Source organism: Ricinus communis, chromosome 6, assembly GCF_019578655.1.
Source record: "Ricinus communis isolate WT05 ecotype wild-type chromosome 6, ASM1957865v1, whole genome shotgun sequence".
NCBI classification, from domain to species: Eukaryota; Viridiplantae; Streptophyta; class Magnoliopsida; order Malpighiales; family Euphorbiaceae; genus Ricinus; species Ricinus communis.
The window spans coordinates 21,939,858-22,220,179 of record NC_063261.1 but is presented as its reverse complement, the minus strand read 5'-3'; the positions used below and the strand labels follow the sequence as shown (position 1 = coordinate 22,220,179).

Below are 280,322 nucleotides of genomic sequence, written 5' to 3'. Positions count from 1 at the left end.
TTGCTTTTTATTTTTTGTTTGGCCCTTGTACTATATTAAATTACAATAGCAAAAGGCAAGTAAACATTGAATTAAAAAGTTTTTGAAGATATTACCTTGTTTAGCATTTCTTTTGTTAACTTGGTGCGTTTAAGGATTTTAGATTTCCTCCTGTGAAATTATTTGCACTAAGCCTGATTGCTACAAGCTTATTTAAAGAACCTAACTCAGCAGGAATCTTCTCCTCCAAGTTGTTCATTTGCAAAATTCAAAACCCTGAACTTTGAGTTGCAACTGATGTTGACAGGTATTTCTACTCTTTAGTATGTTTTTCGATCGGTTGAGATTTCTCAATCTAAATAGGCGGTCGATTTTCACCTTAGAACTTGTCGACAAGGTTGAGTGGCCTTAAGACAATCTCGTTCCCTGCATATTTAATGACACTACTCTTTGATGTTTGAGGCTGCCCCGTGACATGGGCAGAAGTTGAAAATATCGTTCGATTAGCTAAAAATGCCGTGTGGATCATTTCCAATCCTGTCTTTGAATTTCAGAAGTTCAAGCTTGTCAGTAGTAGGAAGTTGCATTTCTATTGGATTAATTGTGTGCAGGTGAAATGCCATTTGTAATGATAAACAGTTAGTTAGTGACCTGATCTGAATACGAGTTCAAATGCAGTTAGCACTGGCTCTAATGATTTTGGCACATATACACGTTTACAACTGAGGTAGTTCCTATAATTAAGGACCCAATATATCAAATTTACTTGATTTGTGGATCTGTAGGTGGAATACGGCTGTAGAGTAGATCTGTCACTTCTTTCCATCCTATAGGATAGGTCTATCAGTCTTCATAATAGCAAGATTAATTAGTGCTTGACAGATGAACTATTACTATAACTGGTATACTTAAAAATTGATGATTTATTAAGACATACTTAAAAGCAAAAGGAAGATTAACATAAAATAAGAGTGTGGAAACATTATAAATATTCAATACCATCATAAAGTATGTGGATGAGCAGAATATGCAAGTAATTGCAGTTTGACCATAATGTTCTTTCTGCTACACAAACTATAATTGGTGCAATAACGAGGGGATTGAGGTATTGTAGTATTTACGTAATAGAGCTCTAGTTTAGTTATTAGTTTATTACTTATAACAAAGAGCATGCTTTAAGGAAATATACATGAACTTGTGTTTTCAGGTGACTATCTCAATTGCCTGTTACTTGGTGCTTCTTTAAAGGGCCTAGTTAAGTGGTAATTTTCCTAAGCTGTTTTTCCATGGTCCTGACCTTTGAACAATGGCTGATGTTGACTGGAATTCTCCTCCGAATCTGTTGTTTTGTCAGGTTCAGATGCCTGAGTGGGAACAGATGACCAACTACTTTGGGGAATTTCTTCAATGAATCTGTTGTTAGCAAGAAGGTGGGAATCCATACTCGGAGTGATATGCGGAAGCTGGAGGTTTAGGGATGTAACTCTCTGATATTTCCAACCACAAGTGACCCCTTGTCATTTGCAGAAGTTGACAGAGTGGTTTCATGAGGTGAAAAGACAATTCACCATGAATATAAAAAAGAACCATGGATTCAATACCAAAACGAGGTAAATATCTCTCTGTAAATCCCATTTCTTTATGAATTTCATTTCGTGCAGATAAATTTGTTCTGTGACAAGATAAGCAAATATGATACCTGTTGAAGTGATGGCAATAAACTAATAATTTATACTCATAAAGGCCAACAAGCCTATGATGGCTTTGACTCTTTTCTGGCTATAATGATTTTCACTTCTGGCTACGGACTATGGAGGCAGCAGTGCTTTCTAGATAATGCTGTACTCCCTCATTAATACCATCGAATCTCTCTATTCAGTATATTGGTGATGCCTTTTATTAGACCACTATCATTACGAGACTAAGGCTCTGACTTTGGTGCCGGATCCATGGAGTCATCATCATTTATAAAAGGACAAATCATCTAAGAAACACCATAATTATTGGATTTGTGTCATCTTTTCTCTATAAATTAACCGGTTGATATTTGTTAAATCTGTGTGCTTGTGTGCAAAAATTTTATATTCAGTAAGTTAAGTTTTTGAATATCATAAAAACGAAAATTGGCAGTATGTGATTTAATTTTTTTTAAAAGAAAATGTAAACAAATGATCTATATATGAATTTGAGGGATAATTTCTTTATATGTGTTACTATTTGGATCTATAGGACTCTTTTATATAGGCATAATGATTTTTGACACATAAACACGTGAATATGTAATTTTATGAATTATATTCTGTTAATTTATTAATTAATTAAATAATAATTTTAAACTAAAAAAAGGTATTTTAATTATATTTTAAATACATTATATATCGATTAATAAATTAATTTTTTAATTATATTATAGTTTCTGATGTTAAAAATAATATATTAATAATATTTAAATATTAGATTTATGTATAACTAATAAATTATTTGATAAATATCTTAAGATAATTTTTATTTTTATTACATTAATAAAATATTAAAATATCAAAAATTTATTGATAAAAGACTTTTAACAATATTATAATTTATTATTATTATTATTATTAATGTAATAAATAATTATAAAATATTAAAAATAATTAATTTATAAATTATTTTATGTTATTATTTATAATCAAAATAGTAATAATAATAGTATAATATGTGAATAAAATATGAACGCAATATAATTAAAAAAAATATTTTTTTCTATATATATATCTAGAATTGTCAAAATATGACCTTTACAGCCAAAATCAGTTTACTCTTTCAAGGAATAACTAATATTTATGGAGTCTAGCCTATTCGAACTCAAATTAAAAATGTAGGACTAGATTTAAACAATCCAAACGCGGTTAACAAGTACTTGTCCCCATTTCTCCGAATGGGACAGGAAATATAATTTCCCTGTGTTTTCCATCACAAACCACATAGAAAGTTTTCTCTTCTAAAGACAGGAAATTATTTTAGCGTCAGGATCCTTTTTATTTTTCTTTCTGGATAGCTTCTTAGGAGCTATTGTCTCCCATAAGAACCAGTTGGCGAAATCTGCCATAGACCATGCAGTCAATTTCCGACCCACCTCCAATGCAGGATTACCACAAACCAATTCTTTTCCTTTCTAGTTCAGACATAAACGTCATTCCATAAACCATGTAATTTGGCAGCTTAATTAACATTTGTATGTATTAAATAAGCTTGACGAGGGAAGTCTCGTGGGCATCCCAACTGGGTTAACGACAAGCTAAACATTGTGTTTATTTGTGCACATTCTGATTATTGTTCTGGACAGAAACAAAATGCAAGAAATTAGTTGTACAAAAGCTAATTCACTCAGCTTATACATGCACCTGACTATCCGAATCTCATTGATGGTGATTGTCAACTTGAGGAGTCTTGAATCTAAGAGAAGTATCCATGATATCACTTAAATTTCTTGTAACATCTTTCATACTCATTCTATCTGTTGGCACTGCTGCTGAGCATGCAAGTCCGATTTCAAGAACTGATTCAATACAATTTTGCACATTGCCTTCCTCCTGTGTCATATTTTCCCTTTTGACAATATCTTCTTCGATCCCTGTTTGACCACCTCCATCGTCATCATCAATGTTTTCCCCTGCCTCCGCATCTTCTCTTGTGATAAGCTTTGGATCTACAGCTTCCATCACTCGTCCTGGAAACTTAGCTTTTACAAATTCATGCAGATTCAAACCATCTGTAAACTCCTCATCAGTCGGCCTCTTCCCTGTGAACATCTCTAACAAAATGATGCCAAAGCTGTACACATCTCCTTGAGCTGTTGCTTCACTTCCCATTCCGTATTCTGCAATACAGAGGTGATTGACAAGCAAAGAATTTTTTGTTTCGTCTATGAAAGAATTTGGTATAGAGATATATGAGTGAATCTGTGTGTATAATTTTGTATGATGATCTGACAAAGAAGGAGGAAGTTTTACCTGGAGCCATGTACCCGATTGTTCCTTTAATCCCGAATGAGCTAGTCTGGCCTTGAGAAGAATCATTGGTGCTTTGGGAAAGCAGTCTTGCTAATCCAAAATCACCAATCCGAGCAGTCATATCATCGTCAAGTAAAATATTGCTCGGTTTTAAATCGCAATGAATGACTGGTGTTTCACAATGTTCATGAAGATAATATAATGCGGATGACACATCAGTCGCAATATGAAGTCTCTGAAGAAAGTTCAAATATTTTAGCCGACTAGTACCGCTTTCTTCTTGATGCAGCCATATGTCTAAACTACCATTTGCCATGAAATCAAAGACTAATGCCTTGAAGTCATTGCCTTTGAAATCAATGCTGGAGCAGTATGTTAAGATCTTAACCAGATTGCGATGCCGGATGCTTCTTAATGCTTTGCACTCAGCAATGAAGCTCTTGGAAGCTCCATATTGTTGAAGATTGAGTACCTTTACAGCAACCAACCTTTCCCCTCTCTCATGAAGAATTCCTTTATACACCGAGCCAAAACTCCCTTGTCCAATTAAGTTGTCTGAAGAGAACCCTCCAGTTGCTTGCAGGAGTTCTTTATAAGATACCTTAGGAAGCTTATTCATAGTCAAAGAAGAGGAAGGTTGATTCATTCTTATGATTCTTCGACGGAAAACATAGAATGATGTTATTGTCAAGAAAAACAAAAATGAACTTATGGTTGTCGCAAGTATTATGACAGTGGAAGAACTTCTGTTTCTCTTTTTGTTTTGCTCAGGACATGCTGGCAGCTGCAATTCTGGACTACCTCCACAGAGATTACCATTTCTGACAAATGAAAATGCATTTACATTGCTAAAGACTCCCCCCTTTGGTACTTCACCATCAAAATTATTGAAAGAGATATTTAGATATTGCAAAAAGGGAAGCTGTTCTAGATCTTTTGGAATTTTTCCTGATAAATTGTTTCTTGACAGATCTAAGTGTTGGAGACCTCTTAATGAAACAAAGGATGAGGGAATAGGTCCTTCAAAGAAGTTACCTTGCACGTTAAGGATTTCAAGGCTCAAACAATCTCCAATTGTTTCAGGAATTTTTCCCGACAATTTATTCTCTGAGACATCCAACGCATTGATGTTTTTCAATTTGCCAATTTCTAGAGGTACAGGGCCTGTCAATGAGTTTTGTGATAAGTTAAGTATTGACAGAGAAAAAAGGCCACTGAACTGTTGTGGTATGATTCCAATCAAGTCATTACTCGAAAGATCCAAAAATCCCAGATGTTGACAGTTCCCTAAACTTGCAGTTATGTTTCCTTCTAATTTGTTTACTGATAAATCAAACTCATACAACTGGGAGATGTTACCTAAGGAAGGCGGAATTTGGCCAGATAGAATGTTTGCATCTAGATACAGAAGTTGCAATTGGTAAAGCTTCCCTAAAGAAACTGGAATGGTACTAGAAAACAAGTTTTTCTCCAAGCCTAATATATATAAATTAATAAGATTTCCAATCTCTTCAGGTATTTCACCTGATATATGATTGCTTCCTATACCAAGTTCTTGAAGGTTAGACAAATTGCCTATGAAGCTAGGTAATTGACCACCAAAGTTGTTTGCATCAAAATAGAGTACTACTAGATTACTGCAATTTGATAAAGATTTTATAAAACTCAAATCTTTACTAGTATTTCTGCCTAGTAAATTGAATTCCAAATTAAGCCATTGAAGTGCCTGTAGATTACCCAGATTTATTGGAACCCCTCCTGTGAAAATGTTGCCTGAGATGTCAAGTCTTTTAAGCTGAGAAGCATTAGTGAATGAAATTGGAATACTTCCGTGGAATTGGTTTGCACCGATTCCAAATCTCTGCAAGTTAGGTAAAGTGTTGCCTATATTTGCTGGAAGACTCCCATTCAGTTGATTTGCTGGAGCAGAGAATGCAATGATGGATGAAATATTGTAAAGGGTTGCAGGAATTGTACCAGTAAGATAATTAGCTCCAATACCGAAGAACCTCAAGCTTTTTAATAGTCCCAATTCATTTGGAACATCTCCCTCCAATTTGTTAAATGGAGCAGAAAATTTTTTGAGAGAGGAAAGGTTTCCAATTGATAGTGGGATCCTTCCTGTGAGATTATTTACACCAAGAAAAAGTGTGACAAGCTTCTTTAAAGAGCCTAGCTGATCAGGAATTTCCCCCACCAAGCTGTTGGCTTCAAAATTTATGATCCTGAGCTTTGAGCAATAGCTGATGTTGCCTGGAATTTCTCCTCCAAATGAGTTGTTCCTGAGGTTGAGATGTCTTAGTCGAAACAGATGACCGATTTCTTGTGGAATTTCTCCATGGAATCTGTTATTAGCAAAATTGAGGAATCTTAAGAAAGTGAGATTCCTTATGTAAGGTGATATGCTACCCAACAAGCTCAGGCCCCGCAAGTTTAGAGACGAAACTCTACGGTGTTTGTGGCCGCAGGTAACGCCTCGCCATTCACAGAAATTGACAGAATCATTCCATGAGTCGAAGATGCCGTGTGGATCATGGACTATCTTGGCTTTGAATTCCAGAAGTGCAAGTCGATCAGTATCATTCTCCGTCAGGCTAAGACAATTAGCAGCTTGTTGGAAGTACAACATACTTGCAAAGACGACAAAAATTACATGAACATGAACATGAACATGAAAACGAAGATGGATTTCAAGTTCCATTTAAACTGGGTTTTGATATTATGCTGTAATAGATGATACTAAGGCATTACTAGTTGGCTACAATGACTTGCTACAGGTTAATTATATGAACTAACTGTTATTGCTATGCTACCTTCAATTATTAATTTCACTACTACCACCTATAGTTTGCATTATAGGCTTTTGGTTTGTTTGTTTTAGCTGCTAGTGCTAAGAATTGACATAAAACAAAGCACATTTGTCAACTTTTCTTCTCCATTACAACGAGAAATAAATCTGGAAGGTTCATTAGTGTTTTAAGATGCACGTAGGGAAGATGTGAAAACGACCATGCAGTGAAATATACAGGCCAGCGAGTTGGAGTAGGACCACCCGCCCGCAAGGAATAACTTGGTGAAGTTAATGCATAGTGGGTATTACTCTATAAGCACCACAAGTCAGTGGGCTAATGTAGTTCAGTCAAATTAGTAGTGCAAGCTATATAATGACATCTTTGTTATGTACTAAGTTAGTTCAACTAATATAGAGCTTGTTGAGCAGAGTTTTAATATTAATCTATATTTAATATTTAAATTTGATATTTTAATTAATTTAGGAGAGACTCGTACTATTTCATTTTCATGTTTTTAGATATTTTTATTCATTTTAAAAATCTCTTCAATATAATTTAAGACAAAAAAATTATATAATAACATTTTCATTCATTTTAAAAATCATTTTAGTATGAATTAAGACAAAACTAAAAGGTATTCTCATTCTATTATTATATGGTGATGTGGAATGAGTGAACCCAAATTGACAAGTTTCTTTATTTTGACCAAACATCATTTATATTGACCCTTTCGGCTGAATTAGATCACAAACTCGAAACCACTAAAGAGATGATATTTCAAGTAAAAACCATAAGCATATCCAAATTTTAAATTTTAAAAGAGCTTTTAAAGATATTTTTGCTTTAAAAAAGTTAAATTAATTTTGTTGTTTAACTTAGGATTATCATTTAATTTTTTTCTTTTCTTTTAATAAAAATACTAATACCATTACCAAGAAACGAAAGACAAAGTAATTGTCTCATTAAGAAATTTTAATAAAAAAAGTATTCAATAAGAAAAAAATTATCAAAGAAAAAAGAAAATTACAAAATTTGATTCTATAATTTAATTCTTTAACACAAAGAATTTTGTGGTTTTTCTATTACACTTTAGTAGTTTGAATGTTAACCGCTAGCAATTTGCATCCAAATTCACTAACATCATTTATAGTTTTAATCATTTGATTTCAAATAAAGTTTGTTCACCGGAACACCAATCTTGTCTGATAGATGATGAAGTGTAGAGCTCTTTAGTCTTATCATATCATCTAAAATTTTTTAAAGTTGACTAAAATTAAAGAAAAATCAAATTGTAAGAATATAATTTGCAAAGGAAGAAAATAAACAAAATTGGTACAAATAAACGAAAACTTTATAAAATATATAGTTAGAATTAAATTGATTTTATTACTACTAGGAAGTTAGTATTTAATATAGGTATATGAGTATAAAAAATCTTATTTCAACTTAAATGTTTACTCCGGTGAAAAACTTAAATTTTTATGATAAAAGTAGTATAAAAATAAAGTACGGACTATTTATTGTAATTAATTAATAAAGCATATCAAAATGAAGTATATGCGTTGAGAAAAAGATAGATATAATTTTTAAAGAAATTATTATATTGATATTAAAAAAAAGAGACATATAATATCAAAAATAGTTTAGCCTCGACAAAATTAGTAAATTTTAAAATAGGTGTATGTTTAAAAATGGGGCAATAATTCTAAATACTAAAGCATTTTACATGAATAATTTATTTTATCTTAAATTTTCAATATAACTTAACGCATTCGTCTGTATTCTTAAAACAAATATATAAATATTATGATTGGATTTAAAAAAATTATAATTTATTATATAATATAGATTTTATTTTTATTCTTAACCGAGTCAAATTAGATGCTAACTGTAAAGTGGTTAAATTATATATGAACAAGAAAAAAGCTGCAACTACAAAGATTGTTATTTTTTGATAATCTTTTTACTGTATATAGTGTAATTTCCTACAAGAGATTCCACATATGCGAATCTATTACCCAAGCCGATTGCCATAGCCTTTCTATCGGATGACAATGTGAGCCCGTTTCTAGGCCCAGGCTCAATTCAGCCACCAAACTCAAACCGAAACAGCAAATCGAATAACTACCAACAGCTTATTTCCACCGGAGGCCGCCATTTGCAACGTCTTATCTGATGGCCTCCACGACCACATACAGAGATCGGACGGCGGAGTTCCGATCAATTACCCAGACACTCAAAAAGATTGGAGGAGTCACTTCCTCTAATCAAGAAAATGGTTCTTTATCTCCTCCTAAACCATACTCTTCACCACGATCGATATCTTCAAGATCCGAGTTCAACAAAAAAGCTTCTTTGATTGGATTGGGAATCCAAGAAACTTGTCAGAAGATCGCTAGACTTGCAAAACGTAAGCTGTCCTTTAGTCTATATTTGCATTGCTTTATTAACCATAAGCTTTTTTCTCTTTCTCATTTTCAAGAAATGAATCAAGAAGAGTTTGGAGCTGCTTTTGTATAGCAAGATTTTAAGATGTTAATCAAGAATGACCTTGATTTTTTGAATTCAAGATTTAGAATTACTGGTTAGTAATTATGAGGTTATTGGGATGTTGATGGTGTTAGTTTTGATAAGCTATTAAGCACTAGAAATTTTTTAAGTACTTTGATGCATCAGTGAAGCAAATTTGAGCTCCATATATTTCGCGAAAATGACTGTTTGCAGAAAGTCTGTAAAGCCCAGAAAATGACATCCCTCGGCTTAGTTTTCTCATTGATCAGGAAAATATTTTCTGTACGGTAGTCTTGTCGCAAGCACTGAAGACAGGAAAATGTTTCCTGATAAGTGTTTTCCACTAAACAAATGGAGACTTAATTATCATTGTTTAAATGCCTGTTGCTTCTTTATTTAGCATTAAGGCCATTTAAATGCCCATTTTGCTTTTGATTATTCTGTTGAATGACAAAAAAAACTGAGTTCAAGTATGTTATTATCATTTTTGAAATTGGGATTAAGATCATCTTAGAATGTAGTGGCTAGATGATGTTATGCTGACTCTGGCTTTTGGTTTGACGTTATGTGAATGTGCAGTTGCAAAAAGGTCATCGATGTTTGATGATCCAACTGTAGAAATACAGGAGCTCACGGTCCTGATAAAGAATGATATTACAATGCTGAATACAGCTCTTATAGATCTTCAAACCCTTCAAAACATGGAAATAGCTGATGGGAATTACTCTCAGGATAGAGTTGTTCATTCAACAGCTGTCACTGATGACTTGAAGAGCAAACTTATGGGAGCCACTAAAGAGCTTCAAGATGTTTTAACAACTAGAACAGAGGTTCGTGCCAATAATACTAGCTCTCGGTATGCTCGCTTAGCACCTGCTAACAGATCTGACCTTTTGCTCTATATGTGTTTTTCTTCTTTGTCTGTCCATAGAATATGAAGGCTCATGAGAACAGAAAACAGATATTTTCCTCAAATGCTTCACGAGAGAATCCTTTTGCTCGTCAAGAAAAACCCATGACTGAGCCACCACCTTGGTCAAGTTCAGCACATGCATTTGGCAATTCACAGCTCCCTGCGTAAACGTTTGAAAACTTTATGCTAAATCTTTTGTTCATTACTGTTAATGAGATGCTCACGTTGTCATTAGAATAACCAGCTACTATGAGGCAACCTATCTGGTTTTATGCACTGTAAAACCGGAACTAGGTGTCATTCATGTATTTACATGTTTTGCAATGTAGAATCAACTAAATATTTTTGCCCGACTCCTTAAAATTTTTCCCTGTCCAGAGATTTTGCATAGTTACCAAGCAACAAAATAGAATAATTGAATGGACAAAGCTTTCCCTTCAGCAGTTATGTCGGCCGAATGATTTCTTTGTTCGTTACATTTTAAAAGTTGTTGCTTGGTTAAAGTTAGAAATTAAAACTTATAAAGAACTCATGTCAGAAGCAACAGCATAGTAATTGCCCATGTTTTAAACCACAAAGGGAAAAATTAAACAATGTACTTTCTCTTGTTGGAGTTTTCACTTGCTGATACAAGAATTTTGATTGACAGCTATCTCTGTAATGGTAAAATTTTTAATGACTTTCTGCTTCTTTGTTTTTGATTTTCCTTAACATTTCAGATGTGCTCCTTGTTGATGCTGGTTCTATACGTGTTGTAATCTTACTGTTTCTAGAATGATGAGCATCTCTCAAGCATCTAATATGCAACTCATTTTGTCTTTCCTCTCTAACCAGATTGCCACCAAATGGTGTTCAAGTTAGCAACCAGTTGAGGTGCGTTTCTTAAAATTCTGCTTGCTATCATTAATGTTTTTCCAAGTGATGTCTTCTGGCATTTAACTACATTGTTTAATGTGATGGCTGAGAACTTGCAATCTTTAGAATCTTTGCATGTACGTAAATATCCATGTACTGACTAACTTTTTGCATTCTGTTAGCAACTATAAGGCCCTTCATACTCTCCCTAGAATACATGCAACACGCAATCTATGCCAATGTCTTGACTAACTTGACTACACTGCATAATCTTTTTAACTAAAATAAGTTTTTTTCTATTTTGTAAGGAGTAATGCTTAAAATTTGACTCAGTTCATTATGTTCTCTCTGCACTTCTCTAAGAGGTATTAAGGCTCTTATCAACCATTTCTAAGGCTTTGTATGACCTTCCTGAGTTTGGATGTCATCCTCAGCATTTAAATTAGCTGTGGAGTGATTAACTTCCAATATTAGTATTCAACTTCAGAACTCCAAATGTTTGTCCTTGATTTATTGTTGCATAAAAGTCCCTTTCTTTTGATTTAAAAGCATATCCCTACAGGAATCCTGCCCTTCAATTGTTCAACTTTATAGAAACCAGGAGAGGTACCACATAGTTACATTTGTCTGTCGATGCATACTCATGTATTTTGGTAGTATCAAGGCTGAAACAAAATGGATTTGCTCCCCCAACTATCATGCTATTATAATCCATTTGATTTCCAGATATCTGCTTTGCAATTGAACTTTAGAGTCCCTCATTAAATTTCTCGGTGAACCTTATCAGACCTTCTGCAAGAGGATTTGGTTTCTGGAAAATGGTCTAGTGTTCAAAGTGTCAATAGAGAAATGTTTTTACCTTGGTAGCTAACAGTTTGCTTTGGACCTTATCAATACAGACGAAGGGCAGCTGTGGACAACACTCCTTCCCAGCATATGGAATTATCCATGTTGCAGCAGGTTGTTCCGAGACAGGAAAATTATACTCAAAGTCGGGCAGCAGCTCTTCACAATGTGGAATCTACAATTTCAGAACTTAGTGGAATCTTTACACATTTAGCTACTATGGTTGCTCAGCAAGGAGAGCTTGCAATCAGGTCTGCTTGTTTTGGTTGTCTTTATATGGTAAAAGTTATCAATTCACCTAGCTTTTTGTAATCTGTTTTAAATTCTTAAATTTTACTCTAGTGCTTAAAAAGAAAAATCTTACCTTCAGCTTTTGTTCCACTTTTGGCCTGTCCAGAATTGCTAGGCCTGGGGTGTGCCTTTGCCATTAGCCAGGCACTGGCACGCATCAAACTGTAAACCTCCCAGGGACCAATGCTAACAAAAATGAATCACGGTTGATAGAATTTACAAAAGAACAACAATAGAAGAGGTAGCCACAATTTAAAATCTGACCCAAGTCATGGACTTTTTTTATCATTAACCTGATTAACTTATGAGCTCAACATACTTCTCATTGCATTGATCATATTCATCTACCAATCTGAACTTTCATGTCTAACATTTAATCCACCTGGTTGATGCAAGCAGGATTGATGATAACATGGACGAGTCATTGACTAATGTTGAAAATGCTCGAAGTTCTCTATTGAGGCATCTTAACCAAATATCATCAAATAGGTGGCTTCTAATCAAGATATTTGCAGTTATAATAATTTTCCTTATGGTGTTCATCATCTTTGTGGCTTGAACATGTTCATCATCTTTGTGGCTTGAACATGATTGCTGAGACCATCAGACTGATAATACGTTACAGCAAAGCCATAGAGTATTCTTCTAATGTCCATCGTACTCAGTAAGCATATGTAGGGGAGAAAGGTCTTTATTTTTGTAGAAAAATGAATTGGCATTTCTATTCATATTTTGGCTTTAGCTTGTAAAAGGGCACAGCCTGTGTATTTACTGTTTACCAAAGCATAGATATAGATATAGTAGATAGATATTGCAAATTCTGCGTGTAACAGGTTCTTGATTCTGATTGTAATTGGGGCTGCCCAACAAAACAAGAATGGAGTTTAGTGTTCTTTTGTCATAAATCGAAAATATTCTTTTCCTGAGATGGCAACAACATTGATTTTATACTATATTACCAGGACTCTGAAAACTTGAATGGATAATCTCTGGAGGTGCAAGGACTTGATTTATTGCTTAAACCCTGCAGGCAATCAGCAAAATGAGGCCTCCCTTGGAAATAAGTAGTGGGTTTGTTAGCCACTGAAAAAACTTTCCAAGTAAATGTTCGGTTGCACTTGAAAACTACTTGTGAAGTTAATGCACAAAGAGAGTGAAAGGTACTAACAAGGAGAGAATACACAGAAACTTGAGTTTTAACTCAGCATTTCACATAAAAATGAATAATATTGTCTGAAAATGGTCTTACGGAAACAGACAAACAATGTTCATTTCAAGAATCTAGTTATATAACAGGAATTTACATTAATCATTTAACCCTATTTTTTGCAATTGAAGAAAAAAATAAACAAAGATATTATATTATAGGTAGCAAATTATCTCTGACTACAATGCAAGAACAGTCTTTTAGGTAGCAAATTGCTTTCAGGATCGGTAAGGGGCTCATTTCATCTTTTTTTTTACTTCTCATATTTAATTCTGCCAGAGGGTTACTTGACAAATTATTCAGAAGGAGCTCTGTTTCTTCTTTGAAAAAAAGAGCACTAGCTACATTCTGCAGAAACATATATAATGCTGGATATTCTTAACTTATTGGGTTTATGCTTTTACAAAATTTCATTCCTTTTAAAGCCCTATACGACTGTGGAACACAGTAATGTGAAGTTACTATATATAGCTTTAAATTGATGAAGAAGCAACTAAATCTGAAATCCACACTTGTGAACATATATTTGTATATATTTGATTGATGAGTTGAGCATATAATGTCTAAGAGATGGTGGGAGAATCCACTAAGTTATTTGCTGCAGAATCTCTCTTCCTTTTTCTCCCACCAGAAATTCTCTATGATGACTCAATATCTGCTGTTTGCCACAACCTTAAGTCCTGAATGTACTAGTAAAGAATACATTAACTAGTGGAAAACAGTAAATCAACTTGACATGCCAATATAGAGACCTTGACTACTACCTTTCTTTGTGTGTAGAAGTAGAAGAGACCTCTTCACATAATTGCAAATATTTTGTCTCCCTCCACTTCCAACTTATTTTCCTATTCAGCTTTTACTTTTCTATTTTCTAATTTATTTTTATTTAGTCTATTGTGAATTAAAAGCTTTTTTTTTTTTTTTTTTTTAGAAGAAAGACGAGGAGAATTCCTCGCCGTCTCCATAAAGCAGATACACGGCTAACGGACTATAGAATATAGCCCAAGTGACATTTACTGTTTCTTTTCTCAAGAATCTGCATATTTGGATTTGTAGGGAATTCCTTTTATTTTGTGTATGAGAGGAAAGATAACTATTGATGTGGCTACAAAGATAGAAAACAATTATAGGTTGATATAAAAGGTTATGGTTGATCTTCACATGGAAAGAAAGGAAAGAAGAAAAGGGTCATCCTCTTTTCCTTTTAGCAATCTCAAGTTCCATTATTACACTAGCAAGATAAGCCTCCTCCCCACCCCATGTTGCTAAGAATCTTAATTACGTAATTTCTGAATTGGTTAAAAGTGGTCTTTAGGCTCTTTTGTCCCAAAAAGCATTTCCCTTTGCCTAACCCAAAAGTCACTATTGGCTTCTTTAAGGTTATCTATTCTAGTGCATGCACTAGCAATTCAAGACTGAGCAAGCCTAGCTACAAAGTCTTAATTCTTGAATTTATTATTAGAAAGCATTTAATAAAAGTGGGAAACAGCCTAATTTTTAAGGTATTTCAAGCAATTTCTTTTTTTTTTTTTTTGCCCTACAGCATAAAAGAATGTGTCCTCTGCTACTTAATGGTGAGGTTGATGTGCGAGTCAAAAAATTGTCCATAACCATCTGGTGCTTGGTATATAAAAAATGCTTTGCCTAAAACAAGGAAGAAGAAGTTGATTTTTGTATGTATATATATAATTGTGTGCTATGTATTCTTTTTTTTTTGGCCAAAAATAAACAAGTTGAAAGCAATGAAAGCTAGTAATGGCAGACATACCAGTGTAATAATATATTTAAAAGTCTTCATTTTGCATGATAGAATTGGTAGATGAATGTGCATGAAAAGACCAAGGGGGTACTACTGATATTATATGCTCTAGAAATTGGTAATTGGGGATTTTCCCACTAGGCCTAAAAGGATCATATATTTAGTCTCTTATCATGCAATTGTTAATTATGATGCATATGATCCCTTTCCTCCTACAGGTAAACATATAGTGGACTCATTCAAAATAGTATCATGAAAAGGGTACCCAGTTTTTGAAACATTACTTGATGTGTATATATATATATATATATATATCATTCAATTTTAGAGAAATTAATTCATTTGAAAGCATGAATTTTGTGGTACACATATGAACATGTTGAGATTGAAGAAGATGTGAGATAGTGGATTTCTCAATATATTTCTGTCATTTGGTGGCCTTTGCCTGCTTTGTTTGTTCAAGCAAATAAAATCTGATGTAACCTTTCCTCTGATAACAATAAGGCCATATTTGACTTCCTTGAATGGTGAACGTCTTGAATGGTGAACGTGCACACAATGGCCTCCTCTCTTCTTCGTCAAAATCACAATATATTTCACTTCTTTTTCTATAAGATATGTAGGTACTCCAATGAATGAGAATCACCAAATTCATTTTTATTTAACAAATAAAACTATATACTAAAACATTAAGAAATATTAAAACATCTAATTCCAATCAATATTAATCGTGTTCATAGAATAATAAATTATAATTTTACAGAAAACATGTTCTATTTAGTGATACTAAACTATATATTATCTTTTAACGAGTCTAATTTTTTAAATATTATATTTATTCTTTTTATTATTTGCATAGAAGCAATTTAACACATTTATCACCACTCTCATATTAAAAAGAACCTATTATCTATATAAAGAAGAAACTTATTAATATAAATAAATAAATAAAACTATCGATCTAAAAATAATCAAAAATGATTTAAAATATGAAACATTAATAAACAATAAGAAAATGAGAGAGAAAAGAGATGGGTAAAGAATGATAAGTACTACTCAGGGGCTCACGACAATATTCCATTTCAATACATCAAGAAATGACTGAAATTTCCAACCAGTTGTGCTAATGAAGTTTCCTTGGACATTATATCAAAACTCAAAGGTTTATTTCCATTAATGGTCCGAGTAGTATCTTCACACATGAACATTCTAAATGTAAATCTTTTTATCATTATTTCCTAATATTAATACAAATCTTATCACCTAATAATATAAGAAAATTTATTTTTTTTACCGTATAATCTGCGGTCCATTAAAATCTTAATGAATCTATAGAAAAATAATCGATATTACTAAACATCATAAGAGCTTATATTATTTTTTATGTCTTTCTATTTCTTATTTTTATTTTTTAAGATTTAAAATTTGTGTTTTAAAAAAAATAAAAAAAATTATAAAAATTATATTTTATAATTTTTCTAAATTACGAAAATCTATTTCTCTTGTTAAGAATAAAAGAATATAAATATTTTTACTAATATATTCTAATTTTTAAAAAATAATCAATAAAAATTTGATACCAAACATATCTTTTGTCATTCTGCGTCATTTTGAAAGATTTTACAATTAAAAATATCCAGTAAAGCGGAACAAAAATATTACATAATTAATTATTATTTATGCTATATGGCATTATTATATAGTCAATTTATTGTTGATGTTGTGGGTTTTATTATCCCTGTTTTTTTCTTTAATAATAGAACATGATTTTGTAGCTTAATGGGCTATTATGACATTAAAAAAAATATTTGTTTCTTGAGAATCACCCCAAAGTACATAATCATTTTCTTTAGACATAGAATTATGCAAGAGTTCATTAACTATCAATTGCATAAAAGAATTACTAATCAAGTAATCAAAAGTATATACAACGTATAGAAAGTTTACGTTTAATAAAACCTGCAAAATGAAATGTAATAACCATATAATAAATCACTGTATTGTACCTAATTTTAGATTAGGTTTTAATTTAAATTATTGAGCTGAAAGAAAATCAAGGGTATAACAGTAGAGATTGGAGCATAATTATAAGAATGCATAATTTTCTAGATGACGATTTTTCTTTTTTAAATTTGGGTCGCTTATGATTTTTTCGGTGTTATTATTAAATAGTTATATAATTTTATTTTGTATATTAACTTTCAAGATGATTAATATATATTTATTAATTTTAAATCATTAAAATATTTTAATTTTATTATTATTACAGCATATATATATATATATAATTAAGAAAATTATTTTTTTAATTTTTTTTATCTGAAATTTCTTGTAGCACTGAGTTATAGCTTCATGCTTATTATTTACTGAAACAGATTGCAATTTGTCCTTTATGGGGGCAAACCCAGTACAGACACATCCCAAACTCTTTGACATTGGGACCCATTAACTACTAATTACAAATATAATTTATGGAATTTGGCTCCACTAATTAAACCTTCAATAATGAAGAAAGAGTAGGATATCCCCAAATAGTTTCGTTGCCTTTATCACTAGTATTTTCATTCTGATGTTTTATCTAATGAATGATCTTGTACAATATAAACCAATTTTATAGTTGGGTGCAAGACCTAAAGTTTTAGTAATATAACTCAAATCCTAGGACCCATACAAATCATGTATTTTGTAGGGCTGTGATTACTAGATAGTCATGCTACTAGGAATTAATGATGGTCTTATTCCACATGAAGAAAAACAAACATTCTCACCACAACTAATTAATGAAAATCAATGTGCTTTTCATTTCTAATTTTCTTAATTATTAAATTTAAATTAGTCTACTCTTGATGTATATATTTATTTTGTTTAATAAGTAAAGTAGTCAAATTTTGTCTCCCCAATACATTACATGATTTATTCTGATATTAATTGATTTTAACAAATAAAAGTGACATATACCAAGATTAAATAAGTATTCCTCCTAATCATAAATAAAAGAAAATGAAATGTAATTTCAAATTTAATACTCATCCATCAAATGCAAAAAGAAATGACTAAACAAGTACTTCTCCTAATAATAAATAAGAGCAAATAAGTTCATCTATATACAATGAGAAATATATAAGAGTAAAGGTTACTTCCATTGTTTAACCTTTAGTTTCATGGCTCATGTGGCCCTCAATGATTACTAGAGATTTTGGATTATTTGGGAGGGACATGCATATAATTAGCCAAAGGTTCCAAGTCCTATCTCTCAAAGCAAAATTTGGTCAGAATAAAGTTGTTATGGAAGTTCTAATGGTATAATTTAGGGAATTTGTAATGGTATGAATGAATGCCATTGATATGTCAAATAATGATTTCTACCCCACTAAATATTGAGAGAAGAAAGAAAATAACCAAAGCAAGTTGTGGAGTCTTAATCGGATGCCCGAAAAGCATCTCCTAGGATGCTTGTTTCAAACCCTAAATAATACAGATGCTGAGAGGAGTAGAGATAGTGACATAAAATACCAAGGATAAGCTATGTAAAAGAAAAGATTTTAGCTCATAATTAATACTTATTCTGATATATCCAAAGGAAAGCTTTTCAAGATTAGCAAAAGCCCATTAATAATATCTCTTATTTCTTTGTCATAACCTATTGAATATTCTTCAACTTGTGTTTCCTGTGGGTTCTCAAGTTCCTTCTAATCATCATACTTGGTAGAGACCTTTTAGTTAGTTCATTACATTATGGAATACCCAACAAATTAAAATAACAAAAGTATAAAAGGAAATTTCTTTCTTTTTTTTTTTTTAAAGAAAAAAACACCCACTATATGATCAGTATTGTCATGCTGATGTAATTAGGGTCACAAGGGCACAATTTAAGGACAAATTAGGGTTTCTTTATCCAATTTCGATCTGTATGGGATCAATGTAGGGTTTATTTACTTTTGATCAATATTAGATTCGGTGCAATTGATTTGTATTCCAAAAACTTCATCTTCTTTAAGTTCAAAGTTTTTTAATTAGATATGGTCAAGAATTTGAAAACACTAGATTCAAACTGCACATAAATTATGGTTTTACATTTTTAATTGATAGTCTATTGATAAACAAACCTTGTTAGCATTTGGGTTCAATTTGTGATGAAATCAATGGTGTCAAGATTTAGATCTAAATTTAATGCAAAGTATGAATTATTGCATCCATCACCAAATTAAAAAATTTATATTTCTGCAACTTTTTTTTGGTGTACAGTTTGGTCTAAGTATCTAAAACTAAAACGAATCCTCAAGCTAGCTATGGTGGATCTCAATCTTGATGATAGTTGTAGCCTAATATGAATTTAAAATCATAATGATAGGTTCAGCCTAGTATGCAGTGAGCCTAAAAACCATATATTTTAAATAAATATTTATGTTCTAAAATCTAATAATTGTGGATACATATTAAAGATAAATTTTTATAAATAGTGTTTAAAAAAAAATCAAATTTAGGACATTTTAAAATTTTTACTAATAAAAATACTCATTAAGCCACTTTCTGATTAGCTACAAATTAATGCATTACACAATTTATACTAAGTGACACAAAGTGATTAATGCATTAATAAGGTTTAAAATCAGAAGCCTTCAAACTTAAATTCCCAATTCAAATTACAATTGAATTCTTCAACAGTAATTAATAAATTACATGGATGAGATGGTAAAAGTCTATTCTAGTTTAATTAAGATTTCAAGTTTGAATCTTGAGTATGCAGTTGCGTTAAAACTCTTAAGAATATGTTTCGCTACCTGTCTATATATATATATATATATATATATATATATATATATAATAATTAAAAAAAAAAAGAGGCTTAGGTAGGGATTATCATAATTACAAAATGCTGGCAGCTATAACAAAACCATAATTATAATTACCAGAAAATAATTCTATATGCCGCAGGCCATATATTAAACTCACATTTAGTTACAAGCTTTTCTAATGGTGATGTAGGGTCCTATAAACTCAGTGACTAATCTCTTTAATCATTAGTTCTCCCACCATTTCAAAGTTAATTAAGAAAACTTGTACATTAATATTATATGGGAAAACTATGCATCTTTAAGTAAAGGGAGATTTAATTAACAACACATGCATCATAAAAAGTAACTATAGATTTGTCCACATATGTGTATCTTCATATTATGACAATATTAAATTATAAAGTACTCCATTTTTATATTTTTTTTTCTATTTTATTATTGATGAAAGTTCAAATTCTAAAGGCAAATTATAAAGATGATATACTATATAGATACATTTTATTCATTTCACTATTTCATAGAAAATGATTTGTCTTAATCAAAAGTAGGATAAGTTTGATATGTGATTTTTGAGTTTAAACGTGTTTCTCATTCTTATTTCTAAAAACTATTATTTTTTTATTTCGTGTTTTCTTACATTTTTATTTTGATAATACTGTTTAATTTTGAAAAAAGACTATATAAAATATGATATAATATTTTATAAGACGAGATTTTAAACTCAAACATATATGTCAAATTATAATATTACATAATATTTACAATGAATTTTATAAATCGGGTTAAATTAATTTTATTATTATTAATATAAAGTAACAAATTAAAATATAGAAACTATTGGAAAATACAGTTAAAGTTAGGGATGCGAGTGAAACTTATCCTTACAAACTGCTCCATATTTTAATGTTCTTTAATGATTTCAATAAATGTCATTTCTGCATAATTCGGTCCATTGTGCATTTATAGGATTAAACCGTAAACATATACATCCCTTCATTTTGTAAGAGATTAGATTTGGATCCCTTTCCTTTATTGTACGTAACAAATAAACTATTTTGGTCAATCAACCAAAAGTTGAAATGGATTCGTGTAGTTGAAACATTAATTCTTCTCTCTTTTCCTTTTTCTTGAGAAAAGGTTACTATCTATTTTTGTTTCGAAAAGAATTATTTTCATGAATATTTTCTTTTCTCAAAAAATATATCAATAATAAAAAATCAAATTCGTTCTGCATAAAAGACATTCCACGGTTTGTCAAAGTGACAAAAAATAATTACATGATTTTTTAATAATATTAATGTCAAGTAAAATCATAAATTAATATATTAAGCGCTGATATTTTTCCCACAATAATTGTGATAATATAAAAAGCAAGCATTTTAGGCACACTCAAATCACTGAAAATCTTTTACACGTCTCCTCAATCTTGTTTTTTCTTTTTTAAATTCTTTTTAAAAAATGAGACATAGAAAGCCTATAAGCAAAAACGAAGAAGAGAAAAAGGTTAGCACAGGAAGTATTGGTAAAGGGTGAGAGATAAAGTGAGACAGAGAGCATATTTGTTCATAGAAAAAAGTGAAATTAAAATGTTATTTTCTTAAGCAAGAGAAAAGGAAGAAGAAGAAGAAGCAGTAAACCAGTAACCAGAAGATAAAAATGGAGAAAAGAAAAAGAGAAAGGAGGGGCCCTTCAATCCACTAAAGATGATAAGCAAATAGGCGGTAATGACGCTATCAATCAATTTTAGAGATTAATATGCAAGAAGAAGAAAAAGATTGGATGCTCTCTCAAACTTTTGACTCAACAAAAAGCAGAGTAGTTCACCAAATTCTTGGCAATTTTTAAATCAGAAGTCCTTTTCACACAAACTGTGTTATCAACACCTCTCTTTTTAATCATAATTTTATATCTTTTTTTTAATTAAAAAATAAATAAAAATGAAACCATTATTTTACCCTCCTTCCAACATTCAAAATTTTTCATCAAACATTTTGACTTTCTTTTAATAAGTCAAGAGAATTGTTTCATCATTCAATATATGTACTTCTCATAATTGATTATTTGTCATTTCTATTTCTTCTTTTCTAATTTATTGTTTTTAAATGATTTTAACTATGTAGTTTTAAGAAATAATATGAGAGAATATTTATAAAGAAAACACTTTTTATGATTTGTTCAATAGTGAAATTGAACCCTTTTTTTTTTTAGAAATTATATTATAAGGATTAAATATTTTATTGTTTATATAATAAAAAAGAAAGAAAGAACCAAATATAATTTGATACTAAACAGGCCTAAATATATATATAATACAAACAATATCAGAAAAGTTGAAAATCTCAATATCAACTGGACATATGTAATGTTACGTTATTAAATATAATTTTAAAATAATAAATAAATCATAAAAATATTAATTAGTCATAATACAAAGATAGTATTTCTAATAAATATTTTTTAAAAAAGTATTATTAAATTTCAAATAAGTACTATAAAAAATAATAAAGTAATCTTTTATTTATATAAGAGAATTTGAATTCGTTAATTTTAACTTGAATGATTTATTACTACAAATTTAATAATATTAAAGTTTTAATTATAAATTTAAAAGTTCAAGCAATAGTCGGTGGTTATAAAATTTTAAAAATTTAGAATTTTTAACTTGTCATTATAAAATTAAAAAATATATTAAAAATTTTAAGAATCATTTTAGCAATTCTTTGTTTAAGAAACCTAATATCGAAAATATTAAGTAGAAATTTTAACTTAATAATTTTACTTATCATTTTAAGTGATTTTTGACTTAATTGAAACTATTAAATAAAATATATAATATATTATTAAACTAACTTTAAATGTTAAAATTTTTAATTTTAAAGAATAGATTATGTCATCAAAACCAACTTAAAACTAATAAGTACTAACAATTTTAATTTTAATAAGTTTCTTTTATTCAATGTCTGCATTATAAGATTATTAAATATAATTATCTCTAATTTTACTTAATTGAATTTAAATTATTTTGAATAACCTGGATTTGCTTACTCATTATGAATGAATCCAAATCCAAAATTCAATATCTAATGCTATTCTTTGTATCATCGCACACTATAACTAATATAACTTTTTTCTGAAAAACAAAATTCAATCAAGAATCAGAATTTCTAAGATATTATTAAAAAAACCCTAAATATTTTCATAAAGTTTTCATAAATTTTGACTCTAAGTTGCATTTTATTATAATTATATCTTTAATTATTTTTAATTTTAATATTTTTAAAAAATATATATATAATTTTTAGAAAATACTAACTCTGTTAACTTTAACAATTTTTATTATTGATTGTCCGTTAACATTTTCTGACGCCATCTGATGAGTTAGTAGTGGAAAGCTTATATGTGATTAAAAAGGACAAATCACGCGTGATTCACAAACATATTGAAATCTCCTAATAAAACAATTTTAACAAATCAAATCTAAATTACATTAAATATTTAATTATTCTCAAAGCCAATTAAATTGTTGGATACCATACTACGGTGTTTGACTACTTTGTTCATCTTCTTCTTCTTTATACGTTATTTTTAATTTTATTTTCTCGTTAATCAGTCACATCATTGTCATGCAAGTTCTTTTCTTAATTAAATTTGAATACATAATCAGCACTAATAGATACTTTTATTTAATTTTACTTTATTTTTGTTGCCTTTTCTAGAGTTGATCCATGGATGGTAAGACTCGTACTAACTTGTAAGTTGGCATCATCGATTAATCTGGACCTACCCTTCTGCAAAGTGGTCTACCCAACAAAAATGGTAGTAAATAGGTAAAAATTAATTACCAAATCACCCACTTTTTATTATTATTATTATTATTATTATTATTATTGTGAACTTTTACAAATAAAAATATAAATCGGGATTATTTATTAACGGGTACGGCTGTTCTATTTTAATTTTGTAGATAATCGACAAATTAATATCACACAATGTATATGCTGTCTCTTTGTTTTTGCCTTGTTGGTTCAACAAATGAATGGTGGCAAGATGGAGATTGTAACCAATTCTTTAACTAACTATATAATACATATATATTTCATACTTTTCGTGTAAGTAATTACCTATAGACAACTCCTTAGAGAGTATAATGTTTTGGTTTCAAAGATATCATATATTATAAAGTTGATTTAAAACCTTATCTATCCTATGTGTGGTGGTAGGCAGACAATATATACCACTATCATTACAAGTATGAATGGGAAACTAACTACATAAAGTAATTTATACATAATAGGTTTACTATGCTATTTGCGGTTGATACTTGATAATCCCACTAAATCTAACTCTACCTATTTATGTTTTGCTTACTCATCTAATTAATGGGTTAAATATTTTAGATTAAGTGTACATGCATTCGTTCCTCAATAGCACCAATTATTGTTAATCTAACTCTAATTCCATACATATACGTGTATATGATAAGCATTTTCTAATATGTATTACTAGTTTTGGCATGTAGATATGATAAAGATGTGTGTTAATTAACTTTAGTAATTTCCCTAATTAAGTAATACCTTTATCTTAGAAAATGATATTTAAATTATATAAACTATTAAGTTAATTTTTATAATAATTCTTAATATGTTTGCGTTACTCAAACTAACATTCTCGTTTTCTCTTCGTCCACTTCTGATCGCGCAGGTGTTTTTCTTTAAGATGGAACACTCCCCTACCTGGGGTTAAAAAATCTCGTCGATTCAAATGAATAATTCTTCTAGTTTTTCTTTGCTCCGTCCCGAGACTAACGCACGGGGCCTATTCGCTTCGTGCGTAGAAATACAAAAAAAATTCAGTTCAAAAGACCGCAAGTATATTAAATATATTTTTAGTTTTAATTTGACACATATAGCCATTTAGATAATTAGTTTTTTTAACATAATTTTTACATTTATTGTATTAACAAAATTTTAAAATATTAAAATTTTATTAAAAGGAAATTTAAAAATATTTTAAACTGTTATTTTTTATAAGATGTCATAATTTTTATTTTTATTTTAAATTACATTAAGTTAAATGACAAGGCTAATTTAAGAAAAATAAAAAGTAGATTGTGAAATCGTCCGATCAACCCTACCCATCCCTCTTTTGAGCAAGCCTACTAAATGACAGCGACAGGTAAAAATATATTAGAAAAATATATTTACTAATTCAGAATATTTATTTCGCTCAATGTATAAAGCCAATAACGAGTAATACATTTATTAATATTAAATAATTAATAATGTCATATACATTTAATATTTAAACATAAAATATTAACTATTGCTGTCCGCATATTAAATATATTATGCAAAAATGTCATTAGTTTTAGTTTTTCCGGCTGAAAACGACACCGTTCGTGAGACAAATTTCTTTCGGTGCTGACTGTCGCAGAGACATTGCGAAGACTGGAAATGGAACTTATTATGAGTGAAAATAAAAAATTAAAATCTAATTCCTTGTTTTTTGGTTAAAAAGATTATATTAATTTTTTTTGTTTTTCCTTAGATTTGGATCTGTACCAAACTTATTTAAAAAGGGTATCATAGTAAGCTAAAACGAAAACCACCAAAACCCAAATAAACAAAAGTACAGAGCTTAGACACTAGAAGCTAAAGCCCCTCTCTGCTCTTACCTCTGCAGTGCTGCATGCAATATCTGCTACTGCTAAACATACAATTTTGTTTTTCTTCTCAAGAACACTGTAACTCAAAGCTATTATTTCTTTTTTCTCTTCTTCTTTTGCCTTCTTTTCAGGTGTTTCTTTTCTTTTTTTGACAGATATCTTTCTTTGTTGTTGCTTGCCCAAAGTTTCCTTTTCTTTCCTTTCCTTTCTTTTCCCCTTTAATTATAATTACACTTTCTGTTTGTTTTGTATCTAAACAAGTTATTATATATATACCCATCGGATTTTGACAGTGGCAGAGCTTCTTTTAGGTGAAAAGCAGCATTTAAGAGAAAAGGGTATTTGGGTGAGTTTGTATAATAACACTAAAACAATTTAATGCACTGACAATCTTGGAATTGTGAGGATTTTCTTTGTTTCTTGACAGAGAGTGTTTAAATACTCTCCGACTCTCTCTGTCTGTCACCACTCTACTCTACACTGCAGCTTACATACAATATTAAAGAAAAGCTGTAACAGCCGTTTTGGTGTAGACTCAATTCACTGACTTCTTCTTCTTAAAAAGGTATAAACTTCATAATAGAAAGTTACAAGAAACAGCAGATTTGCAGGACTGTCATACATTTGTCAATATAAAAGGTATAGTGGAATATTTTCCTGTCTAGCTTTCCCATTATAAAAACCAAGGGGAAAGATTTTCTAAATTCAAGAACAATTCTTCTTTTTTTTCCTTACTCTTGCAGGTTCTTGATTCTGTGTTTTCTTTTTGGTTTTGGTTTCTGGGTTTAGTTCAAAATCTTGATTCTTGATATTGTTTCATTTCTTGTTTTAGATCTGTAGTGAAGGAAAAGAGAAATCAAAATGTTATCTCAAAAGCAAGCAGAGGAAGAAATGGTATCTAGGTTTAATGAGACTGATGAGCATGGAACAGAGAAAGAAGAAGAGGGGGAAGATCACTCTATTTTTAGTGTCAAAAGTCTTCTTTGGCATGGTGGCTCTGTGTATGATGCCTGGTTTAGTTGTGCTTCAAATCAGGTAAACGCAGTTCATAATTTGACTACAAGTTTTACTGTTTCAGTTCTTTGTACATTTTTTTAACTAAGAGAATTTTATGTTCTTCTTCTTCTTCTTTTTTCCCGTCTGTTTCTTAACAGGTGGCTCAGGTGCTGTTAACACTGCCCTACTCTTTCTCACAAATGGGGATGCTTTCAGGGATAATTTTACAGGTGTTTTATGGTATTCTTGGGAGCTGGACTGCTTATCTCATCAGTGTTCTCTATATAGAGTACCGTAGCAGAAAGGAGAAAGAGAATGTCAACTTCAAGAACCATGTCATACAGGTTAACTCTCCAAGAACAATCCCAGAATACGTGTTTTTCTTTTTAATCTTTTTTGTAATAAAAAAAATTGAAATAAGAGTTTTGTTTTTATGTATTATTTTTCCAATGTCATTCTAGCATTAAAAAAGAAAAAGAATGGTCCTGAGGACAATCATTTTTGCTTTTCTCAACTTTCAATCTGCAGTGGTTTGAAGTGCTTGATGGTTTACTTGGTCCAACCTGGAAAGCTGTTGGCTTGGCCTTTAACTGCACTTTTCTCCTCTTTGGTTCTGTTATACAACTTATAGCCTGTGCAAGGTCAGTTTATTTTTTCTAGTTAATTTTTTCTGAATTTCTAGAGCCTATTAACAAATGAGCTTGGATTGTTTTTTCTGATTAGAATTGTTTGTTGTGACGATTACAGCAATATCTACTATATAAATGACAAATTGGACAAGAGGACATGGACATATATCTTTGGAGCTTGCTGTGCCACTACTGTATTCATACCCTCATTTCATAATTACAGAATTTGGTCTTTTCTTGGACTTGGAATGACCACTTATACTGCTTGGTACTTGACAATCGCAGCCATTGTTCACGGCCAGGTTAGTGTATAATGTTTAATGTTAAGAATATATCTACATCAATGGCCCTGATCTTTCCTCATATGCCTCTTCTTTATTCACCATCCATTGGATTTGATTTTTTTTTTTTTATTTGGGTCTTTTATATTTGTTCTAAATTTTCAATCTTATTTTACAGGTTGAAGGTGTAACCCACTCAGGCCCAAAAAAATTGGTTCTTTATTTCACAGGCGCCACCAATATTCTCTATACTTTTGGAGGTCATGCTGTCACTGTGTAAGTCTTTCTTTCTTTAATATTTTTTTTCCCTAAATGCTATATTACTATGTTCTACAAAGTAAAAATAGGTTTTTCAAAAAGAAAAAGAAGGAACATCTAGGCTATTTGCAAGCTTTTAATGCCATTTGTAGGTCTATGAGTGAAGACAAGTATGTGAAACCAATCCATTAATGCTTTGAAGGTACTAAGGAAATTTTTTGAGCCGACCAGTATTTGGGTTCCCATCCATAACTATAATGCCAAAAAGAAATAAATATTTTCTGATCTGGTCTGGTCTTCCATGCCTCTACCATATATTGTAGTCAAAAAATTATTGTACAATTTGCTGGCAATCAAGATTTGGTAGTTAGCCATAAGTTGCACCTAAATAAGGTATTTTGACTGGAAAATTAAATGTGTTTTACCATTTTTTCTTTTATTTTCCTCATGGGTCTTCCACATATCTTATTTCCACCAAATTGCCAAATCAAACCCCTTATGTTGTTAATTTCTACCATATGTAATTGCCATGCCATCTAAGTAATTAAATATTTCATGGGACCATGTTTATATGTTAATTCATAGTATACATCACTCATGTTACCAAAATCTTGTCACATGGAAATTGCATCACAAAGTTTTCTTACTTATCCAACTGTTTAGCATAGAATTGTGATCTTAATTGCTGTACTTAAGAATAATCCGAGGCGACCATCATATGTTTAGAACACAGATAAAAAATGTGTTTATATGAATAATTTAATACAAATATACGTATAATTCTATAATTGTCTGATTTGAAAATATTCGCTCTGATCATATGGTCATAAGTCCATTTCAATCATGCTTAAGATCTTATTGAATCATAGTCTTGAAACCCAAAGCTATAATATTGAAATTAGATAGTAGTCGCTTTCAAAACGGATTTTTTCTTCCTTTCGTGTTGACATTATTTTCTTTTTGTGGTGACAATTTAATTGATTCGCCTCTATGGAGTTGGGTTGTCACTTTCAAAAATGGGGTCATATTTTTTATGTCATACAGTAAAATTTTCAGTCTGTTTAATATTGGTTCTGATTTATGATTGAAGGGAATTATAATTTCTTTTTTGAAAAACAAATAAAGGAAAGAAACTTCAAAAGATTGTTACTTTGTAATGAATTAATTATCACTGATTTTGGCATCATTGACTATAGGGAAATTATGCATGCAATGTGGAAACCTCAGAAATTCAAGTACATATATCTCCTTGCCACCCTGTACGTTTTCACCTTAACAATCCCATCGGCTACTGCTGTCTACTGGGCATTCGGTGATCAACTGCTCACTCACTCGAATGCCTTTTCGCTACTTCCTCATTCCGGCTGGCGTGATGCCGCAGTTATCCTCATGCTCATCCATCAGGTTCTAGCACATCTCTCTCATTACACAGTTTTATGGATTAGCATGTTTTACGACTTAACTTAAGTGTACTAAGATCATCAGAATTGATATGATTAATTAATACTGATATTGCATTCTTGCTATGTGAATTGCAGTTTATAACATTTGGATTTGCTTGTACACCATTGTATTTTGTATGGGAGAAGGTAGTTGGAATGCACGATACAAAGAGCATATTTTTGAGGGCATTAACCCGGTTACCTGTAGTAATACCAATATGGTTCTTTGCAATTATATTTCCTTTCTTTGGACCCATTAATTCAGCAGTGGGGGCTCTTTTGGTCAGCTTCACCGTCTACATCATCCCTTCTTTAGCTCATATGCTCACTTACCGCTCTGCCTCTGCTCGACAGGTAAATGGTCCATTCTTCTCTCCACCTTTTATCTTCATCATCTCTACCTAATACACGTACTATATACATATGGCTGGCATTGTCTAATACTACCACCAAGTTGCCAATCTATTACTATATGTCTCCCTTTATTATAGTAGCCTTGGTGACCAAAATAATGTGATAGATACAGATTCTGATAGGTGTATCTTCTTTAGTGGAAATACTCTACTCGAGTTAGTGATCACCACAACAAGTCTGATTCTCATCCTAATCAGTAATTTCAGCCTAATTTTAGCGCATAGAGAAGCCATTACCATGTTTCTTTAGGGGTTGCCAAGATTTGAAACCGACCTCTTGTATTACGAGGCAGGCATGCACTCGATAAAGGTATTAGTTTATTGCTGGCCAATTAGTACATCAATTAATTTGGGTTGAATTAAGTATTTAATAGGTATTTTAATTCCTAACCATAAGCATAAAAGTTTCATGAATGTTTCCAACTAAGATTAGATACCTTAGCTTGGCCTTTGGAAGTGACTTACAATTTCTAGCCCCACAAGTGTGATTTAATGGCTGGAATTTGGAAACTTATGTGACAAGATGAGGTTGGTGGCACCTCATTTTCATTCAGTTATGTGGTACACTCATACTTATACTCTTTGTACTAGCCATATCTTGGCAATAGCTGGCATGCCAACTCTATGTACTATTGACCCCTGCTTAGGTAGTCTATCTTATTCCTACTAACATACACTAGCAAGTTGAAAATGGACTGTGTCTTCATACTCTATCTTAGTAAGCTGAAAATGGATTCTGTATTCAAAAACTCTTATCTTAGTAAAAGGACTTTGAAACTGTAACATTCCAAAATTGATTCAAGTAATTTTTGCAAATTGCAGAATGCAGCAGAGAAGCCACCATTCTTCCTCCCAAGTTGGACAGCCATGTATCTAGTCAATGCATTTATAGCGATATGGGTACTTGTAGTTGGTTTTGGATTAGGAGGGTGGGCTAGCATGACCAATTTTATAAGGCAGGTTGACACATTTGGTCTCTTTGCCAAGTGCTACCAGTGCCCCGGTGCGAAGCACCACTGATCAGAGTTATGGACTCATCATTGAAACCCTTCTCCAAGCATTTACATTCTCTTTTTTTATGTATTATACAGAAGGGAGACACCACCACCGCCATCTTCTCCTCTCTCTCTCTCTCTCTCTCTCTATATATATATATATATATATATATTGGGTTTTGTTTCAACATTTTTATAAGAGTAGGTGATTTGTGAATGTTCATGTTTGGTTAAATTAGTATCATAGCAATGTTTCAAATTTCTCTATGCTGTGAAATGAATACAATTCAGAATTAGCAAATGTAATTATCCAGAGTATTGAAAGTTCGAACTACTTTTCATGAAAATCTTAGACTTTTATTATTGAAGTGCCCCGTTTGTTACTTGTTTAAAATCTTTGAGAATCTGTAGCAGAGGCAAGTGTAGTGGATTGTGTCTCCCATTTTATATATCAGAATCATCTTTGCTTATGAGAAAACTTGTGAGGGCAATAGATAGTATTCTTCACATGCTCTGCACATTGCCTACCGCATCTCTAAGTACTCGTTGCATGTGAATCCAAAACATATAATTTTAACTAATAATGCCTATATCCACTTTGACTGGCTCTTCTGGATTCCTTTATTATTCTATCCACTCCATCAATTGCCTGTTTTGGATGTGTCCTTTTGCTGCTCTATTGAAAATAAGATTGGAATTCTTTATTCCCAGTGATAATATCAAATGGCTAATTATTAGTTACACCAAATGTATATACGGCAATAACTGGACTAAGTGTATATATATATATGGTAACGAATGCATGAAGTATATATTGCACGAGCATTTCATACATGATATTGGATAATTGACATAATTAATTATTTAAAATTAATAAATATATATTAAGAATTTATTTATTTTGATAGATAAATCATATTATAAAAAAAAATATTTTACCAGAAAAGTTTTGATTCGTAAGGATTTAGATATTTTCATTTCGATTAGCTATTATTGTTATGTTGTCTATATCTGCCATTAGGAATATAGAATTTAACAACTTTTAACTTAATTATTTAACTGTCAAATTGCAGTTCAAAAAGTCATTAATTTGATAAGATCAATTTAACTATTAAATAATGATATTATGAGTTGTTAAGCTCTACACGTAAATATCAGACATAAATAACATGATAATAATGGTTGATCTTTTTGAATCATTGCGAATCCAAATTCTTTTAACGAAGATTTTTTTATTATAATTTATAACTGTATATTTCTTTTTTAAAAAATTAAAAATCATTAGAAAACATTTCTGAAAAATTAAAACTTGTTGAAAAACAAAAGCACATGCACTTTTTTTTTTTTTAATGATTATCCCTATTTAGAATATACATCTCAGGTGCAACAAGAAAATAGCCAACTTTCCATAAAATTGACCTGTCAAAGCATATATTATTGGCAAAGGGCCTTGGATGCGGATGGTTTATAACAAAGCAAGAAAATATTCAAGTGCATTTTGTTGGTTCACAAATATGTGAATGTATTTGGTATTCTTAGATTTGTGTTCACTGAATCTTAACTACATTTTAAAGTTCAGCACTGATATTTTAATGGACTAAACTAATCAATTGTCGTGGAATCTTTTAGCTAAATAAAACAAAAAAGGAAAAGAACAATTTCCAAAATTAGCAATTACCAAGAAATTTTACAAAAATGGTTTATTGTAAATAAACATCTATTCTGTTTTATAAATTAAGTTATCAATCATCGAAATGACATTGGGAGACCAGCCTTAACAATGGTTTTAATGGCATATTTGATGTTAATTCAAATGGTACAGACGTTTGCTTTTAGGAGTGAGAAGTCTCATATTCGGATCATCTTTTATGCATTAGATGAGCTTTTGTCTTTATAACAAATGTAAACAGATGACTATTCATATTATGTAGTCGAGTCCGGTCCTCCCATAAATTTTAAGAAAAAGGTCTTAAAGGCATGAATATTAACATGTACAAAAATACTTGTTCTTTTGACAAGAAAGGGAACTAACTCTTTCAAATACACATAGAAAAAGTGGATAATTTTTCTTTGTTCTTTTCATGTCATACCAATAGTTTTGTTTCTAAAGACAAACACGCATATATATGCCTCCTTTCACTTTCCATTCCATTTGCAAGATTAAAGTTGATGGAAAATCAGCTACTTTATAAAAAGTGTTTTAAGGAAACACGCTTTAAGGGAAAGATAGAGGGCCAAGGCAATGCAGGTCTCAGAAAAATTTTTCCAATCTTTTTGTATTCGTTTTTGCTTTTAATCCTTAGCTTGCCCTGTTCCACATGTTCAAAAGTATTAACAAAAGTGAACTCAATTACACACTGTGCTAAATAGACAAAGTTCTATCTCATGATAGTGCTATTATCATGTTCACTTTTATTCATAATGCTCATTGAACAAACCAGTTGAATTTTGACTTGAGAATTTGAAATTGAGACCTTCACTTTACATGGTCTGGTAGTAGTAGTATACACAGAAGGCTTCTTGGGCTTTTGATTCTCTGTAGCTGTAGCCTGTGGTTTCTGTTGCTATGCCAATCTGGTTTCAGATGTGGGCTTCCAAGAAAAATGTTTGAAGAAGCTAAAGATTTGTTAATAATGGCCCTTTGGGTCATGGGGAGTGACTAGGTATTGGGTTCAGAAGAATGTCCTTTTGGGCTCACGGACCCACACCAATATTATGTTGAATAGATGGTCTACTTGATGGTTTTCAAGAGAAGCAAAGCAAATTTCTAACTTGAGGAGCATTTCTCACTAGGTATTTGGTCTCTTAACCTATTGGTAAGGTGGGGTATTTGGTCTATTAACCTGTTGGTAAGTTGAAACCAGATTTAAGAGTAGGTGGCAAAATTTCTGATCTCACCAAGCTAAAAAGAATGTCACTAGGGAATAAGGGAAATGCTATGTTTTTTCTAATGCTCAAATAAATGGAGTAATCTCTGCTTAGAATACCACATTGATTTGAATTGAATAATGAACATTACCAACAAAAATAAATGTTAGATAGTAATATTCTGAAAGCACATTCTCACAACCATATTGTTGAAAACATTTTCTAATTTAACACATCACATTTCGGTCAAAGTATTGTAAGCTTCATAATATTAAAGCTTGAAATCAATACTAACCTAGCATTCTTAGCATGTTAGTGTATTAGGTTAGAGGGAAGAAGGAAATTCTTTTATAAAGTGAGAAATGAACTACTATATTTTGGAAAAAAAAGATGTCAAACTTGAGATCTCAGCCTGGAGGCGCTAAGTGCCTATAGTGGTTCCCGGCATTCCTTCGCTGGATAACAAATAATTACATGCAATGCATAGACCACAGCAAATATCAAATTAGAGTGTCTCCATTGCTAATTTGGCAAATGCTCCTTTAAAATTTGGAAACTCTTTTTCCATGTGTGCAACTTGAGCTACTGCATGTCCTCTTGTTCTTTCCTTATCATTTTCTTACGAGTTCAAAATCAGTGTTAATATGTGTCACATTTTCATTTATTCTTTAATTCCTCTACTGTTATTTTTTTGTAATTATAGTTGTATTGTGTTGTCATTCCTGTAGAATAGGTTTGTTACTCAGTTATTCATTTTGTTTCTTTTGTGAGGTGTCCAATGTACTGGCTCCTTTTATTCTTATCCTGTACAACTAATAGGTTTTGTCATTTTCTATATTTGCTCCTATATTTAAGGAGTCATGTACAGCAGCCAGAAATGAGAGAATTTTTACCTTCTCCAAATACCCTTTTCTACTACTTTTCTATTTGCTCAATCAGAAAATCAAGCCTACTCTTCTCAGCTCTGTGATTCTCTGCCTTGATCTTTAACCTCCTCCTCCATGGTTTTCCACAGCTCTTTGGCTCTCACCCAGAAATCATTTCCTTGTAAAGATTGGATTTGATCTACAGTTTCTCTGAAAATCGAATCCCATGAAGCTATCACACTCTTTCTTACAAGGTCAGAATAATTTCTAAGCTGATAAAAGTGAGGGTTTTGAGGTATACCCTTCAAAATGCTACTTCTTGGTTTGCTTCTCTTGCTTCCTTATTTTTCTCCATTTCACTACTATTCTTGCACTCTTTTCCTGCAGATTATGAATCAATCCTAAAATATTAATTGCAGTTATAGTGTCTATTATACAAAACAATAAAAAAAAAAAAAATCATTTGATTAATGAGCTTATGGTTTCCAGAGAGTTTCAGAGTTTGCACTCCAGTCTGAGCCCAACTGAACAAAAAGATTCATACAACCATAGAAGGAAAAGGAAAAAAAAAAGGCTCACCATTGCTTGTTTTTGCAGTAATCTCCCAAGCATTGACAGTAGGTAGAATGGTGGTGCTCCAAAATGGGCCAAAAATCCAAAGAAACTTTGAGAAATGCCGCTAGAAGGAATAAATCACACCATTGAATTTGAAGAAGAGGATGGTAGAAATTTCCTTGCAATGCACAATCGCCGCCTTTGACGATTGTTGACACTAGTGCTGCCATATTCAGCTGTTAATGAACCTGAACTAAACTGGACTTTTCCTGTTAAATTCATTCATAAATAACTTCATAAGTCAAGTCAGACCCTTAAATTTAAATGAATATCTATCAAAGGAAGCACACTATGGAAGAGGATAGTTTATCTGAACCAAAGAGAGAGAATCCTGAATTAGTCATAGCTAGAATCAACTAGTGAATCATAAGGATTCTACGATGACTTCAGAATCAGAAGTCTTAAGATTATTTAAATTAATTCATAATAAGTAACAATCTAATTTTTCTTTTATTTTTAATTCTTTTCAACATAATCGAGTCATATATCAGACAAAAATAATGGAGGTTAAGGTTAACTATTTAATTGTTAATTTTTTCTTATCCCAAATCAAACATATATTTAACTTATGAGAAATAATTATATTTCTTAATTTGCTCAAAATCAATGGGATCATTTAGATAGGAGCACGAATGGGGGCTGAAACCTTGAGGCACAAAATGTTATTTGAGTGCAGCCATGCAAGGGCCTCTTGGTTTCACTCTCTTTTTGGCATTAGAATTGATTTTGACTCTTCTTTTAATTTCAGATATTGGTGGGTTGCTGCTTTGCGATCGTGCAAGATCAAGCTCCCAGATTAGCCCATATATGCTGAGCCATATGGAAAAGCCATAATGATTTCATCCTTCGAAGGTCCCGTATCGACCCTTTCACAACTGTGGACAAAGCTCTGAAATTCCAGGAGCTGTTTGTGGAAGCTGAGGAAAGGGTCCTGTCCAGTATGAACTCGCCCAACGTACAAAGAAGGAGTGCTGCTAACACTAGGAGAACCTGGCAGCCTCCCTCGCAAGCTGTTTTCAAGCTTAACTCAGATGCCTCTTTCACCATGCATTAAATAAAGCAAGGTTGGATTCTGTGTGCAGAACTTTAGTGGTAAACCTTTTGGTGGCCGTCTTCGTCAGAGATTTTGTTCTTCTGTTCTTGTCTCGGAGGCTTTGCTCTCAAGGACGCAGTCAGATTTGCAAGCTCCCTTAACATGGATAAAGTTACTTGTGAATTTGACTCCTTAGTGGTTATTCAGCGTCTTACAATCCACACCAAGGAGATTCCTTGGGAAATTAAAGCAGTTATTGAGGAGATAAAGCTCCTATCCAGACGTTTCTCTCTGTGCTCGTTTAGTTACATTAGTCGTGCTTGTAATGCTGCAGCTCATTGGGTTGCTAATTCTGATTTGGCTTTATTTCATAGTTCTTGGATGTCTATAATCCCAGCAGAACTTGAGAGAATACTCTTTGCATGATGTATCTTCTCATTCTTTTCAATCAATATCCTTCGTTGTTGACTGAAAAAGAAGAACAAATTTAGGAATAAATATTTAGCCCCAGCATTTGCTTAATTATATAAATTGTAGCAAAATTATAATAACTTTTAAATATTATTACAAGAGTGACTCACTCTTTTATATTTTTTCTTTCTAAAACAAGATTAATTTTGAATTAAATATGCAAAAATTTTGACTAAAGAATCCATAATTCTGAAAATAAAAAACACTAAATTGAACCAAGTTGCCAAATTGAACTTTATTCCAGCAAATCTATATACTCTTCTCCTAAAATAAAACAATAAAAAGAAAAGAAAATATATTATAAGTAACTTGTAACTTGACCCACTAGCCATACAGGATCCTAGCTCCCTTGAGTACATAAGCCCAAAATTCACGAACACATACTCAGTACGTGAAAATTTTTGTTTGGTCACAGAGAAATTTGAAACGGCAAATAAAATGCCTCCAAGAAGAGCTCCGAAGGTATAAAGTTGCAATTTTTTTCCTTTCATTCTCCTTCTCTTTCTCACTACTATTTCTCTCCCTTGAGGTTTTTTGTTAATATCTATTACAGGTGGGTCTTAAACGTATTGATGCTGCACTAGATGCTCTTCGTCCAATGGGCTTTTCTCCAGATTTGATTCGAAAAACTGTTCAAAGTCTTCTCAAGGTTATCACTTTCAATATCAAAATCAAATTGGGTTTTGAAAATGTTGGTTTGAATGCCGAGAAAATGTCCACAAATGAAAAAGAAGAAAGCCGCTTTCCGAGAAAAAAAAAAAAAAGAAGCTTTGTTTGTCTGAGTGTGTATTAGCCTCTTGTTTGGTCATTAAGGAAAGAATAAAATTTTTGAACATTTTGTCATCTGGGCATTGTGGAAAGAAGTTTGATATGATTGTGCAAGTCTTGTTTTGCTTTATATGTTTGCAGAGAAAATCTCAGAAAGGGAAACTTGGAATTCTTTTGATTTTTTTCAAAAGTTCCAAACTTTGAAATTTTGGCATTATTTTTAATGTATTGTTATTGATGTTTTGACAGGCTTATGGTGGAGATGAAGGCTGGCCTTTTCTTGAAGAGAACTCTTACAGACTTGTTATTGAGTCCATTCTTGAGGAATTAGAGAAACCTGAGAGGGAAGATGATGGACCAAAGATGCTGGAGAACGGAAGTTCAAAGGTAAAAACTAATTTAGCCTTTTAGTATAGTTGTTCTGTTTTATTGCAGAGAACATTAAGGCAAATGAGAAAAGAAAAATAGAAAGAAAAACTGAAGCTTTTAAACAGAATGAATTTAGTGTTTCTATGCAATCATGTCTTCGACATGGTGCAAGTGAATATGTAACTAGAAATTACTCGGCCAGTTTGTCTTATAGATGATTCAAACTGTTGGAAGCATTTCAGTATGTCCCATTTTTTTGCTTTTTGAACAATGTATGCCTAAAATTGACTGTCCTTTCCATATCCTCCAGGCTCACTTGTAGATGTCGTACAAGTTTTATAAATGATCACTTTTGCCTATTCAAATCTATGTTTGTAATATACAGTAGATGATTTATTGAATTGAAAATAGAGGGAGATTTGGATAGTTGTTTGCCAGTTGTGCACACAACTTGTCGAGGATACTAAGAAATGAAGCCCTTGCCAATATTTGAGGTTTGGCAATTTGGGTCTTGTGCGCAGCTGTGCCAAACTTAACCCTAGTACTATTGGTTCAACAATTATTCTAATGCTGCAAATTGGATTCCGTTCCATTTTTTTTGAAGGATGAAATAATCGAAGAGAAAGCTAAAGCACAAGTTCACTACCCTTCTGATCATTACAAGCGAGTTCAATCACCAAGCATTGAATCCCCACCGCAAAAGAAGCATGCCATGGTAGTCCACACTCCAAGCATCAACACCACACCAGGAGCAAATGCTGTTCCATGCTCTTTGAAAGGTGAAACATCTCAAGTCAAGCTTGAAAGAAAGCTTCCCTCCTCTGAGATTTCAGCAGGAGTCAGCTCTCCGCAGCTATTTTCTCCGCCACCTGTGGAGTCTCGTCCAGCTCAAAGGCGTAAACCTTGTTATGGGTGGCTTAGCAGTGATGATGAGGAAGAGCCTGACCTAGTAAATCTAGTCTCAGCAACTTCACGTCCGCCTTGATTTATGTTCAACATCTCAAGCTGTTCACATATTGTAATTATTAATGCAATGCTACTCTTACCACAAACATCCGTAAAGATCAAAAGGGTTTAACTTGGTATAGTTCTTGACCAATATTTTGTGTTTGTAAAGGAGGAATTGTTAGAGATCCAGGCATCTGTGCAGGTCTACTCTGAAAGGGCTTAAAAATAGGGATATGAGGCTATGAGCTTTGATAATGTTAGCTAGCCTTTGAAGTTCTTCAATTTTTTTTTTTAAATATTCGGCTTGGCTTAATTAGGATTGTTTCATTGACTTAATTCTTATAGGAATTTCATTCTTAAAAAGGACAGAAAACGGATGATTCCCTTTTCTACTCCTAAATAGAGAAGGTTTAATTAGTAGGAAATTCCAAGTCACTTCTAATTAGGATTAGTAATCCTCTTCTTATTTGGTTTGTTTATTGACAGGCTACAATGTGTATATAAGTTACAAGCATAAAGGGATGTATTTATGTTCAAGTTTATTCTAGCAAGACCACATTAAGCTATTAATTATGGCAGAAAGCAGCAAGACCACCATCAAAGACAACGCCAAAGGTCCAGACTTTAAGAAGGTTGTTACTTCCGCTTCGGGAAACTTTTCTGATTTGTCCTGGACGCCCATGGATGACAAGATTGAAGTTCGCTTGCCAGGTAATAAACACCCTGCGACTAGTAAAGAAGTTGACGCCTACATTGACAAAGTTCTTTATATTAAATCTTCAAAGAAAAGGTTGTCTGTCTTCACTGAGATTTGCCCAAAGAAGGAATAAACAACATTCAATTTAGGCCTTAGTTAGATTTTAGATATAGTGCTTATGTTTTTCTTTTTTTTATTTTTCTTTCTGAATCTTAGTTTCTGAGTTTGATGAATTATGGATTGACAGAACTTTTATAATTACTTTTATCCCCTAATTATGCGTGATATGTGATGTATGCTATGGAAGTATGCCATAGCACAATATATGGTTATAATTAATTATGTAATTTGGCCATAATGATGGATTGTTGATGTCTTAGTGCTTTTTGCTGGAACTTTTTTTATAAACACTAGATTTCTATCTATTAAATGCCTAAACATATAAATTAATTGTAAAATATATGAGTATTTATTATTAATTTATTAATTATACGAATCTATCTAAAAATTTCTTATATATCAATTAAAATTTATGTGCATATAGGTATCCGATTATATAACATAATCGAACACTAAAAAGTTAATTAATTGAGTTCCATCCCCAATGGGTGTTTATTAATTAGGAAAAAACACTAAAAGTTAACTAGTCCCTCACTAGAACATAAGAAAAAGAACAGTAAGGTTATATCTCCAAGAAATTGCCAGAATAGCATACATGTAATGGCCAGTGCGTTTTAAATCATCCCTAATCTGTAAATTCTGTAAATAGATATCATCATTAAGTATCAACAAAAGCTAATTAAATAATTAGGTCCATGACACTCGAACATATTTGTCCAGTCAAAACCATTAAGAGTAGCAGTAGGACAAGCGGTTCTGAGCGCCATCAGATAATCGGTCCACATGCAAGTGCCTGAATGCGAGCTATCAGAATTAGAAGTAATAGCAGTACTGCTGTTAGAGCAACAAAGTTCAGGCCTGTCACGTAGCAGACAGTCATCGCTTCTACATGCTACGACATGATAATTTGATTTCATTTGCAACACTCCTGGGCAAATCCTGTTCACGTCTGTAGGGCAACTTGCAGCCTTACATTCTGCAGAACCTTTGCCATATGGCGATACTGAAATCGGTATGTTGAAGCCACCAGAAACGTCAACTCCGTAAACATCTCGTTGACTATCCAAGTAAAGTACAACTAATGTGACTGGTGATGAGGGGATGCGTTCTCCGGTGCATCTTTGCCTGTCACAGCCACCGGTGACACATGTTCCATAACCAACGCTATTATATGAGCACCCATTACCTCCCCATACAGATATCGTCCAATGTTGTGGTACTGTGACATTGAATGCCTGTCCCGGTCTTAATACGAGATCACCCTCCAGTTCTTGAGGGTAAGTTGATCCTTCTTCTATTAAAATTCCAGGCCATATAGTGTCCTTGCATTTGTTTTCCAGGGTGATAACCCTACCTTCAACACCTGATAGGATAATACAAATCAGAGTAAAAAAACTCCATAACGCCATTTGAGAAATAATTAAAACTACCCTGCTAAAAGACCGTAATGGAAGGTAGAATTACTAGCTAGAGCCTTTGAATTTATTAACAAGCCAGCTGAACTTCTTTTTCTTTTTTATATAATATATAATGAAAAAAATATTTCATTCCAAGAGGGTGTTTCAGAGTTGCAAGATTTATGGCGAATCAGTTTATTAGTTGCTAACCTGTAACATAAGAACATATAGTAGTTGGTACAAATTGGTTAGGATAAATCCAGCCAGTAGTACTTTTAAGAAGATTTTATAGCTGTTGGATTTTCCTGAGAAAAAAACTGCTCGGGAAATATAAAAAAAGAAATCAGCACAAGCTTGTGCTGAGCTAGCAGTTAATACGCTAGATTGGTACGCAATTATGTTGCAAGGGAAAGAAAGACTTGAATCTGAACTTACTCATTGTAAAATTTATATTGCAAGCAATTAATAATTCCATAATAGATCTAAAATTTAACATATGTGTGAAAAGAACAATAAAGAAAATTGAAATGAAAATAAGGATTCTAAGTTCTTTTACAATGAGATGAATGATATATATACATGATTTGCTTATTTATGTTCTATCCTAACGGTTGCCTGACGACTCTTTCTGAATAGGGTATGGGTTGAAGTGACCTTTCCTATTTTGCAGGAAATGATGCTCCTTTTTACCCTGAGGTCTGTGATGATAGGTCTGCACAAGCAACCCAGCTTGTGCAGCCTCTGAGACCTCAGTTTTTTTTCTTCTTTCTTCAACACTCCCCCTCAAGGTGGTTTCGAGTAAGTTTATGGAACCCATCTTGCTGAGGATCGAATGATAATTCTGCCTGTCAAGAGCCTTTGTGAATATGCCTGCCAATTGGTCTTAACTTCTGATGTAGGGGGTCTCAATCTCTCTCTTTTGAACCTTTTCTCTGATGAAGTGGTAATCAACTTCAATGTATTTTGTTCATTCGTGAAACACCGGATTTGATGCGATGTGTCGAGTAGCTTGATTATCGCAATGCATTTGCATTGGTTCTTTACTTTCAACTTTCATATCTTTGAGGACTTGTTTGATCCAAATGAGTTCGCTTGTAGTGAAAGCCATTGCACGATATTCAGCTTTGGCGCTTGATCTGGCCACTACACTTTGTTTTTTACTTTTCCAAGTCATCAAGTTTTCTCCTACAAAGATACAGTAACCGGTGGTTGACTTCCTGTCACAACTTCTAGCCCAATCTGCATCAGAAAAACTAACTATGTTAGTAGTATTGTTCTTCTTCATCCAGATTCCTTGTCCGGGATTTCTTTTGAGATATCTAAGGATTCGATCTATAGCTTCTAGGTGACTGGTGCGAGGAGCATGTATAAATTGGCTCACTACACTAACTGTAAATGAAATGTTAGGTCTAGTGACAGTAAGATAAATCAATTTCCCTACCAAGCGCTGATAGTGCCCTATGTTGGTTAAGGGTTCTAAATCTTCTAAGTTAAGTTTAATTTTGGTTTCCATAGGAGTGATGGCAGGTTTGGCGCCTATTTTTCCAGTTTCTTTCAAGAGGTCGAGGGTATATTTCCTTTGAGATAGAAATAAGCCCTTGTTGGATTTTGCCATTTCTATGCCTAGGAAATATGACAATTGACCAAGATCTTTGATGTCGAACTCTCATTTTAGACTTTGTTTGACACTCTATTCCTTGATCATCATTCCCTGTTATTATAATATCATCAACATACACTAAGATAACAAAGGTGTGATTAAAAGTGTTTTTAACGAACATAAATGAGTCAGATTCACATTCATTGAAATTAATACTTAATAAAAAACGGCTGAATTTGGCATACCATGCTCTCGGGGACTGTCTTAGGCCATAGATAGCCTTCTTTAGTTTACATACCATGGAAGTGTCTGAGGTTGACTTATGACCAAGAGGTAGTCTCATGTAAACTTCCTCTTCTAAATTACCTTGTAGGAAGGCATTCTTGACATCTATTTGAAATAGATTCCAGCCCTGATTGATGGCTGTTGAGAGAAGAATTCTGACCGTATTCATTTTGGCCACTGGAGCAAATGTCTCTTGATAGTCAACTCCATAAGTTTGAGTAAAGCCTCATGCTACGAGTCTGGCCTTGTATCTCTCAATAGTTCCATTACTATTGTACTTGATCTTGTATATCTATTTGCATCCCACAGGTTTTTTATTTTATGGAAGAGGAACAATACTCCATGTATCATTTTTCTTTAAGGCACGAAGTTCTTCTTCCATAGCCTTACACCATTTAGGGTCGGTGTTGGCTTCATATAAATTTGTAGGTTCAGTGTGGTTTGAGATCTGACAAAGGTAGTTGCGATATTGGTTAGATAAGACATTATAAGAAATGAACTTCTGAATTGGATATATTACCGTATGAGACACATAGGCTCTAAACTTTACAGGAGGTCTGGATTGACGAGTGGATCTTCTCAAGGCAATTTCTTTTTCTTCGTGAGGCTGAGTTTCTCCCCTTGAAGGAAGTGGCCTTGAGACAGAAGGGGACTCCCCCTGAGGCTGATAATCCTGTTCAGGGCTGCTAAGAGAAGAATCGGAGTTAAGCAGAAATAAAGACTAACAAGGTTCAGGAGGGAAGGCAACACTGGTGGAGGGTGTATAGTAGGGTTCAATTTCCACAAAGGTGACATCACGAGAAACATAAGCTTTGTGGTTTAAAGGATCATAACATTTGTACCCTTTTTGGGTGGAGGAATAGCCTAGAAAGAGGGTCTTGACCGAGCTTTTTTCTAGTTTGTGTGAGCGCTTGATATGAACATAGCAAACACATCCAAAAACCTGGAGGTGGCCTATTTCTATTTTTCAGCTTTTGAGAACTTCTAGAGGACTGAGATTTTTTAAGGTGATAGTAGGCAGCCGATTTATGAGATAGGCTGCGGTTAATAGGGCATTTGACCAAAACATAGAGGGCACATGATTTTGAAAAAGAAGAGTACGAGCGACATTGAGAAGATGTCGATTTTTGCATTCAGACACTCCATTTTACTCAGGGGTATTAACACAGGTGGTTTGATGTATAATGCCATGATGTTTAAGAAAAGTGAAAAAATGTTGATTTACGTACTCCGTACCATTATCGGAGCAGAAAATTTTTAATTTTGCATTATACTGATTTTTTATGAAATTGAAAAAATCTTGAAAGTGGGAAAAAACTTCATTTTTTCCTTTTAATAAATAAATCCAGGTGGTGTGAGAGTAATCATCAATAAAGGTAACAAAATATCGGAAATGATTATAGGCAGTAACGGGGGCAGGTCCCCAAACATCAGAATGTATTAACTCAAATGTGTTTTGAGACACACTAGATGACAAGGAAAAAGGTAATCGCGCATGTTTCAAAAATTTACACACATCATAATTACTAGAATTTAAATTTGAACAAAGTAATTTATTTAAAACAATGTCAGAAGGATGCCCAAATCTTCGGTGCATTAGCATGTCTTGGGGGGAATTAGTGGATACAAAATATGTCTTTGGAGGGTTATGCAGATAATAAAGACCATTTTCTAGTTGACCTTCACCAATCGTCTTCCTGGAAATTCGATCTTGAAAAATGACTGAAGATGGTGAAAAAATAACATTGCAATTTAAGTCACGAGTAATTTTGCCAATAGATAAGAGGTTAGATTTAAAGTCAGGCAGAAATAAAATATCTTGAATATTGGATTGAAATAAATTTGTGGTGCTATATCCTTGAATTTTGACTTTGTTGCCGTTGGCAACTGTCACATGATGAGAATCTCTGATAGAATGAATTTTTTGTAATTGAGTGGGATCCCAAGACATGTGATCAGTGGCTCCAGAGTTAATAATCCAAGCATTATGGCAGTAATTTAATGAATTTAATAGTGGTTGAACCGAACCTGACCCATCAGATGGGTTTGAACTGAACCGGTTGGGCTGCTGGACCAGGGCCCGGAGTTGGGCCAAGATGTCAGCCATTTGGGCCTGAGATGGCTGGTGAGCTGGATCGTGGTGGGTCAACTGGGCCTGATGGGCGGGCTGATTTTGGTGGACTTGAGGAGCCCATAAAGACTGTTGGGCTGGAGGACTTACTGGGCCGAAGCCTGGATGGGCCGAGTCCAAATGAGGACGGGTTGTCGGGTCGGGTCGGGTCGGTAGGCCGAGTTCAGGTCGGGTTTGATTAAAGACACCCGCCTCGGCATACACACCCATTCCTAACCCTACTTCTCCTCTTTCTCCCACATTTCCCCTTGTCCCGTAAAAGTCTTCTCTCCTGCTACCGCCCCCTTTCCTTTTTCCTCTTCCCCCTCTCCGCACTGTTCCAGCTCCGTCCCACCCCCGCGATGGCCTCAAATGTAGGTGTAGGTACCAGCAGAGCTCGCATGAGTGACCCTGCCTTTGGCAGTGGTCACAGCATGCGATGCTTGGCCCTCCTCGCTGTCGAGCGCCATTGCATCGAGTATTGTAGGCGTAATTTTCTATGAGTTGCGGGGGAGAGGAGGCGCTCATGGTGTTCCTCCATGTTTCTTCATGCTGAACGCTTGCTATTTCTTCGTCTATTCGAGGAAGCTTGGGCGTGAGGAGGATCTATGATCTTAGGCTTTCATAGCTTGAGTCCAGTCCTCCAAGGTAAGTGTACACAAGATCTTGTTCGTTTCTTTTTTGAATTTCTAGTGGGTCGATTGGAGGCGGAATATAGTTCTGCAACTCTTCCCACCGAGTGAGTATTTCTGTTGCATATTGCGAGGAACTTTTTATTCCCTGAGTGGTTTGAGCTAACTCTTGTTTGAGTCTAAATATATGTGCAAAATTATGTTAGTGGCCGTAAAGACTTTGCATTTTTTTCCAAATTGATTTTGATGATTCCATCAGGATGCAGAAACGTGAAATTTAGGGCTCCATAGTATTTGTGAGCCAAGACATAACCAAATAGTCAGATGTCTGCCATTCCTCTATTTTGTCAATTTTTTCTTCAGTTGGGGCTTCCGGCCTCTCTGGTTTTGGCCGTTGTTTTGTCCTAGTGATAAATCCCAACCTTTTTCTGCCACTGAGGGCAATATACACAGTTTTGGACCATTCAAAATAGTTGGAGTTGCCTTTAAGAATGATATTGGTCAATTTTTCATTTTGAGACATGGCCGAGATTTAAAAAAAAAGGGTAGATGATGATTACTGGTGGAAACCAGGCTCTGATACCATATGAGAAGAACAATGAAGAAGATTGAATTGAAAATAAAGATTCTGAGTTCTTTTACAATGAGATGAATGATATATATACATGATTTGCTTATTTGTGTTCTATCCTAACGGTTGCCTAACGACTCTTTCTAAATAAGGTATAGGTTGAAGTGACCTTTCCTGCTTTGTAGGAAAGGATGCTCCTTTTTACTCTGAGGTCTGTGATGATAGGTCTGCACAAGCAACCTAGCTTGTGCAGCCTCTAAGACCTCAGTTTATTTTTTTCTTTCTTCAACAAGATGTAATTATCCTACAATATTTTCTTTTCCCATTCAATCTTTAGGTAGTTTCCATGGAAAATGAAGCTCCTATTTCTGAGCACAGAAGCCAAGAAATCCTGCACCCTGTTTGTTGTATTCTTTTCCTGGAAGCAGCAAGGGATCACGTTATTCATGACCTGGTCAGGCAAAGCCATGTTACAACAGTTGCGGAGGTACAGATCCCCCTGAAGCATGTCATCAGTTAACCTCTTTGCTGTAAATATTTCCAACAGAATCATCCCAAAGCTGTATACATCTCCCTGAAATAGGTGCTTCTCCACCATCCCATATTCTATATCAATATTCAAAAAAGAAATCATATCATATCATTTAGAAAACATGTAAATAATAGCCTGACAAATTAAAGAAGGAATTCTGAGATACATTAGTAGCGACAACAGATGGAAGGCCAAATATTGATGCAGGGTATAAATCCTTGGAGGTTACTATGGGCAAGATTTAAATTCGCTAATTTTCTATAATATCCCTGTAACACCCGGAATTTTTATATATTTAATAATGAGTTTTTATTTAAGTTAATTTTAGCTTCATTATTATTGGGTTTAATTTGAAATGATTATATTTTGGCTATTCAAAATTTTTCCAAATGCATATTTATATAAGTAAAATTATATATTGAAAAATTTTGGAAGAAATTATAAAGGATGTTTTTATAAAAGAATTTTGGGAAAATTGGTATTATAATTGATTAGTAGTATTAAATTTTGATATGGAAATTGATTATTTCATTTAATTGTGTGTTAGGACTAAATTGGAAATTTATTTTGGAATAAGGATTGAAAGTATAATTTTATTTTTATGGGGTTTTAATGGAAATTTGTGAGCTTGGTATTTTAGTAAATAAATATGTCGGCCAGGGGTATTTTTGTAATTGTATATTTTCAATAATTCGGATTTGGCCCAAATTAAATAGTTAGGGGCTTAATTGAAAGGCTAAAAAGAAGTTTGGGGGTTAAATTGGAGTTCTGCAGGATGAAATTGTAAGTAATTAAGAAAGTTGAGGGACCAAATTGCAATAAGGAAAAGTTTAGGGGTCAAATGTCGATATTGAAGGGAAAGAAATCGGGGAAGAAGAAGGGAGGAAGAGAGATGTCGGGGGAGAGAGAGAAGGAGGCTAGCGTCGGGCCGTCTGTCCGGGCGGTGGCCGGGTCGGCCAGCGTGGCAGGCACCAGTGACGGCAGCTCGCGAGGAGAAAGATGGCCGAAGCTTCCTTGCCACCGTCGGGCGTTTGGCGTCGGTGGTCGGCCGATCTTGGTGCCAATCGACTCCTCTCGGCCCTCGGCTTTGTTTTGGCGGCCGGTATCGGCCAGTGGTGGCCGGGAAGCGGAAGATCCGGTGGAGAGAAAATGGTGGCAGGCGTTTTGGGTTTTTTTTCGGCGAGATCCGGCCGGAGGATGGACGATCGAGGGCGTATCCCGACTCTCCTCAAAGCTTCGCGATGGCACCGGTTTCGTGGCGATCGGGCTTCGTTCGCGAATCGACGGTCGAGATCGTCCGCAAATCTCTTCGGATGATCGGGTGTCGGATCGAAAAATCGGGCGGGAATCGTCATCGTAGCGTCGTTGTGAGTCCGATGGTGTGTTCGGATCGTCGATCGGACTCCCGTGGTAGGCGTGTCGACCGAGCGACCGAGCGTCTCGGTAATTATCTTTGGCCCGTTAATTTTAGAAATTCTTGGTTTAATTGGGTCTATTTGATTATATTGAGTATTTGATGATATTTGTGAGTCATAAATATTTGTCTGTCAGTTTGACTGCCATAGTCGTATTTTGTCTTTGTGTGAGGTCGGAAATAGTGAAGTTTGGGGACCCGACTCCTATTGTTTGAATCGTTAAGTATTTGAAGTGTTCTTCTGGCAGGTCCTGGACCCGTTTTTACGGGGGGTAATGTTCGTGTTGTAGGGGGTTCTCACGGATTTTGGTAGAATTCTCCGAGTCGAGATTCTTAGGCAGTCGGTCTAGGAGTCTAGACCTAGGATTAATGATGGATTGTCTCGGTATTGATAAATTGTTTTCCGTGATTAGATGATCATGCATTCGGCTCGCTCCTACCGAGGCACCGGAGCAGAGCTAGGAGGTCGCCCAATCCTGTGAGTTAAAGTCATTTAATCTTTGCGCTATTGCTAGTCTGATTTTAATATGCTATTTAGAATTTGTGCTTAATATGATTATTAGTATCGCAAAATAAATGATTTCACTTGATTATTAATATTTGAAATAATATAAATATTATTATTAGTATGTTATAATAAGACAAACGTTATTATTTTTCCTCTCACAAATTGCACGTTGTTTTATCTTAAATATTTAATCTTTATTTCGATATGTGTTGGATGAGTTCATCAGATAATGATATTTATTATATGTGATGATTGCGAATTGGGAAATGTGGCTTGTAGAACATGCCGTCTGATGGGTTACATCAGGACCGTGTGCACACCGGTAATGATCATAGACATGTAATAAGATTTTCATGGGTTTGCCCTGATCGAGCATGGCTCTCTGGGCTGATTTGTGTAAATTGCCGGAGGTAAGGTCCCTGGTCGAGCATTGCTCTCGGTGGCTTATTTGGATACTTAAGTGACGGTGGAGGTAAGGTCCACGGTCGAGCATTGCTCTCGAGCGATCTTATTGGATTAAGAGAGCCGAATGGCTACTAGATTTCTTATTTGGATACTTAAGTGACCGGTGGAGGTAAGGTCCCCGGTCGAGCATTGCTCTCGGGGGCGCCGATCTTATTGGATTAAGAGAGCCGAATGGCTACTAGATTTTGGGGTTTAGGGTTCTCTAGAGCCACTCGTCCCGTAAAAGTAAATATATATTTTTATTTATTTATTTATTATGGTATTTGATTATAATGTGATTTGTATTTACATGCATGGTTGATATTTTGATTCGAATGATTAATATTTTATGTGAAGGAAATAGTAAGGTATGATTATAGTATGATTTGAATAATCTATGTTTTCTGAGAAGAAGCAATAGTCCCTAGATTATTTGATTTTAACTCACTCTCGAGGCCGAGTCTCCATTTATATTTTTTCAGGATTCGTGATCGTTAGTTCTCCTGCGACTCTTATTGATGCTTGACTCCTTCATCATCGGGTGATGTATTTGATTTGGTATGTAAATTGGTAAATCTTAGATTCTCCGCAGTAGTAATAGTAGATGTACCAGTTGTAAATTTTCTGAGCTTCGGGTCTCGCCTAGTTTTTCTGGTAGACCGAAGTAATTTATGTAGAATGCAGCTATTAAGATAATTTGTGGTTTTAATAATATTAATGTGAGTTGAGATTTGTTTAAATCAGTGAGTGTCAGGCTTACTACGGGTTTCGGTGGCCTTAAGCCTACCCATTCCCTAGTGCCGGTCACGGGCCCACTTGTGGGGTCGTGACAATCCCAGTGTGGCAGGTATCTTTCCTAAAAGAATATTTTTCCAAATGAAGGTTAAATAAAGCAGTGAGGTTTCCAAGTGTGGATAGAATTTTTCCTGTCAACTCATTTCCAAGGAGATTGTCAATTTTTTTTTTTTAATTTTACAAATCCCTCAAATTCATTAATTTAGTGTGTTTGTTACATTTAAAATTAAAAATTTATAAGAACTAAATTTATATAATCCATTAATCTCAATAAAATTCATAAATTCTAAAAACTTCTTAAATGGGTGTTGTTGCAATGCAATTAGAAAATAATAATAGTATTATTTTAATTAATAATTTCGAACCTAAAAGTCCACATTCAAAAGGCCCAGTTCTATTCAAAATTTGACCTCAAGGCTGGATTTTGGCAATTGGGTATCCATCCCTCAGAAAGATACTCGTTGAGACAATCTTCTGAACAATTCTTGCTGGTCACATAATCTCTTGATAGAGGAGAGAGTGAACTGCCAGGTCCATACCACGCAATCAGGAAAAAACGGTATCCCGATTTTTTGCTTTGTGATCAAAGTAGTCTTGAAAGTTTGGCCATTGTCTTGCAAAAAATGATTCAGAGGCTTGTAATCAATAACAAGTCTCTTTTTTCCCCTTAACTTTTCAGATCTTTTTTCCACATAAAAGGCTTGACAAGCCCATTGTGAGGTTGTGGGCTCAATGAGGCCCTATTGTAGCAGAGTCAAGCATTCCGATCTGGCAAGGGCTAGATCTGTAGGAGACATTCCTAGATGGGTGGCCTTTGTTGGGTTGATATTTCCTTCTTTTGCAAGAAGTTCTAAGGCTTCCTTATACATAGGAAGAAGGGCTTTACTCTGATTTTTCTTTTGTTTCTTGTGGATGCCAATCCAAGGACCGTTTGGATCTCGGTCATCTAGCCTTAGTTCCATGACTGAACATGGAGTTTCTGGAGCCATGACTCTTGGAGTTTTCTTAGAGTGTTGAAAACATGGTTCAGCAAAATCGAGATCATCTTTGCAGGAGCATCCTGATTTATACATTCCTGGGTCAACATCCCAGATAAAGTGTCTCTTAATCCTAACAGTATACATATGATGTCTAGAGGACTGAAAAGAATGAATTTAAATCTTTTCTCTAGGTCCGGACATAGGCTGTATCATCGATGCCTGGAAGTTAGAAGGAGCAGAAGAAGATTCTTCCATTTTTGTGAAAATCATTTTCACAGTTCCATCCTTTTGATTAACAAAAAGAGGGTCAGTAGCCTAAATAGGCTTGGCCTGAGATGCCTGGAGTTTTTCACAATTGGTCACCCATTTAGTTGGGATTAACTTCTGCAGATCTTCTCTTTCCAGCTGCCTTGGAGCCTGGACTATTGTAGGGATTTGACCAGAGTCCGCCATAATAAACAAAGCATCAGAAGAGGCTTGGAAGCCTGAGATTTGTAGATTAAAGGCATGGTCCTGTAATCTGTAGACAATCTGGTGGTGCAGGGTCGCAGAAAGAGCATCGGTCACTTGATTTGCTCTAGTGATCTGGACTTGGACCTTGAGTGCAGTTGACAAATAGGGATCATTAAGGGATAAATTAAAATTTGGGAAGAAAGTCAGAACAACACTTCCAGTGTTAAGTGTTGTAACTATAGTCCCGATTACTGCATGCTCGTATCTGAGATACCTGGTATCCAAAAGCGACATACGGGCCGTAACTGGTAAACCCATCCTGCCATGATATGAGAGGACTAGCCTGACAGCTCTAAGATGGAGATGTGTGTATCCCTGTTTCTTCCATTGTTCTATAAAGGAAATGAGAATCTTAAGAGTAACATACTACTCCTGAGTGGTAGAAGTAAGAGAACATTGTGAAAGAGAGGAAGATTGAACATACTCCTTAACCGACAAGGGTTGTTTGTGGATGATTTGGTTGAAGGTTTTTCTGACAAAATTCTGTTTCTTAAAAATGTTATATGGGTTGATAATGGGTACAAGAGTATTTTCTATTTGGACATTTTCAGGAATATGAGAAATTTCCACAATATGGTCGATCTTATTGGATATAGTTTTTCAACAAGAAGGAGAGAGTTGTAGAGTGGAGGTATGAGTAGTGATTTCTGAAGTCATGATAGCTTGGTTTCTCTTCTCTGTCACCGTGGCTCTGATACCAAAGGTAGCCGAGAGCTGCTCAATCTAATGATTCTCATACTGTAAACTCAAGGTAAGATAAATCCTCAAGCTAAGACCGTATAGAGGCACCTTTGCCATGAGAGGTCTTTGTGCTCTTTTGGATTCTTATAGCCGAGTTAGTCCTTTTGAATCATAGAAGAACAGATCGTGCAAACAAGTAGCTCATGCTAATGGATCGAGAAGAAGAGATGAAGAATTTAGAAAGCTATGAGAAGAAAGAATATTTTCTTGAAAGATGAAAGGAAAACTTACTTGCTTCATTACTCTCGACTTCTCTTTATATAGAGGAGCCTAAAAACAACAAGACAGAAAAGATAAGGTGGGAATCTTATCTTTTACACATGTCTTCCTATGAAGAAAAGATGAGATTTTCCACTTACAAAAGGATAAGACCTATCTTCTAATAATACACTTACATATCACATGCAGAAAAGCAGAAAAATAATATACCTGATAAGACGAAAAATATGAGATTGGAATCTCATCTTTTTATATCATTACATTTTGAATTATTGAGGAGAAAGATAGTCTTTATCAGCGTCTTTATTGCTAGCTTACGAACCACTATCATCATCCATGGGTTGAGAATCTTGCATAATGGCATTTTTCTGTTCAGTGGTCAGACTTGGATCATCTAGTGGGGTCGGTAGTATAGGTAAAGTGGATTGTTCAATAATGGAGTGCTCAGTCCATAGATGTCCATTGTAAGTGCAGACAAGTGGTGTAGAAACATTGGTCCTTCCTAAATCATTTCTTAGTTGTAGAGCGGGCTTCAAATCCCTTGTTATTAGTGGAGGAGCAAGATGTAAGGGCATTTCAATTGTTCTCCAATAATGGCAGATGTTTTGGGTGGCATAAGTGTATTCTGAGAGCTTAAAGTAAGGCCTGTGAAGAATATAGATGGCATGATATCCCGAAGCCTTGAAGTCATTATCTGTGAACAATTTATTTTCATGAATGATTTTGAAGAGATCCTTTTTCCATTGATATGGGGTTTTGAACCAAGTGAGGTATTTCCATGGATATGTTCCTGCATTTGTTTCAATATTGAAGAAGTATAGGAGGTCCATGACTGGTATTTCTATAGCATGATAACAAACTGTGGAAAGGCACCATAGAAACCATAATTCACTTTCAATTTGTGGATGGGTAGGAGAAAGGTGATAGATTAAGCACCAAGGGTAATCTGGATAAAAGAAATTGGGTTGGATGGGTAATGAGAAAGTCTGTTGGATGGTTGCCAAATAATGAAATATCATATTTTTGGCAAAATTGTTGACCTGTTTGGTTGTGAGATTTGTGGGAAGGTCTGGTGGTGAGGGAGGTTGCAGAGGGTTTTTTGAGGACGAAGAGGCCATGAAGATTATAGGAAGATTAACTGTTGAGGTGAGGAGGACAATAAGTTGGTGTTTTGGTTGTGGCTTTAACAGTCTTGATAAGAAATATGGGATGAGATTTCTCGTTCCTTTTATATGCTGAACTTCAAAATCATATCTGCTGAACCATGATTTTAACCTCAATAATTGAGGTTCTGGTAAGGTCTTTTGGTTGGACTCAAGGTTTTTTGGAAATGAAGAATTATCCATCCGAACCAAGAAGTGTTGACCAATCAGAAAAAACTCAAACTTTTTTATCCCGTATTTGATTGCCAGAATCTCTTTATATGTTGAATGGTAATGCTTTTCTGATGGAGAAAATTGTCCTGATGCATAACCACACAGTTGTTCCTTGTTATTGAGATTTTCAAGAAGAATGGCCCCCCACGCATGATCGGATGCGTCAGCTTGTAGGATAAGATTTCCTGTAGACGGAATGGTGAGGGGTGGAGGATTGTGAGCCAATTCTTTTAGTCTCTGGACAGCTGTAGTCTGTTCTGTTCCCCAAGGGGGAGGGTCCTTTTTGAGCATTTCGGAAAGATGACATGTGTAACTGGATAGGTGTGGTATGGCTTCCCTGACATAGTTGAGTATCCCAAGAAATTGTTGTATTTACTTTACAGAGAGATTCTCATCTGGAAAGTAATCAAGCTCTTTTGTCAAGTGTGGACCATACTTGTATTGGCCGTCTTTGAAATGCATGCCAAGGAACTCTATCTCTTGCTGGCCAATAATACTCTTTTTCTCTAACAGCATGATTTCATACTTTTGGATGATAGCAAGGAATTGTTTCAGGAGTTGATGATGTTCTTCAACTGTCTCTTAGAATAAGAGAATGTCATCAATGTAGATAAGGGAGGAGTGAAGGATAGGCCCAAAGATTTCCAACATTGTTTTTTGGAACTGAGAAGGAGCTGTTTTGAGCCCAAAAGGCATGACTGTCCATTGATATTGGGCGTTTGAGATACAAAAAGCAGTTTTGTATCTTTCTGAAGGATGGATACCCAATTGGCAAAATCCAGCCTTGAGGTCAAATTTTGAATAGAACTGGGCTTTTTGAATGTGGACTTTTAGGTTCGAAATGCGAGGAAGAGGAAATTTGTTGTCTTGCAAAAAATGATTTAAAGGCTTGTAATTAATAACAAGTTTCTTTTTCCCCCTTAACTTTTCAGATCTTTTTTCCACATAAAAGGCTTGACAGACCCATTGTGAGGTTGTGGGCTCAATGAGGCCCTATTGTAGCAGAGTCAAGCATTTCGATCTGGCAAGGGCTAGATCTGTAGGAGACATTCCTAGATGGGTGGCCTCTGTTGGGCTGATATCTTCATTGAGCTTGAAAGGGAGGCTGATATAGAACTGGGGATTTTTCCACAAGGGTAGAGGGTGTTGGAAATGTGAATGGGATTCTGGACAAAAAGGAAGGAATTTTTCTTTACATTGCAGGAATGATGGTTCTGTGTCTGCTATAGTGAACATATTAGAGGTATCTGTGTATGGACAAAATTGCCTCTTGAACTTTATTCCATTGGAAAGAATTTGAAGCCTTTGAGCTTGATGATAAACATCAAAACCTATTAAGAGGTCTTTGTTTGGGAGATCTGAGCCAATGATGTGCATCCATACCACGCAATCAGAAAAAAACTGTATCCCGATTTTTTGCTTTGTGATCAAAGTAGTCTTGAAAGTTTGGCTATTTGCTGCTCTAAAAAATTGAATATGAGATTTCCAGTATTCAAATGGGAGGACTTCGGTATTCATCATGCTTCTTTGAGCTCCAGTGTCAAAGAAAGCTATAACTAGAACAGGTTTTGCATACTTTGAAGGCAAGACTTGTATAGGAACATAAGGAACTGGAGGAATCTTAGTAGCAAGCTGAGATAACTCAGGAACTAGAGATGGAGAAAAAGGGTATTGTATCACATTTGTCAGAATGTCCTTTTCTTCTTTTGAGGAGAGACTGATCATCAGAATTGGAATTTCATTATCATCAGAATCTGAGGACTCTTCTTAAGACTCAGTAGAGTCTGAATATTCTGCTTCTATTCCAAAGAGACTTTCTGGAGTCAGATCGTCTTGTTCTGATAAGAGGGACTCTATATCTTCTTCAAATGAATCTGGTAGAGGCATAAACATGTTGACTTGCTGTATCATCCTTGCTGACTTTTTCGGATTTTGAGGGCAATCCTCAGCATAATGCCCTTTCTTCTGACAGATGTAACATCTGTCTGATTTGTGGCCTTGATTCCTCTTTTTCTGGAAGTATCTGAATCTTTTTGTGTGTGGCCTTTTTCCTCTGAATTCTATGCTTCTGCTGCGAGGGTATTTTTAGAAATGGTGTCTGATTTTATTCTTGTGACTGGAGCAGACACAATTAGAGGCCTTGCATTTAATCTTGAGGTGGCTTTTGTTGCAGGCCTTTTGAACAATCAAATCTCGTTGAGACAATCTTCTGAATAATTCTTGCTGGTCACATAATCTCTTGATAGAGGAGAGAGTGAACTGCCAGATCTCTCCAAGAGTAATGGAGGTGACTGGCTTCTTTGTTGCGGCGATCATGTTGTTGACTTCTAGTTGTATCTCATATGGTAATGAGGTGATGAAAGTATATTTCAATGTATCATCGCCGTCGTGCCCTCCAATGACATAATATAATTTGGACATGGCAAAATAATGTCTTTCCAGATCCTTGATCTTCAACGAACAACATTTTCGATCAAAGTATTCCTGTTTTTATTGTCGTATAATGAGATCATAACTTCCAAGAAACTGATTATGGAGGACTGTGACCGCAGCTGATGGAGTTGGTAGAGTCACAAATTGGAGTTTGGTATACTCAGGCTGTGACTGGAACCAATCCCTTAAACTGCCTGTGAATCTCATAACAAATTCAGCAAGAACCTTTTTAAGTGTGGCACCATCAAAAGTCATTTGAAAATCAATCCATGCCAGAAATTCAGAAAGCTTATCTCTCCATTTTGATGGAGGCAAGTCATCAAAGGTGAACCAAGGTCCCGTGCCAGTTATCGGTTTTGACCTCGGGTATGAAGCTCCAGTAGGAACAAAATATGACTGTGCATCCTCTGTGCCATCTTCAGGCTCCACTACTTCTGGACTGGGTTCAGTAGTAGTGGTATTCATGAGAATTTATGTGATATCAGCCATCTCAGAGGTATTTGAGGAAGAATCAAAATCATAAGGGCTGATGAGTGATTGGTCTGGCAATTTATTTTCTTTAGAAACTAGAGGAGGAGATATTTTCTTTTGTTGGGTTATGGAGCCTTTTGAGTATAGATGTGAGAAAGTACCAAAGGGTTGGTAAAGAGTTCCTTCTTGTTCTGGCTGTGGGAGGAAAGGAAATGAAGAATAGTATGAGAGGGCAATGGCAGAAGATGTAGAGGCTGCTGATGTAAAGGAAGGGATTGTAGAAGACTGATCTTTTCTAAGGTCATGTTCAATTTGATCAATTTGTCTTTTGAGCCTTGTAATTTCTTTTCCTTCTGGATGAAAGCTGGTGTAATCGGTTGAGGAACTCGAAGCTCTCTATCCAAGGCTTGATATTTGGCGGTTAGAGAAGAATATAGTTGGAGTACTTCTTGAGAGAAAATGTCCAACTTCTAGTCCAACTTGTGAGCCAAATTGAGAGCCTGATCTAATTTTTCATCTATCTTCTTTAGATAAGAATTCTGAACTATGGAATTAGAGGTCTGCCAATTTAGGACTTCTTCTGATGGAGTGAGAGATTCTATGGATCCTGATAGAGTAATCCTTGAGGGGAGGATCTCCGATCTTTTATTTTCGGACTTCTCTAGGGGAGGGAAATCTTCAGGCTGGAACATGAAACAGCTTTGGATTGCCTGGAGTGGTTGAACTTCTGGTAAATCAGAATGAATCTCCTGTCTGCAAGTAGTAGAAGACTTTTGCCCAAAAATAATTCCCTTTTGGACCAAAAGTACCTTCATCTCGTCAAAGGTGATGTCAAGGACAGTCTTTCCTTCTTTTGCAAGAAGTTCTAAGGCTTCCTTACACATAGGAAGAGGGGCTTTACTCTGATTTTTCTTTTGTTTCTTGTGGATGCCAATCCAAAGAGGCACCTTTGCCATGAGAGGTCTTTGTGCTCTTTTGGATTCTTATAGCCGAGTTAGTCCTTTTGAATCATAGAAGAACAGATCGTGCAAACAAATAGCTTATAGCCAATGGATCTCGAAGAAGAAATTATTACAAGCCTCTGAATCATTTTTTACAAGACAACAAATTTCCTCTTTCTCGCATTTCGAACCTAAATCTGCTATAGTGAACAGATTAGAAGTATATGTGTATGGATGAAATTACCTCTTGAACTGCATGTGATATGTAAATGTATTATTAGAAGATATGTCTTATCTTTTTGTAAGTGAGAAATCTTATCTTTTCTTCGTAGAAAGACATGTGTTCTATAGCTGTCCAAAGACTAAAAAAATTGGCTCACAGTCCTTCGAGCCTCACCATTCCGTCTATTGTTATTTCTAATTAATTAATTAATCAAGTTCTCTTCACACGATCTGGGAAGAGAAACTATATATGTGATGTGTCTGGTAAGGCATTGGCAGTGCGTTTCCCTTTTTCATGGGATGATCAATCACTGATAGTGAACTGACATAAATGTCCAACAAGAAAATATATAAAGTAGAAATTTGGAACACAATAAATTCTTCCCATATCATGAATTAAGGAAAGAGAGAGATAAAGTATTAGCTCCCAGAAATCCTCATTTGCACTGTAAACCCTGCCCTTTTTTTAGCACTGTAATGGCTCCTCGACGACGATCCAGAAAGGTATAACCTTTCTTCATGTGGTTTATGGTTTTTATTTATAAAGTGGCTATCATTGTAAAATATAGTCCATTTTCAATATTCTTTTTCTCATAATTAACTATATCGGTCTTTTTTTTTCTTTCGGGTTTACTCTTATTAGTCACTCAAGGGTCAGATGCGTATGGATGCAGCTCTTGATGCAATGAGGAGCTATGGATTTCATGAGCAATTGGTTTCCGCTTCAATCAAAGAGCTTTTGGATGTGCGTTTATTTTGTTCTTGGATGTGTTCATCGATTTTGGAAGAAAATGCATTTGTGGGTCTTGATATTTTGTTGTTTTCTTTTTTCAAAAAGCAATTTTTGGGTTTCCTCTGTTTCAGGTTTATGGTGGAGATGGATGGGTATTTATTGAAGAGGCTTGTTATAAAGTTCTTCTTGAAAATATTCTTGAAAAAGTGGAGAATGAAGCTAAGGAAAAGGTAGAATTTTTAATCTGATACGCTTTTAACTTATTTTGCCGTCCTGTTTATTCTGCACTTTTATCTCTATATTTTAATTGAATTATGTGCTTGTTTTCTTTCTTTCATTTTTGGACAACTTTGTGATGTAATGAATTTAATCTATCAAGATTGAAAAGGAATATGATATATATACATGATGATTCGTAAACATAAACAAGCAACTTCATTCACTTTTTAGATGGAGGATTCAGTAGTAATGGTACATGCTACGAAGACTACTTTGATTTACAATTTAATGGAAAATATAGATCTTAAGTTATTATCCTGAGCAGACATAGTCCAACTGAAACATCTCTAAGGAAATCCTCCTTGGAATTTAAGGCCATCATTTTTAATCAAATATTTACTGAAACATAATATCAGTATAGAATTCAATAAAATGTACAATCAATTCTTTCATTTTGGAGAAAAAGAAAGAGCTGCTAAATCTGTTATCTACAAACCGTAGTTAATGTAGGAGCAGTAGTTGTGCCTTGTGCCTTTCCCTGACAAACTCTCCTACTATTTAATGGGTTGAGTTGGGGAGAGAATGGTCTTTTAAATTCAATTTAAAACAGCTGTGGAATGTTGATGCAGGAATACATAAACATTAGGCACTTGCAGGCATAGAAATTGTTTAGTGCATAATTTTACTTTGCCCTGCTTTGACTAGCTCTTGGGCAATTTCTCATCCCTTAAGGGTAGAGGTTGAGTTCCCATCTCATGTTCAGATACCAAGACTGTCTACTTTTTCTTTTCCTCTTAAATAACATTCAAAATGTATTGAAATTAGTATTGTTGGGTGATTTATGTTAAAAGACTTCTAATGCTGTTAAATTGATTTTCTGATGATGTTATACTAATATCAAGTTGTATATTTTATTGCTACAGAAATGTTAGATATTGTCAAGCTTTTTTAAAACCTTTTTGGCATGATGATGCGTGCAGCCATGATATTAAATTTTAATCATGGATCCTAAAAACATTTGTTGTGGTATTGACCGTCCTTTTTTTTTTCCCTTCTCTTTCTTTCTTTGAACCTTTTCTCCCCTCATTCTGTGCAGGGCGGTGACAGTGGTGGAGATAATATCAAAGCATCAGCTTCTGGGCCTTCAAGCATGTCCCTTGCACTTACAAGCTCTAACGAGGAGGCTAAGGCCCTTGAATTACAGTCTAGTGTAACTCTTGATGGTGCATCGCAGAATATGAAGGCTCTAGTCAATGCAGAACCAACTGATGGATCAGGTAATGAGCTTCACATACTTTACTTCAGGCATAGTATATGTCATATGTAAGAGTTGCCTACTAATTCAACCATATGGTGGTTCTAATATATGAATATGTTTTATGTAATGGGGATAATTGACAACTTGTATTCTAACTAGTCCTTAGATTTCTTGAACCCGAGGCAGCAACATTCAAGAATTTAGTGCCTTTAAATTGACAGCTGACGAGGATAAAGCAAACCTGAATCAAGATATGGATTTCACACTCATTACTTACTACTGCTCCTCTTATACAGAAAATAATGCTCCAGCCATTCTACCACTCCCTGGAGGAGAAGAAAGCAGCTGGAAGGACATCAACTTGGACCAAGACTCCAGGAAGAAGGAAATAAGCAATGCTGAAGGAAAAGATGGTGGAGATTCTCATGTAGTTGAGAAACTTAAGGTCAGCAGCCCCTCTCTTCGACCCCAAGAACCAGTCAATGCACTTACTGTTCGAAGGCGTAAACCTTGCTATGGATGGATCAGTGATAGTGATAATGAGTTGGATCTTGTGGAACTAACACCAGCGCCATTACCGTATAAGTTAGCAAAGTTACTCTCTGTGACAACTGTTCCTAGGAGGCGCAAGAGGAGGTGGGATGTAAGGCCTGAAGATATGTAGACTTTAATAGCACTAGCTACTAACTTCTGATTCTTGCAAGAGCAGGTGATGTTAGCTAGTCTGCTCTTTCATGTTTTCTACATCTTAGGCTAACTTACTTTGTATGCAAAAAGCATGTGGGGGTTGAAATAGAATTGCTATTGAGTGTTAAAAGAAATAGATTTATAATTATTTTTTGGATTTAGTAGACTGAATATTTTAGTTTTTATAAACTATTTTTATTAACCTGTTTGCAAAAAAAAATATAAATTTGCATAGTTCTGTTGAAAAATAATTTTTAAAACACAACAAGAAAAAGAAAAATCTTTTTTAAAATGCAGGTCAATTCACTTGTGCCTCCTAAAGACTTTATGATGTAAATAAATATTGCTGTTTGTTTTCACGGTCTGTGATAACAAACATTATAAAAATGTAAATGCTAAATGTATAGGCTCAGAGTTCTTTTCAAGTAGATAATTACTTATACATATATAATGAAAAATTAATGGCCCCCATTGTGGGATCCTGGGAGCCTTTTTCCAAAAATTAATTGGTAAATAACTTGATCTTACTCATTGTGAAAGTTTTGCTATTGAACTTTTTATTTTTACAATTTTGTCCTTACCAACTGCACGAGCAGAATCTTTCAATTTCACTACTTTTAGCCCTAAATTTTCCCAAAACCCAAAAGTGACCCCTCGAAAGAAGACAATATTCTCAGAAAAGCCCAAGGAAGAGACCTCATTAATCCACAAACTTTTCCACATGTCAAGCCGTGATTCGCTACCCAGATGCTCAAAAACCAGAAATATCATTAAGGCGGGTGTAGTCATAGACCAAAACAACACTTTGAAACAAAAGCAAGAATTATCCATCCTTTGTCACTCCCAAGAAAGAAAATATCTCACATAAAACCTCAAAAATCTTGAATCTTCCAAATTTCACACTTAAAAAAATCTAGTTTCTTCAGAAATTCAATGTAGTTAGCATTCAAGTTGAAGTAAAAAACATCATTTCTTTGCCCTTTCATTCTTTAAGAAGAAAAAAAACATGAGTCTTATAGCTGCTTTTCGCGGGAATTTCACTCCTTTGCTGTTGCCATTATCTTCACATTGTAGTTCTTGCACTAGTTCTGTTAGTGTTACTTCTCAGAGGAAGTTACGTTGCCGTTTAAGGGATTTCAAGTTGTACCATGTTTCAAGGTAAAGTTTGAATCTTTTTTTCTTAATTATTTGTTTTATTAAGTTATGTCATGTTTCAAGCAAGTTCTTAATGTTTTTTTTTTTAAGTCAGGTTTGTTGAAAAGAGAGTGATTGTTTGTAGAGTTACAGAGACTGAGACTGAACCTGATGGTAATAATGATAAGGTAAAGTGAATGTTTTGGCTTATTACTTTGGTTGTAGTTATCTTTAAGGATGTGATTGATTAGAAGGCTGAGTTTGATGATTTGGATTTGATTTTTGAAACCCAATTCTTGAAATTTGGTATCTTGGTTTTTCTGTATAGTTTGGGGTTGATGGGAATTGAACTGAAAATCATGTGTAATTGGGGGCTTAATTTGAAGGCACTTGCTTATTTGCAAATATGCCTTAGCATTGTTTTGTTAATGGTTTTCTAGTAAGTGGATGAAAATACAACCTAGTGTCTTTAACAAAGCTACTCAATGTGATTCATTGATTTGACATATCTATCAGTGTATAAAAGGCTTTAGAATCTAGATCAATTTTAAAATCTGATGAATTGTGCCTTTGTGTTTTTATTTATTTACTGACGGGGAAGATGATGGGATGGTGGGGAAGAGGGGCAGGATTTGAGTCTTTAGAGGGCCATTGGTTAATGTTGAATTAATCCAAATCTTCCTAGGAAAAAGAAGTCCATGAAGGAGGAGAGACACCACCTACCACCGGTTCGGCAGGGCAGGTCAGTTCCGAATCTGATTCTCAGCCTAGAGTAGTAAATCAAATAAGCAACAATGACGAGCAGACTAATTCCGAAAGTAGCACTCAGGTACTTGCTTTATGGCCATAAATTTTTTGTATTAAATAAGCACATGGCTGAACATCACTTGCATTTCCTTTCCCTTGTAACTAGTATGTTAGTGTGTTATTTTGTTTTTTAATTGGGAAATTGTGCTCCTTCAAAATGATTTTTCACAACAACAATCAAACCCAAACGATAGATAATCGCCACCATGTTGGCTTCTGATTATCACATTATATTTTATAATGCCATTGACCCATATAGCTACTTTAAATTCCTTAATGGCTTGTATCAATACCTTTGATTTGGGGAGCAAGAAATATTATTGATTCCTCTGGCCCATACTGAGTAAAGTTTTCAATTTGAAACAGGATGCTGATGCTGAAAATGTTGCTAGTGGGTCTCCTCTTCCAGGTGTGAAGGTGATTGTGATAGATGTTATAGTCCTACCTACAGTAAGAACATTCTCTCTCAATGCCTGTTCTGCTTACATCTTTTTATAATTTCCTGAACAGACACAGCAACTGGATGAATCATTCAGGATTCCTAAGGGAACAATTGATATTCTTAAGGACCAAGTATTTGGATTTGATACCTTTTTTGTGACAAGCCAGGAGCCATATGAGGTGAGCTAATGACATGCATATCATTCGTTTCTGCATTTAGATCCATTCTCTAAAAGGGGATAAAACAAATCAAGTTGCTATTGAGATTTGAATTATGGTTGATGATTAAGATTTTTATGATATCTGTGTTTCTTTATAAACAAGTGGAAACTGAATCTTTTCAAAAGGTGCTCGAGGAATAGTATAAAATATAAAACACATGCAATTGTTTTATGGATTTTTTTGTTAGTTGTTGGTCTTGTTAATATACCTTTGATAGGGAGGAGTATTGTTTAAAGGAAACCTGAGAGGAAAGGCTGCTAAAAGCTATGAGAAATTAACAAACAGGATGCAGGTGTGTTTTTGCTTCTTCTATCACTTTCTTCAAAAAAATTTGTTGTCAAATTTCTGTATTATGAAGTTAACCTTATTATCTTATATTACCTACACATCTATGCACAGAATAAATTTGGGGATGAGTATAGGCTTTTCCTTCTAGTTAATCCAGAGGATGATAGACCAGTGGCAGTTGTTGTTCCAAGAAAGACCCTGCAACCAGAGACAACAGGTAATTGTTTAGTTCCCACAGCATACTGCTTCAAGAATTTGTTATCCAGAATGAGGGAACAGATATTATTCCATCATAACTTATGGTTTTAGACATAATGGGTTTGGTGTTATTGTTTGCAGCTGTGCCAGAGTGGTTTGCAGCTGGTGCTTTTGGACTTGTTACAATTTTCACATTACTTCTCCGTAATGTGCCGGCATTACAGTCCAACTTATTGTATGCATTTTATTCACCCATGTTTTGTCATCAAATATTATGATATGAGCTGTGATTTCTTTAAGCAATACGCAACACAATTGCATATCATTTTCTTTCCTTTCTTTGAAATAATAAAATTTGTTATCTTAATTTCATCATCCTGCGCTAATGTTTCAATATGTTTTAATTTTTCGTTTGAGTTAAATGTTTATGCTTGTATCTATATATGTATATAGATGCAATTGATTTGTGTTTTTCATGGTTCTCTTAGGCATGTATTTAAACATATACTTTTCTTTCTGGGTTCCTTCTGTTCATTTTTTTGAAATCCTTGATCTCTATAATAAAATTCATTTCTTCTACTAAAGTCTCAGCAATATATCCTATCATTTACCTTTTCTTAGCTTGTCATTATCATTTTTAATGCATTGTTTATGCATTCTCTTTGGCCTGTACGACTTATTTGTAGTGCAGAACTATTAGCCTTCTATTTACTTATGAGAATACTACTATTTAAAATGCCTCAGATCGACTTTTGACAATCTTGAGTTGCTAAAGGATGGCCTTTCTGGAGCCCTTATAACCGCACTTATTCTTGGGGTACATGAAGTCGGCCACATATTAGTTGCGAAAAGCAGTGATGTCAAGTTGGGGGTGCCATATTTTGTACCAAGCTGGCAGGTGAAATATATTATATTTGGCTGTGCTGTCCTGCTACTTAACTGGAGGAATTTTTTCTTTCTCTTGTGCTTACAAGTTGGTAGCTGGCAGCAAGACCAAGCACTTTATTACATCATCTTTTCTTTTTGTTCTTTTTAAAACATGTACAGGAGGTCTAATGAACTGCCTTGATTGGCAGATAGGCTCTTTTGGCGCTATTACAAGGATAGTAAATATTGTGCCCAAACGAGAAGATCTTTTAAAGGTTGCAGCAGCAGGACCTTTAGCAGGGTTTGCCTTGGGTTTTGTTCTTTTCCTTGTAGGATTTGTCTTGCCACCTAGTGATGGTATTGGACTTGTTGTCGATGCTTCTGTTTTTCACGAGTCGTTTCTTGCTGGGGGTATAGGTAAGTACTTAATCTATAGCATATTCCATGAAGACACTTCTTGAGTTTATATATTCTACTCAATTGCCATAGTTACGCTGTCTTGACCAATGTCTTTTGCAACCTGGAACTCTACTCATGCTTTACTTCAAATACTTGAGAGTAAATTAGAAATGATATTTGACCTGTGAATTTCTCTTTATTTGTAGCTAAACTTCTTCTAGGTGATGCGCTCAAGGAAGGCACTCCCATATCTGTGAACCCACTTGTGATATGGGCATGGGCTGGAATGCTTATTAATGCCATCAATAGCATCCCTGCAGGAGAGCTTGACGGAGGACGGATTTTGTTCGCCATATGGGGAAGAAAGGTATGCTATTCAAAGTTCAAGATAATTTAACAGGGCCCTTCAGGTTTCAAACTTAGTATTTTGGTATAATAACCTACAATTCCTCTTCTGAAAATCTGAAGGTCCGAGAAATTATTTATTTATTCTCATCTTTGACAGGCTTCAGCTCGCTTCACTGCTGTCTCAATTGGCCTGCTCGGGATATCCGCATTGTTTAATGATGTGGCATTTTATTGGGTAGTTTTGATAGCATTCTTACAAAGAGGGCCAATTGCTCCACTTTCTGAGGAGATCACTGATCCTGAAGAGAAGTATGTTTCCCTTGGTATTTTGGTTTTGCTGTTAGGATTGTTGGTTTGTTTGCCATACCCTTTTCCTTTTACAGACGAAGTCCTTACAAGCTTTTAGCAATACTGTCTCCTTATACTCTACCCATACAATCAAACTGATACTTAGGTCCACGAGAGTAGGATTTTGCTTAGGTAATAAAGTAGGTGCAATGTAGATGATATTTTCTATGCAGCAATTAATGATTTCCATAGACAAAGCATGTACCCTTTTGCCATAATTATATTTTTGGTGTTTAAACTGTCAACAAAAATGACAATCCAGCGGTCTTGCTAAGTTAAATGACGACAGTGACCAGCTACTGAAAGAAAGACTGACCTACATTTTGATTTTGATGCTTCTGATGATTGCATCAGAATAGCCATAACTATTTTTCTGTAACAAAATTGACTTGATTCTTGGACACAACTTCTTGTGTGTTTCAACAACTATCCAACCAATCCATGCCAGCTGTGCTCTTTGAGGAACATGCCTCAAGTTCGAAACTTTCTGTCACTTCTTGTGGAGTTAATTCTTTATAGAGTAAAAGACTAAGAGAAAAATATGAAATCCATAGTGGCTCACCCGGAAATCTCTCATCCTCTTTAACATTAATGATTAATATATATTAATTATATCTCTGACTAAATAAAAAAATTATTCATGAAAATCATATAAATTAATATAAATTAGTGAAAACATTTGATTTGATGGTGATACTGCATTGTAACAAAGCACTTGAAGGTTTTTTTTTTAAAAAAAATTTCCCTTGGTTTAGTATTTTAAGTTAGATTTTAGTGCTATTAAGAAAAGAGTTAAATTTTAGTGATATTAGTAAAAATTAAAAATATTCTTTTATTTTATAATTTATAACATTTTTTTCAATAGGCCCGGGCCAAATCAGTGGGGGGACCCTGTCGGGCTCCCCCCCGCCAGCGACGCTGCTCGTGATAGGCTTAGCTTTAAGCCGCTATCGTTCGTGAATCGATAACTACCGGCCACAATAGATGATGGCTCTTTGCAAATTACCGAAAGAATTATGTTAAAGAGCATAACAACCTTTCGCCTTTATTGATATGATATAAAACAAGCTTACTTACTTCATAGATTTCAATTTCTCTAATATATCTATTATTTATATAGCAAATAAGGGTTTCAGAAAAGGAAAAAAATTATTCCATTTAAGTAGACCTAATTATTCATTAATTTCTAAATTTTATGCTTTTAACAATTTTAATTGTTTAAAAATCAGTAATACAATTAGGATGGATAATAGTCCTTTCATATTATAACTGTTCTTTTACTAAATTTAAAAATAAATATCTATGAATTTATTTTTAAAACACTTTTTTGATAATAATTTTTATAATTTCATAGTGAAGAAGGCTTGTTCAAAAAATTGTCATTATCCTTTAACATATTTTGCATTTAAATGTAGCAAGCTTTTGCGGACTTTTAAACTTTTTTAGTAAACAAAGTCTATTTATCACGTCATTTTTTCATTATCACCATAAATGTTTTTGAAAAAAAAAAAAAGCATGAGTATTTATCTTTAAATTCTAAAAGATGGATAAAATTGTTAAAAGTATAAAATTTAATATTTAATTTTATAATCAGGCCCTACTTAAGTATAACTTAGTTTTAGCATATGATTTTTTTTGTGTTAAAATGATGTTTGGATGAGAGGAAAGTGAAGGTAAAAAGAAGAAAGAGAAAAAGAAATATTTGAAGTGTGAGGGTCAATTTCTTCTTTTTGCGTTTCATAGTAAGGGCAAAACTAGACGTCGCTGCATAATAAGTAAAATAAAATAGAAAAAACATAGGAAATGTCTATATTTTTTATTATATATTTTTTATTATTGTTTTTTACTATGTTAACATATAAAAATACAGGTTTTTAATTTTTATTTTTAAATTTATGGTTTTAGTTGATTTTATTTCTTTTAGTTGTTTATGGATAAAATAAAAAAACAGCTTAAAAATAATTAAAAAAATTAAAAACAATCACATCGTAAAAATTTATGAGATAAAATAATACTTTTATTAATTTTAGAATATTTTTAAAAAATTTCAAAAAAATAGTATTATTAAGCATCCAAATTAGGTTATTTTTGTTGATTTTAGAGTATTTTAACTGCGGTCGAACCCTCGGCAACATCTTTCTCATTTTGGCTACCCAAGTTATCTATTCTGGGGAGCTCAATCAAAATTTCTAGTTTTTTTAATGTTTTCGCCAGACTTAGCAAGTAGTACTTATATGCTTATTCTTATACTAAAATATATATTTTAATTCGAATAAATTTTAAATTTAAATTATTTTCTTTCGTTTATAATTTAATAATATAACTCACTATATTTATACGAGCAATATTTACTTAAAATGACTAAAATAATATTTATAAAAATAAAAATATATTTCAAACTAAATCCCATAGATATGATTATAATTCTGAAAATAAAATTTGGATATTAGTTAACTGAAAAGTTATACATGAAAAGGAAAAGCAACTTGATATGCCCTCTACTCTCTAACGAACCATATCTAATGAACACAAATAAAATCAGACGTTTTCTAACTTATTAGCTGACTGCTTCTGTCAGTTGCAGTCCAACTCAATGACGTTGGCAGTGGCGGAGCCACCCCGTAGGGAGTGTCACTGGTCTAGTAACCCCACTCAATTTGATAAAAATCTAAAAGCTTTTTATACTTTAAATTTATTAGCTACAAATTTAAATTTTAATACTTACTACTAATGAATAAATAAAATTATATTTATTTAAAAATTATTAATAAACAAATAGAGTCAATATATAAGATTAATTATATGTTTCTTTACTCCTTTTATTACATAGTTCACGGGTCTAATAAATAAGTAAATATAATATCAACATACGAAATATACTAAAATTTCTTTACGATGATACCCTAGTAATAAAAAAGTACGGTCTCAATTTGGATATAAATCTTTTATTGTAATAAATTATAAATTTTTTAAATTTTATTTTTAAAAAATATTTGTATATATTATTTTAAAAAATATATGTTATACGATGTTTTATTTTCCTGTAGTATTGGTTTTATCTCATTAGTCTTCTTTGTATATTATGATAAGATGTTTACATATTTTATTTCTGGTTCTATTATTTTACTAATAAAATTAAGTATGAAGTTCAAAATAAATTTTGATATTTTTAAATTTTTATAACATCGTAATAATTATAAATTTTATTCGGATATAAATGTATGAATATAAAAAAAAAATATGTGTATAGGATTTCTTGAAAGTTTGACAGGAATTATTTGTGCAAGTTTCGGAAAGAAGCATTGCTTCTTAGGAAATACAACATTAATGAGAAACATCATTTATTTTCGCCTTAAGAAGTTAGTTTTCATGTGCATTGTATTAAATGCAAGAGAGCACCGAGGCGCTGGCATGAATAGTTCTCTCCAGCAATAAAATAATGTGTTTTGAGGAAATATTATGAAGGGGCTCTGGTTTCCCACTTTGATAAATCATAAATGCCACATCTCGTGAAAACTTATCAATGGATTCTCATCAAAGAATTGGGACTGTATTCATGATCGAATTTGCATCTTTTTATTCTTTGAAAGATACATTTCACTACAAAAAAATATTCATCTTATTAACAGATTTCTGTCGTTACTTCTTTTTAAACACTGAAATTAAAAAGAAATGATTGAAATTCAGACTATCAAAAAACATTTACTGGTGGAATTAGTTGTTAATGATTAAAAAGGATAATGTATACAAATTAAATTTTGTTCTTCTATTAAGAATCCTAAAACTGCAGTCAAAGAGAAAAGCTCAAACTCTTCTATTGATAAAGCTCAAGCTCAAGCTCTTCCATGGCCAGTGGAAGGATGATAGGGAATGATTTTAGGGTTGCAGAGGTTACCCTAGTTACCTATGCCAAAGATATCTAATACAACAATGTCACTCGAGACATTTTTGGAACACAGGTTTCACCTGTGTCATATATGACTAACAATCATTATTACAACATATCTGATAATCACAATCCTAATCCATATATTAATCAGGAGCGTTTGTTATTTTAATTATCTTTCTTATATTGACTTTTTCAGAAAAGAAAAAGAAAGAAATATGGTAGGATGGGAAAAACAGGGACCACCTGTGTCGCTCTACTCTCAATATTGCCATCTCCTTCTACAAGATCAAAAGTTGTGGTGTGTGTTGATGAAAACCAATGTAATGGTTTCATGTGTTTTTGCTTGAATTAGGACAAAAAATATCGGGTTTCCACGTACCAGAATTCCATCAAAATAATGGAGTTTCTGTCTCATTTTTATTAACATTAGAAGGATTTGGACACCAACTTTACACATAGGTTATGTTAGGAAAGTGGGGAAAATGAAAAAATAAAAAATAAAAGGATTTCAGTTTTAAATTTTGTTGCCCTACAAAATTATTTGGCTATATCATTTGACAGATAATATTTTTATAAAAATTATCTTATTATATTATATCAATTAAATAAGAACTGAAACAAATAAAGATAATTCGGATTATATAATATTTATTACAATAATAAAAAATAAAAATATAATATTTCTCTATTTGATACGTTATAATTTTTATAAAAGAAATCTCACAAAACTAAAAAAACAGATAAAAAAATTAAAAATTCTTAAGCTTGGAGTTACGGATGAGACATGAATTGAATTACTAAGTTCTTAGTTCATCAACAATAAAACGATTTATTTTTAAAAATGAAAAACATGAGTCAGTTGGTGCCTCCTACACTAGGGATCGATCGTTATCATTCAGCCCACCAGAAATCCTAATCACAATTGAAAGGGAAATGAGTTAGAACTAGGGCAGACTTTTTAGTTTTCTTGGTTTATAATTGAATCAAATAGATTTATTAAATATGTGAAAATTTATACGAACTGAATCGAAAAATTAAATAAATTCTTTTATAGATATAAGTCAAACTAAATAGAATTAAAAAAAAAATAGATAAACCGAAATATAAACAAAGTTTACATTAGAAGAATAACATTTTTATAATAATAATCAAAATGTTTTTATTAATAAATTATATAAATTCTCTTAACTTAAAACACTAGACAAAACTGAATTAATTCAGTTTCTACAAAATTAAGTTGAATGAATTGAATTTTTAATAGAAAAGATCAAACCGAATTGAGAAAGAAAATGGTGATATATATTTTTTGACAATTATGTTCTCCATTATTTTTCCTTTCATTTTAGGGATTTACTGATGCAACTAAAATGATGTGAATTGGGGAAAAACAAATCATAATGCTAAGGATTTACCACTAAAATCTAGTTTGAGTTCAGTTATTATTCCTTCCATTTTAAGTATTTGAACAGAAAAAGAAAGAACAATTATTTCCTCCATAACATTCAATATCTGATCTCCTTCCTACCAATTTTGTTCCTCCAATAATATTTCTTTCCAAGCATGGCGATATGTTTTTAACTTTATTTTTTCATCTCACCTAATAGAGGATTAAAAATCAAGAATATTAAGTTTTTATATTTTTATTTTCTAGAAATCAGTTAGTTTGTTAGAGTAAGTTAGATAGTTATATATAGGATTCTAAGTAGTTAAGTTACTGTCATAATAGAGTTAATATTCTGTTAACTTAACTTAGCTACCAAAATAGCCGTTACATTAGTGAATGAGCTGTTTTCTTATTGTATAAAAGGATTGTTCATTAAGTTCTTTAATAAGATTTTTTACTCTTTTCTCACAGTAACAATCTCCTTCTTCCTCTTCTCAATTCTTATAATGACTCTTTTCTCACAGCAACAATTTCCTTCTTCCTCTTCTTAATTCTTATATGGTATCAGAGCATAGCAACAAGATATAAAGAAAGTTCTTAAAGATCAAGCTTTTCTTAATTCCCATTAAACAATTCATCATTTTATTCTTTTGCTTTAAAGATTATGCTTCTGCTGTCTCTGGCTTAGCTCCAACTCCCCTTTGCAACTAACGGCAAACCCTAGTCTTTCTTTCACATCTTTCTCTTTGTCATTTCGTTTTCTTTACAAGATCATCTAAACTTCTTGTTCTCTGGATTTTCTTTAAAAAACTCTAAATTTTTTTTTTAAAACTCAAAAGCAAACTGCATTTATTGATTTCCCAATGCAGAAAAAAAAGAAGACAAACTACGTGTGTGAAATTTCATCAGTGAAATGAAATTAATTGAAAGTGCAATGCTCTACTTGTAAATGGATCTATAAGCAGGAAAGCTACCAAGATTTAGTTAGCAGGCATGAGAATCAACACGAGAAGAAGAACATGTACAGTTTATGTAAATCATTCTAAACTGAAAGGCCAATCAAGCATCATCATCACTTTCTTCAACAGCCTGAGCTTCTTGACTGATCACGTAGTTGTTTCCATCAGGACCTAAAACCTTAAACCTCTTAAGGATAAATTTCCCTTCCTTGTACTTCTGGGACTTCTCATGTGTATACAAATATTTCCATCCCACAATTGAACCACAATCAACACAGAATATGTCAGCAACAGTATGCATTCCAGTCATCATCATTCGATCCTCTGGCTCTCCTTCTGTGATATTAACAACATTATTAAAGAGATATGCCTTTCCATGCTTGCAGTGAAAAGACTTAGAGAGAATGTCCCTGACGAGAGCAAAATGAGTTCTACAGTGCTTGCAGCAGTAGAAGTTTCCTTCAAGATTGATAAAAAATAGCCTTCCCATTTTCTTTCTTTTATTACACCCAATGTATTAAGCTTTTGTTTCTTTTTCCTAGCAGTTACAAAAAAAGAGAGTGAAATGGTTTCATGAAGGTTCTGAGTTATGAACATTTAGGTAACTCTCATAAAGTGTTTGCTGTTAACACTGATATAACAGTAGAACCAAAAACCTATAACCAGGCCATAAAACATTCTTATTGGCAAGAAGCTATACAAAAAGAACTTGATGCATTAGAGCATAATCATACATGGATTCTGACAGATTTACCTTCTAACAAGATCCCTATTGGATGCAAATGGTTGTTTAAAGTAAAATATAACAGTGATGGTACAATAGAGAGGCACAAGGCAAGGCTTGTTGCTAAAGGATATACTCAACAAAATGGCATAGATTATACTGATACATTCTCACCAGTAGCTAAAATGACAATAATCAGAGTTTTATTGGCAACAACAGCAGCAAACTGGATTCTACAGCAACTCGACATCAATAATGCTTTTCTGCATGGTGATCTTCATGAGGAAGTATACATGGAAGTTCCTCCAAGTTTGTCTTGTTCTAAACCTAATCAAGTTTGTAAACTAACAAAGTCCCTGTATGGATTGAAATAGGCTAGTAGACAGTGGAATATGAAGTTAACTGATGCATTAACATCTCAAGGATTTGTTCAAGCACATTCAGATTCTTCACTATTCATAAAGCACCATGACAAGTCTTTCACAGCACTTCTAGTGTATGTAGATGATGTCATACTGACAGGGAATGATAAAGAGCAAATTCAAAGTGTCAAAGCCTATCTTGACAAAGTTTTCAAGATCAAAGATTTAGGGTCTTTAAAGTTTTTCTTAGGGCTTGAGGTTGCAAGATCAAATTCAGGAATCAACTTATCTCAGAGAAAATACACAATGGATCTTCTTCAAGAAACAGGATATGATGGTTCTAAACCAACTTCCACACCTATGACAGCATTAACAAGGTTAATCAAAGAAGATAGATCACCTCCTTATTCAGATATCAAAGCTTATAGGAGATTGGTAGGCAAGCTAATCTATCTGTGCAGCACAAGACCATACATATCATTTCCTGTGCAACAGTTATCTCAGTTTTTAGATTATCCAACTGAGACTCACTTTGCTGCTATATCCAGAATATTAAGATATCTGAAGAAATCACCAAGACAAGGCTTGTTTTTTCTAGCAAAGAACACACTGAACTTGAAAGCTTTTTCAGACTCTGATTGGGCTACTTGTTCTGATTCCAGAAGATCAATTTCTAGTTTTTGCATATTTCTTGGAGAAGCTCTAGTATCTTGGAAGACAAAGAAGCAAATACCTCAAAATCGGTGCGTCGAGTATAGGGCCTTGGCAAACACCACATGTGAGCTTCAATGGATCAAATACTTGTTGAATGATTTATAGACTCAACAAAAAACTCCAGCAAAAGTATACTGTGATAATCAATCTGCCTGCCACATAGCACATAATCCAGTCTTCCATGAGCGTACCAAACACATAGAGATAGATTGCCACATTGTGAAGGAAAAAATTCAAGATGGTTTAATACATATCTTTCCTATTTCTGGTGATCAACAGATAGCGATTTCTTCACCAAACCATTGCCACCTTCTTCTTTCAAAATCGCTTTATAAGTTGGGTGTACATGACATATACACTCCATCTTGAGGGGGGGGGGGGGGGGGGGGGGGGTTAATAGAGGATCAAAAATCAAGAATATTAAGCTTTTATGTTTTTATGTTTATAGAAATCAGTTAGTTTGTTAGAGTAAGTTAGATAGTTATATATAGGATTCTAAGTAGTTAAGTTACTGTTATAACAGAGTTATAACTTAACTTAGCTACCAAAATAGCCGTTATATTAGTGAATGAGCTGTTTTCTTCTTGTATAAAAGGATTGTTCATTAAGTTCTTTAATAAGATTTTTTACTCTTTTCTCACAGTAACAATTTCCTTCTTTCTCTTCTTAATTCTTATAATGACTCTTTTCTCCCAGCAACAATTTCCTTCTTCCTCTTCTCAATTCTTATATCACTTGCAAAGGTGAAACCCATATAATCCGTCCGACAAAACAATTAGATAGCCATTAATTTTCATTAGGCTTAAAATTTAGATATTCAACTTTGTAAAGGTGATGCTCTAGTTAGAGGGTTTTTACTGAGCGATTTAAGAATTTAGGTTCGAATTGTAGGAGATAATTTTTTTAAGGATGTTCTTGAAAAAGTATTCAAATTCTCATTTTGATTGTGTCTATTTACCTTAATGTAACATTGGTGTTGCAGTGACCAACTTTGACACCGTCTAAAATAATAAAAATTCTATAACGGAAGAGAATCCATATAATCAAGCTCGATAAAATTATTATTGCTGATACTTTTATCTTCTCATTTTTATTTGACTAAAAATAAGTCGACGTTGATAAAATTTGTATATGTTTAATGTTGGAATATTAATATTTTTCTAGAATTTATTTTACGGTTTACATCAAATTCGTATTTAGAAAAGAATTCAACTTATTTTAATTTTAAAATGATTTTTAAGACTAAAAAAGAAAAAAAATTAAAAATAACTTTACCCACGGGGATACAGAAAGAGGTCATTAGTCTAATTTGAGAAGTACTCTTTTCCTTGCCTTTTAGAGAGACAGTCTCATTTAATGTGCAAACTGACTTAGAAACAAACTTATATTTTTGAAGGAAAGGAAAGGAAAGGAAAAACAAAAAAGGAAAATATTATTTCAAGATGATAGAAAGAAGAATCATAAAAATGAAACATATTTGCATATAATTATTAGGCTAGGCGCAAGCTATCTAAGCTGATTGTGATACTATTCACATTTTGATAATGTGGGCCATCATAAGAATTGACATTCATCAATTCAAGGTATTGCAATGTTGTGTGGGATTGGACTTTTGGATAAAGTTATGATTCTCATCTCAGAAATATTAGAAAAATTAATATTACATTTAAAATTTTAATTAAATTATAAAAAAATTTACCATCTCATTTAAATATTTTTAAATTAGAATTTACTAATATATATATATATATAAATTTTAATTTATTTTTCTTTCTCGCAGATATGTCCATATCTATTAATTTGTTTACTTTTATTGCTAATTTGATGATAGAACTATAAAATTCATTATTTTTTAAAAAGATAAAATAATAATAATTATGAGTATAAAATATCAATAATTTATAAAGGAAATGTGAGAAATAGAGTGGATATGTGAAAGATAAACATATTTTTTTAATTTATTTTTTACTCGGTCATTTAAGCATATATCACAGAATTATAAATTTAGAATATTAAAATCAAAGTATTAGGATAACAATTTATACATAATAGAATGAAACATTTACTTATTAGTTAATTTTTCTTATGAATTAATTAACCTTAGATTCTTAAGAAGGAAAAAGAAAAATGGTGATATTACTAATTAATTTTTATAGGGCATTAGTCATCATGGCAATCGAAGTTGTTCTTTAATTGCTATTATATATAAAAAGATTAATTAATAACCTCAATTCTAGAAGAAAATGTATGGGTATAAACTTAGTATTAAATGATTTGACCACTCCTTATTTTTTATAAATAATTTTGATAAAAACATTTTGGTTTTTTATTATCTACAATTGTCAACATTAGTTGTATTACTTAAATAGTATCAAATTTTATCAAAAATATTAAACATATTACTCAATTTAACCATTGAAGGCACATCTAATTGTATTAAAAAATTTGGTTATTAATATTACTTGACCTAAATATTTATAAAATACAGTTTTGGTAGTGCTGTTTACCTAAAATGGAAAGCAAATCTAATGGTCACACATTTTTCCGTAAATTTGATCAATACATTGCATGTAATTATGAATAAGGACCCAAATATAGCAAGAAAATTCGAAACCTCAGTGGACTGATTTTTTTCTTTTTGTAGCAAAAAAAAAAAAAAAAGAAAAAAGAAAAAAGAAAAGTCCAGCCATCCATTCTATAATCATGGCTAAAAAATCATAATAAGAAAATATATGAAAATAAATATTTTCTTCAAAATTATATTATTTCACGATATAAAAATAATAAAAATTATAAAATTAATAATATTATAGACCCATTATTTTAATTTACTTGCATAGAGTGTTTTATGGTTTAATATAAAAAAAATTAAATATCTATATTTTTAAATTTTTATAAAAACTAAATTACTTTCTTTATTTTCTTATAATAAAATATAAAATTTAATAAATTTAAGGAATATAATTTAATTTTATTTTTTATTTTTTATAAAATATAAATTTTATTAATATTAATAAATAATTTTAAAAATTCACCGATCTTAATCTTAAAAAGAATTAACTAATCTGAATAAATATTTCTATCTATATAATAAATTAATAAATAATTTAAAGTATATTAATTATTTTAAATAATTAAATATATATTAAATTGCTCCGTCTATTATTTACTACAATGCACCAATTAAATGTAAAAGGTATGCTAAAACAATATTTTATTTTTGGAGTGAGAAATGTGAAAACAACTCACTTAAGAAAGTGGCCCCCACTTCCAATTTCTATCAAGTCTTCACGCTTCACCTTACCTTAGGCTATAAATATAAATGAACAACAGAGAGTACATTCTAAACACAAGCATAGCAAGTAACTGCCATAACCAAAACCAGAGCTTCTTCTTTTTTTTTTTTTTTCTTTTTTTTCTTTCCTTCTCCTTTGCAATAGACCAAACTGCTTCTCTGTCCTTCACTACCAAACGCTTTGTCACAATGCAATCCCTAACTTTCTCACACCGTCTCTCTCCATTTCCGACCGCCACCACCACCAAAACCACCGTCATTCCCCCCACAAGGAGTTCTTTCCGTCCAGGCAACTGCATGTCTTCCCTGAACTCTTCTTTAGGTGAGAAAGATATTAAACGAAAGAACAAGAGGAAAGAACAAAGAAAAAAAAGAAGAAAAAGAATAAGCAAGCACGTGCTTTACTGTCAATTCTTGTTTACTGATTTTGTGTTTTGAATAAGCACGTGCTTTAATTTCTTTTACTGTTCATTTTATTTTTGATAATTGATAATGGTATTAATATGTGATTTAGTTTTGGTACAGGAGATTTATTTTTTTTTTTAAAGAAAAGTTATGTTCTTTGGGATTGTTTAATCAAGATTTTGATTAACACACTGTGTGTGTTTGGTTGCTGAGAAAATTTATTGCTCGACTTGGTCTTATTAATGATATTCCGTTTTTTCCTATGGTTAATAACGAATCAGATGAAGCAGCATTTAAGTTTCAGTTGACAGAATAGTTATGTTTCTGCTGGTTAATTCATTACTGGAACCATTTCCTTTGATTTACGTTCTCATTAATTCTATCGGTGCAAAATGTACTGCTGTTGCTATATTTAGTAGGAAGAGCGTATCATGTACTTCTTGTATTTTGATTCTCTTAGAAATGGAAATAGAAATTTAATAATTAAATAGAATCGCTTTAATAATGGCTTTTAGCCCTTATGGGTTTAAAGTGATCTACCGAATAATTTGCTTCCTGTTGTTGTTGTTGGGTTTAAGTGCAAAATGTAGAGGTGTAATGACTCTGTCAAAAAGATTTTTTTTTTTCTGCTTTAATTTTCTTGAAAAAGTTCATTTAGCAAATTAAATGGTTAAATAGAATCAGTTTAATAATGGGTTTTAGCCCCTGTTTGGATTGACGTGTTCTACAGACTACAGCTTTATTTAGAAAAATTTGTGTTACTTTAGGAACTTTACTTGGAAACTTAATTGTCATTCTGATTTTGATATTTCGGTAGTTTCTGACGGGGCCAAGTTCACTGAAGCTGCTAAACAAGGAAATTTAGTGCCACTTCACAGCTGCATATTCTCTGACCAGTTAACTCCGGTTACTGCTTACCGATGCTTGGTTAAGGAAGATGATAGAGAGGCTCCAAGCTTCCTTTTTGAGTCTGTAGAACCCGGTTCTCGGGATTCAAGTGTCGTAAGAACTATTTGTTCTTTGTTATTTTGCAGTAGGTCTTGTGTCTCTTGGATCATCTATAATTATTATTAATGATGAATTAATGGTTTCAGGGACGCTATAGTGTGATTGGAGCTCAGCCTGCAATTGAAATTGTGGCGAAAGAAAATAAGGTTACAATTATGGACCATGAAGAAGGCTCACTGACTGAAGATTTTGCTGAAGATCCAATGACAATACCAAGAAGAATTTCAGAGGGCTGGAAACCTCAACTTATTAGTGAACTTCCGGAAGCTTTTTGTGGTAAGAAAACTCTGGATTTGAATGTTCCATCATATTCTTTTTCTGCTTCATGCATGATTCGCTCAAAGAAGGATTTAGATATACAGGTTAAATTAATGTACTAATGAAGACTTTATGTAATGATTAGTTTCTTAGTTTGCTATGCCCCAATATTAAAATGAAATATTATGTGAAAGATTAGTTGGCTTTTACCTCGAAGTTTATAGTATTGTGCATCGCTACGTGTTAATCTCCGTTGGTGTGCAAAAAGAAAGGAGATTTCAAAATTTTCAAAATGCAAGTTATTGTTGATTCTTCAAACCTGCATGGACTTAACGTATGCATGATACATGAAACATAAGTAGAATTCCTATTAAGGACCAACCAAACATTGCAGATATTTCAAACTTTGGAGTCATTGGTGCCGACAATCATATTGGATATGCAATTATTTGGTATCATTCAAATGCAGCTATGAGAAAAATAATTGTGAACAGAATGTACTATTCATCAGTAATGATAACTTTTAATGATACCAAATATGACAAGAGGGAATAACTTAAATATGATCTCAATATCATTTTGATTTGTTACCATTTATATGCTGAATTCTTTGTTCAGTTGCGGCACATTGATCCTTATTCTTGTCGGTTGCGGTAATTGATCCATGTTCTTGTCGGTTGCGGTAATTGATCCATGTTCTTGTCGGTTGTGGTACATTGATCCATTTTCTTGTCGGTCGCGGGACATTGATCCATATTATTGATCCATGTTGTTGTCATTTGTGCTACATAGATACAATGATCCATATTCTTGTCGTTTGTGCTAAATTCGACCATGTTGCTTTATGCATGCATGCACGCATGTCTTAGTTTTGTCCCCATAAGTTTAGTCAATTTATGAATTTTCTAAAGTTGCTTTATGGATTTAAATATGAGATACTATATGCATACATATTCATATTCTCTTACCCTCAAAGTCGTAGTAATCTTTTTCTTAGACTGGTGGATTGTTCAAGACTTGTAAGATCAAACTGACAAGCGAGATACACTTTTTACCATGGTTGTGCCATTTGATAATTTCCAATCAGTAAAAAGTAAAAACATGGTTGAATAGTTTCCATCTTAAGTATTTCTAGCCGCCTTTATTAAAAAGTTCTTTCATGAATAGGTGGCTGGGTAGGCTATTTCTCATACGATACTGTGCGATACGTTGAGAAGAAAAAGCTGCCATTTTCAAGTGCTCCTGAGGATGATAGAAATCTAGCAGATATACACCTTGGCCTGTATGATAACGTTATTGTATTTGATCATGTGGAGAAGGTACTATTATTATCATTATCATTATCATTATTATTATTATTATTATTATTAATGACAATGTATAAACTCTTTGTAGGATGCTTCACTATAGTTCTTGATCTTTTGCTTTATTTTCCCATTTTTCTCATTTCTTTAAAACGAAAATTAAATTTCTGTGTCTTCTGCTTGTGTGCCTAAAGATTTAGCTTTTAGAAGTACTTTATCGATATAATAGGTATTCAAGGTTGTTTTGGTCAGATATGATTAAGCCATACTCTTACATAATCGGGAAAAAGGGAAAAGTTTAGAGATGCATGCTGTATCAAGCTACTATGGCAAGTTCAATAAATGCTTTAAATTATATTTGATAATATAGGTAAAGTAGCATAAAGGTCTAGTATAGATATAGCCATAAACTGGATAGGATGGATGAAAAGGATTCATTAACTCCTATCTGTTGAGGTGTAGATATATTTTGAGATGCTTATCATATCTTTCCATCCAGTAATGTTAACTTATGAGCTTTTCTTGAGATAACTGTCTATAGAAGACTATAGGTTAGAGAATGGGTATGTTGGAGTTCTGGTTGATACTGCAAGGAGAATGTTCTGATAGTTCTTCAGCTACCTGTACTGGTGATATTGTATTTTATTTATTCTCAGAAAGTCCACGTAATTCATTGGGTGAGGCTGGATAGATACTCCTCCGTGGAGAATGCTTATTCTGACGGAATCAAACGCTTAGAAAACTTGTTGGCCAGGGTGCAGGATATTGACCCGTGAGTTATTCTTGTGTTCTTTTAATGTATTGTTGTATTTGTCTTCGCTGAAACTCATTTACATGTTATTCTTGAACTTTGAATTGTCAGGCCAAGGCTTTCTGCAGGAGCTGTAAACTTACAAACTCGCCACTTCGGTCCATCCTTAACAAATTCAAACATGACAAGTGATGAGTACAAGGGGATAGTGTTAAAAGCAAAAGAACACATTCTGGCAGGAGATATATTTCAGATGGTATTAAGTCAGCGTTTTGAGCGCCGAACATTTGCTGACCCATTTGAAATCTACAGAGCACTGAGAATTGTGAATCCCAGTCCTTACATGACTTATTTGCAAGTAGGTCCTTTCTTTTTTGTGAAAAATTATATATAATTTCTGTGCTTTGGGGTGCTTTAGAACTTGCGTTTGTGACACATTCTTGTCAAATATGCTTTTTAGGCCAGAGGGTGTATCCTAGTTGCCTCAAGTCCAGAAATTCTCACACGTGTGAAGAAGGTAAGATTAAATCAGTTAAAACAAGGTGATAGCCAAATGGAATTACTGAATTTTTATTACCTATATTCACTAGTTTAGTCTAAACTCAGTAGGTGTCTGTCTTAATTCTGCCTTTATTTATGCAATTTTTTCTTCACTAACCACAGAAGTTTTTGATTTCACATCTATTTACATCTAAGTGAGTTGCAGAAATATGATAATCTCCTCCATGAATTTTAACTCCGTTGAATTTGCATTTTACCTGAATACACTAGGTTGCATAAATAATTGTTTTTGCATTAATTCAAAGCCCAGAAAGGTCCATTAGATGCCTTGTTATTTCATAATAGAACCAGTAGAAATTTTACCAGTGTGATATCAGATTTTGTAGCATGATGGCTTATTTTATGCGCTATTTTAGTTTATCATTTCTTCTCTCGTAATGTAAAATCTCTATGAGCTCTATACGTTTATTAGTTTGTATTGCTCTTTTCTTTTTTCTTTTTAACATTGATCACTATTTACTTTATTTGACTAAATAGAATAAAATAGTTAACCGGCCACTGGCTGGAACTATCAGAAGAGGCAAGACAGCTGAAGAAGACGAGATATTGGAGGCACAGCTACTAAAGGATCCAAAACAGTGTGCAGAGCATATCATGCTGGTTGATTTGGGCAGAAATGATGTTGGAAAGGTTATATTACTGATGATGCTACTTTACATTTTCAAAGCTCAAAACTTGTATCATGAATTCATCTAGTGTTATTATCAAATGGCTAAATAATTTAACTCATTTCAATTTAATTCTTTCATGGCATGCATTTTATGTTCTATTAATTTCAGGAAGGCCGTCAAATAGCTAACTAAGCAACTATATGTGAACTTGTGGACTTCTATACTGCTTAGTCCGACACTAGTATGAATTATGACATTCTTTTGTCTGTATATCTTTTGTTTATTTATTTGTGGTGAAACTGAGCTGGTTGTGTTTTCCTCTTCATTGTCTATACAAATTGATATTTTGACAATCAGCACTAAGTCTCATTTATGTCTGGATTATTTGCAAAAATTGACAGAGTAATAAGGGTGTATTTTCTGTTGTGTCTTCATATGTCTTATATCCTGTTTTTTTATATTTGTTGTAAGCTTGGCTTTTCTTTCTTTCCCTTCCTGAAAAACTATTACAAATGTCTGGATTTATATTTTGTTTTACAGCTATTATATCTGAGAAGTATAATGGTGCTTGTTGCAATCGTTGTGTGTCAATATCACATACTATTCATTAAATTTTGTGTTAAGTCATTATTCACCAAATGAACACTGGGGTAACTGGCTTAGGTAACACTTCGTAATTTTCCCCCCCTTATGCAGGTCTCAAAATATGGTTCCGTAACTGTGGAAAAGCTTATGAATATTGAAAGATATTCCCATGTCATGCACATAAGCTCTACGGTGAGAATTCATGTTTATGCTATCTAAATTCAGTTATTTCTTTATGTTATTTCTGTTATATGTAAGGCAAATTTCTAAAATGTCTTAGAAGTTGAAGCTAGTATGCTGTCTCCTGCTTTCTCGGCACATCAGTTTTTATGCCTTCTTTATCATCAAGCAAGTAATTTGGTTGAGGATTTTGATACTCAGTGAATGGGACAATTTACTATTTTCCATTGTCCGCTTAGTGATGCTGTTTGGTACGACCTAGTTTATGTTGTTCATTTTTGCATAGAATAATCGGTACTCGCTGTTGCATTAATTCTTTTACAGTGGATGCTTAACTTTCTTTATTCTATGAATATGCACAAGAAGTTTGCTTCTCCTTTTGGTGAAATAGAAGGAGCAGAAATTTGCTGTCTTTTTTACAGTGCTTCCATGCACCGTCCCTCAATGCAGGTTACAGGAGAATTGCAGGATAATCTTTCTTGTTGGGATGCTTTGCGTGCTGCATTGCCTGTCGGAACTGTTAGTGGAGCGCCAAAGGTTTGCTATTGAACTTCCTCTGCTTTGATGATTGTTCAATTAATAATGAAATCGCTGAGCTACACTTGGTTTTGGCTGTAATTATTCTTAGGGAATATTAGTTGGCTAGAGCACATGTATCTTAAAGCATGCATATAATTTATAACTAACAGTGTTTTTCCTGGCTCACCTAACATGATCATTGCACATGGTGCCACAGGCTGGTGAGAGTTTGTCATGATGAATTTTGAACTTGATGGCTAAATTCCCTTCTATGCCCTTTTCCCTCCTAAGAGCTTTATTGACATTATGCTACAGGTCAAGGCAATGGAATTAATCGACAAGTATGAGGTATCAAGGCGTGGTCCATACAGTGGTGGATTTGGAGGAGTCTCATTTATGGGTGATATGGACATAGCATTAGGTCTTAGGACAATGGTATTCCCCACAGGAGCTCGCCACGACACCATGTACATGTACAAAGACATTGACAAACGCCGTGAATGGATAGCATACCTTCAGGCTGGAGCTGGAATTGTTGCTGAAAGTGATCCTGAAGATGAGCACCGTGAATGCCAGAACAAAGCTGCGGGTCTTGCACGGGCCATTGACTTGGCTGAGTCGGCCTTTATTAACAAGTGACAAGCCTGTCACCCAGAGAAATAAAGACATTTTGTGCTGAATCCTTCGGTACGCGATCTCCGCTCCTCCACCATACCTTTTCTATAGAGCCACCTGCTCAGTGAGCTAGTGTTGCTTAGGGTGGAGATAGAAAAGGAAATAGTTTTGCCTAGTGCATGTCAACCTGTATTTCAACTTTTGCCTGCCTTTTATACTGCATAGATAGAAAAAGAGTTTACAGTTACAATCTTTAGGTTTCTAACTTCTAAGTTAGAGAGTAGATGGGATGTAATATGTAAGCAAATGTGTGCTTGAAGTGAACTGTTTTTGTCTCTCTTCTGTAATCTTTGCTCTTATAATAGTAACAGCATGTCCTTCTCTGTGTATTTACAACTACTTTCTGAGTTCTGAGTTGATTACTAGTCAGTAGAGAAAATGAAACCAATTTCAGATGGTTTTGAAATGTTTTTTGAGCTGTAGAAATTGCTTAATGATTTGCATAATAATTTTGAGGATCTGGACAATCATGAGAGAAAAGAAATGATTCAAAACTGTGCTTATTTGCTTTTTCTTCCATAGATTGCTACTGATGGTGTGCCTCTGTATTAAAGCTAATCTAACTTGTATCTTTATTGGCCTTTTGGCTAAGATCAAGTGCAGTTCAATAATTGCAGCAACTGGAGGAAAGCCCTCCTTGTCTTTTCACCTATGCGGTTATGGTCTCTACTAGATAAGTGGTGATAAACTTGCATTGCATGGGTGGTTCTGCATTTTCTTGTTATGGTGGGTCATGTAATTTTAAGTATGATATCTTTAACTATAAATTGTTGCTGATTATTGATGTATGCTGATCATAAAAATGAAGACAAGAATATAACAGAAATGGATAATAGTATTAATAATTTATAATAATAAAAGAAATAGGGAGTAAAAAGATGGGCCTTTAAAGTTGGCAGCATCACTAATGGGTAAATGTTCTGGGTCAAAGCCCAATGAATAGAAAGGCTATTAGCTTATTTCCAAATTTTTTGGAAGCTCTACAAAAAGGGTAAAGCCCTAATTTTGTGTCCATTTATTGTGTCAAAAGGGCCATTGTGCATCTTTGGAAGGTCTAAACAAAATTCAGGATATTCTAGCAATTCTGCTCATTAATTGAACCATGAGTTCTATTCAAGGAATTTATACCAACAATGTAATAATCGTGTAATATAGTAAAAATTAGAATGTAATGTTCATATAGTAAATTATTGATTACTGTCTTTGGTTATGGTAAGGAAATATATAATCTAATGTAGTCATAATTCTTATTTTAATATTTTATTTTATTTATAATAGTTAGTGTAAAATAAAATGATAAAGTAAACTTTAAGAAATATTATTAAATTTATTATCTTTTTAACATTTATGATGGTTGGAATTCAGATATCAAAGTCATCGCTCAACGGATCATTGGAATTTAGGCATCGGATGATGGTGGTAATGAATGATTGGAAGTGTTAGAATTATAGTAATAAAAATAAGAAATAAAATAAATATAAACAATATTGTAAGTAGTCAAAATAATACGTGTTAATTATTATATTAAATTAAAGATAATTATATGATGTATTTACTATTATATTACATCAAATATATTTATACTGTTATAAACAAAAAAAGCATGTAATTGATAATTCTACGACATGTTTCGTTACATCCTACTGAATATATATATATATATATATTTTTATTTTTTTTAATTTAATTTTTATTTTAAATCACAAGAGAAATAATTATTCATTTTCTTTACGATTAATTCTTAGATACAGTAGGTATCTGTACTATAATAAATATGAAAATAATAAATTTTAGGGATATTATATTTTAATATTAAATGATTCGTACAAATTTAATTATTTAAAATTAATAACTATATATTAATCATCAATTAGTTTGATGTGTAGATAAAGATATACATTTAAATTAGATTAAAAATTTTCTTTTTTTATTATATATGATTTTTTTTTCCTTAATCCACGAGCTTTCCTTAATCTATATGCTTTTTTCAATTTTTTTTTCTTTTTTTTTTCTTTTGTTAAAAACAATCATATTTTAAATAATATTTTGCATGTACTGATGTTGTCTTACTATAGTCAGCCCTGTGCAGAGGAGAAACAGATGATTTTATTTCTTTTCCTTCTTGTTTGTGAATGATTTCCCTTTTTTTTCCTTTTTCCTTTGTGAAAATATTATTTGACTGGTACGAAGACAGACTTGTTATCAGAAATGGCCTTTTTTAAATTTCTATGGAGTGGGGACTGCTCTTATAAGCAAAACGATAACCACAAATAAAGATGCAATTTGCTTTGGTTATGATTGGTGGATTAATAATATCTGCAGACACTTTCCAAAGTTTGGAAATTAGGCTATTTTGTCAATGGAAAAGAGAAGAAGTTCCATTTCATTTCCACTTTGGTGGGTGGCTCTGATTAAGTCAATGCTGCATTCAAGTTAACCCATGTCTTTCATCTACTCGACTAGGGTTCTAACTTGACTGATCCTTCTAATACGTTTTGGCATAGTCAGTACCGTGATAGAAGGTTTAGCTAGTTAAAGATTAGGTAAAGATCCTTTTGCTTTTGACCTTGAAAAATTGGATACTAATATAAATGTTGCTTAGTTTCGTTTTCGCAGTAAAATTTAATTTATTTTGTTTTAATTAAAACAACTAACGAAAAGAATATAATTAAATGAGAGATACGACGCATCAATCTTTTATTATCAAGGTGATTAAATTTTAATAGAGCTAATAAATTAAATATAAAAATTTAGTAACAATTTATAGTCAAATTAAAGTGAACTGGAAAGACTTGGTTCTATGTTCCCAAATCACAGCTTTTGTATTTATATTTGGCTGCTCCTACTCAAATCGTCCCAAATTGTTTTTCTTTTCCCATTTTAATTTGCATAATATGAATATTTTCTGTTCAAATATGAAAAGCTTTCTACTTCTCATTTATGTGGTGGCCATTGTATCATTACATATAATGGCCTTACCTTCACGGCATGAAACCGATAAACTAGCTTTGCTTGCGCTGAAAGATCAGCTAACTTACGGTTCCCCTGAAATCCTTTCTTCATGGAATGATTCTGTTGATTTCTGTGCCTGGCAAGGTGTTAAATGTGGCCGTCGTCACCGGAGAGTCACTGTTTTGCAGTTAAACAATATGAAGCTAACCGGATCCATTTCTCCTTCAATAGGTAATTTGACATTCCTCAGGGAGATCACATTATCTGCGAACAGCCTGAAAGGTGGTATACCACCTGAATTCGGACAATTGAAGCGGCTGCAGTTCCTCAACCTCACAGTAAATCATCTCCAGGGCCATATTCCTATTGAGCTCACCAACTCTTCAACCCTCCAAGTTATTTTTTTGAGTCGTAATAACCTCAGTGGGGAAATTCCATACCAATTTGGTTATATGTCTCAGCTTATGGGACTCTCTTTGGGTGGCAACAATTTTGTTGGCAGTATTCCATCTTCTTTGGGGAATCTTTCATCCTTAGAATATCTCTCGCTTGCTTACAATAATTTATGGGGAAGTATTCCTCATGCTTTGGGAAGCGCATCAAGCCTAAACACACTTTTTTTAGGTGTCAATGGTCTGTCAGGTCTAATTCCACTTTCTATCTACAACCTTTCATCCATGGGATGGTTGGATGTCTCTTCAAATCATTTTTCAGGAAGTCTACCGCATAATATAGACCTTATTTTTCCAAATCTTCAGTTGTTGGTTGTTGCAGACAATCAGTTCACTGGAGTCATTCCTGCTGCAGTATCCAACATCTCTAGCCTTTTTTTACTCGACATGCTTGGCAACAATTTCTCAGGATCAGTCCCTGAGACGTTAGGAAAACTGAAGAACCTTCAGGAGTTACTGATTGGTTACAACAGTCTTGGAAGTGCGAAAGCTGGTGATTTTAATTTTCTTTCTTCTTTATCCAACTGCACCAAACTGGAGTTATTGGCAATACATGGCAACAGGTTTGGTGGAGTGTTGCCAGATGCAGTAGGCAACTTGTCTTCCCAGCTTAAAATGCTTTTCATGGGTCGGAATCATATCTCAGGAAATATTCCAGAAGCCATAGGGAATCTTGTTGGATTAACTCTTTTGGATATGGGAATTAACTTTCTTACAGGCACCATTCCAGTTTCAGTTGGGAAGCTTAGAAACATTGGAAGATTGTTTTTCCATAGAAATAACCTACATGGTAAAGTTCCATCCTTCTTTGGAAATTTTTCACGATTGTTTGATCTTTATTTACACGACAATAATTTTGAAGGAAGCATTCCCATAAGCCTCAAAAACTGCACGGAAATGCAGAATTTGTTTCTCCATAAAAATAACTTCAGTGGTAGTCTACCTAATCAAATGTTTGCGTCTTTGCAAAATTTAATAACTATTTACATTTTTTATAACTTCTTGACCGGCCCCCTTCCATCAGATATTGGTAGTTTAAGTAATCTTGTAGTATTAGATGTTAGTGAAAACAAATTGTCTGGTGAAATTCCCATGGACCTTGGGTCGTGTTCTGGATTAAGAGAACTCTCTATGGCAGGGAATTTCTTTCAAGGAACCATTCCTTTATCTTTTCGCTTTTTGAAATCTCTTGAAAGCTTAGATCTTTCGCGAAACAATTTGTCTGGCAGGATCCCACACCAACTTGACGATCTTTCATACTTGATGAAGCTCAATCTCTCTTTTAACTTCCTTGAAGGCGAGGTTCCATTGGGAGGGGTTTTTGGGAATGTTACTGGATTTTCAATGATGGGCAACAATATGATTTGTGGGGGAGTTCCTAAATTGAATCTTCCAGCTTGCTTAAATAAGAAACTGAAAAGAAAAGGAAACATTCAATCGGTGAAAGTCATTGTTCCTATAACCATAAGCATTTTGGTTGCTTCTACTCTGATGATGGTTCTTTTTATACTTTGGCGGAAAAGAAACTCAAGAGAAAAATCCCTCTTTGCATCGTTATTGGATGCTGGTCACCTGAGGCTGTCTTACAAGGAGCTTCTTCAAGCTACTGGTGGTTTTGCATCTTCCAGCTTGATTGGTACAGGAAGTTTTGGCTCTGTGTATAAAGGATTTCTTCATCCACTTGAAAAACTTGTTGCAGTAAAGGTGCTGAAACTTCAAAACCGCGGGGCTTCAAAGAGTTTCAAGGCTGAATGCAAGACTTTAGGCAAAGTTCGACATAGGAATCTTCTCAAGATCATAACATCTTGTTCAAGCTTGGACTACAACGGTAGAGATTTTAAGGCTCTAGTATTTGAGTTCATGTCCAATGGAAATCTAGATAGCTGGCTGCACCAGAATGAAGAACAGGAATCAAGAAAATTGAACCTTATGCAAAGGTTAGATATAGCAATTGATGTGGCCTATGCATTAGATTACCTTCACTACCGTTGTGAACCTCCCATTGTTCATTGTGATCTGAAGCCAAGCAATGTTCTCCTTGATGATGATATGGTTGCTCATGTTGGTGACTTTGGGCTGGCCAAACTACTTTCTCTGGCCACAGATGACTTCAGTAGGGATCAAACCAGTTCATCGGTGATTAAGGGAACCATTGGTTATGTTGCACCAGGTATCCTATCTTTTATTCTTGAAAATAGTTATCTATCTTAAAGACTCTAGGCTTAAATCTAGAAGCAAATTTTTATCAAGTATATAGGTTCTAAACTACAAATTAGCATTGCAGAATATGGCATTGGTGGCACAGTGTCTCCAGAAGGGGACATCTATAGCTACGGGATTCTTCTACTGGAGATGATTACTGCAAAGAGACCGACAGATGATGTCTTTCCTGAAGGCTTCAGCCTTCATAATACCTGTAAGAGGGCGTCGCCAGAAAATGTTAGGGATATTGTGGATTCATATTTGCTTCAACAATCTGTTGAGGGCAGCGATAGCATAAGTAACCAGCATGGCATGAATGGTCAAATGTGGGAGTGTCTGGTATCTTTTCTTAGAATTGGAGTTTCATGTTCTGCAGAATTGCCTAGTGAGAGAATGAACATCAAAGATGTCATCAAAGAACTCTGTGCAGCAAAGAATATGTTGCTTCAGGCTGGGAAGAGGGGCAGAGTTAGAAACTATAAGCATTGATGATTATGGTTATATATTTTTGTATTGCTAGTTGTTTTCCGTTCTCATATTTTAAAGAGTCAGCAGGATTCTCAGCTTATTGTTAGAATACAAGAAAATGTGCTTTTGCTATGTCAGAAATGTTGTTATTGAATTTTTGAGTTTATAGAATTAATGAAAAACGAAAGCGAAGTGACTCATTTACTATCTAGGTTTAATTATCTACCGTGATAAAGAACAATGGTAAAAGGAAATGGATTAATCTCCATTCCATTGCTGCTGCCTGAAGAAAATGCAGCAGCAGGATTAGATGAAGTAGTTTCTGAGAGTTGGGCTTTCATGTTTTCAAGGGGGCACCAAAAGATTGGATGGAATTAAGAAATGATGAACAAGGTGCAGAAATGAAATTTCTGAAATCAAATTATTACAGTAGCTTTTCACATAATTAACATGAAAGTATTAGTTCTGAAAGGCAGCAGGATTAGTGGGTGTGTTTTTACTATGACAAATGGTATTCTCTTTCTTATCCAGAATTACCTAATTAACTGAACCAATTGGCCATTAAATCCCGAGCTCTTCAACATTCTCTTAGCATGATTTTTGTTTTTCTTTAAATTCAGGTATGTTGTTAATAAATTATGTGGCTTCTATATAATATCCATAGCTGCCCTGACTCTCTGGTTCTATTATCTCTATCATGAAAAATCTGGCATTTTCTCCTAGCTTTGATCTTTTTGTTAAGTCACAGATACTGATGCTAGGGTTATTACTCTGGCAAACAAATGTGGCACTACTATATGGCCTGCATTTCAAACAATATTGTCACCTAAACAAGCTAATCAACGGAGGGAAGGTGGTTTGGGTAATCTATAAATATCACAAAACCAGCAATATGATTTGGCCCTATATGGGGAATTGATGGATGCTCATTTGACATCTCCGGCAGTGGAACATGCATCACCGGTGACTCTGGAGGCTGTTAGGAATAACAGGATCGTGCTAATATGAGAGAAAAAACACTTCTATTACTTTCAAGAATAGAAATAAGTGACATACAAGCTCTAATTAAAAACTCTCAAAAACACCTCACATATCTCTCAAGGATATTCACAACTCTACTTGGTTGTGGTATGATGATCTATGATCTGATTTTTTCTTGATGATCGAAAGACTCTCCAAGCTTGTCTATTTATAGTACCAAAACTAGGTACTAGGAAGGTGGGAGGAAGATGGGTGGAAGCTTAGATGAAGCTTCATTGGAGGGTGTGAGGAAACTTCCCTTGTCATTCGGATATGTCCTGGAAATTGAATTCTTCAATTCTCCCCTTCCAGGCATATTCAAAACAAGCATCCCGACTATGTCTCTGCACAGCTCTAGCTTATCTCGTGTCACCACCTTCGTCAGCATGTCTGATGGATTCTCCTTGGTGTTGATCTTCACTAGTCTCAACAGTTGTTGATCAATCGTCTCCCGTATCCAGTGATACCGAACATCAATATGCTTTGTACGAGAATGGTACATAGAGTTCTTGCTCAAGTCTAGAGCACTCTGACTGTCACAATGTACCTTGTACTCTTTTCTGCTGGATCCCAAGTTCTTGGAGAAAGCGCTTTAGCCACAACATTTCCTTACCAGCTTCAGCGGCAGCAATGTATTCTGCTTCTGTTGTAGATAAAGCAACACACTTCTGCAATCTTGATTGCCAAGAAACAGCTCCCCCTGCAAAAGTGTAGATATATCCTGAAGTAGACTTTCTACTATCAATATCTCCGGCCATATCAGCATCTGTGTAGCCTTCCAAGACTGGATCAACTCCTCCGTAGCAAAGACATAACTTCGTGGTACCTTTCAAGTACCTGAGAATCCATTTGACTGCCTCCCAATGCTCCTTCCCAGGGTTAGAGAGAAAACGACTCACTGTACCCACTGCTTGTGCGATGTCTGGCCTTGTGCATACCATGGCGTCAAACTCCCAACTGTTGAAGAATATGGAACTGCTGACATCTCCCCGATCTCTTCCTTGGATGTGGGACATGTTCTTTTGCTCAACTTGAAGTGATTCGCAAGTGGAACACTAACTGGTTTGGCATCATTCATGTTGAATCTCTCAAGTACTCGTTCAATGTACTTCTCCTGAGATAGCCATAACTTGCGATTCTTCCTGTCTCGAGTGATCTGCATCCCAAGAATCTGTTGAGCCGGTCCTAAGTCTTTCATATCAAAAGACTTAGAGAGTTCTTTCTTCAGCTGGTTTATCTTCACTGCATCTTTCCCAACGATCAACATGTCGTCTACATATAGTAGAAGAGCAATGAAAGTACCGTCTAGAAGTTTCTTGATGTATACACACTCATTCGCAGTAGTCTTCTTATAGCCTTGACTCTTCATGCATGAGTCAAACTTCTTATTCCACTGCCTTGGTGTCTGCTTCAAGCCATACAAACTTTTAGATAACTTACACACAAGGTTATCATTTGAGTTCTCAAAACCTTCCGGCTGCTGCATATAGATTACTTCTTTCAAATCTCCGTGAAGAAATGCTGTCTTCACATCCATCTGTTCAAGTTCTAAGTTCATACTTGCTGCCAAGCCAAGTATAACTCGGATTGAGGTCATCTTGACAACTGGTGCAAAGATCTCATCAAAGTCAATTCCTTTCTTCTGCTGGAATCCTTTAACAACCAACCGAGCTTTGTGTTTCACCACTTGTCCGCTTGCATCCTTCTTCAGCTTGAACACCCATTTGTTCCTCAGAGCCTTCTTCCCTTTAGGAAGTTCTACGATCTCATAGGTTTGATTTTTCTGCAGAGATTCTAACTCATCCTGCATTGCTATTAGCCATTTTTCTTTATCCCTATGAGACACAGCTTCTTGAAAACTCTCCGGTTCTCTATCTTCAGTTAACAAAAGATATTCAGATGATGTGTACCTTTTCGATGGTATATGGCCTCGTTCAGATCTACGAACAGTTGGAACCATCTGAGAAGAACTACCATCATCTGTGTCTGGCGAGATGGGTTGTGACTCCCCTTGCTCTGCACTCTCTTCTGTCTCCTCATGGCGAGATATTCAGTTTCCTTCATGCACTTCGTCATTGTTTCTCAAGAACAATTCTGGTGCTTGATTTGAAACTTGAGCACCTTCATTTGACTTCCGAGACATTGTGGGTTTTTCAATGTCTTCTATTGTCAAATCTTCGTGGAACACGACGTCCCTACTTCTGAACACCTTTTTCTCCTTAGGATCCCATAACCTGTATCCAAACTCTTCATTTCCGTAGCCAACGAAAATGCATGGGATAGTTCTTGCATCAAGCTTCTGTCTAAGCTCTTTGGATACATGTGCATACGATGAACAACCAAATACTCTAAGATGTGAGTATGTAGGATCCTTACCTATCCATAGCCTCTCTGGAACTTCAAAGTTGAGTGGTACTGAAGGTGATCGGTTGATAAGATAGCATGCGGTGTTGACTGCTTCTCCCCAAAATGTTTTTAGAAGTTTAGCCATATTCAAAGATGTCTACTCGCCCATGATAGTCCGGTTCATTCTTTCAGCAACGCCGTTGTGCTGAGGGGTGCGTGGTACTGACTTCTCATGTCGAATGCCATATGTTCTACAATATGCATCGAACGCCTTGGAAGTATACTCGCCTCCATTATCAGATCGGAGACATTTCAGTTTCTTTCCTGTTTCACGTTCCACCAAGACGTGAAATTTCTTGAAGCACTCGAATACCTGATCTTTCGTCATCAGGAAATACACCCACACTTTCCGAGAAGCATCATCGATAAAAGTCAGAAAATATCTGCTTCCACCGAGTGATTCCACCTCCAAAGGACCACACACATCAGAGTGTACCAAACTTAACAACTCTGATCTTTTAGTTGAAGTAGAACTAAATGATACTCTATGTTACTTACCAAACAGACAATGACTGCAAGGACCCAGTGCAGCGTTCTTGTCAATGTTGATAAGGTTCTTTTTCATCAAGGTAGTCAACCCTTTCTCACTGATGTGACCGAGTCTCAGGTGCCACAGATCCTGAGAAGCCTCCTCTGCAATGTTGAGGCTGTCCGTTGCCACAAACATGTCCTCGAGCGATTGTCAGAACGCCCTTTGACATTTTCCATGTACCCTTGCTAAAATGGTTTTCATACCCCTGTTCGTCAAGACATACCACTGACAGGAGATTGAGCCAAAGGTCTGGAACATGTCTGACATCCTTCAAAGTGATTGTGCTCCCAGTACTTGTCTTTATTTGTACATCACCAATTCCAGCTATTCCAGATGAACTGGAATTACCCATCTTCACCGCTCCAAAGTCTCCAGCTTTGTAAGTTGTAAAGTAATACCTGTGGGGAGTAACGTGGTAGGATGCTGCAGTATCTACCACCCATTCAGTGTCCTCTCTTGAGACGTGAAGACATGTTTCATCATTGGTAGTAAAGTACGCCACATCACCTGAGATTGTGATGAGCGCTTCACCACCCTTGTTCTTCGCTTGAGAATTGTTCTTCCCTCGCTCCTCTAGCAATTTGTAGCAATTCTTCTTCATGTGACCCTCTATACCGCAATGGTGGCAGGTATAAGAAGGTTTCCAGCCATCTGATGATCTCCCCCGACTTTTGCCTCTGCCTTGCCATTTCCCTCTACTGTTTCTTTATTGCTTTCCTTGTGATCTTCCTCGATTCTCCGTCACAAGGGCATGAGTCTGATCTGTGCTCATGTCCTTCCTTCTTCCCTCCTCATTGAACAATGCATCCTTGACCACAGTCATGGTAAGTTTGCCATCTGGGGCTGAGTTGCTGAGAGTAACAACTAGTGTCTCCCAACTATCATGAAGGGAACTAAGAAGTAGTAGAGATTGCATTTCATCTCCAAGTGGCATTTCTACACAAGATAGTTGATTTACCAGACTCTGAAATTGACTAGTATGTTCAGCAACAGAAGTTCCACTTTTGAGCTTCATATTGACAAGGCGCCTCATCAGTAGGGCCTTGTTCCTAGCGGTCTTGGCCTGGTACATATCTTCTAACTTCTTCCAAAGGTCATAAGCATCGGTTTCTTGTGCAACATGGTGGAAGACACTATGGTCAATCCATTGTCGGATTTGACCAATAGTTTTTCTATTAATTTTCTTCCACTCCATTGACTTGGGCAGGTCAGGATTAATACCTTTCATCTCTATTGGATCAAAAAGGTCTTTACAACTAAGGAAATCTTCCATCCGAGGTTTCCATAGCGTGTAGTTGGTAGCCGTGAGCATTATCATAGCTCCGGAAGATGAAGTTGACTCGTCAAAGGTCATTTTCACCTTTTAAATAATATTGATTTTCTGTTTGAGAAAACTCAGAGCAGAATTTTGAAAAACGAGCAGCACCGTTGCGTTCGAAATGGCCGAAAATGGTAGGGTAGCCACGGTGACGTGGCGATGACGGGCGTTGACGTGGCGCCGATCGGAGTCGACGTGGCACCGACCAGCGGTGAAAGATGGTACCGGCCGATGATGTGGCACCGCGGTGGATCGCACTCGTGGCGCTGACGTGTTGCTAACGCAGCTCGAGTGGCCGATGACGCTACCGTCTTTCTCCCCGGATCGCGCGTGCGAGCGTGATGACGCAGTGATTTCCCTCCGGCCGATTGGGAGGCGCGTACGGCAGCTTCCGGTGGCCAAAATTTTCCCCAAAAATACCAGTTTTCTCCTCTCGACGAGACGAATCCAACGGTATATTCAGATTGCAATTCCGAGCAAAGCTGAAAACACGATTTTTTCAGACAGTGGAATTTTATCTGAAAAATCTGAGAAAAAATACCAAAGCTCAACCAGGCTCTGATACCACTTGTTAGGAATAACAGGATCGTGCTAATATGAGAGAAAAAACACTTCTATTACTTTCAAGAATAGAAATAAGTGACATACAAGCTCTAACTAAAAACTCTCAAAAACACCTCACATATCTCTCAAGGATATTCACAACTCTACTTGGTTGTGGTATGATGATCTATGATCTGATTTTTTCTTGATGATCGAAAGACTCTCCAAGCTTGTCTATTTATAGTACCAAAACTAGGTACTAGGAAGGTGGGAGGAAGATGGGTGGAAGCTTAGATGAAGCTTCATTGGAGGGTGTGAGGAAACTTCCCTTGTCATTCGGATATGTCCTGGAAATTGAATTCTTCAGAGGCATGCTAAGATGTCCTGAAAGACACTTATTGTGCTTTCCATGAGTTCTCAATTTGATGTTTATCAAGGGAATCTCGGTGCTGGTTTTAATAGCCCAATGTCTATATTGCCTTATGGTCCTGATTCTGATCAATGTCAGGCATCAAGTTGCCTTTCAGATTTAAACAGGGTTTGCCCTAGTGAGTTGCAAGTAAGAGTAAATGGACGTTGTAGCGTGTAAAAGTGCCTGTCTAGCATTCACCAAGCCTGAGTTTTGTTGCTTATCTGAGTATGGTAATGCAAATGACAGTTGCAAGGCAACAAATTATACTGTGATGTTCAAGGCAGCATGTTGCTGCTGATGCTTCTGACCATTCGTGTACGTTTCTGTGTCACAAGGCTCATTACTTAGTCTGCTCTAATTTATTGATGTTTCTTCTCTAATCCGTTTGTAAATTTATACTGCAGCCACATAATATTACACACTAGTGAAGATGCTCGATCACAGAAGCAACGTCAATGGCAATGTTTTAGCCTCTTTATGTTCAAGATTCTCAACTCATGCACATGAAACCACTTTCCAATTTCACTCTCGGCTTTCACAATAGCCTTATAAAAACATGATTGATAAATTCAACATGATATTCTGACAAACGAACATCTCAACATTTCAGAATTTATAAGAAGACCAAAACTAGATTATGTTACAGCAACTGAACCCTTATATAGAAATTGAAAATTGTACTAAAATAGTGTCAGTATCTACAAGAACAGGATTTAACACTAAGAAAACTTGATCATATGACTCGTTAATATTTGACAATTGAAAATTATCATCTTCAAACCTGTCGTTAACAGGAACTGCCCGCCTTCAATTCACATTATCCCTGTAAATAAAATTAATAGTCATATGGCAATATAGTACCTGCCATTTATTCAGTAGCTGAAGAGTATTTGCTTCATCACTTCATGTTGTTCTTTGTTGCTCTATGGAATTTCAACATGGTTTTACTCGAACAATTCAATGTAATTAACAGTTCTTTCCCTTCCTATTCTATGTTCAGTTAATACTTTTCAATAGCCGCAATTATTATTACAGTTAGAAAATGAATTTAAAATTATTTTGAAAGATGCTAAATAGCTTAAGGTCAAGACTGGTGTTGGAGGTCATTTATGCTAAAAATGACACAACTAATATCTTCAGAAATTAGGTTGTGTTTTCACTGTGACATTCTATTGCCATGATTGTCATTTTTCTTATTTCAGAATTAACAAAACTAACTAACGGACCATAAAATTCTGCCAGCTCTTCAACATTATATTGGCATGTTTCTTTTTTTCTTTTTCTTTTTTTAATTTATATTCATGTTGCTTGGTAATTAATTTGAAGTATCCTATATATCATAGGTTGTTGCATTTGTTATCAAAGATGACATGCACTTTTTAAATTAAAAAATTTTAATTTCAGCATTGGTTTAGTTTTCAGTGTAATTATCAATTAAATTTGTTAAAATGGCGTGAACTTTTATGATAAAAGAAAGAGACTGAAAGCCTATTTGGTTTGACTGATCAACGCAGCTATTAGCTGGTGGCTGATAGCTGGCAGTCGATAGCCGATAAATTAAACTGTTTAATAAAATTTTATTAGCGGTTGTTGTTATTATATTATATAATTATTGAGAGAATAATTTATCGTCAAATATATTTTATTTTATTCAAGTTATATTCAATGATACAAATTAATAAAAATAACTTATAATAATTAAAAAATACTATAGTTAATTTTTTTAATTCAATTATATTTATTATTAAAAATATTTATAAAAATTATTTTAAAAGTAAAAAATTTAAATTTTAAACTCTATTAATAAAAATTTCTAATCTTAAACAATTATAATTATTATAATTATTTAAATATTAAAAATAATTTTAAAATAATAATTATTTATAAAATATAAGAATTTAATTATATGAGATCAATTTAAAGTAAGTAATTATTAATAAATTTTAAGTGTCCAAATAAATAAATCAAATCAAATTAGAAAAAGCTATAAAATAGAACTGATACAATCAACTGTTGATTGAGACTAAATTATCTATCAACTGTTGTTTTTTAGATATTTACCAAATGGTTTAATATAACCGTTCAATGAGAAATAATTGTTAGCTGCATTAAACCTCTGAACCAAACATCTTATGAGTCAACACTCTTATTACTAAAATGCTATATCTTTTAAGCATATAATAGTATTGCAACTCCAAAATTAAGAAAATAATAATAATTTTATGTGTTTTAATAATAATATTTTAGTAATGTGATGAGTTAACAATTATAATATCGACTCAACTCTTTTTTTTTTTTTTTGTAGCTTAAGTTCATGCTACATCAGTAATTTTGGTGAATAATTTCACTAAAGACTAGAAAATGGAAATCAACATTAAAGTATAATGCTGAAATTTGAAAATATAGAAACTCTGTGCTAGATTTAATAATAAATGCAAGGATAAATTGCAGAAACGGTCCCTTAAGTTTGCCATATATATCACAATAATCTCTGAATTTTAATTTGTATCACAAAACTTGAATATTAATTAGAGTATTACTAAACTTCTTTTCCTTAATTTTTAGTTAAGAGTCTGACGGAAAAGTGATATGGGCGTTATGTTTTACTGAAAATGTGGTAAAGTTGAGCCTCCATGAATTACTGACCCAATAACTAAAGTTGTGGTTCGGCATGTGCACATAGACTCAAAAGTCAACTCGTAAGTATTAATAGTAACTCATTTAGATTCTTATAAGTAAATTGGACTTACAATCACTTTTCAATGTGGGATATAGTGTTAACTCAAAGCTTTGAAGCCCTCGTCAAAGTCAAACCATAGGCTAATAACCCAAAATCACAGCCCACTAGTGTGAGTCATGCTTTCTAGCGATGGCTCGTATAAATTCTAAAGGTAGCTCTTATCGATTTTCTATAATGTAATACTTAGTTCCATATTACACTTAGTTTCATATTCGAATTATCAGGTTACTTCGAGGCCATTTGTAATAGTCTAAGCCTATATGAATTACTTACCCATCAATTATAGGAGAGTTGGGCTTATCCATATGGCCCAAAAGTTAATCCCTATATATCAGTAATAACTCATTTAAACTCTTATAAGCAAATCAAACCCAAATCCACTTTCTAATGTGAGATGAAGTGTTACTTAAAACCTTTTCTAAATAGATGCCTGAGAAAAACATTTAGTTATGGGCTGTAATGGTATCAGGATTAGCTCAAAATGGGTTTGGGAAAAAAGTTTAAAGTTGTTCAATGAGATGAAATTACTAAGTGTTAAAGTATGTGATTATTCTTGTTCTTGTTCCGTGTTTGGATTATTGGAACATGGCGTTATGGAGTCAAACCTCTCCATCATTAATTCCTTCACTGTTCTTTATCATAGTATTGTTATTGCAACCGTTGTGTACCACTGCTATCTTCACTCGCCTCATTGCTACTACCAGTGTCCTCTTCCATCAGTGAGATGATGTTGACTTCGACGAGGATCCACAACCGGATGGGAAGAGGAAAGAAACTTTTTAAAATTATGTATTATTATAAATAGAGAAAAAGAATTTGCGTTGAGATTTTGTTTAGATTGAAATGTGCATTTATATTAAGCTAAATTTTAGATACATAAATTACTATTTACAACAAATAGTATATTGTCACAAAAGGAGATAAATAGTGAATTGTAAAATATATTTAATATTAAAATTTACTATTATACGAGTTTGACTTACAAAATTCAATAACTTAATTAGTTGAATTCGAATTTAATTATCTCAAATAAGAAGTTAAGATAAATTCATGTATCATTATACAATCTTTTTTATGGAAATATTAAGGAAAAAAATATATATTATTATACTTGACTAAATTATACGCAATTAGAATAACTAGAACAATATAATCGCAATCAGAATAACTGGAACAACATAAACTTTAAAACAAAAAAGTTAATAATAACTACAATTACGCAACTGGACAAGGACTCAAGTATTTTTAAAAATAAAAAGATTAAATTAATCTTTCTTTTTAACTTTGAATAGCACTTAATAAATATCATCTAATGAAAAAAAATTAATTCAGGAAAAAAAAAATCAAAACAGATAGAGTGCTAGCAATAGCAATGTATTAACAAATTACTGCAACATTTGAAATTCGTATTGAATGATAATTATACAAATGATAAGCTAATATTATTATTGTTATCATCATCATTATTATTATTATAATTACTATAAAAAACTTTTTACTTATTAATTAAAACAACAATAAATAAAAGATTAATCGATATATAAATCAGTGATCGATCTAAATTGTATTTAGATATTTAAGGGTATTTTAGAGCTTTAACGATTTGTTTCTATATATAATATAATATAAAGATATATTTTACCTCACTTTAGTTTTTTTTATCTAAATTTAGGAAATAATGCAAAAAAAAAAGAAGAGAATTTGAGCTAAAAACGCACTAACGAACGTAATTGGACTGCGGCTGTTAAAGGCTCGAGAATCAGACACGTGCGCTATTAATAGTTTGGCCTAGCCTAATTCATTAAGGTTCAAAAAAGAGAATTTAAGTAATTATTATGTAATTAATGGATAATTATTATTTGAGTTGTTAGTTTGTTTAGGACAATAAGGGATAAACTATAGAAGTTGTGTGTGGAGAAAAGAACTCAATAGAAGGAAATCTCTACAAGGAGTAGAGGTGAATGAGAATAGGGAGTTCTTTGACTATTGGGTCTCTCGGAAGAAGGGTTATATTATTCTCTGCAGAAAATTCTGGAGTTCATCATCTTTGACATCTTGCTAGCTTATGTTGCATCATTCTTTGAAGAATCAGAGAAGTTTTTCGAAGATGTGGAGAAAGATGACCAATCTTCTTCATTCCTTGAAGAGCCTTTGAACTTTGATGGAGTTTTAGTTTTTTGTTTTATAACTCTTAAGTCTTTCTATTTAATTACAATGATTATTGTATTGAGTATGTTAGACTAAGTCCCATAAGTGTTTAGTTTGGCTTTTTACTTATGTATAAACCTTATATATTTTGAATTTAATAAATGATTTATTTTCTTTCATATGTTCATTAGTTTCATATATTATTATTGATTGACCATCATATCAATTTAGTAATAATATGTGTTATGAAAATCTTTGGGTTTAAAGTATTAGAGACATCATCTTTACTTTAATCTATGTTGGTATAAGAAACTTAAGTTGCATCATTAGCTTGAGTGACTTAGGGAAAATGCACATCACCATCTCATTTGTTAAATTAGAGCTTAAGAGAATTAAAAGAATTACTAAGTAAAAGCTAGACTAAATGCTATTTTATCATATAGTTCATATTTATCATTCTAGTTGCATATTTACTTTCCGATTATTTAATTTCTTTTATTAAACTAAGATAATTTACAAAACATCGGTTTAGAGTGTTTATATTTACTTTTAGTAATTTGTGTGATAGTTGGTCTTTATAATATATGCTCTATAATTCCTTGTGAGATCGACATCGTGGTGAGCTTATCCGAACTACCATTCGGTTCGTACACTTGCAAGTACTAATTTAGACACATCAATCAGTCATTGAACAAATTATAATAATAAGTCAACAAACAATACAATTTTACTGCACAACTAAAACCAAGTAAATTATTTTTTGTTTTGAGAATATAATTTTGTTTATTTACTAAATTTATAGATGAATAATTTTATTAAAAAGAATATAGATTTTGTTTGTTCTTATTTTACTTGTATTCAAGAGCCTTAATAAATTTAAATGGACGGGGGAATTCCTATAAAGACCAAATTCGTTTTTATTAATAAATGTTGTGGGTATAATATTAGTGCTACGTCGCTGCGAGTGTAGTTGAGAATCTCTGCTCAATAATTTTGTAACAAAATATTATATAATTAAATACCTTTACATATTAAATTCTGTTTTGCTTTGTACTGATGTCTTAATGCTATAAATTAAATCACGAATTTATGGTCAGCCTTGTGCACTGGAGAAACATAATTTTTTGTTTTTAATTTTGTTTAGTGAATAATTAATTTTCATTTAGTGCTTAATTAATTTTTTCTGCTGTCAAGATAGACTTTTGAACAAAATGTTCTAAGTTGCAGGCCCTGCCGACGTTACATTAAAGACAAAGGCTGCTGTCTTTTCTTTTTTTAATTGTGGTTCTATTTTATTGGTGGAAATGAATATGTTCGTTTATTTTGTAATTTATTTTGTATTAAAAGACTATCTTAACCCCGTTTTTATTATTATGTGACAAAAGACTACGCTAATGCTGTCTTTGTTTTTGTGGATGAGTGAAATTGCAAGCCAATTCTTATCAATGAGTGAATCTAGGGACTGGTTTTTTTGGTACTTATTCCTTTTTTTTCTTTTGGCAAATGATAGGCACAAATAAAAGTTTAAGATTCATAGATTATGATTGGTATATTAAATATGTTTAGTAAATTTAATTAAGATATTTTTTATTTTGGAGTTTTTTCTTATAAGTTAATAACTTAATTAATTTTTTAAAATTTAATTAGATAATATTATCATTATTAAATTATTGATAATGATTTATTTTAATTTGATCTCATATAGTTATTCATAATTTATTATGAGTAATTATTATTTTAATATTATATTTAATAATTAAATAATTATAATATTTATAACTATGATATTTAAAATAATAATTTTTTATTAGTAGAATTTAAATTTTAATCTATTTCTAGAATAATTTTATAAATATTTTTAATAAAAAATATAATTAAGTTAAATAAACATTAACTATAAGAGCAAATTCAACAATGTTCCCTATATGTTTTTCTATTAAATTATTTATAATTTACTCTTTATTTTAACTTATTTTAAAATGTGCATATTTCAACAATATTTTCTATTTTACTTACTAGTTAATTTTTTATTAATAAATTAAAAAGAAAGAGAAATAAGTAAGGAGGGAGAATGTAACTTTTAAAAAAAATTAAAAAAAGTAAGAAAAAAATAAAAATAATATAATATATTTAAGAGTCAATTCCTCCCTCCTTAAATTTAAGAAAGAGAAATAATAATAATGTATTTAAAAATAATTTTAGAAAAAAAGGATGCATTATGAAGCCTCTTGGAAGGTTTTTTTTTTTTTGCATATATTCAATATAATAAAGAATAAAAACTTATTTTCTTTTTTTTTTTTAAAAAAAAAAAACTTAATAGTGGGATGCTCTAGTTTTTTTAATTATATTAAACTATTTTTATTAATATTTATTATTAAAAATAATATAAAATAAAATACATTTAAAATTAATTTTTATAATCGGTTATTTAATAACCGCTAATATAATTTTATCAAACTATTTAATTTATGAATTATCATTTATTAATTATCAATAACACCAACTGTCCGGCTGTATTTATGGAGCCAATCAAACTTGCTTTTTTTTTTTCTTTTTCTTTTTCTCTTCCCATTATGAATTTGTTTTGTTTTGTTTAGGAACGAAAATCATTCTACTTTTCATGAACATGCTAACTGTAAACTGTTGTGATTGCTACTCGATATAATTTACCCTTGCAGGATGAATCCCATAAACCAGAGCTTTTAATTTTATTTTTTTCCGTCGACTTGAAAACAGCTCATAACTGCTTCTTAAGCTCATTAATGGCCTGATAGTTCAGCTCTCATGCATGGTTGGCCTACAACGCTTAAGCTCCTTTTTTCTTAACTTGCTTGACCTGCAACGCTTAAGCACCTTTCATAAGCCTAACACAAGTCAAAGGTACGTAACTTCTCGATTTGAACTGGTAAGAAATGTTCTTCTACATTAATGAAGGTGTAAAAATGAAGTCTGAATGAACAGATGAAGTTAAATAATGAGAGGGAAAGGTACAAGAATAAGAGAGAGAAAAGTGCTGACTTTAGTCACAATTGGAATCTCCTTCTCAAACTAGGATAAAAGATTGCAGTACTCGCAGGAGTAGCACGAGAATGAAAATGCCTTGTGCCCTTGTGCTCTATGCAATCATCCTGAGCTTCATCAGTTCCAATTGTTTCCTTGGATATGCTTCAGAATTTAAGAATGAGACCGATAAAATGGCTTTGTTGGCCTTTAAGGGTGCAATAACTTCGGATCCTAATGGAGCCTTGAACTCATGGAACACTTCTCTTCATTATTGTCAATGGCAAGGAATATCATGCAGCAGTAAGCATCGCGAAAGGGTAACTATCCTGGATCTATCCTCACAGGGCTTGGTGGGTCCTGTCTCTGCCCACATAGGGAATCTCAGCTTCCTCAGGATTATCCGCTTAGACAATAACAGCTTCCATGGAAAAATTCCACCAGAAATTGGGAAGTTGTTTCGCCTACGCATTTTCTATTTGAATAATAATTCTTTCCATGGAGAAGTTCCAACAAATTTATCCAGCTGTGTAAGCCTCAGGGAAATCAACTTTATTGATAACAATCTTGCAGGCAAATTCCCGGTTGAGCTGAACTCGATACCAAATCTTGCTGCTCTAGGCCTTGGTCAGAACAATTTCAAAGATAACATCCCACCTTCCATTGGGAATTTCTCATCTCTCATCCTGATTTCTTTGGCAGAGACAAATTTGGAAGGAAACATTCCTGAGGATATTGGTCGATTGACAAGATTGGAATATCTATTAATGCCAGATAATAATTTGACTGGTACAATTCCTGCTAGCATCTATAACCTCTCAAGGCTCACGATTTTATCAGTGGCAAGAAATCAACTGATGGGAAATCTTTCACCAGATATTGGCTTCAACTTACCCAACATCCAACAACTTGCTCTTGGATTAAATCATTTCACAGGTTTAATCCCTATTTCATTATCAAATGCTTCGCAACTTCATCTTATATCTTTTACTGATAATAGGTTTAGTGGACCAATACCTGTTGAACTAGGAAGATTAGTGAATCTGTCATGGATAGGACTTAGTGGTAACATGCTTGGAACCAAAGTTGGGAATGATTTGAGATTTATATCTTACTTAACTAACTGCACCAAACTAGAAAGGTTATTTGTAGGTGGAAATCTTCTTAAAGGCCCATTACCTGACGCCATAGCCAATCTCTCTACCCAAATTAGATATCTGTCACTTGGGATAAACCAAATCTATGGAACCATTCCTGAAGGAATAGGGAATCTTGTGAATTTGAATTTTTTGGATTTTCAATACATGATGTTGCGTGGCAATATTCCTGATGGGATTGGAAAGCTTCACAAGCTTTTAGAACTATATATCCCAGGAAACCAGTTGGTAGGACAAATTCCATCCACAATTGGTAACCTTACTAGTTTATATGAAATGCAGTTGAGTCAGAACAATTTATCAGGAAAAATATCTCCCAATCTTGGCGACTGTCAGAGCTTATTGAGACTGGATCTTTCACAAAATGACCTCGTGAGCTCTATACCACAATCAGTCTTCGGTATTCTTTCCATTGTTTCCATCAATTTATCACACAACTCTTTAACTGGTACCCTTCCACTAGAGATTGGCAACTTGAAACAAATTGAGGATTTAGATGTTTCTAGCAATAAAGTGTCAGGTGCCATTCCAAGCACACTTGGCCTTTGTTTGAGCTTGGTAAAGATCCGTGTGAATGGCAACTTTCTTGAAGGGATAATCCCTGAGGAATTAAGTGCTTTAAGAGGATTAGATGAGCTAGATCTCTCTCATAATAACTTGTCTGGGATGATACCAGAAAGTCTAGGTAGTATTCCGTTTCTGGAAATTTTGAATCTCTCTTTCAATGATTTGGAGGGTGAAGTTCCACAAGCTGGTATTTTAAAAAATACCAGTGTCATTTCTGTTACTGGAAACAGAAAACTTTGTGGCGGCAATCCTGAACTGAAGTTGCCTGCCTGCGTTGTCCTGCACTCCAATAAAAAAGGAAGTTCTCTAGCAACAAAACTGATTGCTGCAATTGTTGTTGCATTTATTTGCTTAGCTCTGGTGGCAAGCTTCTTTATTCGGCGCTGCAAGAGATCTAAGTCAAAGGAGAGACCTTCTCCTTTATCTCTCAAAGATCAATTCATCAAAATTTCTTACCAGGAGCTTCTTCAGGCAACTGATGGTTTTTCGGACGCCAATTTAATTGGTTTTGGAAGCTATGGATCAGTATACAGAGGATTTCTTCATCAAAGTCAATCTTTCATTGCAGTGAAAGTTTTTAATCTCCGGCACAGAGGAGCCTCAAAGAGCTTCATCTCTGAATGCAAAGCTCTGAAACATATTCGCCACCGAAATCTCCTAAAGATATCAAGTGTCTGCGCCAGTGTTGATTATCAAGGCAATGACTTCAGAGCTGTAATATATGAGTTCATGCCCAGAGGGAGTTTAGAAAGTTGGTTACACCCACAAGAAGTTGCAGATAATGAGCATGAGTTGAGAAATCTGAACCTTGAACAGAGGCTAAGCATTGCCATCGGTGTTGCTTCTGCAGTTGAGTATCTTCACTGTCACTGCCAACCACCAATTGTTCATAGCGATCTCAAACCAAGCAATGTCCTTCTTGATGAAGACATGGTTGCTCATGTTGGTGATTTTGGGCTTGCTAAGGTTCTTTCTAAGGTTTCTGATAATGCACGAGAAGATCAGTCCAGTTCAGTCATTATAAAAGGATCCGTTGGATATGTTCCCCCAGGTAAAGTATTTCTTTGAATTTGCTAGACAATAATATACGTATGTTGAAATGATGGAATGCATTGTTTGTAAATGTTTGTACAGAATATGGTATGGGTGAAGGGTTATCTACCCAAGGAGATGCATACAGCTTTGGGATACTTCTGTTAGAGATATTTACAGCAAGAAGACCAACTGATGGCATGTTTCAGGGGGAACTGAACCTTCACAACTTCTGTAGAATGGCGCTGCCTGAGCGAGTCAGGGATATTGTGGATCCTTTGCTTCTGCCTGAAGAAAATACAGGAGAGAGGGTGCAAAATTGTTTGGCCTCAGTACTGAGAATTGGACTTTCATGTTCGACGGAGACACCCAGAGATAGAATGGAGATAAGAAATGCTGTAAGAGAATTGCATTTGGTAAAGAATGCTTATGAAAGAGAGGGCATCAATACAACATAGAAGCTCCAAGGGAAGGCCATAGCAAATTCGTAGTCTCTAGTGTGTAATATTTTGTGTTTGCAGTATAAATTTACATTAGACCGGATGCATCACTGTTCTGCTCCATGCTACCCCTATCGATGGTACATCAATCTTAGTTTCTGCAACTCATTCAGTAACTTAAAGAGTACCCAACAGTCTAGTTTCTGCTACTTGTTTGCTGCTTTTAAAATTTCCTCACGCTTTACTCGGAAACTATTTCAAATTGTTCTTTCCTGTCATATTCTATGTTCAGTTCAGTATCCATGCTGCAAATAGTGTACCAGTAAAGAATTTTAACATTCTTATAGACTATAGCTTATATTCTCAGATAAAGACCACATGGCTACAATATGAAATAAGAACTGATGAAAATAGTGAAATGAAATCTGAAATCAAATTATTACAGTAGTTCTTCAAATAATTTACATGATTTGCAATACTTCTGAAAAAGCAGCAAGATTTAGTGGGTTTATTACTATGGCAAATGGTACTTTTTCTTTTCTTATTTCAGAATGACTAATTAACTGAACCAATTGGCCACTAAATCCTGCCAGGCTGCCAGCTTTCACGTTCTCTTAGCATGATCTTTTCTTGTTTCTATTAAAATTCATTGTTAATTGATTGTGTGGCTCCTACATAATATCCGTAGCTGTCCTTATTCTCTGGTTCAATTATCTCTATCATGGCAATTTAGCATTTTCTCCTTCTAACTTTTATCTCTTTAAGTACAGATGTTGATGCTAGGGTTATTGCCAAATGTAGCACTAAAATATTCCTGCTTTTCAAACAAATATTGGCACCTAAACAATCTAATGAACCTACGGAAGATGGTTTCGAATTAAGACCTGGACAATCAATAAACGTCGCAACACCGGCAATATGATTTGGCTCTATATAGGGAACTCAGGGTGCTCGTTTACGTCTCCGGCAATGGAACCGCATTACCGGTGATTGTGGAGGGATGCTAAAGATGTCCTGAAAGACACTTCTCTGGCCCTTATTGCTTTCCACGAGTACTCTCGATGCAGGCTTCGATATCCCACTACTGATTCTAATCAATATAAGGCATCAAGTTGCCCTTCAGATTGAACAGGATTTGCCGTAGTGAGTTGGCAAATCAACAAGCTCAGATTTCGTTGCTTATCCGAGTATGGTAATACAAATTTAACAGTTGCGAGCCAACGAATTATGCTATGATGTTCAAGGCGGCCCGTCCTACAGCTACTGCTGATGGTTCTGTTTATTGAAGTACGTTTCTGTGTCATCAATCTCATTACTTGGTTAGCTTTTGTTAAAACTTCTTCTACACGGTGTTTTCCATTTACAAGAATTACACTTATTATGATGAATATAACTAGATATTTGGTTATATGCATACCAACTGTTTTATACCTTTACCTGTTTATGTAAGTTCATGGATGTTGCTTTTCTGATCCATTTGTAAAATTATACTGCAAGCACATAATTAAAATTACACACTAGAGAATGCTTTATTTACAGAATCAACATCAATGGCAATCTTTCAGCCTCTTTAGAGTCAAGATTCTGAACTAATGTTTCCTAAACCACTATTCATTTTCAGTTCACTATAGCCTTGAGAATTCATCAAAGAAAAACTCCCACCACTAATAAAACATGATTAGTAGCTTCAACAGGTTTTTCCTCAAAACGAAAATCTCAAGATATCATAATAGACCAAAATTAAAATTGTGATGCAGCAAGAAAACCCATAAATAGAAAAATAATCAAAAATCACCAGCAGCTCATAAATTTCCCACTAATTTGGAACTTAGATTATATCAGTGTTCAGAACAATGAAAAACTGTTTCAAGAAGAGAGTTTAATACTAAGAGAACTTAATCAAATGACTCGTATGTTGAAAATTATCATTTCCAAAGCCGTCTTCTTGACAGGAACTGCCTCCCTTCATATTATCCTTGTTAATAAAATTAATAGTCATATAGCAATCTAGTACCTGCCACTTATTCAGTACCAGGTTATTTTTAGAATTCCAACATGATTTTGCTCAAAAGATTTAGTTTTCATAGTTATTATAATTACCTGCCTCCCTTCAATGTAATTAACAGTTATTTCCCTGCCTATATTTTCAGTATTCATAGTTATTATTATAATTACAAAATGAATTTAAATTTTTTCTGGAAGATGCTAAACAGCTAGCTATATATCATTCATGCTAAACAAGACACAATTTAATCACAATATCATCAAATAATTAACTAATATCTTCTGAATGTAAGCAGGAATAGTGGGTATGTTTTCACTGTGGCATTCTATTGGCATGATTATTATTTTTGTTATTTCAGAATTAACAAACTAACCAACCAACCACATGGCCTTAAAATTCTGCCAACTCTTCAACATTATATTGGCATGAATTCTTTTGTTTTTCTATATTCATGTTGCCTGGTAATTACTTTGAAGTTATCCTTTATATTATATATATATATATATATATCCATAGTTATCTCTACACTTCAATTTCCATCATCTCTATCATGGAACTTTGCTCGCATTTTATCCTTCTAACTTTGATTTCTTTGTTAGCTACAGGCACTGATGCCAGGGTAATTACCCTGGTGAACAACTGTAACACTACCATATGGCCTGGTTTTCAAGTTGTAATGGCAAGTCAACGGTCTGAATTTATCGAGGATGGTTTCGAGTTAAGACCTGGACAATCAGCAAATCTTACAGCACCAGCAGTTTGGTCACTCTACATCTGGGGTCGTAGTGGGTGCTCATTCAACAGCCTCGGCTATGGTGGATGTGTCACTGGTGACTGTGGCGGCACACTGAGATGTCCCCTAGGACGCTTCCCTAACCTACCAATTACGATGGTCACACTTTCCCTGAATAATAATTTGTTCGACACTTATGGAGTTTATCTTGGTGCGGGGTTTAATATTCCTGTCTCTATATCGCCTTATGGACCTGGTTCTGATCAATGCCAGGAGTCAAGTTGCCTTTCGGACGTGAACAGCATTTGCCCGGCTGAGTTGCAAGTAAGAGTAAATAATATGATTGTAGCATGCAAAAGTGCCTGCCTTGCATTCAACAGGCCTGAATTCTGTTGCTTAAATACCAATGGTACGAACACTGCTTGCAAGCCAACGAATTATACGACCATGTTCGAGGGAGTATGTCCTGCAGCTAGCGCTGATGGCTCTAGTCAGAATATATTTAAGTGCAGCGGATCTCAGTTCTTCGTCAGCTTTTGTTGAGACTGCTTATTGATCAACATAATAAAATATATATGTACCAACACATATTTGTATTTCTGCAATGGCCATTTATGATTGGAGAATCTTAGTACAAACTCTATGGCGGGCCTTTCTGCCAAAATGATCTGCACCTAGCTTTTAAAGAGAAAGTCATGTAATAATACTTCCTTATCTTCTCCTTATGGGATAGATTGCCATAGTCCATCTTTTATCTAGCTCAGAGTTTAATTCTATATAATACTGAAAGAGATAAATTGATGAAGATGCAATTCTAGAAAAGAAAATGAATCAACAGCACTTGTAACTAAATTCGGACCTTAAATGTCAGTAAAGTGGAATAAATGGCTTAAAACTTCGCCTACTGTGGGTGTATAAAAATTCAACTTGACTGACTATTTATCATCGGCCAGCTGCAACTTCTTGGTTTTGACATAATTAACTAGGAATATATACAAATTCTACATGGCAGGCTCCACATGTAAAAACTGAAGGTTTATGGCAAGATAAAGTCAGCTATGAAAGAGAGGGAAGAGATGCAGATGCTAAGCGTCGTCAGAGGATATCCGGTCTAGACCTACCACCGCAGGGTTTGGTGAGTCGTCTGTCTCCCCACATTGGCAATCTCAGCTTTCTCAGAATTGTTTTTCTTTCTGCAGAACGACAGCCTTCATGAGGCAATCCCGTCTAAATTGGGAAGTTGTTTCTTTTACACCAGCTGGACTTAAACAACAGTTTCTTTCAATGGAAGAATTCCAACAAATCTTACCAGTTGTATAAACACGGAGGAGATCAACTTGGTTGACAGCAATCTCACAGGGAAATCCCTGTTGAGCTAAGTTCTTTGCCAAATCTTTCTGCTCTAAGCTTGGCAAAAACAGTTTCAAAGTGAAATCCCAACTTCTCTTGGGAACTCATCTCTCACCTGGCTTTATTTGCGAGAGGCCTAGTTGGAAGGGAGCATTCCTCAGGACATTGGTGTTCGACAAGCCTTCAATGTCTAATAATTTCAGTTAACAATTTGACCGGAACTTTTCCTTCTAGCATATAAAACCTCTCAAGTCTAATCAGTTTAAATGTGGCAGCTAAAGGGAAAAGACAGGTTACTTTGTCCCCCACAGCGAGAAAAACAGGTCAAAACGGAGTAGTTCTTCCGCATAACAATCAGTTCATTAGAATTTCTTACTAAGGGCTTCTTTAAGCAACTGATGCTTCCTCAAATGCCAATTTACTTGGATCAGGAAGCTGTGGTTCTATGTAGAAAGGATTCTTTCCTCAAAATCAAACTTCCATTGCAGTCAAAATTCTTGATCTTCACCACAACGAAGCCTTGAAGAGCTTCATCTCTGAATGCAGAACTCTGATCAACATCCGTCACTGAAATCTTTTAATTTTTAAAGATATTGTCTGCTCAAGTGTTGATTCTAGATAAAGACTTCAAAGCTGCATTTATGAATTCATGTCTAGAGGAAGTTTAGGAAGTTGGTGACATCCACAGGAATTTGCAGATCATGAACATACGTTGAGAATAGTCTTGAGCAGAGACTAAATATTGCCACTGATGTTGCTCCTGCACTTGCTTCTTATCTTCATTGTCATTGCCAACTACCAATAGTTCACTCTGTGGGCTTGCTAATTTTCTTTTCCAAGTGCCCTGATGATTTGTAAGATGACCAATCTAGTTCGGCCATTATAAAGGGATCTATTGGATATGTTCCTCCAGGTAACCAAAAAAAAAGTTACTTTGCCTATTCTTTTGAATTTTTCATCTAGCAGTAAGCATACCCTATAGCTGTAAATCAACTTAGAATTTTATTCTGAATGCTTATGAAGAATATGGTATCGGTAAAGGCACATCGGTTCAAGGAGATGTCTAAAGTTTTGGGATGTGGAAAAATTTACAGCAAAGAGGCCAACTGCTGATATGTTCCAGGATGGTCTGACCTTTACAGGTTCACTAGAACAGTACTCCCCGAGCAAATAATAGATATCATTGATCTGAAATTGCAGCCTGATGAAGACACAGAAATGCTTGTTCACCATCCTGGGAAATAGTCTTTCATGCTCAATGGAGACACCTGAAGAACGGATGAAAATAGGAGATGAAGTAAGGGAATAGACTCTTATACAGGGAGCTAAGAAAGGAAAAGGCGCGCATCCTCTATTCAGAGAAACAATTTGGTAAAGATAACTGTGAAATTTGAAGTTACTGGTTAGTGTGCTCTTGCGTATAGGGAAAAAGATGTATGATAAGGTTACAGTACTAGCACTACAACTTTCCCTTGTAATACCTACACCTGCAGTTTTACCAGCCACTATCTTCTCATAGATTTTGCAGCAATCAAACACAGCCTTTAAATCTAGTTGCTTAGAGCTGGATCATGAACATATTGATTCAAGTTAGCCTGTTATGGAAATGAGACAAATTCTTCAGTAACTACATGTATCAGTATCATGCTCTCATGTTATCTACATGTTAGCACAATCTTAATTATTAAATTCAACTCAAATTCAATGATTGAAATTTTATCATTCAATAAATAACCACTTACTACATAAAATTTAAAATAATTTTTTTGATAAAATCTCAATCATTTGATTGAAATTTAATGCTGAAGATTATAAATCAGGAAAGATCATGTTCAACAATGAACATGAGAGAATCCTAATCCTTCGAGTAAGCCCCAAATCTTTATTTAAACCAAATATTTTTTATGCATCTGAACATCAATTATTCCAATTTGATCAAATTAATCAGTGAGCATCTGCATAATTACTCTGAAATCTACCTATATTAATCTATTGATAACCATAAATATCCAATGAAAACACACACCAATGAACAGAAATTACAAAAAATTTCCAAGCTAGCCCAACATATACAACAAAAACAGAGTAAACCAAAAAAAAAGAAAAATCAAAAGATATTCACAAAATATAAATTACACAAAACTTTCATTGAGTTTTTATTTATTACTAAGAACAAAAAGAATATATACAACAAAAACACATACAATAACCAAAAGAAAAAAAATATTATAATATCTTATCAGATGAACGACAGCGTTTCTAAATTAGAATAAGACCCTCACTTACCACTATCATAAACATCATAGATTAATAATGATCATCGCTTACTGTCGTCATAATCAACAATCTCGGAATCAGTAACAGATCTAGAATGCTGAACTATAGACCGTCCGATCGAATTAATCCAATCCTCTTTCTCTTTCTCAGAATCAGCAATGAAATACATGGTGTCATTCCTCGTTGATAACTCGAACGCGTACTGTTTACCGACCACATCCTCCGCTCCTTTCACCGTCAGACACGTGGCAACAGGTATGACTCCTCGTGGCTTAGACGCGCGTGTAATTGTCGAGTCTTTGAACCAGAACAGCTTCCCTTGTTTCAAAACAAACCATCGGCGTCTCCATGTTTTTATGTACTCTCCTTGTTTTGTTAACCAACCGGTGCGCTCTGGGTTCGACCAGAATTCTACCTCGTTGGAGTCAGTTTGGTTCGTTTCGGTTAGGGCTGCCGTCGCAGCTCGCCAGAATGATGCCATGAAGTGGCCGGGTGGTGATCGGATTGGGTTTGAGGTGATGGTGTAATTGAAGTAGGAGAGAGAAAATTGATTTTTGTTTTTCTTTTGGTTTATAATTTTTTTGGATAAGGAGAAATTATAAAAAGAAAATTAGTATGTTTAAAAATTAAATTTCTATCATAGTTGTCACTGATGAAAAATGCTGCCTTGTCTGTAATTAATATGAATATCATTGCCACGTAAATCTTCACTTATTCGGACATATCTATGATATTGCCACGTTAGTCTTTACGTTATTCCCATAATACCTTAATTTTATAATCTATTTATAAAAAATATCTTTTTTATACTATAATTATTTTTTAAAATTTCTCTTTTTTTTTTATTGGTGCTTTCTAGAATAATTTTATTTAAGATAAATAAATTTTATTTTATGTTAAGTATTATTAATTTTTAATAATTTAAATTTATTATTTAAATGTCATAAGTAAAGATGTTATAATCTTATAATTATAAAAGTAATAATACTTTACAAAAAGTAATTTTTTATATTTTTATAAATTATATTAATTTTTCATAAATTATAATTTACAAAAAACTAGATAATATTATAAAAATAATTATTTTTGTAAGATTTAATATTTTATAAAAATTAATAAAATATTAAAAATTATTAAATTTTTCATAATTGTAAAAAATATTGTTAAATTATAAAAATTGACAATTAATTTTATATTTTTTCATAAATTAAACTAATTTTTCGTAAGTGTTACTAGTTACAAAAAAATGAATGATATTAAAAAAAAAATAATTACATTATGAAATTTAATGATTTATGAAAAATGATAAAATTTACAAAAAAAATACTAATAATTGAAAAATATATTGTTGAATTACAAATAATGATAAATTTTTTACAAATTATATTAATTTTTCGTAAGTGTTACTAATTGCGAAAAAATAATTGATATTATAAAAAATTGATTACTTTTACGAGATTTAGTGATTTACGAAAATTAATAAATTTATAAAAATATTAAATTTTTTATAATTATAAAATATATTGTTAAATTATAAAAAATAATAATTTTTTTTATATTTTTTCATAAATTATACTATTTTTCTCAAATATTACTAGTTGCGAAAGTATGATTGATATTACAATGCTGTTAAATTTGAAATATAATCTCCATATAACTAGGGTCATAATGCACAACTAAAAGATTTTTATTTGTTTATTTACGCTAAGAAAATATTTAGGGGCTTATTCACTCATCGCCCCAAACGTTAAAGGCTTATTTGCCCCTTTTTTCTTTTGCATTTTCATATGTTATATCCTCCACGCCTATTGTGTTACCTGATATTTGCTTCCTTATTTTTGCATTTTCATTTGTTATCCTTCACGCTTATTGCGTTACATGATATTTGCTTCCCCCAAAAGGCACAGAGCAGGCCGGCTGTTCTTGTTATCCTTTGGACCATCAAAAGCTCAGTCTCTTTTTAGGATATGTGTTTTGGGTTGTTTTTAAGTTCTATGTTCTACAATTGCTTAGCATCTTCTAGAAAAGTGTACTATAAATCCGACTTCGTATTTAGTGTATTTGAGGTTCGCATTCTGGACTAAAGTGAGCCTTGTTGCATTATATATGTGCAAGGTTGTGCACAGTAGGAGTAGAACATCGTTCAATTGAAAATCCTTCTCAAACATCATTGCATTGTTGAACCCATCTTGTTCTTTCTTAAAGTCAATAATTGCAGACCCATAATGACCAAAATGATTCCATAAAAGTGGATCAAATCTTTTTCTAGTTAACTAATCCCTAAGTTTCGACCCACTTTCGGAAACCTGACGTCTACCTTCCATCTTAGTTTGAATATTTGCAACAATCCCCATCCAAGCATAAAGAAACTAGTCAAGTAACTGACCTGAATTTTAGCATACTAAATTTCACAGGTTTGCTTGTTAACTATAACATCTCACTTGTGCTTATGAAAGCTCTTCACAAATCTCACACCCGCAACATAATTTGTGAATTTTATGAAGAAATAATCACAGTTAGGCGGTCTCCTAATTATGGACTTCTCAGGTAATTATAAAATCAACTTTTCTCCTTGTCTACTGCCCATCTTTGTTTTGTTGTGCTTGTTTTTAGCTATATGGCATCCGGTCTACGAGTAATTTGATCTTAATTAGGAAATAGAGTTCATATAGTTACACCTAGCCGGAGTTGCCAGTGGCCATCTTTTCTCCTTTTTAGTTGATAATACATATAAGCACGAAAGAAAAGAGAAGAAAATACCCTTATAATTAATCAGTAATTACTAATTTTATCCAATTCTAACTATATATATGTAATTAATTTAATTTTTTAATCTTAATAGAATTAATTAATTATTAATCTCTTAATTCTAATAGAATTAATTAGTGATTAATCCAATCCAATCCAATCCAATCCTAATCCTATTATAAGTTCGTATACATCTCTAATCCTATAAGAAATTGACAAATATATACACCTATGGTGGAGTTCAAATAATTCACTATAAATTTTCGTAAAAAAATTAAAGACAATAAGTAGAAAAGAAAAAAGTATAATATTTTTAATTTTATTCTATTAAATTTATTCATTCATGTGTATATTTTTTAATTCTATAATATTTTCATATACATTTTTAAGACTATAAGAAATTGATAAATTACTTTATAGCACATTATATATATTTCCATTATGGAGTTCAAAAAGTTGAATATAAATTTTGACAAAATCTGAATACAAGAAGTAATAGAAAAAAAAAAGTTGATAGGTTTAATTCTTATTATTATAATAATACTCGATTAATATGATTATTTATTATTTTATATTATATTATATACTAATTAATTAAATAAAATTATATTATAACCTTTTATAATAATAATAATAATAATTTGTGACGAGCAATACTTATTAGTATACAAATTGTTTTTCTTCATATTAAGCTTCTTTTTTTTTCTAAATAACAGAAAAGGAAATTTCTCTTACACATCTATTTAGACTCCCACAAAATGGGACCACTTTAAATATGTATCCACTAGACTTGAGACACGCATGCTAGTCATGCAAAACTACGCTAATAAGGTAAAGGTGAGTTGGTGCAAAATCCTACAGCAACCAGGAGATCAAATCCAACCAGTAATTGGGTTTCCTATTTCAAATAGAGAATTTGTTTCTGCTCTTTCTATATATAATATAACTGTGTCGCATTCTTCACTAACTGTGTAGTTCTTTGAGTTGATTTGCTCAGTATTCACCTTCTTCTGCACCAATTCCGTAATTCTTTTCTCCAAGATTCTGCTGTCTTTCTTTTGCTCCACTTCTCCTCCAATTTATTAATAATGCACAGAGAAAAGCATCTTCATCTCACGGTCACCCCTATGACGCCGCAGGACATGGAGAAACATGTTCACTCTGCAGGCCTGAACGCATCATCCTTGCAATTCTACTTCAACTTATCTTACCAGGTCGAGCACCAATCTGTTCTTGTTCATGCCGATGGTAGACATGACTTTCTTGGTTCCACCGCTGATCAACCTGCTATCGTAGATTCCTTCTTTTTCGATTTTGGGTTGTTTAGTAGCTATCAGGCGTTGGTCAAACATCTTTCGCCTATTTTTGCTCGTTTACTGATAGATTCAAGTTTCCATGAGAAACTGGTTTTGGAGATAATACAGGAAGTTGGTCGGCTAATTACAACAGGTGGTGTATCGAAGAACAGAAATTTCCTGCCCTTCAATGTCAATGTACTGAAGCACTGCATGCATATATATCAGGAAGAAATGCTGATTAATGATGTTATAAGTCAGTCGAGGGAAGAATATGAAAGCAGAAATTTCGGTATGGTGCCGACTGCTCCAAAGTCCCGGAAATTGAAGTGTGTGAAAGTGAGTGAGACTGAGACTACTGCTTACGACGAAGGTTCGAAGGAGGGTCAAAGCCAAATTTGTATGGTATGCTTGGAGGAGCTCGAGGATTTTGCTGCTGTGATGCCCTGTGATCATCTGTTCCATGGCACCTGTATCGACAAATGGTTGGAGAATAGCCATTATTGTCCTCTCTGCCGCTATGAAATGCCTACTGAGACGTGATTTATTATTTACTGTTCTTGGGATGTTAGGTTTCTCTGAGTTTATCGACCAAAAAACATTTTTCTTTTATGTTTAATTGTATTTGGTTAATCCGAATTCTTGAATGCTTGAGCTAATTTCTGATTTTAGTTAGCTATCTAGCAGCTGAAATTGATATATTGATGTTTATATTGTGATTACATAACAATATCTGGTCTGTCGAAAAACGAGAATTGGCTTGTGAAATATAAGGCTTATTTAATTTCCAATTTAAGCAGCATGCCCATTTCCATTCCTGGCAATTCCTGTTTTTGTTGCTTTCTGTTTAATGTTTTCTTTTTCCTCTTCTGTTGTTGGGGTTCTGCTTGCTGCAATTAAATGGGAAGAAGAAAGTGTTAATCAGATCAAAGGGAAAAAGATACAATGACCCGGTCAATCATTTCCTTTTTGGATTTTGGAAAGATAAGTGCTATATAAAAGTATGCTAAATTTTATAATCAGAAAGTTCCAGGAAGTGCTCTATTCACATATATATATATATATATATTAGCACTGTCGCTTACCTTGTCAGCCCAGTCTGACGACCAAAAGCCTTACTAGCACTTCCGAAGTCTCCCGCACCAACATTCATGCTAGCAACCAAGTCTCAGCTCCAGCTAGCCAAACAGTCAGCCGAAAGGGGGTGTATGTATATATATATATATATATATATATATATAAGGTGAAGTCAGTATACTTTATAGGAGCTAAAGACTGGCTAAAATTGCCGTCTGAGGAGCTTGCCACTGCCTTTCACAGCCCTCTAATTATAAGGCACCCCCCAAGGGCATACTATCCCAAGACTTGGTTAGTTTTGCAATCTTCTTTTTAACTCTTATAGAAATACTATTGCTCTGTGAATTTAATTAATTCACTTAAGGTAAAAAAATGGAATTACTGGCCATGTGCTATAATATTGACAAGGAAAATGATTTTGGTTATAATATATGTTAGTTTGTTGAATAGATGAGGCAGCTATTGATCAGCTACATGCTTGGGTCACAGAGATCCTCAAATGCAACAACAGAGTTTTGGATGATAAATTAGAGAATGGAGAAACTAAAGTTAAAGGAAGAGAAAAAGCAAATAAAGCCTGATAAGATTAATGATGAAAAACATATTGTATATTAAACTTATAATATCACATAATTGGTCCGGCGATAAATATTTTTCGGTATAAATTGTACCCTTTTATATATTATCTAAAATGAAGAGATGCCTACTATGCTTTTTCACTATTGATTTGCCTAGTCAGAAGTTGGAGATCATAGCTTCGTTCTATTGTGCCATTAAGGTCAAGTCAGTCCATTTTATAGGAGCTAAAGACTGGTTAAAAGTGCCTGCCTCTAATCCCTAAGCCTATGTTGTCCCACGACTTGGTTAGTATTGCTACTTACCTTCTGTAAATCTTTTAGAAATCTTATAGATATTGATAAGGAAAATGATTTTTGTTATGTGTTGGATAGATCAGACAATTTTTAAATTTTCCAATTTAAGAGAAAGCTAGGCTTGATAAAATTAAGGAAAATTTTGATTAAACTATATTGTGATTTAACGTATTTTTATTTTAGAATATTATTGTTTGTTTTTTTTTTTTTTACTTTAGTATCTTATGAATAGGACCGTTAGCAAATAACGGTCAAATCGCATAATACCGTTAAGTGATTATAACGTAATACGCAATAGTTAATTTATTTTAAATGCTACATCAACACTTACTAATGGTATTATGTAGTTTGGCCGTTATTTGCTAAGCTTCATATTTACAATATATTAAAGTAAAGAAAAATAAATCATAAACTCTAAAATAAAAATATGTTAAATCACAAATTGATTTCCTAAAATTTTCTCTAAAATTAACTATAAAGAACAACATTGTATGTTAAATTTATGATATTAAATATTTAGCGTGGCATGGAGCATAATTGTATTTAGCATTTTGCAATATCCAAAATTTATCTACCGTTATTTTTCAAATAGAAGGATTCATCAGACTTATTTTTCGGCTTGAGTATTCGTTCTGCTCTTCAGATCCGTTTAAAAATTTTTGGACTTGAATTCTTATTTTGTGCTTAAAGTTTGTCTGAGTTCGAATTTAAAAATGCCCACTTATTTTTTAAATGAGCTTAAAAATATTGTTTCTTTTTCTTTTTTGTCTAATAAATTTTTAAAAAAATTTCTAATAAGTTTGACCTGTCTAAAAATTTAAAAATAAAATAAAATATTTTTAAAAACAGACTAAATTTGATTAAAATCTTAGACTCACATAAACAAGTTTGATCTAAAGTTTGAAATTTTTTGAGCCCGACTTGAGTACGATCCAGCTCGAGTTTTGAAGGGGTTTACTTGTAAGAAAGAAAAGTTGAGGAATAGTAATTTGTGAATAGAGAAGCAATTTTTAAGCAAAAGCTAAGACTAAGATGCTATATGGTCTAGTGATTAAAACATGCACCGCAATGCTAAACTAAAACTAAAAGTACCTATTATGCACTAAAAAATTAATTATTTTGTATCTTATAATTAATTCAATCATCATAATACTTATTTATCAAATTATCTTCCTAATATACCCAAGATGGTGATATTATTTTCATATCAACTTATATCGTTAAAATAAAAAAAAAATCAACCTAAATAATAATTATAAGAAAAAAACTATTTGATGTGATGATATACCTTACCTTAACTAAAGGAAAAATAAAATTGACTTGACTATTCTGTTAAAATCATAAATTATAGTACACATATGTGTTAATACTTGAGATATTTAAATTATATAAAAACAAATAAAAGAATACGGTTTGAAGATCCCAAATTTCTCTTTATATAACACAAAAAAAAATTCAATTAATTGTTTTTTTTTTTAATACCAACTGCCTAAAAAAAGCAAAAATAAATAAATAAAAGATTACAGTTTCTATAAATATAGGGTCAAAGCCCAAGCACTAATCAGCAAAATGGGTCAGCCCACAGAAACATATGATATCAATCACAGTAGAAATCCTAAATCACGCCTTTAGCCAACCATTTTGCTAACGACCCGAGAGAGACCTTTGCGCGTGTCCGTAAAATTTTATTTCTCTTTTTTTATTAAAAAACAAAATTGCATAAAGAAGGATGTCGAATTTTTCTGACTCGTTCGACGATGACTCACTCCATCAAACCGAGTCAGCTCACCATCTCGACGACGACGGCGATAACGGTGGTTACGATGACTACAACAATAACAACTCTCAACAATTCGAATCATTTACGGGAAACGACGACGTTTTCGAGTCGCATCATCATCAACCTGCGGCTTACGTGGATTTTGCATCGGAGGAGAATGGTGGATCGGACGGTCCGATTTTGCCGCCACCATCAGGTATGGAAGCTGAAGAAGGATTTGCTCTTAGAGAATGGAGAAGGTACATCTGATCTTTCTCCTTTTCTGTTTGTTTCTCGAGAGAAAAAGATCATCTTTTTTTTTTCCTTTTTTTTTGAAGTAAATTGCTTTATAAATTTTCGATTTTTGGTAGTTTCTTGAGGTGAGGTTAATTATAGTTATGAATCAGCAAAACTTGAAAATTGTCAAACTTGTTTGAATTAGTGAAGTTTTTGATAATTTGATTGATCAAGGTTGTTTTTGGTAATTTAGAGTGTAGAAAGTTCGATTATTTTGTCGTTTAAAAGATTAAAAAAATTGGAACTGTTTGGAAATAGTGGAATTTTGATAATTTCATGATCAAGGGTATTTTTGGGAATTTAGAGTGTAGAAAGTTTGATTCTTGTTGGCTTGAATATGATTGAGACTTGTTTGAATAAGTGAATTTTGGTTAATATCATGGATCAGAGGTCTTTTGGAAAATTTCAATCAATCGTGAACTGATTTATTTCTTAGATTGGCTAGTTTATTACACCACGGAATAAAGGTTTTAGCTACTTGATTATTTCCTGGTAATCGAGGTTTTCAATGGAGTGCCTTTGTTGTTTATTCTAAGTAGAGGACAGTAATTTGTCTGTTGTGGTGATTTTGATACTTGTAGGGAGAATGCTTTGAAATTAGAGGAGAAAGAGAAGAGGGAGAAAGAGATATTGAGTCAAATAATTCAGGAAGCTGATGAATACAAGGTTGAGTTCTACAGGAAGAGGGAGATTACCTGTGAGAATAACAAAGCTACTAACAGGGAAAAGGAGAAGGTAAGCATGAATTTCCTAGTTTTGGGCTTGGCGTGGATGCTGTTTTTTGTTTCTTAGTTTTTAATGATATTTTGCTTAATTATATTAATATCTACTTCCTGCTCTGTATAAATTTTTGAAAGTAGGTGCATGGTCTACATACTTGGATGAATTCTAGTTTGGATCTTTTGTCAATGTGCTGTAATTTTAGAAAATAATCATAGTACTACAATATTCATAGTAGTTATGTACTTTTTCTTAAAGTTTGGTGATGACTATATAATGGTCTATATGGATCCCGGTTAAGATTGCTCTCACTCTGTAAATGTACTATGGAGATCTAGGAAATTTTAGTCTGTACAGTACATCATGCAGAACAAGGCTAAATAGATTAGGATATTAGATAAATCATATAGGAGTTATAGATGTTTATTAATTTTGTAGCATCTCTATTCTGATTGCGGAGTTACTATCACATCAGATGTAGGGTTACCATCAATGATTGTATCGTCTTTGCTCTGTCCCTATTCTTCAGCCATCTATTGGTTAGTTCCTAAATCTTAGTTGTGTATTTTCTAAGCATAGAACCTCAAATTATAGAACTACACATGGTACTAGCAATTTATGTTCAATTGTGCAGGTCATTCTAAACTATTCTCTGATAGGGAAATAGACTGTACTTGAGTAAGAAGGCTCAAGTATCTCAGCTTGACATTACAAGAAACATTCATTGTGCAGTTAGCATGGTCCTGGGTCCTAACGATTATGACTTATCCTAATCTGGCACCTCAGCTTATATTACAAGAAACACCCATTATGCAGTTGGTGTGGTCCTTGGTCCTAACCATTATGACTTATCCTAATTGATTTTTATTACAAGAATGATTGTGTCTGTCTAATATAGTCATGGCCTGCTTTTATAGATCTCCCACTTTGTTCTAGTGGAGCCACTCTAGCTGGCTTTGCCTTCAAAAGGATCCTACTTTTCATCTAAATCACATATTCTGTTGTGTTGTAAAAGTAGGTCATCTGTGGAAAATGTTTTCTAAATTATAATTCCCTTGATTTAGAAGGTTAGCTGCACAACCTTGTGATGCAGTCTATTGTGGTAAAAAAACCTTTTGTGCACTAGCATGACTTTTGGAAGTTGATTAGCTTAGCTTGGATGTTAGCTCAGCAGCCAGCAAGATAGACCGCATCCTAATAATGTTCTTTTGCCTTAAAAACAGAGGGTGAAATTTATTCCCAAAACAAGGATAGGCTTCCCAAAATTTATTCAATAAACAGCATTTTCTATATCTGATTTTGTATAACAATGAAGCATATCCTCCGCATCCTTTTAGCTAAATTGCTTTTTTTTTTTAAAAAAAAAAAAAAAAAATTGTTTCCCCAAGTTTGTATCTTAAAAAGCAAAGTTCTATTTCTGACCTCTGATGGCACATAATACTCTTTTGACTTTGTCTCTTCTTCTATGTCAGGTATTTGTGGCCAACCAGGAGAAGTTCCATGCTGAGGCTGATAAGAATTTTTGGAAGGCCATTGCAGAGCTCATTCCTAATGAAGTGCCAGCCATAGAGAAGAAGAGAGGAAAGAAGGATCAGGAGAAGAAGCCTGGCATTACTGTGATCCAAGGACCAAAGCCAGGGAAACCAACTGAACTCTCAAGGATGAGGCAGATACTTATAAAATTGAAGCACAACACACCTCCTCACCTAAAGCCTTCTCCGCCACCACCAGCAGCTCCTGCTAAGGATACTAAAACCAGCGATGAAGCTGCATCTAGTGTTCCTGTCAGCGCTGCTCCTGTGTTAACCACTCCTGAGGCTGTAGCTGTTGCTTGATTGTTGTTTCCCATATGCCTCCCTTGTTAGTTTACATGTATTAGACTTCACCGTGTAGTGTAGCTTATCTACTAACATGGTCAGTCATTCCTCTGTAAAAAACATGGTGTCCTGAACAAAGTTTAATTCAAAGCTAAATATTGTTAAAACTTCCATGCATGAGGTTAGTGAGCTCGATTTAATATTTTATCATGGGCATGTAGTTATTTGATCTTATATGAAAGGTTGTAGTAATTGAGGAGACGGGGGTGACCTTCTATTTTAACTTTTGGATGGAGGTGGTATAGATGATTCTGTTACTGCAGTTAATAATCTAGATAGTTTGATAAACAGCGGATACTGATTTGTGTGGTCCATCTACTTAAAATTCAATTTTTCAGTAGAGTGAGTGAATGTGGTCCAAGGCTACTTAAATGATTTCATCTGGATACAAATGAAGTACCATGGGAATCCCATTTCTTTACAAATTGCAGCGGTTCAATAATATTTATTGAACTGCTATAGGTATGCATGTATGTACATTTGTGGTCCAGCTTTGAAATATTCCATTGCATATGATCCCCTTATCTTCTTATGGTTATTATTATCTCCTGTCTTTCTGGTGCCCTATTGGGTTGCTTCCATCAACGGTCTGTAGAAATAGATATTTGCTAGAGACTGCCTACATCCCATGTGCAATCTTCCTTCCTTTTTTTTTTTTTTTTCTTTCTTCTTTACTGCCTTTAACACCTAAGAGCATCAATGAACCAATGGCCTAATATATTCTTCTAGTATCCTAGTTATTCCACAATTTGCCGTTTCATCGCTAAATGGGGGTACTTGGAAGCATCATTATTATGACACTGCAATCACTCTCCAATTCGAGTCAGATTGGGAAAATTTGAGTGAGTTCAATGGAAAACAATCATATTCTTGTGGCTGATATTTCTCATCTGTTAAGCCACGTGACACAGTGCTCTAGAAAAAAGAAAACCTTATGCGAAAGCTCTGCAACTTCTGTCTTCTTGTCTGCCTTGGCCTTTTCTATCCTCGGCAAAATAGACGAGATTCTTACAAAAAAGAGCAGTTCAAATTTTGCAAGTGAAGACAACAGTAAGTTTCATTGGGAGAAATTAAATGCAAGTGATGAAGAGAGGGATTAATTGATCGTTAGAGTTCAATAAGAAGGGTTATACTCCTCAATTTTGGTGCAGAATACCTCACCTTGTAGAAAATGAGCTGAGAAAGAACAACCGTAAGACTCGTAATTAGTTTCCCTAACAGTACAAAGACCACGAATTACAGAAATCTTCAATTGCCAAGCAATCTAATAAACTTTACACCGCACTCGCAGGACTGGTCAGTTTTCTCTTCTCTTTTCTAGGTATTGGTTTCTTTTTCAGCCATGAAGCAGGTTGAAAAACCAAGAATAATACACAATATGAATAGAAAAGGCAACCATATCACAGATGCTTGTTCCCAAGTCACACCTGCCTCATAGAGGAGACCGGCCGCCTCTCTCACTGCCAATATCATCTTCTAATTCAATCGCATCTAAACAAAGACCATTATTATTGACACTCACTTCTGAACTACCATTACTACTGGTTGCCAAAGGGGAATCTGATACACTAATTGTTCTGCTTCGTGCAGAACCAGACCTTACACTATACATTGAAGATGCTGGGATATTAGTCATCAGAGGCCGCAAATTACCAGGAATGCTCCGCCTTATATCCTGCTCAACACGAAAGGAGATCAAATAAACAAATTAAAAATGTCTGCCACTGAATTTGATTAATTATCTCCATTTATCAGATAATACTAGGATAAAGATAAGGATGAGATTTTTTTCTCTTCTAAATTCAGAAACTAATCAGCGACAAAGTAGGAGATACAAGTAACTATCTCAATACAATAATTATCGATTTGAAACAATTCAACATCAGAGCCAGTCTATAGCTTTAAATTCTATGAAGTATTATCAAAACTAGCACAAAATACATACCATGTGTCTTATAGCCATGTCCAAAGATTTCTTTGAAAGCGTTCTTCCAAAGCCTGAGCTGTCTGGTGATGACGACTTCCCAGACAGGTTACCATGGGGAGAAAGTTTATCATCTTGCTTAGGGGGAGCCAGTTTTCGCATATTTATTACTCTTTCAACCATCTTGGTTCCAATGAGGACAGGGCTCACATTGTCATTAGCTTTAGCATGCAGACGACTAATTGCAGGGACAGAGCTCCCACTGGGATGCATAATACCATTAGGGGCTCGTCCTCGTGCAGGAGAGCATGATTGCCGTCTTGGTCTCCCATTAGGTGTCGGCTCAACAGAGGAGGACCGTGAACTGGGTGCTCCAGGCCTACCCCTAGTGGCAGAAAGTGGTCTCTCAGGTAGTGATGTCCTCAAATTTGGCGGAGCATCAAGTGAAAAACCAGGCATCTCTGAGGGCTTCCACGGCCTAGATTTTATTGTAGGAGAAGTGCCACGTGATGGCACCGGATTTCTTGCTGTTGTCAGAGCTGTCCTGGTAACTGAAGGAGATGACTTAATAGGAGGAGCAGATACCAAAGGTGCACTTGCTGGTGTGGATGGCCGTCGTGTTGGGGTTGATGCCCTTGATGTGGACTTGGATGGAGGTATGGAGGGTCTCGCAGTTGGTGTAGATGATCTTGCAGTAGACCTTGTCGGTGTTGAAGATCTTGCAGGAACTGCAGGCTTTGTTGCAGAAGAAGTGGGCTTCATTGCAGGAGTGGGCTTTGTGGCAGAGATAGTTGGCTTAGTTGCAGAAACTGATGATTTTGGTGAAGGTAAGGTGGCCCGGGAAGTAGGAGTTGAAGATCTAGAAGGCTTAGCAGTTGAGGTCAAGGTAGGACGCCCAGTCGGTGTTGCAGGTCGTGATCCTGGACCACCTGATGATGAAGGCCTGCGTGTCCCTGCACCAGAAGAGTTCAACCCAGGGGAGGAAGCTGATTGTTTAGATGCTAAGCTGCCCCTTGTGGCCGGTTCTGGCTGAGGGTTTGCTAGCTATAACCACAATGAACAAAATGAACTTGGCATCATCAGTTCATCAACCAGAGAATCACAAGACCTCATAAATTATAATGTGCACATTACTATAACCACCATTGGTAACTCATAAACTACGACTTCTACTGGAATCATTAACAAATCCAAAAACATGCTTAGCCATAATAGGACTTTCAGCAGTAATCTCAATTTTATAGCAGCTAGGGACTCAAATTCTTTATTCATACAAAGTTTAATGTTCAGAGCAAATCCAGTCTTGAGGACCTAAGGCATGTCTATCACTCATGCAAAGGCAAAATGTGTTACAAGATTTCTTTGCAGCCAAGTAGAACAAGTAGTTCTGTCCCACAGTATCGATTCTACTAGCACATTACAATATAATAAGACTAAATGAACAACAAGGGATTCAGTCCAGAAGAAATAGTGTGCTCTTACTCTAGATTTGAGGGCAGTCGGGCGTGCCTTTGGAGTACCAATCTGACTCATGACACTCTTTTGTGATTCCATCTCCAAAGAAGGGAACAGAGGGGTACCAGGAGGTGTCAGAAGCCTGAAAACAGAAGACAACTAGAAAGTTATCATCAGCTTTAAATTGTTAAACGAATGTAAGAAAATGACCTGAATTCAGTAAAACATTGGAAAATTCTTTTGCCTAATAATATACACCAACTATCTGAAGTTCCACAAGAAAGCAGTATATAAAACCTTATCAGCTCTGTTTAGTATGATGAAATAATTTGAGCTGTTCCTATATCAAAAAAACATATGATCAAACTCCATGGAGAACCAATTATCAGCTGCCCTCCAACTCAAGAAACAGAGGCCAGGCGATAACTCTTCTCATGTCACAGAACTCACATGTATGAAAGGTAGCAGTAAAGGTTTTCAACAATTAGCTTATAATATCTTTCAGTTGTTTCAGATAATGGAAACCACAGAGTTTACTACAGAATTCAAAATGTATCCGCATGGGCTCTAGCATGAAGCAGCAATCCATGAGAGTGTTCAATATCATACAGGTTTTAATAGATATTAAGCAAATGAACTTATGACTACACCCATTTTCCAATTGAAGCTAAACTCGGAAGAGAAATTTGTGGAAAAGCAGAACGCAATCAACTTGGTATCAGCAAGTTATGATTGTAATTGGAACTTCTCCATCCAATAGGACTGATAGCAGGTACATACAAAGCTACCATGGTCAATTTGAAGTTTCCATCAAAAGCAAAAATTACCAAAACAATTGTTATATCATTTATTCCCTTTCCTTCTCTAAACCCAACGGGAACAGACCCTTGAGTCTTCCTTTTCACGAAAAACACAAGCTCAAGAAGACCAAGAAAACATAAAGCAAAAGGTTCACTTTCCTAATAGAGAACCCTAATCAATTTCACAAGTCATTTCAATATAACCACATGAAGCTCCTAAACACAAAATTTAAGAGAACAAAACAAATAAATAAAGATGCTTTTTCTTAAATTACCATTCATAGTCATTCTTATCATTTTCAGAATTAAGAAAATCATCAGCACCACTGACTTTTCTTGCTGGCGTTGTCGTTGACGAAATATTAAATATCGGAGATGTTCCAGGTTTTGAACCTGCAACATATTTTTTTTCAAAGAAATGTTTATTACAATCCAAAAACCTGAAATCACTTTAAAAGTACAAAAAATTACATCAATCAGATCGCAAACACCTAAAAAAACAAGAGAAAAGAAGTACCTAAAGGAGCATCAAAATCATCTTCAGTATTATTAAAAAGTAAAAGATGATTCTGTTGTTCCTTTTCACGCTTTTTCATTTCTAAAAACAAAGCAAGCTCTTCTTCTTTCTCTTTCATCATTGACGCTCTCAACTGTTGCCTTTGCTTCACTGCTGCTGCCGCCATTTTCATTTGCGACTCTTGCGACGACCTAAAACTTCGATTCATCTTTCTCTTTTTCCTCTCTCAGAAAAAAAAAATCACAAAAATTCACAGATCGAACGGTCCAAACAGCTAAAACCTAAAGCCTAACTTAGCTTAGCTTAAGCTTGTCGCTCACGACTATAACCACCGAAAAAAAAAACCAACGCGTTAGTATGTTTAATTTATTAACCTACAAGCTTCCATCCGCGGACAAAATTAGCGAACTGTAACATTTAGATCTAAAATCCAGCTCCAGTGACTGCATTTCGCGTTTTTCTTTTAGAGAGAGAAGATTACTAATGTTCTGTAAAAACCTAGAGAGAGAAAGAGCGAGAGCTTCGACGAGAGCACCATTGCTGCAAAAGTTCTAGAGCGAGAGAAAGAGAGAGAGAGAAAAGGAAAAAAAAATAAAAAGAAAAAGGAAATAAGGTGAGAGGTAAGATCACAGGCGAACAGTGAACAGAGAGAAGGGGGAAGAGTGGCAATGAATGCAATTAAGAGGAGAAAAGGAGGGTAAAATGGTGAAAAAGGAGTGGGAGGGAAGAAGGAGGAGAGGTTTCGTGTTGGGAAGAGAAAGGGAGGGGTTTGAGGGGAGAGGGATAATAATGGGTAAGGTGGGATTTTCTTGTTAGAAAGGTACAACAACTGTCAGAAAGTGAGAGAGAAGAACACACTGGTTTTTGTTTTAGCTTTCTCTCACTTCAACTCTACGTTTTTTTTTTCCTTTTTTTTTATTAAAAAAAATATATTTTCTTTTCTGTTTATAATAAAACTGTTATCTTATTTTTTAGGTGGATGGATATTATTCTATAATCACCATAGTACCCTCCATTTTTTAATTTGTTCTTGCAAAATGTGCTTTTTTCGTTTTTTATTTTATTACATGCGAAGAGAAAGAGTTTTGAAATTACTCCGAGTATCATTCTGATCCTAGTTTAAATTTCATCATTTTGTACATTATATTTATATATTTATTTATATAAAAAATAAATTACTAATACACTATTATTAATATTAAATATTTACATATATATTATCAGTCAGATAATATTTAAAAATAAAAATATTTAGAATACTCATATTTGATTATTAGTTACATGTGTAAATTCAAAATTTAAATATAAAATATATTATTAAATTTTATTTTATTTTATTTTATTTTAAATTTTTATTTTATATTTAAATTTATTTTTATCAAAAACTTAATAAATATGGACAAAGAATTAAATATTTTTAGAATTTGTAATTCATGACATTAATAATAATTTGGCAAAATCGATCGTGAGAGTAAAATAGAGATAAAAATTAATAATTTTAATTTTTAATAAAATATCAAAAATTAATATATAAGAATTAAAAATTTATATTTATATTTAACTAATTTAAATAGTATATGAGAGGCATGTTTATAATTCTTTTAAGATCTAAATTTGTTTAGTCTTTAAATAAAAACTATTAACCTATTTATTAAAATAATTAAAATTACATTTATTTAGTCTGAAGTTATAAATTTATTTAACTTTTTATTTTTATAATTATTAATAAAATCAAAAATTATCAATATTAAAACTTGATAAAATAAATAAATAAATTATAAATAAATAAATAAATAAATATATATATATATATATATATATCTAAAAATCTAATAAAATAAACCCATCCTATGTAAAAGGATAACCAACATTCTTAGCCCATTAGTTCATTAGGCCCGTATATTCAAGGAATATATATATAACCTAGGAAAAATAATAAAAATATCCCTGTTTTTTTAATTAAAGATATGGTGTAATTTTTTTTTATTACCTGAAAATATTAAAATTTTAATTTTAATTTTTTCATTAATTTTTTTTTATTTTTTTATTCTTTTTGACTTTTATTTTTAATAAAACAACTAAAAGAAAATAAAAATAATAATTAAAAAACAATCATTACTATATTTTAAAAAAAATTTTAAAAATAATATTTTTTAAAAAAATTTAAACGGTAAAATAATTTTTTTATTAATTTTAAAATATTTTTAAAGAATTTTCTATAACCTATATCCGGTAGATATAGCAAAAATGCATATTCATCCTTACAAAAATAATTGCCAAAAAGAAAAGCTATTATTAATTAAAAAGTGTCATAATAATTAATACTATTTATTGAGATTCATCATTATATTCAAACTTTCAACCTCATCAGAAAATATTTATAAAATTAGTGCAAGACCTGATAATATAGAGTAGAACTTTTTACTCGCAAAATTTTAATACACTAATCTGCAAAATAATTTATAATTAATAGGAATAGACTTTTCTATATAAATTAATATTTAATATTTATTGATTCTATTTCTTTTAATTAAAATTAATAGCAGTTATTTATGATCTCAACCTAAAAGCTAGACACTACTCAAAGAAGTGGTCTTTTTTTTTAGTACATTACGAAAGCGACCGGTTTTATCATTTAATGAGTTTATTTTGGTAATGCATTTATTAATATAGTTACAACTAACAAATCATGAAGCTCTCTCCCTTTTGTGCATCGTAATTCTTTTTTTTTTTTTAATATCTCCTCAGCCAATCTATCAGTAATGATACTGATCACCTCACATTAATAGCCTTCGATAAATTAGAGATTTAAGGATAATCCTAATGATGTGCTAAGTTGTTGGAATAATTCTTTTGGATTTGATCCATTATAACACGGTTTGAAATATTTATTGTATAACAGGTTGACATATAAAACCTGTAATAATTGGTTTACTTACTATTTAAGTAAACTTGTTATATATGTCATATCATGTCATATTAGATATGTTACAATATACAACTAATTAATCTACTTACTATTTAAATAAATATATTACATATGTTGTATGGTGTCAAGATACGTGTTATATGTATTATATTTATTATATTCATTCGAAAATAGCAACCAGACAAATATCATAAAATATGGCCTTAAAGAATAGAAAATCTTGTTGGTTTAATTTGTGTAATGTAGTATTTGGTTGACAGGTGATATTCCCCATGGCATTAGTAAGCTCCGAGATTTTATGAAGAGTGAGTAATAAATATTCTGGGAAAATTTCATCATCATTTTACAAGATAGAATACCTTCTAGTCCTGGACAATGCAAGAATGTAATATTCTTATCTTAGAGCTGTCTCACAATAATCTCAATGGTCTGTACTGAAAGAGGATTTCAGATTTTCAAGAATCTATCTCAGAACCTGTTGACAAAATACTTGCCTCTTGAAGTTGGTAGGCTTGGAAATAGTTCAGAAATTGGATGTATTAGAAATCAGGTTATCTGGTGAACTTCCAAGCATTCTGATCTGGTTGTATTACCCTTGAAAGGCTGTATGGAAAGAAGGAAAAGTGTATCACAGCTTGGACCCTTCAGGTGATTGCATTAATTTTATAATATGCTTATTTTATTGAACTAAATATTTTGTAATCTATAGTGCACAGAAATCAAACTTTCTTATGGAGGCTGAAGAAAGAAAAAAATTATAGTGAAGAAGTAAAACAGCACCATTCCTTGCGTACTTTCAAAGGAAAACTTTACTTTAGAATTTCTTAATATTATTTATATTTTTAATATATAAATTAACGATGACAGATAAAACATTAAAAAAAAAACTAATTTATTTAACAAATATAAAAGAAATAAGATTCAAATAGCTCCTCAACGGATTTTCTTTTTAATTTTTTTGGATCATTTTAACTTAAAATTTACTATTTTTAATTCAGTTTAGCACTAAAAATTGAATTATATTTTTGAAATTAAGAAAATTAATTCTTAGAATTAAATTTAACAAACAACTATTAGCTACTAATAATAATATTAAAAAACTATAAATTCTTAATAAATATTAACCATTTTTAGTTACTTTAATTTTTTTCATTTTTAAAAAAGCATAGTTTTTATTTGTTGGAGTGAATTAAGTTAAATTTTAAAATTTAAAATTAAAATGGTCTAAAAAGTTAAAATAGCTTATTTGAACCTGTCCATAGGTTAATGGCCTATTTGAATTTTATTTTAATATAAAGTAATAAAAAGAAATATGTACTCGGCCCGAGAACAATCTAGGGATGTGAATGATCAAAACTACGACAGTCCCGCCTAGAAATATAAAATGATAATAAATTAGATACTTCTTAGCAAAAATAAATTTCAAATTTTGTGAGTTATTGCATTTTAAAATAAATCCATAAATTCTCAACTGTGACGCCTTCTCTTCTTTCATTAATTTCTCCATTTGTTTAATTCAGAGACACGGGTACACATAAGAAAACGAAGTCGTTTAATCGATGGAGAGTTTGTGAGCAATCGAAACTGAAAATGGCAGGAAAGGTACGGAGAAGCGATGCGAGCTCAAGCAGTAGCAGCAATAGTAGAGGAGAAACCGTCGTGGTTGATTGTGGTCGCCGTAAAAGTTCTTGCGGTTATTGTAGATCCGGTGCTCGCACTAGTATCTCTCATGGTTCGTTCTTCTAATTTCATTTATCCTTTTTTAAATTTAAAATTTTCGATTTGTAGATTATTTGTTACTTTAGCTTATTTGTTGTTTTGTTTTTTAAATTTTAGTTTAATTTATTATTAAGTGTGTATTGAGTATTTGAATTAAAGCCCTGTTTGGAATAAATCATGTAACTGAATTCTTGCAAAATCATGTCAGTTGTGGCTTGATTTCATTTCTTTTATTATTATTATGATTATTTAAGTTAAGAGAGTTGACCAAATAGAATTCAGTTGAATTTGATTCTTACATTTTAAGACTTTCAAAACGAGCGGTACAGGCCTTGTTTGGATTAAGTTACCTGTAAGAAATAGAATTCGATTACATTGAATTCCTGCAAAATCATGTCACTCGTGGAATGATTCCATCTCTTTCAAAATGCCTTGTTTTTTTATTTTAAATTGAAAGAATTGAATTCTAGCAGTCAATGATCTCTCCTGAGATGGGAATTCATTATCTTTCCTGAGATAAGTGGAATTCAATTAAATGAAATTTTTGTTCTTGCATCTTAGATTTTTAACCACTTATTCTGTTTGTTTGCTTTTCTATCTGCAATCTCTCAATCATGTCATTATATGATTTCCATGATATTTGTACTTCTCTCTTTTGTAGGTTTATGGGCACACAGTATTAGTGTTGATGACTATCAAGGTGTGTATGATCTGTTAAGATCTGTTTCTCTACATGCTCTGAATATTCACACATTTTTACACATCAAGAAGAATATCTGTGTCAATCTCTGCTGCCTCAGCTTCTTTGGTATAGTATAATGTTGCAGAACATCATGAGATATCATTATTAGCCAAACATTGTGGTGCTAAGATTCTTTGATAGGTTTTCTTTTATCTTTCTTTTGCTCTACAGCCTTACATAGAGGCCATTTTGTCTTATTATTTTATAAAGTTCATAGTAATAGTGCCCTTTGATTGATTGACCTGTTTTTTAATATATTGCCCCATTGATAGATCTTCTTGACCGTGGATGGAGGAGATCTGGTTGTTTCCTTTACAAACCTGAGATGGAAAGGACATGCTGCCCATCTTATACTATTCGTCTGAGGGCAAGTGATTTTGTTCCTTTGAAAGAACAACTTCGTGTCTTTAGAAAAATGCAGAGGTATGCCTTTATCTCAGTTTTATTGGTAGATTGCAGTAAGTTCTTGCAAGACAAGCAAAAGTAACTTCACTATTATGACTTCACTTTATGCACTATAAAGAACTTAATATTTGTGATTTGCTTAATCACCAAATATCAGGATGCTCTGCTAGGATCCTAGGACCATATACGGTTTATTTTAAAACCTCAAAAATTTCCTTTTGTTGACAGATGTTCATGTAATTCAGTAATGGCTTAGATGAAGTCCTACTGAATCCTCTACTGTTCAATAAAACTTAGTTCCATATTTGAATACTGATTATGCTATATACCTAGGTTTTTAGATGGCACGCTGGATGTGAAGAAAAGCATGGAGGTAGTAGAGGATCCAAATATTCTCAAAGATAAATGCAGTTGTGCCTGTCATGAAGTTTCAAGCTCAGGGACAAAGGAAAATTTGCCTGCTAAAAATGAAGAGAGGAATAGTGCACAGAATATTGCTACTTATTTGTCAGATCAAGTTGACATTGCAATCCGTACTTGTGCAGAAAGTGGAGATTTTCCTTGCAGTATACAATTACCGAAATCTTCTATCAAACAGGTTTCACAAGCTAAAAGAAAACTGCTAATTGAAGGAGCAGAAGAGCTCATGTACTCTAGCAACATCGCATTTCAACTAGTGGCCACTATAAGACGAGCAGAATCAGCTGGAAATAATGCGTCACATAGCGCAGGAGATCTTACTCTTTCCCCTAAAGTTATTGCAGAAAAGTTGGCTGCTTCTTTAAATCAGTTGTCAGAAACTAGTGGTTTTTCAATCAGGGCTTGTAATGGACACATTAACTTCTATGCATCTAGAATGCAAGCTTCTTCTGGTGAAGGTGCTCAAACTATTGCTGACTTTAAAGAATCTGCTGCAGGATGTAAAAGAAAGTCCTGCTGTACGAGGAAGAGTGTCAAACATCCTCAGGGTAAAAGGCAGAAGCTAGAGATTCGGTTAAAACGGTCCAGCTTTGATCCAGAAGAATTTGAACTGTATAGAAGATATCAGATGAAGGTGCATAATGATGCACCGGATCATGTTACTGAAAGCTCTTACAAGAGGTTTCTTGTCGACACTCCCTTAGTTTCTGTCCCACCATCTGGTAATGTCAGAGTCCCTCCTTGTGGATTTGGCTCCTTTCATCAGCAATATGTTATCAATGGCCAGCTAGTTGCTGTTGGCGTGATTGATATTCTTCCTAAATGTTTGTCTAGTAAATATTTATTCTGGGATCCAGATTTTGCCTTTCTATCACTAGGAAAGTATTCAGCCTTGCAGGAAATAGGTTGGGTAAAAGAGAATCAACTACATTGCCCTAGTCTTCAGTATTATTATCTTGGCTATTACATCCATTCCTGCAGCAAAATGAGATATAAAGCAGCCTATCGCCCATCTGAGCTTCTCTGTCCTCTCCGTTACCAGTAAGTTGCTCCTTTTCTTTTAGCAACTGCCCATTAAATAATGGACATGAATGCTTTTTGGCCACATTATACTTTACAGTGACTTCCGAGTACAGCAGTTAGATTTAGTTGTTATATGTGGGCATCATGCTATCATCTAAAACTGTTATCTTAACTCTACCTTGACATCTGCTAGCAATCTATGATTAGCATACTTGAGTCCTGTGTTGAAATGACGATGCATTGTTATAATTCTTAATCAGCAAAACAAGCTACAAAACCAGGTGAATTGGCTGTATAAATATGTTTCTCTGATCAATTCAGTGATACATAACCCGTCCTTAAAGAAATTTAGCTCAAACAATTCACAGTTGCTGGGCCAGTTCTTGTTTGATACATTGCAAATATGCTCAAGTTTGGGATGATAGATAGTTTGGGTTAAGTTTTACATGCATTACATATAGGATAAAGTTGAATCTTCTCCAATCTTCCTGAAAGTGATTATCAGAAAGGGTTCAAAAGCTAAAATGATTAAACATAAAGCAATTTCAGATATTTGTAATTCAGGCTGCTCAATTTTGGCTGCATTCATGAGTGTTGCATTGACATTCTACACCTACAATTTCTAGTTCTGTGTTTCATCTATGAGGCTAAACCTTTTGATTTTTCGCATGTTTATCCAAGTTTTTAGTTATAATCTGCTATTGATATTCTACATCTAAAAATGCAAGTTTGAGTTTACCTTTTGATTTCTCCATGTTTATCGAAGTTTATAGTTATGATCTGCTATTCAAACTAGCTAGGTGAGTCAAAGTTTGACAAGCTGATATATTATTTCCAGGTGGGTTCCATTTGATATTGCGAGGCCTTTGCTTGACAGAAAGCCATACGCAGTCTTAACAGATTATGCGCTTCTAGAAAATGCAGAGTCTTTACCTCCTCATTCTTCTGAAAATGCCCCGGAAATGCAACATGATGACAATGGTGGTGAAGACTCAAATGATATTCTTATGGATGATGGTGAAGAAATGATTGAACCTGAATCTGAAAGTTCTGATGATGAATCGAGTGCAGAAATGAGTAGTCAGACATTGGAAGATGGTGATGTTGGTGATATTTTAATCGGTTTGAAGGGATCCCGTGTGAGATACAAGGTATGCTATATCCTTGTCCCATTTCTGGTCTTCTTTCCACATAGCTGCAACTCCAGATGCCAATTGATCAAATTATTAAGATGAAAAGAGTTCATGATTCTGAGCGTTTAGGATGCTTTCACAACAAAAAATTGCTGAGCTATTATACTATTCACTTTGTAGTTTTTGCAAGAAAACTGGTAATACTAAAACATAAAACTTGCATGATAAATATTGCTACTGGTGCAACTTTTGTTTAGCAAGTATGAATGTTTTTCACACATGTTATATTGTCTCATATTTACAGGATTAAGATAATTATTTCAGTAAAATGTAAATTACATCATTGCATCTAGACTTTATTCTGAATGTAGATAATCAAGGCTGTGTTTGTTTGAGCATGTACAAGTGATGGGATTTGAATTTTCAAAAACTATGTAGACTAGGTACAATACCCTTATTTTAATTCTGGCCATAATGTTTTCAAAGTTCAATTGCTTTCTACTTTCATCCTCTCTAATAAACATAGCTTAAACTTCAGAATGATGAATATGACAGGAAAAAAGATCTTTTCATTTCTCTCTTCTGATAAGCTAATTGTGGTTTAAAAGTATTTTTAAAATCAAAATTAATTGAAGTTTTTAATTTCTCTGAACTTCAAGAATTTGGATCATAACTAAGTTGAGAGCTGAAGGAAGATCCTACTTGTCAAAGATGTAATTGGGAATCTTGTGTTACCTTGTAGAAGAAAATACCCCATTTTATAATCATAGAGATATTTGAAACATTAACAACCATGCATTAGGAATACCTTATTCATTAAGTTCGAGTTATAAACTTGGAAATGTTAGAAAATAAGTAGGACTATATTGTTCACCATAGTTGGTTAGCACTTTAGTTCAATTTCATTTGCATGGTTTTTCTCACTGCATTTATTTTCTGAAGGAATTGCGGCGAGCTTTTGACCCCAGTGAAAGGAGCTACTTGGAATCTCAGTTGCATAGATATAAGAGTGTAGTAGGTGCAGAGTTGTCTGAGCGAATAGTCTACTCACTGGGGTGATTTAATTTTTCTGTGGCACTATTCCATCACCAACAGAGATGTATATTCTACCTGGGGAGCTGAAGTTTTCGGGTGACTCATGTCTGGTTATCATAATGTAGTCTGAAAGGGGGCTATGGCAAACCTCAAACATTGCAACGTGATCTGTTACCTGATTAAGTTAAATCTGGGGTTTGTACAAATGTTTTATACTCTCAGGCTGATGGTTTTCATGTGCCAAATGAAATGAAGGTGAATGAGTTGTCTGGTCTTGAGATCATTTTAGGTCTTTTCAGTTGCGGGCTCCTTTCCCCTTCAGTTAGGATATTGCATATATTCTGCATCTAATTTAATGCTACAATGAATAGAAACTGGTTCATTTGCTGACTCTTGGGTTAATTTTCTTTCATCTTTCCTTCATCATCCTCATATGTTCTAATTTTGTGTTGAGTGGGTAAAATTTAGAGTGCTACCAGATCATACATTTGGATCACTCCATGGAGTTGGTTAACAGTCTTCTCCTGTAGACACTTAGGAATGAAACATCAGTGACATGAGAAGAGCTAGTCAGAGATCATCATTCATAATTTGGTGGTAGACTTCCCGAAGGAAAATGGGGCTTTACTGAACTTATTGATCAACAATTGAATGCCTATACTAACCTTTATAGGATGGGCAAAAAGCCTCCCTCCCCTCGTCTTGTTATACTATTTGGGATGTGCTTACTGGTCATTTTCTCTTTGAGCCATGTCTAGGCTAGCAGGTTCAAGCTCTCTTTCCAGGAATGTTGGTTAAAGATCTTTTACTAATCTATAATCCTGTTTTTTTTCTTTTTTTGGTTTTTATAATTGTCTCAAGTGTAATAAGCCCTACAAAACGGTGATCCATCAGAAGCTTAATCTCGTCATTGGGTGAGTTGTAATGTATTCAGTTGATAAATAAATATAAACAAGATCAATTGCCTAGTAAAATTCTATGATATGTGCATGTTAAACACGAAGTTGGACTATTCCATGGGGCAGATGATGAGAATCAAAGAAGAAAGCACTTGTTGAGACGTACAGGTTTCTGAACTTTGTTTCAGGTTTTCTGATGGATACATGCAATGGACAAAGTGTTTATAACCATGCTATCCGGTTAGGCAAAGAAACTGGGAAAAAAAAATAAAAACCTTTAAGCCTTAAAGACCTGAAATGGACAGACTTGGAAGAATATTGCTAAGATATTTTTATTATTTAGCAATATAAAATCTCTTAACACTTCATCAACTGCATCACATAATAATACCATTTACAAGATTCAAATTTCCAAGTCTCTTCTTCACTCTCTTACTCCTTGCTTTCTCTTTCTATCTCTCTTCTTCCTCTCTCTCCAAGGAAGTCTCCTTATGACAGGGGAGCCGGCGACCGAAGTCCCAGTGAACGGCGGCCGTAACTATAACGGTCCTGAGGTAGCGAAATTCCTTGTCGGGTAAGTTTTGACCCGCACAAAAGGCAGAAAAGGAAGAGATCTTTGGAAAGTGGGATTTTGTGATCTCTAAAAAAATCAAACCTATTTAAATATTTCTACTATTCTATTTTTCCTTGAAAAAGGCGCTCAACCTACAGGAACTGTTCATGAGCCAAGTCAAAATGTCAATGCTGATCCTAATTTGTATAGAATTTGATTTGTATGAAATTTTCCCCAAATAGTTGGAAGGGCTTTTTGTTTAACCTTTTGCCTTATACATTCCTTGTAATCTATTGCAATCAATTAAGTAATTACAGGAAAGAGCAAGACCTACACAATTAATTGTAGCATTAGTTGCCTAATACCAATAACTGAATCTTATGAATGGCACTAAAATATTCAACAATAGCATAAGCTTATTAACATTGACTGACCCTTGAACTGGACATTATCTTGATCAGAATCAACAATCCAATGTTTTGAATTATGTTATTTAATCACCAAACACGGTGAAGCTGTCGAAATGAGGAATTTTTTGTTTCCTGGTTCAGAGAGTTAAAATAAGAACAACAGAGGGGAAAGAATATACAATTGGAAGTGAAGGGTAATCATCAAGCATCATCTGCATCGCTTCCACCAACATGTGCTTCATGATTGATCCAATAACTGCTTCCATCAGGACCAGACACCTTAAACCTGCTCAACAACAAAATCCATACATACCCTTAAATTCCTTTTCTAAACAGGCATGTAACCTGAACAAACATCATCACCCCTACAACTGGAACTTCCTAAAAATAGATATCTAGTTTATCTACTGACCGCTCAAGAACAGATTTTCCTTCCTTGTACTTCTGGCTCTTTTCATGCGCAGTTTCCTGAAATCATCCAAATAAACTATAGGTAACAAGGAAACACTCATAAACCATGCATTCTTTTTTATCAAATCTCTGCTTCCTAATCTTACATATTTCCAACCCACAATTGATCCGCATCCAACACAGAAAATGTCAGCAACAGTGTGCAAACCAGTCAACATCATTCTCTCTTCATTCACTCCAACGGAGACATTCACTCTGTCAAATGAGGGAAGAAGATTGAAGCTAAAAGAGCGATAATTATGAACATAAAAATGTCTTATAACTCATGTGGGTGATAAATCATATGTTTGGATAACCAATGACTGATCTAGTTCACCATTTACCCCATTAAAATACAATACCTGCAGCTTACATCATCACATCATTAAATCTCTTTGTTCTATTTAGAAATATTGATTACAGTGCCATCTGAAGGATAAAGCGATTGACTTTTTCAGAGGTTGATGTCTATTAACTTCTTAGTTTGCACACAAATATTTGTACCTCTAAAAAGGAATAATCACCTTTCACAAGTCCATAACATTCAGACCCTTTCTGCAGAAGGTTATGGCCATTTTGACACTATGGGAATTATGTTCATGTTTTACTGATAGGAAGGGGAAACAACCATAACACCAGGCAAGTCCAAAATGCAACATCATGAAATGGAGAAAGTTCTAGAATTGACTTCACTGAAATTACTTGTATATTGAGTAACGATCTCTTCTATCAACATCCATTTCCTAGCTTGGAACTCCAAGAGTGAAAAAATTAATATAATTTCATCTTAATTTCAAATAATAATAATAGAATGGGCCCCTTGAAATTAATCCAGAGATGAAGTTTAGACCCTTCCAAATGGAAGCCCAAAATCCATACTCGCAGCCAATAATAACTGTACATCTTCAAACATTGGTCAACACTGACCAAGACATTGTTCACATGTAAATTTCTAAGCCATAAACAGTCCCCAAAAGAATGAATGGAATGACTTTGGCAAGCATCGGAACAAAATAAGTGATTGGCACCTGGTGGCATGGGCAATAGTCTAAGGGTTGTTGGACCAACAAAGAGTTGCATTCAAGTGGAATTGATGAATGTAATGGCAAAAGGTACCAAAAATCAAGAAAAACTTACACCTTGTTGAAGAGATAAGCTTTCCCATGCCTGCTGGTGAAGGACTGAATAAAAGAACAGAGTCAAAACACAAGTCAGAATGCTTGCTTCCTATAAATACCCTGACAACCTTTGTTGGACAATATGAGAAAGCATCAGAGATTTTTTTCAAGAAAACATAAAGTTCATCAGCCCAACACACTGAATTGACAAGAATGCATCTAGTACATCACCTCAAAGCCCATAGTAGACGTAGAATACTATTGCATGTGACCTTAATTAAAGCCTGTCCTTTTCACCATAACACTTGCAATGACATAAATATGCATACATGACAAGGTCACATCAAGAAAACTCGAACAAAGACCAAGATCAACACAGTAAGATAAAAGCTGAATAACATATTTTGCACAAAAATTTAGGCTATTTAGGTTATGATTCATCCTTTATATATGGACCCCTCACTTGGTCTCTTATTACTTGAAGTGAGATTAACTCACATGAGTTACAAAAATAGTTTTTCCTTCATGAGTAAATTCCATTTGCAAAAATGATTCCCTTAGACAAAAAGCTCTTCAGAATGCAACTGTACAACGTAGATTAGGAGTAGCTCATTCTCAAATACAAGAGTCTACACCACCATAGGGAGATCCAATAAATGGGATCAAAACACCTTTCGCAACTATGAGATATCAAACCACTCAACCGTGTGGCAGAGAGATGCTGAGAGAACAAACTGGAGCTGCCATCTTCAGAATTCCACTCACCCAGAAGCAAACCATCAAAATATGTTACCATCACTTGTGCGCTAAAGAGAACCTTCAGGAGAAAACGACCTTGCATCAACAACCACGCGAGGTCACATATACAGTTGGACACCACCTTTCACCCAAAAACTCTAGCTATTTGGTTATGTATTTTTCTTCATACGCATCACTCTCTGATTGATGTAGAATTAGCCCAATATATGAATAGGCACAATGAAGATTTGTAAGCCACACAAGACATTTAGAAGACGACGATAAGTACAATAATACACACATGCATGCAATCAGACACTAAATTCTGAAGCACAAAATGATGCAAAAGACCAGTTGAACCATAAAAGCATCCAATCGAAGTCATTTTTCAATTGATCCTTCCCAAGTCTACATATAGCCTGAAACATCATCACTGATACTTGTGGGATATTTTCTTCTTCAATGAGGTATGGCATGGTAGCCTCACCATCTTCTAAATGCCCTTAATGCACAAGTATTCTTATTCTTGAAGTTCACATCAATCAAACTCTGCAGAAGGACAGTGTATTATAAAGGAATTTTGGAGTAAACAGCGCAATGTTGAGAAGTGAGGACTCATAACCGTATAAAACATTTTTGCTGTAGATCATTTATTTTTTCAGATAAATATGTCCCACTCAAGAAGAGGATATTGCTTTACTTCGGATCCATCTATGTAACTCAATCTTAAGAAAGTTCAAAGAGAGAGATAATGTGTAAGATGGGAGATTGTAATACTTAAGAGATTTTCCTGTAAAAACATGAGAAAACCCACAGGCACTAAAACAAAGGCACCCAAAAACCACAGTAAGCAATTAATGAATAATTAACAGGAAGCACATAATTCATGAAAGATACTATACAATTGAGATTCTCTTAACATGCAGAATCCAGGTTTTAACTACCTACTTCTCTAATAGCACAACGTGGTGATAACAATTTACTAGTCAAAGAGGGTGGAACAAAATCTAAAAAAGACGAAAATTCCAAATGGAGCTATAATCTAAGCCTCGTTTTTCAAGTTGGAGCAAGAGGTGTTCACCAATTAAAAGTCAGAGCTTGATCTATATACACTTAACAATCAATAATACTTACACAATCACAATTACCAAACCAAAGAAATTCACATCCTGTAATCAGATAAATCTTCCCTTGACTCTTGATTTCATCTGAAAGATCCTCTTATCATTAACCACCTTAAAGAAACACATCAACATATACATTCAACACCTAACATATATCACCAAAAAGAGAAAAAAAAAATAACAAAAACAAATTGATAACACCCAGATGAGAATCCAATTAAAAAAAAAGAAAAAAAGATCACAAATCAATTAAGTTTCAGTCAATCAAAGGTCAAAAAACAGAATCAAGAACAAACCTTTGAAACAATATCTTCATAAACAGCGAGGTGGGTTCTGCAGTGCTTGCAACTATAGATCTTCCCTTCAAGATTCACCACAAACAACCTCCCCATGTCCTCAAAACCAAGTCCAAGTCTTTACACAACAAGCTATTTATAACAACAAATATATGAATATAAAACAGAACAAAAATGAAATTAAGCAACAAATATAAAGAATGCTGAAGAAACAAGAGAATTAAGAATTTTATTGAGTATAAGTTTGACAGGTTGCGTACCTCAATCTACCCTTTTACCCTTTCTTTGTTCTAGTGAGTTGCATGGTTTACAAGAAATGTGGACAAAGAAACTAATAGTCACCATTTTCTTTTTATTTTTCTATTTCTTTTCTAATTTTTCTCAATTTTTATTACCTTTTCTGCAATAGTGGAACCTGACAAGACGTGTTTCTTACGGGTTTTGCTCCCTTTTCTTTTAATCTCTAAAAAGAAAAACAAATAACCATATATTAGTTCATCAAATCATCATCCAAGAGTGATTTCTTATTATATAATCACTAATCATTTGTTCAATCCAACCAAAAGAGAAAAAGATAACAAATCTTTATTTTTAATTCTCAAGGATTTATATTATATGTCCATAAATGAATTATGTTTTGTAGCTTAATCATTATTATTATTATTATTATTATTATGTGTCTTGTTCATGAAAAAGAAAGTGAATAAAAGCAAATATGAATGGATGTTAGTAATTGTATATCCATTTTATTTGTTGTAACATAACAAAATTAACAATAAAAAAAAGTAATAAAAACTTGATTGTATAAACTAAAAAAAAAAATTTAAGAGTATATTTATTAATTTTACTTCCTTAGTAAAATTATTATTTATAATCAAGATTGTATTCCGATTAGTTTTATAAAATATTAATAAATAAAAGGATTTGAATTTAAAATTTTTGTAAATCTTTACAAATGAAAATATTATCTAAATTATTTTTAATTATATTTCATTATATGTATTTAAGAAATATAATAAATTATTTTTAATTTATTACATGATATTTTTCTATTATTTTAGTTTTGATATTTTTCCATATCATTTTCTGATTGGGGACAAAATATTTTTTTTATTAGACTTAACTTAAATATGGCAGGGTGACAATTAAGTTATTAAGAGAAATATTTTTTCAAAAAAAAAAAATAAACGACATGTCAGTATTGCATTTCCCTGAGCAAAAGCAAAGAGGTTGCCCATTGGATTTATGCTGGGGAAAGGCACTTTATGTGAGGACAAAAGGTCAAATATTCCTAAACTTGTGCCTATGTACCAAATAGGTCCAATTTTCGTTTTCCCCAACAATTACAACTCAAAACTCTTGTTTATACCGATCCAAATTTTATTTCATGTTCATGCATGCATCTCACCTCTTATTAATATATATAGATAATATTAAATATTTATTTTGCTTTCTTTTGAAATAGCTTTCCTAATTTCTTTTTTAAGTTAATTTTTCTTTTTTTACAATATCAGCATTATTATTACTATTGTTATTTTATCATGACCACCGTCGCATTTCTATCACTGCTGCTTTTATTTAATGAAACAAATATTTATTTACCACTCCAAACCACTACTTTAGTACCACCATTATTGCTACTCTTTCACTAGTTCACCACTATTGTTGTATTTTCATCAAACATAGCAATACACTTAACACTATTAAACTATTGTCATCAATCATAAAAAAGACTCCTCACAACCATTAAATCCATGTGATATCAAACCATCGCATTCATATACACATTATCAAATTAAAATGCACCAAATATCTTCCACAATCACATACATAATAAGCCTAATAAATTCAATTTAGAAAGATAAATCTTTTAAAATTTAATATTAAATAAATAATTTTCAAATTTAACTACAGAGGAAATAATTTTTTTTTTTAGAATTACTCTCTTATCTTCTCGTCAAATCTCATCACTAATACAAAAATTTATAAGAATAACAACGATAACAATTAATATCATTTCTTTTTATACAAGTTCAATAATTTAAGATCATGCACGAGTTTTTTAGATCGAACTCCAAAGACTAAAGTTATACACCTTACTTATTAACCTAAGGTGCAATTGATTTCTATTTTGATTCTAACAACCAAATTAAATATCATTAATACCAAGATTGAGTGTCTATGTGACAGAGCATCAAAGGAACCAAGCTTATCCCAAAAATTCTTTAACCTTGAAGCAGATCTTGTCAATTTACCTCAAAAGCACGAGGGAGCTCCAAAGGCGCGGGGGCGCTTTTCATAAAGTTAAAAGTTTACAAGACGTTAAAAAGTCCACCAAAAGGCTCAATCGTCTCATGACACTTGGCAGTCAAAGTGTCAAAGCTCGAAGAAGTGCGAGGGTGCCTCACTTTAGATGTTGAGAAAATTTCTGGCAGACAATTGCACGATAAAAAGCGCCAGGGCACTTCTAGGCACGGTCAAGGCAAGCGCGATGGCGTTATTATAGTGCGAGAGCGATTTTCATAATTAATATGATGTCAGTAACTGTTGAGACAACAACCACCCTATCAGTGCCATGTGGCTGGAGCCGTTGGAGCTCCAACATCTCTTTTCAGAAAGCACGAGCGCGCTTAGAAAGCGCGGGGGCGCTTTCCATGACTTTAGGCAATTTTTACCAAGTCATCAAATGGATTATAGGAGCTTTGGCCTTATTATAACGTCTCTAAGGGGTTGGTATAAGTATAAATACCCCTCTTAAAGACATAACAATCAAGCGTGTATTAGATATACCAAAACTCTCACAAATTCATTTATTAACTTCTTATACTCATTTTTCTTTCTTTATGAAGTGTATTAAGTTGAAATCTTTGTTCAACTAAAACTTAGAAAGGGTTATTGTGTGAACTAGGTATTAAAAACACAAGGAATTGGTTGTTGAGAAAAAAATATTCTAAAACATTAATTAAAATTTATATATTAAATTTCTGATTGAATGAAATTAATATAGTAGTTCTAGTTTTAGAGAGAAAGTAACGGATGAAATTATGTAAAAGAAAGACAATTTGATTTTTTATTAATTTTATTTATAAACACTCAATTATGTCCTTAGCAAACGCATATCATACAAGTGTTGGGTTTGATTAAGATTTAAATTTATTTGGCATCAAAATAAGAGTCGTGGGTCTTATTCTTGAAAAAGAGAACGAAATTGAAGTTATTTAGTCTCTTTGACATAAGTAGTTTTGGGAGTATTTTATTCTTTGTCCTTTTATGCGAGGATAACAATGTGAGTTGTAACACAATTATATGATAATTGAATATTACATGAGATTATTAAAAAAGAAAAGTGTTGGAAAGTCAAAGAATATTTGTATTAATAAGCAATATATTGCTTCCTTATTTAGGAGATTAGTAGGAACTTGATTATAGGATCATATCAATTATAGGAGCTAAAATCTCTTTGTCATTTATGTACTATGTTGTATATAAACAACCTCAATGTACAATGTAAATCACCAATTCTAGAATACTTGTGTACTTCTTATCATGGTATCAGAGCAGGACTAGATCCTGACTCTTTATTTCTTTTAAATCATTTCATTATTACTTTTGTATTTCTCTAGTATTTCTCTATCATGGCTGAAGGAGATGTCCTTCTTCCTTTTGAAACAAACAAAAATCAAAACTCTGCTGAATCATCAAAGGCAGATTCATCTGATCCTAATCACACTCATCATTCAGATCATACTGGAATGATTTTATTCTCCAAAACCCTCAACGGTGACAATTACCCTGGTTGGAAAAGGGCCATAAAATTGGCTTTAAACTTAAAGAACAAGCTAAGATTCGTTGAGGGCTCTTGTGAACCACCATCAAAAGAAAAACATCCTGATTCATATGGATCTTGGTCTAGATGTAATGACATGGTCCATTCTTGGATTATCAACACTCTTGATCCAAAGATCGCCGACAACGTCATCTACTATGCTACTGCTTATGAAGTTTGGGAAGTTCTATGTGACGATTCTCACAAGGTAATGCTCCTCGTGTTTTTAAAATTCAGCAAAGCATCGCATCTCTCAAACAAGGACAACTCTTTGTTTTTTCTTATGATACTAAACTGAAAAGTTTATGGGACGGATTAACTATCTATTCTGACTCAAACGAAGGAATACCAGGTGAGCAACAAAAATTGATGCAGTTTCTAATAGGGTTAAATGATACTTACAACTGCGATTCAGAGTCAGATTTTGTTGCATAGCCCTTTGCCCACTGTTCGTCAATCATATGCCTCAATCACCCAAGCAGAAAAACAAATCCAAATCAGTTATGTAGCGAATGAATCAGTAGCAGCCATGGCAGTCAAGAACAATCCCAAACAACAAAATCAATCATCATCTCATGGTGGAAACTCTAATAATTCTTCTAGGAATAGCGGGCGATGGCACTCAGGCAGCGGAGGATGATGGTCCTTAGGTGATAATTCGAGTGGCGGTCGATGGTCGTCAGGAGGCCGATGGGGAAGAAGACGCGGCCAGGCCAGAGGAGGCCGTTCTATTGGCATTGGAAGAGGATGAACTTTTTGTTCACACTGCAATGAGGAGGGTCACTAGGTTGATACATGTTGGGAATTACATGGGTATCCATCTACTCATCTAAAAGTAAAGTCAGCCCAATCTAAGCCTGCTAATAATATCTCTATGACTCCAGGTGATAAAGAAGGAACCGTTACTATATCTAAATCCCATTTGGAACGGCTTACTTCAATGCTCAACAACCAAGAAATCGAATCTGGTTCAACCTCTGATCCAAAAGTTAATACGGTAGCAAGAACAGGTTTGTCCAAAGTAAATTTACAAAATTGGATCATTGACAGCGGCACAACCAATCATATTATTTCATCATAATTATTCCACAAGAATAAAAATTGCTCATTGTCACCTGTATTATTGCTAAGTGGAGATAAAATTGAGATTGCAGCCAAAGGATCATTGCCTCTTAATTCTAAATATATTTTACATGATGTATTATCTTTGCCTACATACATTTAAAGTGGATTTGATGTCTGTAAGTCATTTAACAAGAGGTTTGAATTGTTCAGTCACTTTTTTCCTTATTGGTGTATTTTACAAGATAGAGCTACGAGGAGGACGATTGGTTTGGGTAAATAACAGAGTGGACCATACTATTTGAAGGAATTGACAGTGGACAAAGATAAGCATAAGTCAAACACAACTAAAAATTCTCATCCTGCAACCTCATCACTTCATCCACCGATTTGTGGCATAATCGTATGGGACATGTCTCTCCTTTACGATTGAATTCTCTTGCTAAACTTTTGTCATATTTGTCCTTTGGCTAAACAAAGTTGTTTGTCTTTCAAAACAATTACTATTTCTTCTATTCAACCATTTGATATTATTCATTGCAATAATTGGAGTCCCTACTATCATGTTTCGCTTTCTGGTGCTCATTATTTTCTCACCATTGTTGATGATTATACACATTCTATATGAATTTTTTTTGATGAAACACAAAGATGAAACTCAACCTATTTTGAAATGTTTCTTTAGCTATGTTCTTACCCAATTTGGGACACGAATTAAAACTTTTCGCAGTGACAATGGTGGAGAATTTCTTTCTCTTTGCACTTTTTTTCAAGATAATGGTGTCATTTTTCAACATTCTTGTGTTTACACCCCCCAACAAAATGGGGTAGTGGAGCGAAAACATCGCCATATTCTTCAGGTTGCTCGTGCCTTAAAGTTTCAGGCTAGTCTTCCCATAAAATTTTGGGGAGAATGTGTCATCACATCTGTTTATATTATTAATCGATTACCCTCTCTGCTTCTTTCTTTCAAAACCCCTCATGTACTTCTCCATTCAAAACCCCTAACTTTTTCTCACTTTCGCATGTTTGGTTGTCTTGCCTATGCTACAAATGTTAACGTTTCTCATAAATTTGACTCTCGAGCTATTCCCCCAGTTTTCATTGGTTATCCTCTTGGTCAAAAAGCATAAAAATTATACGATCTCACTATAAAAAAATCTTCACTAGTCGAGATGTCAAATTTTATGAGAACATCTTTCCTTATTCCTCATGTCCAGATACTTACTCCAGACCCCAAACTAAAACCCATCTTCCTGGCCCAATCCCTCTAATTCCACCTACCTTTAATGACCCTTTTGACATCTCTCAAGTAAATCAAAACACTAAACAGAGGACTGGCCAAACCGACCCATCACCCCCCACTACACCACTGTCACATCCACCACCAACCACCGTCCCTTCCACCACCCTTCGCACCTACACCCGATGTCTATCTCGCCATACAGCCATCCAACCTCCCATAAATCCAGTAGTTATTGATCCAAGCCTAACCCAATCTCCCAATCTATCAAACCAAAAAACAATTTCACCATCTCTTGCTCCTTCCGATGTTGCACCTCAGCCCGAACCAGCCACTGCTCGCTGCTCAAGCCGCCCCACAGTTCAACCTCAAGAGCTCTGAGACTATGTCTGCTCTGTTGTTACATCTGACCACTCTAATCCTCTACTGCTAGGTTCTACAAAAGGTACACATTATCTTCTTAGTCATTATGTTTCCTACCATCGTTATACACCCACTTATAGATCCTTTGTGGCTAATATACAATCTAACATTGAACCAAGTTCCTATTCACAGGCAGCAGCTAATCCTAATTGGTAGAAAGCGATGCAAGCTGAGTTACAGGCACTTGAGGACAATAGAACCCGGTCTCTTACATCTCTTTCTGTTCATAAAATTCCAATTGGATGGCATTGGGTGTACAAAATAAAATGGAAGTTAGATGGCTCAATTGAAAGGTATAAAGCACGGTTGGTTGCTAAGGGCTACACATAGTTGGAGGGTGTTAACTTTCAAGATACTTTCTCTCCTACCGCCAAGATTATTTCAGTTCGGTGTTTGATGACTATTATTGTTGCTTGAGGTTGGACCTTGCATTATCTTGATGTAAACAATGCTTTTTTACATGGCAATCTTGATGAGGAAATATACATGTCACTGCCGCCTGGGCTCTAGCGATAGGGGGAGAATCAATTAGTTTGTCATCTTCACAAATCCTTATACAGGCTGAAGCAGGCGTCTAGACAATGGTTTGCAAAGTTTTCAGAAGCTATTTGTTCAACTGTTTTTATACAATCCAAGGCAAACTATTCTCTCTTCACCAAAAGAGAAGGCAAGTATTTTACTGTCCTTTTGATTTATTTGGATGATATTCTGATTACTGGCAATGATTCTGAAAACATAACTGATGTTAAGAATTTTCTGCATAAAAATTTTCGACTCAAAGATCTAGGAAAATTGAAATATTTCTTGGGCATTGAAGTTTCTACATCTAGAAAAGGCATTAATGTATATCAGCGAAAATATGCTTTGGAGATTATCAAAGATGCAGGTTTATTGGGTGCTACTCCTGTTGAGACTCTTATGGAGCGTGGTACAAAATTATGTGAAAATAGTGAACCACTTCATGACCCGGGAAAATACAGAAGGCTTATTGGCAGGTTAATTTATCTCATGGTTTCAAGACCAAACATCACCTATGCAGTTCATGTTCTAAGCAGATTTATGCATCAACCTCGGAAAGAATATTGGGATGCAGCTTTGCGTGTCGTGTGCTACTTAAAAGGATCCCCTGGTCAAGGTCTTTTCTTTTCTGCAAACAATGATTTTAAACTAAGCGCTTTTTGTGATTCAGATTGGGCAGTATGTCCTCTCACTGGAAGATCAACCTCAGGTTACTGCGTATTCTTGGGTCATTCTTTAATATCATAGAGGTCAAAGTAGCAGAAAACAGTTTCTCTATCATCAGCAGAAGCCGAATATCGAGCAATGACGGAAGCATATTGTGAATTAACATGGTTGCGGTGTCTGCTTCAAGATTTGGGAGTTTTTCAATAAGAATCTGCTTTATTATTCTGTGACAATAAGGCTGCATTACATATTGCTGCTAATCCTGTTTTCCATGAAAGAACCAGACATATTGAAATAGATTGTCATTTCATAAGGGATAAGATTCAAGAAGGGGCTATTGAAACCAAATTTGTAAAGTTAGAAAATCAACTCGTAGATGTGTTAACTAAAGCTTTGGAAAAGGATATGTTCATACCAATGATCCGCAAGTTGGGAGTTCAAGATATTCACTCTCTAACTTGAGGGGGAGTGTTGAAAAGTCAAAGAATATTTGTATTAATAAGCAATATACTACTTCCTTATTTAGGAGATTAGTAGGAGCTTGATTGTAGGATCAGATCAATTATAAGAGCTAAAATCTCTCTATCATTTATGCAATATGCTGTATATAAACAACCTAAATATACAATGTAAATCACCAATTCTAAAATACATTTGTACTTCTTAAAAAGTTGCCCATATCACGCACACAATAATTTTATATGTGAAATAAAATATTGAACAACCTTTGGGTGTAATTGAATCATTTTTGTATTAGACCCGCTATTTACATAAATTTTTATGAGCTCAATGTTATTTTTCTATATTGTTTTATTTTTAGTATGGAAAATTATAATTAAAAAAAAATTCTCCTTGAAATGAAAAAAGAAAAATTATTTTTACTTTAATTATTTTCCAAAAAAAAAAAGTCAAACAAATTCGTAAAGGTAGTGGACGAAAATTAAGTAGGCCAAGCCCACTTCTAGATGAACTTGAGTTGGATATTTATCTAAGCCCAGGCCCAGATCAGAAGATACATTCTCTTGCTTTGCAAGTGAAGTGATTCATTCTCTTGGTTTATATTTAAGAAAGCATCAATAAGGTAACCATTTTCGATTGAAACTGGAAAAAGAATGAAAAAATTCCCTATCTGTATGATCTCATTATGATTCTGCATTTCCATTTTAGTTAAAATTTTAGTAATTCATGCATCAAGAAGCATAAGATGATTTCATCTATTAATCATTGGTTTGATATGGAAAGGGGCAATTCTTATTTATATAAATGCATGTAACGCAATAAATAAATAAAAAATACATATATGAGTATAATATATTTTATTGTTAAATGATTTTTTAGAATTTAAATTAACTAATTAAAAAATGAGAAGAAATAAATGGGCAAAGTGTGAAGTTTATTAAAATAATTATATTTTAGTTTGACTTGTACCAAATTAGATCTTAATACTTTTAAATTATTTATATTATTTATTCTTTAGTAATACGAGATCTCTCATATAATTATAATTATTTAAAATTTATATATAAATATATATGTATTATTTATTTAGTGGTTTAATAAAAAATATGAACATGCACCTATGCACCTAGATAATGACTTATTACTTTTTGGCCACATAGTTATATATGAATTTTATTCATCTTATAAGTTAAAACTATTAGGTGGAAGTTCAAAATACTGTGGTAGAATTATACAATCAACTAAGTTCAAAAATATTTTATAAGTAATTGCTATGTTCATTTAGAGAAATTATAATAACATACATACAAATGAATCATGCATCAAACTTAGGGTTACAAGAGGGTAAAAAAAGTTACAAAGTGTTGAGAGAGACATAAAGCATTAATGCTACACAACACATCCAAAAGGAAATCGACATGGTTTGGTATAGTTTTTGTGAATTGCATGGTTGAATGATTGATTAATTACTGGTTGAAGGTAGCAACAAAGGCAATGGGACCTTTTCCAGTAAAAGCAGCTTGGATACCAAAGATAAGAAAAGCAACCATGGCAAGCCTTGAATGCTTGATCTCTGCTAATTGAAGGTTTTCTTTCTTTTCAGGATCTGAAGCTAAGCCAAGAGGGTCAAAATACCCACCAGGGTATATTCTTTTCTCTGGATCAAGCTCTGCATTTCGTTGGAATTCAATGTACCCAATTACTAGCACCTCTATCCATATCAATGTGGTCAAGCTGAAAGGAAGTGGCTGGCCAAGGTATGATGACCCTTCAACTAATTCTACCTGAAAAGATTTTACTCAAGAGTAAAAAAAAAAAAAAAAAAGAACCCTTCAGAAGAATCATGAACATTTGTCATCACCATTTATTGCTGCCATTGCTATCAACATCAATGTAATTATCAACATTACATTGCCATGCCATCACACTTTTTGCTTGGATAGCAAGAAGACACGAGGAACAAAATTTGTATGAGCTAAATTGAAAGTAGGCAAAAAAATATCAAGTATATATGCAATAAATAAACTATAGTAGTTGAGTAGCTTACTTGTTAATGAAAAAAGAAATTAAGAACATGGTATTTAGCTTTAAGAAACTTCATTACTCTAAAATCATGCGTCATTCATAATAATTTATGTGTGGAACACAAGATTGAATAAGAAAATGCCATTGGTATGTAGAGATAATTCACCTAAATTAAGGACATGTATCATAACAAGTTTGCTTATCTTTGCAAGGAGAAATAAGTCATATGAAAAAGAAATTGGCATTTATATAGGGTGATAAATAAGTATGCTTAAAACTTACGCAATAGACAAAACTTGTGCATTTACATGAAGGAAATCACAAATTCAAACATAAAAGCTTAGAGTAGATAAAGGAGATACCATAATTTAGACACTCATAATTCTAGCTATAATTAAATAGCAATTTTTGCCAATTATGTAAGACCATGTTTGCCTCTATTGACACTGAAACAATCTCTAATTACACTGTAACAAATGGCTCGAGTTTTCTTCTTCGTCTTTTTCATTTTTTGTTTAACATTCTCTTATATTTAAAACAAAGAAATTGCATTTTATCCTATTTTTTGAAACTCTTAAAACCTTTTTTAATGGGACTCAAGTCTCTCAAATTTAATCTCTAAAAAAATAAAATTTATCCTTGAAATTAATTTAAAGCATATATTATATTTCTTATAAAACATAAAAGTTAAAACCAATGTACTCATTATGTTAAAAATGAATAAAATAACTAATAATCTGCTCTGCATTTTTTATTTATAAAAATTAAACACATCCTGAGTTTAAATTTCTTCTGTTTACTTCTCAAAATTATTATAAAAACAATCAAATAATTTTTACATGCAGGGAAGAAATTAAACTCTAAAAAAGAAAAAGTAGTACGTACCTTTCCAGCATCTTGCCATGCAACACCAGTAAGAGCTTCAACAGCAAGGGCGCCAAGAGTACCCAACATTGCCCATCTCCCATGAATTACCTCACATTCTCTAAATCTTTGCAACCCAAAGACCTCTGAATACGGCTGAAATGGCGTCGGTTTCACCTCATTCGGCTCCACACGGACGCCAATAATATCACCAGCCACATTCTTTGCCAAGTTCTGGTCCAACGAATCAAGCTCAAATTGCAAGTACTCTGCTGGCTTACCTAACCCGAACGGGTCAAATCCACGATCGCCCACCATGGTTCCGTCGAGCCATTCGGGAGGGTTTGCACCCGGGAACCAAACCAGTCGGTCTTCTACTGGTTTTGGAGCTGTTTTTTTTGGTGGAGGGGATGATTTCTTGGTTCCAAAACCACCAAAACCACCGAAACCGAACCTAGCTTGGATTTTACCTACTTTGGGTTTGGGGTTTTGGGTACGAGTTCTAAAGAAATGTGATGCGGCGGTGGCAGCAGCAGTGGCAGTGGTGGCCATGGCTGGATCTTGGTGGTGGAGCAGGGGAATTAGCTAGGTGATGAGAATATGTAGAAGTGGTCCTTTGTGTATAAATACAATATATACACTCACTAGAAAGTAATATTTTGTGTTCCTATTGAAAAGGTTAATTAGAATTTAAGTTATTTTTTCTAAAAAAATAATAAATAAACAAAGTAGAGAAAAATTGATTTCTGATGAAATTTATTTATTTATTTATTTTTATGTGAATTGAAGGGTCTGAATAGAATGGCAATCATGGGCCTTATCTTTGCCTTATCTGGTAGTGGGTGAGGTTTGGAATGATGATGGCCTCTTCACCTTATGTGTGGGGTCTTTATATGTGGAAGTAGGGTGACATTGTTTGGTAGAATTTAAGGATACAGTTTGAGATGATAAAATAATAATAATAATAATAATTTGATGATAACTCTCTAATGTTGATCTGAATTGATATTTGTGCATATTAAATGCAAGTTGTCTTCACACAATAACATATGGTAATCATAATTTTAAGTTGTTTATTAATGCATTATGTGTGTCTATATAGTTTTTTACGGGATTTCAAAAGAACAACAATTGATTGACCTAATTAAACTCAAATTCATAAAATTTAAAGATTTTAGTTCAAAAATTCAATCAAAAATGCTAAAGATGTTAGATATATTTAGAGCTAATCCATTAAAATTGAGGGTTTGAAACACACAAAATTGAAGAAAGATTAAAATCCTTTTATTACTAGGAAGAGAAGAAAATAACGTAAAGGCATATCCATAAATTCTCCAAAACTATAATAATATACAGACAGCTCTCATTGGTTGGAATAGTTTTAGCTTTCAAGGGCATGAATTCATGAGATAAAAAACATTGTTAGATGAATAAGAGTTACCGTATATAATTTCAGTATTTTATATTTTTACATTGATAATTATTATGTATTTTGTTGATTTAAAAGTAATAATTATATATATATATATATTTTTTATTAATTTAATATATCATTGGGATGTTACTTATAATAATAGAATCTGAATTCATTCATTTCTTTATTTTTCTAATAACAATAATAATAGGGACAGTCTAAATTTAATTTATGATATAACAAAGTCTTATTATTTTAGAAATACTACAATTTTATGACTTATTATTAATTCTTTTTACCCATTTCAGATTTTACTGTTCATGAGCTACAGAATGCCTCTGTGAATTAGCTCTGTACATTATCTTATAGTCAATGTAAGAATAATGAACTCTAACAATAATAGATAATATTCATTAAAAAAAATGGATAATTCAAGACTTTTTAATTTTCTTTTCAAATTAAAATGTTAATGAGATCCCTGACTTGAAAGGTGAATTATTGTTCAAACTGAAAATGTTATTTTTAATAAAATTTATAATGTTCACCATCGACGAGTAGATGCAAGAACTGTGATGGTGAAAAAAAAAAGAAACATAACTTGAGAATATTGCAGAAAAAACATTTGATTTCTGCTCTCTGTCTGAGAGCTAGACAGCGCATAATGACATGGACGAATCAAATTCCAAGAAGTGAGCAAAGCTTAGATCCTCTCCTGGTAACTTGATCAGACTTCGACAGTAACATTTTCGTCAACCTCACTGTTCCCCTAAACACTCGCCACGTGTCTTTTACTGGGCTCCACTTCAAATATCTTCTTCGCGTTCCCTATCTCTGCTTTTTAGTTTTGCTTTTCTACCCTGCTTTTCTCGCACACTCAATTCTTTGGTTTCAATTTATCTTCCACTGAAGAGGTATGTGATCCTTTTGTTCTCTACCCTTTTGTTTTTTTTCTTTTCCTGATTGTTGATTGATTTCTTGTTCTTATTTCTTAATTTGATTCTTGTTTAATTTATGATCCTGTTTATATTTCTTCAATTTGTTGTGTTTTCTTGTTTAAGTTTTACTCCATTTTATGTATTTTGTTGCCTACCCTTTTCGTTCACCCTTTAGATGTTGTGATATTTGATGTTCTTTTGCAATATTTTGCTCTTCTATTTATTAAAGTATGATTCTTTTGGCTATTAGGTTGGTTTGATTTAGGCTAAATCCTATTAGTTTCATTAACCTAAAAATTCGACTCTAGCTATGAAAGTTGGCAAGGGAAAGGAGACAGCAAAGAAGGACAGAAAGGAAGTACTAAAGCCTGTAGAGGACAGGTATTTTACCTGTCTTTTTCATGAAGTTACATAGCCAATTTGTTTTCTTTTTTATAATCTTACAGTTTTCTTTCCTGATATGAGTTAAGATTTTGCTATTTATGGATATGAATTTTCATTTATTTCAGGAAGTTGGGAAAGCGAAGCGCGGCATTAAAGCCTAATAAGAATAGCAAGAAAGTAACCAAGAAAGATAAACCTGCGAAGAAAGATCCTAACAGGCCAAAAAGGCCTCCTAGTGCTTTCTTTGTCTTTCTGTAAGTCTTTCTCTATAATTTTTTGAGATAAGTTTAATGATGATTTTGCTAATGATAATTAATATAATTTTGATGACATATGCACAGAGAAGATTTCAGAAAAGTTTACAAGCAAGAGCATCCCAATGTCAAGGCTGTCTCAGCTGTAAGCAGCTATAGAACATATTGAATTCTGTATAATTTTAATTTGCCTTTACACTTCAATGGATGATCTCGCATGGAATTGTTAATATGTTGAACTTGATTATTGGATCATGTGATATATTGAAGGTCGGGAAAGCTGGAGGAGAGAAGTGGAAATCAATGTCTAATGCAGTAAGTACTGAAATATCTTGTCGATGAGTATCTCAGGTCTAATAAATAATGCTGCCTTCTACTAAATATAATTTTTATCTATGATATTTGTTAGTTCATTGCGGTTCAATGAATAATTCTTGCTTGTTAACGTTCTTCGTAGAGCTTGCACTTAAAGGGATTGAATGGCAGAAATTGAAAGATGCATCCTTTGATTGATTATTGATGTTTCAAGTTGGACATTTAACACATAAATGAATGTATAAATTAGTCCAAAATAACTTGTATCAAAGGGTATATGTATTCACTTTACCAGTAAGTTCAATTCCCTTTATATGGCTTGCTTCCTCACCTCAGAAGTCGCCTGCGTACTGATTTCTCTTTTTTTTCTTTAATGGGTTGTTATATGACAGGAAAAATCTCCTTTTGAAGCCAAAGCTGCAAAAAGGAAATCAGATTATGAAAAGCTAATGACAGCCTACAACAAGAAACAGGTAACTATTTTGAAAGGTTTATTGCTTTCTTGAGAATTAAATGTTGCACATTTTTCTTAAAAACTCCTTTCATACTCCTTCCTCTACTACAACTCTACTTCGTTTCTTGCTCAGGAGAGTGGTGATGATCAAGATGATGGTGATGAAGAGTCTGATGGATCCAAAATCGAAGCGAGTCGTGATGACGAGGAGAGCGCAGAGGCAATCCCTTTGTCACCCTTTAAATCCTTGCATAGACGTATCTGCTGTTTTGACTTTCAATTCCTTGGAATTTTCTGTTTGGATCAAATTAACGGGATTTAATAAAACTGGACTTGCTTATATAAGGCATTAGAGCTTTTGAGTGGATCCCACCAAATCATTAAACCTGGCAGCTGCTCGCTCTTTTATCCTGTAGGTTAGGTTGGGGTTCAAGGAGGAAAGGAAGGCACTGGGAAGGTGCGGGTTTTTGCTATTGAGGCCTTCTCATGGTTGGTGTGTGGAAGTTCTTAAGCTCATCCCGCAGTTCTAGCTATTGCTGCACCCTCTAATCGAACTGAACAACATATACGGATCCCCTCCCCTTTTTCATTCAACCACCTGCTATAGCATTTCAAATAAGTGGGTATTGAGTTGATGGAACAAAAACCGAATGTTCAAGACAGAATAGAATGAGTCGCCCTAGCCTTAGTCTTATTAAGAATTTGAATTGCTCTGTAGGATAGTTAGGGCGAATGAATTTCATTAGTGTTGGCCAGCTGAATTTTCCAGCAAACAAATCGCCTCCTTGCTATCTTAAAGAAAAAGGGGGAAGAGGAAGCCTTTCTTCATAATATATTTAGTAATGAGAAAAACCCCATTAACTGGTTAAGGTCAGTAGTCTTTACTCAGAGTAGTCGCTAGGAGAAAGAAATAGTATCTTTTTTGTATTTGAAAGTAGCAGTCGTTGGTTTAAACATGGAATTTGAAGTTGCCATCATTCTCACAGTTTAGGATGCCATGCTATTTTGCTCCACGTCCAGTCTTGTCAATTCTACAATTGTTTTAACCACTCACATGACAAATCATTGATTTCACCAACAAAAACATTCACTTTCTGTCTTACTTGAGTCACTAATTTGTCAAGGTAGAAACTCGAATCTTGTTCCATATGATGGTGCTTTCCCTGTCTGAGCTACCATTATTATTTTGTATTGGCTCTATGAGCTCACAAATTAGTTCAACTAGTTTTTATTTTATTCTTGTTTCTGGCTAATTGTTTTTAGTTAGTTGAGCAAATGCATTGTCGATTCTTTACTCCTCTCGATGAAGATTACCTCATGCTCTCCCTTCTTAAAAACAGTCTTTAAGTAATAAATGTGATTGTTAAAATTCTTCCATCTGCTTAAAAATCTTCTTCAATCCTAACATTAGTTGGCTTTTTCTTTAATGCAGGAGGATGAAGAAGATGAGGATGATGACTGAAATGTATGCTTCTATGGTTGATCCAGGCCAAAATTCTGGACTTTGTGTAAGATCAAAATGTTTGGATTACATCATGTATGTGGTTGCTAATTAATTTTCTGAAATGGGCAATAGCTATTGCAGCTCTTAGTGCTGCTAACAAGTCATGTAAGGCTACTTTAGGCTTCATTGTGCATATACTCTTAAACCGTATATTATCAGTTGAATTTGTCTCGAGCACATTATGCATCATTATATTTGACTTGCTGCTGCACTATATCTATGATAAAAATAGAAAAGATTGTAGTATGGATCACCATCAGATCCACCATGATCAACGATCAGGCACATCCATCTCTTCTTTGTTTCTCTTTTCAAATAAACTTGAAGGGGCTATACTCTCAATAGAGCGCGCAACTCGGCTAGGTTGTCACCTCTATAGCACCAACATCATATGCATCTACTTCGAACCCTTTTTATTTAAAACATAGAAGATTTACATAAAGATTAGTCGGGGTTGCATCCATTGTACATGCAATGGTTGCAACTATAATTTTCTGCAAAGACTCCATTTTCACCCTCTACCCTCAGTATGGAGGGTTTTGTATGTTTATAAGGTATCTGTCAAGCCTTAGCATCAATCTTTGTTTATAAGGCATTTTACCAAAGAAATTCAGAGAGTCATTCCAGGTGGAATTTTCTGGAACTAATCCTCATGCCTAAGTTGAATTCTATCTGTAGTATATACCAGGCAAAGAGACACAAAGCTTATACAACACAATCATAGTTACAAAAAAAAAAACTGTGTTGGAGGGGAGGAGGAGAAGAAAGGAGGATTAGTCTAAATTGGGCTTAAAAGAGGCTAAAATTCCTAAATAAATGAGCTAGAATTGCCCAATCCACCCAAGAGCAAATCGATGTATTGTAAAAGAATGAAAATCTTTTAATAAATTTATTCATATTAGAGAATTTTTCAATTACAATAATGTTTCACCTTGAATGGATAGGTAGTGCGATGAATAATTTTCATAAAAATGATATTATTTTTTATAATAGATTAATCTATTTTTTAATCTAAAAGTAATAAATTTTAACCGGTTAAACGAAAAATTCAAATTTAAAATATATTTTGATTTCTATATGTGAAAATACCAGCCATACTATTTCTGATTTACCTATAGTGAATTTCATTGACAGAATATTCTACTTTATCTTTATGGAATTCATTGGATCAAGCCATTCTCTTCTTTTTCTTTTTTTCACTTTTCTTCTGCTAAAATCAACGGTAAATAATTTAATGCAGGATTTCAACAACCTTTTCCCACATTCAATGGTTAATAGACCATTAAATTAGTTGACGATTGGTGTATGTATGTCGATTTGGTTTTTACACTTTTTCCATTTTAAAAAACTAAATCAAATTGACGTATTCACGATTTTTGCAAAAAAACAAAAAAAAAAAAAAAGAAATGAATCAAATTTTTAAAAACATAGTCATTTTTACAATTTGATTCAATTTTTCAATTTTGATCGAATAATGAACATCTAGTTAGTAAATAGTTCAATATTAATATATATTTTATCCTTACAATCTAGAGTATCATAATTAACAGTGATTTAATTTTTTTCAATACTTTTATGTATTTATTAAATAAGAATGAATAAAATTGAGATTAAATTTATATAATTCTTTTAATAATATAATATTTATAAAATTTTACATTTAAATTACATATAAAGAAGTTTTTATATAAATTTGGTAGAAATTTTATAAAATATTATTACATATATACATATGTGATTAAAAACTAAAAGACCCTAAAAGTCATCCACATTACATACATACCATTCTATAGAAGGGAGGTATTATATGAGAAGCTACTTTTACAGACCATAAACACATGTTGCCTTGAACAACAAAAGATAGGTTGTAAAGAGAAGAATGATGAGATGAAGCATGATTCACGTGTGTCATGTCCAAACATGTAGGCATAAAGTGAAGAACAAAGGTCACATTGGTCGCAATTGACATGCCCTAGTGGACTACAATACCCATCATCATCTATGCAAACCCTAAAAAGCTAAAGTTTTTAAGAAAAAAATAATAAATTTCTTTAAGACAACAAAATTCTCTAAGGTGCCCACAATTCCTACATGAAACCAATGAGCTTCTGTTTTTGTTGCTTTCCCAAATGATGTTAATCATGATTTAACGCATAATTAGTTTCAATTTTTATCTTTGCTATTGCCATCATCTCAAACACTAATCATTTCTAGTGTCAATTCCATAAGAATTTTATATAGCTTTGTTTTGCAATTGTCAATCTCTTTTTGCTCTTAATGATGGTAAAAGTTATTCTTTAAAAAGATAATCCCTTATATTTATTTTAAAAAAAAAACTATATAGTATATAGACATATATAGGATGCATAATTTGATGAACATGTGTAAAATAAATTACCTTTCTGAGCTTAATAATGAAGTGTCAGGTCCACCAAGGTACTAAATACTATATATTAAATAGAGAAGAGCGGCAAAAAATGGTTTGTAAATTGGGAATGGCAACAAATTGTCCCATTCTTTTCAAGCAAAGCAAAAGACTACTCGCAAAAATCAAAAGATGAATAGTTTAATGATAACATTTTTACTACTTCACACCCCTTTTGTCAATCGAATTAAGTAGATCAATTACTAATTAAGCTAAAGTAATGAAGTTTAAGGACTTAAATAAGTTAAAAGTCTATTAGTGTAATGATGGGTGGAGGAGGTGAAGAAAGTCCAAAAGAGTGGGTTTAGTGTTGGAGGCAAGAATGAGGGACTAAAAGGCAACACTTTAAGTGGGGTTATGTCTCTAATACTACTTAATTAGAGACAAAGGAAGCAAAACCCAAAAGATTCTAAGGGAGTTTGGCAGGCAATACCAATCATAATTTTTACCACTTAGCGCTACTTTAGTTGGTATGCTAAATTGGGTTTAGTAAACTGAATTCTATCTCAATAATTATAAAGTCTCAGCTCTAATTGAAGTAAATTTAAATATATATATATATATATATATATAAAGAAATTCCAAGTTCTATTAGTTACAAATTTTCCCCATGTCAATATTCTTGCAAACTAATCTCCAAACACTTTCACTAACTCATAAAAGGAGGGGGGAATGTTTAAAATTCTCATAGGAACATATTAATTAGTGTCATTATGAGCGAAAGTTGGCCATTACAACAATAATTTACCTTGTGTGATCTTCTTTCTTTTTACCTTAATTTCAACTACACATCACAAATATGAAATTTGTTATGCATCCAAACATATTAGAGTCTACTTGATGTTTTCATTGAAAATTACTTTTTCAAAAAGCAATCCTTTAGGTACTTTTAAGTTTTAGAAACAATGGTTTGAAACATTTTTTCATCTATTTATTTTCTTTTAAATCTTATGATTTATACATGTCAAATCAATATTTCTAAAAGCAGGCTTTAATTGAAAGAAAATTGATATATGTATTTCAAAGTTCATAAAACCAATTGTTATTTGTCTCTTCCATTATTGCAACAAATAGTAAAAAGGTCTAATTATAATTTAAATATAAATATTATGATCTATAATTATGAATGTGATTCTATAAGCATGAATCAGGTAAAGATGGATAACTAATGGTTGTCTATGGCTGGTTGATTCTTTAATAAATAAATAACTAACTAACAATTTACATATTAATCTATAGCATACTTTAAAGTTCAATTTTTTATTTTATTTAATAAATTAAATTTTAAAATTTACAGAACTTTAGTTACTGACAAAAATTATATCTCTAAAATGTTAATCAATTTTGTACATTTTAACTTAACATATAACTAGTAGAGAAATTATTATACAATGTTATATAAATGTAAGAGATGAAATATAATAAAATTTATCTATAATGATACTCTATAGAAAAATAATTTTTATATAGTGATAAAAATTCGAACTCCAATTTGGACAAATTATAAATAAGAATAGACTCTCTATTATGATAAATTATAAATTTTTTAAGTCTCGCCTTAAAAAATATTTTTTTATATAATAATACTTATAAATATAACTTTAAAAAAATATATTATTTTATATTTTATCTTACTGTAATATTTTTATCTCATTACTCTTATTTATATAATATAACAAGATATTAACGTATTTTATTTTCGTTTCTACCATCTCACCAATAAAATTAAATATTAATTTTAAGAAAAATTATTATTTAAATCTCCATTAAATTATAATTATTTTATAATTATAAATTTTATTTAATTTTAAATATATATTTTAAATTTTAAGATATAGAGACAGATGTCAATAAAAAAAAAGTGTTTGTAATTTTATTTTTTAATTCTAGGCATTAATTTTTACCCCTACATTCTTTTCCTGTTTTTGCTGTATTCGGTGGACTGCTCTAAATGATAGCCAATCAGCTTATAGCATGAAAGACCAGCAGACATAGGCCCAATTTTAATGCAATCTTCTATAGGCCATGGCTTCATCCAGCTCTTCCTCTTCCCTAGCTCTCCTATCCCCAAACCAACCGAACTGAATTTTTCGATTCAATTCGGTTCGGTTACATTTAATATTCTAATTTGATTTCGTTAACTAAATTAGAAAATTCAATTATTCGATTTTTTTATTAAAACCGAATAAAACCAACCTTTGCTCATTCCTACTAAAAAGTATATATAGCAATTATTTTGCAGTGTATTGGTATAAGGATAAGGTGTCATATATTTAAATATTATTAATTATTTAAATTATTTTTTTAAAACTTAAATAGCTATATATATTTTTAATAGTTTCTTTTTAAAAAACAAATAAAAAGTTTAATTTTTTTTTTTTGTTTTGTTCTTAAAGAAAATCTTATCAAATTATATACATATCTTAGGACAGCAGGGCCCTCCAGCAACATGAATGGAATCTAATAGGCAAATTGGCACAGCCGTAGATTAGTTGCTAAAATTGATAAGCTAAGGCAGTCTGTCACCCTTCAAAATGAGCAAATATTCTTTAAGCAAAATACCCATCTCCTAGGATACCTTGCAACTTGAATTCTACTCTTATGTTATCTACTTTATTGTATTTGAAAATCTTCATAAATTACAATTAAAAATATTTATGAACATTAATTATCAAAATCATAAAATATATCAATTGGTATTTATATTTATGAAAATTAAATACTGGAATTCTTTTCATTTATTTTTTGCCAATATAATTAACCACATAACTCCATTTAAAAAAGAGAAAACCCAGAAAGACCAATTAGAAATGGGTGGTTGGGTAGGTAGTGTAGAGTTGGCGACTGAATGAGTTGCAAGTTGTTCCTTTCGTTTTCTAAGATTGTGGCACTTTTGGGCATGTGGGTAGATGCCATGCCACTACAATCTTCAATTATGCATATCATTATCCTCTACCCATTATCTAAATTAATAATTTCAAAATTTACGATTCTTTCTAGGCACCGTATACATGAAAATATATATATATATATATATATATATATATACTTAGATTCAGCCTGCATCATTCAATAAATTAAAATAATTGGACGGTAATATATAATTAGTTAAAGTTTAATTATAAGTTGTTAATAGTTATAAATAATTTAACTAATAAAAATATAATAATTAAAAAAATAAACCGCATGTCACTGTATCAATTGATTTAGTTTATAGATGATACGGTAATTTGAGTTTACATATAAACTTTTTTATGTTGACAAAATGAGCCCATTTAACAATTAATATCTCAACTCAAGTTCTTCTCTTTTGGTCGACCCAATCTTTCTTCTTTGCTGCTTAAAACGGCATATAAAAGTTTCCCCTTTCTTTATTTGACTAACTTCTTAACTTTATATCAATGTATTCTATAGCAATATTTTCAATTTTTATTAATGAAGCACACTGTTTTATCTTCTTCTGTTTTTTTTTTTAAATAAAGTTTTGCTATTATATTATAAACATGAGATATATTCTTCACTCGAGCAGTGCACTTTCTTCTTCTATACATCAGCAAATTAACAATATTATAATAATATAACTGCATTCTACTCATGGAATAAATTATATATGCTAACCCTTTTGAAATCCACATATCTTTGAAGTAGGAGTATACCCTAACCGTGATCATGTTTCTTTTCAACTTTCCCGGAAAAAAGAAATGCTTAAGAAACTTTTACCTTTAAATGCATGCAACATAAAATTAACCTAAATAGGCAGGCATGAGTCGATCAATGGCGACAGAGTACAAGCATTAGAATAAATAATGATCTTTGCCCAGCATCAATTCTAATATAATATCACTTGATTCTCGATGCTTCAAATTCAATATGAAATATTCTAAAAATTAGATCAAAAACTCATTGGCAACGTGATACTTGCATGCCTTTTCTCTTGACAAGTGAATCAACATACATCATTTTAGTACCCTTCATTACTTGCTTTCTTTACTATTTTTTTTCTCAAAGTGTATATATATATATATATTTATATTTCGCAATAGAAGGCATTGACAAGCACATGCACATGTGCAAGTGCATTATAAAGAAAATGAAAGTAAAAGATACAAGAGAACATGAGAAGAAGGTGGTGGTTGCCATGTTGCTCTCATTTGACATTCATTATAGAGAGAGAAATGTGAATTGAAAGGGCAGAATCCAAGGAAAAAAAGAAAGAACGCACTTCAGATTACATCCATTACAAAAATATATATATATCAAAATACAAATAGAAAAACAAATTCTGAGTTTAGTTTTACAAAGATTATGCATAATATACAACAAATTGGGATTAAAATTAAACATTATAAAAGAACCATGCACCGGTATGATAGAATTACCTTATCAGTAAATTAGTTAGTTATTTAAGTAACATGTATAACATTAAACAGTACCTTTAAATAATGATTAATAAACACTCGAAGTGTACCTCAAGGGATAATATTGGTTGCTCTTGAGTTCAAATTCCTACTTCCTCACTAGGTGAGATTTTATATTTACGGCAAGTATAATTGAATGAATTAAAAAAATATTAATTAATAATATATTTGATAATATCATTTTAATATACAATGTTATAGATCACATTAAAAAAATTTAATATTTTTAATTTAATATTTAAAATTAATCTGACTAATATAAAAAAATAACATATAAAATTATTATAAATAGTAAAATACTATTTCAATTTCTTATATTGATTAAATATGTGATGTTTATAGATCAAATTTTTTTAAAAAAAAAATACAATTTATCATTCAGAATTAATTTAGTGATAAAATATTATCTAAAATTTTTTAAAACAGTTCTATATTATAGACTGAATAGAAGAAGTTGAGATAGGCAACAAAATGCATGTGAAGGGGGTTGGGGGTTGGGTGTCTCTTTGTTGTTGTTGTTTTGTTGTTGTACCTTATCAATTCTCTCTCATATTCACAGTCAGTGTCATTACATTAAATGGAAGCACACGTGCAATTTCTGACAAACCCATTCGTGTGGACTGAGAAGAGAGAGAGAGAGAGAGAGAGAGAGAGTGAGAGGATATATTGGAAAGTGCACACACCACTTCTCAAGAATTTGTACCTATTTTTTATCAGTCCTACTGCCCACACGTGTGCTCCTCAGACCTCGTGTCTCGTGGCTGACCATCAGAGTTGACTCTTTTCCCTCCCTCTTCTCCTCTTCTCTCTTCTAATTCTGTGATTCTTCATTCTATCCGGCCCAAAGAAAACGATTATCACAAAAAATATATTATTTTTAATTGCCAATTAATTAAAATATTAAATACATATCTCATTAGTTAATATAACTGATATTAAAAAAATTCAGTTTATATATAAATTAGGAATAAATTATAATTTTAAGATAAAAAGAGTATTTATTTAAAAAATTTATTATCAAGAGAAAATAAGAGACACTTATTTAATATATCAAATAAAAAAATTAATAATATTACTCCTTGCATTGGCTTATCATAACCTTTTACCCGCATGACAAAATACTAACTAAAGGGATAAAAATTAAATATAAGCATTTTAATTGTTTTCTGTAATTGGAAAAGAAAAAGATATAATATTTCTTTGTCAGAAAATAATGGGATGAATTAATCAATTAGGACGTGACCCTTGTGGTGCTTATAAATTCCTTATATTAATGAAATACAAATTAGAATAGAGAATTGCTCATCTCACCAAATATGTAATAGTGAATTTTCTCTCAATTATGCAATCACCTAACCATACACAAACTCAATCATATAAGAGAGAAGAAAAACGTATTATCATGTTAGGCCAATTATTGGTTATCTACCTTTCCCATATTTTTGTCAAATTAAAAGAAATTCTGCATAATAATTCATAGCATTCAAAGGATTTTCTGTTTTCAAAGTTTGTCTAATGGTCAAGTAATAAAAGTTACAAATATCATTTTCAACTTAGATATAATAGACCTTTGAAAGCTTTTCCATGGTCCATACTATCATGCATGCCTATTTTCTTGTCCATATGGCATAATGAGATGTGCACCATCCAATTTACTATAATATTAGTTTAATAAACTACAAAAATTTAGATTGAATGAGTTATATTTTCTATAACACTACCCATATCACGTTTTAGTTGAATAATTCAACTTAGTTTGAGGTTAATGCTGTATTAAAATGCTTAAATCTTATTTCAGACTATATATTCGAGTGCGAAAAAGATCTATATAATCATATTAAGTAAAATTGTTAGTACTAGTCGTTTTTATTTTTTCTTTTTTATTTTTGAAAAATAATACACTATAATCAATTATATATTACTGTTGAAAGAAAACAACTTGCATAGAAAAAAATTTATTATTATTATAAAATGTGATGTTGAAATTGTTACATATTTCAACTAGTAAAATTAAACTTATTGTCTTTTATTTCTGATAGGTCGACCTGTACGTCTCACACATCAAATGTTTAATTAAATCTATAATTTTGTAGATTTTCTTCTTTGCTCCTTTACAATTTTTGATATTTCACACTATTTTAAAATATCTTTTTCATTCATGCACAGTTTTTAATATTTCATAATTCTTATAAAATATTTTTTAACCCTTATAAAAAAATTTCTTAAATATACTTATTTTAATGTGTAAAATTAAAATTGTCTACTTATAACTAAATTAAGAATCTACAACATAGGACATAGGATATATAATATCATTTTTTATATCTATAATAACTATAATATTTTATATATTTATTGTGAATCTCAAATATTATAAATTATAAAAATATTATTATTATTGTTGTTGTAATAATAGTAATAATATGTTATCATTATGAGTATAGCTGTCATTCCTACTTCTTAAAGTAATTAAAGAAAAATCCAACTCAATTAATTCTAAATTCTGAAATTTAAAAAATTAATTATAGAATATTGGATAAAATTAGTAATTGATGAAGGTTTCAGTTTTAGGGATCACAAAGATAGATTTCTTATATAATTTAAATATTTGTCTTCTATTACAAATTTGGCTTTTCTTTTAAGTTTTTACTTAAATGATATGATTTGGTTAATCAATTACAATTATAGTCAAATTAAAATTTTAGTTTAAATTGGATATTGCCATCTTACTTTAGATACTATATCTTTTTATTTTACCACTATTATTTGTCTTAATGTATAAAATCACGACGAAAATAATAAAAAAATAACTTCGTCCTTCTTTTTTCTTCTACATTATAATTTTCACTCATCATTTATTTTTTTGTTCATTATAACCTGATATTGGCAACTCATACATGATGTATAAATATATATGGCAGTGACATGTAAGTTATTGATAATATATAATGACATGTCATTTGTTACATCATTCTATTTTGACAGAGATTTTAATTTAGCTATAATTGAAATCAATTAGTCAAATCAAACTATTTAAATAAGAATTAAAAAGATAGATCAAATTTACAATTAGACATAAAAATATAAATTTTTAATGTCATTATACCTTTATAAAGATGGTGAAATATAAAGAAACATTTATAGGGGTCAAATAAATATAAAAATCATGGAACATTAACATTCTTTTAGGGTATCAAAAAGATAATTTTAAAAAATTAAGGACATAATTAGATATTTAGAAGTCACAATTGTCAATTTTCTTTTCAATCAGTCAACTTTTGTGAGACATACAAAGTCAAGTGCTCAATGGGTACAATTTCGCAAGTTAAAATGCTGATAGGTTTAATTTGAAGTTGATAGTAATAATATATTTTCTTTTATGCAAGTTGAGGTATTCATGCATGTATTTGGTCTATTAAATTACTTTTTTTTACTCTAAGAATACGTTTTATATGGTAATTCTATTGTTAAAAGTTAATTCATTTACATTAATATTATTTCTTATTTTTACCCAAAAAGCTTTTATTAAGAAAATCAGAAAAAGAAATATTTATATGGGTAAATCACGTAAAAATATAAGAAACATAATGATATTGAAATCAATAGAAATGAATAATATTGTCCCCAAATTGCAGAAGAATTAAATGGGTTGAAAGATTTGATGAGATTATGTGGTCCTTTAATCCACTCTCATTACACAGCTGGTACAGTGACTTATTTATGCACAACAAATTGGCCATTTCCTCTCGTGGTCCAATTATGAACCTGTCTGCTCATTTCTTAAAAGTATACGTTTCTTATATATGGATTATAATTGAAAGAGAAAGAACAATATTCCTTTTTTCAAAATTAAAAAAACTTGCTCTAAAATAAAATATTTCTTAGGGTTTTCACATTCCTTTTATGGTAGAAATTAGAATAAAGAAATTAATTTACATCTACTTTGAGAATCCTATAAAAGAAATAGAAAATAGACTATGATGACTAATTATTAATGATCTGAGTATTTAATTCAGAATAAAAAAAATTTAATAGATTTTATTTAAAAGAAGGCTGCTTAAAAAAAATCTAAACATAATTCCACATCATTATATCTTATTTAATTTTTATTAATAAGCTTTAAATAAAATTCGAATTCGAATTCCAACAGTTTGAAAACGACCGCAGTATCAATTGAATTTAAAAGCGATTTTATCTAAAAGTAATTGGGTAGAAAATGTATTGTCGGCAGAGGAGACGTGCAAATTGAGCTAATTATCCAGGTTGCCCTAAATGTAAGGCTGAAAATGTTACTAGCCAGGGTCAAGAAAATAATATATGTAAAATGATTCTTGAAATTTATTTTAATTTTAATTGATGTATATGGATCATAAAGCATGCACGGACATTGTACCAAATTGGATTCTCAATATATTGTTGTGGGACAACATTATGTTTATTTTTATATATTGAATTATTGGTAAAGCCTGCCTCTTCTTCTATCTATGTATCATGGATCACTACCAAATCTATTACTGCTAGTCATTCTAGTAACCAATTGGTTTCTTTTTTGGCTAAGGAAATAAGTCATTTCAACAATTTTATAATGGAGTACTCTGTTTCGGGTAATTCGTTTCGCCGAATCTAAATATAAAATTTTATTATAACTTTTAAGATAAATTTAGTGTTGATCGAGCTATATTTGTTTGATTATAACGAACTTTTTGTAATATATATTTTTATTATCTTAGTTGAAATTTAGAAATTTTGAATTTTTTAAAAATTTATCATATTGATATGGGAAATGAAAAATATATAGCATATTGATATGCTTATTGTAAATGCATGAAAATGATGTTAGTGTGGCTCAAGAGAGGATGCGTGGGACAAAACAGAAAGGTTTTAGATTGGCCTTTCATGGAAATTGGTGTCTTTTGGACTCAATTGCAAATTAATTATCACCCTTTCTACTCAATGAGTAAGATTTTTTTTTCTAAAAAAAAAAATCAAATTAGCCAGCTCCTCAATTTTAAAGATGGGTGCAATGATTTTCATTTAAGAGTTTGAACTTAAAAAATTAAAATCAGATACAGCATATATATAAAACCCTCAATTAAATAAATATGAAACTTTTAGTTAAAAAGAGAATCAATTAACTGATTACAAAATTATTAGAAAGACTAGAAAAATAATGAAGTCACATCACACTAATAATTTTGAATTATTACAATAAATTTTTTCACATAAATTACGAACATATACTTTTTCTTCTCCATCATAGAGAAAAATAAAAACAAAATAACCAACATAATGATTAGGGCAAGATGGCATATAGGCCTAATTGTAAAGCAATAACATAGAAATTGGTGGTACATTCCAATATTTCAGAAAGCCTTAATACTAAAATACATCCTATCATCTTTGATAGAAGAATAGGAAAAAAAGAAAAAAAAAAAAAAAGGAAGCTCTAATCAATAAGATAAATTAAACTTTAGAACAAAAACCATGAAATACACTCTAGAAATCTCACAAATCAGGATTTGTCTCATAACATCTAACCTACCAAGAAACCTTCCAACATATATACTTCTCCACAATAAAATAAAATAAAATTAAATAAAATTAAATTAAAATTCCCTTTTGAGTTGATGGATGGTGATGATGATTGATCACAAGTTTCTTCCAATTAATAGGACATTAATTAATTAAAGATTTGCTGGCTAGGAGAATGTTTTGATTTAGAATCATTAGTTGGGAAATGTGGGAATTAAGGATGTCTTTGACAAGGGAATTAAGTGAATCAAGGGAGTAAAGTTATGAGAGAGAAAGAAAGGGCAAAATCACATGATATGATTCTTCACCCATCAAAAAAAGCTTCTCCAATTCCCCTAATTAATAAATAAAGAGATGTGGGTTCTTCTTATAAGGATCATTATTTGAGAGATTAACGTCCCTTATGGGGACCATGTGGATGAACATGGGATCATAACCTCAAATTTTTATTTTTTTTAAAGAATAAGCTAAAATATAATAAAATAATATATCAAACTCTATAATTGCATCATACTCTCTTTTATTTATTTTTTTATTTTTTTGCCACGTGCCTTGTTGATAAGCTTACTTTGCTTATCTTTTTAGAAGTTTTATATGTGGGAACTCACACACTAATATGTTTTGTTAGAAGAGGTGGATGATAATGAACTTAGTTCTTCTTTTATTGCAAATTGAATCAATAATGACAATAAAAAGGAAAGATTTTGAGTGATTTATTTAGAGATGAAGGTAACCCTCTTTTGAAAAATGACAATTATGAAGAAAAGCCCAAGTTTTCCAAACTTTTTCTTTATTAGAGATTGCAAACAAATGGAATTGGGTAGGACAAAATCAGAGATATTAATGACATTTTATCTAATTTTATACCTTAAATTAAGACACAACATGCCTCTCTCTTCTCTTTTTTTTTTTTTTTCTATTATCTTCACTTTTAAACACTCTTAAATCCAAATATATATGCCAAAATATTTTATTTTTTCAAATTTTACTTTTAGCTTATAAGATTTGGATCTGAATAGTATATATATTTATTTTGAAAAATTAAAAACTTAGCCTAGCCAACTTTTGCACATGTAAAGGATATCCAAATTGAACTTTCTTGGAAAGTAGTCTTTATAGTCAGAGATTCAAATAACAGAATATAAATAAATAAAAGCATGATGGTATTTGAGAAAATCATAAAAGGTTTACAAATTAAATTCTTTCTTTTAAAAGAAGAATAATGGAGTGACTATTTGCATCAATGGAAGGGATATTGTTGCAGGTATATATTCTCCATTAATGTATTGGTATATTAGTGTTGGATATTAACCCTTCCACAGAATAAAAATATCATGTTAAAAACATAACAAATTATAGGCAAAATAGATTAAAAGAATTTTAAATTATTTTTTATAGGAGTTTTATGATATTTCACCACGAGAATGTTGAGTTCTTCTTGATGGAAAAAAAAGAGATTAAATTTGATATTCAAACAATCGTACTCATTAAAACATATTTTTAAAATCGATATGTGGCTTAGTGCCACCTAGTGGAGCCTTTTTCTCGCAGAATTGAAATCTATTACTCCATCAATACGATTGATAATTGTTAAAAATAAATTTATTTATATTTTTTTATTTGATATTTAATATTTATTTTTACTTTTATATTAAAATATTCTTGTTGATTTTCATTAATTGAATATCATTTTTCTTCTAAAAAAGTAATCAATTAAAATATCCTTATTGAATTTTCATTAATACATTATTAATATTAGAAAAGGAAGAAAATCACGTGCTAAAGGTAATAACAAGATTTATATGGTAATTAATCCTAATATTAACTTTTTGATCTTCTTTCCAAAATAGACAATGTATTAGAGAGTCTAAATAATTCAAGAAAAATATTCACAAAAATTGAAATAAAAAATTATAAAGAAAAGGTAAATATTTTTAATTTTGAAGTATTAATTCATGCATCCATAAAAAATAATGTTTTATAATAATACTTCATGAATAAAATTATTGTAAGTGAATTATTTCAAACTACCAATTCTTTTTTATGTATAACTAATTATTATATCAAATATACATATATGAAGTTGAGTAGTATTTATGTATTTGTTGTAGATTTTAATTTTATATTATGTAAATAAATATTTTGAGATATTTTCAATTTAAAGAATTTATTTTCATTTTATTATTAGTGACTTCAAGCCAATATATCAAGCAACAAGGAAGAAAATATTATTTAAAATCTTAATATTTAATAATTATATTAAATTTTTTATTATTGTACCTTAAAAATTTAATATTCATAATTTTTATATTTTATTTTTCCTTGAAAAGAGTCGAGCTCTTATAATTTTATTTAATCATGATTACTTTACTATTAAAATTTATATATTGCAATAAAAATTATTAAAGTTAAAATATGAACTTTTTTATATCAGAAAGCATGTTTTAATTTAATTTATTGAATAAATTATTAAATTTTAGTAATGTAATTAGATAATTTTAGTATTATTATTTAATATTTAATAGTTTAATAAGATATAATTTATAAATATATCTAAATATAAATAAGTACATATAAATAGTTAAAGATATTTGATAGATATTATTTTATGTTATAAAATTAAATTATTTATATAAAAACTTATATAATAATAATTAACTGTCGCAGCAAGCAAAAGTAATTTAAAAGTAAGTACAAGATTTATGGAGTAATTAATCCGAATAATAACTTTCCGATTCTTCTTTCCAAGTCTAGTCCTTACAAAATAGACTGAAAAAGTGAAAACAAAGAAAAAAATCATTATTTTAAAGAGAAAAATAAATTTCATTGATGAAAAGACTATAAAGAGAGAGAGAAAGAGAGAAGTCAGGATATGGTAAAATATCCGACATTTATCTCTTTTTCCCTTCTTCTTCTTCTTCTTCTCCTTCTTCACCTCTCAGATATTCCTTTATCAGATATACCCCTCCCCTCGTGTGTCTCTGTTTTTTTTGTTTCCCTCTTTCTCTCTCTCTCCTCCATTAATGCCCTCTGAAACTTTCTCTCTCTCTATGCATACACTATATGTACATACATGCTTGTAGCTGTGTATATATACAGTTAGCTACCCTGCCATTTCTTGAACTATCTTTCTATAACACATATACACTTGGCTAGAGATATTGTTATATACTCCTCTCATGGCACTTGTTTTCCTCTTTCTTTCCTTGTTTTCTTTTTCACTTGTAATCTTTATTATCCACCGTACATCCCGGCATCGCCGCCTCCGGTTGCCGCCGGGCAACTTTGGCCTACCCTTTGTTGGAGAAACTCTGCAGCTTATATCAGCATACAAGACTGAGAACCCTGAACCGTTTATAGATGAACGAGTGAACAGATTCGGTTCTTTGTTTACCACCCATGTTTTTGGTGAACCCACGGTTTTCTCCGCCGACCCGGAGACTAACCGGTTCATTTTGCAAAACGAAGGGAAGTTGTTCGAGTCGAGTTATCCGAGTTCGATATCAAATTTGCTAGGAAAACATTCTTTGCTGTTGATGAAGGGCAGTTTGCATAAAAGAATGCATTCTTTAACTATGAGTTTTGCTAATTCTTCCATTATCAAAGATCATCTTTTGGTTGATATAGACCGGTTGGTTCGGCTCAACTTGAATTGCTGGACCGACCGGGTTTTTCTCATGGAAGAAGCCAAGAAGGTATATACGTACCCTCTATATATTAACCTCTCTTTTCTATAAAATCTAATAGAATGAAAAAAATGTTTTGAGTTTTGAACTCCAATCAAAATAATTAAAAGAAAATGTTGGTTTAACCACTAACATAATTATATATTAGTAACGTGATGGAATGAGATTTTCTTATATGTTAAGCTGGTTTTATTAATTATTAATAATATTATTATTAAGGTTTTAGTGATGAATCAGATTTCCATGATTGTGGGTGACAAAACATGTTTAATTTGCATGTTAGCAAATAAAAGTATTTAGAGTACTAATGTCATGTTTGTTATCTTATGATCTCTTTATTTATTTATTTTTTTTACTTTTTCTTTTTTGTTGGTATACATTTGTTTTATTATAGTTGGAAGCTTCGATTTGATTATTACTATTGATGACTTTTCTCTAAGTGACTAATTTTTATTGGGTTTTCCTTTTTGTTGGGCAGATAACATTTGAGCTAACAATGAAGCAACTAATGAGCTTTGATCCAGGGGAGTGGACTGAGAGTTTAAGGAAAGAGTACGTTCTTGTTATTGAAGGATTTTTCACTGTGCCTTTGCCTATATTCTCCACCACATACCGAAGAGCTATCAAAGTAAGAGAAATAAGAAAAGATATACATATATATATATTCTTTTATTTTTGTACCCTTTTTTGTTTGTTTGCCAAGAAAATCAAGAAATGAAAATTTTGATAATATCAAATACAACAGAACAATTGCAAATTGAAAATGACAATTTCTTTCTTGTCACTCCCTACATGAAAAAAATATATATAATAACACCTATTATAATGACAACAAAGCCGTCCTTACAACAGTGAATTTACATTGATTGAAATTACTATAATTTGACGGTCGAAAAATTGGTGTCTTTTTAATATTGTTTATTTTATACGGATATATGGTGAAACATTCCATTGTAAAGTTGCAACATGAATATATAGCTTTTACTAATACCTTTATTTATTCTTTTATATAGTGATTATTTTGTTCCTTTGGCTTTTTCCATAGCAAACCCAAAAAATATTCACACTTATATCATTAATTTATTTATTTTGTAAAGTTACTAATGTCAATTATAATGTTAAAAAAATGGCAGGCTAGGACTAAGGTGGCAGAGGCATTAAGCCTGATAGTGATGCAAAGACGAAGAGAGAGTGAGTCAGGAGAAAGAAAGAAAGACATGTTAGGAGCTCTTCTAGCCGCCGATGATGGGTTTTCCGATGAGGAAATAGTGGATTTCTTGGTGGCACTACTTGTTGCCGGCTATGAAACTACCTCTACTATTATGACTCTTGCTGTTAAGTTCCTAACTGAGACACCTCTCGCTCTGGCTCAGCTCAAGGTATGTAATTAACCTTTTTTTTCTTTTCAAATATATATATTCATTAAATGTCTAATGAGTCGTACAAAACCTTTTCAATTTCTATTCCTTAAATGGTAATAATTAGATAAAAGCAAAAAAAAAACTCAATTTAATTCGGTTAATAATTGAGTGTAATTTATTTATTGTGAATAAATATTTTGAATTAATAAAAAATGAGGAGAGAAGTGAGGTTGAATGTAGGGGACCCATTGAGGTAGAGTTATCAAGTTGGGTTCCAAATTTTTGCCATAATGATGTAGAGGGGGTAGATTCTCAACCCATTCACATTGGATGGTAGGATAAAGAGAGAACAAAAAAGATCAAATGGGTTGTTTCATTGTCTTTGCACATGATGATGCATGTGTGTACCGAACCCATTTTTATAAAAACCTTATATAAAGCTAAGTTTCCACACGGAGTTCTTGAGTTCATTTCATGTACAAACAAGAAAAAAGAAAGAAAGGACATCCCATTTCTTGCCCGTGGGTTTCTATTATTAATGCATCATATGTGCTTTCTTGCTTAGACATGATGTCATTATGCTGTTAGCAAAAGAAAGATAATTTCTAGCTAATTAGATTATCAAGATTATTACATTTCTTTTCTCACTAATTACAATTAAAAATCATACGTGTAACCCTTACATCCTTCTAGAAGATAGAAAAAGATATAATTCTTTTTTTTTATTTGTTTTTCAAACCATTTAATTATCTTTTTATATTACATTTCCTATGAGATTAGAAAAGGGTAATGAAATGCCAACTTATATAGCATAATGCAAGTTTAGTTTGTTTTTTTTTTTGGTTATAATTCTTGAATAAAATTAATTTATTTTATACTTTAATTGTGTCACATTTTAAGTTTCTTATATTGTCCACTAGATAATAAATGATAACTATATCCATCATTTATCAATTTTAATAATATGTTGAATTAATCATATATATAAACTAATTTTGGGTCTAGTAAAAGTGAATATGTGTGTTGGCACTTGGCATAATGTTGGTCAAAAGTAGCGGCAAAAATACACAGAAATGAGAAGGAAAAAATATATAAATAGAAGTCAAAGTAGAAACCCAACATTCGTCTAACTGGACAAAATGATACCTTTCCCCAAACTGCACGCCTTATTATCTTCTCTCTGCAATTCTGATCACTCTGTTGGCCTTTTTGACCATTTTGTCTTCCTATTGAAATGATCCTCATCAGGCTAGGCCTTCTCCAGGGTCATTTTGGTCATAATATTAATAATAAATGATACTTATTTGTGCAAGCATCTTCGTATTCCTTGGGAAATGTGTGGTGCTGATTTCAAGGGAAGGGTAATCCAACGGCCGTGATGCTACATTCTTGGTATTGGTTTTTAGATTTTAGAATGGGTGATGGGTGAATATGCACTGTTGGATTATCCTTGAATCAGTGTTGAGTAATGGGGCTCACCTCACCACCACATGATCATTTGACCACCCTACTACATCCTGAGGTGAAATCCTAATCTTTGTTTTGTTAGGTGGATAGTATATATTAAACTGGGCTTTTTAAATATATTTTCGCTTTTGAGTTTGGATCAGATGTGCCTATACCCTACTGCATCACATGATTATCATAGGTCCTAGGCCAGCAGCCTCTTGGGCCAGCCTCAATCCTTTTCCAAATTGATTAAACCAATACTATTCCAACTTATTATTCATTGTGGGTCAATTTGGCATTGTTTATGCCATTCGTTATTTATTAGCTGCTTTTAGAATCCTATTTTTAAGAGAAGTAGAGAAAATTGTATTTTCTCTAAAAATTTAGAACAAATAAAAAATAAGAATTTTAAAATTGACCCACAATGGATAGCAATAATATTTATATGATTGTGATGGAGATTGCTAAGGCTGTCCAATCTCAATTCTCCATAGACATGGATGGGGCCAATGTGAGAGCCCACAGTTATTGCTAGCCCATTTTGGATAATGACTACAGCCACCACATTCATTCCCCTTAGGCTTATTATTGTTAAAAAAACAAATCATTGTGTTTTTCTCCATGAAAAAAAAAAGTTAAAGAAAGAACAAGTTTCTTTCTTATATGAGTTACTAATATTATACATTTTTTTTTTTGACAGGAGGAGCATGAAGGGATTAGGGCAAAGAAAAGTGAAGGAGAAGCTCTAGAGTGGAGTGATTACAAGTCAATGCCTTTCACTCAATGTGTAAGTACACTTTTAATGGCCATTGAGAGCCCATTACTGGAGATTATAAAAGCTTTGATGTTGATGTAGCTTTCTTTCTTTTTTTACTCTTCAATCTTTTGAAATTTCTTATGCTCTTCTTTCAGGTTGTTAATGAGACACTGAGAGTAGCAAACATAATTAGTGGGGTATTTAGACGAGCAATGACAGACATCAATATAAAAGGTCCGAAAAAAAAAAACTGCTTATTAATGGTACCACTGTACTGATTATATCATTAATGGGAATCACTTTCACATGTAATGTTGAGAAAATGCAGGACATTATTATAAAACCCTCTTTATCTCTAAAATTTCTATCAACTCATTACAGGTTACACAATCCCTAAGGGATGGAAAGTTTTTGCTTCATTTCGAGCTGTACATTTAGATCATGATCACTTCAAAGATGCTCGATCTTTCAATCCATGGAGATGGCAGGTAAATCTGTTAAGATCATAAGTGAGTGCACATTTTTGCATATTCAGTACATAAAACTAATTGCTGCTATGCTTTTCAACTGAATAGAACAATTCAGGAGTAACATGTCCAGGGAATGTGTTCACTCCATTTGGAGGAGGACCAAGACTCTGCCCAGGTTATGAACTAGCTAGAGTAGAACTCTCTGTTTTCCTGCATCATCTAGTCACTCGGTTCAGGTATCGAAATTTTTGAGCTTTCAGTTCATATACTTTCATTGCATATGCAAGTATACAAAATAAAAATCCGTTTGCTAACGCCTTTGATTCCTGAAAAAACAGTTGGGTTCCTGCAGAGGAAGATAAGTTGGTTTTCTTTCCGACGACCAGAACACAGAAACGGTACCCAATCAACGTGCAGCGACGAAGCGATGTAAAGAGTTAGATTATGACAGAGAGTAAGTGATAAAAGGGAGAAAGAGGATGATTAAAAAGAGAATGTTAGAACAGCCTGTAATCCTTTTGCTATTGAACCCAAATAAAACTACAGTAATAGAGTTAGCATATGTAAATTATCTAATTAACATGCATTCTGCGTTGTGGAATCAATGATTAGTAGAGAGGTAGTGCGCAAGCAGGCATCATTTGCCTCCAACATGAAAGCAGGAGGCAATCATTTCTATTTCTCATTAGGGCAACGGAGTTGATAGGGATAGAGTTTTAGCTTCTATGAGCCGCTTAACACTAATTAATATTTAGGGGGAAGGGACCCTCAATTTACCTAACAAGGGTATTGCCAGTTCACTAATTACACAAAATATATAAACAAATTTCTAATAGCTCTAATCGTAGCCTTAAATCAATATCATACCTTGTAAAGGTTAGCCACAGCACTGGTCATACTGCAATTATTTAATGGTATATGTCAAAACTAAAAGCTGCAACTCATCCATGCAACATTGACAAAAGAACATCAGCTGCACATATAGCTGCATGTGAAATAAATTAAAATGAGCAAAGCAGTGAATGTCTTAGCGAAACTTGCTTACTTCTCTTACTTCTCTTTTCCCTTCCAAAACATGTTCACTAGGTCATAGCTTATTAGAGAAGGAAAAGAAGCAATAGAAGTAAGAAGTAAGAACAAATTCAACTGTCAAAAGGGAACCAGAAACGAATCTTGAAAATCTCATGATTGTGTAGGAGGACAGCAGACGGTATAAGAATTCAAAAAGTGTTGAGCTCGAGACGGAACGGAGTAAGAAGGGTGATGGGAGAAGAAATTGTTAATTCATTTCGTCCAAGTACAAGTTCATCAAACTCTAGCTACGCATACAAAATATAGAACTCTCATATGTACTTGCCAACACTATTTTTGTATTGAGCAAATAAAAAAGGAAAGCAAAATGATCCACCTCAAATACAAATGAGGAAAACACAAGGCACCTAAAGTGGAAGTAATGCATGCACACAGGAGATTGAACCATCATTGAACCCACGCTAAGAACTACTTTTCACAAATATATCATGATTGTCTAATCCTGGACAAAGACATGTTCTGATGCAAAAAAGTTAGGAATATATCTACCACTTCTGAACCCCACCCAGCCGCCCAGCACCTCGCCTTCCCCTCCTTTCCTTTTGAAATATAAAATTAGAATTCTATGGGAAATATCACCATCATCATCATACAAACCAATAAAGTGGCTATACTTTCATAATCAAATATCACAAACAGTAATGGATACAAGGGATTAGAGTGTATACAAATCTGAAGAGGATGCCTGACCTGTATATACTTTTCTGAAAGACTACAAGTTCCTCAAGAATGCAAATTAAGCATGCCAAAATAGACAGCGCCAACTTCGGAACCTTGCACCGAAGCACCTAAAAGCACTGTGATACTTTCCTATTGTTAGTCTGACAGGCGAGTCCAATATTAAAGAACAAAACACCTGTAAGCAATGGGACAACTCTTGTACTATGGACCTTCATTGGACTCTAGTGTCTTAGGCGGAGGACCAAAAGGCTGATCTTATATTTCTGTGGGCAACAACAACAAATTTCCTCATTTACTGCTTTCCTGACTTTTTAATACAGATTCAACAAGCTTAACCTTTTTTGAATTTTCATTATTGACAAGTGAGAGTTTTGCAAGTGAAGATTTCAGCTGGGAGATTTGGACATCTCGGACATAGTTCTTCCCTGACATCTGCCTTTGCTGGTTCAATACTTTAGCTCTTGGAGACTGCGTGAACCTTTTTAACCTTGCTCTTAAAGTGTCAATGGAAGTACGCAAAGCATCCAACTCAATTCCTGTAAAGTTGTCTGCATAAGAATCAAACAGTAGATAAAATAATGTCAGGTAGTCGCCTGCCATGCTACAACTACTGAGTCATTATAAAATTCCATAGACTTTCTCATGTACTAAAAAACTAATAGAAAACAGAATGAGCATTTGGGTAATAAAAATTGTTGGAATGAGTTTTTGATGGATCAGAAAAAGCAAAAATGGTTGAATAAACCAATTGCAATAAGTGTAGAATTTCTTACCAAGCTCAGACTTAAATTCACGCTCTGCTCTTGACAAAGGTTTCTTGTGGGCACCGGGCAAATTCCTTAAATGTTGCAACCGTTGTTCAAGAAGACTGTGTGCATTGATTGCATGACCAATCCTGTCATCCAACCCCAATTGTTTCTCCTCCACTTTCAACAACTTCTCTTCTGCTGCATCCAAGCGAGCATTTTGGTCATCAATGATTCTCTTCAACTGAGGCTCATGGTGCTTGAGCTCAAAATAAACCTACAAGAAGTGCATAACAACATATTCATATATTTCTTAAAAGTCCACTGAATCCAGAGCTGTACTCTAACATAGCTTACCCAATCTACCTCTTGTGAAGTAACCTAATATAAAAGGTAATTTTAATTGCCAAGGTTTAAGTAACAGAAACTTTCATGGGATGGTAAAAACATTATTGTCAAATGTGTACAGTATGGCACATTCTCACCTTATGAGCATATTCGACGTAATTTTCATGAAAAAGCTTGAAATACTGATGCAGAGCTGATCGACCTTCGATAGAATCAGCAGCAACAGATCTAAGATTTGGTGAGGCCTGAGGAAGAAGAACCACCTTAGGACCACTAAGAAGTTCTTTGCTTATGATGTCTAGAGTATTTCCCTCTTTCCGTTCTTCAGATCCTGGAGATTTCTTTTCCACATCGACATGACTCAGAAGCAATGAATCCCAAGTTTTCATCTCTAGCACAATACATTCTTGCATGGAGGTGACTCCTATAATCCATGAATATCCAAATGCATCGGATAGTGTGACGAAACCGCATAGAGGCGAGGAGTTATCGGCCTGGCGTGTGCTAAGCAGAGGATGCACTGATGGAGTTCTTAATGTCTCATCCTTGCCACAGGATTGACTTGTAAATGGAAGAAAATGCAACAATATTGAATCAATTCCACCATCATGAACAGAATAGATTTTTTCAGGCAATAGAGGATCAGCAAACATTGTTATTTTAGATCCACTTTCCATTTTCCTCGGCAAAGCCAAATCCACAATTGCAAGTCTCAACAAAGGAGGTGGATGACCTAACCAAACAGTATGATCAAGAGGCTGATCAAGCTTCACAACAGGAATCTCGCCGGAAATTGATTCACATATCATAGCAACAGCAAGGATATGGTCATGGGAATCAACATGAAGACGAGGTGGGCTACCAACTGTCCAGACTGGCTGGATTTCATCAGCTAGGGCATCTATTTGCAATTGCCCCCCACTCCATGCAGTCACCAGAATTGAGTCTTTGCTGACTATGTTATAGAGAAAACTGATAGCACAACCTTCACATTGCGTACCTCTAACAGCTGAATATTCATCTTCCCCACCATGTACTTTTCTTAGAGGGCCCTAGATAAAGCAAAAAGAAAAGCTGTTATTCCATGCACGCATTAAATTTCACACTTCGAATTTCATGTAGTACAAGTTTTGGCTTCTAGACAAATGCAAGAGCTAGCTTCGCTGAAAACATTAGCATAATCTGACTACTGCTAAGAAAAATTACGGGAGCATATATTGAGAGATGTTTAAGGACCAGGTTTGGTGCCTCTCAGACCACCTTGATTAGATGATTATCACTTGAAAGAATAGAATTTTTGAAATAAAGATGCATTATAAAGCCATATTTGACCACTAGCAAGTTCTTAAAAGAACACTTACAGGTTAAGAATAAGGTATAAAAAAGAACGGGTGAAAGAAGAAAAAAGAAATGAAGTGTTTGTCAGGCTTTGCAATATAAAGCCGTATTTGAGCACTAAGATGTTCTTATGATAACACGTATAGAATATGAATAGTAAACAACCACAAAGGAATGTATTGCTGCTCCAAGCATACTGAGTTGGTTAAGAATGCCAACAAAGCATTAGACCTCAGTATTTCATTAATACATGTCAGTAACAGTAACATGTGTTCTCATTTTTTCTTGTACATGCAGATCCAGAACTCTCTATTGTAGCATTTTTTAAAGAACCTTTCCAACACTCATATCACTAGATTAATAAAACAATTAGCAGAGTAGAAACTCTTGTTTCTTTTTTTTACTAAATGAGCAAAATGGCAGTGTGTTTCAAATAAGCATGTCTAACACGCCATATACCCAGACCCATCAGAACTGGCTTGATACAAGTAATTAGCGATTCTGAAGCATTAATGACACATGCAATTGACAGAGATGGATACAAAAATAATGAATAAGTGTACCTGTAAACAAAGTGATGCGTCAAATAAAGCATAGGGGCGAGCTTTTAAAGTCAATAGATCATCCCGTTCAATTGCTTCGTCATTTAACTCGGGAAATGTTGCTTCTAACCATGATATTGCAAAATTAGAATTACTAACAGCTGTCTGATTTGTTGATTTAAGCCCAAATGTCTGAGCATCACTATATATCTCCAATACTGATTCCAATTTGTGGACACTGTTGCAAAGTATAGCACACAATTTTAATGAGTAACAAACATATAATCATAAATAGAAGCGGCAAATTCATATGTAATTTTTCTAATAAACATTACCTAGAGTAGCATAATACAAAAAATAAAAAAGAGGGATAGTCATCAAGCACTATGAGCAGTCGGACTAGTAAGCATCTAGATGGACCATAAGATAATCCATTAAGCTATACATGCAGAAGCATACGATATTCTAAAATGTCAATAGTGCAGAAGACTGCATTGCCAATTTGCCATATCTCAATCTCTTACCACCTTCACAAAACCGAAACATGAGCAACACTAATTTGCTATGATTTAAAAAAATATGACTGAGAAAATTACCTTCCAAAAGGAACAATTGGGCAAAGGATGTAAATCAAACCGTCGCTGAATAATATAAAAACCTGCAGAATGGGCAAAAACAATTAATTAGTGAATCACTAAATAATGAGAAGCTGCTAGAGTATGGATGCTCAAGTCTTTAGATAAACAACACAAACATGCAGCATATTGAAAAAATCACCAGACTTCAAAACACTTGAAACTAGTATTGAAAAAAATACATCAATTAGAGAGAAACAGACAGCAAAATCGAGATTTCTAAAATCATCTTATAATCTCTTAGAAAGAAACCATAACAAGAGACAAACTTCTTGATTTACTGCTATATCAACAGTTAGTAAAGATTGTAGCCAGAACAGAAGATCACAATAACAGTAACAAACATATTACAATTAAGCACAAGGATTAAACATCAAAACAAAATGTGAACAAGGGAACGCCATAAGCACATTATATTTATACATTGTACAGTATGCTAAACATTATGCAGTTTTACTGATGTCGCCAAACTTACACTGAACCTGTCCCACAAGTGGTCTCCTCCAAATGAAAAGTCTACAGGACATATTGACGAGGCATTTCTGGATCTACCTGGTTCAACTGGCTGTAGATAATACTCCTGCTCCGGTTGCAGGACATTTGAAGACAAATCAAAAAGTCTAGCAAGGGGAAAGATAGTCGATCAATATAAATCTCATTCATTCACATCACAATTAAAATAGAATTTCTAACATTAGTAACTGAAAGACCTGTTATCAAACTTTATTTGCAAAGTTAGATCAGTTTCCAGTTTTTATTCTTGAATTGCTTACTTTTCTTCAAATTACAATCTGGTTAATGTGATTAACTTACAACAGGCATCCACTTAATTTAAATTAATCATGAATTTTGGCAGATATTAACATTTCACCAGTAACATTCTTTTCATTTTTAAACTCCATATAGAATCCATTCAGCATTATATCTCTGAATCTTAAAAGAACGTGTTTATAAGTTGAAACACTATTATTCAACTAAGCGTTCTATTAGAGCTTTTATTCAAAATCACAATTTAAACAACTCCAAAAGAAAATCTCACCGTACCTAAAAACAGAATCAGAAGAAAGAACTCCCAAATGCGAGTCACTATAAGGATGCCACAGAACTTGAAGTGTACGAATCACACTATTTTCATTGAAATAAATTTGTGAACCAACTGAAACAGTCCTGCACAATCATTAATAACCAAAAAAACTAAAAAAAAAAACAATACAAAATGCCCTAATAAAAATAATTGACACAAAGCATATGCTGTAACAAAAAACTATAGCACAAGTACCTGCAAATAATCGCATTATCTTTAGCATTAGCACGTCCATACAGGTATATGACACATAATCCATCTGAACCAGATAGAAACAACGCGGTGCCGTTTTTATTGATGGAGATATTATTAACTACAAAGTTGATATCTACATCTGCTCGCAACACCTAAAAATAATAACAGCACATGCTAAACACTCTATAATATGTTTCAATAAACTATATAATATATAATTCTTTTATTCAAAAAGAAATTAAGATTAAAATGTAAATGTGTACCTTAGAGGGAATAGAAGCGAAAACAGAAGTAGGTTCAGGATCGCCGAGACGAATAGAGATTCGGTGAAGGCATTGTTTGTTTGAATCCCAATAATATAACCTGGAAGAACCGTCCCATGCTAATAAGTTCCTCGGCGGAGTAGCAGCGGCGGCTGTGCCGGTGGTGGTGGCGAAGAGCGGGTGAGAGGTGAGTGGGACCCACTGGATGTCCTCTTTAGGAGTTAGGGATTGACGAGAAGAAGAAGAAGAAGGAGAGTCCATTTTGGAGTGAGTGAAATCGAAAGTGTACCTCATCGTTTGCCAGAGCGGGAGGAGCTGTGAGGTTTCACTATAATTAGCGCTGCTTCTTATTTTTTGCAGCAGAGTGAAACGACGCCGTTTATTAGTGGAGATGGGGGTTTAACCGATGTCGTTTGGTATAACGTTTAGATTTTCTTTTGTTTTTTTAACAGTGATATAATTAGTAGATGTTGGCGGGGAAGTGAGGATGGAGACCACATTTTAGTATAGATTCTGTTCGCATACATTTTTAAATGCAAATGAGAAAGAAAATTAGATACTGACATTCTCTAGACTTGATAAATCGAGACTTTAATGAGTAATATCTTTGATGATTGAAAAATCATTGAATATGAAGATAGTAATTATTAAGTTTATAATTAAAACAAAATTGTTGCGAGATGACAGTATTCAGGAAAAAATGGCATAGTATTTGCTTACTCTTTTTTTTCTTTCCCACCATAGTACAGTATTTGCTTTTCTTGTTTTATAGTTCCAGTGGTCCTTCCATGGGTTTTCTTTTGGCACCATTTTTTTGGTGATTAGGAGCTTTCTATGCCCTTGTTTTAAGCCATCACCATATATGGTAGAAAGAAAGTATTGTGCGAGTGGGGCAACATTTTAGTCGTCTTTGATTTTTCTAATGGCAAATTAAGACCACTGGAACCTATTTACTCAAGCGCTAAACGTATTACGGGAGAGACCCAGCTGAGCTCTGGACGGCTTGGAGGATTTTCAACCTCCTTCTCTTCTAGTTGTTTAGTCGATCTTTTCAAGATTTGGTTTATGTTGCTGTCTTGCCTGTAAATAGGGAAGATCATGAACACATCTCTTCTAATTGGGCTGACAACCCATCTCTTTGGGTTTAATGGGTATCTTACCTTGTTCTTTAAGCCCTTTTAATGTTGATGTAATATGGGTTTAGGTCCAGTGCTGAATTTCATACTTAGGCCTTCAAGTTGTATCTTCGGACCTTTTGTATTTCTTGGGCCTTTGCTCATGTTAATACTATCAATTTTTCCTACTGATAGAAAAGGATAAGGATTTAATAATGGGTTTTCAGGATCTTGTTGTATCTTGAATTGGGCAATTTCCTGTGCCTATAATCTCTTATCGATTTCATAAGTTACAAAAACAAAAAAAAGAGTGAATATCTTTTATTACAAATGAGAAATTAGTATTTGAACTTAACATATACTTGAATTGCTTTTTGTCATTACTTGGTTCTTGTATTCTCATTTCCCTCATAATCTCATATTCACAATAAGAACTCTTAACGCATCTAATAACACTCCTTGATTCATTGATCTTTTTTTTACTCTAACCATCAGGGAAAGAGTCCTGTGACAAGTAAAAACATCCACTTTATGTTTCAAACAAGGGTATTTTTGGCTACTATGTATAATCCTTCCAGATTTTGTAATGTAAATACAAAAGCTATACATGTACATGTTGAATCAATCAATACCAAGAAGAAAATAATGCTATTTGTATACTCAAGCCACAACCTCTATAGTGATACAAAACCATTAGTACAATCCCTATATACTATATAAAAAGAAAAAAAAAAGGTGACACATATGATATCTAAAATGTGGGTACTAATTGTTAGTCCCTAGCCTCTTTGTTAGTTTTGCTTCTTCAATAACCTCTAACTTGCAGATTTGTCTTTTAGATAAACCTGTGCCCAAAATTGCCAAATGGAGATAATTTAGTTAGTTTGGTGATCAGTTGGTTTCAGGCAATGATGTATCTAGAAACAGAAAGGGATTTTGAACATTACCTACAACTGGGTACATAAGAATTTGATGTATGATGTTTGTTAGTTCTTCATTTTTCTGTGGTAAATTACTTGACCCTTTCTTCTTTTGGAATCTTCTTGTATCCAGGAAATCCATTCTTGCAAGCAGAAACCTGCAAACATTACCATCCCATGTAAATATAAATTCATCACATATGGAATCAAATCCAAAGCAATTTGAAGAAAAAAGAAGGATGAATTTGTTAAAGAAGTCAATGTCCTTCTCTAGGAATTTCTGCTGTGGGAAAAGAATAAAGGAATTAATGATAGATTTGTTTCTTTTTGGGTCATAGGCAACAGTTCTTTATGAAAAGAATATAAATGAACAGGCAAATGGCATGCTATGGGTGGCAATAGGAATATAGGATTCTTTATCGAGAAAACAAATAAAAATAGGCATAGGATCTGGTTCTGAAAACAACAAAAGGTGGGCACTGTTGCAAAATGACATTTATATTTTATAGGCAAAAGTTATTAAATTTTCAACTAAAATTCAATTAACACCACTTTGAAATAGCTCAATTACATTTTTAAGTTTGAAAAACAGGACAAGCATGAGAACCCATAAATGTAATTGTTCTAATTTTAAAATTTAAAAAATGTAATTGAGCAATATTAAGATTTAAGAATTTAGTTATATTTTAGTAAACAATCAAGTACCTTTTTTTTTTCCTATTTTAAATGTCATGGGTAATAAGGTCAGAAATTGCAACTTGCCCATAACCAATGGAGGCTGCCCATACAGATTCTTTAAATATAAAAATATATCAGATGTATTGGGTTGACCATGGAGATTTTGGATAGGCTCAAGGTTCAGGTGAAATGAAGAACATGGGCTCCAAAAACATAAATTAGTTATTTTTTATTTTTCTGTTAATCACATGCCAGCTAAAAGCACAAAACAACAATTAAAGTTTTGCAGATTCTGACATTTAAAAAACAAATCCATGTCAGTTGAGGCTGTCAGGTCTAAAAGGCAATTGCATAAAACAATATTCACATGGAGATCTGGTGGAGGAAGTTTGATGGGTATCTTGAAGACTCAAAGCAAGAAGGGTAAATTAGTTTATTAGATTGTAAAATTTAATTTTAGTGAATTATTAAGGAATGAAAAAAGAAAAGGAGAAAATAACAATAAAATATGTAATTTTATAGCATAAACAACTAAACCCACATCATATTTTTCACCTGTTTGCTGACAATCATATTTTTATATTTTTAAAAATAAAAATTCATGATCTCACATGCAATTTCTTCAAGAAATTAATTATTACACATCTATATATTGCATATAGCTGTTATATCTTCTTTCTTTCTTTCTTTCTTCAAGAAAGCCAAAATTCAAGAAAAGACCAATTCAAATAGCATCTTTTTTTTTTTAAAACTTGACCTTCCAGAATAACAAAAATTTCAACTCTTGGGACAGTTGGGTTTGAAAAGTAATTGACAAGTGAAATTCCCTAGGCCTTCAAATATTTCTCCTTTTTTTTTTTTTTTTTTTGAGAAAACTAGGCCTCCAAATATTGCTAGTAATAGGAAATGAAGTGAATGCTGACAATTCAAGTTTCCTGTTCTTTCAATGAACAACTTGCAAGCATCATTTACTTTTGCTATCCTTTTAATCAAACTGCTGGATATTCCTCTAAATTTGACACTTTCTATATTTCATTCATTTTCTAGAAAAGGAAAAGGAAAGCAGACTGGAAATAATCAAGAAAGAGAATTAAAGAGAGGAAAACTTACAGCTTCAATGTCAATTTTGTAGACTAAAAGCTTTCTTCTTTCTCTGCAACTTGTTCTGTATGCAACAACAATATGTCCAATTGCTAAGACAAAGGAACAAGCAAACAAAGCAATTTCCATGGCTCTGACATACTCTCCTTTATCATGATCTTCTTCAATCCTTGAGACACTGAACACATAGGGTGCCTTTAATGACACATAAATTAGTGATGAAACAGAACATATTGTTGTAATCCCCAAATAGGGCCCTCTTGATAATCTTGGGCCATCACACAAACTGTAAACACCTACACAGAAACAATACATAAATGAAAGCTAATTCATTAGCACAACAGCCAATCTATAATGAACATAAACAGAATTTAAGCACAAATATACTTACAGATGATGACAGCTGATCTAATTATGGATATGAGGGGTATATCAATGAGAGAGTATCTAAAATCATAGTTGTTGAAATGGGAAGAAAGGGTTTTGAGAGATAAAGAAGAAGAAGGAGAAAGAGAAGCAGAAAGAAGAGAGAAAGGAAGAAGGGTATCAGCTAAAACAAGAAGAACTGGTGCAGAGAACACAAGAAAAGAAATTAACAGAGTGATCAAGAAAAATAGAGTCTTTAAAAATCTCAATAGTCTAATGATTGATTGCACTTCTTTAGCAAAACCCATCTCTTGTTTTGCTCTTGTTTATTTGCTTGAATTCTTGATGACAGAGAGACTCTTATGTACAAGAAAAAAGATGAAGAGACTGAGGTAATCTGTGTTGATGAGAGAGAGAGAGAGAGAGAAAGCCAATGAAGAGAGAGTTTTTATATGCAAAGAGACATTTCTTGCAAAATATATTTAAAGCGGAAATAATAAAGAAGAAGAGAAATGGAAAATAATAATAATAATAATAATAATAACAATTTGAATGAAAAATGCCATGGAAGGTGCAGGCTAAAAGGGTTCAATGTTTTTGACTGGAGGATTTGTCTACTGCAAGGAAATAGAGAGAGAGAGAGAGATGACAAAGACTTGAGAACTTTACACGCGTAATTTACTAGTCAAATACACCAGTCTTCTTTTATCCTATGATTAACGGCAATACCTAATTGTATCTTTTATCGTAATTAAATAAACAGTATTTTTAAATTTTAAGTCTAATTTAAATGGTAAAAATATTTATTTTTTAAATATAATTAGTAATTCACATTCACATTCAGTTAGCTTTTTCATGAACAAAAGTTTTATATTTTTCAAAGAAATTATAATTTAAGGAAGAAAAAAATGAAAGCACCTATTCACTTTTAGTTTACTTTTCAGGTTATAAGGTTTTTCATAAATATTAACTGCAAAATCCAACATGATAAGATTTTTAAAAATAGACGTTCATAAAATATTTGTATATTACATATATAAAATTTGATTACTTAAAATTATTAATAATAATAACTGAAATAACTCTGACTTCTCATGAAAATTAAATATAATTCCATAAAAACAATTAAACGTAAAAAAAATAAAACATATTAACACAAAATAATATATAAAATTAAAAAGAAAATTAGGGATTCTGTTCTTGATATATAATATATATACAGAAAAGAAGGAAAAAAAAAACAAAAAGGTGGCTATGTAGTCTAAAAAGAATTTAAAAAATAAATGATTTATTGCAAAAGTCGTGGGATATTATTTATTGAAGCCCGTAGTCATACACAGCATACACAACAAAATTTGGCATTGAGTTTCCTCTTCTCTCCTTCGTTGAAAATTATATGTCCAGAGTATGGGAAAAATAAATTATTATATAATAATACTAAAAATTGTCTAATTTTGATAAAGACATGTATTTAATTAAATTGAAAAAAAAATAAAAAATTATACAGTATGTACAAAATTTGGTCTATAGTATCATTGACCTGACCTTTAATTACTTAAACAAAATAATGCAATAGAATGTTCTAATGTATACAAAAGAAAGGCATGACAGTTAATTTCAAATTCGTCGCCTACATTTATTTATTTCTAGAAATAAGGAGAATCATTTAGGGGTTGTTTTGTGTTATAAATTTAATGAATTATTGTTTTTTTTTTATTTAATTAGACTCGAGTTTAAATTAAATTCAATGAACTACATTCAACTAGTATTTAATATATAAATTTGTCAGGATAAGCAAAAATAATATTTTTAAAAAATTATATACTAAAAAATCAAATTAAAAAGTTGATAATTAAACAGTTTAATCATTAATTAATGGATTAGATTTAATTTTTATTTTAGAAATAGATGATTAACTGTATCGATCGGTTATATAATCTTTTTGTATGGTTTTTTTATATTTTTTTAAAATAAATTTTTGTATATAACTTTTAAATTTGTTACCAGTTAACTAGATATTAGTTAAACAATGGATCTCTGCAGTTAATTAAATTAATAGCTAATTAAATATTTACTTCAATTTCTGATTAAAAAATTCTAAAATGGCATGAGTCTGCTTTTTAAATTGCAAATAAAATAAAATCGTGGAATAATAAAAGATGAATCTCTTCTTTTTGATTGATTTTTTAGAAGAAAATTCAAAATTAATATTAGCAATACAGATCAAAAGGGTACAAAGAACAGGATTTTTTCAATTCTTTTTCTAAATTATTATTATTTTTAATAAGGGAAAATGACTGCAATTTTTCATAGTGAATAAAATAAAAATATATTTGTAACCGAACAAGCGGGTATGGTGGAACCGACCGATTGATGAACATGTGATCACATGCAAAATTTTGTTTTTTCGAATCTTTGGAAATGTTTTATTAAAAAAAAAATTGAATTAAGTTTATTCTTTTATTTCAATTAATATATGGGTTTATAAATTATGTTTTTTTTATTAGATTAATTTATTGGGTAGTTTGGTAGTTACTCTTTCGAAAACAACAAATACTCAATTCAATCAATCAACTAATCTTTTATTTCTCACAATTAAAAATACTATTAAGCTTTACAATTCAATCAACTAACTTCTTAATTCCTGATCATGAGATGTCATTTTTGCAATGGCTTGATTGGGAGGCATGCCTTTTGTTGTGGGGATTCCCTCCACCACTTAAATTTAGTTACCTTTCAATTACAATGAATAAATTAGAAATTAATAATGTGGCAAGGTGAAGTACCTTTTCATCCACCTCCATCTAATTCAACGACTCTAATAAAATAGTGAGCCACTTTTATTTGTCTTAATTTTTATCATGTAATATTTCTATTAATTATTTAATATTTTAAAATAAAAAATATTTTTATAAAAATAATATATATATTTATCGTCTGATTAATTTTAAAATTATTTAGATTGTAAAAGGTAGTGTCATTTAATTGCCAAATGACTTTACATATAATTTTTAATATAAAGTCAAACATAGACCTCTGAAATCTAACATCAAAGTTAGAGTGTTCCTATCTCATGATTTCTTTTACCATCTTAATTATCTCACATGGTGTATTTTAAGTCAAAAATTTATGAATAAATTAAAGTTATTCATAAATTGGTTTGAATTTGTCAGAACAAGCAGCATTTTTCTGGACTTCTTTTCAATTTAGAGTAATTAGAATATTACATGAAACCTATGCAATATGAACTCATAAATTAATAAAAAAATCATAGTTATTATAATTATAATATTAGGATTACATATTGAAAGTAATAAATAAACTTACATTTTATTGACATAAGTATTATCATGTACTATCATTATTATTATCTTTTTTAACATTAAATTTGGAAAAAAAAAAGTCTCCTTTTTTTCCCAAAGTCATAATAAGAATGCATATATTACTGGAAGATAGGCCTACTCCAAAAATATAAAAGATGCTAATTTTAATCACTTGAAACACTTAGTGCAAACACATGATAGCAGTCAAAATTAATGGGTTATTTACCAAGTTGTATAATTATTCTCCTTTTTATATTTTTCATCAAAAATTCTTCAAATTTTTATATCTTAAAAAAAAAAAACCTCAACTTAAATAATTGAATATCCAATCTATCACCTCAATGCTTTTGACATCACTCTAAAAAGATCTACAATGATTAATAACCCATTAATTTTTATTTAAAAAAAAAAAAACCCATTAGTTAAACTTTACCAAATGGACAAGATGACACAATCTCTGTATCACATAAAAGGAATAATTGAATAAACAAATACCAAAAAATCCTCTACTATGTCATTGCTTTTGGCAGAAACCAAAGGCAGCTGCATATAACAAGATAAGCATCCTCTAAGATTTTAGTTATAAACATAATATAAAAAAACCATCATTATCTTATACAATTTGAATACTAACTATTATTATTATTAAATTTCTGGCATTATTTCAAAGATTTTTCTCTCTTGGTGGAGTAGCCAAGCAGCCTTCTTTTAATTTTTATTTTTTTTATATTTTTAGTCAAAACATTTAAAGGGTTGATTTCACATTATTTTAGTATTGGTCCAAGATTCACATTTTTTTGGGTTTTCTTGTGAAAAACATTGTTTTGCTTCTAGATCATTATAGTAACAAGAAGTCTATCATTAAGATAACATATGGCTGTATGCAAGGCAATTAAAGCCGCCTTTGGCCTGTTTAGGGATGGTCAAACTGGCTTGCTTTCAAAATTTCTGGTTCTAGAGCAGCCATTTCATGAAAATTTGACCACAATGGTGGGTCATATGATTTTTTGACTGAAGCTAACCAGTTTCAGTTTATAGGCAGATTTATAAGATTAGTCAGATAATTAGTTCGATGATATGAAAATGGGATTTCAAATTCGTTTTGGGATTCACTGTAATTGATGTTCCTTTCAGTAGGCTAAAGACTTCAGTTTGATCTTTTGACGATTTCATAATTTAACATCATGTTGTTAGATTTATATATCTAATAAATAATTGTTTGATATGTGTTTATAAAAAATAAAAAAAAAATTCTTACATTTATTTTAAATATAGTTTTCCTTTTTATTGAATGTGCTAGTAACAATAAACTGTTGAATTATATTTCGTCTTTTATGCACGTTAAGAAAAAAAGTAAACAAAATTATAAAATAAGGATTCTATGAAATCTATATATATTAATTTTTAAATTCTGAAATTATTTTGACATATATATAATTTTTATTTTACCATGTATACTACTTTTGACATACATGAGTCAAGTTTATGTGTAATTTATAATTTTTTATTAATTTATTAATTAATAAATTACATTTCTAATTAAACACGGACTATAATTTTAAGATATAGAATTTTTAATTATAATTTAATATTATATTAACTAATAAATAATTTTTTAATCAGATAATGATATTAAATTTAGCATATTAATTATATTTTAATATTATATTAATTAATAAATTAATATAGAAAATAACATCTTAAATTATATTTCTAATACTATATTTAATAATAAATTAAATTTTTAGTTATATAATAAACTTTTAATTCTAAAAAATAATAAATTTAATTATATTGATATGTTAATTTATAATATTTAAATTAATTACTAAATAATATTTTATATTATTATATTAATAAATTTTTAAATATTTAAAATATTTAAAAATAGTTAGTTTGTTATCAATTTTTAAAATTTTATTAAATAATATCTATCAACTTGATTTTATAATCAAAATAAATATAAAAGTCATGGGGCGTTGATAACGACGTATCCAGTTAATTGCTTTAACTTCTAATGGTCCTAATACAATCTTTTTCGTGTTCCTAAAATGGAGGGCAGAGCTTCAGTGAGAATCAATTTCCAAAATTAATGAGCTACTTAAGCGTCAAGTTATTAATAGGTTTGGCTCGATCCAATTCAAGTTTCCTTTCACTTGTCGAGCAAGAATTGGAAGTGCATGTAATAATCGAGGAACCAGCTTAGCTAGAATTAATAATATGCCAAGAATACTATACACTTGTCATGATACAAGAAATTATGTTGAAGCTTCCACATAGTACCAAAAGTAAAACAAAGCAAATAGGGACTCATTTAGTGGTTCGTACCCCTTAAGCCATTTCCTTGGTTATTTTAAAGCTATTCATGATATAGTGGACACGTCAAAGATTTTATGATGGTTTGGGTTGATGGGTTTTAAACTAGGAATTTTATAAAATTTAAGAATTTAATTTAGACCCTTTGTTTAGTTTGCAAAAAGTGGCATAGATTCATGGATTTTAGTGGTGATGGATCATCGCCTATTGAGATGAATGATCACCTTCAAAGAAAGAATTACCAGAGGTGGACCTTTTGATTCCACTCCAACACTTAAAGTCAGATAATTGAGAAATAAGTAGAAAAATTAAGGAAAAAGTAAAATGTCAGTTAAATTCCATTGCTGGGTTACTCCTAATATGTATAAGAACAGGGGTTGTCTTTCTTATTTATATGACTTCTAGTCAAATTCTACTTCACATATTGGTTGAATTTGTTCCTAACTTTTGTGATTCTGGTAAGTCATTGTTTTGAAATGACTGTAATTAAGTGAGCTATGATCCGAGCAAGTTTACTACTCGAATCTCTTTATATATATATTTATAGGTAATTCTTAGTTGAAAATTCTCAAATTCATCATTTAGAAAAAATGATAAATTATTATAATAATTTTTATTTTTATATCATCCATTATAAATTTAACTATTTTAAATAAGATTTTATTCTTTTTATGTTTAATCTAAATGAAAGAATATTTATTTTCATAAATTTTAAATATATGAAGTTTAAAATTTCTCAATCCATCGGCCTAGGCTTTAAAGTCATTATTTGAATGATTAATATTTTTCTTATCGAAAAATCTTGGTTTGGTCTGTTTATTCATATTGAAAGAGTTTTTAATTTTATGACGTATAAATATAAAAAAAAATAATTATCATTATTATATAGTCCACGATATACAGAGTTTTTAGTAAATCAAATTAATTTTATCTCAAAATTGAGTTTTGGGTTAATAATTTTTACAATTCCATCAAATGGTCTTCCGATTAATACTGTTTTTTTTGTTTATAAGGATTAAGAAAATTGCCGCGTCACACTAAATACACACGGCAAAATTATATTTTATATGAATGTGATGGTCTTATTTTAAAAATGAATATGTATGTTTCTAGATGTCAACCTAAAGATCAAACATAGGAATTTAATATAATATCTAGCATGAAACTTATAAATATATTCTGTTAAGTTGATTTATTTTTAAAGAGAAGCATATTTAAATTCGTAATTTTTATTATTTAATTAATTAAATATTTTAATTTTTAATTCAATCTAGTAAGTATATAAATTTTATTTTTATACTATTTCAAATAATTTTAATTTTTAATTTAATCCGATAAATATATAATTTTTTTTAATAATATTTAAATATTTGTGAAGAATATATATAGACGTATTAGATAAAGTTACATATTAAATAATATTAGATGTTAATAAAAAATAAATTTATTTATATTCTAATCCTATTTATATTGGAAAAAAATTCTGAAATAAGAATTTATACATATATAAATGTTAATGTGTATATTAACCAATTATAAAGTTCTGATCATCAGTTTGATTCGACTGAGGAAATATTTTCAATTACTAACTTTTTATTATTATTAAAAATGTGTTTAATTAATTAGTTTTATATATGCGGTCGTGGCATTTGCCCTGTTAGTGAAGGGATAAAAGCATGGGCTCTACCCCAAAGGCATAGGAGCCCACACGAACTACACACGCAAAAATTAGATTTTTTATTTATTTATTTTATTTATGAATGTGATGGTTTTATAACATGACGGATTATGTATGTTTCTAGATGTGATGGCCATGTAAATCAATATGGATATTTATTTTGCCAATTTTAGGTGTATTAGCCTTGAATAAATAAATAACACACTATTTTATGTTTTAATATTAAATAAATGATATATTTTATTATTTTATTATAAATATATTCTATTTTATTTAATGTATGAATGAAAATATATAGTAAAATCTGTCTAAATTATATTTTTTATTTTATTTATTTTATTTTAAACTCTTAGCTTTATTCACATAATTAATGACTCATGAATTTGGTGCAAAATTGACTAGCAATTAGGTCACTATCTGAGTCATGAATGATGCGACTTGGCTCTGAGTTTCAAATGGGGGAATTTAAGTCCACTTCATGCCATTTATTTATAATTTTAGAATAGGCAAATTCAATCTTCATAATGGATTATCACACCAACCAACCCAATTAAGGGTTTGTTTTTCCTCTCCTATTAAATATTTATTGTGGTAGAATAGATGGACTCACCTCTTTCTTTATAACTAAGGACATACTACTTATAGTTATACCACTTTTACAAAATCTAATAAGAAGAAATGTCTTACTTTGTCGATGACACCAAATTTAATCTCATGCATGTATATGTAGCTTTTCTCCTCAGATGGGAGAAGCATTTAGGAGTCCAAATATATATCAAAGATCTTCTTACAGTAGCTTGCATGCTGGAGCTGTTGTCTCCCTTGGCAATGCAGTAATTCTTTTTAAAATTAATACAATCTTTTTGTTAATGTATATATATATATATATATATATATATATATATATATATATATATATATATATATATATATATATTTGGTTTGCATATTTATTAGTTAATTATATTAAGCTACCCTTTAGAATTTAGGTACTGATATTTCATGTTATTTTGATTATATTTACCACCTGCGGATTGAATATTGGAAACTGCTGGCATTGATTAGAAAAAACAAAGAGAGAGAGAGAGAGATTGGTGAAGATGTAGTAATGGCTGCTACTAAGACCCGGACAAGTAACTTTAGTCCCAATGTATTGGCTGTATCTTCTTCTCAAAACCCTGGAACCAAGTTTTTGTGGTTGGTGGGATTCCTCTAGGAAATCTAGTTATGGTGATGGAGGATGCTGAAGCACCCCATCATTTGCTGTTATTGAGGAATTTTATGTTCCAAGAACAATATCCAGAATCAACCTCTTCTTCGTTGCTCTAGTTGATCCAAAGATCTGACGCGGTTTTTGGGTAAATTGCCTAAGTCCACCCTCGTCTTTTTTCTTTTCTAACAGCAAATATGGTTAAGCATATTAGTGGTTAGGTTAGAAAAAAGGAGAAAAATCTTTTTTTAAAGTGACGAATAGATACCATATTTTGAGAAAAAATATTCCAGATTTAATATTTTAATTTTCGGCACTCAGGTTACCGGACTAAACTCTAATGATTTCATCGTTGTTGTCTAAAGATGATAAAGTTGCATAAATATGATCCAGAAGAGGTGATTTTTCTCTTTCACAATTAAAGTCTTGTTTTTCCTTTCCTGGATTAAAGTGGTATAAATCAAATCTTGATCAAATGCATGTAGGAGTAAGGGGTTGAGAATTGCTCGGCAGCAGCAGACTTTTGATGGTAACAGAGGTAAGACCATTTTTTTTTTTTTTTTTCTGATCTCCTTATCCATTTCATTACAGGTTTAGAAAGCTAATGTTGCAATATATTATTCTTGATGAGCAAACTTTGTCATGGCTAAAAATAAACCTTTAATCTGATATGTGAATACCCTATCTATCACGTCAATGCTTTTGACATTAACCTAAAAAGATCTACAAGGATAATTGACCCATTAATTAAATCTCAAAAAAAAAAAAAACAGACAAGATGACACAATCTTTCTACCACATAAGCCACATAAAGAATAATTGAATAAATAAATACCAATAATCCTCTATTATGTCATTGCTTTTGGCATAAACCAAGGCAAAATGTAACAAGATAAGCATTCTCAAAAAGTTGTAAACAAATTTAAAATCATCATCATCTTCATACATATTATATACATATTAAATTTCTGCATTATTTCCAAATTTGCGCCTCTTGGTGAAGTGATCTTTTTTTTTATATATATATATATAAATGTATTAGTCAAAGCCCATAAAGGGTGGATTTCAAATTTATAATTTTGGTCCAAGATTTTACATTTTTTTTTTTTTTAGCTGTCGTGACAGATTTTTGGAGAACATTACCAAGAAATAGAAATTTAAAACAATATTTAGCTACATGCATGTATTGCGATCTAAGCCGCCTTTGGCCTGGCTAAGAGAGTCAAATCGGCTCGCCTATTCAGTTCCAGTTCTAGAGCAGCCATTTTTATGGGTTTGGAAAATAAGAAATAGGTGGTGGCTCATGTAATTTTTGACTGACCATATTCGCAAATTTCAGCTTATAGAGTTTTGGCATCTTTGTTGGGTTAATCGTCACAATGGTTGGCAGGGGTGGGTGGCTTAACATTTGTGGAGGCCTAGACAAGTTATAGCTATAAGGCTTTTTAACTTTAAATAATAATAAATTAAACATTAAATAATAAATTTGATAAAGAAAATGTGACTTGTGAAAACTAAAAAATTTTGTGTGCCAAGTACTATTAATATCTAGCCAAAAGAAAACATATTATGAGTTTTTTTTCGAAATTTTAAAGTTTTTTTTTAAAAAGAATTTGAGTTAATTAGCAATAAAATAAATAATTATATGAATTTTTTTTAAGGAAAAAGAAGGATAAACAATTTTGTAATAACATTACTATTTAAAAATGATATAATAAAGCTAATAAAGTTAATTAGGATGTTATTATCACTAATGCTAGTTTTTTTAGTATACTGATATTGTAAATTAATTTTAGAATGTTCTTATTTTGTTGACGATTTATTAAGATACATTTTTAAATTTTTTTAATTTTAATTTAATGAAATAATATTTTATATTATAACTTATGAAATAATATTTTACTAAAATTCATATATATAAAAAAAATTAAATTCAGTAGTCGAATATTAAATATTTTATTTATTTTAAAATTAATTGGATTCATTAATTGATAGTCAGTATATATTTATAATACTATTAATAATATCAATTTTAATAATTGAAAATGTCTAAAATTTTATTTTTTTTATCTAATATTTATCTTTTAATACCGTTCAAATTAAAATTAATATTTTATATTAAACTAAAATTGATATGTATAGATAAAATTAAATATGAAATGAAAAAAGAAAAAAACCTTTATTTAAAGTTCATGACTACAAAAATATTAAAAAAAGAAAAAAAAAGAAAGTTTATGGCTATCCGACAGGTAGGAACTCGCCTTATTAGTGAAGGGATGAAGCATGAGGTGTACTGAGCCCACACGAATTACACACGGACACACTAGATTTTATTTTATATGAAAGTTATTGGCTTCGTTTATAAGAAAAAGATTTAATGTTTCTAGATGTGGATATTACTATAATATCTACCATTAATTTATACATAAAAAAGATAATCCTATTTCGTTCATTTATTTTATCACAATCTTTACTATTTCTAATTTGATTTGATTAATGGATGAGTGTATGGTATTTAATGATTCATGAATTTGGTGCATGTAATTGACTACCAATTGGGTCACCATCCGAGTCATGAATGATGATGCGACTTGTTTCTAAGTGTCAACCTGGGGGGAATTTAAGTCCCTTCCATGCCCAACATTTCATGTTATATCTTTATTTCTTGATTTAGTTTTAGAATATATTATATTTTTGTTATAATTTATTACAAATTTTATTTTATTTTAAAAAAGTGAGAAAAAATAAAATAAAATTTTAAAATATTTTAATAAAGTTTAGTAATTTATTAATATTAAATTTAATTAAAAATTTATCTATTTTGTTAGAAATTTAACTAATTTTATAAATTTGATTATATTAGATTTTATATTCAATCTTATTTTTAATTAAAACATATAAATTTTAAATTTATATATTTTTTTAAATTTCAATCAAATATAATATAAATATAAATATTTCTAACATTTTATCAAACACCAACCTCAATCACATTGTTATGTCATATTTTGCTGTTATGAACTTCTTTAACTTTCAGATTGTTCTAATTTTGGTCCAAGAATATTTTGTTTCTTTTTGCTTTTCTTGTGAAATTCTTTTTCCTCTTAAATCATCATACCAAGAAATGGCAAATTAAACCATATAGCTATATGTAAAGCCACCAATGTTATTCCTGCTTGTTATAATCCAAATTAAAGAGTATACTTCCCCAAGAATTTGCTTTCAAGTGGAAATGAAATGCCAGAGTCTAAGACATAAAATTGTTTACATGCTCATCAGCAGCTAAATTACTTTCTAGATTCTGGTGGGCAGTTGAGAAGGGAAGCAAGGGCCTTCTTCAGTATGTCAAGTAGCATTCTTTGGCAAATCCAAAATGGGTGGAGGGCTGGGCTTTCATGGTTGAAACCCCCTTCTGATTTAAGCAAATATGGTATCTAAGCCTTAAACCTTATGGACCAGCATTATGAAGGCCTAATATTTTCACTCTTCCTCGTTTTGGGAAGCTGAAACCTGTTAGATGTGGAAAAGCATCATGGAGTAAGGGAGGGCTCTAGAGTTAGAGATCCAGTTTTTTTGGCATGAAATAGGCTGGTTAGTTGAAGATAGATTGTGAAATTTGATCCAATTATGGGTTATGAGCTGACTAGATGTGAGTCAAAGCTTTGAGATTATGAACAGTAACGAATGTACCATATTTGTAATTGGGAACTTGAAGATATTGTGATGAAATTCACTTGTATGCAGTTCTTATCACAAAACAAAATTTTCAAATTCGTTGGTTCTTTTCATTGTAATTGTGCTGCATCAAGTGGTATAAAAATCGTCTTGACTTACTTCTTTAACTCACCTAAATTACTTAAATTATCAGACCAGTTATAAGCATTCATATGATAATTTTATATCACTTTCAGTAATTATTTACAGTTTCACGATATGATTGGACCCACATACAATATCTTACACCAATCTCTTCTGATTTTACAGTATTTCTTTTTTCACACAAGAAGTATTAACATCATAGTTTTTGATATGGACGTTAAGATAGACGATGGAGGACAACAAGAAAACCAAAGATAAAGGTAAGGATCCATTGAAGATGCTGGCCCAATTCTGGAAAGGTTCTTTAATTGGTATATGCAAGATCGGGAGTTGATAAAGGAAAGCACATCCGAATGGGAGCTTTATTTAATGTTTCTTAGTCAAAGACTAATGTAAATTTGAAATCTCTTATTTAAGTTCGAACAATGTTATTACTTTATTTTTCTTATGTGGCGGTAGGGTTAATAGTTTTACTAGGGTTTCTTATGTTAGGTGGGCTATAAAAACGCCCCTTAAGTTGTGTTTTGAAAAAAATTTAAATTTTGATAAAAATATAGTTGTTGTTTCCTTTGCATATTTGCTTGAATTCTTGAATTCTTGTTGAATGCATAAACCACTTATCAAGGAATTGATCTATCCTTGTGGCGTGTTAAGGGTTAGGGTTTAAAGAACTTAGTTTTCTTTAGGTTCGATCTTGATCAACCATACCGTAATCCTGATTTAAGCGGTTCTTGGGTTTTGAAACTCAATTTGTTCTTGGGTTTCTAAGATAGTAATTCACGGGTTCATAATCATTAGGGTTCGTAGTTCTAATCCTTGGAGGTTCTTAACAGTTTTACTCATCACCTTGTTGATTGCTCAGACAGTATTGTTGCAATTCTTGAAAGAATAGAAGTAAAGGTGTTACAGAGATGCAAATACCAAATAATAGCCTTTTGTTCTGCTAACAGCCCAATTCACCAAACCGGGCCTATACATTTTTGTCCATTTTCTGGATTTTAGATTGCAGCCAAGACACGAAAAGGAAAACGATTTGCCGTTATGTGGAAGACCATTTTGACAGAATTTGAAAGAAGAGAGACCTTTGTCATGGATCCATCCCAATAAGTTCAGGCTTCCGTTTGGCTACCGAGAAAGGGAAAGAAAATAAATAACGTTCTATTCCCCGTTTATATTTTGCTCTTTCAGGAACTAAGGCAAGGTAAAGTTTAGCAATTAATTGATTTCTAGGCTGCCGATATCTAACTTTATTTTATCAGAAAGCGTTTTCTTTTTTCTATTGCATATAAGCTGTTCGACGAAAAACTTGCATGAATTTCTATTTTTTTTGGTTATTGAAACTTAAAATAAGCTACCTTTGTAATTTATATTGACTTCTTTTTGTTTTGATTATTTTACCAACTGGGTATCGCATTTTGGAAGTTGCTGGCATTGTTCAGAGAGCGAGAGAGAGAGAGAGCTTTAATTTGGTGATGTAGTAATGGCTGCTACTAAGAACCGGTCAAGTAGCTTTACTCGCAATTTATTGGCTGTATCTTCTTCTCAAAATCCTGGAATCAAGTGTGGTCCTAATGGCACATTCTTTGTTTCTTCTGGGATATCTGATCTTGACAGTAAGTAATCTTCTTTCATTGCTTTCTTTTACTTTTTACACACACGTAGATAGAGTTGATGTCAAGCATCACTTTATTTAAAAAAGAAAACTTGGCATTGGTTTATAAGTTTCTTGTATGGCAAGTAACTTACTTGTCTGTTGTTCAACGTTTAGAGATACTGGGTGGTGGGATTCCTCTGGGAAGCCTAGTCATGGTAATGGAAGATGCTGAAGCACCTCATCACATGCTTTTGTTGAGAAATTTTATGTCTCAAGGACTTATTCAGAACCAACCTCTTCTGTATTCTAGTCCATCTAAAGAACCGAGAGTATTTTTGGGTACATTGCCTAGTCCATCCTCGTCTAAAGATGATAAGTTGCGTAAACATCATCCAGAAGAGGTGCTTCACTTTTCCAATTAAAGTCCAATTTTGTTGTCTTTCTTTTCTGGTTTAAAGGTAGTTTCGTCGTATAAATCAAATCTTGATCAAATGCAGGAGAAGGGGTTGAGAATTGCTTGGCAGTATAAGAAGTATTTTGGTGAAAACCAGCAGACTTTTGATGGCCACAGAGGTAAGACCATTTTCCTTTCCTTCTCCATTTCATTATTAATTTGAATATTGGTGCTGCTTGGTTCGGATAGCACTAAGGTTGAGCAATATATTTTTCTTGTTGAATGATGTTGTAAGCAAGTGGTTTAAAAAAGCATGCTTCCTGAACTAGCATATTCACTACTCTTCTGTAAGTTCAGCATCAGCTAGATACCATTTCAGTCTCTTTTATATAAGCCTGGGAATGAGCAATTTATTCTGTCTTTCTGTTCTTTCTTCTTTTCTATTTCCATTCTTTTTAATTCCTATTAAGAGCATAACTTTTTATTCAGATAGCAAGCAAGAATTCTGCAATGACTTTGACTTGCGGAAACCATTGGAGAGGCATTTTTTTAGTGGGCAGCGTGTAGATTGTGTTAGTGTGAATGATTCTCCAAATCTTGCCACTCTTCAGGATCGTTGTTCTGCATTTTTAGCTCAGTTTCCTCAGTAAGACCAAATGCTTTATTTTTCTAAATCTTAGGTGAAAATATATGGTTTATTACAGAATGGGCATACATGTGAAGTAGGTCTGCGAAATATGTTACTTTCTCGATCATCTTGACTGGTGGCATTGCACGTGCATTTGCTTGACTATGTATGTCACAATATATCTTACGAAAGTGATAAAAAAATTTTGCTGTTATGAAAAACTTTAAACTGAAATGCAGTTGTAGATGAATATTGTACCAAAACCAAAACAAATAGCTGGTGGCCACGCCAATTCCAACGAGCTCAAACTCTGTTAGCATATGCAGATTAGGATGCCACTACTTTCTTTTCATGTTTCTTTCATTTATTTTAGTTTCTCATCCTGCTTTTAGCTCTAGAAATAGAATAAAGATCTTTTTTCTTTTTTCTTATATGTGGGCTTGTTTGAGGTGATAATGCTTTGGTATTGACTTGTCTGAAGAAGGTGTGTTACGCAACTTGTTTCTTTGACCTTGCGTTTTTATTGCTGTATTTGTCCCCATACTATTCTTACCATCTGTTGGTTCATATCTCCAGAAATGATGGCGGTATTTCTTCCATTGGTCGTATTGCTATTCAGTCATTATGTGCTCCGCAATGCGAGTATTCCAACAAGGTCTGCGGGCAATTATATTTTGCTTCTTCTCTTGATTACCTTAAGATTGTGGTTTTTAGTTTTAAAATTGTTACAAATTTCTATACTGTTTTATACTGAAGAGATTTATTAAAGTGATAATGATGTTGTATTTTGCCACTTTTCACAAAGCTGAGAACCGCCGTTGCTTTTTTCTTCTTCTTCTCTTTATTGGTCCATATACATTGTTAATTCCAGATTCAGCAGGCATTACCCATTTACACTTTGTAATATATGGTAATTGCAGGAATGGGAGGTGCTTTCTTTTATAAGATCTCTGAAAAGCATGCTACGATCTGCAAATGCGGTTGCTGTTATTACCTTTCCACCTTCTCTTCTTTCAGATTCCTTTTGCAAAAGATGGCAGCACATGTCGGACATTTTACTTTCTGTCAAAGCAATCCCAGGTTTTTTTATTTCACATGTGCTGTTTTCTTGTATGCTTCAATTGTTATCCAACTTCTCTGAACTGCTTTCTTGATTTCTCTCAGATGATGACAAGGAACTGGCCAAACTCCTGACTGGTTACCAAGATATGATTGGCTTCCTTAACGTACACAAAGTAGTGCGAATCAATACTCAGGTACCGTGTCAAAGTGGTTTGCTGCAGTTATATCTGAAATGCTATACTTCTCTTCGTCTGTGTTTATGCATGGGCCTGCTTACATACACTGTGGGCAGCGAGGGCCTCCCTCCTTACCCACTCTTGCAGTTGTAGCTCATTGAAGTTAAGATAAGATGTTTTTTTTTTTTTTTTGCATGGCCCTGAAACAGATTAATTTAGTCTTTAGTTCAGTGTCATTGTTATTGTTGGATCCTATGAGTTTACTTTAATGTGGTTTGTTATGTTGTTGTTCTAGAGCTTTTGTTGATTTTTCAAATAAGAATTCCATGTAGAATACCAGCAGTTTTGAGTATACGAAAAGACCTCTTTAACATTTTGTTCATTTATTCTTCATAGTCTTACTGATTTCAACATGGCAACAGGTTCCTCTGATTCTTGATGCAACAACATTCTCAATAAAATTGCACAAGCGTAGATATTTGGTTTTAGAATGTCTAAATCAAGCTCCTATAGATAGTTCAAGTGGGAGTTCATATGGAGCATCTGGCAGTTGTTCTGGCTCTTCCAAAACTGGAAATCTTGATTTTTAGCAAGACTGCATACTGCTACAAGTGGAATTCCTTCCACCTTATAGAAGTGGCACTAAGAGCTGGCCCTGAATAGAGGAACAAAGTATTTCTCCTGTTGTCTGAATTTTTGAGACCTTTTCTCATCAATTGGCTTGCGATCATCTCATTCAGTATTTTGTAACTCAATCAACTTCAGAAACAGGGTCTGGTCCGTCAGTCCTGCTGCTGGCACTGCCATATTCATTATGGGATTTTAACTTCAGTTAGTTTGGTCCATAGAACCATATTATGTTGGTGGAGTATTGCAAAATTGAGTTGATATAGCTATGGAGAGCTGAAGTGTGAAACACTATAGTTTTTGTGTTCATGCTAACTGCAAAAGAAACAGTAGCAAGATAGAGCTTTTTATATTGTCTAATGCAGTATTCTTTGTAATATTATTCTGGCTCATGCAGCTTCTTTGAATTTATATTGTCTCGGGTTACCCATTTGCTCTTCTCCTGGATCAACTTTCAATGGATTTTACAATTTTGCATTAGAAATTTGAAAGAGTTTGAGCATTTAACTAGTTTGCTTTCTAACAGTTACAAAATAAATATCTTTCTTTCTTTCTTTTTGTCCATTAGATATCTAATGGGCTATGGAAACACCTGGGTTTGAGCAAAATTTCCAATAAACTGAAAATTGAACCGAATCGATTATTGTTCAGTCAGGTTCGGTTATTCTTTTGTAAGTTAGGTTTATTTGGTTTAGCTTTTTTAAAAACTGAAAAAATATTGGTTTGGTTTAGTTTTATGTTAAAAAAAATTGAAATAACCGATTTTTAATTATATTATTAAAATTTATTTTTATTTTAATATGAAATTTAATTTTTAAAGTGATTTTAAATTCGGTTTGGTTATTGTAGTTTACATCCTATTTGGTTCATATTTATATACAATTTGATTATTTTAATTTATTTAAAAAATCAATTTTGATTTGATTTATTTTCAAAACTGAATCGCTTTATTCAACAGATATAAACTAAATCGACCGAATGCTCACCCTTTGCCACACAAGTCAAGCCTTGTTTAGTATAAAAAAAATTGAGTTATCTATTTCCGAGAAAATTCTTTTGATTATACAATCTAAGCATAACTAAAATCTCTATTTGTGCTATTTTCTCTTGTTACTTGTCTCATATCAAAGGAATCCTCAATTCTTACTAAAATCTTTAATTAATAATAATCACCAAACATTATAAATCGAATTAATTTTACAAAAATGTAAAATAATTGTTAAAACACCCAACAGTTAGTTCTTTCTTTTTTTGTTTAACATTAGGCCTACTACAGGGAAATTTTCAAAAATACCATTAAATCAATCGAAATATTGGTTTTAATGTGTTTTTTTTTTAATACTGTTTTCTATTTTTTTTTTTAAATTTTTGATATGGTTATTATTTAGTTAGTTTTCAATTGTTTGTAGGTTATTTTATCCAAAAGTAAAAAGAATCAAAAGACAACTGAAATCATAAATTTGAAAAAGAAGTTAAAAAATCAATTTTTTGGTATTTTAATTCTGTAAAAACGAAAAAAAAAAAAATCATAACTTTGATTAAAAAACATGATAATTTTCAGAAAAACTATAGGTTATGGGCCGGGAGTGGTCCAGCAAGAATTGGAGATGATGCATATAGTTATGGCATTGTATTTATCAAAATAATAAATGTTAGTAACTTTGACCATCTAACGTTATCAGTATGCCTTACAACTAATTCATTTTCGCTCGCTTTTAACTTGCCGCGAATTCTCTCAATATTCGTTTCCAAACATGGCCACGAGATCCCTGTGGCGCACCAGGACCAAACTTGCGGTGGCAGCCACCGCAATTTTAACAGGCGGTGCTGCCGCCACCGTCGCCACTTCCGATGATCCGGCAATGGCACTGAAACTTTGCACTACCGTCCCTGTCCGCCTCGCACGTGACGCCATAACTGCCGCCTCTATCGCCTTTGGTATATCTCAAATACTTAGCCTATAGTTTAAACTTCTTCTATTAGAAGAATATCACATTTAGATTACTCATTTCATTAATTTTACTAATACTCTTAATTTTGAAGTTTATTTTATATTATTTAGTTTAATGAATCATTTCATGAGTTCTGACAGGTTAGGTTAATTACTTAAATTAATAATTCCACAATATGTATCTAAAACCTTGTAAAGGAATTTTTAATGAGATTTTAGTAACTTATAGGAACATAATTGAATTATATGTTTATATTATGTTTGTCTTTTCGTGATGATGATTTTTTGTATATTATTACTAGATTATGAATACTCATTATTGGGACTACCGGAAGGAAGTGCTGAGGGGTCTAAAATGAAACATGAGGTTCACTTAAGGTCTGCTCGGAAGCTCCAGGAACTATGTTTCAAAAATGGAGGAATATATATCAAGCTTGGTCAACACATTGGACAGCTGGTATTGCTTTCATTATGCTTTCTTAACTATCGTTTAGTTTCTTTTTGTTATTGGTTTTATCTATTCACTTAAGGCATGCATTTGGCACCCTTCAGAATTGGAGTAGAATCCAATTCTAGGAGTAGGATTCCACTTTTTTGTTTGGTTGACAAGGAATTTAAGTTTTTTTTTTTCTTCAAAGTATTTTGAGATATTTTTGTATTTAGATTGATTTAATTTTAGTGAAGATAACATTTTCTTTTTATTTAGAATTCTTCATGCAGCTTTTATTTTATTTGCTCATCTCGAAAAAGGTTTGTAATTTGATTCGTCGGACTTAAATGTCCATTTCTAAGACCTATGAAATCTGCCTTTACCTTATTAGAATTTGGATGGTTTGTTGGGTATTTATGCCGTTACCCTATGCTTGGAAGTGGGAGGAAAGAGAGAGGAGGGGGTGGGGGTGGGGGTGAGGCGTGTGTGTGTGTGTGAGAGGAAGGAGAAAGGCCGAGTGCACCAGGAAGGCAGGCCAAGCAGCACCAGCTGCATGGAAGGCTCTAGAAGGCAGCAGATGCTGGAATATTTTCTAGGAGAAAGGAAGGAGAGAAGAAAATTATGTGATTTTAAACCTCATGGGAAAAATTTCTTTCTCTTCAACATGAGGAGAAAGGTGAATTAAATTACTCTTTACCTTCTTAAAATATTAATACAGAAAATAATCTCATTTTATTGAAAGAAAAAAAACATGAATTTGGGCTTATTTTCTTTAATCATTTTCTGTAAATAAAAAAGTTATTTTCTCCTCACTTTCTCCCCCTTGACTTTCACCTCTTTTCAAACCAAATGAAAAGTACATAATTTTATCCCTTCATTTTCTTCCCCCCTGCTAAATTTTTTCCCAAACAAATAGTTAATGATTACAGCATTGGATAATAATTGTTTCTTTCTTCTTTTGTTCAGGAGTATTTAGTCCCTGAGGAGTATGTCAAGATAATGAGGGAGTCGATGCTGAATAAATGTCCAGTCTCTTCATATGATCAAGTGTGTGAAGTTTTCAAGAAAGAGCTTGGAGAAACCCCAGATAAAGTATGTGTCATTTGTAAAGTCCTTTGGGACCATGGCATACATGTAAAAAAACAGTAGAACATCTTTTAGCTGCTAGTTTGCATTTGTTTAATTTAAGTTCTGAGTCTTACTATTATCTGCAGGTTTTTGTTGAATTTGATCCTGTTCCTATAGCAAGTGCTTCTCTTGCTCAAGTTCATGTTGCTCGGACAACTGATGGGCAAAAAGTTGCTGTGAAGGTTTTCATTATTGTCACTTTAAATAAAAATAGGTTTAATATGTATGTGCTAGGTTGAATTATATTTCTTCAAAATTATATCTGTATTTAGGCACAACTTTGCCATTTAATTTTCTCGAAATTCAGGTTCAGCACACTCACATGACAGATACTGCGGCTGCAGATAATGCATCTGTTGAAATGATCGTGAACACTCTACACTGGCTTTTCCCTTCTTTTGATTACAGGTATTATTTTTATTTTTTTGTAGCCCAGCCCAACTAGATTGGGATTGCAACTGTATTCATTTGAGGCAAGTTTTTATTGATGGCTCCTTGGCACCAGTTACTTGTACGGTCTTCTTTCTTATAGGGAGACTGCTTGGAGAGCTGGCTATTCATAATTAAATGATACATTTCCTTTTTAATTTTTCGGATGTACCTTTCTCTTATCTGTATGAGTGGATAATGTTTGGTCAATTAAAGTTTCTTTGTTTCCATTTCCAGATGGTTGGTTGCTGAAATGCGTGAAAGTGTACCTAAGGCAAGTAGGTTTTAGCATTTTCTTAAATGTTTTGAATGTTCAAGATTTTTTAATGCATGTCCAAATACCTTGAAAACAATTTTGAAGAAAATGCTTTATCTATCGCAATATGTTTAAGTCCCTTTCCTTCCCTCCATCTTTCTATCTTTTTTGATCTAGCATAATTTATTAATTGTTAGCTTTACATGCGACCATCAGGAACTCGATTTTTTAGTTGAGGCCAAGAATAGTGAGAAGTGCCTGCACAATTTTCGGAAGCTATCCCCTCATATTGCAGACTATGTCTACGCACCAAAGGTTCATTGGAACTTGAGCACTTCAAAGTTGTTAACCATGGAATTTATAGATGCTGCACAAGTGAATGATGTGAAGGCCATCCAAGGACTTGGAATTCAACCTTGTGAAGTTGCAAAATTAGTAAGTTCAAGGCCTTGATATGTTGTTGGTTTTAAATTTCTTTGCTAGGAAATTGGCATATCTGATAATAACTGTTGCCTTCAGAGAATTTGCCTCCTTAAAAAAAACCATATATAGCAGGCTCTCAGGAAAGGTGTTCTAGAAGTAGTTCAAGGTTTAGCATGTTGCATTGACACAGCCAATTAAAAGATTCGTAATGTCTTAATTTTATGTGGCAGTCAAGAATTCAATTATTTTAATGACAGGATGTAATGTGGTGCACTGGGTGAAGAATAGAATTAACTAGTTGAGGAGTAGCAACATGATATTGGGACATTGATTTCAGGTGTTGCATTTGAGGCTTCTATAGGGGCAGTCAATTATTCCCCAGCCAATTTGAATTATGTGTATAATTGGCCTAAAGCTAATTGATCTTTGAGCTGTAAATTCTGACGCTAATTTTTTTGAGATAATAATGTTGCTTGTTATTTTGCAGGTTAGTCAAACTTTTGCTGAGATGATGTTTAAACATGGATTTGTGCATTGTGACCCACATGCTGCCAACTTATTGGTTCGCCCTTTGCCTTCTGATAGAAGAAGCATTTTAGGTGAGTGCTACTTTATGCTGACTTGCGATTGAGCTACTCTTGTGTGCTTTTAATGATCATGCCATCCAAAATATCATTCTTATTATTATTCAAAGGTTGATCCTTGGTCGTAGCAAAGTTGCTCCATTTTAACTTGGAGTTGGAGGTCATGGTTTAAACTGCAGAAGTAGCCTCCTTGCAAATGCAAGGAAAAGGCTGTACATCTTACTCCCCAAAGCCTGCAACGCAGGAGGTCTTGATTAGTGGGACACCCTTTATTTTTATTTATTGTCATAATTAGACTGATTAAACTTGTGAGCAAGTTACACTGCTGATTATTCACTTCATTGACTGTTGTGTTTTTTCAGTAATTATCTGGGTTTTGAAGCTTCTGAATTCATTTTGGAAGTTTATGGAGATCTTTTGCATCTCTTAGTCTCTTGTTAAAACTCTGAAAGCTTTAGCTGGATAAACCTAGAAGAATTTTGTGGTAATTATTTGAAAGCACAACAACTCGCAGTCATTTGAACATTTTAACTCAACAGTATCTACATGCTTTAAATATGATTTTGAATTTCTTAAAAATTCCTGCGTTATTTGACTGGAAAGCACATAATCTGTCTTGTTAGTATCCTTTGTTGAATAATCCCAATGCATAGATTTCATTTAACTGCCATCGGAAGATGGGTATCTGACAAGCTGTTACTATGAATAGTTGAGCTTGGCTAAAAGCTCAATATTTCCATGGCAAGTTGGTTCATTTTTTTTCATCTCAAAGTGTAGACATTGTACAAGATATGCGGCGCTTTTCTCTCCAGAACTTCTTTATATGTTAATGTTGACTAGTAATGCTCCTTGCGTATCTGCTCCATGCAGTACCCTTCTCCTAAAGCTTTTGTACTCTATAATTTCAGTTATGAAGTACTCATTCTTTAGGTTTTACCTTTTATACAGGCAAGAGAAAACCACAATTAATTCTTTTGGACCATGGATTATATAAAGAACTTGACTTCACTACTAGATTTAATTATGCTGCCCTTTGGAAGGTAAGAAAATCTGGCCTCATTGGACACTATTCTTTTCATTATTCGTGGATCTGCATTTTCCAGTGTGAGTGAATAATAATATTTTGATGTATAATGTTTGCCACAGGCATTGGTATTTGCTGATGCTCATTCAATAAAGGAAAATAGTGTTAAGTTGGGTGCTGGAGAGGATCTATATGCACTATTTGCAGGAATTCTTACTATGAGACCCTGGAATAGGGTTGTTGACTCAGCTGTTGATCATTTGGTTATCCAAGGCAATGACAACGAGCGTTCGGAACTACAGGTCTAGTTGATCAATAATTTATCTTGATTAGTACTGGTCTTTTAACATATAAATGATTTCCTTAAGAAACGAACTATGGGCCTATTATTGAAGGTATCTTGTTATGATGGTGAAATGAATGGTCTCTAGATTCTTACCTTCTTGTTATACAATGGCTACCTTTTGCAGATGTACGCATCTCAGTATTTTCCTCAGATTTCAGAGCTACTAAGGAGGCTACCGCGTGTGATTTTGTTAATGTTGAAGACCAATGACTGTTTACGAGCAGTAAATAATTCTCTGGTATTGTACAGCGCTTGACCTCTTTGTTGCCATTTACTTTTTATTGACTCACAGTATTATGATACATGGAACTGAGTCTGATCTGACAAATTTTCCAGGAAGCCATATGAAATTTGTTCCTGTCATGGGTGCATTAAATTTCCATGTCCCTTTTGTCATCCAAATAGAAATGAAGTGATACAATGAGATCGTCCTTGGCTAATCTCTACATTCCTCCATTTTGGAGGATTCAGACTATTAACTATGCTGTATCACACCTTTTACTACTTGGGTAATACCATGGGAGAAGCACCCCATACATGTTAATAAATGCTCAATGTTGATTGTGCTCATCCATAAAGCGCAGCGGAAATCAAAACCTGGAAGAACCTATTCCTTGTGAAATTAAGCAGCAGTATTAAAAAGAGTGATGGAAATTTTTATGTCTGAGTTGAATAGGTCTTTGCTAATACTACAAGTGTGAAATCTTCATCCATGAAAAATGTTTGTTTTCTATGCTAAGGATTAGGGAATTTGGGGATGTGATATATCCAACTGCTGAACATCTACGTGCTTATTTATGGAACTAAATAATTTTATGTGCATAGCTGATACAATCTTCTGTTTATCGATATTCATTTGATTTGATGAGGAAAATTACTGAATTATCTTTCTTCTTTGTCATGCATGGCAAACAGTTGCAGGGATATTCTCTCGAGACATTTTTCATCATCGGAAAAGTTTCCTCCGAGGCAGTTATTGAGGCGAAGAAGTTGCAAAGAAAATCCTTTTTAAGTAGGTTAGATATATGGCTGGAGGAAATCTTGTTGGAGGCTCGACTTCTGGCAATGCAGATAGCACTGTGGCTTTTACAAGTTAGAAGAGCTTTGACAGGTTCATCCTAGAAATCACTATAAACTCATTATAAGGACCCAATTTCTTTTACCTTCTTTTTTTTTTTCCTCTAACCATACTAGGGTCCCATTCTTTATCTCCATACCTCACAAATAATGCAATAGCCTGCTAAATTGACACACATTGATTTGTTTTGTCCTTGGTGAAAAAGGAACAGATATATGTTGTATTCATTCTTTTTCCGTGTGTCATATTCACATTTTAATATGGGGGTTAATTAATGCCCCCCACAAAACCCCATCAATTGGGAAAGAGAAAACTACAAGAAACCCATTGTATGCAAGAATAACATCAAAACTTTAGATTTTTGCTGTTTATTTTCTTTCAAGTATCATCTATTAAGGATCTTATTTGGTTTATTTTTTATCATTGTCTATTGGAATTAGCTTTTGTGAAACTGAGAAAGACCCTGGTCTTGCTTCGAGTCTTGTGGAATTTGCTGTATTGAAAAGATTAAAAGTACAGTGTGTGTTAATCTTTTCCTCTTTGATTGTTGGGATTTTAGGGTAACTTGCTCTTCTTGTACAACATTCTAGATGCACTGTATTTGCTAATGTTTACTTGTTCAACCCTGTGAACTCTGATCAGTCCTTCCACATGAATTTTCCACCACTAAACTGAGTCATGCTTGTCTTGTCAAGCATATGCCGACTCCTCTCTCGTGGCTTGATGTTGATAGTGTCCTTTCTGCCAGATGCTGTTCATTTTCGGAAACACGTTAACACAAGTAGTCAGTGTTGTGTTTGTTCACACACAACAGTTTTTAGCGACTATTATTGCACCTTCCTGTGGGTGTGTCCAATCAAGACCACAACTTGAGTTAGGCCATCATCTGGAAAAGAAAAGGAAAAAATTGTTTTCCCAGCTCAGGAAAAAAAATCATAGAAATAGTTTTTCTGGTTTTCTCAGCTTACTCTTGAAAAATAAATATTTTGAATTTAAGACATGGAAACTGAAAATACGAAACAGAAAAAATAACAAACAAATTCTAATATTTTCATCCACAGCAATGTTAAATTGAAGGAGCAATGCTAAAGTAGCCTTTAATGTAATACAGTAGTTAAGTAAAATAAAGATAAACTCTTTCAGTAATGGGCGTACACATTTTCTCATCACAGAATTAAGTTGTATATATTTCACTGAAAAATATGCCTATTCTATTGCTGGAACAGTATGTGATGTTTATTGAACAAGCTGGCAGGCACACGTTAGAATCTTCTCTTTACTTTTCAACCAAACATTAGGTTTGAATTTGCTTTACAAGGCTGAACAACATATCAACTGGCAAGGATTGGCAGGTCCTTATTTTGCATCATTAATATCCAGTGTCTGTAAGTCACTGAATTTTCAATTAATGGCATATAACAAAAGAGAAGGATTGACTTCTAGTTTACATTAGCATCCACATAGACAAGTCATAAGGTAGCATTAATGGAGGAGCCAAATAAGGTTGGTTTGTTTGGTAGGGCAAATGTTTAGGCAATTACTACTCAGTACTCACCCCCATTTCCTCATAATAATCATTTCCTCTATTTCTCCATCTAAATCATGGAATCTTACTTGCTTTCTTTGATGGGGATATATAGTTTTTTTTTTTTTTTTCCTGAGAAAAAAAAAAGTGGGTGGTGGTGGTGGGCGGTAGGTATGAAAAGAAAGCATGGAGTCTTGTTGTATTGAATATGAATGACATTGTATTTATTTACTTAGTTATATTTTTTCCAAAAATATCTCTGGACAATACCTAATATATTTGCCTAATGCTATGCATGATAAATGTAGAAAGGAGAGAGGAAAATGTATTTTAAAAGTAAAAGAAAGTGAAGAAAAAATATTTATCCTCTTGTATTTGGCTACATAATAAATAATAGGAAAGGATGAGAATTAATTAGATATTGACTTTTTTTATTAAAATTATATGAACAAAAATAACAATTAACTAAATTTTAATATTTTTTAATGAGTTGAAGTTTTTATAGCGTAAACAATTTAAAGTAGAAGGAGATTTTCTTTTAACAAATTTAATAATTAAACATTATTAGAATTAGTTTTTTCTTATTCTCTTCCCTTTTTTCTCGATTATTATCCATTGATGCGTAATATAAAATAATATAAAGTAATTGAATATTATTGAAATGATAAAGTCTACTACCAATGCATATACAAAGTCTTAGTCTAGATTTCTTAATAAAACCATTTGTTTTCTCATTTTTTGTCATTAAACAATATAGAAAAGGACCAATAAAGTAGGATCCTACAGAATTGCAGAATAAAAACTAAAGAAAATTTTATTTTCATGTCAATATATCCAAACACTAAAAGAAAAAAAAGATTGCGAAGGAAAGTACAGTTGTCATGAGATTAAAGAAAGTAGAACCATTTTTGCCCGCAGAATTTATGGAGCTATGGAAGGTGGAAGTGCAATAAATGAAATATGCATTAATAGTCGAGTCCTCCTTTTTGAGGATCAGCAGCAAAATGTCAAAAAGACATCCCTTTTGATAATTGATACATAAGATGGGAATGGATCAGTAATAAGCAAAATAGTGGGTTGTTGAAAATTGAAGTTTTTATGTGTTTTGTGTGTGGAAGAAGTGAAGCAAATAAATAAAGATTGAATCTTTCTCAGAGAAGAGAGAGAGAGAGAGAGAGAGAGAGAGAGAGAGAGGAATGGTGGGACCAACAAGGCCACAGTTTGTGCTCTTTGGATCCTCCATTGTCCAGCTCAGTTTCAGCCATGGCGGTTGGGGTTCCCATCTCTCCGATATCTACGCTCGTAAAGTATTTAGCTTTACCTTTTCTTTGCTTTGTATCTTTTTTTTTTTTTTTTTTATTTGATTCAATGTTGCTTCTGTTCTTTTTTTGATATTTCTTTTGTGGTAGTTTTGTGTAATTCTCGGACTTTGTCCAGTGTTTAGTTAATTTAATGTTTTACTTCATCTTTACTCATGGTTTTAGATAATGGGTCTTTATTGTTTAATGGGGAAATAGGAGAAGGAGGTTCTAATCGAATTTTCTAAGATTTCGGTCAATAACCCAATGCTCATTTTTGTTGATTTAAATCATTAAATATGATTTGCTGTATAAATAAACAAAACACATCTGTATCACTCTTGAGCACTAGTGTATCGGTGTCACTACTACATTTTACATTTTCTGATTTGTTTCTGTTGCAATCTTATTATGGCTGCTGATTGATCACAGGCAGACATATTGTTGCGAGGGTACTATGCATGGAATTCAAGACGTGCTGTTGAGGTCATGGATCAAATTTTTCCCAAGGTATTCATGTTGTATCCTTGGCTGCAAGTATTATATCATTTTCTGAAATCTGATGATGCTAGGTGGTTTTAGTTTGATATGTTTATGCAAGAACATTGTATGCATGAGAGACTAGTGATAGAGGAAGTTAGTGGAATTTTTCTTGTTTAAAATAGCTCATTTGAAAGGTCTATCATCTAGGAATAGAGTCACTGGATCTTCGGATTAGCTGTTTCTATCATTTCTGGTGTCCTTGTGGATGTCTGTAAAACATGAAAATTGATTGTTTGCAGAATATGTGCTAGTTGACAGATGCACAGATAAGGATTGCCTGTCCATCATAAGTTGTAACCATTAACATATAGAAAATGGATGTGTCTGGCATTGCAAGTATAGTATACATGAATTCCATACATTTTCCTTTTTCTTGTAGCACCCTCTGATTGTTGCATTCATTTTTCATGGAAGCTAGAACTGACTGTTCCTTTGTATTTGCTCTTTAGAGTTATAATATGCATGAAAAAGCCTTTGCAAATTCAGCAATCATGCAGCACACAGGTCAATAACTGAAAATTAAACTCATAAATATCTCAGTAACATCAAGAGAACTAAGTAAATATTCACAGTAACATCAAGAGAACTAAATGAGTGTTTTGTTTTATTGTTTTTTGCTGGTCTTCCTCTTCTATTTTAGCATATTTGATGCAAATTCACAGTGTCTTTGCACATGGGGTTATTTTAATGATTTTTATTTTAAATATTAAGAGCTCTATGTGCATTTATCTTATGCAGTTGCTGTGTTTTTGCTTCCATTAGGATGCTGATATACAGCCAGATTTGGTGATAGTTTATTTTGGTGGCAATGATTCAATGGGGCCTCACTCATCTGGCCTGGGTCCTCATGTGCCACTTCCTGAGTACATTGAAAACATGAGGAAGATTGCCATTCATCTTAAGGTTCTTTCTTTACTTTTAATTGATAATATCCAATTGATTCAGAGAGCAAGGCAATTAATTTTTAGAAAAGGATAAAGCTTCACTGCTCTAAGTTCTGGTAGTAAGATTTGTGCTTATTGAAGAGGGTTCCACAATAGCAGTAATACTTGGAACCTATATGTGGCCACTGCATGTCTCTAATTTTTCTGGAACTAATTAACTTATCCAATTAACTACGGTATTTATTTATGAAATTTCAATTAACACATCCCTAATTGTTTTCTTTTTCTGGATGAACTTATAAAAAAATGGAAGATTGATTTTCAGGAAGTAAATAAAGAAAAGAAAAAAAATATGAGTTCCATGGATTCATTTGATTGGAAAATGGAAATGGGCTTCCTTTACCAGTGACTAAATCGGGAAGGTTTGAGCTACTACAACAATTTAGACCACAAGTGTTCCCTATTCAGCCTATGCCTATGAATGCTTAATTGTCTTTATGCGTACACTGTTCTTTTATTAGCTCGCTACTTTTGTCTTGCCATGTGATCTTATATGAACTTTACCGAGGACTTTTGTTGTTTATTCTAACATATATATTCTAAATCAGAGCCTTTCAGAGAAGACACGCATCATTTTCCTGAGCTGTCCTCCAGTTGATGAGGAGAGGGTTCGTTCAAACACCAGGTGCTCTGATATATAATCCTTGCTTTCATTATTTCCCGTTATGAATATTAAAATTCTGAATTATTTGTTATTCTTGAATCAGCGGAATTTTTAGTGAGCTGGTACGAACAAATGAATTGTGCCAAAAGTACTCAGAAGCTTGTATAACACTGTGTGATGAGTTGGATGTGAAGGTTATTGATCTTTTCCATGCATTCCAGAAAAGAAGTGATTGGAAAACTGCCTGCTTTACGTACGTTCTTCTGGCCAAATCTTTCGTATCTTGTGTATCCATACTTATAAAGGTTCTGAAGTGAAATATATGTTGGAATCAAGTAGTCAAACTATCTCCTTATTCAAAACAGCAAAATATTAAAAATAAAATAAAATTAAAAGCTCAAGATTGTCTCAAGTTCATATATAAATACCTCTAGATAGATGTGACTCCTTTCTCCACCTATGGGAAAAAAAACGAGCCGATTCAGCTCTGTGGTTGACTTGGTAGCATCAGGTTTTACGGTAGACGAATAATGATGCAGTCTTCCTGTGAAGGCTTAGATTCTCAGAATTATTTCACATGAGTTTGTACTGAGAAGCAAGTCCTAGTGAGAGAATACTCATTGTTTATATTGACATAATTTATTGACTGATTTTTGGGAAGTTATATACTTCTGAGTCCAAATTTATAGTTCCTTTATCTAGAGTTCAACTTTTGAAGTTTGTCATTTTTCTCAGGGATGGGATTCATTTAGCTGCTGAAGGGAGCAAAATAGTTGTAGAGGAGATATTGAAGGTGCTGAAGGAAGCTGAGTGGACTCCATCTCTACATTGGAAGTCCATTCCCACTGAATTTCCGGAAGACTCATCATATTACCCTGTAGCTGTGGATGGAGAAACAACTCTAAATCCATCTGAGTGGACATTTCACAGGGAAGTTCACTGGGAATAGGTTGTCATATTATCTTTATGTCTATGTTTTTCCCATTGCCAGAGAGGTTTCAGCCACAACTTCACCAAGGGTTGATTTCACAAGAATATTTAATGAGAACTAGAAAAAAAGGAAAAAAAAGTAATCCCAATGCTATTGTCTATTGTATAGCAGACTTTTTAGTGACTTTGTATGTCATTTTCCTAAAATAGCTACGTATAGACTTCCATTTGGAACATATTATGTGCATGTGCTCGATTCAATTTTAGTAATAGAAATCAATGTTCAATCTATACTAGCATTCTTTCTTTTGGAAAAGAAAAATGAACAAGTATATCTTAATTAAGGGATCTGGTCACTGGAGCTTGGAAATCAGTTGATTTTGTTTTTCTTAGCATCTGTTGCACATTTTCTGTTGACATAATATTTATCTATTCGTTGTGTTCTTTCTCGTGCCTTGTGTTGGACCAGCCAAGTACCTGCCATTTTCCTTTTGTTCCTTTCTTTCAATTTGGTGTATGGCAGCATGTAAAAAGAACTTGCTTTTTATAACCGTCAGTTTCTGGTTCTTTCTTTCCTGATTTGGCATGTAGTTTTGCAATTGTTCATTGTCCGTTTTACTTGGATGAACATCCGAATCAAGGATGGATTACCGCAATGAACATCCGAATCAAGGATGGATTATTGATATCACGTATAAAGTTGGTGTCTTTATTAAGTTGTAGTGATGAACTCAATAGAAAGTGATCGATTTAGATAATAATCTACTGCCATGGATAATGCAGCGAAAGCTAGTGCCTCAAGCATCATCCATGGAGTTTAGCCTTGATAATGAGCTTCATGAGACCTCAAATGCAGTTTATTATTTGGTTGGATTTCCTTTTACAATCATAATATCCTCTTTGACGCTTTGGTTCAGATTGACATATCTTTGGTGATAGAAATTCTTGCAGCACATGCAAAGCAAACAACTTGCTGCATGAAACAGCTAAGCTCTTCAATGTGATGAGCAGCCAATTTTGATAGATTCCACCAAGCAACAAACCTGCATCACGAAATGCCTCCTGGATTATGTGATAAGATGATGATGAATGATTGAATGAAGTTGCTTCTGATCTCTTTTCTCTCGTGTTTCTTTCTAAAGAAAAGAAAAAGAAGTAATAATTCATCGCCTTTCATGAACTAGCTTTTATTTATTTCTTTTCCTCGCTTTCTTAATACGTACACTTTTCACACAGCTTATAATTTGGTTTTCTCTTTTTTTTGAAATTGATAATTAGCTTATAATTAACTAAACAATGTGAGGTTATCTCAATTAAATGAAAGGCAAATAAAGGTAGAAAGCCCACTAAACTTCACCTGTTTAACTCATAGAATTTAGCTTTAACTGGTATTTTTGTACTATTAAAATTTTAAATAAATATTTTCTTTTAGAAAAAAATTAAAAATCTAATAGTCCATAGATTATTTCGATTCAATAAGAGAGTAGTCATCTCTTTATACTCTGATAATATATTTTTTCTATTCATTGGAACTTAGAAATATTCGTCTTTTTTTTTCTTTAAAATAATGCAATATTTTTTAAAAATAAATTTGTGCATAGAATCTTATATTATGTGTCAAAATATCTAGAAATGGAACTTCTTGAGATTCTTCCTTTTTTTACTTTAATGGGACAAGAAATATCTCTATTTAGTGATTCTTGTGAATTTTGATGCCTTTTATTGGCTTGGAAAAGTAGATGTGATCTAGACTCTGTTTAATTGGCAGAAAATATTTTTCTATATTTTGAACAAAAATTATTTATTTTCTGTTGTATAGTTATGTTAACAAAATTATATAAAAGATGGGTTTTGGTTATATATTTTGAAAATACTTTTCTATAAAGGATATGAAATATAAAAAATTATTACATTTTTAATATCTATAATACTTTAAAACTCACTAAAAAACTCAATAATTAATTTAAATTCTTGTTTATTAGTTTATGTAAATCTTGAAATATAACCTCACTTTTCTAGAAGAACAAATCATCTTTGGGATTCACCTTTGGGCAAAGGAATATTCTTTAGTAATTAAGAATTTATAAAAATATTGAAAAACAGAAAAGAAAAAGAAACTTTTTAAGTGGAAAAGATTCTGCAAAAGAAAGAAAGAAGAAAATGAATTAAAATAGAAAATAGAAGGAAGGAAGTACAGAGCAGCACTTTGATATTTTTGAAGATATTTATTTTCCAGTAAATATCCGACACTGACAAGGAAAAAAGAACATGCACTTTTTGTTGGCGTGGCATACTTTCCTCATATCTTTCTTCCACTTCATTCAGCTCCACCATCAGATATTTTCTCTTCATTCCTTCTCCATTCGCACCTTTAGCGCGTGTGATTTACTTGCACCATCACATATTCTATTTCTTGATTTAAATATTTGTTTATATATTTGCCTAAATCAAATGTTTGAAAAGTCCATACCTTCAATAATTATATTTGTTACTAGTGAAAAAAATATTTCATGTTATGCTCGATAATTAAATAGTCAAATTTCAGAATATGCCACACTAGAAAGTATAATATGATAGTTCTTCATTGTAATAATATTTAAGCACTATATAAAGGTACAATAAAAGTTAAAATTAATAAAATCTTCATTTTTTTTTTACTTTCAAATTTTAGAAATAAATCTAAAAATATTTATCCAGTTAAAATTTATAAAGTAATTTCTTCAAATATACAAATAATTATTCAAATTAAATGGATTATAGATAGAAAAGTTTGTAAAATAATACCTTTTTTTGTGTTGTATTATACTGTTTTTAAGTCTTCTTAGATCCTAGGTAGTTACTTCAAATAATTATGGTACATCAAATTGCAAAAAAAAATTTCCAAAAGAATTGTAATTAAATCGTAAAATTTGTATAAAATTATAAAAATTGTACTTTTTACAATGAATCTTAAAAAAATAAAAACTAAAAATTCCACAAACAAATATATACACTCATATACTTTTTTCTTTTTATGTATATTTATCTTTCCACGTGAAAATAATGATTAATAGGATAATATTAATTAGTTATTTTAATTAATAAATTTAAATTAACATGTACTAGTTATAATAAAATTTCAAAATTTCAAAGACATTTAATTTACACCATAATTTTATTGTGGCATTAGCCTTGATAATGACTTGATATTTTTTCGCCTATTTTTAAAATGTAATCTCTATTATAATTTAAAAGAAAAATCTAATCAATTATTCACAAATTATTGAAAATATGATAATAATAAGTTCTGAAATTTAAAATTAATATTTTTAAGAAGTAATTTCTAAATATAGCAAAATTACCTTGTAATTATATACTTGGGGGTAAAATAAAATTTATGATTATGAGAAAATTATAACATGACAGAAATTTCAGTACTAATTTCTTTTATTTAATACTTAATATTTTTAATAAAATGATAACAATAAGAGATAACATATAATAATATTTTATTATATTATACAATAAAATTGGTAAAAATAATAATACAATACAATAAATAAAATAAATTATAATATATATTTTCGAAAATAAATATATAAATATTTTTATGTAAAAATATATTTTTAAAATAAAATTTATAATTTTATAATTTATTACAATATAAAATTTATCTATATTTACAACTGGCTTAAATTTCACTATAATTTTTTATTATTATATAAAAACTATTTTTATATACAATATTACTATAATAAATTTAGTTTTTTAAAGGAAAATAATTATTCAGGTGTGGGCAACTCTTATATGAGAAAAAGAAGATAGTTATCCACAAGTGGTGTTATACACGCTCCCAGAAGTCGCGTAATCAAAAGAAAAAAAACAAAAAAAAACGAGGCCTATATATGACCACCACCGCTAAGACTTCTCTCAACTCAAAAACACAAACCCATAGGAAAAAAAAAAACATTAGAGACAGTAATGTCGGATCAAAGTAATTTTATTACCACCATATGACCTCATCATTCGGGTCAATCTCAACCGCCGGCAAAGATTCAACTATGGACAACAACGCAACCTCAAACTCAAAGCGTCGTCACAAGAACAACCGTCACCATAACGAAGACGACGACGAAGAAGAAGCTGGAGACCCACAAGTTTGGTCAACATTTAACACAACATTCAGACAAGTACAATCAGTTTTAGACAGGAACCGAAGTTTGATCCAGCAAGTTAATGAAAACCATCAGTCAAGAATTCCTGATAACATGGTCAAGAACGTTGCTTTAATTCAAGAACTTAATGGTAATATTTCTAAAGTTGTTTCTCTTTATTCTGATTTGAATTCTAATTTCTCTAGTTCTTACCATCAGCACCGTAACGGTAATGGCAGCGGTAATGGTTCTAATAGCAGCGGCAGAAGTTGAATTTCACCTGTTATTGTTATTATTACCACTGTGTGTGTTTTCAGTTTCATAATTGGCTATGTAATTTGCAAGTTATAAATTAATAAATAAATGTTTATTTATGTGTTTATTCAATTTGTGTGATTGAAATGAGGTGACTTTATCATTTTAGTGGCTTGAACCCTACTTAAAGAGAAGATTTTGAATTAGTTGAGTGTAAATTTTGAAGGGATTTAGTCTTTTGCAAATATGGTTCATTCTTTCAAAATAAGCTTGAATACTAGCAAGTATGGTATTTTTGAAACATAAGAATTGACTAATTCATTTGAGTGCTTGCGTTTTAGACTTTGCTGTCACTACAGTGAATTAAATTCTTAGGAGTGGTGTGCTTTAAGATTTAGATGAGGAGACTGTTGCTTATATAAGATGGGGATTGATTTTGGAATCCTGCAGATGTGTTAGCATGATGCCCTGTGGAACCGTCTAGTGCTGGTTTTTGTTTTCCTTCAATCGAGTTCTACGAGGAAGTCATATGCTGCTTTCACAGTCTTTCTTTAACTTTTAGGCTTGACATAATTTCATCAAATTTCATATATACTCGGGAGTTCTGTTTCCAAGAAGCAGAATTTAGTAGTCTATTTTCAGTACTTTGGATTTGCATATGTATGTTTCAGTTTCTCATTTGGACTTGTTCTAATAGTGTCTCAAGTTGGTCTGCACTAGATTAAGTATGAAGATTTTCGATAATGTTTCAGTTTCCTAATCACTTCATTTGGTCAATCGTCTTTTTATTGATATTAACACTACTACATAGATATACTGAGTTTCCAGTTATGAAAGGGTTTCATCCGTCTTACAGGCTTTTTGCTCTGTAGAAACCCTTTAATCATGAGCGTCTAATCTCCTTTTTCCTTCCATTTTTGGACAAAGATGGTATGTTTTGCCAGAGTACAAAACACTATTTTATGGTCTAGTTTCTTCTAAGATAAGATTGATGGCTTACCGATCAAACATAAATTGTAGGAAGTGCCATCTTTTCACTGTTAATTGCTGATGCCTTTACCCTGCTGAGAAGAACATTTGCTTCAGTTTCTGTTACTGATGTCTCTTCATTTTCTGTTAATGAACTGTAATCATCAGTGTTACAATATTTGTCATTGGCATTAGTCCTGTTTTTGGGGAGTGCAAACAACTTATTTCAGTAGCTTAATTGACAACTTAAAATATTGAATGAATGCGTAGCATAAAAATATGATTTGAGGCAAGATATGAGCTTACCCATGAACATGAATCTTATAAAGTCTCGTGTATTGTATGAATCCAACTCTCTGTATTCTAAAGCATTATTAATACCAGTGGCGATCAATTCGTCTTAAGAAAAAAAGAACTCTCTGGCAATCAATACTGAGTGATTAGCTCTGTACTTAATCCTCATTTATATGATTCTTCACTAAAAATACACAAGGAATCTGGGAAGTCATGATAGTATGGTAAGTAGCACAATCGCATCAAAAGTACTTCCAATAACAATTCATAGGAGCGTGCTTACAAGAAATTAACCATGTTCTACTAAAAGTCTTGCTAAACCTAGTGAAAAAATCTTGGAACCCGCCAAGGTGGAAATAAGGCATTACAACAGTGAATATGCAAATCTGTTTTTCTGTGCAATGAGTGTTCACAAGAGCGAGCAAGAGAGACAGAGTTTGACAGTAAGGATTCTCAGTTGTCACAAAGGCATTTCACCACTGTCTAATATGACAACTTTTCTTTTAGGTATTCCGTTCTCACTTCCTTCACCTTCAATCTTGTAAACAACATCCATGCCAGAAAGCACCTTGCCAAACACCACATGGTGGCCATCCAACCTTTCAAGAAAAAAGTGAACAAAGTGCTTGCACATGAATTCAGGAAAACATCAACAACAGGGCCACAAATACACTTTTTAACCCATTTATGACCACATTAAGTAGCAACTGCCAAAATGCTTACCAGCTGGTCATTACAGTAGTGATAAAGAATTGTGATCCATTGGTATCTTGCCCAGCATTTGCCATTGATAGAAGTCCTGTTGTTGGAATTTGAGATTACATTATTAGTAATGCCTCTTTAAGACAATATATTTCCCACAAATTATAAAACACCTGAGAGAACTTCCAAGTTCCAGCTTACCTGGTTCAGTATGCTTCAGCTTAAAGTTTTCATCAGCAAACTTCTCACCATAGATTGACTCTCCGCCTCGGCCATCACCGCGTGTAAAATCACCTCCCTGGATCATAAAGCTAGGAATAATCCTGTGAAATGTGCTCCCTTTGTAGTGGAGAGGCTTCCCACTCTTTCCCATTCCTTTCTCCCCTATGACGACAGGATTTCACCATATATAAGATGTATAAGTAGAATTTTCAAGCCTATATCAGTGCTGCAATTCAGCAACAAGGTCAGGGCCATTACTCCTCTTAGTCCTCTAGCATGATTGAGCAGTGTAATTCTAAAAGAATGCTTTTATTGTGCTGATGATTCCTAATAAAATCAATATCGTGAATCATATATCTGCTCCCAGACTTAAGAGCAGATGAAAAGAAAAGTACTTAATTTCATTTCATTCATATCTCAAATTTAGTCTTGCTCTGATGGCTAATCTAATTTTTAGTGCACAGAACGAAACTGCAGCTACCGGAATGAAATTTGCATAAAAGAAGGGGGCAAAAGTTACTTGGCTACCCGTGCAAAGTGCTCGAAAATTTTCTGCAACAAAAAACAAGCAGATAGTATTTAGAATAAGAATACATCCAAGAAAGAGATGAGATAGCATTCCCCGTGAACTTGGATTCCATACCTACAGTCTTAGGAACTGTTTTACCAAAGAGACCCATTACAATGCGACCTGAAAGTAAGGGAAGTCATGAACATTGCAAGAAAGATCTAAAGAGTGTAAACAAATGTAGAACATATGAGAGAATGATTCATGTAATAAATGGTGTATACAGATCTTAACTAGCAAGTCAATATCAGGTCACATTGAAAGAACACGAAGAACAATCCAGTAACAATATCCGAACTTATCCTCTTAATAATTTCAGCACATTAACTTAAAAACAAGCAAAACAAAAATCACCTTTTTTACCCACTATAAAGATGTTATTGTTCTTTGAATTAGTACTTTGCGGTAAGACCAACCACCCACCATAAAGTTCTAGATCTTGTTAGATGGAGAAGTGCAACCTTATTACTTACAGTAATACTGAAATTGCTGATATAAACATTTTTCAGAGAAAGAAAAAGAGGCACGAAGAAAATCCAAAAACCCAATAATTGATATACATACGCACAGTTCTTTTTTTTCATAAGAAATCAGTAATTTTTCAGCTAGCTAATTAAGAAAGCATACCCATTGACCTTCCACCAATCTCAATATCGAAGTAAACTTTGTGGGTTACTACTTCCAAATCTTCCTCTGAGCTCTGTTGTTTCTGGGCAATCAAACAAAGAGGTATCTTACATTTCTCTGTTGAGTCTTAATTTAGTAATTGAAAACAATAATTAAAAACAAGAAAGAAAGATAAAGAAAAACCTCACTGAGTTTGGTATCAATAACCTTGGAATCTGATGAGACCCCACCATCACTTAATCGATTCTGGTAACAAAAAGGAGCACTCTTAATAAACCCAATTTAAAAGGAAAAGAAAAGAAAGATTTCAACTTTGTTAACCAAGAAAAGAAAAAAAAACTGGTTGTGCAATTTTGCTATTTCAATTTTCTTGAGAAACAAACAGAAGTGCAGATCATGCCTGAATAAAAGCAAGAGTTCCAAAGAGAACGAGGATCCATAAGAGAGCAATTGAGATCAATCGTGTGGTTGTGGCCATGGATTATATGTTTTTCTTTGGTGTTTTGAGTTCGCCCTGAATAAAAGAAGAACAGTGAAGTGAAAGAATGAAAACGGAGCTTTCCTTTCAGGACTGGTTAAAAGCTTATGGGGTATATTTTATTTACTTTTAAATATATTCCTTGATAAAATTATTATTATTTTTGAACAATTAAAATATAAAAGCTCAAATTTGGACTTTGGAAGGTCTTAAAAATGCAAGAATTCAGATTAAATTATCATGCTTGAAAACCTGATAGCTGCTAGAATTCAATTTTCAACTTAATTTAAAAGGAAAAGAAAGAAAGAAAGAAATGGCAGCATTTTAAAAGAAAAGAAATCATGTCAGAAGTGACATGATTTTTGCATGAATTCGATTTAAAGAAACTCTTTCACAAGATTTATATCTAACTAACAAAGCCTTGAAGAATGAGTAGGCAGTTACTTTTATGGGAGTATGGTGCGTGCCATGAAGAACTACTCTGATCTTCATTCAAGTTGAGTGAAAGGTAGATAAATAAGAATCAGCAATGGAGCACCAACCAGTTCTAGGTTACTGTCTGGAAAAGGCTTTGCCTCCGAGATTGTTTACTGTTTTACTTTCTCCGTTCTCAGAATTAATCTCTTCAATTAAAACTCCAAAATGATAATTATCACCTTCAGGATCAACAAAATCAAAAAGATCAGGCCGAGCATATCTAAAAACACTTATCATTTTTTATAATTTAGTAATATATTTTTTAATTATAAAAATATTTAATATTTTTCATATATTTATTAATTCTTTATAAAATATTAAATTTCATAAATATTAATAACATCATATATATTTTTACAATTAATAAAACTTAATATAGTAAAAATAAAATATGGAGGATTCAACAGATTACTGGTGATTTTTATTTATAAAATTTAATGGATAATATTTAAATAAAGTCACCATATAAAAAACTCTACTATTATCAGAATACTAAACCGTCTTTTAACTGTTTATTTTCTTCAACATTTTCAAAAAGATTAAGAGCTAATTGAAGATAAAAATGACGATAATAGATGAGGGGGTTTTTCTCACCTTTTGCCAAAGGAAAAAATTGTTTAAAACAAATAATTAAAAAAGAAAAGAAGAAAACGACAAACTATTAACAGGACAAATAGCCGTTTAAGTCGTTTTATTTTCATATGGCTCTTCTCTAACAATCCCGCTTCAAATTCTCCACATTTCCAGGAACTCCTGAATCTCTCCCTCTCTCTGTCTCTCTCTATTCTCACCATCTCTCTCTTTCTCTGATAGAAAGAGAAACCCAAGAACAAGATCAAAATATGGGAAGCTACAGGAAAGAACGTAAATTCAAGAAATTACCAGAGCCACCGTCAAAATATGAACTGGGTAGTTACAATTACAAAATGTTCAATCTTTTCAATAGAAAATTCAAGATTACAGAAGCTGAGCCACCTAATGATGTTAAAGAAGTTTTTGCAAAGTTTTCTTATGGTGAACGTCATATGAGTCCCGATCAGTTTCGCAGGTTCTTGGTTTTACATCAGGATTTGGTGGACTGTACCTTAGCTGACGCTCAAAGGATTGTTGAAGATGTTATTAATAAAAGACATCATATAACTAAGTACACTAGATATGGTCTTAATCTTGATGATTTTTTCCATTTCTTGCTTTTTGATGATATCAATGGTCCTATCATTCCTCAGGTCAACTCTTTTTTCCCTCTTTGTATTTTCAAATATTGAGCTGGAGAAATCAAATTCTTGTCCTGATTAATGCTAATACATGCCTAATTTACTCATATTGTAAAATTTCATGATTTGATGGTTTTTCTTTTTGTTAATTTTGGATTAAATGTTGGTAACGTGGTTTATTGCTTGATTTCATTGGTGGGTTCATTGGCTTTGAGTGGAACATGTAGGATAGTTATGGATTGGCGCAAAATGGTGGGGTTTCCTGGAAATGTAGTTGAGGTCCAGCAGCATAGGATTTAAGTCTTAATTTCTTTTTCTTTTCTGTTTAAAACCGGGAGAAGATGACTCAAACTTGAGAACTTACTCAAATTGTCAGATTAAGGATTTGTTTGTACTCAACAAAGTTCTCGTATCAATTGAGCTAATGAATATGATCTTTAAAGGTTATCTAATTAATAATATTCATGTAGTATTTAGACTTGTCATGTTTTATGTTAAGAAGTTGATATGGCCGGATTGCTTATAGAAGCATTAAACAGTCTGTATCTTTGGTAATTTTTCATAATTTGCATGTGAATTAGTGTCTCTCTTCTGTGTTAGGTGGCTAGACTTTGTATGTTTTTCTCTACAGATATGTTCTGAAGAATTTTGTATGGGGACTATGTACTGTCATGTTTTCCCTTGACAAATTATATTTCATTCCAGGTACACCATGATATGACTGCTCCATTGTCACATTATTTCATATATACAGGACATAATTCCTATCTGACTGGGAATCAGTTGAGCAGTGATTGTAGCGAGGTCCCTATTGTAAAGGCTCTGCAAAGAGGTGTGAGAGTAATTGAACTAGATTTGTGGCCAGGTTCTACAAAAGATGAGGTTCTTGTTCTTCACGGGAGGTATGCATTGATTCTCTGATTCTCAGAATAGCATTTTTTGGTGAAATTCATTGTAGGAACATCATAGACAAATTCTGCTAGCTATAATTCTTCTAAAGGAATTCCTGATTTTATCCATTAGGACCCTGACAACTCCAGTGCCACTTATCAAATGTCTGAAGTCCATAAGAGACTATGCTTTTGTCAGTTCTCCATACCCTGTCATTATTACTTTAGAAGACCACCTCATGGCAGAGCAACAAGCAAAAGTTGCAGAGGTTAGCTTTTTAATTTATTTTCAAGGATCTGGATTTTTATTTAACAAGCATCTTTGCTATGTCTTTACTTGTAACCTTGTTTTTTTATTCTGTTTCTCGCAGATGCTTACACAAATATTTGGAGACACGCTGTATTATCCTGAGTCAGATGGCTTAGTCCAATTCCTTTCACCAGAATCTTTAAAACATCGGATAATGATTTCAACCAAACCACCAAAAGAATACCTTGAATCTAGCGGTATCAGTAGTATCAAGATGAAGGAAACTCGCTCACCACACGGCAGGAATTCATCTGAAGAAGAAGAAGAAGCTGAGGCAGAAGCTGACCATAGGGTAAGCAAGAAAAGAATCTATTCTCATTAAAAAACTTTGACGTTGAAGATGCTTGTTTGATCTTTTCATGAACTTCAGAGTGATAGTGATCAAGATGATGAAGACTGTGACAATAAATCAGGAAACCTTGCATCCCCTGAATACAAACGTCTAATTACAATCCACGCTGGGAAGCCAAAGGGTGCCTTAAAGGATGCAATCAAAGTTGCAGCTAATAAAGTTAGACGACTAAGTTTGAGCGAACAGGAGCTTGAGAAGGCTGCCACAACTCATGGAATGGATTTAGTGAGGTATATATTGGATGCTTGTTGTTGGTAGAAACCTGAAAGAAGTTTTTATTGCTACCGTCCAGCAAATAGCCGATATATTCTAATTATATTCTTCAGATTTACACAGGAGAATATTCTGAGAGTATATCCTAAAGGAACACGGATCACCTCCTCCAATTACGAGCCTATAATTGGGTGGATGCATGGAGCACAGATGATTGCATTTAACATGCAGGTTCGAAAGGGTCCTCCTTTCATTAATTAGGCAATCAAAAGTTAAAACCCTTTATATTTTACGTGCTTTTGTTGATTTGTTTTCCCAGGCTTTCATATTTTCATTTTTGGACAACTAGGATGTTCTAATTTGCTATTCTTTTATGGTTGTAATGGCTTTATACATGCGTGCAAAACTCTTTCTAACATGGTTGTTTTCCTTGAACAGGGGTACGGCAAATCACTTTGGTTGATGCATGGGATGTTTAGGGGGAATGGAGGGTGTGGTTACCTGAAAAAGCCTGATTTTCTAATGCAGAAAGACGAGGAGTTGTTTGATCCTAAAAGAACATTATCAGTGATTAAGACATTAAAGGTTAGCATATTACTTTAGCTTGAAAACTCAGTTTCATTTGCCTAATTATGACCTCTTCTGGCTCCTAAGAGCATCTATATATATCAATTAATAGGTAAAAGTATATTTGGGTGATGGATGGCGGTTGGATTTTAGCCACACACACTTTGATTCCTACTCACCACCAGACTTCTACACAAAGGTTAGTCAGACTGATCCAAGTAAAGGATGGCAACGTAAGAAATGGACTTCTCGACATGTTACAGTGTCACCTGAATCTGTTCAGTTACTGCATTTTTGGTTCTTTACTACTAGAAAGCACATGTAATCTCCATACATGTTCATTATCTACTAAAAACACAATCCAACAATTCTGGTATTGCATTATTCTATTAATTACATGTCAGCTTCAATATCAATGACTTATGGTTCTTCTTGAAACATTTTTGAGCTCATCTTTGTCTCCATACTTATGAATCTGTATGCAGCTTTACATTGTTGGGGTACCAGCTGATGATGCCAAGAGAAAAACGAAAATAATCGAGGACAACTGGGCTCCTGCTTGGAACGAGGAGTTCGCATTCCCCTTGACAGTTCCCGAGCTAGCTTTGCTGAGGGTTGAAGTACGAGAATATGACATGTCCGAAAAGGATGACTTCGGTGGGCAGACATGTTTGCCTGTCTCAGAACTAAGACCAGGGATTCGATCAGTACCCCTTCATGATAAGAAAGGAGAAAAGCTGAACAATGCAAGGCTTCTAATGAAGTTTGAGTTTGTATAAAACTTGTAAGATAATACTACACAATACCCTTTTGTACTTATCTTGCAGCTTGCAGCAGCATTGACAGGTTTTGCTCCAGAAATAGGTGTTTGCCCTAATTGATGTATAAACAGTGGCACTGTAATTATACTAGTTAAAAAGAATGAGAAATCTTGAATGCAACATACCATTATTAGCTGTTGCAGTTGCAGTAAGAAGGTTGCCTCTTTGATTCAATGTTAAGCATGTCACAATATTCACATATGGCAATCTCTCTCTGGTTTTTCAAAAGGAATGCCAATAGACAGAGCTGTAATTTTATATGTTGGATTATAGGTTTCATCAAATATGAGCGATTCTACCCAAAAGCGTATAGATGAGATGGTGAGCGTGCAGATGAGATAGTATAAGTCTCTTATAACTTAACTAAAATTTTGAATTTAAACTTTAGACATGCATTTAAAAATAATATTAGTACTTCCATTTAAAAATATAAAATAAATTGATCAACCTTCATCGGCAGTTTAATTGATATATATCGATTCGAAAAGAAACTTTTAAAGTTATTTAAGATTAAAGTTTTTAATATTTCTGGAAAAGATTATTTAGAAAAACAGAATTTGCTTTTTATTATTTTATTTTTCTTCAATTAATCTTGAATTATATTTTATTTTTTTCTTTTGTCTGGCATGTTAAAGACTTAAAGTTCAATTGATAACCTTCTTTAATAAAAAAAATTTTCTTTTTAAAGAATAAAAAAAAGGGTACTATGCTTCAAATTCAAGAAATAATGTAATTTATTTATTTATCTTGGGCATATACTATGCTTCTTGTTTTAGTCGTTGCTTCAAGATTTTCTTTTCCTTTTTCTTTTCTTTTTTCCCTTAATTTACGATAAATTAAAAATAAATAAAGGTACTTCTCAACTAAACAAGTAAAACATACTTTTCATTTTTTTTAGCAAACACAGTCCAGCTATCACACTAACCAAACGATCAATTTTTACACAAAGTTAATTTTATTTTTTTACCATTATGAACCTAAATTATTATTGAACAACAAAAAGAATGTAATTCTCATTATGCAATAGCACATCAACCAAGAATTCACATTAGAATCCGCCCAAAAGAATCACATAAAATTTTAGTATGGTAGGCATGGTATTTTAGTTTATTAGAATGCTAACAACTGAGGAAAATGTAATAAGATAAAGTTTTTATTATTATTTGAGATATAATAAATTTTGAGTTGTATAATAAATAGTCAATTATTAATATTTATTATTTAAATAATATAATTCTAGAGACAATCAAGAGAGGGATAATTGGTTGAAAACAAAATTAAAAATAATTTTAAATTAAAAATTAAGTACAATTCACAATATTAAAAATTTATAGTGGTTCGGCCAATACTTGTCTACATTCACTTCTCAAAAATCCTCTTGAAATTTCCATTATCAAATAGAGATTACAACCCTAACTCTATTCAAGTTCTTTTACAAAGGTTAAGAACAAATCCAAGTGTTTTTCTCAAAGGCTCATACTCTAACCTAATTGTTTTTCTTACGTTTACATTCTAACCTACTCTAAGATTTTTAATCTTAGTTACAAGAACTTTTTAATCTCTTACTCAAACACTCAATCTCACCTTTTAGACTTTGAATACAAAAATTAAATGCTTAACTACCCAAAGATTTACTTTCAAGCTTGAATCTTTTAATACAAATAGTTTGTCGAGTGTAAATGCATAAATGGGAGTTCAAAATAAATGCTTTTGCTTGACCTAGAACCATTAGAAATGATTTTTTTTAATTATTCTAGATGAAAAAGAGTCATTGCACCCTTATTAAATGCGAAAATAGCCGTTTCTATAAATGTTATAAATGCAGTTTCATGGACGTGAGCCGTCTTTCATGGGCGTGAATCATCAGCGCGAAAAGCAGATTTTAAAAGTTGAAATCCTTCACAGCCATGAATAGTTTTTCATGGGCATGAAAGTTGGAAATCCTGCACAGCCATGAATAGTTTTTCATGGGCATGAAAGTTGATGTAATGGCTTGGGAACATTGGTCGTTAACTCTTCTGTGATTAATTGAGAATTTGGAGAGTATTTCAACATTCATGGGCGTGAACATCTTCTTCATGGCTGGAAAGGTTTGTTCACGGTTGGAAATTTATGTTCACGGCTTGGGAACCTTTCTCGTGAGTTTTTCTGTAAATTCTTTTATTATTCAGGAGGAAATCCTTTTTGATCGGCATAAATATTTTTTTACGGCCGTAAATTCTTATTTTTACAGCTGGAAAGCATCCCGTGAATGTTACTGTTCTTTTGCTGCTCGAGGCAAGATTCTCTATGCTTGGAAAACTAGTGCTTCACGACCGTGAATACAAGTTCACGGGTGTAAATCTGCCCTGTCTTAGACAAACTAATTTTTCTTTCCTTGCATATAAACACTTAGACATAGGATTAGTCATTCTCAATTATTTGGAACCATCGCAATAGAATTAATAACCTCAAGGTTCAACAAATAATAATAAAATTAATAGATAATATATAATATATAAAAATTTCAATTTTAGAATTTATTTAATTTTATAAATAAACATTACCAGTTTAGCTACGATAAATATGGCTTTAATAACATCAAACTTTAAAAATATCAATAAAATAAAACAAAAAGTGGTTAAAAAAGAGTAGATACTAATTAGGATACGAGGCGTGATTAATTCACTTTTTGAGGTATTAATAGCTTTTGCTTAATTAAAGTTTGCAGCTGAAATATGGAATTTACTTTATAGGATTACAAATTGATAACAATTTTTGTATCAATTAATTACCTCAAAAAGATAACGGTAGTGATTGCATGTCTCCCACTAATTTTATATACAAAGAATTGCTTCGGTTTCACGGCAAGTTAAATAAAGAATTTTAAATTTTTAATAAGTATAAATAAAATAATGTGCAAGCCTAGTCACATAATCATATAGATTAACTATTTGTCCCTCTCTTTCTTTTATTTATTTCAAGTATAGTCATCATTTTTATAAATAAGGAAGAAATTCAAATTTAAAATTTTATTTAGTTGAAATATATATTTATTATTAGGTTAATTCTGCGAGTGCACCTGCAATCTATTTTTATAACAAGAAAGATATAAATTAACAACTTCTTAGTATTAATTTTTATGTTTTATTTAGTTTTCAAAAAAAAATATATTAATAAAATATTTATCATTTATTATATTATCCTTTTCATAATAAAAAATTTATTTCGTTTAATTTTTTTAATTTTCTCCAGTTATTTTTTAAAATAAATTCTCTAAAATCTTAAAAATAAAAACTAAAAATACAAAACAGAACTAATAGTAAACAGGCCTGAAATTTTTATTTTATAACAATGTATAATGCATGCATTAAATCTATATTTTGCAATTAGAAATACTGCATAACAAGGATATTTGTATATTCTATTATTTGGAACAAACCTGCAAAAAATTTACTAATTTTTTAACTCTTGATTCCAAGCTTGTAAATAAATAAAATAATAATATAAATGGTGATTAAATTTTATATTTAATTTAATTTTTATTATAATTTAGTTATTTTGTTAATAAAAAATTAACATATATTATATATTTTATAATTATTATTTTATCACTTATATTTTTTTTATTTATAAAATGACTAAGTTAAAATAAAATTAATTTAAATGATTAAAATAAATTAAATTAAAATTTTATGATTAAAAATAAATTAATATTTATACATTATTTCTAAATAAATTCATAAAATTAAAAAAGCCTTTATAGGATGAAACATGAAATACTTTTAAAAACAACACGTGGATCACATTCATATTTCATGAATTTATATATTTTTTGGATGTATATATATTTAAAATTAATTCAAAGTGCCGATAAAACTCTTAGGAATAGTGAAATTTTCTTAAAATTATTTACACAATTATATATCTAAAATTCAAATTTAAAATCTTAATCAATATAAAACCAACTCTTATTATCTTATCTACTTACCCTTCAAAAACTATTAGCAAACAAGAAGTAAATAATTCATCACAGAACTCTTTGACTTTTCGGACATATAGTAACTATATTGGATCTTATCTTATCTAAAACATATTCATATTTTATCCCAAACCAATTACATGTGTCTACAATTTAAAAAGGACCTCTCAGATATTTGTTGACTTTTACTACCCTTTTATGTGCTAAAATAAGTCAAAAAATTTCTTAAATTACTGTTCAATTAGAAAATGTTCTTAAATTTTATTATATGTCTTCAAATAAAAAAAAAATTATAAAAAATAGTATAGTTTTAACTATCAACCATGTTTGAATATGAATTTAATTTTAAATAATTGAATATATCCGAATTTAGATATTAAAAGGTCAAACTAGATTAATTTTGATTTGAATTTATAACAATATGATGTCTGAACATGTCTATTAAGTAGCATCTCATTTAATCTTCACATATTAATATTGAATTTGCATTGCAATATTATAAAATTTCCATATTGTTAACTGTAAAAACAGAAACAATTTATGATCTACTTGAAATTCATAAATCTTAAAATGATAATTTACTTTATTATAAATAAACAGTAATTTATATAGAATTCATGAAATTAAAAGTAATTTTAAAACAAAAAGAATTAGATAATAGAAATTCTCATTTATTAAAATGAAAATTTTGATACAGTATTTGCACTTGAATAATGAATTTTATCTAAATTTATAAATTTTATTAAAACTTATTTAAAGTCTTTCAAATGAAATATTACTCTTAAGATTAAAAGATTAATTTTGAAATTGTAGAAAACATTTCCTAATTTATGTCTTTAGAAATTGAGATTGTTAATTAGTTTTTTTGTTGGATTCTCAGCTAAGCTAAAATTTGAAAACCTGTATAATAAAGCCAACTGTCCCTTTGGCCCCACCCAATAATTCATAAAGCAGTGCTGGACCCACATCAAAACATTGTCCCCACTTAAAATTAAATTTCTCCAACTAAAATAATATCTGCTTCTTATTCTTCTTCTTTCTTTCTGTCATCTTATAACAGCAAGAAGCAAACAAAACAGACACAATCCTCAAAATTCACTACTTTCTCTCTCTAAACTTGCCTACATTTTTTTCCACTTCTCTCTCTAAAATCCCCATAGCCCAGTTTCCAAAATGTCCAAACAGACATACAGAGTGTGTTTCTGCTTCCGGAGGAGGTTCAGATTGGCGGTGGCAGAGGCACCACAAGAGATCAAATCTTTATTTGATCAATACTCTGATAATAATGGTCTCATGTCTATAGATCAACTCCGTCGATTTCTGGTGGAGATCCAAAAACAAGATAATGCTACTACTGAAGATGCTCAAGCTATCTTTAATAATCTTCATGAGCTTAAACATTTGAATATATTTCACCGTAAAGGCCTCAATCTTGAGGCCTTCTTTAAATACCTCTTCGGTGATATTAATCCTCCTCTCGATGTTAAACGTGGGGTAAAGTTCTATTCTTTTCTCTTATTCTTAGTCTTTATTGGCTCTTATGAAATGAGTTTTTATTGTTAGTAGGTAAATTGAGAAGTTTTCTTGGTTGGATTTTGTTCGTATTGTCATGTGTTGTTTTCGTTTGGTTCCTTTTTTACCCCTTTTCGATTAAGTAACTAAATAAAGAGAGATTGCTTGGTGTTTTTTCTGTATTAGAAAGGAAATTCAGGAACTTAAGACTGTGTAGCATTAATGAGAACTTAAAAAAAATAAAATTCAAGATTCTGACATTATTCTTTTTACTTCTTTCTTTCTTTTATCTTTTTAAAAAACTCAAGTGGGTAGTATCCAACTGCATTGTTTGTCCGTCTGTTTGTACTACTTGCTTCTGCTATTTAATAGTAAGTCATGAGTAGCTTTGAACAAACTTCTGTGTTGGCTTAAACATGTTATAAACTTGTTCTTGTTCCATGTTTCTCAATAATGGTGGATTTTGCTATCATTTTCTAGTTGGTATGCGGTACTTTGACGTTGAAGTGTTTCTTAAATGAGAAATGAGCAGTAAAGTGGAAAGATAATTATCAATTATTGCTTCCTTATTTTTCCCTAATGATGTGTTATTCTTGCATAGGTAGCTGTTTGTTTGATTCCAGTTTTCTTTTGTTGGATTTCAGGTGCATCATGACATGACTTGTCCTCTGTCACATTATTTCATATATACTGGCCACAATTCTTATTTAACTGGGAATCAACTAAGTAGTGACTGCAGTGATGTTCCCATCATACAAGCACTACAAAGGGGTGTGAGAGTAATTGAATTGGATATATGGCCTAATTCCACCAAAGACAATGTGGAGGTTCTTCATGGAAGGTATGCAGTTGTTGTCCAAATGAAATTTCATGTTTGATAGTTTTCTGGTCTGATTGAATTTTTTGATTGCAATGTCTGTGTTCTTGTAAAGGTTGAGCTTGCATGAATTATGGGCAAGCCACTAGGTGTTAGTAGTAACTCATTTAGTCTCTTATAAGCACACCAAATCGACAATCACTTTCCAATATGTGATAGGATGTTACAGTTTGAGGAACTTCTTTAGGCTTACAAAATGTCAGTGAATCGTGTATAAGTTGTTCTTAACTAGTTTTGCTGTTTTCTTAATGTAGGACACTGACAACTCCTGTGGAACTTATCAAATGTTTGAGGTCTATCAAGGAGCATGCCTTTCGTGCATCAGATTATCCAGTTGTCATAACTCTAGAAGACCACCTTACGCCAGATCTTCAGGCTAAAGTGGCTGAGGTGAGTCTTTGCTGTTTTGTAGGGATTTGAAGCTCTTATTGTCTAATGACTTGTTTCCCTTTGCATAATTCTTAGATGATCACTCAAACATTCGGAGATATTCTGTTTACTCCTGGCTCAGAATGCTTAAAGGAATTTCCATCTCCAGAATCTTTGAAGAAACGAATTATAGTATCTACCAAACCACCTAAAGAATATCTTGAAGTCAGAGAAATCAGGGAGAGGGAAGGCGATTCACAGAGTGGGAAGCTTGGATCTGATGAAGAAACTTGGGGGAAAGAAATCCCTGACCTTAAAGGCCATTTTCGGGTTGATGACAAGGTACAGGGAGATGATAATTAGGACTTCTGGCAAACTGGCAATTTCTTATCTGCTGCCTTACTTGCTACCTTCTTCTTGCAGAATGAATTGGATGAAGATAATAATGATGATGAAGATGCTGCTCCTGATGGAGATAATAAGTCACAGCAAAATATAGCACCAGAATATAAACATTTGATTGCTATTCATGCTGGAAAGCCTAAAGGTGGAATAGAAGAGTGTCTGAAAGTGGACCCTGATAAAGTCAGGCGTCTTAGCTTAAGTGAACAACAGCTCGAAAAGGCTGCAGAAACTCATGGAAAAGAAATAGTCAGGTGCCAACAACTATATATAAAATTCTTTTTTACAAAGTCTTTATCTTTCCAATTTTTTGAAATATGCATCTATGTGATGAGAAAAAGGAAACATTAGTAACACAAAGATAATGGCTATTTAAATAATCAGTGGTGTTTAACAATACAAGTGAGCGTGATTGAAAATGAGTTTATTTAGTGGAGTTGGAACTGTTTGATGGGCTTAAACAATTATTTTCTTTTCGTGGGGCTTATCCAATCCTCCATTCTAGTTTTTGACTTCATTACTGGCAATCTCTGTGTTGTTAGCATGTTAGATTCATCATTGTAATTGATTACTTAGAAGCATGTCACAATTTTCTTATTTGTAATACTGTAAGACGTCTGTAGTTAGACTCATCACAGAATCTATCTCTACAGAGTCTGATGGTTGTCTTGCTATGTAGGTTTACCCAGCGAAATATACTTAGGGTTTACCCAAAGGGTATTCGGGTCGACTCATCCAACTATAATCCACTAATTGGGTGGATGCATGGAGCTCAAATGGTTGCTTTTAATATGCAGGTTTGTGTTCTTAAGTCCATATCTAGATTCAGATTCTTATCATACAACTTGAACAGAAGAACATAGAGGCTTGTTTGTGAAATTCTAAATTTCAATATTCCATATATAAACTGAGTGATCAAATAATGCCATTTACTTGTATGTGTTTTCAGCCATTGAATAATTCAGGAGAGGATTAATAATGAAAGTTTTACCGCATATAATGGTTTTAGTGAAACTGGTTGCTGAAAGCATTGTGTTATGTTTTCTTTTCAATTGTTTACTTAGAAGAAGCGTGCCTCTGCTGAATGCTAAAGACAAAATTGTTGATGACAGGGACATGGAAGATCACTTTGGTTGATGCAAGGAATGTTCAGAGCAAATGGTGGTTGTGGTTATGTGAAGAAACCAGATTTCTTATTGAAATCTGGGCCACATGGTGAGGTATTTGATCCTAGAGCTAAGTTGCCTGTGAAGACAACATTGAAGGTGATTGCTTTATAGCCTCACTGCCAGATTTTTTACTCGAGTTAATATTTTGGGCTTTCTACTCAATTTCTTTCTTCCTTTTGGTTTTATCTCAAATAATACCTTTAGTTTTCTTGTTTCTCAAAAGGTTAAAGTATATATGGGGGAAGGATGGTACTATGACTTTGATCGGACTCATTTTGATGCATATTCCCCTCCAGATTTTTATGCAAGAGTAAGTAGATCAATTTCTTTTTCCTCTCTCCTACTTTCTTAGAGTTATTAGATATAATCTACCACACCATTTTGATGTGCTCGAGTATGACTGAAGTGTCAGTCTGGTTTGATCCCTGTCCCCATCCTGATTTTGGTTGCCCTACAGTATTTGAGAACTTTGCCATAACAGGAGCAGCTTTGCTGATGTTGGCCTTGTAGAAAGTGGTATTTTCTAGCATGTCTCACTGGCGGATGCCATTATTGATAACCAAATGAGATTCAATTTTTCTTTGCAGGTGGGAATTGCAGGGGTTCCTGCAGATACTATAATGAAGAAGACTAAGACACTGGAGGACAACTGGATACCTGTGTGGAACGAGGAATTTGAGTTTCCATTGACTGTTCCAGAATTGGCTTTGCTTCGGGTTGAGGTACATGAATATGACATGTCTGAGAAGGATGATTTTGGAGGTCAATCATGCCTTCCTGTGTCTGAGTTAAGGAAAGGGATTCGAGCAATTCCACTCCATGACCGTAAAGGAGTTAAATACAATTCTGTAAAGCTCCTCGTCCGTTTTGATTTTGTTTGAGTGTGTTAGTGGTCCATGGACAGAATGTACAAATTTGTGAAGCTTTTTCAATGTATTTGATGTTGTGAGCTGGTGTGCTGTTATTCAATTCACATTGTTGTGTAACATAATAACATCTGTCCTGCCTGTTTCTCTGTAAGTTGTGACTAAGATGGTGCAGGCAATTTGGGGTATACTTGTTGTAAAAAGTGGTGATATATATATTACATTTATTACACACGCAACAAGCATAGAGCTTTTGTTTCTCTCTCAATAACAATGCTTGGTCATTTCAGATGCTAAACGGCAACTTTTGACCTGTCAGGCCAATGCAGTCTAATCAAAATCAGAGTATACAAAGCAGGAGGATAACCGTGTTTGCGCCTATAGCTATCTTTGAGAAGATAAATGGAGCCTTGACTTGAGGACTTGAAGCAAAGGTATTCAAGAACTATGACTTGAATAAAGGGAGTCTACAAAAGCTCTGAAGTCGTGTTTATCAATAGAAATATATCAAAATTATACACAATTATATGTGCTTGTTCTGATAATTCTATTTGGAAATTAAAAACCTGTAGCTAGAGAAAGAAGATTCTAATTGAAAGGGAAACTGAAACTCACCAACAAAAATGGAAAACTTTGTACTATATATGGAAGAAACTTCTGTCAACCCATTAGCTTCATTACCTATCTGATACCTCTAATTGATTTTACTGGTCAATTTACTCCTCTACCACATCTGATCAACCATAAGAGAAATCTACTCCTACCCTGTGTCAGATTACTGATCATTATCTCTACTAGCATCACATATAGACAAACTTCGCTCCAAATTAGCTACTACATCAATCATTTTTGGCCTCTCTCTCCCTTCCAAATTCACACAATGAAGTGCAGTATATGCCACCATCTCTACTGCCTCTGCTTCACTAAGCTCTGGCTGACTAACCCTAGGGTCTAAAGCCCTAACAAATTCGCCAGACATAATTTTGGGCACTGCAAAATCCACGACACTTCCTCCACTATCGTCATCCTGGAATATAGCTCTCTTTCCTGTCAGAAGTTCTAATAATACCACACCAAAACTATACACATCACTTTTTGCGGTTAATACATTTCGACTATAGTTCTCAGGATCGATATACCCAACTGTTCCTACTGCACTTAATGTCCTGTAACCATGTTCTGATTCTGGAGCCTTCAATGAGAATGCAAATTCTGCAACTCTTGCTGTCCAATTTGCATCGATCAAGATATTAGAAGACTTTATTTGTCTGTGAATAACCGGTGGCACTGCATAATTGTGAAGATATTCAATTCCTCTAGCAGCATCTAAGGCAATCTTGATCCTCATTTTCCAAGAATTGATCACACTATTATTCTTTTCATTTATGTTCTTGTCATGTAACTGCTGATATAGGGTTCCAAGCTTCATGAACTCATAAACTAAAAGCCAGTAATTCTCATCTTCATAATACCCAATAAGCCTAATTAAATGTTTGTGGTGAAGCCTTGACAAGAATTCCAATTCAGATTCAAAAGCCCTGTGTTCCTCTTCAGAAAACTTCCTTTCTTCACCTCTCTCCCCTCTCTTTACCACCACTTCACTACCATCTGCTAGTTTCCCTCTATAAACAACACCAAAACTCCCAACACCAATCTTGTTCTGTAATGAAAAATCATTGGTTGCAGCAGCGAGGTCAGGCAGAGTAAATTCTACTGCTCTACTCAACCTTCTTACATGTGGGGTTGACCTCTTTTGTGGAGAAAATCCTAGCAGTCTAGAATACAATAGACCAGAAGCAAAGATAATAGGGAAAACAGACACTTTGATAGGATTATTAACCTGTCGACACAACAAGGCATATGACAATGATGCAAAAATGGACTGAAAGATGGCACAAAGTAATCCAACTATGTCAGGAAATGTTCCAAAAGGCTTGGAATTTTGGTATGGATAATAAAGCCAAGGTATCCACCCTTTCTTCATCCAAGTTACTCCTCCTTTTTGACCCTTGTAAACAAGATCACAGATAGAAATGATCAAGATGGTGAAAGATAATAGCATACTTAGGAGTGCATATTGGGGCTTATGCACTGACGATAGCTGATCAAAAGCAGCTGATGGAAGCTCTAGAATGAAGTTGGCGATAAGGAAGATTCTTTCCAAGTTGCTAACCTGTTTCGCAAGAAGAAAATTAGTTGCTAGAAAGCCATACTCTTACAAAACATATCCAATTTAACTCTAAAAGAAAAAGTCTTAACCTTTGGATCGAAGCGATATGCTCTACTATGTGCCTCGTTAGTGCCAATATCATCTTCTTTAACATCTATACTTAAACATTCAGCCATATTCTCTCACGGAATCTTCAATCAGTTTACTAAACAAAGATAGAAAAGTAAACAGATGGCTATAATGTAATATATATGAGAAGGACTTGGAATGATATATGGCTCCACGCGGCTTAGACTTTGACCGCAATTCTTTTCTTTATTTTTAAAGCATTTTTCTTTTTACAAATTTCCATTTCCAAGAATAAACTACCTTCAGGTGTGATTATGAGATGTTTTGTATCATCTAATGGCAGTATGGAATTGTTTCATGAATAGACTGAGGAATCAAATACTTGTATTCAATTGGGCATTTAGAGTTGTACATAATTCACGCTGTGGTTCTTCTGAAAATTCTATTTGGAAACTGAAATCCTGTAGCTGGAGTAAAAAAAGAAAAGGAGATTGATTATGAAAGGAAAGTACAATAAGTTGAAACATCCCAAATGAATGTAACTGGGCTCATATTGAGGTTCGGACTTATAATCTGATATGTGCTCATTTCCTTTCTCAGTATTCCTCGCCCTTAATACTCCTGCCACTGCGTAAAGCCAACCTTTGCTCCAAATTAGCAACTGTATCAGCCATAGTTGGCCTATTTTTCCCTTCAAAACTCGCACAATGAAGTGCAATCACTAGCTCTACTGCCTCTATTTCATTAATCTATGTTGGACTGACCCTAGGATCCAAAACCTTAACCAATTCACTGGACATAATTCTAGGCAAAAGATGGCACAAACTAATCCAATAATGTCAGGAAATGTTCCGAAAGGATTAAAATTTGTATATGGGTAATAAATCCAATGTAGTAGTCCCCTAATTGTCCACATTATCTTTCTTTTCGACCCTTGTGAACAAGATCAATGATGGAAATTAAGTTGGTCTTATGCATAGATGGCAGCTGATAAAAAACAGCCGATGGGAGGAGCTCTAGGATGAAATTGGCAACAAGGAAGGTTCTTTCCAGGGAGTTAACCTGTTAGAAAAAGAGAAATATTAGTAGCTAGAAAGCCAAATTGATCTGGTTGTTAGTGATCATATTTAAAGCATTATTTTGTCTTAACCTTCAGAACGCAGTGATCTGGTTCTTCATGTGCCTTTATGACTACCAATAGTAGTTTCTTTATATAGAGAGATTCAATCCCAACTGTCACAGAATTATCAATCTCCAAAAACAAGCAAACTTATCAAATTTTGGGAGAAAAAAGAGTGTTATTGATTTTTTTATTGCTATCTTGAGTTTGTGATCCGTAATTGTCATGAACGATTGACGTAAGTAGTAAGGAGTTGGCTTATGTGTGTGTGATTGCACTAGCTTTACACGTGTCTAGCTTCTATTGGTGTCAATACATATTCTATTAGCCCCCCTCAAGTTGGAGCATATAGATTCTGGATGCCCAACTTGGAAATGGAAGCTTGGAACAGAGTTGTAGGAAGAGGTTTTGTAAAGGAATCAACCAGTTGTTTTGATGAAGGGACTGGCATAAGATTGATGATTCCACGTTGAATTTTCTCTCAGATGAGGTGGTAATCAATTTCTATATGCTTGGTCCTCGCATGATATACGAGATTCTCGACAATTCTGATAGCAGACAAGTTGTTACAATACAGATTTGTTGGAGAAAAGGGGAGCTACAAATCCTGAAGGAGAAAGTGAAGCCATTGTATCTCACATGTCATTGCAGCTATAGCTATATATTCTACTTCACTTGAAGAGTGTGAGACTGTTTGTTGTTTCTTTGACTTCCATGAAATCAATATTGAACCGAGAAAACACAGAACCCAGTGATGGACTTTCGGGAATCAGGGCATGAAGCCCAATCAGAATCACTGAAAGCTTTAAGCCGGAGATCACCTGTTGCTAGGAAAAGTAAGCCCTGTCCTGGAGTCCTTTTCAAATACCGGAGAACTCTATGAGCTGAGGTCAAATGAATATTTGTAGGGGCTTGAAGGAACTAAGATAATTATTGTACTTCATATGCTATGTCAGGCCTAGTATGGGTTAGGTACAGCAGCTTGCCAACTGGACTTCTGTATGCTGTAATGTCTTTGAGAACCTGACCCCTGTTCTAGATAATTTCTCAATGGATGCTATCGGTGTCAGTACTGGTTTTGCTCTGAGAAAACCAGTCTATTGCAAAAGGTCTAAAGTGTATTTTCTCCGGCATAGATTAATACCGATTTTGGACCTGGCAACCTCTAATCCAAGAAAAAATTTTAGTTCTCCAAGATCCTTAATTTGGAAAGTATCATGCAGGAATCTTTTTATCTTTACAATTTCTGTCATGTCCGAACTTGCTAAGACAATGTCATCCATATAAATAGCTAAAGCAATGAAATTTGACCCAGTACCTTTAGTAAAGAAAGAGGAGTCTGATGCAACCTGTTTAAACTTCTGAGTATGTAATGCAGCAGTTAGCTTTTCATTCCATTGCCTGCTTGCTTGTTTCAATCTATACAAGCTCTTCTTTAGTTTGCAAACCGTATTGGTCTGCATAGGTTGAAAACCAGGGGGCAAATCCATGTAGATCTCCTTTTGTAAGTCACCATGCAAAAAGGCATTGTTGATATCAAGCTGACAAAGATTCCAGTCCTTTGCAGCAGCTACGGCCATAAGAGTTTTGATTGTGGTGATATTTGCTACAGGACTAAACGTATCGAGAAAGTCAATTCTAGACCTTTGAGTGTATCCCTTAGCCACAAGCCTTGCTTTATATCTTTTTAGAGTTCCATCAGCTTTAAGCTTTGTTTTATACACCCATTTACAACCAATAGTCTGCTTGCCCTTGGGCAAAGGAACTAATTCCCAGGTATTACTTCTTCTAAAGCAGCTATTTCTTCAGCCATTACTTGTTTCTAACAAGTATGTGAGATTGCCTGATTATAATGTTTTGGTTCAGGTAATATTGTTGTACTACATGTATAGGACTGGTACTGAGATAAGATCTTTTCATAAGATAGAACTTGAGAAATACGATGTGGTGTGGTTCTAGGTTTGGGCAAGGAAACTTTAAAATCATGAAATTTTGATGGTAGGTGAATATTTCTAGTAAGTTTGGGAGAGGGTTGAGGAATAGTACCTGAATTAATTGGAGGAGACTGTATTTCAGTGGTAGATGAATGGAGTGGATCAACTGTGTGTGAATCTACCTTTTTGAAATCTTCAAGTGAACTTTTATTTTGATAAATAGGAATAAGAACATCATTGGATGGTATTGTAGCAAAAATCTCTTTAAACGGGAACCTGTTTTCTGTAAACGTTACATCTCTAGAAACAAAAATACTTTTATCATCTAAATTGTATACTCTGTAACCTTTAGTGTTTTTAGGAAAACCAATGAAAACACACTTGATTACTATAGGATGCATTTTTATCATAGGATGAGGTAAAACAGAAGCAAATGCTAAACAACCAAAGACTTTGAGCTGATCATAAGAAGGTTTGACCTTAAAAAGGATCTCAAAAGGAGTAGACTGGTTTAAAACTGGTGTTGGAGTCCTGTTAATTAAAAAAGTAGCATGCAGGACACAATCAATCCAAAAACAAAAAGGGAGATTGGCTTGAATCCTTAAACTCCGTGCAACAGAGAGAATATGCTAGTGTTTTCTCTCAACAATACTATTTTGTTGAGGTGTATAGGTACAAGAAGTTTGGTGAACAATCCCTTTTGATTTGTAAAAATCGGTCATTTCAAATTCTTTCCCGTTATTGGTTCTAAAGCATTTAATCTTGACTGAGAACTGAGTTTCAACAAGATGGTAAAAATCAATGACTAAATGTCTAGCTTCTGACTTAAGCTTCATAGGATAAATCCATAGGAATCTGCTCTTGTCATCAACTATGGTTAAAAAATATGAATGACCATGTATGCTTTTGATAGGAAAGGGTCCCCAAATGTCTAAATGAACAAGATCAAAAATTGAAGTAGAAAAAGAATTGCTAACAGGAAAAGTGGACCTTTTTTGTTTAGCCAAATGACAAACTTCACATTCAAAGCAACTATCATTAATCACAGCATTATGAAACTGATCAAGAGATTTCATTACTTGTTTAGAAGAGTGGCCTAGTTTGTTATGCCACAGAGTAAAAGCAATGACATTACAACTAACAGGATATGAATTTAAAAACTTCTCATTATCTTCTTGTTGTAAAAGCTGATACAATCCATTCACTTGCTTAGCTATACCAGTCATCTTCCAAAGTTTCATGTCCTGAATATAACAAAAGTTGGAAGAAAAAATGAGAGAATAAAGGTTATTTTTGGTTAACTGCAAAGTGGAGATGAGATTACAAGCAAAGTCTGGTATGTAGAAAACCTTATGAAGAATCAAAGAGGGTGATAATTCTACAGTGCCTATACATGTAACCTGAACTAATTCATTATTAGGAAACTTCACATATTTATTAAAAACTTTGTAATGCCTTTTGAAAAAACTGAGAGAATTAGCAATGTGATCCGTAGCTTCTGAATCTATAATCCATTTCCTATTGTGTTATTACGTATAACAACATAGGACAATACCTTTTTCAATAATAGGATCGAAGACAGAGGATAAAACATTGATCCGAGAGTTGGCTGCATTCTGAGAATCAACTGCCTTTTCTTGAATCATTGACATCAAACTATTATACTGATTCCTTATAAAAGTAATAGGACCATCATCACCAGATTTTTTAAAAGAGTTATGATTGTCATAATTTATATGATATGCCAACTGTTCAGTAGTTGAAAAATTATGATTGTCAGAAGGAAAAGATGCAACCTGGTTTGTAAAATTCTGAAAATTCTTGCTTGTTCCCTTGTATCCCAGTGGGAATCTATTCTTTCTGTAACACTTGTCAACAGGATGCCCATACATTCCACATAAAGTGCAGGTGGGCTTCTTGGCCCCATTGTTTGGAAAAATTCCAGAATTGAAAAAAAATCTCTATTGACTATTACCAAGGTTGAGTTGTTGGTTTCCCATCTTCGGCCTAAAACCATTCATATTCTTCATGTGTTGATTATGTCCAAGGTTAAAGACCTTTCATGTTGAATCACAATAGCAAAGATTTCATTCACAGGGGGCATTGGTTTCATCATAAGAATCTAAGACCTTTGGACAGAAAAGTTCTCATTTAACCCTTTAAGAAACTTTAGGATAAAATCTTGTTGTTTCCTATACTTATTACCAGAACATTCACAAGCATGTAGAGGTCTCAAATTACATATCTCATCCCATAAGATCTTCAAGTGGGTATGATAAGCAGTAACAGAAAGGTTACCTTGTTGCAGATAGAAGAATTCCTACTGAAGATCAGAAATTCTTATAAGGTCCCCTTGTGAAAAGCGAACATATAAGTCTGCCCAAAGATCATATGCATAGTCCAACCACATTACACTTTGCCCAATTTCTGTATTAAGGGACCTCTGTAACCAAGAAAGCACAAGATTATTGCATTTCAACCAAGCGTTGTGTTGTAGAATAATCTAAAATATTATAGAATATGGAGTAATTAATAGAAGATAGAGTATAATTAATTAGAGATAATTCTAGAGATTAGAATATTCTAGAATAAAAACTTCTCCAATTGTATATATATATATATATATATATATACTTCCATGATCAATAGACAATACAACAATTTCAAATTTATTTTCTACTTTTATATAGTATCAGAGCCTAATCTGATTATCTAATCCTCCTTTGCTTCAGATTGCCCAAGTGAGCAATCATTTGTTAAAAATAATTTTCTGCCCTAGTGAGCAGCACTGTGAGATTCTTGTGGTATTTCTTTCTTTGTTGCCTGTGTCTTTGTTATTTGGACACTGCTATTATCCATTTTGTTCTCTGCTGCCTACTGTTGTAATCATGAGGGGTACCAAATCAGTTTCTGTCACTACTGATATCATTCCGGCAATGACGAAAATTACGGATCAAAAATTTAATTGGTCCAATTTTCATGGATGGAGCAAGACTATACGTTTGTGGATTTACGAAGCATCAACAAGGCTTATCACCTAACATATAATCCTCCGGATGACAATATCAAGGAAGCTTGGTTAACAGATGATGCCCGCATATTCTTACAGCTGAGGAACTCAATTGACGGTGAAATACTTCCTCTCATTGATCACTGTGAGTATGTTAAGGAATTAATGGATTATCTGGATTTTATGTATTCAGGTAAAGGCAATATCTCTTGTATTTATGATGTGTGCCGGAGCTTTCATCGTACTGAACAGCAAGATTAATCTCTCACTGCTTATTTTATAAACTTTAAGCGTACTTATGAGGAGCTTAATATTTTATTGCCCTTTAGTCTTGACGTGACAGTCCAACAGGCTCAACGAGAATAAATAGTTGTAATGAGTTTTCTTACTGGTCTTCGTCCTAAATTTGAGTCGGTAAAATCTCAAATTCTTTCCAGTCTCCAAATTCCAATGTTGCAGGAGACTTTTAGTAGGGTTGTCCGCAATGAATCAACCCCATTAGTTGCTCCATCTCAGTTGACTAATGCCCTCATCAGTTGAAATACTAATTCTGGGCGATTCAGCAGGAACATTAATAAAGGGAAAAGTTCAAGTAATCGGGTTCCAGAATAAGGGGGAGTTGTCTGCTACTATTGTCATGAGCCCGGACACATAAAACGAACTTGCAAGAAATTGCAAAATAGGCTTCAAAGGAATCCGTATGCGCATATTGCAGCTACTACAACTCCTTCTCCTCTACCAACTGATAAGACAATCATGGTTTCTGCAGATAAATATGCTAAATTCTCTCAATATCAAGAGATATTAAGGTCTCCCTTGCAGCCTATCACTGCTATTGCCGACTTAGGTAATCCAAGTCAATGTCTTCTTTCCTCTTCATCAAAATGGGTCATTGATTCTGGTGCTACAGATCATATGACAGGTAACCCCAATCTATTTTCCTCTTTTCAACCACATTCCTCTTCTAGCACTGTTAGTTTAGTAGATGGATCGCCCTCACGTGTTATTGGCTCAGGCACTATTAATGCAACTTCATCCCTTTCTTTATCATCTGTCTTACATCTTCCACAATTTTCCTTCAACTTAATCTCTGTTAGCAAACTTACTCGAGCATTAAATTGTTGTATCTCATTTTTTCCTAACTACTGTCTTTTTCAAGATCTTATGATGAAGAAGACTATTGGTAGAGGACATGAGTCAGGAGGACCATACATATTAGATACTCAGGTGCCTAAACCCATTGCATGTTCCAGTGCCCTCAGTCCGTTCGATATTTACTGTCGATTGGGTCATCCATCACTTCCACTACTTAAACAGTTATATCCTCAGTTTTCTAGTATATCTAATTTAAATTGTGAGTCTTATCAGTTTGCCAAACATCATCCTGTGTTTTCAGGTCCAAGAGTCAATAAACGGGCTAGTAGTCCTTTTGAGTTAGTTCATTCTGACATTTGGGGTCCTTGTTCTGTAGTGTCTAAAACTGGATTTTGTTATTTTATCATTTTTATAGATGATTATTCTTTTGTTACTTGGCTTTAAGTAATGAAAAATCGTTCTGATTTATTTTCACATTTTTCTAATTTTTGTGCTGAAATTAAAACACAATTTAATCTTTCTGTACTTAACTTAAGAAGTGACAATGCAAAAGAATACTTATCCCACTCTTTTCAAACTTACATGACTCAAAATGGTATTCTTCATCAAACTCCTTGTGTTGATACACCTTCTCAGAATGGTGTAGCTAAAAGGAAAAATAGGCACCTGCTTGAAACAGCTAGAGCTTTTCTATTTCAGATGCAAGTTCCTAAATCATTCTGGGCTGATGCGGATTCAACCGCTTGTTTCTTAATCAATTGTATGCCATCTTCTGTCCTTCATGGTAAGCCTCCTTATAGTATTCTATTTCCTAATAAACCTTTATTTCCTATCGAACCACGAATCTTTGGGTGTATATGTTTTGTCAGAGATGTCCGTCCTCATGTTACAAAATTAGATCATAAGTCTCTTAAGTGTGTCTTTCTTGGTTATACTTGTCTTCAGAAGGGATATCGTTGTTATTGTCCTGATCTTAATCGATACTTGGTATCTACTGATGTTACTTTTTTCGAAAGCACTCGATTTTTCTCTGTATCTCCTTCTTTAGAACAAGCTGAGGATGATGATTGGTTGATTTATACGACTACCAACATAGTAGCTGCAGACTCCAATCCACTACAAATTCAACAACTACCTATTCACCATGTCTATTCCAGAAGGCTGGTTTCTAGCGATTCATCAGATCCTTCTCCCGACTTGGACCTTCCTATTGCCATTCGGAAAAGTAAGCATCAGTGCACTTACCCCATTTCTTCCTTTGTATCTTATGATCATTTGTCACCTTCTTCCTATTCTTTTATTGCCTCTATCGATTCCATCACTATTCCCAAACCAGTGCATGAAGCTTTATCTCACTCTGGTTGGCGCCACACCATGATAGAAGAGATGAATGCATTAGATGCAAATGGTACTTGGCAATTGGTTAATTTACCTACAGGTAAAAAGGCGATCGGATGTAAATGGGTATTTACCATTAAAGTTAATCCAGATGGGTCAGTGGCTCGCCTCAAAGCCCGCTTAGTAGCAAAAGGCTATGCTCAGACTTATGGAGTGGATTATTCTGACACTTTCTCTCATGTTGCTAAAATGGCATCTGTTCATATTTTCATCTCTCTGGCCGCTACACATGACTGGCCATTACATCAACTAGACATCAAAAATGCCTTTCTTCATGGTGATCTTAAGGAAGAAGTTTACATGGAGCAACCACCTGGATTTGTTGCTCAGAGGGAGTCTAGGAAAGTATGTCATCTTCACAAATCATTATATAGGTTGAAACAAAGCCCGCGAGCTTGGTTTGGAAAATTCAGTGAAGCTGTTGAGACATTTGGGATGAGAAAATGCAAATCTGATCACTCAGTTTTCTATAAACACTTGGAATCTGGCATCATTCTGTTAGTGGTATATGTGGATGATATTGTAATCACTGGGAGTGATTCTACAGGCATTTCATCACTTAAGTCCTTCCTTCATTCCCAGTTTCACACAAAGGATTTGGAAAATCTGAAATATTTTTTGGGTGTTGAGGTAATGAGAAGCAAGAAAGGTATTTTTCTGTCCCAACGAAAATATGTCCTTGATTTATTGCAAGAAACAGGAAAACTGGGGGCAAAACCGTGCAATGCACCAATGCATCCTAATATGAAATTCACAGAAGATGGTGAATTATTTGAGCATCCTGAGAGATATAAACGGCTAGTTGGGAAGTTGAATTACCTTACAATAACTCGACCTGATATTGCCTATTCAGTTAATGTTGTTAGTCAATTTATGGCAGCTCCAACAGTTCATCATTGGGCAGCCTTAGAACAAATATTGTGTTATCTAAAAGGAGCTCCAGGACGAGGAATTCTCTATCAAAATCATGGGCACACTCAAATCGAATGCTTCTCGGATGCAGATTGGGCAGGTTCTAAAATGGACAGAAGATCCACTACAAGCTATTGTGTTTTTCTTGGAGGGAATCTAGTCTCATGGAAAAGCAAGAAGCAAAATGTTGTATCCCGATCAAGCGCGGAGTCAGAATACAGAGCTATGGCAAAAGCAACATGTGAAATTATATGGATATACCAACTTCTGATGGAAATTGGTATAAAAATGTCTTTGCCGGTAAGACTTTAGTGTGATAATAAAGCTGCACTTCACATCAAGATTGATTGTCACTTTGTTCGTGAAAAACTACAACAGGGTCTAATCACTACTAGTTATGTGAAGACAGGAGAACAGATAGGGGATATATTTACGAAAGCTTTGAATGGAGTTAGAGTGGACTACTTTTGTAACAAGCTGGGCATGATTGATATCTATGCTCCAACTTAAGGGGAGTGTTGTAGAATAATCTAGAATATTATAGAATATGGAGTAAGTAATAGAAGATAGAATATAATTAATTAGAGATAATTTTAGAGATTAGAATATTCTAGAATAAATAGAGTATAATTAATTAGAGATAATTCTAGAGATTAGAATATTCTAGAATAAAAACTTCTCCAATTGTATATATATATATATATATATATTTCCATGATCAATAGACAATACAACAATTTCAGATTTATTTTCTACTTTTACACGTTGTAAGAAGGATCTTCTTCCCTGGGAACCTTAATTGAACCATTAACAAATTGAAATTTGTTCTTCGAAATCAAAGACATCTTCATAGATCGTGCCCAGCTATGATAGTTGTTGCCAATTAATTGAAAGGAGGTTAACATGAGAGCTGGATTTTCATTTAGGTGGATGTAGTATTCACTATTCTGATCATCGATCTTAAAGGTTTGTGTAGAATTAAAATCTTCAGTAGCCATTGAAGAGATGGTGGTGGAGTATACTAGCTGCTCTAACAATTGATCGTGGATCCGGATCACTACCCACTCAAAAAGGCTAGAATGAACCCCTGTAACAAACGCTTCTTCCGGAACTCAAAAGGCTTCAGGAAGCCAACCCCAAAATGGTCTAAAAAAAAACAACTACCGTAATAGCTATAGTTGCATCATTTTCCAAGACATATACATCTTTTTCTGCCATAACACATGCTTGACATCTTTTTCTTTTGCAGGATAAACTGTTCCACTCACATGTAAAACAGCGTAATGGGAGCGTTTGCCACATGTAAAGACAACATCCATAAATGCCTTATGGCCTTAATAGCAGGTGAAAAACGAACAAGGCCATAAAAATACCGTTCATCTGGTAGTTTGCTAGACCAGTGTGATCATACCATACAAAAATACCCAACCAACCAGTAAAATTTAAACAAAATCAAAATTTTGTCCTGCTCACCAACTGTTCGATAAAATTTCCAACTCGCCAATTGTCTGTCCTGCTCACCAACTCCAAGTCGCACATCAATGTTCTTAAAACAAGAAACAAAACGGCAGCCACACTGAGGTACCACTATAAGCATTGCAGACGAAACCAACTGTGTGCACCATCTCTGTTTATTTTCAAAGCGAACCGAAGTGAGAGACACCCAAGGAATCAGTCGTCACCGTCGAACATCAGATGGGAAAGATCCACTGGTTTGGATAGGGGTCGAATCCCTAAAGGAAAAGGAAGAAGGTAAGGGAAAAATAGTGCTCTGATACCATATCAAATTTTAGGAGAAGAAAGAGTATTATTGACTTTTCTATTGCCATCTTGAGTTTGTGATCCGTAATTGTCATGAATGATTGACATAAGTAGCAGAGTTGGCTTATGTGTGTGTGATTGCACTAGCTTTACACGTGTCTAGCTCCTATTGGTATCAATACATATTCTATTAAAACTTAAAAGCAAAGGTTGAAATTCTTACATGAAACCTTTGTAGAATAGTTCTTGGCTTTATTATGCTGTCGGTCTACCCCGATTATAAAATCTCCTTCTACATTTTTGGTTTGAATTGAAGGGATCTCTCCGGGCGAGTCTAATGCTGCAGTCCTTATATTCGGACTACGCAATCAGGAATTACCTGATGGCTACTTAATGTAAAAGATGCTTCAAGCTGCAAGATGTATTGTCAATTGTTTAATGCTGCTTGCTAATTTGATTAAAAACCAGTAAAGTATAGCTACTGTTACAGGAGATTAAGTGGGCCGTTAAAATAGAATCACAGTGCAAATCTAGACATAATTCACTATAAAACTCCATAGAAACTGAAAACCTGTAGCTAGAGAAAATAATTCTAACTGCAAAAGTTGACGCCTCCATTTGAATGCATTCCATTTCTCATGTAATTCTCTAGCTTTTTTGCCTTTCTGATGCATCTTTTCTATTCATTCAGACTGATGCTTGATGTTCATCTCATCCTCATTACTACTATCAATGCATAGAGCCAAACTTCGCTCCAAATTAGCGACTACATCAGTCATAGTTGGCCTGTTTCTCCCTTCTAAATTCACACAATGAAGTGCAGTATACGCCACCAGCTCCACTGCCTCTTCTTCATTAAACTCTGGTGGATTGACCCTAGGGTCCAAAACCTTAACAAAGTCGCCAGACAAAATTCTGGGCATTGCGAAATCCACTACACTTGTTGGTGTGCCTTCACTATTATCATCATAGAATATAACTTTCTTGCCTGTCAGAAGTTCTAGTAGTACCACACCAAAACTATATACATCGCTCTTTTCAGTTAATATATTAAGAGCATAGTACTCGGGGTCGATATAGCCAGCAGTTCCTACTGCCTTCATCAATCTGTAACCATGTTCTGATTCAGGCACCATCAACGATAATGCAAACTCTGCAATTCTTGCAGTCCAATTTGCATCGAGCAATATGTTGGAAGATTTGATGTCTCTGTGAATTACTGGTGGAACTGCATAATTGTGAAGATATTCAATTCCCCTAGCAGCATCTAATGCAATCTTGATCCTCGTTTTCCATGAATTGATCACACTGCTATTCTTTTCATTATTGTCCTTGTCATGTAAATGATGAAACAAACCTCCATTCTTTATGAGCTCATAAACTAAAAGCCTCTCATTCTCATCTTCGAAATACCCAATAAGCCTAACTAAGTGTTTGTTGTGAAGCCTTGACAAGAATAGCAGTTCAGTTTCAAAAGCCCTATGTTCCTCTTCAGAAAATTTCCTTTCTTGACCTCTCTCCCCTCTCTTTACTACCACTTCATTACCATTTGCTAGTTTCCCTTTGTAAACAACTCCACTTCGCCCTACACCAAGCTTGTTCTGTAACGAGAAATCATCAGTTCCAGCAGCAAGCTCAGCCAGAGTAAATTCAACTGCTCTATTCAATTTCCTTACATGTGGGGTTGACCTCTTTTGTGGAGGAGTTTCTGACAGTCTAGAATACAATAGACCAAAAGCAAAGATAATAGGCCAAACAGACACTTTGATAGGATTATTAACCTGTCGAGACAACAAGGCGTATGATAGTGATGCAAAAATGCATTGGAAAAATGCACAAAGTAATCCAATTATGTCAGGAAATGTTCCAAAAGGTCTGGAATTTTGATGTTGATAATAAAACCAAGGTATCCACCCTTTCTTCATCCAAGTTACTCCTTTCTGAGCCTTGTAAACAAGATACATGATAGAAATGGTCAAGATTGTGAAGGACATAAACATACTTAGCAACGCGTATTGGGGCTTGTGCACTGAGGATAGCTGATCAAAAACAGCTGATGGAAGCTCTAAGATGAAGTTGGCGATAAGGAAGACCCTTTCCAAGTTACTAACCTGTTTCAAAAGAGGAAAATCAGTTGCTAGAAGACCAAATAATTATTTTGCAAGCTCATAGTCATTCTGGTCTCTAACCTTGCGATCGAAGTGAACTGCCCTGCCGTGCGCCTTGTCACTGCCATAATCATCTTCTTCAACATCAATATTGAGAGATTCAGCCATAGTCTTCGCAAGGATTGTAAATATCCCAGCAGAACCATAACCCAGAAGTAGTTTTCCAAATGAAAGGGAGAAAGATTACAAACATTGGAAGGAAAAGTAAACGGGTGGCCGTTCTGTTCTATATAATATATATCGCAGTCAAATGGATTTGGTTTGATATCTGGCCGTTCTGTTCTGTTTTTTGTATTAAAGTAAATCCACAAGAAATAGATGCAGGCATTATCATCATATTTTTAGTAGGATTTCCACGAACCATATGAACTACCTTTGATTGTGATATAATGTTTACATTATTCTAACGCCTGAAATTGGCAACGCAAATTGTTATCATGAATAGACTAAGGAATTAAATACTTCTATATTCAATCGTGTATCTGAACTCTCAAGTTATACATATTTTAGTATTGCATTTACTCTGAAAAGTCTATATGGAAACTGAAAACCTGTAGCTAGGGGGTAAAAGAAAGGGTCTAACTACAAAAGCTTGAGCATATACACTAAGCTGTATTGGCTTTGAGGCTTTCTGATGCTTCTTGTTCATTTCGATCCAAACAATGCACGATAGCTTTAGGTCAGATTAATCTCATTACCAATGCACAGAGCCAAACTTCGCTCCAAATTCGCAACTACATCAGTCATACCTGGTCTTTTTCTCCCTTCCGAATTCAAACAATGAACTGCAGTATATGCCATCAGCTCTACTGCCTCTGCCTCATTAGCTTTGGAGGATTAACCTTAGGGTCCAAAATATTAACCAATTCACTAGCTATAATTCTAGGGGCTGCAAAATCTATTATACATGTTAATGTGCCTCCATTATTATCATCCTTAAACATAGCTATTTTGCCTGTCAGAAGTTCTAATAATATCACACCAAAACCACACACATCATTTTTAGCGGTTATTATGTTTCGCAAATAATACTCAGGATCTATATACCGAACAGATCCTATTGGCCTGTAATCAAGTTCTGATTCAGGAGCCTTCAATGATAGTCCAAACTCGGAAACTATTGCTGTCCAATCTCTGTCGAGCAGTATGTTAGAAGAGTTTATGAATCTGTGGATTACTGGTGGGACTGCATAAGATATTGGATTTCTCTAGCAGCATCTAATGCAGTCTTGATCCTCACTTTCGAAGAATTGATCATACTACTAATTGTTACATGTAATTGGTCATATAAAGATCCATTCTCTATGTGCTCAAAAACTAAAAGCTTCTCAACCCCATTATCGCAGTACCCAATTAGCCTAACCAAATGTTTATGGTGAAGCCTTAACAGGAATTCCAGTTCAGATTCAAATTCATTTTGTTTCTCTTGATAAAGTTTCTTTGTTTGGCCTCTCTCCCCTCTCTTTATCACTGCTTCGCGACCATCTGCTAGTTTCCCTCTATAAACAGTCCCAAATATCCGATTACCAATCTTTGTCTGCAACGAGAAATCATTGGTAGCAGCAGCTATCTCATCCAGAGTAAATTCATCTGCTCTATTCAGTCTTCTCGTGCGTCGGCTTTGTCTATTTTCTGGAGGATTTCCTGAAAATTAGAACATAATATACCAAAGGCAAATATTATAGGCCAAACAGACACTTTGACAGGATTATCTGCATACCGAAACAAAAAGGCATATGCTATTGATGCAAGAATGTATTGAAAGATTGCACAATACTAGTCCGATAATGTCAGGAAATGTTCCGAAGGGCTTGGAACTTGGATATGGGTAATTAAACCAAGGCATCATTCCCCTTTTCATCCAAGTAACTTTTTCTTTCCTACCCTTGTAAACAAGATCAGTGATGGAAATTATCAAGACTGTAAAAGACATTAACAAAGTAGTGCAAATTGGGGCCTATGCAATGAGGATAGTTGATCAAAAACTGCTGATGGAAGCTCCAATATGAAGTTTACGACAAGGAAGGTCCTTTCCAGGGAACTAACCTGTTTCAGAAGGGGATAGTTAGTTGCTAAAGTGCTAATTGAATATCTTGGAAGATCATAGTTTACCAATCATATACAAAACATAATGCTTGGAGTGTTGGCAAACCTTCTGACCGACGCGATTTGCCCCACTGCGTGCCTTCTCACTGTCATTAGCATCTTCTTTAACATTTGTTCGTACAGTTTGAGCCATACTCTTTCCTTGGATTATCTATCAATCTTCAAGAAGAAGAAGCAAAACCACCGAAAAACATTTTAATTTTTTTCTCGCACTTTAATAGTAAAAAGAAAATAGAAAGAAAGATAGATCGGACACGTAAACAAGTAGCTGGTGACATCTGCAATGAAAAGGATTTGCAGTGGATCTGGCTCCACACGTTGTAGACTTTGAAGGCACAAGTCTTCCTTTGTTTTTAATGCATAAGAATTTCTAAATGCAGATGTATCTATCAGACGAATTGCCTCGAAATTGTACTTAATTAACTGTCTTCTCTGTTGAAACTGAAAGCCTGTAGCTATTAGCCAAAAAAAAAAGTGTCCTGATTACAGAAGTAAGCTACAATAAATTGACACCTTCGAGTGCAATCTCTTTATCCTAATCCACAAGGGTCTTGCTCTTCTGATGGTTGATAGCTTTTGGCCAAACCTCGCTTCAAATTAGCAATTACATTTCCGGCCTTCAAGGCCCCTTCAATGAAAGTTCCATCATAACTCAGGATAATAACAGCTTTTACTGTTTTTTTTTTTAAAACAAAGTAATTCCCTGTATTTTGAAGACAATTGATTTATAAATAAATTAGATCTTATACGTTAAAGTTTATAATTCTTCTACAAGTTTATTTTTACTACCCACTATAAATCAAACATTTACGGAAATTTTGGTAAATTTACAAAAGATAATAAAATTTCTGTAATTTCAAGATGAGTTGCTACGTGATGAAAAAATGATAATTCTCTTTGTATTTTTCTTTTAATTAAAATAAATTTTTATAAGTCTTATTATAGATGAAAAAAATATGGCATTATAAAAATATATGATTATTTTTACAAAAATCAATGATTTACAAAAAAAATAGTAAATTTATGAAAATAATAAAATTTTTCAAATCAAGAAACTAATTATTTTCTTTCGAAAAATATAATCATCTTTATATTTTTTTGTAAATTAAAATAATTTTTCATAAGTTTAATTATTTCAAAAAAAGTTTATGATATTATAAAATATAATTACCGGGCAAAGTCAAAAAATACTAAAAATAGTAAGTTTATAAAAAATATTAAATATTTTCATAATCGCAAAATGAATTGCTACAACTTTTTCATAGTTTTTAGTAACATAAAAAACAAAGTACAACTGCAGAAATTCCCAAGGAAAAAAGAAAACATAAAGCCGTTCACGTCATTCTAATATCTGCAATCGGCCATGTTGAATTGTTACGTGAATGGACTGAGGTATTAAGCATTATTATTCAACTGTGTATGTTGTGTGTGATGTATTTTAGCCATGGAATAGTTTTGTGGAGATTTCTTGAACTTGTAAAGCTGATAAAACATATTTAGAAACTGAAACACCAAAGAAATATTGCATAATTACAAGAATGAGAGTAAATTAACTATAGAACATCATTAGACTGATATCTGCTACTTCCCTGCTTCAATGTCGATTATCCTCAATAACCATCCATCGCATAAAGAAAAACTTTGTTTCAAATTAGCAGCAATATCAGACATAGTTGGCCTGTTTTTCCCTTCCAAATTCATACAACAAACTGCAGTTTTCGCCACTAAATCCACGGCCTCTGCCTCGTTACCAGTTTGTTCAGGTGGACCGACCCTAGGATCCAATACCATGAATAATTCATTAGACAGAATTTTAGGCACTGCAAAACTCGCTATATCTATTAGGCCTCTTCTACTATCAATATCCTCGAATATAGCTGCCTTGCCTGTCAGAAGTACCAGCAATACCACACCGAAACTGTACACATCGCTCTTTGCATTCAGTATTCTGTTGAATTCAGGATCGATGCACAAAATTTCATATTCAGGACCTATCAGTGACGGTCCAAAATCTGAAACTCTCGCCATCCAGTTCGTGTCAAGCAAGATGTGAGAAGACCTGATGTTTCTGTGGATAATATTTGTGTTCAACTCATTGTGAAGATAATTAATTCCTACTGCAGCATCTAATGCAATCTTGATCCTCCTTTTCCAGGAATTTATCAGACTACTTTTCTTATCAGTATTGTTCTTGTCATGTAAATGGTCATAGAGAGATCTGTTTTTTCATGTACTCGTAAACTAAATCTTCTCGTCTCCAGCTTCACAGTAACCAATGAGCCTAACTAAGTTTTTGTGGTGAAGTGTTGACAGGACTGACAATTTTCTCAGTTGGCCTGTGGGTCTTCTCTTGATTGCCACTTCTTGATCATCAAGTAATTTCCCTTTATAAACAGCACCAACGCTTCCTGAACTGATCTTGTTCTTGAAATGATTGGTAGCAGCAGCAAGCTCAGCCGGAGTAAATTCTTTTCCATATACCGTCCTTGCAAATGAGGTTGGCAATCTTTTTGGAGGATCTCCTGAAACGATGTTATCTGCAATTGCAGCTGAAGTAAATTCATTTCCATGTCTTCGGCTCTTACAACTGGGGTTGGCCTTCTCCGTGCAGGTTTCTGCAAAAATCTAGAGTACAATACACCAAAGGCAAATATCATAGGCCAAACATTCAGGTTGACAGGATTATCAGCATGCCTAGACAGAAAGGGTTATGCTACTGTTGTAAAAACACATTGAATGATGGCACAAACTAATCCAATCATATCAATAAATGAAACGAAAGGGTTTCGATTTCGATTTGGGTAATAAAACCAAGGTATCATCCCTTTCTTCATGCAAGAAACTCTTTCCCTTCGACCCTTGTGAACAAGATCAATGATGGAAATGATCATAACTACCAAAGACATCACCATACTAAGAAGAGCATATTGAGGCTTATGCACAGAGGATATCTGATCAAAAACAGCAGATGGAATCTCAAAGATGAAGTTCATGATGATGATAGCACGTTCCAGCATAGTAACCTGTTTCAGAAAAGGAAAAACTTAGCTGCTAGAAATCGAAATGAATATCTTGCAAGATCATACTGTTACAACTAGGTTCATAACATACTACTGGTACTAACTTTCTGATTGTAAGTGATCTGCTCTACTTGGCACCGGATAATTCTCATCCCAACATCATGTTCTTCAGTTTTATGTAGATGGATTCAGCCATAGTACTCTCTTACTGATTATCCTGAAAGAACCTGCAGAATCCAAAAACTGCTTAAATAGAAGGATGAAGAGACATAAGCATACAATATAGTAAAAAGTGATGCTGATCTGTGTCAGTCTCTGGCTCTACACAGTTTAGACTTTTGGGCATCTCTTTTATACTTCTGCGTACTCTGAAAACAAAGTGCCCTGGCAGCATGGCAGAGGGAAAGGTAAAGAAGTAGGAAATGACTGATGCCCCATAAGAACACAATTAAATAATAAGACTTGCACCATCGGTATACTCTTCTGCAGGATGATCTCATTTCTCTCAATGATCTTAATACTGTTATTATTGCCACTATCATCTGAGTAATTTGTATTTAAATCATAATAATAAAAGACTCGAACTATTATAACTCAATGCTATAAGAAATCAAATTAAATTTAAATATTTTTTCCGCAACTAGATTTGAATTAATTATAATTTTTGTATAGTTTAAATAAATAAAAATAAAATATAAAATAAAACTGAAAAGAAATATCTCCTTTTTTGTAAGTACAGAAGGAGACAGCTTTTACCGAATAATGTTAACGCCATATAATGCCATAAAATATTAAAGTTAAATAAAAAAATTTACCATTTAGTATTTATAATTTTGAAATATTTATTATATTTTTTAATTCTTAGATTATGTTTATTGTTGTATTAAATTATAAATTGACTGTTTAAAAGGAATTGATTAATAAAGTAGATTAAATGATTATATATATATATATATATATATATATTTATTTATTTTTATTCTTAATCTATTTTTCTCTTTTTATGTTAGTAATTCTTTACTTTTAATGGGATAGAATATCTAAATAATAATATAATTTGACTTGTTTTAAAAACAATAAGAGTGTAATTATTTCTTTAACTACATATATTCAAAAGTAAAAGTTGGATAAGAGGCGTATATTAAATTTTATAATTAAAAATTTATTGAATAAAAGCTAAAAAATAAAGACAAATCAAATATTTATTTTAATGACAAATTGTAAAAATAAAATAAAAAATTTGTCCATAACTAAAAATAGTTATGTTCTATTTATTCCTTAATCATTTACTTTATAAAATAACCCACAACTTACAGAAGAAAACATAATAAAAATATAGAGGATTAAAATGTAAGATTTCAGAAATACATATACTAAATTAGTATTATACTTCTCCGGCCTCGATCATTTTGTGCTGACAGCATCGCTTTTACCCCCCAAAATTCACTCCAGAATCTTCGAATTTCCGCCATGTCCTCCTCCACATCCAACCACCATCAGCCTTTCTCTGACTCCGATTCTGATTCCGACCAATCCAACCACCACCATCAACACACAGACCTCTCAAACTCAATTTTCAAATCCTACTTCTCACACACAAAAAACATCAGCGATAATACCCAATCACCAACGCCTCAAGACCTCATAAAAATCCAATCTTTTTTAACCTCATCATCCTCAGGAGCACTTTCATGTCTCATTTGTCTCGAACGCATCAAACCCTCAGATCCAACTTGGTCCTGCTCTTCCTTATGCTACGCCGTTTTCCACCTTCTCTGTATACAATCCTGGGCGCAGCAGTCCTCCAATCTCTCCGCTTACCGTGCATCCACGCGCCTCCCTATCTCCCCTGAGAGAGCCGCAGAAACCGCCACCTGGAATTGCCCCAAATGCAGATCAGTCTACACCAAATCTCTAATCCCGAAAACTTATTTCTGCTTCTGTGGTAAAATTGAAAACCCCCCACATGATAATCCATGGATTTTACCACATTCTTGCGGTGAAATCTGTAATAGACCATTGAAAAATAACTGCGGTCATCATTGCTTGTTACTTTGTCATCCTGGGCCGTGTCCTTCTTGCCCCAAATTAGTTAAAGTTAAATGCTTTTGTGGCAAAATTGAAGATGTTAAAAGATGTGGGTTCAAGTTCTTTTCATGTAATAATAAATGTGACAAGTTATTAGATTGCAATATTCATAAATGTGAAAAAATTTGTCATGATGGAGATTGCTGTCCTCCATGTGAAAATCGCGGAGTTTATCGATGTTTTTGTGGAAGGAGAAAGGAGGAGAGGAAGTGCTGCGAAAGGGAATTTAAATGTGAGAATTCTTGTGAGAGAATGTTAGGGTGTGGAAAGCATGTATGTGAAAGAGGGTGCCACTCAGGAGAATGTGGAGAGTGTCCTCTTCAAGGGAAAAGGACTTGTCCTTGTGGAAAGAAAGTGTATGAAGGAATCGCTTGTGATATTGTTGTGCCAGTTTGTGGTGCTACTTGTGATAAAACGTTGAGTTGTGGTTTGCATAAGTGTCATGAGAGGTGTCATAGAGGACAGTGTATTGAAACTTGTAGACTTGTGGTGACTAAGTCTTGCCGATGCGGCGGCTTCAGGAAAGAGGTAAACAACGATCAGTTCAGTCATTTTGTTGCTTTACTGTTAGGATTGCCTAATTGATGTATTGCAAAAATTTAAAATTGCTGTGTTATGTAATGGGTGTTATGATATTAATTTATTAAGCTTTATTAGTTTCTTTCATACGTTTTCTATGTATTATGATTTTCTGATGCAAAAGAAACAATTATCATTAGTTCATCATGAACTGAAAGATTTCGTTACATTGCTTTTCCATTTCTTTTGACTGTTGTTTATCAAGCTTGTGTAAGTTGAAATTGGAAAGGTTTAACTAAATTTAGATTAGGTTCCATGTTATCAAGATTTGGTATGTGAAAGAAAGTGTCAAACAATGAGAGATTGTGGACGTCATGCTTGCAGAAGGCGCTGCTGTGATGGGGACTGCCCACCTTGTGCAGAGGTGTGTCTCACAATACCTATTTGCTTATGCTGTTTTTAGTACTTGTGAGTTAATAAATGTTTGAAATTTCAGATTTGTGGTAAGAGGCTTCGATGTAAGAATCACAAATGCCCATCACCATGCCATCGGTACGTATGCTTGCATTGTCTAAATGCTGATGCATGAGTCTAACTTTGACTTTAATTATAGGTGGAATGACAGAGATGAGTTGCAGGCCTTTGGCATTCATCTGGCATTTTTTCCTTCATTATCATTATTGTTTAGCGAATGAGAACTTGTGAATTATGAATAATACTCTAAACCGTAGAATATCTTAATAGTTAGTTGGTTTTGTTCTCGCAGAGGTCCCTGTGCTCCTTGCCCTGTAATGGTTACAATCTCTTGTGCGTGTGGTGAGACACACTTTGATGTAAGTGTTTGTTTAATTGAATCTTTTGCTCATTTCTAAATAGAGCTTCATATAGATCATCTGATATTCTGATCTACAGATTTTTGGGTCATTCCAATATATACTGTCTAGGTCAATCCTAAGCTAAGATAGGACATTATCCTGCAACCTGCTTTTTTATATGTTTGTATATCAGATTGTATTCTCAGTAAAATGGTCTGTAGCTCACACTAATAGTTCGTGGGTTCTAGGGATTCTTTAATCTCATATTGGACTTGTTTCCCTGCACTTGCATTTGTTGTGTGTCAAAGCCACTACTTATTTTTATTATCAATATATTTTATGGTTTTCTGTTAGGTTCCCTGTGGTACTGAGATGGACCAAAAGCCTCCTAGATGTCGTAAATTGTGTGGTATACCTCCTTTATGCAGGCATCGCTCTGATTGCAAGGTAGTACTGGTCTCCTATACTTATTGGCATATGTTTTCAACTGAAGCTTTCTTGGTGTTCTAGTTCTACTCATCTATATATCAGAATGCATGATGAATGCTAAACCTGATAATCATTCCCATAGGTTGTTCCTAAACCTAATAGTAAGTTCTCTAGCATTTCAAATACACACGTAAATACATATATCACAAAATAATTGGGTGTCCCAGCGCATTCAGTTTTCAATATGCATACATTACATTTGCATGCCCTTGTGCTTGAACACACACATTAGTTATCTATTTGGGTTAGTAACTATTATGATATGTACTTTCAAGTTTTATCACATCTAATAATCCACAATTCCACATGTTACCGTACAGAAAGATAACTGTGAACTTGAATTGCATTAAACAGAAGTTGGACTATTGGTTTTGCAGCAGTGCCAGCATGCCTTTTTTTTTTTTTATTACATTGTTGGTATCGAATTCTGTGCTCATGTAACTCATATGTAGCAAAGAGGTATTGTTAATTTTTCATTATCCCTAGCATATTTTGCTGGATAGGATTTTAAGCCATTTTAAATGTCTTATTCAGCCGCACAGATGCCATTATGGTGCATGTCCTCCGTGTCGATTACTTTGTGAAGAAGAATATCCATGTGGCCATAAGTGCAACTTGAGGTTTGCAGTACTTTTAAATTAGTGACTGTTATCTCAGTGATTTCATTTGCAGGCTAATTTCAGATATCATTCCTTCATGTAATTCTTTCTGTTTCATGGTTTAGATGTCACGGTCCAAGGCCCCCACCTAATCCAGAATTCACACTGAAACCAAAGAAAAAGAAACCAAATCATCCAAATGAATGTACTCCAGGATCTCCCTGCCCTCCTTGCCCAGAACTTGTTTGGAGGTCTTGTGTCGGCCAGCACCTTGGAGCTGAGAGGATGGTTGGTCTCATTTGTTCATTTGTTTGCTTATTTTCCTATTGGAAGCAATGTGTTTTATTTGGACTCATATACTATTCTCCTTATGTTTGTTCATTTCAGATGGTCTGCTCGGACAGAACACTGTTTTCCTGTGATAATTTGTGTGGGAATCCTCTGCCTTGCGGCAATCACTACTGTACAAAAACTTGTCATGCTTTGAAGAGCCAGTCCCCAAAATCATTGGTTCAACACCTCAGTGAGCCTTGCGAAAAATGCCATCTTCCTTGTGAAAAGGTTTAAGACCTTATACTGTTGGTTTTTCTCTTTGATTTCCGTGTTGGTAGGATTTTTTTCTTTTTCAATATCGTTTTTCTCATGAGTTTAGGGCATGTTATGCACCCTTCACCATGATATTTGTTGGTGTGCCTAATATATTTCACCTCAGCATCATTTTTTAGGTTTTGGTACTGGTAAGCTAGGTAATATTCTTTTTGATCCATTTCAGGAGAGGAAGCCCAGTTGTGCGCATCTCTGCCCTCTTGCATGTCATCCTGGGGAATGCCCCCCTTGCAAAGTTCTTGTGAAACGATCTTGTCACTGTGGTTCTATGGTCCATGTTTTTGAGTGCTTATACTATAACAGCTTGTCAGAGGAGAAGCAAATGACTGTTCGCTCATGTGGTGGATCTTGTCACAGGTTATATCTGGACCTCTCTTATTACTTTTGAGTTCATTATGCAGCATTCTTTTCTTTTATTGCTTGATTTTTTCAATGAGCCTTTATTATTTTTTCTTTTACCATTTAACAACTTCAAGTATTGCATGAGCTCTTCCCTTTTCTTTTCTTCTCTGAGAAGCCAAACCTCCTATTCCCTAGTATGTCATCTGCCAACTTATATAACATGGAAATTACTAGTCCATAGGCTTTCTTTAACTGTGATTATATGTGGAAATTGAGGAGACAATGTTTTCTTAAGGGACTAAAAAGTTCCTGCATGCATGTGTTATGCTTCTTTATTTTGCAATTAGATCTTTTCATATTAGCTCCAAATGTCCTGTTAGTATGAGATTCCTGTGGGCATTCAGAACTGATAGAATGTCTTTAATGCAGGAAGTTGCCCAATTGTACACATTTATGCTCAGAGACCTGTCATCCTGGTCAATGCCCGTCATCTGACAAGTGCAGTAAAAAGGTAATAATTTTAATTAGGTTGCTGTCAATAATTTGTAAAGACCAGTAACCTGTTGGCTGCTAGTTCAGGATCATCTTTCTCTGGATATTGCATAATAACACATTTCCACTGCCTGGTATTTATTGAATTGCCATGTCAACTATATATTTACAAGGTTACTGTCCGTTGTTCATGCCAAACGTTGAAAAAAGAGTGGCTATGTCAAGATGTTCAAGCAGCTTACCGGAAAGCTGGTCGTGATCCCAAAGATGTCTCCAAAAGTCAATTTGGAAGTGGACTTCTTCCTTGTAATTCAGATTGCAAGAGTAAAGCGCAAGTTGTTGATCAGGAGTTGCATTTGCGTAAATTCAAAAATTTAGAGGTACCCTATACTTCAACTGCACTTGTTTTGACCTGTGCATTTCAATTTGATTCGCTGAAGTTACTTGAAATATTAAATAGATAGCTTGCCAAGTACAAGTTTAACTGTTGCACATCGCCGGCTGGTCTAGATAATGCTTTAATTGTTCCACTGTTCCATATTATCTCACTTATCTTTTTATTACCAAGATTATCATTAACGATGCTCCCATCATCAACTACTTGTTTCCATGGCCTTCTGGAATGTGAAATCTGATATTATATCGTGATATTGTTAAAAAGGAAAAGGAGCCTGATACTGTAAAGAATGTAGCAAAGCGTAGAAAACGCCGTGAACGAGTACAAGAAACAAAGCAGATCTCAAGACTTGAGGTATACTTGTACTGGTGTAAAAGTACGCATTTATACTGCCCTTTATCTTTTGTTTAATGATAACCATTCTTTTGGAACAGAAATTTGTCGCCACCATCAAATGGATTCTTCTAGTAGTCACCCTTGTGGTGACTCTGGTAACAGTGGCACATTTTGGCTACAAGGGTCTAATGTGGCTCTCCGATTGGATGAATGAAGTGGAAGAACAAAGACAAAGGCAAAGATATCCGCGAATCTAATCATTCTCAAGGCCAGCTGCCACATTAAACTCTTGGAGGAGTGATAGGCATTACAAAAATTCTTTTTACTTGAAGCTTAAACAATACTGATTTCACCAAATCATCAGCAGACAGCATAAAGTTTCTTTTAATTTGTCTGATAAATTCATTTACACCATAGTTTTGTTCAATATATACAAGACAGAATGTATATCTTTACTAGAAGAAAGAAACAACAAACAGCAGGCCCCTGTATCAGGTCTTACTTCCTAATTTCTATGTTATAACTTTCTACTTTATTAATTCTCCTGTAAGCTTCTTTTATTAGAAAAATTATAATTAAAATCTCAGTATAAAATTCTAATTGGCAAATTATCATTCAAACATAGAAAATATATTTCAAAATTAATTATATTTTTTTTATATTTATCCAACACAGCAACTGAAACCCTATGGTACCTGAAGGAAAACACAGTACACTCTGTATGTGGCAGTCAGTGGCGTAGACTCTACGCATTAGTTTGAACGTTGAATGTTGAAAATTAAGCATTTTTAAAATGACCGCCAGTTACATTTAAGTTCGAAACAAAGTAACAAATCAGTTATATATTTTGGTATTAAATATTTATTTTATAATTCAATAATTTAATATATAGGGAATGCATTTATTTATTAATTTAGTGTATATAATTAGAATAGGCAAAAAAAAAATATTTATGCACAAATCATGCACTCAAGTTAGAAAATTGGGCACACAAATTGAATTCTTGTCACTACATAGAATCAAGGTGGATTAACCAATGCAACCTTATCAAATCAAACAAATTAAATGCAGAATTCACCATTTAGAGATTGAATTCGAGCCAGGTCAGATCACAACTGGGACTAATCAATTGACAAGCAATGGGCCATTTCACTAAATCTGGCATATTTACTCTTACAAACCCATAAACTTACTTTCGTAAATTCTTTCTTATAATATATCACGTGAGTTAAATCAATAAAATTTAGAGAATTTTTTCAGAAATATTCTAATTGTAATTTTTTTTAAAGAAAATAACAAATTTTTTTTTATTTTTTTATTTTTTTCAAATTTACCGTGTGTTATATTTTTAATATTTTAACACAATAAAAATAAATATATATATATATCATAAATTTATAAAGAAAATATTTATTTTCCCTAAAATTTAGTGGATTCCATCAGAATGGAGGCTAGGCATAAGCTTTGAACTCTTTATTCTTATGTAGGAATTTAGTGCTTTTGTTGGACCGGTTTGAAATCCATAGCTAAAAGTTTTTGGGTACATAAAAAACAGCCTTTATTTATTTATTATAAGACAAAAAAGAAAATTGCAAACATGCAAGCCTGATCGAATACTAAGTTACTAAATGCATGAAAGAAATAGGTTTTTGTATCCCACTCCTTCTATGAACTCTCAATATGTACCCTTTTCTTTGCATAATGTTTACTAAGAGATAATAAAGCTATCCATAAATGTCTACATGCTTCTACATTAATGTGAACAAAGGAGAGGAAAATGTAATAATGGTGGTGGTGGTGGAGGTGGAGGTGGTTCACCGGCCACCACCCATGAGAATATGAGTCCCACCAATTTTTGACCCTTACAACATTTAATTTCACTAAATGCATATTTAAATTGCTCTGAAGCCCACTTATTAATGTTCTATACACACTGTATTGGTATTAAATTTTGGAGGCACCGCATGGTTTCAATATAATTTGTTCTATTTTATATACCAAAAGAAAAGTCCAAGCAAATGATGTAGAATATTTTCAACAAAAGCACAATTCTATTGACCCCCTTTTCACATTGAATTTTCAAAGTCAAAATTTCACACAAATTTCCAAAGTGTACAAACCTATCTAAAAGTATTTCATAGGTTAAAAATTAATGTTCACTTAACTTAAAATATTGTGTTATATATATATATATATATATATATATATATATATATATATATATATATATATATATATATATAATAGACTAGACCAACTTCTCTCTTTTAGAAATTTCATGCACATCAAACTAAAATAAATTGGACCACAGCATGATGTTCTTCATTGCCCCTTTTTAATGGATGAGGAATTAAAGAAGCTTTTGAAGCAAAAGCATTTTGAGTACTTTTGTGGGGTTAAGAAATGCAGTGAACCCAATCCCTGGAGTTTGGTGCATTTGCAAATCACATGTCACCTAGAAAAGCTAATAAGTGTATTTTTGGTTCACTTTTTATATGTCTTCACCTTTGACATCAAATCACTAAATTGCTCTCTAGCAAGGAATTTAGATTTTTCAACACTAAAATTTATTGATCACTTGTACCCAAGTCAATGAAGTCATTAATACACTCTAAAATATTTAAATAATCTTTCTTTTTCTTTTTCAATTTTTTTTGAAAAAGAAATTCAAAAGGATAAGAAGGAAATATAAAAGAATCCTGCATTATAAACACTAAATTAATTTAGCATTTCAAGAAAATAATAACAGGGTTTGGATGTAGGCAAAGTATGTGTGTGAAAAAATAAAAAGAACATTCTTCATGAGAATATATCATGTAATCATTCTCATTGCTGTCAGTGTTCATAAAAAAATCCTACACTACAGCTCAAATGTTAGAAGAAACTAATGATTCCTGTAAAAATTTAGAAAGAAAAAATAAATAAATAAATAAAGGAAAGAGAAGAAAGGTAACCCCTAAATCTTTACATCAAATTATGCCAAAGAAATTATCTAAAAATTGAAGAATTGAATTTGTGTTTTCTTTTTTGTTGGGGGGAAGGCTTACTAGGTGGTGTTTGTTTCATTCTGAAACTACTGAGATTGTACCACTGGAGATGCTGCCATGGCTACCATCACAGAGAGACAAAGCTCTTTCCAAATTAGCAACAATGTCAGCCATAGTTGGCCTATCTTTCCCTTCTAAGTTCACACAATGGAGGGCTGTATATGCTACCAATTCTACTGCCTCTGCTTCATTGAGCTCCGGCGGACCGACCCTGTGATCCAATACCTTAGCTAATTCACCAGACATAATCCTTGGCACTGCAAAATCCACTATACTTGTTGGTGTCCCTCCATTATCATCACCTTTGAATATTGCTCTCTTCCCTGTCAAAAGTTCTAATAGTACCACTCCAAGGCCATACACATCACTCTTTGCTGTTAACACATTTAGACCGTAGTACTCAGGATCAATGTAACCAACTGTTCCTGCTGCCTTCATTGGCCTGTAATCTCTATCAGATTCAGGCCCCATCAACGATAATCCAAAATCAGAAACTCTTGCTATCCAATTTGCGTCGAGCAAGATGTTAGAAGACTTGATATCTCTGTGGATTATTGATGGGACTGCGTAATTGTGAAGATATTCGATTCCTCTAGCAGCATCTAATGCAATCTTGATCCTCATTTTCCATGAATTGATGACACTACTATTCTTTTTAATGTTGTTCTTGTCATGTAAATGATCATATAGAGCGCCATTCTTCATGTACTCGTAAACTAAAAGCCTCTCATCCCCATCTTCGCAGTAACCAACAAGCCTTACCAGATGCTTGTGGTGAACCCTTGACAAGAATGACAATTCAGATTCAAATGCACTCTCTTTCTCTTGAAATTTCTTCGTCTTCTGCCCTGTTTCACCTCTCTTAATAGCCACTTCGCGACCATCAGCTAATTTGCCTCTATATACAACACCAAAGCTCCCTGCACCAATCTTGTTATCTAGTGAGAAATCATTCGTAGCAGCAGCTAGCTCACCTAGACTAAATTCCTCAGCTTTGTCTGCATGCTTCGATGAGGTTCCACTCCTCTGGCGTCTCATTGCCCTCGAGCTCTGGCGCATAATGGTCGATGATCTCGAAAGAATACCACTGTTATTCGATGTTGTACCACCGTTGGAACCACCTCTAGTTATTGTGGGTTGAACGGAATTATGCACTTTCTTTTTCCCAAAACAAACACCAGTCCACAAGCAATAAATAATTGTGCAAATACCAGCAAAACCTCCTACTGATCCAATAATGCAAAACACCAATAACCCAGTTGTCAATTCCTTCGATGGAGATGATGGAGAAGGCAATACTGATGGCGAAGGCGGGAATGGCAAAAATGGTGGTTGTGGTGGCGACGGTGGGAAGAGCATAGAAATATTTAATCCCGGAGGATAGCAGACATTCCCTGAACCAGAACACAACCCATCAGAATCAGGATACATTCTTGTACCTTCACAAGAAGATTGCACACAAGGTCCAGGAAGAATTCGATCAGGCAATGGAAGAATCTGAATACCAGAATTATCAACATTAGACCAACCAGGTCCCCAACACATTATTGATAAATTACTAGTAGTCAATCCACAAGTAAAATTAGAACCTGAAACAATAGACTCAAAATGAAGATCTTTAGTTCCATTTACAGAATACTCACCACTTCCACCCCAACAAACAACTGATCCCTCATATCTAAGTGCACAACTATGATTAACCCCAAGAGCCAATTGTGAATACTCAAATGCAGTAGAATTTAAAGGAACATCTAATTGACCAGAAGTATTGTCCCCTTTACAAACTAAAGCCCCAGTTGAATTCACACCACAAACATGTGAACCACCAGCTACAATACTCATCATTGACATATTCCCAAATTCAGATTCAATATCTTTTCCAATTGGATTGCTACCCCAACACATAATTCTACTATTATTCATCAAAATTCCACAATTGAAACCAAATCCGGATGAGATTGACTGAAACTTATCACTATCCGCCGGTGATCCGTTACTAGAACTTCCATTTCCTCTCCAACATTGAACACTACCAGCACCATCAACACTAGAAACAGTGTTGTTTAACAACCCACAAACTTGATTTCCACCAACAGCAATATTCTGTAATAAAACAGTAGTATTATAGTAAACTCTTTTTGGGTTATTGTAACCTAAAGAGAGATTTGAATTTGATGTATCCCAACACAAGAAAGCATAGCCACCGGACCGGAGGCCGCAAAAGAAATTCTGGCCGCCGGAGATGGCGGAGAAAGAGATTGTGGGTTCAACGTATATTATGTTACCATCCTCATAACAAATTATATACTGGTTAGTCCTCGCCGCCACGATGCCGCACACGGCGGTGGAGGTGACGGCGATTGTCGAGCCGGAACCTAAAGGATGGGCTTTGAATGGAAAGAGACTGAGGAATGTGAGAGCAGTTAAAGAAAGGGTGATGACAGAGGAAAAGGGAAGTTTCGTCATTTAAGAGAACGAGAGTCTGCAGTGGCCGGAGTGGTGGTGCTGGTGGTCTATTCCGGCGAGCATCATTTGGCTAATTTGAGAGAGAGAGAGAGGGATGAGAGTTTCAGCTTTCAGGTGTCAGTTTAGACTTTCTTTGAAGTAAAAAAGACTGTTAAAAAGTGTCAAGGAGGTGTTTGGACGGTTTATTTAAATTTGCTATTTATGAGGGGGAAAAACGATTTCTTTTATAATTTATTGGTAGTAATAGTATTAAATTACAAGGAATATTAATAAAATGTTGATGTTACTTTTAAAATTTGAAAATGTTCTAATTATTTTTATTTTATTTTATTTTTGTAAATTAAGGGTATTATCTTTTCTCTATTAAATTTGATACTTGGTGATTTTATTATTAAATTGTTCTTTATGATGCACATGTTACATAAACAAGAGCAAAGCCACATCCATGTGCAATTCATTCTTTTTCTTATAAAAATAATAAAAAAAAAATCCCTCTTCTTATTTAATCAGTGAAATTGTAACTATTTGACTGCCACCATTTTTTAATTTAAACTATTGTTAAAATTACCAATTAAAATGTAACTTAATTAGTATATTTATAGAACATCATAGGTTCTTGAAATGAACCTTCAATTTAAGAAACTCAAAAGAGTTTTTATTGCAAAAGTCCCTTCCATTGAATTAAAAAGAAATTGGTTTGTGATTGCATTGACTATATTATTTCTTATATATGATATCAATCTATTAACAAAAGTAATTATTAAAATAGAATTTACTATATTGAAATTCTTCCATCCTTATATTTTAAATTATTTTCTCAAATTACTTATTTTTTTATTTTCTAAATAAACCAAAAGCTTGATAGAAAAAAATAATATTCATTAAAAAGTTATAAAATTAATCCTTTTTTCTTTTGAGTAGAGTGTAACTCTTACCTAACATTTGTTGCATTATTTCCATATTACCTCTATAATTACATACAACATCTTACTATTTATAAAGAATTTTAAAATTAGAGAACTCTTTATTTGAATGACCAAATAAAAGAAATGATTAAAAACAAATAAATAAAGTTTGTTAGGCAAACAAGAAAATGGGTGAATTCCACGTGCCTGAAACCGGGGCATGCACTTGCCTTTTTTTTGACAAAGTCCCACGTGTTCTTTACGCGCCTCATAATTCTCTGGATATTGACCAAAAATAAATACACAAAAAATGACAACAAAAAAGGTTTAGGAAAAAAAAAACAAAACAAAACCTTGGACGGCGTTTATTATGCTCCATCAACATTTATGCCCAAAACTATAAAAATTGATTTCAAAATTTAACTTTTTTGAAGCGACAGGTTTTAAAATTTTCTTAATAATATTTAATTTTTTCACAATTATATTATTAATAATTTATACCTAAATTTATTAATACGGCTATTAATTAAAAAATTTAAATTTTAAATAAAATTAATTTTATCGAATAAATGATGAAATGTAAAATTTTATAGTTTTATCAGATTATTTAAAATTTATCTCTATTAATTAGAATTAAAAAAGAAAATCAAATTATAAATTTTTAAAATCTTTTTAAATCCTATGAAAACTGATTTGACTAATTTTGAATAACATCTAAATTGGTAAGTACTGAAATTAGGAGTAAACACAATCAATTAATATTAAATGAATAAACTGCAACTATTTAGTTAATCCGTGTTAGTAGATTTAAATACAAATTATTAATATTTTAATTCTCAAAATACTAAAATATTTACCAATTAGAAAGATAAACTACAACGTTAAATTTTATATTTTTTAATTTTACATTTTATTATACTGCTGAAGTTATAAGAACTTTTTTTTATTAAAAGCAATAAACTTTAGATTTGTATTTTCTTTTGAGTTAGGTAAATTTTATATTTATAATCAAAGTGAGAAGATAACTATGTTTATTATATAATGGGCATTATATTAAACTTTCTATAAATTAAATAAAATTTATATTATATTTTTACTAAATAGAAATCTCTTATGCATGCATGAAAATAATGTACTTACAAAGGAACATGTAGTCAAAAGATATTAAAATTATGTTTTTTTATTAATTTAATCAAATTTAATATTGATATACAATGATATAATAAAATAATAATCAATTCTACATAATTCATATATTTTGTCCGAATTCTTACTCATTGATTCAATCAAATTTGATATGTTACGATGATACAATAAATTAATAATTAATTTATATATTTTGTTTGAATTCTTATCCATTTAGAGTAACATTTAAAATATTTATAAAATTATTTTTAATCTTATAATATTAAGAGATAATTTAATATAAATAATATATTCACATTAAGTGTAAAAGTAAATAAAATATTTAATATTTTTATAAATATATTATAAACGGAATAGGAACAGAAAATTCAAATTGGATTTAAATCCGAGTGGCAGTGTCAATTTCTTTTGCTCTATGGAACAGGTGGCTATTCATTGTTGGCTTTTTTTTTTTTTTTTGTTTCTAATTAGATAGTTATAAGATGAGTTTCTTTTTTATTTTGTTTATGTTATGTTATTTACTCATCCAAGTTTAACTATAAATCTGTTATTTGGATAGAATCCAACTGATCAATTATTCAAAATTAATTATGTGCCATTCAAGATTTGAAATTTAATAAACTGAGTCAAAGAAAATGAATTTGTATGGCTGCTGTTTGGTTAAGTGTGTAATTGTGCAAGAAAGAGGAAGGAAAAGTGAAAGGTGGGAAAGGAAATGGGAGGGAAGTTTCTGTGAAGATAGTCTTTTCTTTCTTCTTTATCCCTTATTGCCTCTTCTGTTTTTAGATCTATAATTAATATCAAAATTTAAAAAAAATTAAAATTAAAATTAAAATCTTGACTTAGTTCTATTACTTTGAATTTTCCTAGGATCAATAAAGAAAAAAAAAAAAGCACATGTTTAAATTGCACTTTCGGAAGGCCATCCGGTTTTTTCGTAATTATACATAAATGACTAACTCTTTTTCTCTAATTTCAAAGGTCAAGAAAATTCAGCAATACTAATTCACTGTATAATCAATTCTCTTTTTAAAATATTTTTTATTGAATTAAAAAATTGCTTGAGAATTATTAGTCGAAAGCAGACTATACCGTGAATTTAAAAAAAAAAATGATAATGAAAGTATATTTATTTTAATTTTTACTTATCTAATATGAAATTATAAAATTATATTATAAATTAAAAAATAATTTTATAAAAATATTATATATTGCTTCGCATGAATAAATTCAAGTTTATTAAATAATGGTATGATTTATTTTTTTCTAGTTTCTGCATATTAGCTATTGATCATCCTATGCATGAGTCATGAAGTGGACCAATTATAATTTAGAAGAGATTTGTTGATTCATATGATTGACATCATAAGAAAAACTCCCAATTAATTGACCAATAATGAAAGACCAAAGACTA

The 280,322-nt window shown here is 32.9% G+C and overlaps 36 protein-coding genes and 1 long non-coding RNA gene across 70 annotated transcripts; 22 read left to right on the top strand and 15 right to left on the bottom strand.

Annotated features, from left to right (window-relative positions):
* Positions 1–3,245: 3,245 nt before the first annotated feature.
* On the bottom strand, positions 3,246–6,886 carry LOC8270451 (putative receptor-like protein kinase At3g47110). Its single transcript, XM_015723981.3, has 2 exons — positions 3,972–6,886; positions 3,246–3,838 (listed from the first exon to the last, which is right to left on the bottom strand). The coding sequence occupies exons 1-2, from the start codon at positions 6,670–6,672 to the stop codon at positions 3,378–3,380; spliced, it is 3,162 nt and encodes a 1,053-aa protein (XP_015579467.1). The 5' UTR covers positions 6,673–6,886; the 3' UTR covers positions 3,246–3,377.
* Positions 6,887–8,729: 1,843 nt separating this feature from the next.
* On the top strand, positions 8,730–13,105 carry LOC8270452 (syntaxin-31). 3 transcript variants are annotated; one of them, XR_001535769.3, is made up of 7 exons: positions 8,730–9,173; positions 9,854–10,104; positions 10,206–10,351; positions 11,022–11,060; positions 11,942–12,139; positions 12,286–12,420; positions 12,579–12,717. XR_001535769.3 is itself a non-coding variant. In XM_048376140.1 (6 exons), exons 1-6 carry the CDS (start codon positions 8,939–8,941, stop codon positions 12,292–12,294), a joined length of 906 nt encoding a protein of 301 aa, XP_048232097.1. In that variant the 5' UTR covers positions 8,730–8,938; the 3' UTR covers positions 12,295–12,418. The 3 variants fall into 3 exon arrangements, 2 of the variants coding, with proteins under 2 accessions (XP_048232097.1, XP_002526878.1); XM_048376140.1 differs by lacking the exon at positions 12,579–12,717 and having other exon boundaries at positions 11,942–12,167; positions 12,286–12,418; XM_002526832.4 differs by lacking the exon at positions 12,286–12,420 and having other exon boundaries at positions 8,732–9,173; positions 12,579–13,105.
* Positions 13,106–25,534: 12,429 nt separating this feature from the next.
* Positions 25,535–30,983, top strand: LOC8270453 (auxin transporter-like protein 2). Of its 4 annotated transcripts, XM_048376022.1 has the most exons (10): positions 25,535–25,952; positions 26,172–26,245; positions 26,439–26,641; positions 26,761–26,946; positions 27,131–27,243; positions 27,350–27,533; positions 27,691–27,788; positions 28,967–29,174; positions 29,309–29,566; positions 30,448–30,983. In XM_048376022.1, the coding sequence occupies exons 3-10, from the start codon at positions 26,468–26,470 to the stop codon at positions 30,643–30,645; spliced, it is 1,419 nt and encodes a 472-aa protein (XP_048231979.1). In that variant the 5' UTR covers positions 25,535–25,952; positions 26,172–26,245; positions 26,439–26,467; the 3' UTR covers positions 30,646–30,983. The 4 variants fall into 4 exon arrangements, with proteins under 4 accessions (XP_048231979.1, XP_015579477.1, XP_002526879.1 ...); XM_015723991.3 differs by lacking the exon at positions 26,172–26,245 and having other exon boundaries at positions 25,535–26,171; XM_002526833.4 differs by having other exon boundaries at positions 25,535–26,245.
* A 3,372-nt stretch (positions 30,984–34,355) lies between these two features.
* On the top strand, positions 34,356–38,840 carry LOC8270455. 2 transcript variants are annotated; one of them, XM_048375374.1, is made up of 5 exons: positions 34,356–34,608; positions 35,718–36,935; positions 37,027–37,122; positions 37,491–37,628; positions 38,215–38,840. In XM_048375374.1, exons 2-5 carry the CDS (start codon positions 36,912–36,914, stop codon positions 38,593–38,595), a joined length of 639 nt encoding a protein of 212 aa, XP_048231331.1. In that variant the 5' UTR covers positions 34,356–34,608; positions 35,718–36,911; the 3' UTR covers positions 38,596–38,840. The 2 variants fall into 2 exon arrangements, with proteins under 2 accessions (XP_048231331.1, XP_002526881.1); XM_002526835.3 differs by having other exon boundaries at positions 34,357–34,649.
* Positions 38,841–57,740: 18,900 nt separating this feature from the next.
* LOC8270459 lies at positions 57,741–60,617 on the top strand. Its single transcript, XM_015723988.3, has 5 exons — positions 57,741–58,063; positions 58,203–58,304; positions 58,424–58,522; positions 59,608–59,788; positions 60,066–60,617. Exons 1-5 carry the CDS (start codon positions 58,037–58,039, stop codon positions 60,431–60,433), a joined length of 777 nt encoding a protein of 258 aa, XP_015579474.1. The 5' UTR covers positions 57,741–58,036; the 3' UTR covers positions 60,434–60,617.
* Positions 60,618–60,759: 142 nt separating this feature from the next.
* Positions 60,760–66,579, top strand: LOC8270460 (probable zinc metalloprotease EGY2, chloroplastic). 2 transcript variants are annotated; one of them, XM_025158721.2, is made up of 13 exons: positions 60,760–61,614; positions 61,706–61,778; positions 62,276–62,419; positions 62,764–62,814; positions 62,908–63,018; positions 63,278–63,352; positions 63,460–63,565; positions 63,688–63,781; positions 64,291–64,444; positions 64,623–64,830; positions 65,019–65,179; positions 65,318–65,469; positions 66,374–66,579. In XM_025158721.2, exons 1-13 carry the CDS (start codon positions 61,463–61,465, stop codon positions 66,474–66,476), a joined length of 1,584 nt encoding a protein of 527 aa, XP_025014489.2. In that variant the 5' UTR covers positions 60,760–61,462; the 3' UTR covers positions 66,477–66,579. The 2 variants fall into 2 exon arrangements, with proteins under 2 accessions (XP_025014489.2, XP_002526886.1); XM_002526840.4 differs by lacking the exon at positions 66,374–66,579 and having other exon boundaries at positions 60,777–61,614; positions 65,318–65,708.
* Positions 66,580–71,766: 5,187 nt separating this feature from the next.
* On the bottom strand, positions 71,767–72,266 carry LOC8270461 (protein yippee-like). Its single transcript, XM_002526841.3, has one exon. The coding sequence runs from the start codon at positions 72,228–72,230 to the stop codon at positions 71,841–71,843; it is 390 nt and encodes a 129-aa protein (XP_002526887.1). The 5' UTR covers positions 72,231–72,266; the 3' UTR covers positions 71,767–71,840.
* Positions 72,267–76,887: 4,621 nt separating this feature from the next.
* On the top strand, positions 76,888–84,025 carry LOC8270462 (anthranilate synthase alpha subunit 1, chloroplastic). The gene is made up of 11 exons (XM_002526842.3): positions 76,888–77,157; positions 78,058–78,242; positions 78,335–78,524; positions 79,674–79,825; positions 80,467–80,582; positions 80,673–80,919; positions 81,022–81,078; positions 81,600–81,752; positions 82,430–82,510; positions 82,949–83,035; positions 83,333–84,025. Exons 1-11 carry the CDS (start codon positions 77,025–77,027, stop codon positions 83,654–83,656), a joined length of 1,725 nt encoding a protein of 574 aa, XP_002526888.1. The 5' UTR covers positions 76,888–77,024; the 3' UTR covers positions 83,657–84,025.
* Positions 83,037–83,334, bottom strand: LOC125370470. Its single transcript, XR_007216481.1, has 2 exons — positions 83,205–83,334; positions 83,037–83,110 (listed from the first exon to the last, which is right to left on the bottom strand). It is a non-coding gene; the product is annotated as an uncharacterized LOC125370470 (long non-coding RNA).
* A 2,383-nt stretch (positions 84,026–86,408) lies between the features above and the next one.
* On the top strand, positions 86,409–89,973 carry LOC8270463 (putative receptor-like protein kinase At3g47110). Of its 2 annotated transcripts, none has more exons than XM_048376155.1 (2): positions 86,409–89,266; positions 89,373–89,596. In XM_048376155.1, the coding sequence occupies exons 1-2, from the start codon at positions 86,587–86,589 to the stop codon at positions 89,450–89,452; spliced, it is 2,760 nt and encodes a 919-aa protein (XP_048232112.1). In that variant the 5' UTR covers positions 86,409–86,586; the 3' UTR covers positions 89,453–89,596. The 2 variants fall into 2 exon arrangements, with proteins under 2 accessions (XP_048232112.1, XP_015579471.3); XM_015723985.3 differs by having other exon boundaries at positions 86,415–89,266; positions 89,381–89,973.
* Positions 89,974–103,724: 13,751 nt separating this feature from the next.
* LOC8270465 (putative receptor-like protein kinase At3g47110) lies at positions 103,725–107,393 on the top strand. Its single transcript, XM_002526845.4, has 2 exons — positions 103,725–106,660; positions 106,744–107,393. The coding sequence occupies exons 1-2, from the start codon at positions 103,975–103,977 to the stop codon at positions 107,097–107,099; spliced, it is 3,042 nt and encodes a 1,013-aa protein (XP_002526891.4). The 5' UTR covers positions 103,725–103,974; the 3' UTR covers positions 107,100–107,393.
* A 989-nt stretch (positions 107,394–108,382) lies between these two features.
* LOC8270466 (pathogenesis-related thaumatin-like protein 3.5) lies at positions 108,383–110,544 on the top strand. The gene is made up of 2 exons (XM_025158720.2): positions 108,383–108,400; positions 109,686–110,544. The coding sequence occupies exon 2, from the start codon at positions 109,763–109,765 to the stop codon at positions 110,360–110,362; it is 600 nt and encodes a 199-aa protein (XP_025014488.2). The 5' UTR covers positions 108,383–108,400; positions 109,686–109,762; the 3' UTR covers positions 110,363–110,544.
* A 102-nt stretch (positions 110,545–110,646) lies between these two features.
* Positions 110,647–114,081, bottom strand: LOC8270468 (pleckstrin homology domain-containing protein 1). 2 transcript variants are annotated; one of them, XM_015723986.3, is made up of 2 exons: positions 113,456–114,081; positions 110,647–112,437 (listed from the first exon to the last, which is right to left on the bottom strand). In XM_015723986.3, the coding sequence occupies exon 1, from the start codon at positions 113,925–113,927 to the stop codon at positions 113,487–113,489; it is 441 nt and encodes a 146-aa protein (XP_015579472.3). In that variant the 5' UTR covers positions 113,928–114,081; the 3' UTR covers positions 110,647–112,437; positions 113,456–113,486. The 2 variants fall into 2 exon arrangements, with proteins under 2 accessions (XP_015579472.3, XP_048231679.1); XM_048375722.1 differs by lacking the exon at positions 110,647–112,437 and adding an exon at positions 112,479–112,764.
* A 3,061-nt stretch (positions 114,082–117,142) lies between these two features.
* On the top strand, positions 117,143–118,123 carry LOC125370481 (E3 ubiquitin-protein ligase DZIP3-like). The gene has a single exon (XM_048376161.1). The coding sequence runs from the start codon at positions 117,283–117,285 to the stop codon at positions 118,030–118,032; it is 750 nt and encodes a 249-aa protein (XP_048232118.1). The 5' UTR covers positions 117,143–117,282; the 3' UTR covers positions 118,033–118,123.
* A 2,936-nt stretch (positions 118,124–121,059) lies between these two features.
* On the top strand, positions 121,060–124,202 carry LOC8270470 (clathrin light chain 2). The gene is made up of 3 exons (XM_002526850.4): positions 121,060–121,457; positions 122,076–122,229; positions 123,687–124,202. The coding sequence occupies exons 1-3, from the start codon at positions 121,168–121,170 to the stop codon at positions 124,047–124,049; spliced, it is 807 nt and encodes a 268-aa protein (XP_002526896.1). The 5' UTR covers positions 121,060–121,167; the 3' UTR covers positions 124,050–124,202.
* Positions 124,203–125,166: 964 nt separating this feature from the next.
* On the bottom strand, positions 125,167–129,737 carry LOC8270471 (endochitinase A). The gene is made up of 5 exons (XM_002526851.4): positions 128,788–129,737; positions 128,546–128,663; positions 127,498–127,612; positions 126,037–127,059; positions 125,167–125,766 (listed from the first exon to the last, which is right to left on the bottom strand). Exons 1-5 carry the CDS (start codon positions 128,993–128,995, stop codon positions 125,524–125,526), a joined length of 1,707 nt encoding a protein of 568 aa, XP_002526897.1. The 5' UTR covers positions 128,996–129,737; the 3' UTR covers positions 125,167–125,523.
* Positions 129,738–133,183: 3,446 nt separating this feature from the next.
* Positions 133,184–138,583, top strand: LOC8270472 (arginyl-tRNA--protein transferase 2). 3 transcript variants are annotated; one of them, XM_002526852.4, is made up of 6 exons: positions 133,184–133,448; positions 134,097–134,135; positions 134,450–134,600; positions 134,916–136,043; positions 136,864–137,176; positions 138,101–138,583. In XM_002526852.4, the coding sequence occupies exons 1-6, from the start codon at positions 133,307–133,309 to the stop codon at positions 138,215–138,217; spliced, it is 1,890 nt and encodes a 629-aa protein (XP_002526898.1). In that variant the 5' UTR covers positions 133,184–133,306; the 3' UTR covers positions 138,218–138,583. The 3 variants fall into 3 exon arrangements, with proteins under 3 accessions (XP_002526898.1, XP_025014485.2, XP_015579476.1); XM_025158717.2 differs by having other exon boundaries at positions 134,097–134,243; XM_015723990.3 differs by lacking the exons at positions 133,184–133,448; positions 134,097–134,135 and having other exon boundaries at positions 134,460–134,600; positions 134,924–136,043.
* A 1,458-nt stretch (positions 138,584–140,041) lies between these two features.
* On the bottom strand, positions 140,042–144,202 carry LOC8270473 (protein yippee-like). The gene is made up of 6 exons (XM_002526853.4): positions 144,042–144,202; positions 143,782–143,913; positions 141,643–141,686; positions 140,613–140,721; positions 140,468–140,523; positions 140,042–140,341 (listed from the first exon to the last, which is right to left on the bottom strand). Exons 2-6 carry the CDS (start codon positions 143,875–143,877, stop codon positions 140,257–140,259), a joined length of 390 nt encoding a protein of 129 aa, XP_002526899.1. The 5' UTR covers positions 143,878–143,913; positions 144,042–144,202; the 3' UTR covers positions 140,042–140,256.
* A 6,295-nt stretch (positions 144,203–150,497) lies between these two features.
* Positions 150,498–151,601, top strand: LOC125370319 (uncharacterized mitochondrial protein AtMg00810-like). The gene is made up of 2 exons (XM_048375347.1): positions 150,498–150,628; positions 150,896–151,601. Exons 1-2 carry the CDS (start codon positions 150,498–150,500, stop codon positions 151,599–151,601), a joined length of 837 nt encoding a protein of 278 aa, XP_048231304.1.
* Positions 151,602–153,221: 1,620 nt separating this feature from the next.
* Positions 153,222–155,516, bottom strand: LOC8270475 (chlorophyll a-b binding protein CP29.3, chloroplastic). Its single transcript, XM_002526855.4, has 2 exons — positions 154,890–155,516; positions 153,222–153,763 (listed from the first exon to the last, which is right to left on the bottom strand). Exons 1-2 carry the CDS (start codon positions 155,418–155,420, stop codon positions 153,446–153,448), a joined length of 849 nt encoding a protein of 282 aa, XP_002526901.1. The 5' UTR covers positions 155,421–155,516; the 3' UTR covers positions 153,222–153,445.
* A 1,444-nt stretch (positions 155,517–156,960) lies between these two features.
* On the top strand, positions 156,961–160,317 carry LOC8270476 (high mobility group B protein 1). 2 transcript variants are annotated; one of them, XM_002526856.4, is made up of 8 exons: positions 156,961–157,193; positions 157,526–157,598; positions 157,727–157,855; positions 157,943–158,000; positions 158,126–158,170; positions 158,563–158,643; positions 158,758–158,844; positions 160,057–160,317. In XM_002526856.4, the coding sequence occupies exons 2-8, from the start codon at positions 157,528–157,530 to the stop codon at positions 160,084–160,086; spliced, it is 501 nt and encodes a 166-aa protein (XP_002526902.2). In that variant the 5' UTR covers positions 156,961–157,193; positions 157,526–157,527; the 3' UTR covers positions 160,087–160,317. The 2 variants fall into 2 exon arrangements, with proteins under 2 accessions (XP_002526902.2, XP_015579465.1); XM_015723979.3 differs by having other exon boundaries at positions 156,966–157,193; positions 157,468–157,598.
* A 15,055-nt stretch (positions 160,318–175,372) lies between these two features.
* LOC8261035 (cytochrome P450 90A1) lies at positions 175,373–180,788 on the top strand. Its single transcript, XM_048375468.1, has 8 exons — positions 175,373–176,198; positions 176,668–176,817; positions 177,323–177,568; positions 179,700–179,786; positions 179,912–179,990; positions 180,138–180,244; positions 180,332–180,462; positions 180,565–180,788. The coding sequence occupies exons 1-8, from the start codon at positions 175,683–175,685 to the stop codon at positions 180,665–180,667; spliced, it is 1,419 nt and encodes a 472-aa protein (XP_048231425.1). The 5' UTR covers positions 175,373–175,682; the 3' UTR covers positions 180,668–180,788.
* Positions 180,789–181,905: 1,117 nt separating this feature from the next.
* On the bottom strand, positions 181,906–187,743 carry LOC8261034 (nuclear pore complex protein NUP88). 2 transcript variants are annotated; one of them, XM_048375466.1, is made up of 9 exons: positions 187,151–187,743; positions 186,888–187,039; positions 186,653–186,775; positions 186,084–186,228; positions 185,570–185,631; positions 184,995–185,211; positions 183,231–184,145; positions 182,773–183,022; positions 181,906–182,547 (listed from the first exon to the last, which is right to left on the bottom strand). In XM_048375466.1, the coding sequence occupies exons 1-9, from the start codon at positions 187,442–187,444 to the stop codon at positions 182,288–182,290; spliced, it is 2,418 nt and encodes an 805-aa protein (XP_048231423.1). In that variant the 5' UTR covers positions 187,445–187,743; the 3' UTR covers positions 181,906–182,287. The 2 variants fall into 2 exon arrangements, with proteins under 2 accessions (XP_048231423.1, XP_048231424.1); XM_048375467.1 differs by lacking the exon at positions 187,151–187,743 and having other exon boundaries at positions 186,653–186,764; positions 186,888–187,016.
* Positions 187,744–188,710: 967 nt separating this feature from the next.
* Positions 188,711–191,885, bottom strand: LOC8261033. 2 transcript variants are annotated; one of them, XR_007216271.1, is made up of 4 exons: positions 191,356–191,878; positions 190,974–191,260; positions 189,213–189,343; positions 188,711–189,110 (listed from the first exon to the last, which is right to left on the bottom strand). XR_007216271.1 is itself a non-coding variant. In XM_048375469.1 (3 exons), the coding sequence occupies exons 1-3, from the start codon at positions 191,636–191,638 to the stop codon at positions 189,278–189,280; spliced, it is 636 nt and encodes a 211-aa protein (XP_048231426.1). In that variant the 5' UTR covers positions 191,639–191,885; the 3' UTR covers positions 188,711–189,277. The 2 variants fall into 2 exon arrangements, 1 of the variants encoding a protein (XP_048231426.1); XM_048375469.1 differs by having other exon boundaries at positions 188,711–189,343; positions 191,356–191,885.
* A 12,590-nt stretch (positions 191,886–204,475) lies between these two features.
* On the top strand, positions 204,476–208,587 carry LOC8276146 (elongator complex protein 4). 2 transcript variants are annotated; one of them, XM_015728036.3, is made up of 10 exons: positions 204,476–204,877; positions 205,099–205,289; positions 205,445–205,671; positions 205,768–205,843; positions 206,154–206,310; positions 206,774–206,776; positions 206,869–206,947; positions 207,213–207,372; positions 207,457–207,548; positions 207,953–208,587. In XM_015728036.3, exons 2-10 carry the CDS (start codon positions 205,157–205,159, stop codon positions 208,118–208,120), a joined length of 1,095 nt encoding a protein of 364 aa, XP_015583522.2. In that variant the 5' UTR covers positions 204,476–204,877; positions 205,099–205,156; the 3' UTR covers positions 208,121–208,587. The 2 variants fall into 2 exon arrangements, with proteins under 2 accessions (XP_015583522.2, XP_002533644.2); XM_002533598.4 differs by lacking the exon at positions 206,774–206,776 and having other exon boundaries at positions 204,480–204,877.
* A 1,014-nt stretch (positions 208,588–209,601) lies between these two features.
* On the top strand, positions 209,602–216,219 carry LOC8276144 (putative ABC1 protein At2g40090). The gene is made up of 12 exons (XM_015728038.3): positions 209,602–210,095; positions 210,411–210,565; positions 211,505–211,630; positions 211,753–211,848; positions 211,974–212,074; positions 212,333–212,369; positions 212,568–212,786; positions 213,262–213,373; positions 214,307–214,398; positions 214,505–214,684; positions 214,853–214,966; positions 215,644–216,219. Exons 1-12 carry the CDS (start codon positions 209,912–209,914, stop codon positions 215,848–215,850), a joined length of 1,623 nt encoding a protein of 540 aa, XP_015583524.2. The 5' UTR covers positions 209,602–209,911; the 3' UTR covers positions 215,851–216,219.
* A 1,857-nt stretch (positions 216,220–218,076) lies between these two features.
* On the top strand, positions 218,077–221,941 carry LOC8276145 (GDSL esterase/lipase CPRD49). Its single transcript, XM_002533600.4, has 6 exons — positions 218,077–218,638; positions 219,062–219,139; positions 219,935–220,075; positions 220,665–220,741; positions 220,824–220,973; positions 221,456–221,941. The coding sequence occupies exons 1-6, from the start codon at positions 218,528–218,530 to the stop codon at positions 221,667–221,669; spliced, it is 771 nt and encodes a 256-aa protein (XP_002533646.1). The 5' UTR covers positions 218,077–218,527; the 3' UTR covers positions 221,670–221,941.
* A 3,602-nt stretch (positions 221,942–225,543) lies between these two features.
* LOC8270426 (protein EARLY FLOWERING 4) lies at positions 225,544–226,763 on the top strand. Of its 3 annotated transcripts, none has more exons than XM_025159855.2 (2): positions 225,544–225,934; positions 226,489–226,763. In XM_025159855.2, the coding sequence occupies exons 1-2, from the start codon at positions 225,643–225,645 to the stop codon at positions 226,500–226,502; spliced, it is 306 nt and encodes a 101-aa protein (XP_025015623.1). In that variant the 5' UTR covers positions 225,544–225,642; the 3' UTR covers positions 226,503–226,763. The 3 variants fall into 3 exon arrangements, with proteins under 3 accessions (XP_025015623.1, XP_015583528.1, XP_002533647.1); XM_015728042.3 differs by lacking the exon at positions 226,489–226,763 and adding an exon at positions 226,003–226,165; XM_002533601.3 differs by lacking the exon at positions 226,489–226,763 and having other exon boundaries at positions 225,545–226,165.
* A 758-nt stretch (positions 226,764–227,521) lies between these two features.
* Positions 227,522–230,462, bottom strand: LOC8270427 (peptidyl-prolyl cis-trans isomerase CYP20-1). 9 transcript variants are annotated; one of them, XM_015728039.3, is made up of 9 exons: positions 230,343–230,462; positions 229,821–229,934; positions 229,604–229,666; positions 229,421–229,502; positions 228,869–228,916; positions 228,754–228,777; positions 228,205–228,387; positions 228,025–228,100; positions 227,522–227,900 (listed from the first exon to the last, which is right to left on the bottom strand). In XM_015728039.3, exons 2-9 carry the CDS (start codon positions 229,896–229,898, stop codon positions 227,762–227,764), a joined length of 693 nt encoding a protein of 230 aa, XP_015583525.2. In that variant the 5' UTR covers positions 229,899–229,934; positions 230,343–230,462; the 3' UTR covers positions 227,522–227,761. The 9 variants fall into 9 exon arrangements, with proteins under 9 accessions (XP_015583525.2, XP_048231398.1, XP_015583527.2 ...); XM_048375441.1 differs by lacking the exon at positions 230,343–230,462 and having other exon boundaries at positions 229,421–229,493; positions 229,628–229,666; positions 229,821–230,077; XM_015728041.3 differs by lacking the exon at positions 230,343–230,462 and having other exon boundaries at positions 229,628–229,666; positions 229,821–230,076.
* A 628-nt stretch (positions 230,463–231,090) lies between these two features.
* LOC8277605 (phosphoinositide phospholipase C 6) lies at positions 231,091–234,894 on the top strand. Of its 2 annotated transcripts, none has more exons than XM_002533603.3 (9): positions 231,091–231,601; positions 232,295–232,491; positions 232,613–232,748; positions 232,851–233,081; positions 233,160–233,371; positions 233,468–233,585; positions 233,793–233,939; positions 234,034–234,120; positions 234,407–234,894. In XM_002533603.3, the coding sequence occupies exons 1-9, from the start codon at positions 231,218–231,220 to the stop codon at positions 234,698–234,700; spliced, it is 1,806 nt and encodes a 601-aa protein (XP_002533649.1). In that variant the 5' UTR covers positions 231,091–231,217; the 3' UTR covers positions 234,701–234,894. The 2 variants fall into 2 exon arrangements, with proteins under 2 accessions (XP_002533649.1, XP_048231396.1); XM_048375439.1 differs by having other exon boundaries at positions 234,034–234,154; positions 234,407–234,580.
* A 4,864-nt stretch (positions 234,895–239,758) lies between these two features.
* Positions 239,759–244,132, top strand: LOC8277606 (phosphoinositide phospholipase C 2). Its single transcript, XM_002533604.4, has 9 exons — positions 239,759–240,197; positions 240,860–241,056; positions 241,347–241,482; positions 241,558–241,803; positions 241,885–242,117; positions 242,543–242,660; positions 242,976–243,128; positions 243,256–243,342; positions 243,620–244,132. Exons 1-9 carry the CDS (start codon positions 239,877–239,879, stop codon positions 243,911–243,913), a joined length of 1,785 nt encoding a protein of 594 aa, XP_002533650.2. The 5' UTR covers positions 239,759–239,876; the 3' UTR covers positions 243,914–244,132.
* A 358-nt stretch (positions 244,133–244,490) lies between these two features.
* On the bottom strand, positions 244,491–246,311 carry LOC8277607 (putative serine/threonine-protein kinase-like protein CCR3). Its single transcript, XM_002533605.4, has 2 exons — positions 246,158–246,311; positions 244,491–246,071 (listed from the first exon to the last, which is right to left on the bottom strand). The coding sequence occupies exons 1-2, from the start codon at positions 246,242–246,244 to the stop codon at positions 244,674–244,676; spliced, it is 1,485 nt and encodes a 494-aa protein (XP_002533651.2). The 5' UTR covers positions 246,245–246,311; the 3' UTR covers positions 244,491–244,673.
* An 11,478-nt stretch (positions 246,312–257,789) lies between these two features.
* Positions 257,790–262,178, bottom strand: LOC8277608 (putative serine/threonine-protein kinase-like protein CCR3). 6 transcript variants are annotated; one of them, XM_048375522.1, is made up of 4 exons: positions 261,688–262,166; positions 261,256–261,581; positions 259,557–261,179; positions 257,790–259,478 (listed from the first exon to the last, which is right to left on the bottom strand). In XM_048375522.1, the coding sequence occupies exons 3-4, from the start codon at positions 259,641–259,643 to the stop codon at positions 258,051–258,053; spliced, it is 1,515 nt and encodes a 504-aa protein (XP_048231479.1). In that variant the 5' UTR covers positions 259,644–261,179; positions 261,256–261,581; positions 261,688–262,166; the 3' UTR covers positions 257,790–258,050. The 6 variants fall into 6 exon arrangements, with proteins under 6 accessions (XP_048231479.1, XP_048231480.1, XP_048231483.1 ...); XM_048375523.1 differs by having other exon boundaries at positions 259,557–261,167; XM_048375526.1 differs by having other exon boundaries at positions 257,790–258,968; positions 259,044–259,478; positions 259,557–261,581; positions 261,688–262,163.
* Positions 260,342–261,774, bottom strand: LOC125370318 (putative serine/threonine-protein kinase-like protein CCR3). Its single transcript, XM_048375346.1, has 4 exons — positions 261,688–261,774; positions 261,420–261,492; positions 260,714–261,179; positions 260,342–260,669 (listed from the first exon to the last, which is right to left on the bottom strand). The coding sequence occupies exons 1-4, from the start codon at positions 261,772–261,774 to the stop codon at positions 260,342–260,344; spliced, it is 954 nt and encodes a 317-aa protein (XP_048231303.1).
* An 898-nt stretch (positions 262,179–263,076) lies between the features above and the next one.
* LOC112536908 (putative serine/threonine-protein kinase-like protein CCR3) lies at positions 263,077–265,165 on the bottom strand. The gene is made up of 2 exons (XM_048375527.1): positions 264,766–265,165; positions 263,077–264,664 (listed from the first exon to the last, which is right to left on the bottom strand). The coding sequence occupies exon 2, from the start codon at positions 263,667–263,669 to the stop codon at positions 263,223–263,225; it is 447 nt and encodes a 148-aa protein (XP_048231484.1). The 5' UTR covers positions 263,670–264,664; positions 264,766–265,165; the 3' UTR covers positions 263,077–263,222.
* An 861-nt stretch (positions 265,166–266,026) lies between these two features.
* LOC8261730 (NF-X1-type zinc finger protein NFXL2) lies at positions 266,027–271,883 on the top strand. 3 transcript variants are annotated; one of them, XM_002533338.4, is made up of 13 exons: positions 266,035–267,277; positions 267,579–267,692; positions 267,765–267,820; positions 268,035–268,101; positions 268,438–268,530; positions 269,107–269,192; positions 269,297–269,459; positions 269,559–269,732; positions 269,944–270,134; positions 270,549–270,630; positions 270,785–270,991; positions 271,273–271,362; positions 271,443–271,883. In XM_002533338.4, the coding sequence occupies exons 1-13, from the start codon at positions 266,132–266,134 to the stop codon at positions 271,599–271,601; spliced, it is 2,628 nt and encodes an 875-aa protein (XP_002533384.2). In that variant the 5' UTR covers positions 266,035–266,131; the 3' UTR covers positions 271,602–271,883. The 3 variants fall into 3 exon arrangements, with proteins under 3 accessions (XP_048231476.1, XP_002533384.2, XP_048231477.1); XM_048375520.1 differs by having other exon boundaries at positions 267,110–267,277; positions 267,595–267,692; XM_048375519.1 differs by lacking the exons at positions 271,273–271,362; positions 271,443–271,883 and having other exon boundaries at positions 266,027–267,277; positions 270,822–270,992.
* Positions 271,884–274,128: 2,245 nt separating this feature from the next.
* Positions 274,129–277,049, bottom strand: LOC8261728 (putative serine/threonine-protein kinase-like protein CCR3). Its single transcript, XM_015727899.3, has one exon. The coding sequence runs from the start codon at positions 276,855–276,857 to the stop codon at positions 274,407–274,409; it is 2,451 nt and encodes an 816-aa protein (XP_015583385.2). The 5' UTR covers positions 276,858–277,049; the 3' UTR covers positions 274,129–274,406.
* Positions 277,050–280,322: the final 3,273 nt, after the last annotated feature.

Excerpts from the sequence above, each read along its gene's own strand:
- LOC8270451 (XM_015723981.3), bottom strand. The coding sequence starts at position 6,672 with ATGGAACTTGAAATCCATCTTCGTTTTCATGTTCATGTTCATGTTCAT. Across the intron at positions 3,839-3,971 it reads AATCGGGTACATGGCTCCAG|AATACGGAATGGGAAGTGAA; the intron begins GTAAAACTTCCT and ends TCTGTATTGCAG.
- LOC8270452 (XM_002526832.4), top strand. The coding sequence starts at position 8,939 with ATGGCCTCCACGACCACATACAGAGATCGGACGGCGGAGTTCCGATCA. Across the intron at positions 11,061-11,941 it reads CAAGTTAGCAACCAGTTGAG|ACGAAGGGCAGCTGTGGACA; the intron begins GTGCGTTTCTTA and ends TTATCAATACAG. Across the intron at positions 12,140-12,578 it reads CAAGGAGAGCTTGCAATCAG|GATTGATGATAACATGGACG; the intron begins GTCTGCTTGTTT and ends TGATGCAAGCAG.
- LOC8270453 (XM_048376022.1), top strand. The coding sequence starts at position 26,468 with ATGTTATCTCAAAAGCAAGCAGAGGAAGAAATGGTATCTAGGTTTAAT. Across the intron at positions 29,175-29,308 it reads TCCTCATGCTCATCCATCAG|TTTATAACATTTGGATTTGC; the intron begins GTTCTAGCACAT and ends TGTGAATTGCAG. Across the intron at positions 29,567-30,447 it reads GCTCTGCCTCTGCTCGACAG|AATGCAGCAGAGAAGCCACC; the intron begins GTAAATGGTCCA and ends TGCAAATTGCAG.
- LOC8270455 (XM_048375374.1), top strand. The coding sequence starts at position 36,912 with ATGCCTCCAAGAAGAGCTCCGAAG. Across the intron at positions 36,936-37,026 it reads CTCCAAGAAGAGCTCCGAAG|GTGGGTCTTAAACGTATTGA; the intron begins GTATAAAGTTGC and ends TATCTATTACAG. Across the intron at positions 37,123-37,490 it reads CTGTTCAAAGTCTTCTCAAG|GCTTATGGTGGAGATGAAGG; the intron begins GTTATCACTTTC and ends ATGTTTTGACAG.
- LOC8270459 (XM_015723988.3), top strand. The coding sequence starts at position 58,037 with ATGGCTCCTCGACGACGATCCAGAAAG. Across the intron at positions 58,064-58,202 it reads CTCGACGACGATCCAGAAAG|TCACTCAAGGGTCAGATGCG; the intron begins GTATAACCTTTC and ends TACTCTTATTAG. Across the intron at positions 59,789-60,065 it reads AGAACCAACTGATGGATCAG|AAAATAATGCTCCAGCCATT; the intron begins GTAATGAGCTTC and ends CCTCTTATACAG.
- LOC8270460 (XM_025158721.2), top strand. The coding sequence starts at position 61,463 with ATGAGTCTTATAGCTGCTTTTCGCGGGAATTTCACTCCTTTGCTGTTG. Across the intron at positions 62,815-62,907 it reads CTCCTCTTCCAGGTGTGAAG|ACACAGCAACTGGATGAATC; the intron begins GTGATTGTGATA and ends TTTCCTGAACAG. Across the intron at positions 63,782-64,290 it reads GCATTACAGTCCAACTTATT|ATCGACTTTTGACAATCTTG; the intron begins GTATGCATTTTA and ends AAAATGCCTCAG.
- LOC8270461 (XM_002526841.3), bottom strand. The coding sequence starts at position 72,230 with ATGGGAAGGCTATTTTTTATCAATCTTGAAGGAAACTTCTACTGCTGC.
- LOC8270462 (XM_002526842.3), top strand. The coding sequence starts at position 77,025 with ATGCAATCCCTAACTTTCTCACACCGTCTCTCTCCATTTCCGACCGCC. Across the intron at positions 78,243-78,334 it reads GTTCTCGGGATTCAAGTGTC|GGACGCTATAGTGTGATTGG; the intron begins GTAAGAACTATT and ends TAATGGTTTCAG. Across the intron at positions 78,525-79,673 it reads ACTTCCGGAAGCTTTTTGTG|GTGGCTGGGTAGGCTATTTC; the intron begins GTAAGAAAACTC and ends TTTCATGAATAG.
- LOC8270463 (XM_015723985.3), top strand. The coding sequence starts at position 86,587 with ATGAATATTTTCTGTTCAAATATGAAAAGCTTTCTACTTCTCATTTAT. Across the intron at positions 89,267-89,380 it reads CATTGGTTATGTTGCACCAG|AATATGGCATTGGTGGCACA; the intron begins GTATCCTATCTT and ends TTAGCATTGCAG.
- LOC8270465 (XM_002526845.4), top strand. The coding sequence starts at position 103,975 with ATGAAAATGCCTTGTGCCCTTGTGCTCTATGCAATCATCCTGAGCTTC. Across the intron at positions 106,661-106,743 it reads CGTTGGATATGTTCCCCCAG|AATATGGTATGGGTGAAGGG; the intron begins GTAAAGTATTTC and ends ATGTTTGTACAG.
- LOC8270466 (XM_025158720.2), top strand. The coding sequence starts at position 109,763 with ATGGCAAGTCAACGGTCTGAATTTATCGAGGATGGTTTCGAGTTAAGA.
- LOC8270468 (XM_015723986.3), bottom strand. The coding sequence starts at position 113,927 with ATGGCATCATTCTGGCGAGCTGCGACGGCAGCCCTAACCGAAACGAAC.
- LOC125370481 (XM_048376161.1), top strand. The coding sequence starts at position 117,283 with ATGCACAGAGAAAAGCATCTTCATCTCACGGTCACCCCTATGACGCCG.
- LOC8270470 (XM_002526850.4), top strand. The coding sequence starts at position 121,168 with ATGTCGAATTTTTCTGACTCGTTCGACGATGACTCACTCCATCAAACC. Across the intron at positions 121,458-122,075 it reads GCTCTTAGAGAATGGAGAAG|GGAGAATGCTTTGAAATTAG; the intron begins GTACATCTGATC and ends TGATACTTGTAG. Across the intron at positions 122,230-123,686 it reads CTAACAGGGAAAAGGAGAAG|GTATTTGTGGCCAACCAGGA; the intron begins GTAAGCATGAAT and ends CTTCTATGTCAG.
- LOC8270471 (XM_002526851.4), bottom strand. The coding sequence starts at position 128,995 with ATGAATCGAAGTTTTAGGTCGTCGCAAGAGTCGCAAATGAAAATGGCG. Across the intron at positions 128,664-128,787 it reads TGATTTTGATGCTCCTTTAG|GTTCAAAACCTGGAACATCT; the intron begins GTACTTCTTTTC and ends AATATGTTGCAG. Across the intron at positions 127,060-127,497 it reads CGACTGCCCTCAAATCTAGA|CTAGCAAACCCTCAGCCAGA; the intron begins GTAAGAGCACAC and ends TTGTGGTTATAG.
- LOC8270472 (XM_025158717.2), top strand. The coding sequence starts at position 133,307 with ATGGCAGGAAAGGTACGGAGAAGCGATGCGAGCTCAAGCAGTAGCAGC. Across the intron at positions 133,449-134,096 it reads TCGCACTAGTATCTCTCATG|GTTTATGGGCACACAGTATT; the intron begins GTTCGTTCTTCT and ends TCTCTTTTGTAG. Across the intron at positions 136,044-136,863 it reads CTCTGTCCTCTCCGTTACCA|GTGGGTTCCATTTGATATTG; the intron begins GTAAGTTGCTCC and ends TATTATTTCCAG.
- LOC8270473 (XM_002526853.4), bottom strand. The coding sequence starts at position 143,877 with ATGGGGAGGTTGTTTGTGGTGAATCTTGAAGGGAAGATCTATAGTTGC. Across the intron at positions 140,524-140,612 it reads CAATTGTGGGTTGGAAATAT|GAAACTGCGCATGAAAAGAG; the intron begins GTAAGATTAGGA and ends GGATGATTTCAG. Across the intron at positions 140,342-140,467 it reads GGAAAATCTGTTCTTGAGCG|GTTTAAGGTGTCTGGTCCTG; the intron begins GTCAGTAGATAA and ends GTTGTTGAGCAG.
- LOC125370319 (XM_048375347.1), top strand. The coding sequence starts at position 150,498 with ATGCAAGCTGAGTTACAGGCACTTGAGGACAATAGAACCCGGTCTCTT. Across the intron at positions 150,629-150,895 it reads TTAGATGGCTCAATTGAAAG|GCTGAAGCAGGCGTCTAGAC; the intron begins GTATAAAGCACG and ends ATCCTTATACAG.
- LOC8270475 (XM_002526855.4), bottom strand. The coding sequence starts at position 155,420 with ATGGCCACCACTGCCACTGCTGCTGCCACCGCCGCATCACATTTCTTT. Across the intron at positions 153,764-154,889 it reads CATGGCAAGATGCTGGAAAG|GTAGAATTAGTTGAAGGGTC; the intron begins GTACGTACTACT and ends AAATCTTTTCAG.
- LOC8270476 (XM_002526856.4), top strand. The coding sequence starts at position 157,528 with ATGAAAGTTGGCAAGGGAAAGGAGACAGCAAAGAAGGACAGAAAGGAA. Across the intron at positions 157,856-157,942 it reads AGTGCTTTCTTTGTCTTTCT|AGAAGATTTCAGAAAAGTTT; the intron begins GTAAGTCTTTCT and ends ACATATGCACAG. Across the intron at positions 158,171-158,562 it reads GGAAATCAATGTCTAATGCA|GAAAAATCTCCTTTTGAAGC; the intron begins GTAAGTACTGAA and ends GTTATATGACAG.
- LOC8261035 (XM_048375468.1), top strand. The coding sequence starts at position 175,683 with ATGGCACTTGTTTTCCTCTTTCTTTCCTTGTTTTCTTTTTCACTTGTA. Across the intron at positions 177,569-179,699 it reads TCGCTCTGGCTCAGCTCAAG|GAGGAGCATGAAGGGATTAG; the intron begins GTATGTAATTAA and ends TTTTTTTGACAG. Across the intron at positions 179,787-179,911 it reads CAATGCCTTTCACTCAATGT|GTTGTTAATGAGACACTGAG; the intron begins GTAAGTACACTT and ends CTCTTCTTTCAG.
- LOC8261034 (XM_048375466.1), bottom strand. The coding sequence starts at position 187,444 with ATGAGGTACACTTTCGATTTCACTCACTCCAAAATGGACTCTCCTTCT. Across the intron at positions 186,776-186,887 it reads GATAATGCGATTATTTGCAG|GACTGTTTCAGTTGGTTCAC; the intron begins GTACTTGTGCTA and ends ATGATTGTGCAG. Across the intron at positions 182,548-182,772 it reads TGAATTTAAGTCTGAGCTTG|ACAACTTTACAGGAATTGAG; the intron begins GTAAGAAATTCT and ends ATTCTTATGCAG.
- LOC8261033 (XM_048375469.1), bottom strand. The coding sequence starts at position 191,638 with ATGGGTTTTGCTAAAGAAGTGCAATCAATCATTAGACTATTGAGATTT. Across the intron at positions 191,261-191,355 it reads TAGATCAGCTGTCATCATCT|GTGTTTACAGTTTGTGTGAT; the intron begins GTAAGTATATTT and ends GTTTCTGTGTAG. Across the intron at positions 189,344-190,973 it reads ACAAAATTGACATTGAAGCT|GTTTCTGCTTGCAAGAATGG; the intron begins GTAAGTTTTCCT and ends TAATGTTTGCAG.
- LOC8276146 (XM_015728036.3), top strand. The coding sequence starts at position 205,157 with ATGGCTGCTACTAAGAACCGGTCAAGTAGCTTTACTCGCAATTTATTG. Across the intron at positions 205,290-205,444 it reads TGGGATATCTGATCTTGACA|AGATACTGGGTGGTGGGATT; the intron begins GTAAGTAATCTT and ends TTCAACGTTTAG. Across the intron at positions 207,549-207,952 it reads TAGTGCGAATCAATACTCAG|GTTCCTCTGATTCTTGATGC; the intron begins GTACCGTGTCAA and ends ACATGGCAACAG.
- LOC8276144 (XM_015728038.3), top strand. The coding sequence starts at position 209,912 with ATGGCCACGAGATCCCTGTGGCGCACCAGGACCAAACTTGCGGTGGCA. Across the intron at positions 212,370-212,567 it reads TGCGTGAAAGTGTACCTAAG|GAACTCGATTTTTTAGTTGA; the intron begins GCAAGTAGGTTT and ends TGCGACCATCAG. Across the intron at positions 214,399-214,504 it reads ATTATGCTGCCCTTTGGAAG|GCATTGGTATTTGCTGATGC; the intron begins GTAAGAAAATCT and ends TGTTTGCCACAG.
- LOC8276145 (XM_002533600.4), top strand. The coding sequence starts at position 218,528 with ATGGTGGGACCAACAAGGCCACAGTTTGTGCTCTTTGGATCCTCCATT. Across the intron at positions 219,140-219,934 it reads TGGATCAAATTTTTCCCAAG|GATGCTGATATACAGCCAGA; the intron begins GTATTCATGTTG and ends TGCTTCCATTAG. Across the intron at positions 220,742-220,823 it reads AGGGTTCGTTCAAACACCAG|CGGAATTTTTAGTGAGCTGG; the intron begins GTGCTCTGATAT and ends TTCTTGAATCAG.
- LOC8270426 (XM_002533601.3), top strand. The coding sequence starts at position 225,643 with ATGACCTCATCATTCGGGTCAATCTCAACCGCCGGCAAAGATTCAACT.
- LOC8270427 (XM_015728039.3), bottom strand. The coding sequence starts at position 229,898 with ATGGCCACAACCACACGATTGATCTCAATTGCTCTCTTATGGATCCTC. Across the intron at positions 229,503-229,603 it reads TTGATACCAAACTCAGTGAG|AAACAACAGAGCTCAGAGGA; the intron begins GTTTTTCTTTAT and ends TTGATTGCCCAG. Across the intron at positions 228,778-228,868 it reads AACAGTTCCTAAGACTGTAG|AAAATTTTCGAGCACTTTGC; the intron begins GTATGGAATCCA and ends TTTTTGTTGCAG.
- LOC8277605 (XM_002533603.3), top strand. The coding sequence starts at position 231,218 with ATGGGAAGCTACAGGAAAGAACGTAAATTCAAGAAATTACCAGAGCCA. Across the intron at positions 232,749-232,850 it reads AACAAGCAAAAGTTGCAGAG|ATGCTTACACAAATATTTGG; the intron begins GTTAGCTTTTTA and ends TGTTTCTCGCAG. Across the intron at positions 233,586-233,792 it reads TGATTGCATTTAACATGCAG|GGGTACGGCAAATCACTTTG; the intron begins GTTCGAAAGGGT and ends TTCCTTGAACAG.
- LOC8277606 (XM_002533604.4), top strand. The coding sequence starts at position 239,877 with ATGTCCAAACAGACATACAGAGTGTGTTTCTGCTTCCGGAGGAGGTTC. Across the intron at positions 243,129-243,255 it reads CTGTGAAGACAACATTGAAG|GTTAAAGTATATATGGGGGA; the intron begins GTGATTGCTTTA and ends GTTTCTCAAAAG. Across the intron at positions 243,343-243,619 it reads CTCCAGATTTTTATGCAAGA|GTGGGAATTGCAGGGGTTCC; the intron begins GTAAGTAGATCA and ends TTTTCTTTGCAG.
- LOC8277607 (XM_002533605.4), bottom strand. The coding sequence starts at position 246,244 with ATGGCTGAATGTTTAAGTATAGATGTTAAAGAAGATGATATTGGCACT. Across the intron at positions 246,072-246,157 it reads CATATCGCTTCGATCCAAAG|GTTAGCAACTTGGAAAGAAT; the intron begins GTTAAGACTTTT and ends CTTGCGAAACAG.
- LOC8277608 (XM_048375525.1), bottom strand. The coding sequence starts at position 259,643 with ATGGCTGAATCTCTCAATATTGATGTTGAAGAAGATGATTATGGCAGT. Across the intron at positions 259,479-259,556 it reads CAGTTCACTTCGATCGCAAG|GTTAGTAACTTGGAAAGGGT; the intron begins GTTAGAGACCAG and ends CTTTTGAAACAG.
- LOC125370318 (XM_048375346.1), bottom strand. The coding sequence starts at position 261,774 with ATGGCTCAAACTGTACGAACAAATGTTAAAGAAGATGCTAATGACAGT. Across the intron at positions 261,493-261,687 it reads CAAATCGCGTCGGTCAGAAG|GCCCCAATTTGCACTACTTT; the intron begins GTTTGCCAACAC and ends CTCATTGCATAG. Across the intron at positions 261,180-261,419 it reads CACTGATCTTGTTTACAAGG|GAAATCCTCCAGAAAATAGA; the intron begins GTAGGAAAGAAA and ends TCTAATTTTCAG.
- LOC112536908 (XM_048375527.1), bottom strand. The coding sequence starts at position 263,669 with ATGGCGAGAGTTTCAGATTTTGGACCGTCACTGATAGGTCCTGAATAT.
- LOC8261730 (XM_002533338.4), top strand. The coding sequence starts at position 266,132 with ATGTCCTCCTCCACATCCAACCACCATCAGCCTTTCTCTGACTCCGAT. Across the intron at positions 267,278-267,578 it reads GCGGCGGCTTCAGGAAAGAG|GTTCCATGTTATCAAGATTT; the intron begins GTAAACAACGAT and ends AATTTAGATTAG. Across the intron at positions 270,631-270,784 it reads CTGACAAGTGCAGTAAAAAG|GTTACTGTCCGTTGTTCATG; the intron begins GTAATAATTTTA and ends TATATTTACAAG.
- LOC8261728 (XM_015727899.3), bottom strand. The coding sequence starts at position 276,857 with ATGACGAAACTTCCCTTTTCCTCTGTCATCACCCTTTCTTTAACTGCT.